The 243,779-nt window shown below is 41.4% G+C and overlaps 1 protein-coding gene across 2 annotated transcripts; it reads left to right on the plus strand.

The window, feature by feature from the left end:
- Nucleotides 1-40,565: 40,565 nt before the first annotated feature.
- EPB41L4B (erythrocyte membrane protein band 4.1 like 4B) lies at nucleotides 40,566-222,355 on the plus strand. 2 transcript variants are annotated; one of them, XM_074899418.1, is made up of 25 exons: nucleotides 40,566-40,880; nucleotides 91,904-92,008; nucleotides 111,623-111,665; nucleotides 113,820-113,898; nucleotides 117,331-117,375; nucleotides 118,163-118,215; nucleotides 122,468-122,588; nucleotides 123,222-123,309; nucleotides 123,855-123,943; nucleotides 124,292-124,361; nucleotides 124,531-124,700; nucleotides 124,804-124,913; nucleotides 126,946-126,976; nucleotides 127,549-127,582; nucleotides 128,693-128,760; nucleotides 146,521-146,702; nucleotides 152,361-152,476; nucleotides 161,963-162,088; nucleotides 173,007-173,074; nucleotides 186,613-186,717; nucleotides 191,024-191,162; nucleotides 191,613-191,690; nucleotides 212,114-212,182; nucleotides 215,874-216,037; nucleotides 217,630-222,355. In XM_074899418.1, the coding sequence occupies exons 1-25, from the start codon at nucleotides 40,581-40,583 to the stop codon at nucleotides 217,697-217,699; spliced, it is 2,523 nt and encodes an 840-aa protein (XP_074755519.1). In that variant the 5' UTR covers nucleotides 40,566-40,580; the 3' UTR covers nucleotides 217,700-222,355. The 2 variants fall into 2 exon arrangements, with proteins under 2 accessions (XP_074755519.1, XP_074755520.1); XM_074899419.1 differs by lacking the exons at nucleotides 146,521-146,702; nucleotides 152,361-152,476; nucleotides 161,963-162,088; ... (5 more) ...; nucleotides 215,874-216,037; nucleotides 217,630-222,355 and adding an exon at nucleotides 131,545-133,014.
- Nucleotides 222,356-243,779: the final 21,424 nt, after the last annotated feature.

Consider the following 243,779-nt stretch of genomic DNA (forward strand, 5'->3'; position numbering starts at 1 on the left):
AGCATTTTCTGGGTTCTTCTCCAGGTCCCCTGTTCATCTGCTGGCCAGGTCAAAACCTTTCTGGCCTCATTAGCTCCATGACTCTATAAGGGCTCTGACCCCTACTCAGCAGCATATTAAAACTAAAGCTGTTATTACCTCTCAGCCACACATCACATCTCCTTGCTTTATCAGGCCAGGCTGGAAACCCACAACCACTCAGTCTCTTCTTCATGAGCCATTCCCTGTCCGTGCTGGGGTGGCACTGTGGGAGGAGAGGGGCAGCCAGCTACAGGGGAGACAGTTCACTCATCCTATTTTATATGCTGCTGACAGGATTGACGATGCTTCTCTGCCTGGGTTGCTTAAAAACTCACTGGTGCAGGGTGAAAGAACATGGCACCAACTCCTCACACATGTGAAAAATGTCTGGTGAGTTCCCACAATAGTTTATGCCTTTTCCTTGGTGAGTTTATGCACCTTCTCAGCATTCCCTGATGCACAGCTGTCTCCCCGTGCCATATGAAGCCCAGAGTAACCCGTTCCAGTCAGACGGCTCTCCCACACCATCAATGAACAGAGCAGAACAGAACAGGGCCATCCATACAGGAACCAGGATTGCAGCCATAGCTGTTCCCATGTTATGCATGACAGAGTCTATGGATTTCATGTCATAATTTACTTTGTTTGCAGCTCTACAGTGTTATCGCTTGCCTAAACTGTCCCACACGTGTCCAGTCACAAGCTCTGAGCAGCATTTGGAGAATCCGGACACGTGGTCCAGCAGTACCTGGCAAACTGGTTGGAGTGGCAGCAGTGGCTCTGACCTGCCTGCAGAGGTCCAGAAACACTGGGCAGGCAGGCTCTGCCTGCACTGATCAGTTTACAGGGATGCTCGCAGCACATCTGATGCTGGCGGGCAGATCGGATGTACAGTATGTGCCCTGCACCGCCTGCATCTACAGCTGAGCACTTGAAATGCATTCAGGCCACAGCTCATGCGGTGCATCGTGTGTGCCCTTGTGCTTCTTTCCAGGACCTCCCGGCTGGTCTTATGGCAACCACATTTCTGTACCCTTCCTCTCTAGAGTTGCTTGTTGCAATATGCTGGCCTCAGTCTTTGTGGGTTTTGGCCATGTTACCTGTGCAAAGTTTTATGATATTTTTAAGGTATAAACAAATGTGTGTGCTAGGTCACTACTTTTATGGACTCAAACATTTGGTGCAATATCACGTTCACACTTCATTTACCATATCCCATAGCTCCAGAGAAATCAGGACCATTTGTTCCAAACCACGCGAATATAACTGAGAACAGTGATGGAGCGCAGCTGGGAGGGGTTATTTAGGTGTATTTTAAAGCTAGTTTACAGGTCAATAAATACAGGTATATCCATTACAGCTGTATCTGGAGGCTGCACAGAGAGAGGTGAGTGTATGTTTGCAGACCATAAAGCTTTCTAATGTTATTCAAGAAGCATAACACTGAAATTACTTCCTCTGCCCTTCACGAAGATGTGGTATAATGAATGACAGAGGAAAGCCCCTGCTTTTGCTCAGAAACAACTTACACTTTCTAAGTGACTCCTGAACAGCTGAAGTCAACCAACTCATGCCAATGACAGAAGAGTCAATAAAGATAATTGTATTTGATTAGCTCAGAAGACTGGAAGTATAGGTGAACAATGAAATAGCAGAGCTTGCTGGGAACCTGAATATCTTTTCAGAGGACAGACATTTGAGGCAGGGGAAAAATCCTTCTAAATTGAAACAGAGAGACAAAAATTTCACATTTTACACTACCTAAGATTTCTGGGTAATATTGACTTGGTATTTTAATAGTAGTTTTCTCACGTAAGTCACATTTGAGCATTTCACTTCAACAACATAAAAACTGTTGTTTTTCTTTATCTTTGTGGTTAGTTTCATTTGCAGACATGTCATGCAAAACATACTGTAAATTCCCATATACCGTTCAGTGGGAATCTCTTCTTCAGAGTTACACTTATGGTTTTCAGGGCAGTTTATAGTCAGACATGAATCCTGTATTTGTTATTTTGTAGTCTGGAGAACCAGATTATTTCCCTGCTGGAGCATTTGCTGGGAGGGGTAGGAAAGACTTACTGCAATACCCTCTGTCCTCTTAAGCTTTCACCGGTATTAGTTTGCAGCTTCCTTGGTACCTCTCAGTTCCATTTTTTTCTTTAATGAACACTGGTAGAACTGGTCTGTTAGAAAATATCAGCAAGATACATAAGGGCAATATCAAATGAGGGTGTAGCAATATGAATAGATTTTAGCAAGACACCAAGAAAGGCTCAGGTTCTACTTCCACTCTTTCCGTATCTTAAAACCCTAAGAAACTTCACAGCACTGTCACTGGGACTGAAAAGTAACACTATTCCTGAGAGATGAATGAGGCTGGGCTGCACATGGGGCTGTCATGTCCCAATACATAAGAAATAGCCAAAAAGACCATCAAAAGCATTCCTACCACACAATTTGCCAAAACTGGATATCTCCTGGAAGGCCGGCACTGGTTAGGTGCATCAGAAAACTTCTCAGCAAAGGTGTTTGCTATGCAGAATTTGCTGTATTTCATGTTCTCTCACAACATGTAATAATACATTATTTTACTTTATAAAAATACATTTTATTTTTTATTTGTATTTCTTTATAAAAACAGATTTGTATGTGTGTGTTCATACAAACTAAATTTAGGCCAGTGTTGAAAATAATTTGTTGGATTTTACCTTTCATTCCCTTCATTCTAGATTCATATATCTGTTGGGATTTCCTTGAGTTTACCTTGAATTAGTTGCCTAACACGGGGGTGTGATGCCTTTTGAGATGTTCTCTGCTCTCCCACCTGGTCTCCAGTGGCTGCTCCACTGAAGCAGAGCTCCCAGGGACCTGCCAGCACTGTGCAGACCTCTGCAACCTGAGGGTGCCTGAAATGCCACTAGAAACCTAAACCGCTGAATCCCAGTTTGCAAACCATTCACTGAGGGAAATAATGGAGGGAGGGAAGCATGAGGCACTGACATGGAAATTCAGGTTTCTAGCTGCTTCTGTCCACATTGCTGCTTTTGCAGCCTGGCTGTTGCTTCCTAAGTGCTGCTGCAGGGTTGCTCTGCTTCTTTTCCTCTGATTACACTGCTGTTAGAGCTGCCTGTCAGGAGCTGCAGCACTTCTGTTTTCTGACTGAGCATGCTTGTGTGGGGTTGGGTTTAGTGAGGCTCCCCATGGGAATAGCTTCCAGGTGTTCTTGGTTCCCTTCCCAGCCTGTTTTCTCTCCGTGCTGCAGACACTGAGATCCAGGTGCAGAATGTCCCTGCAATCCATGCAGAGTGGGATTTAGGATGCTTAACAGAGGCAAAGAACCTCATTTCTTCAGCTCTCTAGCTGCAGCATGTCACCTGGGCTGGAAATGGTGCTCTGGTTTCCCAGGGCCCGTCACTCAGGATGAGTCCCTCAATCTCCTGCACCTTGCTCTTTTACTTCTATCTCTCTTCTTAGTCGCTACCCAGGGTGAAGTTGTATTTTATTCACTTTATTTGAGAAAGCCCTAATGCTCTGAAAATACTTGTGTGCCAGAACTGCATGCCCATTTCAGTTTACTTACAGGAGGTAGTTAGCACAGGTTCTCACAGCAAGGACCTCCCAGACATTTTGGGGACAGAAATGGAGATGCATGGATCACAGGACTTGTCAGGCTGGTTTTAACCAATGCTTCCTCTTCTCCCATTTCCTGTGTCCAGTGATAAGGCATCCCAGTGATGTTGGTGCTCCTTTCCAAACAGGAAAATGCATCTTAGCCTCCACAGATGGGAATTGTTCTGTGCCCTAAAACACGAAATCTTATATTAGTCCTATAACCACATTTCACTTCCGTGAACAGTTGAGCCCTTTTCCACATTTTTTGAACCAGGAAAAAAAAGAGAATTATTAGAAGTAAAATATGTTATTAAATGGGAGCTGGCATGTGTCAGACTTATTGATGGGAACTTGCATAAAATGTGATATTACTTCATTCCTACCTTAATTGAAGATATTTTCAGCCTAAAGTGATGTGTAACTGCTCAGTGATTTAGCTCTCTTTTATGAATAATTATATTACATGTATTCTCTCTGGATATTTCCATTGATACATAGGACTAGTATCTCTCAGAATAGCCTGTAAAGGGGTCAGGACAATCTCACTTTATTGAATCCCTTTGAAAACAGCATATTTTGTCTGCTTAAAGTCAATGGTTAAATTAATAAACACAATGAGAAACCTTTCGAATGAGAGGAACATTCCCTCCACTTATGATCTAATTCCCTGGACACCCACTTACTAAAGATTTGACAGGAGTAACATGAAGCTAACAGCATTCACTATGTGGTTCATTTTTTATCAAACAAGACAGAAAGAATGAAGCCTTGTCTGTGTTTGAAAGCTGTATCGTGTTTCTGCCATTTCTTTAGGCATTCTTACAGAAACCTTTCAGTTCCCCCTTTCTCATCTTCTGTGGGCTAATGTATTAGCAATAGCTTTTCAGTGATTAACAAAATTATGGTGATTTTTTTCATGAAGCATAGGGACAGCCTCATTCTTACCTGTGTACTCATGAAATAACCAATTTCAGACTGTGATGAAGAGAGCAATAATTATAAACACTTCAGCAAATAAATTTTCAAGAGCTATATTTAATATTAAACACCACACAGAAAATTTCCCAGGCAACAGGCCAAGCTGAGATTAACTGGATCTTTTTAAAGAGCTGTTTGTAATGTAAATTTAAAACCAAACAGTAAAAAAACACTTTGACAAACCTTTACATTATTGCCACAATCTGCATCTAGACCCAATAAAATAATAGACAGGAAGGCTGCCAGCATCCAAGCCAGGGCTATGCAAATGCCTTCTTCTGCAGCTCACTGATAGCAGCTGGAGAGCTGAATTTAAAAACACCACTTCAAAGCTTCTCTCGGAAATAATTGAACACTTAATGATTTTAAAGTTCTATGATAGCTCTAATGCCAAATTGTTGTTTAAATTAATTTATTTAACTAATGATCAACACATGTGTCCGGAAGATGCTTCTCTGTGCATGTGTGTTTGTAGCTCTGCTATGGTGACAACTAAAACAAGAAATACGGTGGGGCAAGGGGCTTGTCCCAGGGTACCAGGGCAAGCTAGATGGGCAGTTGGCTCTGGATGAGGCAAAAAGTCTCCTTTTTCACACCAGAGAGTTACTTTGATGTCATTTATTTGGTGCCAACTGGGTATGCTTCCAGAGCAAACTAGGAGGTCATCTTTCTTCAAAATGCTACAGAAGACCCAGACTTGTTTCCAGCAAAGAAGAAATTGCTTTTGGTTAAAGCATTGCTGGGTGCCTCTGGTGTTTCAGTGCCAGCTAAGTTGGCTCCTGCTGGTTTGGGGGAGAGAAGACAGGGAGGTTAACCAGCAACACCAGGATGAGGCAAGTTCAGGAACCTCCATGACTGTGCCCAAGGTGTGGGGCAGAAGGATCATCCTGCAGAGCTGGCACTGGTGTTGGGGGCCCCCAGGGGAGGCATCACAGCAGGGAACCCTGCTTGGGCAGGGGGCATGAGTGTGTGCATGGAGATGGTTATCCAACAGATAAAGGTCCACAGTAACTTCCACAGCTTACTCTAGAAAAACGCCTCTCAGTTTTGAGGTTGTTTCCCCTCCCTGGGCAGTTATAATATTGTTTCCCTTTTCCCACCCTCTGTCTCATTATTTAGATTCAAAAGTCTGCAGCACATGGGCTGTGCCTCTGTGGGTGAACCCAACAGGCTTAACACAGCTTTGCTCTGAAGTCAGCTAGTTCTTGTTTAAAGTGAGAAATAGTAATTTGAGGAAGGAGATAAACTGGGTATGAGAAAGCAATCAGTTCCAAACTCTAGTCCCACAGTGCAGAAATCCCCCATTAAAACTGCTGTTACGTTTTCTCAGTGTACTGATGCTGTTGGTGAGGACATACAAAACTTAGGAGGATTCTTGACAGAGAAGTGAGGGAAATGTGACAGACACCTTAACTCTCAGAAAAGGTAGGAGAAATATGCATAGGAAATTATAATCCACAATTTCTCAGAGTGTTAAGGGGCACCCATTGAAATGATGGGACGGCCCATTTAAAACAAAAAGCAACACTGTTCCATACCACCTGAACTGTGGCCTTCACTGTCATGGTGTATGTACCTTCATTACATGTGTTGAAGGTCACCATGTGCTCCCCTTGTTTCTGCTCACTTCCCATGTCCTAAGGGAACTTCATTTGCACCACCTCTAGATGCAAATCTGCACCTTATTTGGCATGACTTGCCACCTTTGATCATTGTCTCTTCTGGTCCCAGAGCTCGCTCTACCTTTGCCTGCCCTTCTACGGGTCAAGCTTGAAGTATGCTGAAGGGTTACTGAAAAGATGTCCACAGTGCCAAGGGAAAAACACTATGTGCCTTGTGGATAAATAGGAATTTTCAGCCTCCGGATCTCTGAATTAAAACATGTGGCCTCAAAAGGCTGTAAGTCATGTTGGTGAAAAAGTTCTCCACAAAAGCACTGTGTGGAAAAAGGTTTGAGAGCCTTGCAGTATGAAAAGGGGAAAGAGAAATTCCAACCAGCCTGGTCTTGTAGAGGGATTAATCCTTCTTTATAAATTAGCCTCTTTGTACCTATGAAACATGTTTGATCACATTCCAAATCATGGCAGTGATTTGTGCCAAGTGGGAAGATGAAGAGTAGAGGAATGTCTGATATTTAAATATTTTACCAGCCCTTCATCTGTGTTAATATTTTCTTAGCATCAAATATGCCTCTCTGCTAAGGAAACTACAACTACTGCTTGCCAGGTGGCCTTGCACAAAGGTAGTATGAAAGACAAAAAACATAGTGAAACATTGATGCCACTCATTTCTTCTTCCCTAAAGGTATACTGAATGCATCTACACTGATGGATGTTTGCATTATCTGTGCCTTGATTTGCAAGTCTGAGACACATAATTCAGCTTTTTCCCCCTTCACACTGATTTCTGCAATACACACCAACCTCTGCAGAGCTGCATCATCCCAACCATACCAGACTGCCAGTTCTGTGCCTGATCAGGATGGTGGTGTTGAGGCAGCTGGCAGGTCAGTAGGATGGAGAAGTTTGCAACATTATGTATAAAAGTAGTTCAAGCCTAGCTCTGACAAAGTGGTTGCTGATGGGACAGGCATGCTCATGTTTCGTCCTCCTGTATTCACCAGCAAACACTTCATTGCAAAGGGTTATCAGCCTCTCCTTCTGTAGGGAACACAAACACAGTGAGCTCTGGCAAGAGGTATACCACCAGGTCTCTGACAAGGTCCAAGCATGGATATGGCAGGGCAACCAGCAAGTCCCTTGACCACAGCAGGTATGAATAAACAGCATTATTTGAGGAGATTCTGCATTTTCTGTGGCTTAACGCTGTGAAACTGGACCTAAAATTTCAGTTAGTTTCTTGGACAGTCTAAGCATCAGAGGGGTGAAACAGGTCAGTGGTGCTGCCTCTACAGTCACTCATACAACAAAGCAGATGTATATGTGACTGCAGGAGTCCGTGCCCTGCACAGTCTGGGACATCTCCACGTCTGGAAAAGCAGGATATACTTCATCCAGCAGGAGCTATTAACATGATTCATCTTGGGATGTGTCCTCTCTTCTCTTTGTGGTCCGTTCTTTCTTCCATTTAAAGGAAAACAATTCCTTGAGCTAAGCATAGGATCTTGGAAGATGGTTAGCTCAGTGCTCAGACTGCAATGGCCAGAGCAGGGTGCAGGAGTAGACTCTGTTCTGTGCTGCAACCTGATCCAGCCATGAACAACGATCTTCAGTATAGAAAATTTAGATAAATATGTAAAAAAAGCAGGACAGTTTCTCTGGCCATCTGCTTCTGAGGAGCATATCAGTCAAACAGTTGCATAGGGGTGAGTTGGCAGGCTGAGTATGGGGGGCTGCAACGATACTGTAAATCATCCACACAAAACCTCATATATTAAATGAAATGACTGATATATTAAAGTAAAACTTGTGGGGAATTTGCCTGATTGTATGATGCTACCAAGCCTGAGAATTTAATTTTATTGTAATTTTATGCATATCTAGTTAGTCAATTACAGCCAGTCTTGCCAGTTGGCCAGCTCATAGTGAAATATTTATTCTACCAGAAACACTAAAATTATTTTCTTCCAGTATTTCAGTTGAGGAATACATAGAAGAATACCTGGAATTTGCATGAAATTTGTAGAGACACTGGTAGTGACTAAGACCACCTTGCTTTAGCTCCTTCTTCCATTTTTTTCATACTGTATGTCCTACTAAATTAGTTAAAAAATTGGGGAGCCCTCCAGTGGCTAAAATTATAGAGTCTAAATTGCCAGTGTGTTAAAGAGGTATCCAAACATCTGATGGTATCTTCAGATTCTATTAAAAATCCATACAATCTTAATTCAGAATTTTACAAAATGTTACCTTTTATGGAAGAGACAATTTTTAAAAGATCAGTCTAGGTAAGTACACATGGAGGTACTTGAGGAAAAAATTTCCCTACAATTTCCTCCCAAATGCAACATGCAAAATATCAAATTCAGGTTCTTAGACATCTCCTTTTAAATGTAAACTCCAGGAATTTGAGAATGTTCTGCATTTGGTAATAAAATTGTTCTCCTGCTCCTCAGACTGGTACTTGGTACTTCTGTTTTTCACTCCCAAAAAACCCTAGCTTTGGGGGCAATCAGACTCCTGACTCTTTGACAATCTCTACATTGACTCTTTAAAAGACTGTATATTGCAGAAATTATGTCAACTAAAATATTATCCAGAAATTATGTCAACTAAAGTTTCCATTAAAAGAAGGGAGAAAAGTATGCAAACCTAAACCCAGGTTTGCAGCACAGAGCTGCAGCTTATTGAGGTAAAAAAAAAAAAAAGTGTTGAGGGACTTTGCTCTGGATCCTCCTTGATCTCAATTCTAAAATGCTCACTGACTTCCATGAGAGGAGATTTGGTCTAAAAATCTGTGGGGAGGTGTTGCGAAGAAAAATGCAAATTTTTGTCCTTAAGATAGTGACTGTGTCCTACAACATGCTTCATATTTCTGTTAGATCATGGAATTAAGCACAGAGGGAAAATAAGTAATATTTTTATAAACAAGGACATCTGGGACCATTTCATCTGCGCCTCATTCCAACAAACTTGAAACCCAGTGCAAAGCCTATTTAAGTCAATAGCTTTTGGCTTAGGCTCTTGGAAAAGGACAAGTGGATCAAACTAAGGAAAATGCTAAATCTCCCTGTGAGCCACGAGACCATCTTTGCACGGGAAGTGACTGCCGGGCTGCTGGCTGGCTTTGCTGTTGAGTGGGGTGGAGATGTCCAGCCCAAAGTCTGATCTCCCAGTCACCTATGGCTTGTTGTCAGCTGCAGAGCAGTCATGAAGCAGAGCCAGTCTGGTCACTAGCCCAGGAGGAGCCTCTTGCCCTCTAATTAGTTGTAAATTGACGTTAATGCCTTGAAAGACCTCTTGGTATTATTTTCTTATTCTCCTCTCAAATATTGCCACAGGTTTCTGCTGACTTGCGTACTGCTCCACAGCCTGCAGGTGATCACAGAGCCCACACAGGAGGGGAGACAGGATCATACCCCTTTCATAGAACAGAAAGGCTGTGCCATCTCACAGGCTTCTCTTAGGGTACACATCATTGACCCTGGCGGTGCAGGATGGATGCAATGATGGACACCATAACAAAGTTGAAGTACCAGCTTCAGTCTGATGGAAACATCCTGCTTACCAAGTATGAGGACGGCCAACTTCTCCAATGTTGCACTGCCGGCTGCTGGTGAAGAGCAGTCTCAAAGGCCCCCTCCTGACTGCCATTGCTGCACAAGTCCAGCAGCTCTTCCCCAAAGAAAAGAAGGTGCACAGCGCAGCCTTCCATCATCTGCAGAAACACAAAAATAGCATGGGGTGCCTACAAGTTGAAAGCAGTCTGTGTCAAGAGCTGTCAAAAGCTGTGGTTGCCACAGGGATAATTGGTTTGTGCCAGCTGTAGTTGATGGATACCAAGCTGATGAAAGGAGACAGGATAATATGCCTTCTGTTGTTTAATTAAAGATTTTCTAAATCTGCATAAACTGAAAGCTCTGGATGCTGAAAACCACCCGAATGCACCCCAATGTTTGTAGCAATGAGAGAATGCTGGGGAAACACGGTTCTTCACAAAATGTGCATGCACCTACATAAAGCATCCCCTGTGCAAGAAAAGGCCATTTGGCGATGCTCTTGCCCTTTATTTCCCACCAAACTGCTTCCTGCAGATTAATGCTTGTCAGAATCTTCCCTTATCACAGGGGCCGCAATCTTTACTTAATACCCTGAGGGAGGGACATCTTGGGTTATTCTGCACAGTTCAAGTGATTGAAATACGACAGCAAACTGTTAACATGATCCCAAAAGTACTGGCTCACAGCCCAATATCTTTTCTACAGTCATTCAAAGGAGTTGATTAATAGCATGTCAGAGAGCTGCTCTGTATACAGAACACTACTTGAAGGATTGTAAATAGATAAAAACAAATGATCAACAACCATATACTGAAATAAGGACAGGTACCCGCAGGGTGCCCGGAATCTCAGTTGTTGGCTTCTAGTTTTATTGTCATTAATGGTAGGTATCAAGATGGGATGAATACCTCTCAAATTAAATTTGCAGGTAATCTCATAGTAGGAGGCAAAGACTCTATCACACAGGCAGTAGCCTTATCTGGAGGATATAGTAATAAAATCCAACCTGGACAACACAAGCTAATACACCCAGAAGAAATGAAGAAACATGTAGCTGTTTGATGAGGCTGGAGGTGTTTGGAAAGCAGCAATGTTGGAAGAGTGCTGGGGAGAAGCTCACAGTGTGGCATGGCAATAAGGCTGGGCAGTTTGTAAGAGCAAAGCTCGTGGTTGTGAGTCTGGGCAACCTGAGAAGGGTGATGTTCATCTCGCAGGACTGACATGCTGGGGGAAAAAAAAGACCGATGCTATGTCACCAAGTATTAAACTTGTGAAGAAGGGATCAGTGATCTCAGGGTGAAGGGTTTCTCTCTCACACACTTCCCTCTCTGAGTTCTCCATCTGCCCCCTGCTTGTCCAGTTTTGCAGGGAAAGGAGCTGCTCCTGGGATCAACTCCCTCCCAGGAGGAGCAGTGGTGGCACAACGATTCACCCCAGCCAGGGTGAACGGGGCACCCACTCCTGCTGGGGGGCTGGTGAGTGCCCTGCAGCCTAGCTGTGCTCTGGTCCTCAGCTGCAGAGGTGATGGGCATCATCAGGTGACAGGAGGGGGAATAGAAGTGCAGCATCCTCTGCCCAGCCCCAGGTAAAGCAGAGCAGCTGGGGGAGAGGAAGAGGAGGAGTGGGGCAGAGGAAGCAGGGCAGGCCTGCACTGACTAGTGCTGGATGTAAGACTGTTCTCACAGCTACAGAGATAGTGCTGGCACCTCATAACTGCAGTATTGCTTAGCAGAGGGCACATTGGTCCTCACCACAAATATGAGAAGATAGAAAAAGATTCAGAGATGGGTAACCAGGATCTTCAGAGGTGTGGAACGGCTTTTACACCATAAGCAGCCCCAGAGGCCAGGACTCTCCCGCGCAGGAAAGGACGTGACCAAGGATGGATGTGCTAGAGGTCCACCAAGCAGCATGGGAAGTGGGTAGGGAATGACAGTTGGTTGTCCCATGTGAGCTTGGTGTCCCACTGGACCCCACCAGAGGATGGCCAGGTCAGAACTCGCAAAAGGAAATGGTTCTTCACAGAGACAAGGTAAAATATTCATATTGAATCAAAAACAACTGGATGAATTCACAAACATCCACTGCAGGCTTTTAAATTTCAGAATAACCCTTCTGAATCAGGAGCTGCAAATTTTCAAAGACTGGAAGAATATTCTGGGAAAACATGCCTAACCTGTTCTTGTACTCTTGCTTACGTGTCCACTATGACCGTGGTCAGAGGCTCGATACTGGGTCAAATTGACAAATAGTCTGACTCAGTATGGACACTCTGACGTCTCTGACAATGTGTATGTGCCACAGGTTTCCCTGTATATTTCCTCTTGCCAGAGCACAAGAGCTGCATCAGGCCGCCGCTGGTGCCTCACTTTGCCCTGCTTTGATTGAGACAGCTGGTCATGATCAAGTTACATGTTTCTGTGCCTCCAGTGACTGTCTCTTCTGGTGGTCACTATCTTCTCCAAGGCAGGGCAGGTAATAACAGAGGGGAATCTGAGTATCTAACTTGTAGAAAAAAGAAAGCGTTTTTCTAAAGATTTTGGCACTTACATCTTCCTTCTGGTAAGAAGTCTTCCTGAAGTGATTTTTAGTTTCCTCTGCTGAAGTCACTCACTTGGAAAACCACTTTCGGGTCTGTTTGGTGGTACCTTTGGTTATAATTGCCACAGTTCCAGCCTTGGCCGGGTCAAAGCAAGCCATAGTTGGACCATTTTTCAGGGGTCTCTCTACAACTTCTGGGTGATGAGTTGCTTCAGGTCCTAGATATTCCTCCAACTAAAAGTAATGGCTCTTGCAGAAGCCCATCTTGTATCAACCCAAAAAACCCTAGCCCCAAACCAAACATATGAAGTTTGACTGCACACTGCTACTGAATCAGGGTATCAGGTCATGACTGCCCTCCTCTCCCAGGTGCACTGGGCTTGGATCAACAGGTTGTTACTTCACAGGTGGAACTGGCACTGGCAGCTCCCTGGGGTATGCACTGCACGTTCAGCTTCTCCATTTCTGCCCTGAGATACACTCTGGCTGCTTTTGAAGATTGTAAAAATAATCAATAATAGATTAAACTGCACGTTTTCTTCAGGCACCGCATCTGCTTACACATAATGAGTATTTATGAACCGAGGAATGCATCCCAAAATTACAGAAATGCTTTGGTAAACCTGAACTTAGATTTTTTTTTTTTATATCTGCACGCTCTGTGATAGCAATTTGATTGTGCTTAGGGGATACATTTAAATCACTAGCACGGTTTTGGATGTGTTTGCTTTTAACACATTTGGAAACAGGGCGCTAGTCCCCCCTTACACTACTATTTCTTAATGATGTGCTTTTGTCAGTGAAGATGAGTTGGTAAAGACATGAGGATTACATTTAAATTCAGCTGTATTTGTAGTTTAAACATGTGGGAAATGAGATGAGGGGAGGAAGAGCTTATGCTAATCCAAACAAATGGGAGAGCTCGTAACATTTTCAGATGGTTTATTTGAAATAACATTAAATTCTGTTTGTGGCCTGATGCATCTGTAAAACTGGGTCTGTCAAAATACACTCACCTGTTGTAATACAACCATTCCTGGACTTTTAATGAGCATGCACAGCCACAGGGATGCTTGAATCATGTGTTGCATATGCAGAACAAAATAGAATTTATTAAATAACTAATCCACAAAGTCCATCTTTCAGCTCATTCAGGTGGGCAAATGAAGGCAGAAATGACCACAGCAAACCTGCCAGAGCTGGGACAACAGTGCAGGAATCTGGCATTACCCTCCCAAGCCCTAATTGTCCTCCCAGGGCTTCGGAGAGCCTGTACCTTGGCGTCCAGAACGAGCGATTAAGCGCCATCAGCAGTGTGTCTCCCAGCTCCAAAGGAGAGATTAGTTTGCAGAGGAAAACTTCTTGCCTGGGCAGCTAATTAATCACTTCTCTCCTCTTTGGAAGGCAGTGCCAGCCCTGCTTCACACCACTCAAAATCTGCTCATGTGCCCCTTTGGTTTCACTGTTTCTGGGAGGTGATGCTGGCTCCCTATGCCAAATGCTCCATCAGCCCTAGTCATACCCCATCCCAGCTGAGCGGGACAGTTGGTCTCAAAGCTGTCAAGGAGATAAAAGACACCTAGTCTCTCCATCCCTGAGCCAAAGATTTGACTTTTGTAGTTGTGGGGCTGTCCAGAGCAGTGTTTCTGCAAGGGGAATTGTCTGGTTTGTGCTAATTTCATCCTTTGTACACAGGGTAAAAGAAAACAGATAGAATAAGGGTACTAGAAAAAAATGTCCTGTCAGGGACTGGTGGGATGTCCCTCCTCGAATGGGGAGCTGCTCCCACTCAGACTCCACAGAGGCTGTCCAGATCTATAGAAAGAAGACACTACCCTATATGTATTAGCCTTTTCAGTTGGCCTAATGAGCATTTCTGGGATGAATCAGAGAGGGCAGCTCACCAGCTTGCTCATGGGTGGTTTTCATTGCTCCTTGATACGCCACCCCAACATGAGACACCAAAATGAGATACTGCACATATGTCCCTCATGTGGCCATTCAAAACTGTGCATGCAAGTCCTTTTTCTGAACAGAAAGTGTTGGGCTTTTTTTCTAGGAAAATCATCCACTTCATCAACATGTGTGTTAAATGATTTTTCTCCTAAGAAATAAATACACATTTGGGATTTTTTGGAAGCTTTGTATCCAGTTTTGTTTCTATTCCTCCCTCTTACTCCTTTAAAACAGGCCTGCTGGCCTACATTTGCAATGCTGAAAAAGGTGTAATGACATTTCCAATATTCAATATTTTTGTTGAAACCATCTTGAGAAAATAATTTTTAATGAAACACATTTACTATTTCTCATCTTTGTGCAATCTGTCTGATTTCCTAACTCCTCAAAATGACAAAAAACATTTGTCAGTTCAGAGATGCTGGCCCAAAGCCCATCACACCCACAGGCTGTAGTTTTGTGATATGAAATGTTTGCCTAATTCTCCATACCATGGAATTATAACCTTAGTTTAACGAAGAAAAAAAATCTATTACATAAGCAATCCCACCAGAACATGGAATTAAAGGACAAATCCAATCTAGGCAACTCAGAGGAGTGGACATGTATTTACTCTCTGAGATTACCTCTCAGCAAGTGCTAAAATACCACAGGGAGAGGTGCTGTTATAAAAAGAAAACACAGATTGCTGGAGTTAAAGCTGAACTGCTCTGGAGAATACCAGAAAATACTTCTGCCTCTGCTTTCTAGCACTTGCTCTCATGCAAGAGTAGCGGGTGCCCTGCATAGCATGGGTAAAAAACAAAAAAAGCCCATAGTACCTCACTATGCAAGATGCTAAACAGTTCAGGCAGATGTTAAATGACCTCGACTCTTGATTTCAGTGAAAGATAAAAGTGCTTTGCTATGCCACAAGGCGAGGCAGAAGGAGGAGGATGTGCTCAGTACTTTCAAGAAGCAGCTCTGCACATGCCAGCTTTCTTCTGCTACGGATGGGATGAGAAACAGACGATATTTATTGGTGAGTTGTGGGTATTTCTGTGAATTGCTTTCATGACGTTACAACAGTTCCAACAGATAACATGGCATTTTTCTCTCTTTTATAAATCACTCATTTGTGTCTTGTAGGTTTAGGAATATAATCATTGCCCAGACACATTGCTCAGTACAACATTATGTTTCTTTCTCACTTTCTCTGATGACCTAATCTAACATTGTGCAAATACTTCTTGGTTTCACTGTATCTATTTTATACTTCCTGATACCACAAACTATTCACAAACAATTGATGAACTGTTTCTGTAGCCTTCCTTTTCCCCAAAACTGATGTAGAAACTTCATTTTGAATACACCAGTATTTCCCAAACTCACATTTTTCAGGGTCATCACATTCTGCTTCTCAGCATGCCCCAACATGCTCCTGCCTTAAGGATGCTGAGCAGTGTGGGGGCTGGCCTCTTATCTAACACCTCCCTTCCCCGGGGAGTCACAGGCCAGGTGCTCCTCTGCCTGTCCCACCAGCAGAGCTCAATTTGAGGGTGATGTCAAATTCCCGCCCAGGAATGTGCCATGACGGCCAGGCATACGTGACTGCCTTTCTCCAGGAAGGCACAGTCCCCTATTTATGCTGCTCCCCTTTGCATGGGATAAATAAGTGTTTATGAGAGCGAGAAAGAGCAAAAGCATGAACTTGCCTCCGTACAGCCACGGTTACAGCTGGCGAACTTGTGCATGGGGAGGCAGGATCTGAGATGTGCTCCAGGGGAAGAGCTTGAAGCACAGCTTGGAGCACAACCCATCCCCTGTCCCCAGAGGAACACTGCGACTGCTTTGTTTCTCTCTTCCACTTGGTGTTTAGCAATGTCATGAAAAGAGGGACAGCTTCTCTAGGAGAAGCATGAGTGCCACAAGTCCCATCTCTCCATGTGTTACAACCTGGGGAGGAGGGAGATGCTAACCTAAGTTGTCTTGAGAAGGGAACAGCCTTTTGCCACCTGCCTGCATGAGCTGGCTACTGACATATTCAGAACACCAGAATACATCAAAAACACCAAAGGGAGGAAAATACAAGAATTTGTACTCATCCATCTCTGTAAGAGAGTAAAGACTTGCAAATTTTTAAGAGAGCAGTGGCTCCTAGCACTCTGCCCTGAGATAGGCATGGCTTAAGGCCTTATCCTAAATGTTTTTGTTGCGCTACATTGCAAGCCTCCCTGTTGGCACAGTGACTTCTCCAGCACCAAGTCAACCTGGGCACTGACCTGCCTTGGGCTTGGACCTTCTTAAATGTGAATGAGCATAGCTGCCACTCACAGAGAATCTTAAATTAGAGAAGAGCAGCTGACCACACGGTGATACATGAAACAAGCCCCCTAGAAGGCGAGCCCTGGTCATATGAGCAGTCCTGCATCAGTGGCAGCGGCAGCCAACACAGAAAAGATGCTGCCTGGTTTTGGTCTACCTGCGCTCACTGTTTTCAAGCCCGTGGTGAACACGGCTGTGAGTGGGTGGCCATGCCAGCAGCACCATCAAGGCATTAGACCATGCTCATGAGCTGTGCAATAGGATGTACATTGCTCGAGAGGGAGATATCACAGTCTTGGGACTTTTCACCCCTGTACAGCTGGCCACCAATAGCTGCTTGGCCAGCAAGATGCTGGTGGGGTGCTGCTTGCTGAGAGAAGAGGAAGCCCACGCAATGCAGCCAGCCTGGGGTGAAGACAGGCTCATGGCAAGGGTGTGCAGGCTAACGAGAGAAGCAGATCCAATTTAGCAGATCCTGTGTGAGCCACTGAGCATTGCAGAGCACTGCAAGGGTAGGCACCTGCATTCAATGAGAGCCTTAAGCAGCAGCTAGCCCAAGGGCTCCTCTCTCTGCCTATGCTTCTCTGCTTGTGAACAGCTTCCTCCATAAACACCTACTAAGAATACACACAGCATATGCAGCAGGTAGCCAACTAACTCCTGAGGACACATGAATCAGCTTTTAGAAATGGCAGCAACTTCTTTCACCTGTTTCTTTCATCTGTTAGAGTAGGTGAAACAAATGAGCTATCCTGCTGCCTTAAATCACTGATTAACTTCCACAGAGTTCGTATCTTTGTCATCTGAGGTTTGCAAGCAAAAGTATTATTGTTAGTTAGATCAACAGTTCTAGTTTGAAAAGTAGCCAAGGTTTGGGACATATGGTTTCTTTTTTAGATCTGGAGTGGAAGAAGCATAACTAATACATTTCTTTTGTGATACAAGTGAATCAAACTGATTTCTTCTCTTGTTTTGACAAAACTTTATAATCTTTTGCATTTGATTTTCATTCACATGAGGTAAATATCAGAAAAAACCTGCAATGTTATCAGCTTTCATTAGCAATGCAATAAATGTAGTCAAAAGAAGCTTTCACAACCAGAAGTCATTTTGTCATGAAGATTATGTATTTGTGACAAAAAATGCATGTTCCAGACTGGAATCAGTTAATGAAAACTCCTTGTTCAAAGAACATACACTCATAGCCATATTTAAAACCTAGTGAAATCAGCAGCTATATGTCAATAAGATCCAAAATGACCTTTGAATTGGATTTCTTTTAAAACCAAAAGAAAACCACAGGGCTGTTACTGGGAAGCCTCCCCTTCATTAGCTCAGTTAACAATGATTCCAAACACTTAACTCCTTTTCAGGATCTTCCTTGGCTCTTGCAAGGAGCAGAGTAAAAGTGACCATGAATACTTACTCTACTCTCTAAAAGTTCAAAAGAGACGTGTTACCAGATACTCCAGGTTGTACTGTAAGGGCTCCAGCAGCTCTGGAAGAGGGATCAGAAATGCAATTGATTCTCACCCACTGCTGTAAATTCATTGTTTCTCTCCTGTCAGTCACTGTCAGGGGTAGTGTAGGAGAATGGCTGAGAAGCAGATGGCTCCATCTAATAAATTTTGCAGGCTCATTTTTAAACAAGTGAGGCAGTCAGCACTGATGGTGCTACGTAAAATCCCTTCTGCCTGTCCTAATGTCAGCAGCAGCACTGAAAATGTGCTGTGTGTTGGTAGGCCAGTGAGATAGGCAATGCCAGCTCCTGCCAGGACTGGCAATAGCCTGGTTCTGAGTTCCCACAATGGTGGCACAACTTTCTCCCTCACCAGCAAATTTCTCCTGGGGGTGGGGAGCTGAGGAGAAACCTGGTGGATGGGAAGAAATAAGAATATATTCTTCAAGCCATCAGCTTACACCTACTTTGATGTTCACTGATACAACAGCATGTAGGATTGTCAAGTTCTCTTTAGTATGCATAAGCAGCGAGGACTAATTAATTGGTAGATGGTGCTGCTGGTGGTTTTGCTATTCTCAGTGGGACTCTCTTTTTCACTTCCTGAAATCTCCAGCAGCTATTCTCAGCACTAGGTTGGGTAGGCCCAAGCAAAATGCTGAATATGCCTCCAATGACTTTTCCAAGCAACGGTGCTTTACTGTAGGTATATATGCACGTAGGCATTATCTGTGTATGCATTATTATTAGACAGACCCACTCTGCAGCTGTACCAAACATGTCTTCTCTGAAGGGAGTGCAGCAAACCAATTCCTGTTGTCGGTGGAATCCAGGGAGGGGGAAAAAATCTGTTTTCATGGATTCCTGTAAGTGAAATATTTAACATATTCTGGAGACAAAAGTTAGTTTTCTCACATTTCTCCCATTTTGCGAAGAAAGTAGTAGTGCATGCATATTCATGACTATATGAAATTGATGGGGAATAATTATGCTATTCCGGGTAGTAGTAAAAATGGTTACATCTTAGTCACTTTTAGCATGAGAACCACTGTGGAAATAGTCACTCAAATGTTTAGAAAATAGATTCCTGAAGAACAGAGAATTCCTGAAGTTTCTGGATGTCAGAACAGTCTCCCCTTTTAGAAGGTCTGCAGAAAGTGGACTTCATTGTCTATATATGTTTTTATATTATATATAGAAGATACTATATATATTATAGATCATATATATAATTGTATAATACATTTTACCTACATATATATATATATATATATATTTGTTTAAATAAAACATACAATGAAGGAGGTAAATGACTGTAACACTTGTTTTGCCTCAGGATAGAAAATTCCAAGCAGTTCTGCATTGCAGGCTAGTGCAGACAGTGTGTTGCAGGACATTCACCAGTATAAGAAGGCGGCTGTCTTGCAGGACTTCACAGTTATCCACGGGGAGAAGGAAAAATTTCAAAGAACTGCTATCAGAGTTTCAGCGCAATACCACTTCAAGATTTCTTCTTCAGCTCACATTGCTATTAAACAAAAATTCTGAATTATTTTAAAGCAATAACTTCCTAACTAAATCCAAAATTTTGTTGGTGTGCTCTCTGCCTATATTCTTGTATAATAGCAAACCATTTGGCTGAACATCCTTGAAAAGTTATTTTTGGTATGTATAACCACAACTTGCAAATCTTACATATCAAAATGCAACTCAGCGTTTCAAATGTCGTTTAAATACCATCAAACATATAAACACTTCCAGGTTGCAGAATGATCTCTGTGCAATGCTAAAAATTTTAAACAGAGAATCTTTGCTGTGAAATCGGCCTCAAAAAAAATTTCTATTGAACACCTGATAAAAGGGCACTCTGCTCAAAGACAGAAAGCCCAATTCACTGACAGACAAAGCAAAACTCTTGCTACAACTATGGCATCTCCCATTTGCTTAGAGAAGCCCAGGCTAGTGCCTGATGTAATGGCTATAGACATAATTAATGCAAACTATGCACCACTGCAAGAAGATGAGGTTTCTAGAGCACATGTTCGCTGCTGGCCTCTGCTTCTCCAGGCTGCACCTATTTGGGGAAACTGCTTCAGAGTTTTCCTGTTAAAGATAAGAGGCAGCTGACACCTTCCACCTTCAAATAGGTACAAAATAGGTGGCAATTTTGGGACAGGAAAGGGGAAGAAACGAAATCACCTTTCTCAAACTTTGTGTTTGGAATTACTAATATAGTGTTAGAGATGTTGTTTTGTAATAGATACTTCTGCTGATAACTGTCTCCCCACACACACTTTCCTCAGGCTGAGGAAGAGAATCTATAACTTCAATGACCAAAAGTGCCCAATATATCCTATATGCCCCAGAACTATGGATTTACAAGTATACGCACTTCCTTGCATAAATTTTCTTTCCTAACTAAAAATATTTCACCACAGATATGAAAATAATGTAGACTCCAGATAATGCGTTTAATAAAATAGTGGTAGGACTCAAACTTTGCTGTGTTTGCTTACTGTAAAATACTACTTTATTTTTTGGAGAGACAAATAAGGCTGTATAATTTGCCTGCTTTCAATAAACATTTTATGGATTGAGAGTGCACTTAATTATTGGTTATGGAACAAGCCTTTGGAACAAACTGGAACATTTCTAGCAGTACCCAAAGCAGAAGGTATAGGGTTTTACTGTTTCTTTTGTGTATTTTTCCTACAGCAGGTATTTAGCCTGTGAAAATAGAGCAGGGCAAGAAAGCAGGCTTGTGAGCCTTCTTCCCAATTCAAGAGATTGGGTCTATTATTGTGATTTCAGCACAGGCAGACTATTCAATTATGCTCACAAAATGCAGATAAGCAATCCTTGCTCCAGGAGAAATATGCTTCAAGGCCCTGAACGGATTTATGGATGTGGGCAATTCTATCCTTGCAGGTGATGCTATTGAAATCGGGGAAACTTCTCTCCTGATGCAGTTTCTAGCAGCTGGAGATGCAGTTTTTGGATTTGGGCCCTTGAATATTATTTGAAACACGTTATGATGCATTTACTCATGGCGGGTAACACATTACACTGCGTGGATTCCCACTGTCTTCAAGGAGTCTGCTCACAGCACAAGGATGCATTCAGCAGTCAAAACCTGGCTTCAGGCACAATGTTTATTATCACAGGAAAAATTTGTTCTGAGTTGTGTTTGGGGAAAGCCCTGTACACCTCTGTGGGTGACAGCCATCAGTGTGTTAGGTACTGCTTCCTAGCTATTCTTGATGCAGGAGGGAGGAAAATCAGCATCAATTCTTCTTTTGAGGCTACATGAGTCATGGTGAGGACCGGCAGCACATTTCTCACAAGCCACTATGTGTACTGTTCCCATCTCTTCAGGCTGCAGACTTTTGGGTCCCGACTGGTGTGTCACCCTGCCCCATTTATGAGCTTCAGTGAAGTTGTTCCTGTGCTTTGAGTGCATTCTGGGCTCTGGAGTGAGATACCAGGGATGGAAGTCTGGAGCTTCTAGCATAAGTAAGATACTCTCAGCTAAATTTAGGGAAAACTCCATAATACTCTATTGATTTTTTTTTCTCAGTCTTAATCCAATTTCACTTCACTCTAGAAGGATAACAAAACAATAGGATTGCATGTCTTATTTACCAGGACTTCATTCCAAGACAGCAACTGCCTGCTTTTAAAAGAGCACAGGCTCCCCTTGACCATTTTATCCGAAGAGGGTATGTGCACAGAAGCAGAGAGAATTTCTATATTCATTTTCAGTGAAATACTAGTGGTTATATGGCTGGCTCACTGCAACACTTTGAACAGAAAACACTGACATTGTGTTTACAAATGTAGGGACTTCATCCTACTGAGATATTAGTCAACTTCTGTCAGAATATAGAGAGGTATTTTTCACATCAGACACTTTCACACTGAAACCACATGTTCAAAATAAACATAATAGAAACCAATAAAAATGTTAATTTTGAGGAAGGAAGGGAAGAAAGCGAGGATGAGAATAAGAGTCTATTATTCTGTCTTACTCATCTTGGGGAGGAATAAAAGACTGTGGTGCCATGCTTAAGACTGAGGTATAAATAATTGTCACTTTTTGGCCTCCAGCAAAACAGACCATATGTCTACACTGCAGCCACCACAGGTCGCATAAGCAAACCTGAGTTAGACTTCAATTCGCTGTCTGGATACTGCTCCCAGGCCTGCCTTGGCAGCAGGGAGCTCAGTGAAGATTTACCTCTCCAGTCAGCCAGCTCCTTGGGCAGCATCACTGCGGCACCTATGGTCTAAGCAGTGCCTCTAAGCCAGCTCATGGTTTGGTCTCTCTGACCCTAACCAAAGTGAAGAAACAGTGTGAACAGCAAAAAAAGGGGGAAAAGGATCAGTGAAAATTATAAAAAACAGTATTCTTCAGAACAAGGGCAGTCACGGCAGCTGCTCTGGGTTAACTGGTGAGCCACCATTTAGGACTCTGACTCCCTTTGCTACTCAGGGCCATCGCTCCATTGGTCCCATCAGTCTTCCCTGCTCCATTTCTCCTTTCCAGGCATGGCAGAGCTGGCTGCCCTGCGTGCTTTCCTCTGGCTGATGCAGTGCAGATCAGACGAAAGCGAAGAGAGAGGGGAAAGATAGCAATGGCACCGAGGAACTCACGAGGGAGAAGAAAGCAGAGCAAGGTCTTGGATGGCTCACACTGGGGTTTCAGCGCTCACCAGTAAGTGTGGCCACTGGCTACTACTCTTTTCTTTACGGTGTCTGAGGTGGAGGAGGCCATGGACCTCAAGATACATGAGCAAATGGCAGTGTCTGAAGGCTGAACCACGCCAGCTTTAGCACAGTATCCCTCTGTATTTCATTCCATGGTAAGGATCCTTTCATTAACCACCCCCCTAGAAGATGTCAGTGGTGGAATAGCCTGTTCTGACTTTTCCCCACTCCCTGTCAGTTACACTTAACTCCTCACGCTCTTACCCATTGATTTCTGGCAGAGTCCTTGCCACATTTCTCTTGTTTACCAGACAAAGGAAAATATCAGTGGACTAAACAAGTCATTTTGTCTCCCTTTGGCACTTCTCCAAAGATCAGCATTTAACATGCCCAGTAAGCGACACACCTTACAGTCCTCCCACAGGTGGCTGTGGCTGCGGCTGCAGGCCCTGTGCACGCTCAGCTGCAGGGACCGAGCACCAGCAAGGCCTCCTCAGGCGGGTACAGTAATTCCTGTGCCCAGGACAAAGTAAACGCAGCAGAATATTTCACAGCTATGCAATACGCAGTTACAGGCACAACCAGATTGATGTTAGGGTCATTACAACACAGAATTACGGTGCAGTTTGTTACAACAGCCAAAGCCAAAGGAGGCCCATGTTCCTCCCTCCCTCACACAGCCTACTGAGCTCCCAGTTTCGGTGCATGTATAATTACTAAGGGGTGATTCAGGTGACGTTGAGATCCTGCACTAACAGTTTTTTCTCTCCCCTGCCCAAGTCAAGAAAGTAAATATAGAAAGAACTCCACAAGAAAATTTGAGTATTATGTTTCTATAAAAGAATTTCCAGAAAGTAACAGGTGACTAATATTACTGATACAACGCAAATATAATAGGTGAATTTCAGCAGTAAATCACAACCATGATACCTATGCCTTAGGGTACTAAGATGTGAGGTAAACTTGAGAGCTTTAGAGACCTCTGATCTGTGTTCCATTATAGGGATCATTGTGTCTCATTAAAATCGTGTGTCATTAAAAGAAGGGGGGGGGGGGGGAGAGAATGAAATAACACTTGCTGCTGCATTCTGTCACAAAAAAAAAAAAAAAAAGATATGTTATTTTCAGATTTCTGATGTAATCATGAGCCTGCAGCACAAGATCTTGACAGTGTGCTACACTCTTTAAATCCATACTGAAAAGTTTCTGAGATTTTTTTTTCAGTATTTTAAGCAGTTTCAAACAAAGGTAAAAATTACTGGGGGTGGCCACAGACAGGTGAAATGACACACTTCTTTCTAGGCCAGGAGCCCAACTGTTTCCAGCTGGATATAAGGAAAAACAAATAATCATGAGGAAAATTAGGCTTTGGAGCATATTGCCCAGGGTTGTTGTGCAATCTCCATCCTCAGAGGTTTTCAAGACACAACTGGATAAAACCCTGAGCAACCCAGTATGATCCCAGAGCTGATCCCGCTTTAAGTAGGAGCTGGGACTAGAACATTCTGAGGTGATTTTGACTGGAATGCTTTATGTCCATCTGAGTAGTGGGTGATGATCCTGCTTTGTGGTCTTTTTTTTTTTTTTAACATGTAGAAAGGGGTTTTTCTTTCTTTTGGGGAAAAATGAAATTTTCTGAACATTTACATGAAAATGGAAGGTGTTAGAGTGTCAGCTGCACCCATCTGAGCCTTCTGGCTAGGGTGGTGGCTCAAAAGGTGAGAGACCCAGATTCAGATTTATTGCAGCAGTCTCTGTTGCATGACTCAGAGTAGAAGTTTGCACCCTGCATCACTCCAGATGGGTTGCAAATGGCACATCATTTGGATCACTGTTTGCATCAACTTGCTAGCCAGCCTTATATGCTTGTGGTCACCATCATGTTTTTGGCTCAGTGAGTCAGCACCATTTGGGAACTAAGTCCTGAGCTGTTACGGAATTCAGCAGTGGTCAATGGTGGTATAGTGTCTGCTGTGGCTTGGCCCAGCCTAAGAGGCTGATGCAACTTGTTTGCGGCCCCTTTTTGTTCACAGGGTAGCTCTCTGAGACGCCACAATAGCCCGAGCAAGGTCATGCTGCTGATTTCCTCTTTCTCCTTGGCACATACCTGGCATGGCCCCATTCTGGAAGGTAAGTATGGGATAACAGGAGATGTCAGCACCCAGATTAGTCTCCTTTGCCACCTTAGAGCCAGCACACAGAGACTGCAAAGGAGCCCTAAGGGGGAAACAGTGTTTTCAGCATCTCTCTGAGAGCCCATTCAGTGCCTTTGGAGGCTGGTTATGCTGCACAGAGCCAAGAGCTCCCGATGGCTAATCCTGCCCCTAAAACTGCCTCCCTCTGTGGCTTCAAGCACAGCATTTCACCTCTCTGTTGCAATTTTTTCATCTGTAAAATTGGGATAATGACATTTTACTAACTCACAGGACTGCTGTGAACTTTAATTAAGGCAGGGTTTGTAAAATGGTTTAATGAGGGAAAGTACTAAGAATGAGTAGATTATTTGGTTAAGCTGGCTGATGTGGTGCTGCCAGACTTGCCCAAATAACTCAAGATCTGTATGTATGCACTACAGATTGTTATTCTGTACACCTTCAAAGATAAGCATTGCAGGGCTTGGGTCTTGGACAGGCAGCCTTCAGTGTGGAAGTGCCTCTTCCTAAGCAGACTAGTGTACAACACTCACATTTACTGCCCACCTTGTTTTCCTTTATTCTGTAAACAGCAAACAACTTTGATCTACCAAGAGCCACCTTAAAATGAGGTACAAATCCAGATGGTGGGATATTCTGCAATACCAAGAACTGGATATAGAATGTCCTTTCTGATCCCCTGTTTCAGGGTATAGGGAAAGCCACAGGAACATACACTTTACAGGCTGGAAACCAAACAATCTCTGTACTGCGAGGACAGGTATTACAAGGCAACAGCATTGCGTCCAAACACCTTTTCCTTAGCCCATGAGCAGAAGCAACATTTTGTGATGGAGCTGCTCTGTTTTGCTGTCACCATCTCCCAGAGGAGATGGCTATCTTTCCCCTCTCTCTCATCATTCATGTGATCAGTACCTCCTCTGCCTTGGGCTGTAACTCATGTAAGGTGGCTATGCAGAATTACTCACAGGGAAGCGAGCAGTGTCTCCACAGTGAGATGGAAGGGATTGCCCTGCCTGCTGTCTCAAACTCTTCACACCCGCTTGGACTTCATGTCACTATTTTTCTTATGCTGGGAAACAAGCCAGCAAGGTTTTGGGCATCTGGTAGTACTCAGCAGAGGGGTGACTATCACATAAATCTATTCAAATACAGTGTCTCACAGGTATAAGTACATCCAGACTGCCTTTCATTTTGCACCTTACAGTAGGCAGAAGGTGATAACTGTCATCCTCACATCTTTCTTCCAGTTCCTTTTCTACTTTTTGGGCCAGGAAAGAATGAACTGCTGTGGGCTACACTAAGCAATTGAGTAAGTGACTGGAGAAAGGCATCCCCACAAGAGGCAGGACTGGGACCAGCACTTCAAATCCGACAGCCTAAGATAATTCAGGCCCAAGCTGTGCCTTGAGTCCCTCAGACCGCAAAAGGCAGGCAGTCACAGGGACACTGTGAGGACAATGTGCCTTTCTGTGGGGACTTTTCACCATCCTTCTTCTACACCTACAGAGGTATAGGTGCTACTCAGCCTTGCCCAGAGACCGTGGCCCTGCCCTACTCCCTACCTGCTCGCTCACTGTCTGCTTGCAACCCCCAGGAGCATGAGAAATGACCGGTCCCTCCATATGGAGCAGTGGTGAGGCCTGGGACTCCATATTCTTCTCTGAGGAAGATTTAATCAGTCTGGCTCTTAATACTACCCCATTGCTCTTTGATCAAGGATTATTTAAGCTATTATTGAAATATTGTGCTCAGACTTCTATTATGGCTGGTATTCACAGAAACAATACTCCTCTCTAGCTGAGCAAACAATGTCGAGCTGTTTGTTTTAGACAGAATTCCACATATTCACTTTATGTTACTTTCACACTGCTGGTCAGGAACAATGATACTTGTCCAGGGCTACAAATAATTACCGGGAATCATATTTTGGTGACATTTCCAGCAAGCTTCTACAGTGAAAATCCATTTGCAGCATTTCCAATTCCTAGGCATTTCTTTAGGAAGCAGACATCAACTGGCTTTGGGGTTTTGTATTCTGACGAGTGCCAGACTTCCTTGTTATGTTTCCATTCTTTAAATTTTAACCATGTTTGCAAAATGTCAGACATCTAAATCAGTTTTTCTTTTGTCAGATATGAAAGATCATTGTCTGGAAAGACCAGCAGCCACTAATCTAGCTAAATCCATGCTGTTTGTTTGCTGGTTCTACTATAGACACCTTGGCTCCCAGGTATTCTCAAGATTAAGCATTAGCACAATATCTTCTTTTAAGTTTTAGGTAAGATTGTTCAGAGCAGCGGATACAGAGTCAGAGCTGTGATCACAGTGACCACAGGTGAATGATTTTAAATGTTTGATATTGCTGCTCAGTTTAGATACCTGACATGCTATACATGGACACGTATTTTAAAAGCAGAGATGCTTAGTCCAGCCTGAAAATCAAGCTGCTGAAGTGAGCTAAAGTCAGGCATAAAAGATTAGTAGATGTTATCGCTAATCATGGAATTAGAGCAAAGTTCCTGTCAAGTTTGGGGTTTTTTTAAGTGTTCCTGAGAAACACCCTGCTCCTCTTTTTTATTTGTTTGTTTTTAATGGAGGTTTCAGAAAGAAGTTTCCAAGATATAGGAAGAATAAGAGAACTCCAACTGCTGACCCACTTAACAGAGAGTATTTGCTCTTGCTGAGATTCGTCATGCATTTGAAAACTATTGTGTGGCAAATCCAATAATCCAAATTATTGTTTGCTAATCCAATTAGGCGTTTTAATTAAACTGTGCAAAATTCAGGGCTGCTGTGAGTTTTTATATACAGGGTTTGTTCGTTTTATTTTATAGTTTTTGGGTGTCATCAGACAACGAAGCTCTAGCTCAGAAAAACAAAGGTGTCCAGATATGGGCATATGGAGCAGGCAGCTCTCAAACATTCCCTTCACTTTTCCCTCAACAGGCAAGGAAGATAGATAAAACTGCAGATCCTATCACTAGCAAAGGCATCCAGTCCACTCCTCTGCCACCAGCATGCTCATGGCTGTATATTTACTTCTGTTTCCTTGTGACCTTCACCTAACCTTCAAATCTGGCCAGAATACTCTTACGGGATCTGAGCCCAAACTGATGTGAAAGTTTTGTTACATAAACTAGCAAAGCCCAGAAATAGACTGAGGGAGGAGGTGCACATGACCTCTGTTAATTCCACATAAATAAGGCAAACGGAAGTATACCTAAGCTGTAGTTGCTTTGTACTTGACAAAAGAGCCCTACTATTCAAGCATATCCTTCACAACATGTCTTGCTACATCTATTCTTGTGCTTGTGGGAGAGAAGGAAGAGGAGGAGAACGATAACTCCTCTAGGGCCGCACATGGCAACCCTTCCCTTTCTTATGGTAATCCCTATGGCTACTACACATGGGAACCTTTTCCCTTCATATGGGAGAGAGAGAGACCTACACAATACCCTCTTCTTCCTAATCAGCGCTGGAGGGAGGCAGAGAACCAGCCTTCCCAAAGAGAGAGGTATGATGAGCTCACACATCCTGGTGTGGCTCTTTCAGGGGCAGCATGAACTTTGAGCTAGCAATCAACTAGGCTTCAAGAGTGCAACCTTTCCTTTTCCCTATGCACAAATAATGCTGTTTCTGAACCAACTAAAAGTGATTGGCCACCCTGTTAGGCAAGCAACATGACCATGACTCTTCCTCCTCTGCTTGTAGATGGAATATCAGACCTTGCCCATCTCTGGATGGATTGAAGCAATAGCAACACAGCTCCCTACAGGCACAGGGGTAGAACAGGCACCCATGTCTCCTAATGCTTCTGGGGAGGAAGACTAGCATAGCTTTAACTTTCTTCCATGCTGCTACAACAACACCAGGTGGACACGAGGGATAACAGAAAAGCAATTCTATATTCTTTAATTTTATTCTTTGGAGGTTTACTCTTTTCTTTGCCATGTTCATATTGTCAGATTAATTTATTTTGGTTTTAGTTATTTACAATATTATTTGATTGTTTTATTAATTTCTTTCATTTTGAATGATCTTATACCTTCAAATGTCTTCTCCAAATCCCTCTGTTTCAGGAAGACTAGAATGGACCCTTTTCCTGCTGTGATGTGCCATGTTAGACAACCCTGCTGCTTGACGGGTGAAGAGTCAGGTTTCATGCTGGCAGTGGGGTTCTCATCAACTGCTGATTGAGGTTGGTAAAATTATACATTAGCGGATATCCAAGATCTGTAATTGCACTATTAACAATGCCTGCCAAAGGAGGCAGTAGGAAGATTCAAGTCAGAAATCCAAATGCAGACCATTATTCTTGTTAGTATGATCATTAGCTCTGTCCTGCTTCAGCATTTAGAATGCACTTTACTTGTGACTGGACTTCGAGGCCACCCACAGACACCAGCAGCCCAGCTATCTATCTGTCACGATGTACTCCTGCTGTGGAAAACTCAGTGTTGGTGTCTCACAGGTTGCAGTGTCTGCTCAATTGGTGGGTTTACTGAATAGTAAGGTGATCTATGATCTGGACTGTGGCTACCTCCCTGCCCAGCCTTTTCCCCCTCCAGCCGCAGAACCAGACAGGGAGCTCTTCTCACCTCCCCTGACACTTGCTCTGTATCTCAGAGAGATTACACCTGGATGGCTCCCAGCTCTCCCAGTTGGCTGGGCAGAGCTCCAGTTTGGGATCCAGTTTGGGACTGCTGCCAGGCTTATCTTATCTGCAGAGGTTTTTTTGCCTGAAGCCAGGCCTGAAGAATTTTCGGTCCTCACAAGTGAGTGGGATTTTTTTGTCTGACTTTTTACCATAGGTGGCTATTTCACTTTAGGTTCTCTTTCTTGTTTTTACGTAAACAACTCTATAGTCTGTGTAGATGTGCCTCCAGGCAGGTATAGGTAGACTTTAGGAACTGAGTAAATGCCTCAGCTACTCATTTGATCTTGGCGAGTAGGGAGTTACTTCACCGTGCAAGACAGAGATGGCTCTTGTTATGTGGGTAGGTAAGAGGTTGTGTTCCAGAGCTACATCTCAATTCTAGTTTATACCTGGCAGTTTTCCTATGTGAGTTATCTGAAGTCCCTAAAGTAAGATCTTTCTGTTCAGTGGGCTTGAAAAATTCAGAGTTTTTATCCATACGAAAAGTTAACATTTTCATGACTGGGTAAGAGAAAGAATAAAATGCATGCTTAGTTTTAGTGTTCGAGGGGCCATGTGCAAGAGGTGATGGCATGACATTCAGAGAGAGCACACAGTGACAGAGTTATCTGGGCACTAGGTAAGGCACAGTCCCATTTCCTCTTGGAAAATAAAATGGTATTACCTTTTCTCCCCATGCCTAAGCGAGTCTTTTCACAGACACTGTCTGACAGACCAAGGGGGCTGGGCACTTTCAGCCAAAACACAATTTTCCGAGAAGCTGGTCTTTCAAAGAACCTGTGCATCAACAAGTAAATACTCATTTCCATCCTATTTATTTATTTTTTTTAATCTGAGTGGTGAGTCTTCCTCCCACAGTGAAGGAATCCTCAGTAAACTCCTGCTTGGGAGCCCAGCCACTCCTAATATTAGCTTGCACCATTATGCAAATGCATCTCTGGTGTTCCCACACTCTGGGGAGGGACCCGATCCCAGCTTCCCACCAAGTCCAACAGCTGCCTGCAGCCCATGCTCTGCCACCACTGAAGGCTGGATCACTGTGATCAGCATTTGTCTCCAGTTCTGACCTGGGTTTTTCTAGCTTCTGTCACTGGAAATACTTGTTGCAGCTCTGTGTTTGAGAGTCTCTCTGCTTCTGTTTTCAAATGCAATAAAACATTAATTGTGGAGAATACACAACATCAGCTGCTAACATTTAAGAAAGCAAGGTTTTAATCGTAATGTTTTACCTCAATGTCTACATGTAAGCCTAATCCGGAACCTTTCTGTTTACCTTTTCTGGATAACTGTATAAACCTGCTAGCAGTTTCAAAAGACACTGAAAAACCACAAAGCCCTGTTTTTTCCATTTTTAAATTTAATCTCCCAGCAAAGTCTGATAAGACATTAGAGCTCCTGACAAAAAGTAAAGCAGTCCATTTCTCCACATTCAAGAGACATACCAGTAGCACATTGAAAGCCTTTTTCACCCAGGTCAAATAAAATATATTGGCTCCAGTTCTCCGTTAAATAGGATCTCAGTCTGACTACACCGGAGCTTGGATGTTACGGGGTTAACAGGTTGATAGGCCCTAATATGTAGTTTGATGGTCCTTGCAGAAGTTTTCCACAGCTAGTGTCCTGGCTAAGACAGTAACATGGTGCTACACCCCTGTGGAGGACCAGGTCTAGCAGGATTGAGATCTCCCTTTTCTTCACACATCTCTTTGAGAGGCCCCCTCACGTCCCCAGAGCACAGGAGGGGAGCAGCCAGTAACCCTCACTACCTGCCACAGGCCCTGTTTCAGTGAAGCAGCTAAAAATTTTTCCCGCCTATCACTCATCCTCTGCTTTGCTCCATGCAGGGCAACCTCAACGGACAAATGTTTACAGCCCAGTCTATTTTCCCATTTCATTCTGCTCATCTATGATGGTGAGAATCTTAAATATCCAAACAGAGAATACTTATGGTTTCCTGCCTGTTAGCACAATTTTTTTACGCCTGCCTCCAAAACTGTAAACATGGGAATCAAACATCTGTTGTGCTTTCAGCAGGAGAAGGGATTACAGCGAGGTACAACTACTAACATTTTCTTTATTTCTGGCTTGGATTTTTTTTCTTTTAATTGCTAAGAGTTTGAACTCAATGATCTTACACACAATATAAAAGCACTTACACTTAAATAGGCTTACAGTTATTTTCACTATATATTAATAATTTGGATGACACATGCCTTACTCTTTCATGAGCTGCCAGGATAAAAAAGTCTCATCTAGCCCAGAAAACTTCTCTCTGCATGGCTTCACACCACTGAACAAGAAAGGAATGCTCCCTGAATCTCCAAGCTACACTAAAGCCGCTCAGTGACTTTGCCCAGTCTGTAAGTGGTGTCCCATCTATCAGGGTTTAAGACAGATGTTTTCTGCGCTGCAGCTGTTAGGAGAGTTCATCTGTTCAAACTTGTAAGGGAGTCAGGCCACTGTTTGAAATACATCTGCACCCAGTCAACTGAGTTCAGGTGTGGCTGAAACCATGCCAAGTATTTCAGGGAAAATACCTATGGGGATTATTGTTCTTATAAAAAATGAAGGTGTGTAAGTGGATTTGTTCATTTTAGGCAGAATTCTTTTTATCAGTCATGTTTGGTTTAGAGTGACTTAATTTTTAGAGAGATTTCTTGTGTGTTGTAACTTGGACTACACTTAAGGGAAATTTAGGTAAACAAATAGTTGTTTCTGTGTCTTCAGCAATGTGTTATAATATTGCCAAAGCTATCAAGCTTTTTTATGAAAATATCATTAAAACATTTTGTTATAATTAAGTATTGGGATACATATAAGGGATCCGTATGACCGTAACCATCCTTTTTTTTTTTTAGCTTGCCCTGATCAAGATGTGGTACCCAGCACTTTGGTGTATGTCATTATGCAGCCATGCCTTCTGAGCAGAAGCAGTCCTTCATCAAATGCCTTCTGATGTTTGTTTTTTTTAGAGAAAACATGTCTTTATGTATCACTGTCTGAGGTTTGAAAGATGAGAAAAATAAATTAATCTCTCTGTGTGCTTGATACTCACTGCCTTTCCTCCTGATGAAATTCACAGGATACAGATTTCCTTCCAGTGATACAAGGAGGATCTTCCTGCTCTTTCTGCATGCTCCAGCAACTCTACATCACTTTACTTTTGGTTTTGGGAAGGGGCTTCTGCAAATCTGCCAGAAATTTTGCCCAGTGACTCCAACCAGTAAATGGCCATAAACATGAGAAGATGTCAAGATGAGATGAACCCTTTTCTACCCTCAGCAGCATCATGGCTCTTTCTGTGGTCTAAGCATCTTTCCACCTTACACTGCCATCATCTGACAGAGGATCTAGAGAGAATAAAAATACTGTTAAATAAAAATGCGTTTCTGTGACAAGATGTTGTGGTTTAACCCCAGCTGGCAACTAAGCACCACACAGCTGCTCCTTCACTCCCCCCACGACAGGATAAGGGAGAGAATCAGAACAGTAAAAGTGAGAAAACTCGTGGGTTGAGATAAAGACAGTTTAATAGGGAAAGCAAAAGCCACTCATGCAAGCAAAGCAAAACAAGGGATTCATTCACCACTTCCCATGGGCAGGCAGGTGCTCAGCCATCACCAGGACAGCAGGGCTCCATCACATGTAACGGTGACTTGAGAACACAAATGCCACTGCTCTGAATGTCCCTCCCTTCCTCCTTCTTCCCCCAGCTCTATGTGCTGAGCATGACATCATGGTCTGGGATATCCCTTTGGTCAGTTGGGCTCAGCTCTCCCAGCTGTGTCCCCTCCCAACTTGCTGTGCACCCCCAGCCTACTCACTGGTGGGGTGGGGGGAGAAGCAGAAAAGGCCTTGATGCTGTGTAAGCTCTGCTCAGTGGTAACAAAAACATCCCTGTGTTATCAGCACTGCTTTCAGCACAAATGCAAAACATAGCCCCATACTAGGTATTGCGAAGAAAATAAAATCCCTTTTTTTCCCCAGGCAAAACCAACACATTCTCTACTCTTTATTCCATACCATTTACATCATGCTCAGGTACCACACTATCCAATACAACCTCATTAACCACCACTCCCCTTCTCATTCTTTGATATAATACAGAGTTATCATTCCCTTAGTCTATGGACCACCCCTGTAAAGTGTCTGTAAAACGTCCATTGAGTTGGTTTAGTCCATGACTTTGGGCTCCATTTGTTATGGTGGTCACTCAGGACAGGAGAGATGGTGTGTTGTGTGGAGTTACTTGGCACCAAAGACAGCTCAGGTCATGTCACTGCTGCACTTGCACTGCTTCTTGTAAGGCTTGTCCTCCATTGGTTCAGGTGGTTCCTGATGTAGTAATTCCTGTAACGTGCAACTCAAACCATGGGTTACAATAATTTAAAGGTATTTCCATCACGACCTCCACCCCTGGTCCCTTTGGACCAGAACATCAAGTTTAACATTGCAATAAACTTCTCGCCTTGCCCCTGCTTGGGCTTGGACTTACCCACAGACTGCAGTCCCTTAGGGGTGTACCTGCAATCTCATCCATGAGCCACAATGCTGCGGCAGAGACTTATCCACAGCCACAGTCACTTTAAGGTACATCTGTTCCAGCATGGCCTTCTCCATGGGCCACAATGCTTTCAGAGATATACCTGCTCCAGCATGGCCTTAACCACAGCCACAGTCCCTTCAGAAGTAAACCTGCTCCAGCATCTCCTTGCCCATGGCTGCAGTCCCTCCAGAGGTGTACTCTATCCCAGCCAAAACTAGCACACAAGAGAAAGAAAATAGTCTCAGAAGAACATTAGAGCGTTCTGAAGCTGTCATTGCAAGACAGTGTAGGACAGTATGCACAGCACAGTGCTGAGCAATAAGAAGAGGAAAATGTTGGGCTAGAAGGAACCTCCGTTGACAGTATATGCACATATTAATATTTGATGGAGGAGGGGAAGGAGAGGAGACAGATTCAGAAAAGATTTCCTTCAGCTGGTGCTGTATTTCTTATGAAACAAAACCCCCACAAACTCAGTAGGAAAGCAGCATGTCAGAAAACTTAAGTGATCAAGTAGTTGTTGAGCCATTTAACTGCTCTCCAACCCTATCATAGATTTTTTTTACTGTAAAATAAACTTGAATTTGTGTCTGACAGTCAATCTTGGAAACCCTAGTCCATATACACACGAGAGGACTGTACACTTCCCCATAGATATGCCATACAACAGAAATGAAAAGCCATGCTGTGGGGTGAATAAGTGATTCAGTCCTCCTTCAGTTCTCCTCTTTTCAACATCAATGCATGTTCCACTTGTGTGGCAGATTCTTGTTCAGTAGGAAGTAGATGGTGTTACTTCATTTTATACTTATGTTGCCAGACAGATACAGATTACATTTTAATTAATATATATTTTCCATTCTAAAATGAGCTGTTTGCTGTCTAGGAAAACGCAGTTTCTAAAAAACAACAGTTACAGAATACATCTAATTTATGAAGGAACTTCATAATAATTGCACAGTTTGGTTCCAGATCCCTCAGGTTTCAGCAAAACCTGTGCTAGATAATGTAAGTTAACAACTTGGAAATAAAGATTGTATGTTATTTTTAAAAATTATTTTTATTTCAACTGTTAGTACTGATGGTTCAGTCTTTCAGTCCTGACTTTTCCCTCCTGTTTTCTTGTTAGTGGTAGATGCAAGACAAATAAACTGAATTGGCAGCCATGTCAGTGGCTGCATCTTTTCCTTCTTTGTTGCTTTTCCATTTTTGTTCCCTTAGAAATATTTTCTTGACTCAACTAATTTGTTGACTAGTTTGTCTCCAACAAGTTCCTCCTCTTGCAAGCACAAGTCCCTGTCATTCTTCTGTCCCTTGTTCTCTGACTCTGAAACAGTCCATGAAATGAAGAACCCAAGTCTCCATGAGGAGAGGATCTTTCCACTGCTGGCTTAACGTCCTGGCAGTGGAGTAAAAACTCTGAAGTATCTGACTTAAGCATCTTTTAATTATCCAAATCTGATGTGATGTTTATTCATTATAACTTTTACCTTTGTCTTATTTCTAGGATGATTTTCAATACAGGTTGAAGCTTTACAGCAGTTTTTGCACTTGGTTCATCGCCCCATCATACCTAAACAAGGTACCATTCAGCACTGCTGTGTCAGTCAAAGGGATCTTTGTCACAAAATTCAGATCTTATTAATTCCTGCACAGCACAAGAAGCCATGGATATCTCTTTTCAGTGGAGATATAATTAAAAGACACATAATTACTGTGAGAAAATATTTCAGGGAAGCATTAGTGTTTCAGCATGTGATGTTTGTTTATAGGTAATATTCTGAGCAGCCTTCTAGGCTCCCTTAAGATTAAAATCAAAACAGTTCACCAGTGGAAAGATGCTCGATTTTTCAGCTGAGCATCTGATATCTTTGCAATTCAACACAGCGCTGAAAAATTTTTTGTTAATGCTTCAAACCTAATCATAGGTTTGAATATAAATAATTTCTATGCATTGAGGTCAGTACAAACCTGACAAAAATCCTCACTAAAGGAAAGAACATCCGATTAAGTCATATTGAACCTGCTTATTAGATGGACTTATTAGAAGTGTTCCCTCAGCAAGAAACATTTTCTTTCTGTAGATTTTCTAATGGAAAGGTTTTTGCTCTTATATCTTTATCAGCAAACCTCTCTGGATATACTAGAACAGCTCTTTGCATGGACACACTTATTCTGAAATTAATTACTTTTTTATTTATTCCGACAGAAAAAAAAAAAAAAATTTCCAGAATATACGGATTAATATGAACAGAAATAGCTGCCAAAATTCATGCCTACTGTAACACTGCTATTATTACAAATGGAGAAGTATTAAATTTCTTGCCTAATGCAGTTCTTTTGTAACACTTGGAGAAGATAGCTGATGTATTATAAAGGAAAGCCCTGACTACCTATAATTGTATGGTAGCTTTCACAGGAATATATCCACTAGCCCCAGCATCATGGCCATACGATTTGCATAATAACTTTCTGCCTATCCAAATTCGTATTTCCATTACAATTGCATAAGAGAGATTCTTAGCATTTTTCTTTCCTGTTAAACAGCTGCTGCATTTCAGTGTTGGTGAAATAGTGCTACATACAATTTTCCTTCTTTTAATGAAAGTGCTTTGGGATCTCTCTAGCTGGATGGTGGCATAGAAATGCAAATCATACTTAACCCCATAACTCACAATTACCTTTGCATTTTATTCTTGATCTGTATCTGTATATAGAGCAATCCTGAAAAACAGTGACACTAGGCCTGCTCATGTAACGTGACATGCTTTTGGGGAAAATAAACAGAGGGAACTGCCAACTGCTACCTGAACGCTGCAATCCAATGAACGTTCATGCTGAAAAGTATCTTCTTTAATGATTTTTTTTTGACAAAACAACTTAATTTAATTTATTAGTTTAGAAAACAAAACCCAACAAATTAATATCTGAAAGTCTGGGTGAATGTATGTCGTAAGTCCTTGAGTTTCTTTTTTCTCCCTAGTTTTATTAACACAAGACATTTCGGTTCACACCAATACTTGCTCTTTGAATTCTTTCATATAAGTTTCCTTTAGTAGTGACTGTAACAAAATATATCCCAGCAGAGGCTTGCAAAATATAGGTCTGTTTAAGTTACTCAATAAAGATAACATTTCTTCAAAACTGTAGAAAAAGAAACTCTAGCTGCAGGGAAATTAAATTTAGATCACTCCTTTGCAGATAGTGAAAGCCTGGCAGGCCAGGAAAAATCCATAAATGTGATTGCAGTGACATAAAGCAAAACAAGAGGTCTCTGGTGCCCAGGCAGTGCATGTGTGCCCCGTGAGGGAGAAGTCTCTTCGTGGGACTGTCAGTGGTTTGCTCCCCATCCCCATTAGGTGGCTGCCTCTGTTACGAAGCTTCCAAAAAGCGATCAGATGAGATTTGAACAAAACCGAAACTCTGAATGAAAGGGCAAGAGTAAAGTGCTTATAACACTTTTACTTAGTTATTTAGCCATGACCAGCAATAGTGTCTTCAATGGTTACAGATCCCCATCTTGCTGCTACTATACCAATGTCAGGAAGGATTTTGATAAATACTCTCCCATTTACACACTGCTTAGCATTATGGCAAAAACATTGGTAAGGCTGGTTACTTGCAGGGATTGCTACCAGAACTGTGATATGGGTTAGTACAAATGGTTCACCTAGATCATGACTTTTCCTGTGGCAGCGATCAAATCATGACTCCCAAGGGAGACTGCAGTACTCCATTGGAAGTAGATGTTTCAGTGGAGGGCTATTTTGATAAAGATTTAAAAATAATGCCCTTAACTACTGCACAGATGAGGACCACAGCAGTTTCTGCTTGTGCCTCTCATTGGAAAGCAAGTAGTAGGCACTCTGAGGAGGGACTGCAGGACAGAGGTGCCAGCAAACCTAATCACTTTAAGGTTTGCACCCCCGGAAATGCAGAGAGGACAGAACGTAAAAGTACAAACCCAAATGTAAATACTAATTTAAATGGCTCTCATCTTGCAATAAATGTATCATGGCATGTTCAGTACCCACAGTTGCTCAAGGCTCTTGTTTCAGGGCTAAAGATAGCTCTGCTGGTAACATGAGACAAAATAATGGTGGAATTGTTTTACTTCAAGAGAGGCTGGGTACTAAGGAACCAGCTTTATTTCCTCCCACCACCAGCTCCTTCCAGAAGATCCTTTACCATGAGCGTTATCTCATATTGCTTAATATGAGATTTAATGGGGCCTCAGCACCTCTATGGCTGTTCTGTAAATACAGCACTGCCTCTGGGGTATGGCCACCAGCCTGTATCCTTGTGTTGCTAATGCAAGTCAAGCAAGCCTAGGTTTACGCATTCTGAAATATCAGACTTCTGTTTTCATGACAAAAGTTGAAAGAGACAAAGGACTGAAGTATCACAGCTGAGTAAAGAAGCTTTTTAGCATTGCAAAAGACTTGTTCGGTTTTCTGCCAGGCCAGTCCTGAGGGATGTCAGACCTCCCTTCCACCCCTCTCCTTTGCACCAGAATTGCTGCAGCTCCCTCAAGAGACAACAGTATTTCTGCTGAATGTCCAACCCTTAAGATCATTTGTGTTACTTATAGTATGCAAACGAGCTTTATGGGACTGTGATATCTTCACAGTGTTCAAAGCAGTGAATGAACCCTAAGGTATGCTGCACCATTCCGGTTTTGAAAGAAAGTTCAAATTCTACTCCTAATGCAAAAAAAAAAAAACAAACAAAAACCCACATTAGGAAAAACCGCATAACTTGTAATAAGCGTCTACTCTTGATTGTGAACGTCGGCAGGCAAAGATGAGCACATTTCCACTCTGTTTCTAGAAGAGCTCTTTAGATCTTTTATGCAGCTTATCCAGTGTAGAAGGGCTGCAGATGCATCCCTGCCAAAGATCATGCAGTTTAGTGACAGTCTGGGCTGATGAGACACTTCAAGATCTGATCCAGCGCATTGAAGAACCACAGAAAAGGATGCAGAAGCAGCAGGCAGTTACCTAACACTATAAAGTCTCAATAAAAAATGACAAGCTGAGACATTTTGGCAGGATTTCCGAATATCTAATAGGACAATGCTTGTGTAAACCGGCATGGAAGCAAGGTTAAGGGATATAAACCCACAGCAGGAAAAAAAAACAACAACTTCAGAAGCAGCAAATTATTTCAGCCCAAAGCCCCTTAGATCGCATCTGACCATAGGGTGACAGAATTAGTCCCACAGATTGTTTCTGCAAGACGTGCTTCACATCCAGTGTTTTACTCATGGCAATTCAACTAAAGTGCTCCCACCCGAGCCAGAATATAACTTATTGACAGAGCGGCTGTGTGAGCGAGTGTTTGTACCTATGGATTTGCTCCGACACTTAAATAAAGCCGTACTCCTTCCTCACTTCCAGCTGCAGAACCGAAAGGGAGAAAAACCCCCGGAAGGTCTGGAGGGTTCTGCGTTTTCCACGGGACCACGTTCTCACATCTGTTTCCTGAAACCACCAGACCACGGTGATTGCAAAGGAAAAGGCGGGGGAGCGTTTTCACACACCGGGCAGCCGTGTTCGTGCCCAAGGGATGTAGGCAGCGGCGGGAGAGGCGGTGCGGTGCCTTCCTCCTCCTCCTCCTCCTCCTCCCCGCGGGACCCGCCGCTTCGGTCTCCCCAGCACAGCCCGGACGCGTCGTTCGGGCTGCCCCAGGGCTTGTTAGTTCTCCATCTCCCGCATTCTCGTCTTTTATCTGGCTATTAACTTCCCCGAGCCCCTCTCCCGCCCGTCCGAAGGGGCGGAAGCGACAGACGGGGCCGGGGGCAGAGCGGCGAGCTCGGCGCCAAGGACGGGCTGCCCCCAGCACCCGTCTGCGTGGGGGGTCCCGGCGGGCCGCCCCCCGCAGCGGAGCGGAGCAGGGCAGGGCAGGGCGCCGGGAGGCCGCCGGCCCGGCCGGGGGAGGCTCCTCTCCCCTCCCCGACCCGGGGGCGGTGGCGAGGGGCAGCCACCGCGCAGACGCCGCCCCAGCGGCCCGGCGCGATCGTCCCCACCGCCGCGGAGCCGGAGGAGCGGCGCGGAGCGGCTCGGCGCTTCCCTCCGCCGCACCGCGCTGCGGGGCCGCGGCCGGCGGCGAGCGCGGCTGAGGCGCAGGGAGCCGGCGGGCGCCAGCGGGCCGAGGGCGAGCGCCCCGGCCGCGCCGCAGGTGGCCGCCCCTCGCCCGCCTCAGCAGCTCCCCCTGCCCGCCGCCCGCCTTCCCCCGCCTCGGCGGCGGGAGGAGCCGCGGCCCGTCCCGCCCCGCCCCGCGGCGGCGGTGGCGGGCGGCGCTGCAGAAGGCGGAGCGGGCGGCAGGGGCGGGCCGGCCGGCGCCCGGCGCGGGCTGGCTCCCGGCGGGCGGCGCTGCTGCGTTGCTCTGGGAGGCGCCGCGGGGCCGGGCGCGGAGCTGCGGGCTCGGGGGTGTGAGCGGCCGGGCAGGGCGCCCCCAGGATGCTGCGGTTCCTGCGCAGGACCTTTGGCCGGCGGTCGATGCAGCGCTACGGGCGCGGAGCCGGGCGCGGAGCCGGGCGAGGTGGGCTCGGCGGCGAGGGGGACGAGCGGGACGGGGGGCTGCGAGGAGCCGCCGCCGCCGCCGTCGGCTCGGGGGGGTTCCCCTCCTCGCCGCACCCCGGAGGGGTCGTGCACGGCGCCGGAGCCCCCGTTCACATCCCGGCGGCCGGCGGCAGTAAGCCGGTGCTGCAGTGCCGCGTCCTCCTCCTGGACGGGAGCGAAGTCAGCGTGGAGCTGCCGGTGAGTACCGTGCGCGCCTGCCTCCCCTGCCTGCGGAACAGCGCTTGCACCGACCCTCTCCCCTCCTCCGCATCGTCGTGTCTCTGTGTGTGTGTCCGGTGACAGCCCCCCCCGGCTGCACAACACGCGCCGGTCTCCGGACAAGCCCCGCTAGTTTCTTCCTGCCCTCCGCGGGCGTTCTCGCCGCCGTCCCCGCCGCCGTGCACCTGCTGCCAGGTGCGCGGCTGCCTCCCCGCCATGACCGCCGCTCCGCTCGCCCCCCGCTGCCCGCCCCCCTTCCTGCCGCCTGAAGCCGCCCGCGTCCCTCATCCCTTTCTCCGGAGCGAGCGTGGAGGAAGGTGGCACCTGCTCTCCTCCCCCTCCGCCCGCAAAACCCAAAAACCAGCCCCCTGCAGCGGTGCCTTCAGCCTCGCCTCTCCCTGCCGGCGCCGGCCCTGTGGTGCGGGGCGCTACCTGTGCGTCTCCCCGGCGCGGGGGGAGCGAGAGGGCTGCCCGCAGACCCCGCCCGACGGCACCGCCGGCTTCGGGGGGTGGCACGGCCGGCCTCGGCGGGGGCACCGCGGCGGGCCCGGCGCCAGGACCGGAGCAGCCGGCGGGGGCGGCCGCCGGCCCCGCAGCACCTGTGGCGCCGGCGGGGAGAGCGGGGCGAGGCCGGCCGTGAGGCGAGGCGGCGCGGCGGGGGTCTGCGGGGGAGCCGCCGCCTCCCTTCGTGTTTCCCAGTGCCCGTGTTCCCCCCCACCGCGGCCCCGGGGCACTCCCGGGCGGGCGGCTGGGTCCGGCCGCCGGGCGGGAGGGGCGGCGTGGCCCTGGGGGGCGGTTGGGCCGCCAGCGCCTCAGGCGGCGGCGGGGGGCCGGGGGGTGCGCAGACGGTGCCGACGCTGAACTTTTCCGCCTCCTGCCGCTGTGGTGCAGGAATGAGGAAGGGACGGAGCCGGCCTGCCGAGCTCGGGGGGTGTGTGTGTGCGCGCGTCTGTCGGCTTGGTGAAGTTGGGCCGCGTTTGTGGGTTTTTCGGCATCCCCAGAGCCCGTTGCGTGTCCTTTTATCTCTCTCGAAGGAAGCTGCACGATGCATGTTACTAATTTACAGAGTTTGGTTTTTTTCCCACAGCTGCGACATACCCCACACGCCCATCTTTTTTTGCTAACCTTTTCCTTCCCTCTTGAAAAACAAGTTTCCCGTGAAATAGTACGGAAGTTTATCATATTCTTTCTACTTGGAAGTTTATCTCTATTCTTTTCTATTATCATCTTCATTTCAACCCAGATAATTACCAGCCATTAAGCTTGGTCTGCAAAAGCAGGTGGTGGGAGAACTTGCTAATAATGAGTGTAACAAAACGATAAATTGCACACTACCTTAATCTCCAGTAGTGTGAAACAGGGGGTTATTTTAGAGTACCTTCTGAATCTTGTTGGGTGCCTTTCATGCTAATAATTATCTGTATATATTGGCATCATTTCACTAAAACGGGGGATTTGGCAACCCTATGGCTTCTGCTTGAAAGAAACCGAAGAGATGGAGTAAGACTCTTACAAGTGAATATAGAAGTATGTGAATGGAGCCACCTAGAGATCCTTGGCTGCAGAATTATCAGGCCTCCCTTGCCTTACAGACTAGATCACACATTTCCAGATACTGGAAATGCTAATATATTTCCTTTCCTCACATCTCCTTCTAAACTTGCTGCAGTCCTTCTAACATCTCGGCACAAATCTTTTCTAAACAAGACTTGATGAATGTTATCAGCATGAGAAGGATTTACTTCTAGAGGTCTATGTAGATAAGATCAGTAAATATTTTGCTTAAGGTTATGTTCCCTCCAATTTATCAGAGTTCACCTTTTGCTGTGGATGATCTGTGGTTTTGATGCATCACTGAAAAGGAGGTAATGGCCCTTTTAGTCCTTGAGTATTGGAAGTATATGGTAGTATCTGCTTGGTCCAGTAAAGAAGCTGAACTCTTGCTTGAATTTGACCTCCAAACAAAGCTGAGGCTGCCAGTATTTTCAGAATGTGAGCTGCACCTGTGGTGTCTGTTGTTTGTTTGTCTAAAGACAGGGTAAGAAGTTGTTTTTTTTTTTTTTTTTTTTACTGAAATTCCTAGACTTCCACCTCCTGGTGGAGGACTCTGGAGCAGGTAATAGGTGTCAGTGTTTTCAGGATTGAAAACTGTTCTGTTGAATTGCATATCTGTTCCTCATGCTTTTTCCTTTTCTTTCGCGGAAAGTTAACACCCACGCTGGGAGTTGGAAAAACTGAAAGAGGCGTTGCACCATTTATAGAAGTTGATTGGTGAAGTTTCTCTGAGCTTTGCAGCTCTAGATTTTATGGAATTAGGGCCTGAAACAGAATGGGCTTTAATACTCAGAAACTGTGGTACAGAACTGGTTAAGCTGAATGAATTGAGTAACATCTTTTCAATTTAAAAAGAAAAAAGTTTGTGTATAGTGGTTTCTCTCCATTTCAGCTCAAATTTTAAGGAAAGGGAGGGAGTGTGGGCTTCATCACCAGCGAGCAGCTTACCCACGAAGTCAAGCATGTAGATAATTGCTGAGGACTTCAGTGTGCTGCTGGTTGTGTTCACAACTGTTTATTTCAGGAGATACTGGCATCTGTAAAATGTGCTCTTTTTACTGCCTGCTAACATTACACCCCAGTTGTCTTTCCAGTGGAAAAAGGAATTTGTTGATATTCGGACATGATACTCTGGTAACTACAACTTTTTAGGCTGCTATCTAAGGCTTTACTTAGAAGTAATTGAAAGGTTTATTAGATCTTAAAGGATATTTTAAAGTCTGTTTGTTTATGTGGAGGAATGACAGAAAAGACAGGACTGAGGGAAAACTTTAGCTATACCCATAGAAAAAAAGTTTCCGAATGTTTTGTTGGGTTATTAGTTTGGGTTTTTTAATAGTCAAGTAAAGTGAACACCCTGAAACTTTTGTCCCAGTTAAATGTATTGGGTTCTGCCACAGTGTTTTCTCATATGTGGGAGTCGATGGTGGTGTTGGAAAAATAAGTCCTTTATCAGTAGGTTGATAACTATCTTTGGGGTTAAGGTTAGCATTTATGTGATGGTATCTGTATTAGAAACTGCGCATCTGGTAAGCTCTTGTCTGCTTATGGTGGTAACAGAAGTAGAGATCTACGCTGATCTGAGTCCTCCTTCAGCTTGTTCTTCTCTAGGCTGTATAGCAATATTGTGACCAGAGTCACCTTTCTGCTTTATCTGCATTTCCACACCCACTTCTTTCTGGGGCATTTGCACTTTATTCTTGTTACTGCATGTCTTCTGCCCTCGGACTACTCCACCTGCTAGCCTGCTCTCCTGCGGTGCGGTGGACTCTTTCACTTCTTGGTGTTCTCCAGCTGTCCTGAAGTTCTTTCCTACCCAGCTGTCCCCATACAAACGTAAACATAAAATTATTTTGAGCACTGTAGATACTGCTGGATGATGGTTTCTATGCTCAGCTTCTCGCATGAAATTTCAAGGATTGCTTAATGATGCTGGGTTTTTTTGTTCAATCTTATGGCAAGAGTCATGTACTTCAAAAGTATCCTTTCTAAATAGAATAATGCACTGGATGGCTTTTTAAACCCACCAGCTCCGCAGGGCCCTGTATTGAACGCGAGGTGCTATTAAGGTTGGATATGTTGTATAGGAGTGAATGGCAGTTGACCAGTTCTGTTGCTGTGGGGTGATTTCCCACGGGAAGGGGAGCATAAATGGTGTCATTACTTCCTCTTGACTTGACATTGCACATCTGCACATCTGAAATCTAGTCGTAAGAATTGACGCAAGAAGAAAAACAGATTAGAAACCCTGCTTTCGTCCTTGTCACGTAGGTATTGGTGCATTTCTTTTCACCATTGAGAATCTGTTTAGCGTCTTTTGAGTTGCATCTTCACATGCATTTGGAGGCTGTTACCTGTTCAGATTTTGTGACTCAGCTGTAGGTAGATGGAAGGCTGCTTGCTCGCTGCTGTCAAAACAGTCTTGCCGCTGGTTTTCTGGAGGACTCCTGACTGTAATGAAAGAAAAACTGGTTATGGATGATTCTGTGTTCTTACATAAAGGATGTAGGGATAGAGCATTGACGTTCACGCAGCAGTGATGATGCCTGCTAGTTAATACATAAATGAAACAGTCTATAGATGGCTCTCAGATAAGGCCAAAAAAGCATTTTTTTAATTGACTTTAAGACACAGTTGCTGGCATTTCTAAAAAATGGGTCTCTGACTTTTAATTCAGTGCATTTTATGAAAGTTTAAAGGGAAGATATGAAAGATGGCTACTCAGTGGGACTGTCCAGAGTAGCAGGAATTAATGTCCCTTTTCTTAATGCCACTGAAAACAGTATTCTGTGATAAACTGGGGGAGGGCAGGAGGGGAATAAACATATGTAGGGTGTTCTTGGGTTTGTGTAATATAAGTGGGATAAAAAAGAGGGAACACATAATAAGCTTACCCTACTATGGAAATCCTTACCCTGTGAAGCAGATATAGGATACCTTGCATTTTCTGTGACGTGAAGCCACAGTAGTCAACACATTGTCTGTCATAAATACTCCTTTCTAAAAATCTCCTTGCTCTGATAAATTTCTGTGCTGCTATGAATGTCATTACAAGACCTGCGTGATGTCTTATAAAGTAGGTGATGTTAAATGATTAAATTAGTGAACAAGTCAAATATAACTCCTCGAATCTATGAATTGTTTTCAGATGGGTAGCTTTTCTGTTATTTCCTTGCTTTTCTTTTGGTGTATCTGTTTTAATAATTGTTTCGGCTGCTATGGAAACACTTCAGGATAGGGATAGTAAATGTTCTTCAGTACCCTTTTCTAGTCTCTAATTTTCTATGTGTTGTATCCTTTTCTTGTTGGAGTAACACAGACATGACAACATTTGCTATCTGGCCTCTATGCTTACATCAAATGTAAATGATAGATTAACTCTTTAGTAGTCATCTCTATCTTACAATTATTGGTTAGTGTATCGGGAGAGAAGTAAAACTCATTTTTTCTTTCTTCTACATCACGTGATTTCCTAATGACATTTCAGGAATATTAACTCTGGAGAAAGGCACTAATGGGTGTAGACACTTAGATGCAAGTTATTCTCTGGAATCTCCTAATTGAGGAGTCACCCCCCACCCAAATAGATACATAACATCAGATGGGGATCGGGATTTTTTTATTAATTCTTTAAAGCTTTTATCACTTATGAAATTGATAATATGCCTTCTTTATGCAGAAGCTACCTTTCAACAACATAAAATTAGAGTACTTGTTGGAAAATGTTAAAAGCATTATTTGCAGCATTGGAAAGGCCTCTCATATTCATGAACTCCTGGGGGCACCAGCACCTGTAATCCCCTTCATAAACTGATCAAGCTCCATTTTTAGAAAGGGTTATGTATTTTGCTTCTGCAGCTCATGTTGTAATGCTTGTTCATTACCTTACAGTTCTTATGGTGTAACTGTAGCTAGAATTCGATGTGTTGTCTTCTGGCAGTAGCCTTTAATTATGTTACCGTGTACCACATACTTTGATGTGTTGCCATGTATGCTGAAGGTGTGTGGAAAGCATTCATAGTAGAATCACATACAGAACTAGGGACATGTGCAGCCTCAGAGAAATAGGAATGAGATGGGGTATGCATATGTGACTGCAGGTGTGCTTCAGAAACACATAGTGTTAGGTTCTTGAGGGAGAAGAAGGAATTTTAGTCCTTGATGTGCTCACCAAACATCCCCAATAAATCTATAGCAGATAAGACACTTCAACAATACATAGTAAAAGAGGGAGACAGTGAACAGTGTTTTGTTTTGGGATATGTTAGATTAATGCTGCTTGTGAGTTTCGTTATTTATGGAAACCAGTAGCATTTTTCAATGCAATATAGATAGATGGGGTAACAGCTGCAAAGAGTTGACAAGCAGTGAGGGGAAGAAAACCAATGATGAGAGTACTGCAAAGACAAAAGTATGAGCACCTGGCACTAATTCTCTGATGAAGATCTTACCTGTTTGAAGAGATGGGAAGAAGATAAGGTCATTGTTTGCGTATTTCAGAAGTCTTTTTACAATTGATTAAAGACAACTGTGCTTAGGAAAGTAACCAGGTGAAATGTCAGTGTGGCTGGGTCTCTTGTTAGGACAAAAATTTATTTCAGTAGTAGCTGTTTGCACTGGGCTTAACTACATGATCATGAACACTGGAGGAACTTGGAAGACCACCATGGATTAGAATGGAGGTGGTCAATGAGAAGGAAGCTTTCAGAACAATTAGAAAATACCATTTTTTTGTAAACAGTGTACGTCGAATATGTTGGTTTTTTTCCCAGTGGTTGTGTTTTAATCTAGATTGTTGGGTAGCAAACCTGTAGCTTCAGGCTCTGAGTAGTGGTCCTGAAGAGGAGAAAGAATGTCTGGGCATGTAAAAATTCCTATGAGGTAGGAAATAGGAGCAAAGACACTTTGGAAGTGCACCCCATATAGAAGAGCAAGCAGAGGAATAGTTTTGTTTGGATTGCAGAAGGTAGTACAGGAAGAAACTGGCTGAAATGTTGAAGAAACTAGAAGTGGCGTATAAAGTGTGGGATGTATTGTCTATCCAGTTCTTTTCTGAAACAGAGAGGGGACAGATATCTCTGCTCCTGCTGCTCTGCGCATGCTTTTCTTTCTCATGTGCTTCCTTGTGCTTCTACTTGTAGTGCCTCTGTAAATATCTTGTCTCCTGTAACTTTCTGAGAGGCTGGCTTCATTTAGTGTCTCTCCTTCTCCAAGCATATGTCCATTTTCCAATTCAGGGCTTCCGTTTTTGAGTTCCCAACCATTTCCACCCACTTTTCTCCTTTGCAGTCTCCTCCCTGAACAATTCTCTATACTTTTTCTGTGTGGATATCATCTGTATTACTAGCATGACACTTCCTGACTTCTCTTTTTAATAAGACCAGATTTCTTACAGTTTTGTGGGTTTTTTTACCCCACTCTTTTCCCAGTCTGTAAAAGGAGTTTTCTTTTCATCTCAGGAGCAGCTACACAAGCTGTGAAACAGTCCACGATGGAGGATCTCTTCTGGGAGGCATTTTAAAGAGCACTAGAGGTCTGCTTCCTTCTGCTTTGGGCTTCGAGCGTAGTTCTCTGTCCTGTTCCTTCCTACCACTTTAGATAATTTCTGTGATTCTCTGTAGTTGTCAGAAATTTGAAATGCTCCTCAGTCCCCATGCAGTTTCCCTGTTGTGTCCCAGGGGTCTGTGGCTGGCTCAACAGCTCATTCAGCCAACTTGATTAGCAATGTGCCCTGTCTGTCAGGGAGCAAATGGTGCAGATGTCCTGAACAGTCCCCGTTGTAGAGCAGACATTAGGGGAACATTGGTAGCAATTGGTGAGATAGTTAATTCAAAGGTTAATCTTCCTCACTTTAAAAATGCATGCTTTCATACGAGACAACAAAAATAGACCTGAGATTTTTTGCTAGAAGACATGAAGTCAACAGCTGTTAACTGTACATAGAGTGTGGCTGGGTTAGTATTTTAAATTATTTGAGAAACACATGGGGTTTTTTAGTATTTGTTTTCCAATGCAGACTATGGTAAATGTTCTTTTATTCTTTCTACATTAGAAATAAAAGGGTTGGAGGGTAATGAACTGTTCAGAGTGACCATCTGCTCTTCATTTGACTTGCTATTTCCATTTATTTCTACGCATCAATTTAAATATGTCCTGGACCATTAGCTACATGAGATTATTTTTCAATATTTGTTGGAAATTCCAGATTCAGACTCCAGCTATGAAGCATGAAGAATATTAAGAGTTAAGTTATATTGACTGTTTATGTTTTTGATCTGTACAGATTCAGATTATTTCCCTTCCTTGTTGTTGTGGAACCACAGATAGTTTATCCAAACAAATACCAAATGTTGTCTTTTTTTTAGTACACTGACAAACACATTGAATTGAGATGTTACTGCATTTCATGACTTTATCACGTGGTGCAATTTATATGACAAAAAGACACTGGAAATCCTAACAGGATCCAGTTTAATTTTTGTGAAATGAAACAAATATCTCTACACAAATATGTGCAGAGTGTAGGTCCTTTCTTTTGAAAAACGTGAACTTGTATGAACATACCCGTATCAAATACACAGTTAGAAAATCATAGTGTTATAAGTTAGGGATTGTGACCTGTAAGTAAATTATTGTAGACTGAAACATTGTTTCAAAGGATAACTTATCCAAGGATGAATTCTTTTGTGTCTGAGTGAAAATAATGCTTTTCACAATAGTTCTTCTTAGTATTAGTAATTGATTTTATCTATTATTTTTGTTTATGTTTTTTTATGCATAAAATATATGTAGAATTTTATAGTTTAGCAGTCTTGGCTGGGAAAATACCTGTTTCTTTTTCTGACTACATTGAGACTAAACAAGGAATCCACTTTCCATTTTTAAGTTTAAAGTTTCTTACTGTGTACATTTCACTATATGAAGTCTTGTAGGTTATGTATTACAGGATAAACAATTTCAGTTGACTCTGTTAAGCTTTAACATTCTCCTAGTTGTGAAAAATTCTCATTTTAGTATTGATGGATAAAATAAACGTGCTAAGTGTATCTTTTTTGTTGATGTTATGTTCAAACAAAATTACTTAATGACCAAATGTTACCTGGTTTAACTGTGCAAGTGAATGTTTTCCACTGTTTCTGAGAAAAGGAGTAGTTCTGTTAAGTTTTTAATTCATCTGCCTTGTTTGCATCCAGAATTGGCCAAGGCTGTTTTCTGTCATTTAAATAAATCTCTTCCATACCTTCTTAGTGGTTTCTGGAGCTATGATATGGTACGATTTTAAATTGAGGTTTTGCGTTTATGTAAAAAGACCATACCCAAGAACTTCAGTTTTTATAAGCAGATCTGAAAACACCAGTATTCTGTACAATCGTTGTGTTGCAACAAAGATCACTATTCAGTACAAATGCAAATCCTCAGTATGTAGGTTTTATATTCAGGCTACTTACTGAGTAGAAATTCTTCCCGAATAATGAACCTTCCGTGAGTGCTTTGCTTTGAGAGATGATGAATGATGAGTCTGTTATCTCTTTGAATTAAGCAAATAAGTGAAGAGTGGTAGTATTCTTCAAAATAGGTCGTATCACTAGGACAGGCAGCACCCTGGAAGCATGAAGTTTAGTGGGCAGTATCCACTTACCTTCTCTCATGCTGCGATCTTTGGATGCCATTGTATAGCTGTGTGAATTCAGATGTCCTGCTGTAGCTCTGTGGAGGGAAGAGCTGGTTTAGTAGAGCAGCAATATAACTTATTTGCTGTGCAAAATACTTCATTTCTTTTCCTCCCTCTTCCTGCTATTTCATGTATTGGGCTTGATTTATTTTTTTTTCTTGCCCTGCTGCTAAGCAAGGAAGAGAGGGTGGCAGGATGTTTTCTTACTTGTTACTGACATCCCTTTTCTTTGAGGAGAAGCGTTGCCAGCCCTGCTCCGTGACTGCTCCTGAGCCCATGAATCTCCTCTGCCAAGGCCATGTTGGGAGCTGTGGCTTGGAACACCTAGCTGCTGCTGCAGGGTGGCTCTGCGTGTGTCCAGGATCTGTCTTCCACAACTAATTCTGCACGCAGCTCTCGGCAGCACGTTGGGAGTTCTGACCTTGACTTCCAGTTAATTAGAAGATGTTAATGTTGATGAGGTTTTATTTTAATGGGGAGACCTGCTTACTAAGACAGCAGAGATCGCTGATTCCTTTTACAGAGGCCAGTGAAGCCATTAAATGTTGACTGGAGCATTTTCCCCTTTCTCCTTTAAACCAATTGCGTAATCTGTCATCTGCCTGTATGTCTGCTCTGTCTCCCTTTGCTCCCCCTGCCCCAATGCAGTTGGCTCCCACCCACCCATAGATTTCACAGCTGGGTTTTGTCTGTTGGATGAAGTGTTGCAAAACTTGTAAAATAGGGAATCAAAATCTTGTTTTTAGGTGTGAAAATGGGGGAGCCTTTGGGCTATCAAAACATTTGTCATATTACTCAAGTCGTTTGTTTCAAACAATAGGAATTTAGAGGGGAGAATTTTTTTTAATTTATGGATTTTGGTAGTTCTATGAAGGGTGCTTAATGTATTTTAGGAGGTCGATTTATGAGGAAATAATCTCCACAACAAATATTTTTATAGTATTCTTATATTTAGGATTGGAAACAAGCTGAGGTTACTCACCACCTTCACTTCTTTTTCCTCTTGAATTCTCTGAGCCATCCCCTCTTTTGTTGGTATTGCTTACAATTGCTTTTTTCCTGTGTAGCATGTTGATGCAAGATTTGCATTATAAATTTATCATGTAGTAAAACCCTACTGATGCATCATTTCTAGCTTGTAAAGATGTTTACAAAGTATGGAGAAGATGAGGAAGGAGTTTGAACTGAAGTTGATAACTGTTTCTCGAAGGGAATGGGGAATAGAATAGAAATAGAAATAATTCAGCACTGTGAAACAAAAACAAGTGGTTTTTGTTTGCTGCTATTGAAATTTGCCAGTAGATACTCTTGTTTTACAGTTTGTGTGCTTGGATTTTGATGTATTTTCACACTAGACACCCAGCATATTTTGTTTTGTAATTTGATCATAAAGTATATTTTTTAGAAAAATTCGGCTGTTTTGGCAAAGATTTTGCTTTAAGAATATGATTATGGCCAAGAGAGGGAACCTTGATTTCTTTCCCCCCACATATTATGGTATTAGATACTGATAGAAGTATTTCTTCTGGAAGAATTTCATTTTACTTTGACAGAGAGAAACAGATCATCTGGTAATATTTCCAGCATGATCATAATCTGAAAAATTATTAAAGCAAAAAGATATGGTTTTTCAGAAATAGAAAATATTGTTAATCACAAGTTTAAGAAAGCAGATTTTTCTCTGTTAACAACTGCCAGTTTCTCAGCATTTGTGTATGCCAGGAGTGGAGAACTTTTCCAGCAGTTTCAGTAAGCCGAGTGCTGGAAGCCTTCTATTAAGGTAATAGAAGAATAGAATAGAAAATATTTTCTAAAATATATTTAGGGGTCATTTGGATGAGATGTTAGAGGATATGGTATAGAGGAGAACTTGTAGAGTAGGGCTGATGGTTGGACTCGATGATCCCAAGGGTCTTTCCCAACCTGAATGATGATTCTGTGATATCTAAAATAATTTCTAGGAAGAGAAAATAGTCTGAAGAACCTCTATGGCTTTATTGTGATTTTTCAGGAGCTGCCAAAAGTGGGCAAGCTGAAGTGCAAGTGCTATCTTGAAGGACAGCCTTCAAATTGAACTTTGTTTCTTCTTCAGGAGTTCCAATGCATCTTACTGTTTACTGAAATCAAAAGTTACTTCTTAAATTAAGGCAGATAGAGCTTTAAAGTAATACCAAAATTTTCAGCAAGGTGTTTGGAAAAGTTGTATTTTGCAAGCTCCAGGGCAAATGAATGGTTACCTTGCAAGGAAGGGCAATATTTAAAGAGTACAAATTTCTGTTTATTGCATATGCACTACCTTCATTAACAGGTTAAGCCTATCAGGACTAGGGCAGCACTGAATGACTTGTGGGAACTACCAAATACTTTAAAAAGTCTGAGGCCTTGGGAGCTCTCCCTACAGAGAGCAGCTCTCCCAACAGTGTCGCCTGCTTTCCTGCAGGAGTTTTGGGTCAGGCTCCCAAGTCCCGGTATGTATCTGGGAAGAAAGCTCTTCTCCCACTTTTCCTTTTGTGTGTCTTAGAAAACTGCAAACCTTTTGTACTAGTTTGTAAAATGGTGCAATAGTCTGTCTGCATTGCAGAGCTGATAGCGGTGAGATGGAGAACCAAGTGGTTCTTTTGTTTCTCTGGTCTTGTACAGAAAGTGAAAGCACTCACTGGAAACAAGCAGCCAGATAGTTGACAGGCCCTGTGGAATCCAACAGCAGTTTGTGGTGATGAAAAAAATGTCCTTCAAGGCAAAATATGAATTCAGTGCAGTTCGAGGGACAAGATGTGACCACTTTGTCTAATGCCAGACTGTTGCCTGCTTGAAAAATATGTTCTGTGAAATTACAAACTTGGGTAATCTCTGCCTCTGCACAGGTGGTAGTGAAAGCTCTTCGAGAGATGAACCAGGGAGTTGGAAGCTGGGTGCAGGAGTGATGAAGAAATGTGTGCTCTGGAGGATACTTCTGTTTCTGTCCTATACGTGGTCATAACCTGCAGTGCTAATAAACTTGGAGTGGTTTTATGTCTAAAGAATAGATTATAAATGCATAAACAATCACCATAGTGCTAGGAGGCAAATGTGCAGCTTTGGTTTCAGAGCTAAATGAATTTATGATGTTATTCAGATGCACTTTTGTATCTCAAAAGCCTGTGTGAGGCTGCTGGTTCCTGGTGGTAGTAAGGAATGGGATTGATGTTTGAGGTAGCTAGGATTTGACATACGTTTTGTACTTTTGTTCCTGAGTAGGGAGGGAGACAGACAGTTTTCATATGGCCTGACTAGATGAATACGAATTTATACTAACAGGACTTGTTTTTACAAGCAATTATTTTTTAAAGGGAATGGTTAGAATGAAGAATTTGCAGGAAATCACTAATAAGATTGTTACCTGTTTGTATTTCCCCCCCCCCCCCCCCCCCCATTGCCTCTCTTCTCTGAAGCCCTGGCAGTTTCATCACCACTTCTGATAGAGCTACTGCATTTGCTAAGAAAATTTGCTTTGGGTATGTGGCTAGCAGAGGTTCTGGCTGTCTCTGTTCCTGTTGGTTCTTCCTTTTAACATCTTTTGTTAAAGCTGTTTTGATGATGATAAATGGAAGTCAACTGACTGTTCTCCCTAGATACCACTTGGACTATCACTCTTTAAAATATATTGGAGAGTTAGTCATATAGATGGCTTGTAAATGAATAGGTTTTGACCTGTAGGTTTGTTTCAGGTGAGAAAGGATTATTGCAAACGCTTAATCTGTTCTTTTTCCCTGGTCAGTCTCTAGAACTTCTTCAAAGAACGTGTTTTAAGCCTGTCACTTTTAGCATTAGCTCTCTCCTTGGATCTCATTAGTTTTTCTGCCTTTAAGAGTCTTTAATGAGAAGCAGTTACTTAGTCAAGTTGTATGTGGACTCTTCATAATAATTACAGTTTTTGGTACCTGAACAGACATGCAACAAAAAGTCCTGGGACTGTAGGGAAAAATACTCTCCACATGAAGGTATGTGTTCATGTGCAAGCTGACTCTTAGTCTTATCTGTGACTATCTAAATACATAAACCCAAAATTTATTTCCAGATGCATTTCAGACTCAAAATTATTTTTTGTAGCACTTTTCTGACTTTGTGCACAATGTGCAGACATTTGAGCTGGGCACAGCAATGTTACAATGTTTTGCTGAATGTTACATGAAATGGTGTTGCTCCTTACTTAATGTTCCCTTGTTATGCATTCATGGCTCATGTTTATTTTCTTGGCTATAGCATTACACTGAGAGCTCAGGGTCAGTTATTCATCTGTTGTTACACCAGAGTTCTTACAGTGCTGCTGAAATCCAGGGCACTCACTTTCTTTGATGTAGCGAGCGTGAGTGAAACTTCTGTTCCTCTGTGTATAACCTGTGATTTCACTGACTTCAACTACGTTGGATTGATGCGGTTCTCCGTCTCTAAGAGATACAAATCAGTGTGTACAACCAACAAGCACCATCATCTCCTGCTACTGTGCCAGTTTTTGCAAAGTTCATCAGGAGCGATTTTTATTACTTCCCTTCCAGGGAAAACTGTCCGGTGAGTGACTGTGAGCAGAACAGTTCAGGATTGCACTGACAGTGCTGCTGGCTGTCTGCTTTCCTCCTTTCCCTTCCTGACTAATTAAAAAAAAAATAATCTCCCTGTTGTGGACTACACACATCTATTTTAGGAATGCTTATGCTTGCTTTTGTCAGAGTGTCTCATAGGCTATGTTTAGAGAGCCCAGGTGTTTCATGGTCAGTAGAAGTTCAAAGAGTTCTTGGCTTGTTGTTCCCATTCTGGTGCTGCAGGCAGATACCTGCCCTTTCAGCTGTCTGTGAGGCTCTGCTGAAAGCCAGGTGAGGGATCAGACCCAGGGATGTTTCACTCTAAAAAATGCTCTTGCAGCAATGAATGTCAGAAATCTGTTAAACATATGGTATAATTAAGGGGCCAAGCAGTAGGGAAAAACTTGACAGAGGGCACAGGAGCTCTTTAAGGAGAAAGTGCTGTAAAAGCACCTATGTTGTTGAGTTTGGCCTTGAGGGTATAAATAATCACTTTAGGTATGGTTTGATTTGTGTACTTAGTGCTCTCATAACTTGATCGGGTGAGTGCTCCTTGTCTGCCCAACTGAAGTCAGGCAGATTAGTATGAAGTGGAGAAGAAATGCTTAGTTGCTGCAGCAGTGTGGTTCAGTGACAGAAATCATGGCAAGTAGCTCAAGCTTAGATCTCTAAGAGCTCATCTGTGCCAAAGTCAGATATCTTGCAGAAATATATTCTAAGGTTCCTTATTGTTGCAGTCAAATTAAAGTGCAGTCTTATGGAGGAAGAAGTTAGACTTGTTGTATGAGGCTTAATTTTCTTGAGATCATGATGAGTGGTTTAAATTATGCTGCTGTTATTTAATTTATTGCTGACTGGAATCACAGTCATCTCTAGTTCTTATTTTCAGAATCTATCAGGGAGATAGAATTGATAAGAATAACAAAGCTGCTACTAAAATTAGAAAGTGTCTATGAATTTTAGAGAAGGCCACCACCTTCTAGGATCCACCTGTGGATCTTTAAATAGAACCAGGGCTGAAAAGGTCATCTTATGGTCTTTACTTGATGCAGATATCCTGTGATGGAGTACTTCTACACTCCTTATTCCTTTGAGGCTGACTGAAAGCGAGCTGAAAGGCAACTATGCTGTTGAGAGAAAAGATACTACATTGAGCAGAGCCTGGATTCCTAACCTGTCAGGGATCCATGAAATTCAAGTAGTCTGAGTTTTAAATTAAATCTTTGTAGATATTCCAGAAATGAATCTTGCTGCTAGTACAAATTCAGTAAATCTTGATTGTGAGTAAAATGAAAAGATAAAAATTTGAATTCACGTTTCTAATTCCTCAGTTGTTCTTGGTTTAATCTCTCATTTGGAAACTAATCTGTGGATGAGTTTAACTTCATGTTGCATCTTCCGAATTAATCTTACAAGATTTTAACGATTTAATTTCACATTTATGGAAAGAAGCATGATCTAAACTAACACTTTTTAAGAAACAGGTGGAAGATTATTTATATCTTGAAAGCACAAATGATGAAAGCACATTCTGAATGATGCTGAAAAAGTTCCAATTGAATATATGCTTTTAGCTTCAAATCCATAAGTTACATTAGAAAGACAGGTTTCAACTAGTGACAATATTTTAGACATTTGAATAAACATAGCTTTTTTCCTCTCTTTTTGAGGGGAAAGCCAGGGAAACAAAATTTTGCTTCAGGATTTTCTTTATGACCAACTACTTGTGTTCTTCTGATGGCTTGTGGAATACATCCAATTTTCAAAATGCTTGAGAAAACAGAGTTCCCAGGCCATCTGGTGCTTCTTTGTGTACATGCATGCCTGCATCCATGTACAGTCAGGGATGTTGTGCTGCAGCTGCAGAGTGAGGGAGATCTACTTAAGTTCCTGGTCTGGAAAGCTAAAGGGTGAATGCATGCTGACCAGAGAGCTGAGAGGTGCTGGTGTTAGTGTTCATAGGTGAAGAGTTCCAATTTAATATTTGATTAATTTTTAGATTACTATTTATTTATTTTAAGGTGCAGGCATTTGCTGCTCCTCTTGTGATGCTCCCAAAGCATCTTTGAAGGTGTTACACTGTCTGAGTAGTAAGATGACAATGTCTGTAATCACCATCTGGACAGAAACACTTGAGGTTTTGATAAACAGCTGCAAAAAGATTACTGGAGATTGCTTAAGACGTTATTGCCTTTAGCTGTGTTGCCCTGTGACTAAACTGGCAGAAGGATCTGTGTGCTGATGTTTTAGCCTGTCTGTTGAACAACCAGATATGAGTTTAAACAATGAGATAAAGTATACATTCAGTGTTATGGAGGAAATGTGATCTCTAACAGAGTCCTGGGAGCACGTGCTTTGTAGAGAGTACTGATCGATCTATTCAACAGCTGCAGCAAGATCACCAGTTTGGGCTTCCATCTTAATAAGGAAAAGTCTACTCTTCTAATATGCTTCACCGGCAAAGAGTTGCCAAATCCTTTGCTCTAGTGTTACTATGAGCTCCTTGTTTTCCTTAAGCAGCTCTATGCCAGTAATGTGACAGATGTCATGGGAGTCAAGTACTGTTGTGGTTCTCTGAGGAGCTGGAAGCAGCGGTTGCTTGCCCTGTCAGGCTTCTTGGTATGAGTCTGGACTGCTTTTTCTGCATCCACGGTATTCCTCTGTAGGGATATTTGTCTGGAAAGCCCCAGGAAACTACTACAAATGTACTTCAGGAACAATTTTTGAGTTTTATACTGACCAAAAGGGGATGATCTGAAACACCGTCTGCGAGAGAAATTGGATTGATAAAATACAGAAACATAAGACACAGCCTGTAGATGCAAAGTCTCTTGACTACATGAGATTGAGGAAACTAGTTTAGCTGTAGTGCCTTTTTATCTGGACTTTGTTCTAGAAGCAGAATTTCACCTTACACAAATACTGGAAGTTGACTAAAGGTATTGCAGTGTTATAGTACAAAGTTCCTTTTGCTTTGACATCGTTTATTGGATTGAGGTGACTGTCTTGTGATAACCTTGTAGGGTGGAAAAGATGAGCTTTCCTTGTGGAACACCCTGTACGCCTAAATTAAAAACTTACAGCTTTTTACATGAAGCTGTCCATGAAGAATTTGGTCAAGAATAGTGCTAATAGACAAAGCAGATAACTTGCTAAAATACAATTCTGTCTGTGCTACAACTAATCTATACAGATTATAAGAATCTAAGTATTAGTGACTTTTTACACACTTGTAATCACAGAAAACCAAACATTTGTTATAAACTTTCCAAATTGATGGATAAAATTTGGGTTGCTATTTCCCCCAGCCCAAGTACTTTAGGTTAACAGCGTGGAAAGGTGGGGTTGGGAACATAATTCCAAATTAATGAAGTTAAGACCTCTGATTGCTTGGAGACTTCTGTTAAATATTTCTGCTGATTCAGAGAGGGGAGGAAACAAAGTTCTCATCTGAATTTATGTAAATTTATGACTTGTCTAAACACAGAAATTACTAGTTCATTCTGTCAGTGTAAAATAAATCAAAATAGGCAAAGTTTAAATGCAGTACCTGTATCTTGTGCATCATCTAAAATGCTTTAATAGACTTTATTTACAACTTTACTAGTCTCAATGAAGTAGGTGTGTGCTTGTAAACTAGCAGATTTCTGTCAAAGTGGTTTTACTTTGCCAGGTTTGGAGTGTGAAGTCCAGATAACTAGTAGCATGTGGGCTGTCTACAGTTGTGATAGAGATGAGAAATCAGTCTACTGTGCTGTTTATAACTTTGTTTTTATTTATGTGTGTATGTATATAAGCTTGTATATGGTTTGTAATAATCGTGTTTAAGGGTAGGGAACTGACATATCTCAACTAAATCTTAATGCACTACTTTTTGGTCATGCTGCATTGGCCCTAAGTGTTGCTAAAACCCTGTAGCCAAGCTCCTTCCTTTCCTCTAGAAGGAGAAGGAAAGCTTTCTCTGCTTACTGCCAATGCTGCTTTTCAGCTTCTGCATTTAAATGTGAAACTGTTACCTTTAGTTGGGTGTGCTAGGCACCAAATGTAAAAGCTTTGTAGTACTTCCTGCATTGGGTAATTAGCTACAGAATAGAAAATGTTAAAGTTAGTGTTGCTTCCAGTATTTTAATTTACTATCTTCACGTGTTTTTTCAAGGATAGTCTTGATCTGAAAAGTGCCATTCCTGTAGTTCTGGGGAGTTGAATGTTGTTAGTTGAATCTTATGTAAAGGAATCTGAGAGGAAGAACAACCTCTTCCTTTCTTCTGTTCCTCCTCTTCTATCTCTGAGCGGATCATCTTCCAGATTCGACCTGATACTTTGTTCAAACTAGATCTTTTCTTTATTTTTTTTGATATGTTTAGTATGAAGTTGTCACAGTAAATTATGATCAAGATTTCAGCTATCATCTGAGTCTTAAATTTGATATCAGCATGACATGTGTAACCTGAATTGTTACTGGCTTTGTATGTGGGTAACAGATTGAACAGAACTCAAAGAATATGCTCCAAAGAAGGAATTCAGGTCATGTCCTTTCTCAAATATTGCATTTAAATAGAGCTGCTTTTCAGGCTGGTCCACCATTTTTAAAGGTTTTTTTCTTGTTGGTAAGGATGGGCGAGGGGTATCACCACTTTTTTTTTTTTTTTCTTAGTGTCGTCTTTAGCTTGTTCTTTTTCTGCATGTTCCTGAGCAGTATTTAAGACACGTTCCCCTCTTTTGGTATGTAATCCACTAAGAATCTGCCAATTGAACACTGCAGCTTTCTCCAAATTTCATGCTGCTGTTGCAGGAGATGGCTATTTTACTGTGATAATAGTTTCCCATCAGATTCAGCTGCATTGGCCAATATATTCAAGACTGTACATTAATGTAACTGGTGCTGTAGTTGTGTTTTTGTCTTAGATGCCTCTGACAGAGCTAACCTGTCTTCCTGAGTGATTGTCCTTCTCTCACCAGTTCTCTGTGCTTTGTGTTTCATCCTGTGAATTTGAAATACTTGGTGTTCTGGTGCACCAAGCTCATAGCATATTGTTTTCCAGCCTAATGGACAGAATGTATACTTGCATAAGTACTGTAAGGAATGAGTCAGTCAAATGGTAGCTACGTTCTCCCATTTCCAGAAGCATACTCTTTTCTCTTGATGTTTTGTGTTGAACTTCCCCTTTTGTTAGAAATATTTCAAGGCTAGAACTTGTGGTTTTTATGATATAAAGTGTAGTTTTGATACTTGACGACAGTGTGTGGAAGAAGTGATTATTGCCCATGTCTTAACTTTATCTGGAATCTTCGTTTTGAGGAATCTGGCTCCTTCTAAAACTAAACCTGTGGAGGAAATTTCATTTCTGTGGAAGGCTTACCTTATGACTATCATCTATAAAGTATCTTTAAGAACAGAGGCAGGAGAATGATGCTGCCAACCTCAGACTGCTAATGTAATTTTAGACAATACTTTAAGAGAAGTAGGACTATTGTATTTGTTTTGATTAGATGAGGAGAAATGTTGTAAACTGGCTTCTCTGGAGGCTTGGGAAATACAGTATTACTCAGACAGTTGAGTAGTAGACACCTTTTTGATGCTCTGGAGTTTGGTACTTTGGTGTGCAGAGTTTGTTTTAACCTGGAGGAAAAGATTTGACATGTCATCCTGTTTAGGCCTTCTAGTGAATAAGACAATGTCTTGAAGCTCAGTAAAAAATAACAGTCAAAAGGTGGGTTAAACTGTTTTTTATAACCTTAGTGATATTTGGATTTAGCTAAATGGAATGTTAAGCATTAACACATGAAAAGATTAATGGCAAAATACTGAAATTAGAAACCAAACAGCTTATAGCAATCCATTCAAAGTGCATTTTTCTAAACAAAGATGAACTCTTATATTTTCGTATTAAAGGCAGAGATTGCATTAACTGTACTGCAAGCCTGTGTAATTTATTGTAATTGGTTTATAATAGTAAGAATGTTACAAACCATGCAACTCAGCATAGTCATTCATCTCTTTGACGCATTGAATTTGCACATTCACACAGCAGTCTTTAAAAAAAAAAAAGTCTTCAATTTGTTGCACCCTTTTAGGGAAAGACTAACTGAAGGGAAAGACTTGACTGAGATTGTCAAGTGTGGTTTTTTTTCCCCACCCTTAAGAATTTGTGTTTGCTAACTTGCATAGAAATAGGTGCAAATATGAGATGATGTGAGCTGTGAAAGGTTTTTTTCTAAATACATAATCACTTGGTAAATTTGCGTAAAATCTACTGCATTCCTCAGTGATCTTACACTCACAGAATGCAGTTACTTGGTGTTTTTACTCTAATAATGCTAAAGTGCACCTGTTGTTCAATAAAACTTCATTATGTATGCGTTGTGACTATCTAATGATCTCTGTTTTGAGTTACCATGACTCATTTGGGGATGGGCTGTGATGACAAACCAAACTCATGTCACTTAACAATTTTTGTTTTTAACATTCTCATCCTGAAGCTGTTGTGCTTTTCACATGAATTTTTAATCACTGTTTCCTGACTTCTATCTTAATTGTATGTTGGTGCATTCTGCACTTGCTTTCGGCAAAAGAAAACTCCAAGTACAGCTCTGGGACCTAAAGATATACAGTGTGATAAAAACTTACTTCTAGATCAGTAGATAAATGAACTGGCACCAGTACTTACCACAGTGTTGGGAAAACTGTCTTTGATGTAAAAGCAAACCTGAACTTGGGAAGATAAATGATGAGTTTATTGAAAAAGAAAAAAAGCCCTGTTGCCTTTGTTCTTCTAGTGTAGAGGATGTACTTGTTTAGTTTGAGGGGAGAAGTGGAGGAAGAAAGAAAAGGTTTGTGGTCAAAGCCAGACTTGCATTCCTGAGAGAAAAAAGATTATTTGATAGGGGAGAACTTGACTGCTGTCGTTAGGAAAATCATCTCCTATGGTCAAGTAGTAATCAAATAATTTCTGGTTGCCTTTATTACAGAGATTCTGTTACAGACACCAGAGGATCTTTCCTTTATATAAGTTAGGTTGAACTGTCACGTTTGCATTTTCTAGTGTTTGATTTTTTTTTTTCTTAAAAATTTTATGTTAACATTAGTTTTTAAAATCAGGGTTGACATAAGGTTTCTGGAAACTAATGAGACTACAGCCTCTGCTGCGGAAGGTGTGGTGTAAAGGTTGGAAACCTTGTGTTAATTTAAAATGTCACATGAATAAAAGAGCAGTAAAAGTGAGAGGAAGGGCAAAGGCAATAAGAATGTGACTTTGGTGCCTGGCTGCAGCATGTACGCACCTTTAATGGCTCCAGATCACAAGCTCGCTTTGTTGATAGTCATCACCTCAGCGCACTTCTGCCAGTATCATAGAATGAAGCAGGACTCGTGCTTCCTGACTAATCACACTGAGTGTTACAGCTTGCTAATAACAAATGCAGGCAAGGTACACATCTGTAACATACTTCAATCCTGATTCTCTTCCTACCCCCTTCCTCCTGCAGTAATTTTGATGTCTAGTAATAAAGGTCTTCACAAGCACATTGTACAATTTAAAAGTCCAGCAAAGTACAGATTATGATTTTTCTTGTTACTGAGAAACTGGGATGACTGTGCCATCTTTCTCCTAAGATGAATAATACTGGCAGCCCAAAATGAGCAAGAAGGAAAGTATTTATTAGGGTGAAATATCTGAATAAGATCATTACTTTAACAAATCCAGTTCTCCTAGAGTGATTTGGGAAAGTAGAGGCAGCTTATCCAGCAAACACCAATCATTAAATGCTGTTATTTATATTGTCCATTTAGCATGAGTGCCAATTTTCAGATAAAGGAAGTTGATGGGAACAGATTCAGGTCAACAGAGTTGGTTTTATTCCTGATGTTTAAGGGATTATGTTCTTTTAGTTCATGTTGTTAGAAGCTTTTTGCCAGGAAAATGTATCAAAGATTAAATGAATCAACAATATGAACTCTATTCAATAGGGAAAACATCCTCCTTGGCTGCAATATTTATGTATTAAAGTTGAGTGCTTGTCTACTTTGCACAGGTCATCCACAGTAATTAACATGTATATATTGTTATATAGTAATTAAAACATTGGCAGTTTAAAAGGCTCTGTTTAACTTAAAAATACCAGGCTTGAGGGTGCCGTGTGTATGTGTGATTGCTGGAGCAATTTGTCATTTGAATTGAGAATGAAGCCCCAATTGAAAGCAAATGGACTAGGAAAGAACTGATCCAGCTGTATTGTTAATGAGCCTTAGCAATGAGTATAAGGCCAGTGTTCATTTGTACTGAAAATGGAAGATAGCTGCTTGTGACACTGGAAGGATGTTTAACTGTTGTGTTTTAATTTCTCAAAGGGTGTGAGGTAAGGAGATGGGAAGGGGGAGAAAGACACTAAGGAGAAGTTGTAGTGTGTCCCATTAATTGAGGGATCTAAGCGAGTTGATCTGGTGGCATACTCTCAGTTTTGATACAATTGTGAGTGTTTTTAGGACTGCTATTTAAATAGATGCTTGTGGTGAAAGTATGTCATTGCTAATGGTAGTGAATAGTAGTAGTTTGGGTATTTTTACCTGCATGGATCCATTTTTTGATGATGTACACTTTGGACATACTGAAAACGCGTTCTCTTTTGTCCATTAGTATCATATATATAGCCTATATGCTCTCACATTCCCCTCATTGAAACCATGTTTCAGGTCATATTTCATTCTAGCTCTTGGTCCCACAGAGCTGTTTGACTCCACAGTACTTTACTTGAAAGTCGGGAAGACACAACTAAAATTTCTGGACAAAAGCAGAGTAAGGTATGTTTTTCTGAATTTACTGTGGTGCCAGCAAGCTGGGACCTGCTTATTGCAGTGCTCCACCCTTGTCAGGAGGCAAGCAGGTAGTGCAAACAGTAATATCTCAATAGGCCTTTCACCTGCCCAGAACAAACACAGATCTGGTAGACTATCTTGGCAGATGATGTGCAGCCAGCCATGATGAGTTTCTCTTCCATAGTTCAGATTTGGTGTACATCTTTTTCTCTATACATAAAATACATGCTTTGTGCTCTGAAGAAGGTGTCAAGCTTCAGTCTGTCTTTGTTGTCTCAGTCTTCTCTCTGCATACTTCTTTTTAAATATGGTTTGGGGGATGGGGATTTGAGAAAGTAGAGTCAGTGCAAGTCTAGCAGTCAACAGCATTTAGATGCCCCTCAGATCCACTGTCTTCCATTTTGGAAACTGGTTTGTTAAGAGAATAGACCAAGACTGGTCCACTGTGCAATAGAAACGTTTTGCAAGATTGCATTGCTGATAAAAAGTAGGTGTTTTTCACTTGAGCTCATCCTTTACATTTCACCGTTTAGAAACTTCCAGGAGGGATGTTTTATACTAGCTCCAGTTCCTGTGTCTTCAGAAATTTTTGTCTTGCCAATACTACAGCCTATATAATAAGACACTTTTGAGCCCTGCTAATGTACTCCCTTCAGTTGCTCATTCCTGAAGCTTGCTCCCTGAAATCAGTTCAGTCCGAAGAGCTAGGTAAGTCACTGTCTGCTTTAGTTAACTTGGGTTAAGGTGCTGCTGTGATCCTTCTGCCTTCTTTTCCTACGCTTTGCAGTTGCGTAGCATGTTGGTTTTAGCATTGTTGTTTAGCATGTTGGTTAGCATGTTTCAGTTAAACCAGAATGTTAGTTGTACTCATTCTTGCCCAAGTCAGTTTTATGCCTTGGGAGATCTTTAGATCCATTTGTTTTGTTGGTAGGGAAAAGCATGAGCAAACGAGGACTTTGTTCCTGGTTTGTCCAAGGAGACTGCTAGCTAACAGAGGTGCTCTTTGCCACTTCAAAAAGAAGTCCTGGCAGCTTCTGTCCACATTAAAAAAAAGTGTTTGTGTATTGGATGTCTGCAGGGCTGCTGCTTCACCCTGGGTGTCTCTTTCCCCAAAATAATTCAGCAGGAGCCTAGTTCTTTCGTTCCTATTTAGGTGGCTAGAGGTAGCTAAGACTCAACTGATTCTTATCTTGCAGCCTTAGAGATTTACTGTTTGTTGCCACAGGTGGGATGGAGAGTAAGCAGAATATAAGGGAGCAGATCTTACACAACCTGTGGTTGTTCAGACTCTGTGTGAGTCTTTTTCTTACAACCATTTTTTCAGCATGGTTGATGCTGATATGAGGCTTCTATAAAGCTACCTTTTTATAGAAGCTACACACACCAGGGGTGATTGAGAAATTCTAGCGTCTATGCTCTGCACAGGTGAGCAGTCTCCATGGATGATGCCAGTTGGATATTGCTTGGAGGTGCTCGCCTGGGAGATGTGGAATCCACAGAGACACATTTTCTTTTTATTTTTATTTTTATTTTTTTTATTTTTATTTTTTTATTTTTATTTTTTTATTTTTATTTTTTATTTTTATTTTTTTATTTTTATTTTTTTATTTTTATTTTTTTATTTTTATTTTTTTATTTTTATTTTTATTTTTATTTTTATTTTTATTTTTATTTTTATTTTTATTTTTATTTTTATTTTATTTATTTTTATTTTTATTTTATTTATTTTTATTTTTATTTTATTTATTTTTATTTTTATTTTATTTATTTTTATTTTTATTTTATTTATTTTTATTTTTATTTTTATTTTTCTTTATTTTTTTTACACCCCATTACTGAAGAGAGCTATTGGTAGGGAGCTTTTTCCCTGCATACCATATTTTGTGGCACCATATTTTGCTCTTTCCAAGAGTGAGAGAGCACGGAGCTGCTGTGGTTAGCACAGGTTCAGAACAGATGAAAGTTGCTGGGCATCGAAATCAAAATGAAGTTTTGATTCCCTTGATTCCCTTATCTCCTCCTGCCTTCTGATAAACATGGAAACTACAGCTAATTTTTGCAATTCTAACCTTTGGTATATGTCTTTTCATGTCATTATGTAATCTATCATGACATAATTAGACATCTAGAACATAACAGAAGCACATAATGGTTTTTATGCTAATTGTGCTGTGGACAATTTTATTTCATGCCTTGTGTATGGAGGGGAAAAAGAAAATCATGGCATTATCCACACAAAATGGATGTATTGGTTGCAGATGGCTGTATAACCTTATCTGGTCATCACAAGTGGCCTTTGGCAAGAAATTTTACAACTTGCACAGGTACCATGCTTGCCTGTGATAATGAGCTGGGGTTTCAGAACCTCCGTATGTACTTACAGGATAGGTTTTGCTACATTTCAAGCTAAGGCGCAGATTTCTAGTGCTGTTTTACTTCTGTTGTACTCTGACAAATCTCCAGCATGTTCACTGTGCACTTGTGCTGTGATGTACTGTAAAGAAACTAGTAGCACAGACACTTCCATCTCTTTTTAATCATTACTGTGTAAATAAAAATTTAATGAAGCATACAAAAAAATTTTTGAGTGCATGTCTCAATCCTGTTATGTAATACAGGTATGTATGACTTGTTCAGTCACCAAATGAAAAGATAGAGGAATTAATGTTTCCTTAGAAAGCTTTCTTGGAATAGCTGTTTAAATGAATGAGAGGTTAAGTCTTAAACCCGCCTCCCCTCAAAAAAGGCTGAATTAATTGATGCTTTCATACCAGCCTTTAGGTATTCTGAATCTCAATTTAAACTGGAATGAGGCTGGAATGCTGTTTGTTTGTGTGTGTGCAATTTGAAAAAGGCATTTATGCTGCAGCTCTTACTAGTAACACCTGTTTTGATTTCTGATCTCCTTTTCTACTCTTAAATGACACACATGACAAGGCATTGGGGTTTTTTTAATGTAATTTTGAAGAAAACTAATTTTGGTGGATTTCTTGACGTACTTACAGTAAGGTTTTAAGGAGTTACACTCTTAAAATAAAGGAGCCTTAATCTTATTCCACATAGATACTTACATGTCAGTTTGATTTTCTGAATCCAGTAAATCTTTTCCTGAAAGTTGATAGCATTTTTTTAAAAAAACAGTTTAATTATTACTTTTATTTGGCTTGCATGTTACAACAAATTACTGAGACAATTAGAACCTTAGGAACAATGACATAGCTAGCACAGAGAAATACGTTTTTCCCCAAAATAAACTGTAAAGGTGTGGAATACTTTTCTGCCAGTAAAGGATCTGAAACCCCAGATAGGAGAGAAGTTATAAGTTTCAGTAAATTGGAGCTTTTTGAGTATGTAGAAACCGGCCTGATTGCTTGTAATAAAGCAACAGTGCTTCAGGTGAAAGCTGAACCCACATTCCAGGATTATCTGATGTGTATTATCGAGAAATGTTCCTCATATGTTGGAGGAAATATAAACTCAGTGCTATTAACCTGGAATAAAGCAGGCTTCTACCAGTCGTAGCTTGCTTGTAGGGAAGAGTGTAATACACAAGAGAAACTAATGTAGAAGAAGTATTACAAACCTGAATCTCTCCATCTGAGTTTTGGGTGTTGAAACAGCAGAGTGATAACTGAGAATTTGCTTCCGCACTTGGAAGCAGACAGACATGCCCAGTGACTGAGAATAAAGAACAGTATTACTAGTAATAATATTAGGAACAAATGCAGCTTTTTATAAACTGTTCCCAATGAAATTTGGACTTTGTGCAGGCTTAATTTAAAGCAGTATAGACCTTTGCCTGTGCTCTACATTGTTTACATCTCAAAACTTCAGAGGCAGCTGTTTAACAAATAGGAAGAATAAGGGAATGAAACAATAGCAAAATCTAGGGTTTAAAATCGGAAGTCTGCCCCCCAGTGCTATTTCTGTTGGTTGTTGCCTTGTTTTTTTTATTTATTTGTTCCTCATTTGAACCTGAAGTATAGCTGAAGGTTATATGCCTCAGAAGTTGGTGGTGTGTGCCCAAATTTGACTTAATTTCAGCTGAGCGCACCCTTCTTTGGGCTGCCTTGTAAATACCAGCCTCTGTGTATGTGTTTCTTTTAAATCCTGATAGTATTTGTTTTGTTCTTTTTGATCTTGGCATGCATGTATATGAGCTCCCTGGTAGAGATGAGTCAGATCTGAGACACTGTAAAAGTGCAGTGCTGTTTATCAAGTAGTAGTTTCAGACTTCATTTAAATGTATTTTGTTTAGCTTGAAGGTGTGTGTGCCTTGAAGAACAGGCTTAACAAGATCTTGAAGTGTAAGTTGTAGCAAGGCAAATGTGATCTGTAAGGAGTTTATATATGCTTCTGAAGGGCAGTATTAAGAGTTGTTGAAATGATGCAGAGAACAGAAGAAAGATTTGCTAGAAGATGAAAAATATAGAAGAAAATAGACAATGGATAAAGTATATAATGAGACGGGAAACAGATTGCTTAAGTCAGTCTTTAAGATAAGACTATAACTTATAGAGGGAAAGTTCTGTTATTTACCTTAACGCTAAGCTACTAAAAAGGGTGAAAAAGAATAAAAATTCTGAAATAAAAATGAAAAAGAGGAATAAACAAGAAAAGAGTATTTCAGGTTTTTTCTCCTTTTAAAATATGCCTAAATGCTGTGTGGCATTGTCCATTCTCATATATGTGCAGGTGAGACTGCCATGGTTTGAACTGAGCTGTCAGGACCTTCTTTGCATTTTGTGACTCCTAACTCTTGCAGTAAAGTACAAAAGAGTGCATGTCCCCTCTCCTTAGTTCTTAGAGCAGTGGTAGGGAGATAGAATGTAGAAACCATTTGATCTTTTCTCTTTTTGTTAAGAGTCATAGAATGGCTTGTTATATGGTAGGAAGTCTTACCTTCCTGTTCCTGCCCCTTAGCAAAGGCAAGTGCAAAGTCTTGCGCTTGGGGGGGAAGAACCCCAGGCACTAGTATGTGCAGGGGCTGACCAGCTGGAAAGCAGCTTTGCAGAAAAGGATCTGGGGGTCCTGGTGAACACCAGTTGGAACATGAGCCAGCAACATGCCCTTGCCACAAAAAAGGTTGATGGTTTCCGGGGCTGCATTAGGTGGAATTTTGCCAGCAGGATGAACTGATCCTTCGCCTCTGCTCAGCACTAGCAAGGCCACACCTGGAGTGCTGGGTCCAGTTCTGGAGTCCCCGGTACAAGAGAGATAAGGAGATACCTGAGAGAGTCGAGTGAAATGCTACTGAAGTGATTAAGGATCTGGAGTATCTGTCATAGTAGCGTTGAGAGCTAAGACTGTTTAGCTTGGACAAGAGAAGGCTTGGGCAGGAATCTTATCAATATGTATAAATACCTGAAGGGAGGGTGCAAAGAAGACAGAGCCAGGATTTTTTCAGTGGTGCCCAGTGACAGGACCAGAGGCAATGGGCACAAACAAACACAGGAGACTCCACCCGAACATCAGGAAAAGCTTTTTTACTGTGAGGGTGACCAAGCACTGAAGCAGGTTGTTCAGAGAGGTCCTTCAGTCTCCATTCATGGAGATACTCAGAAGTGATCTGGACACAGTCCTGGATACCCTGCTTTTGTTGGCCCTACTTGAGCAAGGGAGTTGGGCCAGATGATGTCCAGCGATCCCTTCCAGCCTCAACCTTCTGATTCTGTTCCTAACACGGGCAGTTGTTAAACTAAAGAACAAACTCACTCTGAAGATATAAGTGACTTAATATTGCAAAGTCATTTTGGACCACAGAAATGCAAGTGATGGTGCTCATTTGCCCTTTATACTGGGACAGAATGAAGTCTCTTTGGACTTTGTCAGTCTTGTTCTTGCAAATTGTCAATGGCAGGACATCTCACAGCATCCTTAGGTATTAGGTTCATTTGTTTTAGTGTTCTATTAAAACTTTTTTCCAATCCAGATAACCTCAGTTTAAACTTCCTTGTTCCACCCAGAACACTGCAGATCACTGTCCTCTTCGTAACAGACTTCTGTGTATTGAAAGAATATATACATTTAGACTGTTGTGGTTGGGCTGTGTGTTCTTATGTGGTAGGCAGGATAGTGTTTTGCATTTTTGAGACAAACATAAAAACAGCCTTATTACTTGTTCCTTATAAGTCACATTTGCTAAAACCAGTATCCTTGGGTTCTCTCTTGGGTGCTTTCTCTTTATCTGTCACCAGTTTAAAACATGGAGTCCCAAACTGAGTATGAGATTCCATTTGTGATTTGTTACTAGCACCAAGGAACTATAATTGCTCTCCAGACCTCACTGATTGTCTAGGATAACACTCCTCCTGGAAATAGGACTTGGTTCTCTTGGCACCAGTCTGTTATTGACCATGTGTAGTTTTTAATCCACTGTGAACATCCCATTCTCCTCTGCTGTACTGCTTCATTGATTTATCTCCTTTGTACAGTATCTTACATTTGATGGACTTTTTTGTGTTTAGACCTCTTTTGTTTTTTACTGTACCAGCACCACTTTGACTTTTCAGTGTAATATTTTTTTAAAATTCTTGGTACAGAATTGTTTATTTTAGACACTTTCGCCTAAGTTATTTGAGCTATGGCCTTGATGCCATCTATAAATCTTTAAAAGCGTACCCATTCTGTCATCCAAACCACTAATTAAAACTGTTGTAAGGAATCAAATCCAGGAAGTAACTTAAATGCCCATCTGCTGGTTATTTAGATGCTGTCTTCTGAGTATCGTTGATCAACGAGATGAGTCCCTGCATTGTTACATTTTAGATCATATTTCTCTTAACTTGTTTATGAGAGCATTTAGGGAAATTTATGTTGGGAACCTATTAAGATAGAACTATACTTCATCTGTAGCTTTCCTTTCAGCCTTTGGGTTAATTGCTCTATTGGAATAGAAAGAACGAGGTGCTACTATGACATAAAACATCCATCTTAATCCTCTGCTCAGATATATCTTCCACATTGTGGTCATTTGGACACTTCAGTGGGAGAACTGGATCCCTGTAGAAACCTTGAAAGTAATTGTCCTGTGGAAATACTTGATATGCCCTCGTTGGAGGGGGGTAGTAATGTAACGTCTAATATGTACTTCTGTGAAAAGAAGCCAAGTGTTCTACAGTGAAACCCAAAATACTGAGGATTTGCAGAAATAACCCGTTCTAACTATGGAAAGAGGGCAGTCCTTCCCTATTCTGATATAGACCACAAGCTGGAGAAGTTAAGTTTAAGTTAAGTTTTGACTTTTTATTTAAGTAGCAGGATGGAAGAAGTATATCAGTAGGCTCCTAGCTTGTAAATGCAGTTGTGTTTGTACTGTTTGCTGTAACATTTCCGAGACAAATCAACCCTGCTCTAATATACTGAGAATAAATAAATAAATAAATAAATAAAATACTTGTCCAGGACCTTTGTTCTAAAGGAACATGGTACCTGATTTGTATATTAGAGGGATTACTTTTTTGTTCTTTTTAGTGTGGATTTATTTGCTTAGTAATGAGTACAGATAGGATCCAGTACTGTGGAAGAGCTTACTTAAAGTGCCTTCTTGTGTGGACCATTTTATATTTTGGGAGCTTTTCCCTTTGCATTTATCGCACTGAAGTGCCACTGTGTTGTTATAAGGATTTATTTTGGATGTATATGGCTGTTTAGCACTTCAGTGGTAACTTTTCTCATAGAAGAATTGGTTATGGAAGCAGCTTTGCTTTTCTGGTATCCTAGGCTGATAAAGGAAAAGAAATTATGATTTTTACTTTTTAATAGTAGAAATTCTTGAAAAGTAGCATATGGAAGATTGGTTGGCATTAACAGTGCAAGGCTGCTTTCTAACTGCTGCTTCCTGCTTGACAGCGAAGCTGTTCAGGTGCAGGGTACTGCAGCACTCTGCATCTCTGGAAGAAGTAAGCCAGCAAGTGTTTTTGAGACTCGTGTTGCTGAGATATAATTGCACATGGATCCCTCTGTAACAGAGTAGAAAGATTCTCACTTTGGCCCCTCCTGGACAGAACTATAGGCACAGTAAAGCAGATGCTTCATGGAGTGTCTGCAAATCAAGGGATACCTCATGAGTTGCTCATTGTTATTTTGAGATTAGTTATTCGAGCCCTCTGCAGAAAATGCCATTTCTTCTTTCTACCAGAAAATGTCATCTACTGCAGAGATCTCTGAGCATACATTAAGCATTGTTCTGTCAACTGCTGGTCCGTGCAGTATCTTTATTAGCCTTTCTACTCTAGTCAGAAAGGATTGGGATTTGAAAGAATGCTCCCTCCTCTGTTGGGGGTGGGGAGATACTGTGGTGTGTGGTGCAACACATCAACTTGTTTCTGTACTTTTCAATATAGAAGTGCTTTTAAAATTTTGGAAATATTTTCAATCTATCAGTAATATATTTCAAATCTATCAGTAGATTCAGATACTCATTCTGATATTTTTTTTTTGATCACAGAATGAACTATCTTGATGTGGAGGAGTGTTTTCCTTCCCTCTTTGAATTCAGATTTTTCTGAATGTAATGTAAGTTTAGAGGCCATGGTGAAATGTTATAAGGTGATACTTTGTAAGCTACTGAATTGTAAAACAAATAGGATTTCTCCAGTTGAAGAAAAAAATTGATGTGGTATTGAAAGAGGTGAAGTTGCTGTTTAAAACTTGTCTCTTCAGAGGAACTTAAACAGGCAAATGCTTAGTATAACTACAGAATATTCTTGCTGTTGGAGACCTTTCCAGATGTTTTCGGTTCAAAGTCATGTGGGTTGGAATGAAGGTCCAAACTCTTACTCAAAGCAGAGTCAAAGCTGAATTTAGACCATTTTTTTTCTTTGAATTCAGACTAAGGGCTTTGTCCTGTCTTGAAAATTTAAAAGGATGGAGATTCTACAACTTCTCTGGGCAGTCTAGTGAGAAGTATTTTCGCATATTTAGTTGGAACCTTTCCTGTTTCAATTTGTCTTGTTCTCTTACCATGCATCTCAGCAAAGAGTCTGGCTGTCTTTGCAGTTCCTTTCACTTAGGTATCAGAAGATTGCTCTTCAGTTTCCCAAATCCTTCTTTTCTCTAGGCTAAACAAACCCCATTCGTTCAGCCTTTCTTCACAGGGAGAGTGCTGCAATGCCCTTATGATAGGTGGCCATCTGCAGAACCTACTCCAGTTGTCAACATCATTCTTGTCCCACAACAGGATGATCTCTCCCAGATGTGATCCAACAAGTGCCGAGTAAAGAGGAATAGCGAGTTCTCTCAATCTACCTGCTATGCCTCTGCTGATACAGTCCAGTATGATTGCTGGCCTTCATTGCTGCCAGGGCACACTTCTGGTTTGTGTTCAGCTTGCTGTCTGCTAGGAGCCTCAGGTTCTTTTCAGCAAAGCTGCTATCCACCTAATCAGACCCCAGCCTGTACCACTTGCAGGGATTAGTTAGCCTGTCACAAGTGTAGAACTTTGTTTATGTTTGAATTTCATGTGGTTCTTAGTGGCCTGTTCTTCTAGCCTGTCTAGGTTGCTTTGAATGGCAGCCCTTCATTTGAGCATGTCAGCTGCACTCCCCAGCTTGATGTATTTCAAGAACTCAGTGAGGATGTACTACAGTTGAGAAATCGGGGAACTCTGCTTGTAAGTTCTCTAGGTAGAGTATGAACTGGTAACTGCTGCCTTTTGAACCTGGTCATCCAACCAGTGTTTCACCCACTTGGTAGTTAACCCATCTAGATTCTAGTATAACAACTTGGATTCAAGGATGCTGTCAGAAACCATGCTGAAAGTTGCATAGTCAGGGTAGGCAATGTCGTCTGCCGCCTTCTCATCCACAGATCTAGTCATTTCATCATAGCAATTAATCAGGTTGATCAAGCATGATTTATCCTTGGTAAATCCATGCTAGTGTTTTTCCCCATCATCCTGTTTTGTGTGCCCTCTAATATTTTTCAAGAGGATGTGTTTTATGATTTTCTCACAGATTGAAGTGAGGCTGACCAACCTGTAGTTCTTCTAATTGTTTATTTACCCTTTTTGGAGATAAATGCAATGTTTGCTTTTTCCTAGTCATTGGAATATTCTCCACAGTCTTTTCTAAGTGCCTTAAGAATTGGGAGTTACTGGGTAAATCTGAAACATCTATTCAGTGAATGGAGGGGTCAAAAACTTCTTAATGGAAAGTTATTCGTCCCATGCCTGTTTATAAAACCAACCTATGATGACTGTTTACTACCTTGAAGTAATTGTAGGTATAAAGGAATAGTGGAGAAATTAATTTATTTTTTTTTTAAATTGAAGAACAAAATGAGCACTTTCAGTTAAATATCTGTCTTATGTCATTCCCTTTTAAAAAGCACAAATACTTTCTGCCATGGCTTTCCGTTTAAATCTTTTAATAGAATTGGACACAACTGAAAATTAAAGCTTTATCCAGTAGAGCTACAGCATTTGTAACATGGTTTGAATCTCAGAGACTTGGTGAGGTGGCATGTATAGGTGGAACAGAGTCATGGATAGGTATAGGCTGTTTAGGAAGGATTAGAAAGAAAAGAGAGGGAAAGCTGCACTCTGAGTTAGGTAGCTCCTTATCTGCATAGAGATCTAGTATGAAAGCAGTCATGATTGTTGAGTCTGTGGGGCAGAATCAGAGAGGAGGGAACAAAAGCAATGTTATTTGGGAATTTTTACAGATTGCCTGACGAGATGTAAGTTGTGGTTAATGCTTTCTGCAAGCAACTGTAGGTCTTCTGTTTATTGTTCTCACAGAGGCTTTCAGACATCTGCTAGGATGTCCTGAAAACTTTGGGCAGACAAGGCTTGGAGGTTCCTAGAATGTATAAATGATTAGTTCCTAGCAGCCAGGGATAACACTCTTTCACCTGTTTGACAAGGTGGAAGAAGCTGGTGAATCTGAGTTTAAGTGATCATGAGATGACTGAGTTCAGGATTTGAAGAAGGCTAGGAAGCTTAGCAGAAAAATCAGGCCTGTGGACTGTGGCTTATTTGAGGATTTTCTAAATTAGAATCCCTGGGGAGGTAATCAATAAGGGGCTTAAAAAGGAAATTTAAAAATCTTTTTAAAGAAAATGCATGGACAGCTCAAGGGCAGACCGTCTTAATTTTCCAGGAAGATCAGGGCTTTGAACAGAAAGCCCACTTGACTGAGCAAGATGCTCCTTGGTGAATAAAACCACAGAAGAGGGGCATGTGAGAAGTGGAAACGTGGACCAGCAACTGAAGAGAAGTAGAAAAGCATTACTTGGGTATTTAAGGATGAACACTGGAAGGCCAAAGCCCAGCAGAGTTAAGGCTAATGAAGATTAACAAGAGAGGTTTCTACAGGTATGCTAGTAGAAGGAGAGTGTAGATCCACTGATAAGGTGGGGGAGACAACCTAGTGGTAGATGGTGTGGGAAAGACTGGTGTATTCAGTGCCTTTCTTGCCTTTGTCTTTGCAGGTGAGAGCCAGTTCTCATACCTTCGTGTGTACTGGTAGAGACTGGGAAGGATATGAGCAGATCACATTAGGGAGCAACAGGTTAAAGACTACTCAAAGCAACTGGATACACTGAGATTCATGGTGCTGGGCTGAATTCACATTAGAGTGAAAGAGTTGGCAGTGTGACTGCAAGGTGAAAAATCATGGCAAAAGGCTAATGCTATACCCATCTGCAAGAAAGTCAGGCAAAGGTATAGTTATAGGTTTGTCAGCCTCAGTTATAGGTTTGACAGGCTCATTTCAGTCCTTAGAAGGATCATGGCTTGTCTCCACTTAAATTCCATTTCCTAACATATGGTCAAGAAATTAATACTTAATAGTGTGCAAGACTGTGCTTACCCAATTTCATTGCCTGCTGTGGTAAAATGGCTGGCTATATGAATGACAGAAAAAAAGTAAATATATTACCTTTTGAGTTTGCTATGGTTTTGGACATTGTCTGCAACTGCATTCTTATTTACAAGTGATTTAGAACTCCCCTCACTGAGGGAAGTATGGGCTGGGTGAACAATCTGCTTAATGGGTTGAAAATCAGCTTGACTTATCAATATTTCGACATCCAGCTGTCAAGTGACTGAGTGTAGTATGCCAAGGGTTGATTCTGGGGTCCATATTTTTCAATACCTAGTGATTTGGATGATGACATTTATTTGTAAATGACACTAAATTAGTGGGAGCTGCTGACATGTTTTATGGCAAAGCATAAATCCCAAGGGACCTTGAGAGACTTAAGGATTGGGCCATCAGAGGCTTCATGAAGTTGAACACAAAGTGCAAAGTTTGTGCACCTGACCATGAATCAGTACAGGCTGGGAACTGATGGGCTAAGTAGCAGCTTTGCTCAAAAGGACTGGGAATTGTGTTTGAGACCAAGTTGAATATGAACTAGTAGTGTGATGTCATTGTCAGTAGATCTGGTACTATGCTGCATTAGGAGTGTGGTCAGCAGATCAAGGGAAATTACTGTTGTTCCGTACTTGGCACTGATGATCCTATACCAGGACTATTCCTTTTGGGCCCACTAGTAAATGTCAAGAAACTGAAGATGTTTCAGTGTATTACCTGTGTGACCTGCATGACCTGCAAGGGTAGGCTGAAGGACTGAGTTTTGTCTGATGCAGCATGGGCTAAGGAGTGATCCAGTAGCAGCCTGCAACTGTTTAGAGGGCAGTTATGACAATGATGGAGCCAACAGCAAACTGTGGCAGATCATAGTGGTAGATGATGTAACAAGACCAAAGTTCTGGTTTTGGCTTGAGAGGTTCATGTTGGACGTTACGAAAAAGTTCTCCTCTGGGAAGACAGCGTAGCATTAGAGCAGGTTATTCAGAGAAGCCATGAGATCTCTGCTCTTAAAGGTTATCAGGAGTTGGCTCCTCTATGTATCTATTTATCCATCCATCCTTATTGCGTCTGGATCTGCAAGACAAAGGATATTTTGGAGCTTCCTGTCCTTTGATAATTTTACATTGTTCTGGTTTGTTTTTCTTTTATCTTGCTTGGGTGTGTGTATCTATAGATGTGAAACACCTCTGAATTCAGTGGAGATGCTTTAACATGCTCTAGCAGCATGCTTTGCAGTTAATTAATGTTAAATTCAGTGTGTAGGGAGAGAGGTGGGGAAAGAAAAAACAGCAGTAGTGTCCTTTTGAACAAGAATGCTTTGTTCAGCATTGGCACCAGTAGTCTTTTGGGCTTTGGCCTAGGGGAACATGGTAATCTTTCTGTCTTCAGGATTGCAGTCTGGCTTTTCTTCCTATCAAGGGACTGCAGTCTAGGCAGAGTTCTACTAGGCAAGGGTTTGTGGTTTGTTTTTTTTTTTTTAATCTTCCCATAACGATGAGAAATTCCCTCCTAGTAGTGGAATTCTAATAGTGCTGTTGGGTAATAGTATCCTTATAGGCTTCATTGCTTTGAATCAGCCTCTTGACTGAAATGAGCTGAGAAAGTAGGATCTTAAAAGTGTACCTGGGTACCTTCACATGTGTACCCATGCACATATTTTACTACTTTGGGGCACTGGGAATTATTCAGAAGCAGTTTTGTCTTAAACTCCTTGTATTTCACTAAATCAGCATCTCTGTCACAAGGGCTTCCTCTGTCACTGATGGATGGCAATTCAAGTTCAGCATAATAGGAAGAAACTTGAAAGCAGCAGAGAGCTTGTGAGTTCTTAGAGTATATTTAGTAATCCCTGCCTGTGGCTTCGGGAGTTAAAGACTATATATATTCACACCAGAAGACTGAGTTTACTTTGTGAGTGTAAACATTGGCTTACTGTGGCAACATAGTCCTGTGCTTAAAATGTTTAATATGAAATAATCCTCTATTCTGTCTGATACACCACTGATTATCCCCCTACCTTCGTCTTGGTTCCTACTTAATTATTATATTTTTGAAGGTAGTATGCCATACATCTACATCTGATATTTTTGTCTGAAACTGATAGTAATTTTACAATAATCAAGTCTAGATATTCTGTAATGAGCATGTGTTGTGAACCTGAAGCACAAAATCTGAGTGAGTTTGTGTTTGAAAGCCATAGCAGGTAGTGGGTTTGTGTGAGAGCTGTACTTCCTTTCTCTTAATTTGAGGCACTGGCACTTCAGAGTTTGTTGCACAATTTTCTGGAGCTGTTTATCTAGGCGTAATGTCTTGCTTGGGCAATCCTTTGAGTATGGGCTGTTGATACAGGGCCTTCTGCCAACTCATTGCCCAATTCATTTCCCTCCTGTACCTTGATTCTCGTCTTGCAATATGTTCTCTAGTACAGTTGTTTACACATGCAAGAATTTTGTTTGTTTTGGAAAATTTTGAACAATTTTGATAAATTTGTCCATAAGTATCTTGTCTGCTTTATTTTTCTAATGCTATCTCCTTTCCACCCCTTCTCAGGCCTCCAGATTTGGCTTTTACGTTTGTTTTTGTATTTAAAGAAGTTCTTAAGTAGCTTAAACTTACAGTAAACATGTTTAGGCAAAAGTTAGATAGAAGGTCTCCTTGCACAGTTGTGAGATTTGGGAGGCCTGTAGTATGATCATCTAGATCATAGTAGTGGTGCCCAACCAGGCACCATTAAGGCATGGTTGTACTGGGCATTGTAGGATCAGGCAGCAAGATAAATTCATGACCTTAAACAGATCTTGTAAGAGTGGAGCAAAGTGTGTACCATCTAGTAGAGAAAGGTGTTTGTTTTATTAATGCTATGAATCCCTGTGGGTTCCAGGCTAGAAAAGATGACCAGCTGGTTTCCTGTGTTTCTCCACATTGTCTCTTCCCCAAGTTAGATTCCTCAATTGTAGCTTGTATATGTCAAAATTTACTCCTGCTTCTGTGGTTCTTTTTCCCCTCTTAGTTTTACTACTGTCTTCTCTTGACTCTTAAATGCTCCACATAGTTGCAGCCTGTACTTTTTTCAGTTGAAGTCTTTCTCCTCTACTCCACATCAGTGACTTTGATTCTTCAGTTTCTGAATCAGTAGCATATGAGATGTTAGATGTATACTCGTGATATTGTGTGCTTTCTTTGCCAGGTAGCTGATCTGCCTGTTATCTTTAATGCAGACAAAAATGCTCCTTTTGTATTAATATTGTAACATTACATGAACAAAAGATTATTTGGCTCACCTAGCCCTTACCGTGTTTGAAAACATCAAGGGAAGATTTAATCAGTTTACCAAGATGCTGGAAAAAGAATATGGGATCAATGGCTGAGCCGCTACAAAGTACAAAAAATACAGATGCCATTTAGAGTTGTTGAAAAAAAATAATATGTGGTTTTAGTGCATGATAAAAATATGGTATGTAATGCCTGTTCCATTACAAGTGTTATATGTGTGCCAGCTTGTTCTGGCATGTAAATAAGGCAGTTCTAGTTTCCTTATGAAGCTTTGTAAATAGTGCGGCATACCTGCCGATACCTTCCAAAGTAAGACGTTTACAATTTGTGTAAATTCTCATCACTTAAGTATGATGTAAACATCACTGAGTACTCTACATACAGTACTTGGTTCTTATTGGTCTTGATAGGTTATATTCAAGACTGTTGGTAGACTTTTTTTTCCGGATTTCTTTATTTTGAGCAATGTCTCTGGTATATGCCCTTTGAACCCTTTTTAATCTTTGGTGAGTCAGTCTCATTATGCAGTGGAAAATGATATGCCTTTAACATAGCTTTTAGTGTTAAGATTTAACAGCATAAGGAACTTACCCATAGTAGTTCTAGCAGAGTTGGTCTGCTGTGGTTACCTTGCAGACCTCCTATGCAGAAATGCGTGCTCAACAACCTGAGAGCTACCTCTTTCCAAGGTGCAGAAGTGACTCCAGAATAAATCGCTTGTAGCACATCCTCTCCATGAGGGAAGTGGAATGTTGGTTATCTTCCTGAGGGATACTTTCACAGGCTTTTGTGGTCAGTATCCAAAAGGTAAGCAAGCCGTAACTCATTCCTTCATCCATATATCCATTCCAGGGTCTTGAAGACAACAGGCAGCTCTCTGGAAGAGGATGTTTTAAGCACTGACTATGTTGGGTTAAAACAAATTGATTAGACATGCAACTTACTGAAAACTGTTATTTGATTGTGTGTCTGTCTTGAGAACCAGTTGTATTACACCAATGGATTTTTTTTTTTTTAAATACTCTGTGTAGCGTTAGGCTTCCATTTTTCATGCGCTTGATTAAGTAGCTGTTCTGAAATAGAACAACGGAGACGATTGTTTAAGTTACTTTGTCTACTGATATTCTTGTCCTTCAGAAAATTCCTACAATCTAATACTTGCTCTAGTTCATGGTTTATCCTGAAAATTCAAAACAACCAGAAGCTTTAACAGTGATAAAAGCTAGAAGACAACTGGAACATAACATGAGAAAATGCTTTGCTTCTAAGTGCTGCATTGTAAACAAAACTGCATTAATTCAGTATGAGTTACACACAAAGTCAGGAAAGGCTTGTAACCAACAAACTGTCAATTTTATGTCTGTTCACTTACAGGAAGCTTAAATTAGGGGGTGGGGGAAAGTGGGAGAGTTTGACTCACATGGGTTGGGAGATAATATATCTAAACCTAGGTTTACATTTAAAGTAACATAAAGCTTTGAAAATGCTTTTAAAGTGTTAAATATCTGTCATATTGTAGTTTGTACATTTTGTGTTTTCATGATCCACCAGGGAAAATGGATTCACTGGTAGTGAGAGAATAACTCAGGCTGGAGAAGAACGATTTCAAACACACAAGATTTTGCAGCCCTGAATGTTGTGAAAATGAGGCTGGAAAGCATTTGGTGTTGCTTGCAGACAGGTGTGTGCTCCCCACTGATTGACTGTGGCCCATGGAGTCTTGGCAATTCACTTTGCATGGAATCTCTGAGCAGGAAGGAGAGAGTGCTCTTACATCACAATAACCTATACTTTGGTGGGTTGCTTGTGTTTGTCTCGGTAAATATATTTTTAAAAGTTGTCTTTTAATTAAATGCCCATAGTTGTTGAATGACAGAGTAATTTCCTCCCCTGAATGTTAGGGGTGGAGAGGGAGGATGAGACAGACAAAGGAGCCATCCTGTTTCTCAGCATAAAAAAGTTTTTATCGCTCATTGAGGACATGATTTTGTTGGTCTGTCTTGTGAGTAGAGAGGATTGCCTTTCAGTAGTGATGAGTATGGAAGATCTGATAACCTTGCCTTGAGCGAGAACAGTAAGAGTGGCTGAAGTGACTCCCTGCTCTCCACCCTCCCCCTGAACACTGGCTATTTTGTATCTCATACTGAAGGCCTAGTAATCTGTACCTGATGTATTAGAAGCCTAGAAACTGAGATCAAGACTGTGGAGTCTGTGTGGGAGGGTAGGCATTTATATTGGGTTTACATGGCAAGGTTTTGGTAGCAGGGGAGCTGCAGGAATGGCTTCTGTGAGAAGATGCCAGAAGCTTGTCCCCATGTCAAACAGAACCAGTTCCATCTGGCTCCAAGACAGAGCTGCCACTGGCTAAAGCTGAACCCAGTCAGCGATGTTGGTAGCACCTCCTCTGTGATAACATATTTAGGAAGGAGGATAAACCTCTGTACAGCAGCTGTGAGAGGGTGGAGTGAGAAAAATGTGGAAAAAAACCAGCCTTGCAGACAGCAAGGTCAGTGAAGAAGGAGGGGGAGGAGGTGCTCCAGACACCAGAGCAGAAATTTTCCTGCAGCCTGTGCTGAAGACTGTGGCAAGGCAGGCTGTATCCCTGCAGTCCATGGAAGACCACAGTAGAGCAGATATCTACCTGCAGCCCATTGAGGACCCCACACAGATGCAGGCGGTTGTGCCTGGAAGGACGCTGTGACCACGTAGAGAGCCTGTGCTGGAGCAGGCTCCTGGAAGGAACTGCTGCCCCAAGGGGACCCATGCTGGAGCAGTCCATTCCTGAAGACCGTGAGAAGGACCCACACTGGAGCAGTCCATGAAGGACTGTCTCCCATGGAATAGACCACATGCTGGAGCACAGGAATGGCATGAGGAGGAAGAAGCAGCAGAGACAAAGTGTCATGGACTGACCACTACCCCTGTTCCCCAGTGCCACTCAGGGGGGAGGAGATAGAAGAGTCAGGAGTGAAATTGAGCCTGGGAAGAAGGGCAGGGAAAAGGTGTCTTTAGTTCTGTTTTTATTTCTCACTATCCTACTGTTGGCAATGAATTAAATTAATCTTCCCCAGGCTGAGTATGTTTTGCCTGTCACAGTAGTGATCTTCCTGGACTTGTCTTGATGTGATGGGTCATATAGTCATATGAACCATATAAGGACATACGGTCCAGCCTCATAACACCATTGCAGCCCTTTCCTGATGTCTAGTTTGTCAGCATCCTCCACACAAGTCATCTGCATGCTCCAGCTTGCTGTCTTCCAAAAAGTCAATGAAGGTATGTTCCATCTCTTCCTCCGTATAGTAGATGAAGGTGTTAAACAAGATAATTTTGAGGATATATCCCTGAGGAAATCCTCTTACGGGTAGTCTCCAGGTAGTGTACAAACTATTAATCACTACCCTTCGAGCCCAGTGATCCTAGCCTTCCACAGTAATCCACCTATCTAGATGATAATATCCCAGTTTGGATGTAAGGGTGCTGTGGGAGAGACCATGTCGAAAACCCAGCAGTTGAAATAAACAACTTTTTCTGGTCTTTCATCCAAGATTTAAAAAGAGGGTTTAATTTAAGATCTTCAGTGTGCATGATTGGTGAGTGATTGAGCATTCAACTTATCACTCTCTTCATCTGAATTGCTTGTTTTCCCCCAACATATGGTATTTTCTATACAGTGAGATGAAAAACTGAGTCTCTCTAAATCTACAGACTCTCTGGCTGTATCAACAGTCATATGTGCTTTGTTGCTCAGCCTGAATAAAGTTTATCACATTCTGTCTCTTTCTGAATCGACACAGATGAGCAAGTGAGTTGACACTTGTTCTTCCTGCGTCATTGGTACAGTGTTGTATTTGGTTGCAGTTAAAGGCTCTTTTGGCTGCACGTGTATGACTTGGAAGCCAGCTGAGTTGTTGGTGTCATTTAAAAGCCATTAGGCAGCAAAATTGTCACTGTGGTCAGAGTTTGGCTTCTGTAACTTCTGTGCAAACAGAAGAACCCAAGTTTGCTCTTGACTCTGTTGTCTAAACCTGCAAGTCTGGAAATGAGAAACATTGTTTCTATTAATAATCTCCCCAGGGAAGTGGTGGATTCCCCAACATTGGACTGTCAGCTGGACAGGATGCTGAGCCATCTTCTCTAGACCGTGTTTTTGCCAGGGAAGATTGGACCAGATGATCCTTGAGGTCCTTTCAAACCTGCTATTCTGTGATTCTATGATTAGTGATAGAATAGGGAATTAGGACAGAAAAATCTGATCCTCGGTGACTTAGTCACTTCTCAGATAGTTAGGAGGCTTGGTATTAATGCTGGTGGTTTAGGTTAAATAGAATATTGATTGATGGTTTAATTGAAGTATTGTGAGTTTTTGGGAATGCTCTGCAACTGTGTTCACTTTCACTGTGAAATAAAATTCTTCTAGGAGAGCGCCCTTTACAGATTGTCGTCTTTCTAAAAAAAAGGCTTTTGTTAATATCTGCATGGAGGCTGTCTTGTAATGGTGGTGCAGCATTTCCTGGGGCCACCACAGAGTGATTTCATTTTTAACTAGTTCATTATCCCTCCAACTAAAAGCCGTGCTGTGAGGTGGTTCATGTTACAGTGGCTTTTGGATATGGACTTGACTATGCTATCATGGTCTGATATCTTCATACTGTAAGGAATTCTTGCCATTTGTTTTCCCTGAATTAAAAAAAAAAATAAATAACGTTTGTCTAAAAGACCAAGTTATTTTAAACAACAGAGATGGTAGCAGTTTGCCATGTATGACTGGTCAATTCAGAATGTTTGATCTGATCTGTCTTGAGGTCCAGATTCTGAGAAAAAGATTTTTGCAAAAGTTGTCAAGTGTAGCAAAACTTCTGTTGAGGTAAAATGCCCAGGTGGGAAGAACCAGCCACAGGGAATGCCCCATTAACCCAGCACAGTAAACTGGGAGCGTTGCCAGCTTAGCAAGCTCTACTGAATCTCTGTCATTCACTGTGGTGGTTTTCCTACGTCTGTGTAGTGATCTGAATCGAGAGTGTAAGATCCTGTTTAGGTGTTATTAAATACATGGGTGAAGTAAGCAAGCTAAAAAGTGGATACCTTCTGGGTTTACTCCTTTATGTTGCTTGGGTTTAATTTCCACTGTAGTCTTTTGGATTCTGTTTTATTTCCCTTGACATATGAATGGCCGGAATCTGTTTAATGGCATGGAGGCAGGCAGGGCAGCCAAGCCTCAAAGTGAAAGACAAAACCCAAACCTTCTTGCAAATTAGTAAAAACTGCAGCCTGCTCCAAATGGCTCTTCAAATCAAACCACATGTGGGGTAAATTTCTAACTATTGCTAATCTATCGATACTCTCAGGAATGTATGTACATGTAGCATGTACCTTTGATCATGTATTTTCCTTTTCATCTGTATTTTTGCCTAAAAAAATTCCGAAGGCAGTCTTTCAAAGTACATCCAAAGGAAGTGCTGGCATATGATATTCCCTCCAAGCAGGCAGCAAAAAATCGCAGCTTGCAGGGAACCTGATGGGAGGAGTCTGACACTTCTGCAGATTTGTAGTTCCTCTTTTCTGTCTTTTTTGAAAATGTTACTTTTCCATATTCTGATCAATACTGTGGTTTTTTGCATACTAACTATGGGTCAGGGGTTTTGTTAATAATCACCACATTTCGTAGCCTCTTTCTTGATTGAATCATCTTTTTGTTGAGATGAAATATAAAAAATTGATTTTAGCTATAACCCAGCCTTTCTGCTCCTCATCTTGACACTCAGGACTTCTAACTGAAATGTGCTTTTTCTTTAATTGAAAAAAAAACCCAGACACATCAGTCCATGCTCATTCTTCAGAATGAAGATAAACAGAACATTGTGCTGCTAAGCCTGTTTCAGTGCTGTAAAGTGTCCATTTCACCTTCACATCTGAATATTTATAACAGAGCAAAAAGTTAAAATCTACAGAATGATGAGAATTTACTTTGTCTCATATGATTCCTTTGCAACAGTGAGGAGGTGAGAGTGCTGGATGACTTTTCAATATAATAATCCTAGGTCTGGCATTAGTTTTTTTTCATTGAGCAGTGGTATCATCTGAGAGAGGTGAATTCTATAAGTTTAAACTATTGTTTATTCTAGCTTTTTAAAGTTACACTAGTGAAGCTTTTTTATAAAAAACACATGACTATTCCTATTGCATCTTCTGTCTTTCTAGAAAGAAATGTAATTTGTAGTGATCTTTCTTAATTGCATATACTTGGCTAATTATGTATGTGCTTAAAAAGAATTATGTCTTCCTGGCTGCCCACTAAATAAAATATTTTTAGTGGCAAACTTCCCTAGTATTTATCTTTTTTTTAAACTGCTGATTATAAGCCTGCAGTTTAAGAGGTTTTACTGACTTTTATGAATCTCTGGATTTCTGGTTCTCTTTAGATAGAAGCAAATAATTGGAGTTGATTCTTTGGAGGGGTCCTGTGACTTAGTATATGAAAGAACAAAGAGTGGAGAGTGCTGAAGTCTGTTGGCTGGCTGAATAAATAGGTAACTTCTCAAAGAGTTTGTCTTTGGATTTTAAAGCCATAAAGCTTCTGAGGAAGGATTGCCTTAGAGCTTTCGCCTCAAGTTCTAAACTCCCTTTGTGATCACTGCTTCTATGATTCACATCTTTGAACTTTGTTTACCAGCTGTAACTGTCAGGGTGATCAATAATTAATATAACTTATGTGGAAGGTTTAGCACTTTAGAAGACTTTGTGCCAGATAAGGGAAAAGGCAATTAATGTTAGCATGCACGTGAAATTAATTTTCTGCTATGAGAAGTGCCACAAATAATACACATTATTTAAGTAAAGGAAATAGACATAGAAACAATTGAATGTGGCTTATGTGAACATAAACTGCATGCAATATTATGCTGGAGGAGAGGAATAGTTCTAAGGAACTTATAGTTTTATCCAGACATAGATAAAAGTAAATTTCTGCAGCATACATGATGTGATATTTCTAAAGGAACCTGCACCTTTTTGCTTTTACAGGTCAGCAGGTGGTGGTGGTGGGGATCCTGTTTCTGTACACTCGAAGCCATGATCTGTGAGGCATTGTGTAAGATACTGGTTCTTAGAGCAGCCCTTCTAGGTTTTGCCCCCCAGCCACAACACAGCTTTGTGGCCTCCTCCTTGCCCTAATACCCAGTGTTTGAGACACAGCTTTTGGCACAGCTGGCCCCATATCAGGCTGTACACTGTAGCCTATAAGTGAATGTTTGTGTGGGAAGGGGGTTTAAAAGCACTGTTAAATTAGTGATGTTATACTGATGTAACTTCCCCCTGTAGGCAGTTCTTTACTAGGCATATAGCTGTACAGCTGCACTGACAAACCTCCTGGGTACCAGTTGGAAACAGAATCTCTAACTTGGCTGGCTGGAGTAGCAGGGACCCTGCAGACTTCCTTTATATAAAAACACCTCTGGCTTGTATTGCATTACATCTGACTGGGCATTACTGCTGGTCTTACTGAGTCTCTGTCAGCAGAGCCCTATTGGTAAACCATTTTCTTGTAGACAGTCGTAAGTGTCCTATTTAAAAACAAGTTAAAGATATTGGAAAGAGTTGAGTCAGGCCCACACACATGCAGAATGTGTATGAAAGACGTGTCCATATAGAAAATTCTGTTTGTACAATTCCAGCTACTTAAAACTGTTTCTACTCATGCAGCGTTCAAATACGGACATAGGAGAAAGCAAAGATGTCTTTTGAAACTTTGGTACTGCTATTAGCATAAGAAAGCAGAGCGTCTTTTCTAAACTCTCCTGGGATTCTCTTCTGATAGCATTTGCCTCTTTCTCCTTGTTCTCTTCTAGGTCAACTTAGCTTATGCCAGTGCTCTGTGTTATTTCTCAAATGCAATTTAAAGTCATTACCACGAATCTTTTCTAGCTCTCCAGCAAAATGGCACCTGTATCCCACCGTCATTTGGGCAGGAGGGCAGTCGGCAAGTCATGCAAGGGAAGCGTAATGTTACGATGTGTTTGATGGTATTAAGTGTAACATTATGTGTTTGATGGTATTGTCTTAGAGGTGGCTGTCACTTCAACACCCATAGCTTAGCTTTATCAAGTTCTGCCTCTTCTTCTGGGGATGCAGAACTGTAAAGTATATTTCAAATGAAATCATGTAAGTTAAGAAGTCTCAGCATAGGTTTTTGTTCTTGTCGTCCTAGCTACCTTTGTGTTTCCTCAGCTGTGTGCTTGAACCTGAGGGGCATGTAGTATTTCAAGCCGGTCAGGAGAGGGAGCTGGCAGTCTAGGGGTGAAAAAGAATCTTCTTTCCATATAAAAAAACAGTTTTTATTGTGCCTCTGAGTGTAGACGTGTGATGGGGTAACCTGTCTATATGTGAAATAGAAGGAGTCCAGACATGCTTCTAGAACATAAAGTTACAAGTAAGGATTTTTTTACTACTTTGTTCTGTGGCTGATGGTAGTTTTTATCTGTTGCCTGAGGATCCCATTTAGGAGTGTTGACAGTGCTTTTCTCTTGAAAGAGGTCTGTGTTGGCAGTAGTACATGTAGATGATAGGGACAGTAAACAGAAACTCTCACCTTCATCTGAGTCCAATAAAATAAAAATGTCAGTGCTGATATTAATGTTGTCAATAGTAATTGCACTTATAAGGCACCCATCGTAGTAGTATTTGGTTGCCCTTCATATGACTTTTGGAGAGATTAAAGGCTCTTCAAAGACAGCATGCCCTTCAGATGACACTGCTGACTTGATCAAAATGTAAAACTGCCCTGCATAAGGGTTTCCCCACTGCAGTGGGTTAACCTTATCCAACAGCCAGGCTCCCACCCAGCCTCTCATTCAGTCCCCCATCTGCAGGATGAGGGAAGAAAATAATGGAGAAAAAATAAGAACAAGAAAGCTCATGGGTAAAGGTAGAGACAGCTCTTTCCCAGGCTCAAATCCAATCCTTCACTCCTGACTTCTGTACCCACTTCCTTCTGACCACTGCCAGCAGCCAGTGGGTCCATTGTGGAGATGGCTGAAACCACGCATGTCCAACCTGGGGCAGCCCTGACATCCTCCCTGAAAAAAGGTAAGGAAGTGGTGAAATTCTCCTAAAAATATTTGACATCTTGCAGAATACATAATCCCGTATAATTTCTTTAGAAAAAGAAGCTAAATCTGTCCTACCTTCTAATTTCTGCTACTACTCATTACTCAGTTTGGGACACATTACAGTTAATTGACTTTTTTTCTTGGCAGTAGTTTATTTTCCTTTTTTTTTTTTTTTTTCCTAATTTTGCCAACTTGCAAACTATTTCATGTACCTCCTGGCCTATTTGATGGGTTGTTTTCCCAGAACTTCAGCAATTTCTGAAATCTGTTAATAGTTTGTTTGTCACACTGTAATCTGAGTTCTCTAGTATGACTCAACAATTTCAGCCCCTCCACTTGGGTTCATGTAATGCACTGTGCTTGGTTGCTACGTGCTGCACTTCAGTTGGGGGAAGGTGTGCACAGCAGCTCTCCAGCTTTGCTGTGCTCTGAGAGTGATCAGTGGCATTCTTGCACTGTATCTGCATGAAAATGGCACTTTTCTGACTTGTATGTTCACTTTTCATGCCCTCTGGCAAAAACCTTCCAAACAGTTCTGGAATAGCTAAAACCAACACTGATCAGCCTTTTTAGACAGAGCCAGTTTATGTAAAATGTCCCTGGCTGATGAACTTGCCCTTCATGCCCACCAAAAGCATGTTAAAACCTCTTGCCTATTCACATGTCAAGTCTGGAAGAGTTTCTAATTAGAGAAGTTAATCTTTGTTTTGTCAGGTTTCAGCTGACAAGAATTTCACTGGAAGTCTTTGGCAGCTAAAAATTTAGCCTACTTGAAATGTGGGCCATGCAGCTGTCACTAGGGCTCTACAAGGTGCTTTATACCCGTGATGATTTGAGTCCTTGTAGGGAGGACCCAGCAATAAGTCTTCATTAAGTGTAAGAATTTTCTTTGATGCCACTATTCATGGTCCCGAAGAAACTATGATGGAGGGTTATTTGAGAACAGCTTCCAGGATACAGAGTGGAGGGTACTGGCATGACTCTTGACAGGACAGGGCTGACTGACATCAGAAATACTTTGGGTTTTTTTCTTTTCCTTTCTCTCAGTACTTGGTCATGGAGCAAGTGTAATTTGTTTTTTCAATGTTTCTTCAAGGACAAAGAGGGAAAAGGGAACACAAATGACTGCCTCATGCTAGTTCAGTTTTACCTTGGGCTGTGGCTGTAGCTTTGTTTGTATGTTGGACATTTGCAATGCTGCCCCCCATCGTGTTTGCCTGTGAGTTTTCTTGGTGCTCACACAGGTTCTTGTGGGTTTCAAGGAACACTCCACCAGAAACTGGCAGTGGTTTAATTGCTGCCTTTTTTTTTTTTTTTTTTTTTAAAAAAAGGCAAAGACAAAAAAACCACACCCACAAAACCAAACAAGGTTTTGCAACCTTGCTTACAATTCCCAATACAGTAATTTTCATAACAAGTGGTAACTCTATATAATAGTAGACATATATGATAATAGTATATGTATATTGTTCATTGCCATATATTCCCTTTTTTGAGATATAAATTATGCAGGTCTTTTACATCTGACAGTTCTGTACCATCTGTCTAGCAAGGTAGGACTGTAAAGCATTCTTAGTTTACAGTTGGGTTTTTTTAGTCTTCAAAACATATGTACAAGTTGAAGATCTGCAAAGAAAGTGTGATTTGTTAAATTTCAGCTGATTAGATGTACCACGAAAATCTTGTTGTATGAAAACAGTTCCATACTCTTTATGTGGTACCCAGGTTTTGAAAGAGGAAGCATTTACTTAAGCTTTTGTGTTACCCAGAAGGAGGGGTGGAGGAAAAAATCATGCAAATCAGAAGTTTCTCGTACTACGGACATTTTTTCCATTAGAGACCTCTTTTATGTATATATAATTCCTGAGAAAAAATCCTTCTATTTTGCCTATACCACTCGTTTAATTCAGTGCACGGATAGCAATTTATCAATCTGCGATCTGACTCCCTAGATTGTCAGGCAGTGAAGAGGCAGAAGAAACGAGAACAGGTCATCCTTTACTGTTAGAGGGAAGGAGTTAGTCATTTTTATCTCCCTCTTTAGTGCAACATCTCAAAAGTTTTTTGTCAGCAATTTATGGACTGCAGCAGCTTTATCATCTAAGTGGTATGAGTTGCTGGGAACGCTCAGTTAGTGACAAGTTAAATGTGATAATCTCCTGTAAACTATGTATGTAATACTGCATTTTATGGTCTAGTCGTGCAGTGCAGAGCTATTCTCCGTGTAACACACATGTTGAACATTAACTACTATTTGGGTGCAGAAGGTGGAGTGTGCTCTCTCTGGTTTCTATTGGGTGTATGGCAGTTGGAAAATAAACATACTGGTAGTTAGTGCCATAAAGCAAGCAACCAGGAATAGAGTGATCATAGGGCATCAAATCAGTTTTTCTTAGTTTTGCAAATTCCTCATGTCTTGTCGGTTTGTTTTTTTTATTGCTTTGGAGGGTTTCTCCTCCCTCATTTGAGCAGAATCAGTTTAAATTCTGTTGTGCTTTTGGCTTCTTTAACAAGTCCTGAATTTACTACATATGAGAAAACATGTTCTGGATACTCTTTAGAAAACTTTTGGTTTATAGCAATTATTGTGTATCTAAAGATGATGGTTTCTCAGCAATGTACGGCTTTAAGAAGCTGTTGTATTCTCATCTGCTTTCAATAGCTTGTTGAACTTTGATTAAGAATGTCTATTATTCACTTCTTGCACCCCAAAAATAATAAAGCAGTATCTTATGATGATAATTTAATGCTAATTTTAAGTTTTTATGCAGTATGTTTTAATGGTGCTCCTAATGCTATTACTGAAATTTGATAAAGTTTGATTTCTGTGCTTCTGCTTTGTAAGTTTAAAAAAAAAAAAAACAAAAAACAAAAAACAAAAAACCCAAAAAACTAAAATTTGCTACTTACATCTAAGTTTGATTGACCTTCTTGGAAAAATAGAGATGAAACTCTTCATCTTGTCTTTTGCTGGAAAAGACAGATTTTTGGACAGCTTGGAATCCTGGACAGCAGTTCTGCGTGTTGCAATTGATGCTGCTTTTGTGCAGAAGGCAAGACTAAAGGAACTGAGTGTTATTTATCTCTCCCAGTTGAAAACAGTGAATTTTGCTACATTTTTGGCTGAAGTGGGAACACCTAGTATGTTAGAGCTTTAAAGAATAAAAATAAAATTAGAAACTCCTCAAAGGTGTATGAGGCACAGCAGGCACAGAAGTGGTTCCATATCTGTACTTTCCTGTATAAAATGCACCTGTAGCTTCAGTCTCACACTGAGACTTACGGTCATCTCATGTACTTTTAGCCAAGGGTGAGGGGTTTTTTTTTGCTCAGGGACTTAAAAGCTTCCTTCCCCAAGTAACACGAGAGGGTTTGCATGAAAAATTGGCTTGTTATTCCCTGTCCCTTCTACCCACCTTTAATCTCCAAACTTTGCTGCTTCTAGTGTTTGAAGTACTCTGGGTATGTATATTCCTGGCTTAACGTCAGGAAAAGTATACAGGCCAATGCAGCCTAACTCTCTACTAGTACCTGTAGCCCATGACTGGGGTTAGTTTTGTTTCCATGCCTTTGTGTTTCAAGTGTCATGCCAAGTAAGAACTGTAGCTTTTTTTCCCCTTTTTATATTTCTCCATTTAAAGGCTGTAAATGTGATTGATTGCAATTAGCAACATTGAAAATTCTTACCAGATTCCATTAATTTTCCTCACAGTGCTCTTCAAGTATTCAAACGGTCCAGAATTCATTTTGCAGTTTGAGTGGTGGTATGGCACTGCATGGCTGCAGTTGGTATGTGATACAGCCAGCAGGTTTCAGGTGGTGTGTCAAGCAAGCTTTTCCTGGAGAATTTGGCTTCCTGGGGTTTAAAATGTTGTCTTTGGGACTTAGGGCGCTTAACAGGACATAAGCCTTTACTTTCTCTCCTATGCTTTGAGTTGCAGTGAACTTTGAAAGTTTTCTTTGAGAGTGAAGTCTGATGCTGTTGTAATAGCTTCAGACAGGAGCAACATGTCACTATCTTTCTTGAAGAAAATAAAAAGAAGTATCAAAAGAAATATACAACTCTTTAGTATAAATATAATTGCTATTTAGATGTTATTTTCCATGGTGCATTGCCTCTCTCCTGTTTGAACTTAAAAAGAAACCCACCCAAACAAACAAATCCGTAGCTACCCACAAAAAACCCCACTTTCTTTTCTGTTACAGAAAAATGCAAAGGGCCAGGAGTTGTTTGACCAGATTGTATATCATTTGGACCTTGTGGAAACTGATTACTTTGGCCTGCAATTCATGGATGCTTCCCAGGTTACAGTGAGTATAACTTCAGTTAATTTTTATGTTCTGCAGAAGTTTGTGTTGCCTGCTGTAAATATATTAACGGTGCAGTTTCATGAAGAGATGCAGGCATTAGGGAATATACTGCTGAAACAACTGATAACATGTTTGGCTCTTGCACAGAAAGTCAAATCCTCTAAATTAGCTGTTGTTTTATACGATATGCACATGACTTGATTGCACACAAGTGAAAAAGTAGTAATTGTGGGTAAACAAATATGTGCTTTATGTTTAGTAGACTCACAGTATTAGAAATTGGTTAAATCTCTTGCAAGGGTTTCTTGTAACTCCTACCTTTGCTATTCTGTGTACAGACAATGTTGTTCTGTAGATTTAGTTGCATTTTCAGTAGAGAAAAATTTCTTTCTCTCCCCTGTCCAATGACGTCCAGCATCTATAGGTAAAAGGAAAAAAAAAAAAAAAAGGAAAAGTAACATATTTATAGATAGAGGCAGATAGATATATCAAAAAGGTAGGGTTAAAAGACTTCAACCTTGTTAAACTGTATTGCTGTATGTTTAATCTTTTCTTTTGTATGTTCATGCTGAGGTATTGGTATGACAGCAGCCTGGCTGGGTTGTGGATAGCAAATATGCAGATCTGGAAAATAACTGTTTGCTTTCAGACTATCTGGTCAGTATGTAAATGTGTTTTCTGTAAAACAACAGAAGACAGATGTATTTGTGCTATTAAAATAATGGGAAAATGTAGCTGCGATATTGAAGTGAAATGTATGTCCTAATTTTATAATCTCAGAATTCTCAGCTTTGTTCTCTAGCAAGCTTGGGTTGGTGTGATCAGGTCTGATCTTTTTTTACCAGTAAACAATCATCTGCAACTAGTGACTTTAAACAACAGACAGGAAAGCCTGTCGAGATGTTGTAACAACTTGACATTGACGAAGGGAATCTATGCTTTTGGGAAATTGGTATAACTGGTATTATCTATTTAAACATTATTCTGATATACCAGTTAATTTAAGGGTATGTGTTTATCCCTGGAAACTGATGTTTGATTAAAGTATGGCCTTAATAGGTTTGAGGGTTTTAGGAAGTTTAGTGTGTGTTCCTGCTAAAATTTATATGACATAAATTGTGTGTCCTTTTATGATGGACCTGATCATAAGGACACAGCTAATAGAGCAGAGCCTGGTCGTAATAGGAAAAACAGATTATATTGTGACTGATTGTCACATCACCAAATTGGTAACTTGATAGCTAGGAATAGTTGCCTAACAAGGAATTCTGTAATGTTTTGAAAGAAGGGAAGCAGAAAGGGAGAGCAAAACATCTTTTCCTAGCAAAAAAGAAGGGCAGATCAGATGCAGAATACCTGGCTGTGAGGAAGCAGAGAGTGCTCATTTTCTTTTATATTTGCAAAACTGAAGGGCTCTCTTTAATAGTAAGAAAGATGAAGCAGAAATGTGAGCCAAGTACGTTTTCCATAGATAGTTCTGTCCCCAGTGTTGAGGGCCAAATGTATCTATATGTGCAAGTGTTTCAGCTTTGTTTGTATGCCATTTCTCTCCTCTGTATTGGGGGGGGGGGGGGGGGGGGGGAAGTAAATCTTGGCTTCTACAGTTACAAGGGCTATGAACAGCTTCTGCGGGAGCTAAAAAAGCCAACACTTGTTGAAGCACTTTGGTAGTAGGGTTATGGTTCCTGGATTAAGAGGAGTTTTGAGGGCAGAGTTCTTCACCTTCACTGGAGTGCAAGGCTGAAAACTCTCATTTGGGTTTGGATGGGTTTTTTGTCTGGCTTAAGCTGGGCACAGTAGAGCTTAGAGAGCTTCAAGGCACAAGCACAAGCTTTTATCTTCCCCTGCACTCTGTGCAAAAGCGGTTCCATGCTTTAACAGTCTGCCTTGGTCTGTTTTGAACTTGTGACCCACTCATTCATTTGCATAGCAATTAATGCACAGCCTCCATGTGCTTCTGCTTAGTGCCAGCCCAGCCACACAGTGGCAATTGCGGGACTGGGAGATTAAAGTATTGTAAACTCCTTGAGGCTCTAAGCCTTTGTCTTTATTACGTATTGTTAAGTGCTAAACATCTTTGAGCCACCATTATAAATATGAGAGCATAGAATAGTCTTTGAACAGTGGAGATTGCCTCTGTATGCTCCAAGGCCAGCAGCTTTTGAGCGCACTGTGTTTTTTGCAGTCCTGTAACTTTGCCAGTCAGGACAAACAGCCTTGATAGCAATGATTTAGAAAAGAAAATCATAATTAGAGCTTATATGCTTTGAAAGAGAAAAAACCCTTTATTTGTTTGAAGAGTTTATACTTAATACCCCCCAGAAAATAATTTTTCAATACCATCCAAAACTTAAAGTTGTGGAAGGCAAGATGTCAGCAGTAAGGCAGAAAATACTGTAAAGCCTATTCACTGAAGTCTGCATAGTTTGTATCTCCTGCTCTTTGAAGATCTCCATGAATAGAACAATGTAGACGATCATCTAGTAGTTTATTCTGAAGCAAAGCTTTTGTGTACTGTTGTATTTTAAGTTATCTGGTTTAACTCCAGATGTAGAAATACTCGGGGGGAGAGGGGTTGCTAAGTAGTGTTAGTGAGTGGAAGAACTTGATCCTGTTGGAAAACATTTATTCATAAGTGAGGTTTAAAGCAGTGCAGATACATTGCTTGCTCATGTTTAGCAGCTTGACTGATTTATAGGTTACAGTGAAGAATAAAACTGCATCTCATTGTAGTTGCATTATAATAACTTTGGACCAACTCTTTTTCTACCAGATTCAGTAACAAAACTACTGAGACTGCTCTGCAACTATTCTAGTGGTGGTTGTTTCATCATTCTCACCCTTTTTAAATTTATGTTTTTGTGTATGTTTTACATACACAGTGGGATGTGTATAATTTATAAATAAATACACATATATTGGAGGTGTGTGCTCCAGAAATGTCTTTACTTTTTGTGCCATCAAAAAAGTTTGAAGATCACTGCTCTAGGACAGCTCTAGTGAGTCTGGGAACATTCTAAGGCCCTTCAAATGTTTCCATCATTTTGTAATAAAAACCCTGCTCTGCTTTTCTGATTCTTCTGTTTGTGGAAGGGAAGAAAGAGAGAAAAAGAGGGAAAAGAGAAGTGAAGGAAGGAGGTGAGAATCAAAGAAATAGTTTTGTGTTCAGCTGTTACAGGACTTCAGCAGGGAAGTAATGCTTGGGGTGGTTGAAGAGTTGTCACTCTTATGCAGGAGGTCCCTGCAGTGGTTTAGAGGAAATGTAACCTTACTGAGTTTTTAATTTTACTATGGTGGGTGTGTTCTAGCAAAGCAGGAAGCCTTGAAAGCTTTGGTTTAGGTTGGAAATAGCAATAATAAAGTCTTGTGAGATTGTACTATCAAAGATGAGTTGCCATGAGGGAAGTATTTTATTGATCTTTGCAGAAACTGGTCATGTGCAACATACTCTGTTGTTGGTCTGGGTACTTGACATTTATTTTAGGCTGCTGGCAGCTAATGTTTATTCATCGTCTATCCAGCTTGTCCTTTCTCTGTCTCTTACTCCAGATCATCGTTCTGTAGTTTACAGCTTCTTATGAGCTGCAAGATACTACAGAATTTTCTCAGGATATAGATCTGTCCATTTATACAGTTGCATTCTTTGTTCCAGATGTCTGTCCTGTGATAGCAAAACCCTCCCAGCCTCCTGTTTTAAGGGAATTCAGAACAGAAGGATAGGCCATGTTGATTTGCTTGGAATTTGCTTCTGTTTCCCTCATGATTTGGTTTCTGATCACAAGAACAATTATAGAGTAATTGAGGGGGAAGAAGATATAAGATACATCTTTAAATTTTACTGGGTTTTTTCTTTTTGCTAATGAGCTGCTATAATCCTTGGGGTATGAAACTTTAGTAGGGAATGTGTGGAAGAAGAATTAAAATGCCACTTTTGTTACATGCGTCTCAGCAATCTTTTTAAAGTCCTTTATGTCCGATTTCTAAGGTCACAAATGCCTCTCGGCTTAAAGAAGGTCCGTATGGAACAGCCTTTCCCAATCGGGTAAATACATTGCGCTCTGCAGCCAGTTGAGTAATTTTGAGTATGTATGCATGCATCCAGCATATCTGACACATTGGGAAGCAGTGGAATTACAGCACATGTACAGCAGGACTTTTGTGGGAGGACAGCCCATGCCTCCTGCAGGTGCGATGTGTTCCCTGGGGAGGTGAGAGCCAGGACCAACCTGCAGTCAGTCGTCCTGGCAAACTGTGTTTCCATCTGAACTTCTTAATATTAACCAACTTCTAAATTGGGTTTTGGTTCACTTGCTGTGAGAGGTGAGAAGACAGTGGAGGGAAAAGACAGAGAAGGCTATGTAGAAACTAAAATAGCTTTTGTGAAAGCAGTGTTCCAAGTACAAAATCAGAAGGAAAAAAAGGAGCAAGAACTGTTTCCCAGACTGTGCCGAACCAGGAGCAACATGTCAGGATCTGCTGATCTGGACAATGAGATTCTCACCTGTATGGAAGGTAGCCTTGTGGCCAGGTTTTTCTGGGAAGGTCAGGATTGTGTATGCTTCACAACTTAAGTTTTCAACAATGCAGTGTGGGGGTAGGCAAGCTGGACAACAGAATAATACCTGAATGCCTTTGTTTTCTCTACATATCATGAACTAGCCTCATGGATGTTTCAGCAGGTATTGGGTTCAGGGCCTTGGAGTGGCTTGGAGCTTCATGACTGTCTCTGCTGCATCTGAATTTTCTTTTAAGGGCTCATTGTTGTTGAAATTGATAGGTTTTTTTCAACTGCTTGCTTTGGATACTACTACTGTGACTACTTAAGTGTGTGAGGTATGTGGAAAAATGAGCAAATAACTCCAAAACACTAAGAATTTCCAGAGAATCTCCAGTTCTTAGTCTTCCAGTAGCATTTGTTGTCTCCCAGGAGGGCTGGAGATCACTTCTCTGGCACAGTCTTGAGAAGCAGCCAGCCGTACAGGGCAGGTGGTTGTGATACTGTCAATGATACCTCACCTCTCTTGTAAGTGCGGAGAAGTCTTCTGTCTATCCAGGACAGCAAACAGTTTTTGGTGTTTTGTCTTTGTGCATGATTGGACAGTAAGATGAAGTGTTTTCCTTCAGTTTTCTTCTGCAGATTTAGACAGGTTTGTTGCCTGTTTGTTACAAACCCTTTCAGTTTATTTTTTGAGTGCTTGGGCGTAGGCTTCAGAATTAAAGGTAACTTGCTTTTTATTGATCTAGAGTGGCATCGGTTTTTATTATCTGTATAATAAATCTAACGAGAATTATGCTACACAAGGCAAGTTTTTTATATAATTTTTGTGGTTTACTCTTTTTTTTAATTCCCCTCTTCTCTGAGATATGAAGTTTCACTGCTGAAAAGAGAAACAAAGTAATCTTGTATGAACTGGTTTTTTGTGTGGCAGTGATTATCTGTGTTCACATTCAGTTAATAAGTTCTGCTTCTCTCACCTCAGGTCTGTGAAGCAAGATACTCCTTCGGCTGAAGTAGGTTATCAAATGTTTATGAATTAAGACAGGATAACAGTCCTAAAGGATGTTTGTATAGCGCTCTATTATTCATGCGTAGTTTATTTGGACTACAGATAAACCATGTCACATATCAGGATGCTTCTGAGATGGGTCTGTGAAGACTCAGGCTGGGATAGGCAAGGCTTTCGTGAATGCCACAGCTCGCTTCTGCTGCATTCTGACATGCTGCTTTGTGTCCAGAAATAATACTGTAATTGGGATTCTTCTTTTTCAGTTCTATCTTTCGGTCTTCCTATTCATGGTGATAATTAAAACATTACCATGACAAGATTTGGAATACATTATATTAATTTTATGTTTAGTTTAGCCATGAAAAAAATGCCTTAAAGTAGTCCGTATGCAGTATGACCCTAAATGTATTTTCAGAATTACGAAATGGACAGGTGTAAGAGCTGTGTAGCAGCCTTTCCTGTTAAGAGATTACAGTTTTCTTTCATTAAAAGCTAGCTGTTTAAGCAATTTGACAATTAATTGAGACTAAAAATTAGCAGGTATATTCTGAAAACAAGATAAATGTTCTGCAAAATCAAGATCAAAGGGCAGATTTTGGGAACTTGGCAGAATGGGAAGGAATTTTTGCAAATAAATTTTCATGTTGTTTTGAACTGTAGGATGCAAAATTTTATTCTGGCTAAACCCAGTTTCTTTTAAAAAAAACTTTCTAGACCTTCTGTCCTGTTAAACCCAGCCGAAATCATATGTTACAGATACATTTGAAAGAAATATTTTTTTAAATAAACAGAACCTCTTTGTTGCAGTTGCAAGTAATTGTGGCTTTTATGACCATAGTAGGAACCAAGGGAGTGTAATCCTGCTGCCTTTGGTGTCACTGAGAGCTTTTTACTTTTGAGTTCAGTGTACATTGTCCTAACAGTTTGTGACCTAACTTAGTGTCCCTACGATCAATTTTGGCTTAAGCAACACAGGCATATTTCCATTAGTGATGAACTCAAGTCTTAAGCGAGTACACTGTAGTCTTAAGTGAGTCCTTCCTGGAAAAAAAACCAACAGCTTCCAGTTGCTTGTATTCATGTTAGCCTTAATTAAGTTAAAATAAACAACAAAATTAAGACAATTAGGATTTGGGGGGGTGGGGGGGTGGTTTACAACATCCTGGTAGCCAAAACTGTGTTTTAATTCATGGTCATTGCTGAGGGTGCTGTAGGGGTCAAACCTTCTCTGAAGGTCAGTAAGTACATAGGAATGTGTTGTTCTCAGATCCTTACCAAAACCAGGTGGTATGAAGTGTGGTTTAAAGCATGGCAGTTTCACTTGTAGAGCTTGTGCTCAGGAAAATCTCAGTGTGCATGGAGACACAAATGTCTGGGATTTAAGCATACTTCATGTAAAAGCCTTAGTCTAACTTTTGCTCTGCTCTGTACAGTAGTTACAATTGGCCAGAAAATTATTTTAATGGTTGAGGCTTGGTTCTTTCACAGAACGAATGCCGTTGAACTTCCATATTGCTTCAAGTATTAAAGGTTAGAAATAGAAATAAGCGGGGGAGGGGGGGGGAAGGCAGGGGAGGATAAGATTGTAAAACTGGAGTCCACAAAAAACAGTGACTGAATATACTTACGCAATGGCAGAGATGACCTGATGCTACACTTGATCATTGGAAAAAGATGCATGTACTTGAGTGGTTTCACAAAAGTGTGCAAGGGTCAGCAGAGTGTGTCTAAGAAAGATGAAGTGGATTCTTCAGAACAGCGGCAGTCTTTGCAACAGAAGAGTAATGGACGGCAAGCCTCAGCACATATGGGACACTTAATTGATACATTTAGAAGATGCCTCCTCATTCATTTAAAATGAATTGAGCTGGTCTTATTAACTCTGGAAGGGCAGAAGATAAGAGCTGAAGCATTTGAGGGCCTTTTCATGAACAGGGGAACCTTTTGCTGGAGTGCAAGGTAGAGTTCAGTCCGTCCAACTGTGGAGGTAAACAAAGAAGCACATTACTGTCTCCTGATACCAGTGGTCATCGTGTCTCTAGGGAGACAGGGTAAACTGTGGAGGTGACACAGGACTGCTTAGTGCCTAGTGTTGTTAGCTCATAGAAGCACATTTGCAACAGTCATTGACATTTTATAACTTACAGTAGTATTTGTAGGGGTCCTTGATTGCAAAAGGAAGATGTATGGAACTTCATATAGTGAGATTTTTTCAAGAGCCAGCTGAAACTAGTAACTGCATTTAAGAGATTGCTTTACATCATGTGGTGGTAGAATCTGGATGCTGGATGTCTGAGACTTCCTAATTGAATGTGTCAGTATAATTTAAAAAAAATCCCACAAAACCCAGTGCTTTAACAAGGCCAAAGCTTTCAAGAGTGGTTCTGTATTAAAGAGGTAGCCCCAGCCACGTATATGGGTTTTTTTTCAGAGGCTGTCTGCATACTAGAAATGGTAAGAACTGGTTTCATGAAGGCTCAGGCAAGACATTGCATTGCAAAATTTTCACTTGCTTTCAAATTATTTCTGACATCGTGGTAATTGCATGTGTGACTTGCCTGTGGTTTTTCTGTTTCCCTCAAATGGCTATTTTGTAGGCCTTGACCATTTTAACTTGATGTTATCCTGTGCTTTTGCTGTGGCCAGGTAGGGTTCTCTTCCTGACCCCTTATTACCTCTAGAAAGCACTTTGCATCTGGGCCTTAACACACTGTGATTAGAAAACAGGACTGCTGGAACAGGGACTGGTCTGTTCCTCAGTTTCTTTGTATTTCGTGCCCATTTAAAGCACAGACATCTGTGTTGCCTTTGAGATATATGTGTTACAATTTTTGAACTCCATTCTGACAATTACATGCTAAAGTACTTTTTCAGCCTGGAATTGCAGACCACAAGGTACCATGGATTGTTTATAAGGACTTTATAAAAGTGAACTAAGGGAAAAACAAAGCTACTGTTAACAGCTTTGAATTTACTGTACAAGAGTCTCCATCTTCAATGGAACATTTTTAGGAGCTTGCTTAGTGAAAGCTTGAAAATTGCTGGTATACTACCAGAACTCTTCTTGCATCATAGGAATAAAAAACTTTTTTTTTTTCCAAATACTGCTCGTGTTTATTTTTTGTAGCTTACACCTATAACATTATCAGTACCAGCAGTTATTGCAGCATTTTTGGTTTTTAATTTGGAAGAAGGTTGCCTCTATTCATGGTACCAGCCAGATGCTAGTACTGAATTTGGGAATTCCTGTGCTCTAGGAATGTGACAGAAATTGTTTTCAGCTGCACTTGTTAGAGCATTATTAATGCCTCTACCTCATGTGCTACTTGTCATGGTTTAAACCCAGAGGGCAACTGAGCACCATGCAACCGCTTGCTCACCCTTCTCCCTCATGAATGGGGAAGAGAAAATAAAAAAAAATGGCTCAGGGATTGAGACAAGGACAGGGAGAGATGACTCACCCATTACAGTCATGGGCAAAAGACAGACTCTTTAGGGGAAGAAAATAACATCAATTTAATTTGAACACCACCAACACTAATTTACTAATCAGAGTAGGACAGTGAGAAATACATCCACATCTTAAAAACACCTTCCCCCCTACCCCTCACTTCTTTCTGGATTCAGCTTTGCTCCTAATTTCTCTACCTCCTCCCCCACAGCATCACAGAGGAACAGGGAAGGGGGGTTGCAGTCAGTTCATCACACGTTGTCTCTGCTACTCCCTCCTCCTCAGGGGAAAGACTCCTCACACTCCCCCTGCTCCAGTGTGGGGTCCTTCCCATGGGACACAGTCCTTCATGAACTTTTCCAGTGTCAGTCATTCCCACAGGCTGCTGTTCTTCATGAACTGCTCCTAGCATGGGTCTCACCCACAGACTGCAGTCCTCCCAGCGACTGCTCCAGTGCAGGCTTCCCACAGGGTCATAGCTTCTTCAGGTGCAGCCATCTGCTCCAGTGTGGGGTCCTCCACAGCTGCAGGTGAGCATCTCTTCCACCATGGACCTCCAGGGGCTGCAGGGGCACAGCCTGTCCTCTTGCCATGGGCTGCAGAAGGGTCTCTTCTCCGGTGCACCTCCTCCTCCTTTCTTCAACTGACCTCAGTGTCTTCATAGCTATTTACTTCACATCTACTCCTCCTTTCAGATTTCCCCTTAAATATGTTATCACAGAGGCACAGCCACCATCGCTAATTGGCTCGGCCTTGGCCAGAGGTGGGTCTGACTTAGAGCTGGTGGAGCATTGAGAAGCTTCTACCAGGAGCCACCTCTGTAGTTCCCTCCCCTGCTACCAAAACTACAACACGCTAGTGGATCCCAAAAACTTTCTTTAAGTGCAAGTAGAGATTTCTTTGTAAAGAACATACTCCTATGGAAAAGTCCTGTGTGCCTTAGCCATTTATGGAAACTTAGTAGTGGTTGTCAGAATTTTTAAGAAAATGCTGTGGAGAAATAAATTCATTAGGTTACCAACCATACTGAGAGTTGGGGGATGGGATGTAAAGGGAAAGCAGCAGCTTGATAGAAGCCAGGCCTTCCCTTCCCCTCTCCCTTGGGGCTTGGTGCAGAAGAGATGGCACCTCTCCATGAGGGGTAGGGGGAGAGGATGGGAGAGAAGGGCCCATGCAACCCTTAACATGAATGCTACATGCTCTGTGGTTGGAGATCCCAGATAGGTCTAGTAAGGGTCATTAAGGGCTATCAGTGCCCTCAGGGCTCTGGAGTTAGCATCTCTATGGCCTTGAATTTCCCAAGATGCCAACACAGACCTTTCTTACCACAGCTCCATCTGCCCTTCTGCCACTGGACAGCGTTGCTTGCACTGTCCCACTACTCTGAACTTGTGGGAGGTAGCTGCCTTTCCTCACAGGATGGGAGAGAACTTGGCGTAAGAATTGCTGTTTTCATTCCTCTACAACTGGTAACACACAGAATAATGTTGGTTGAAAGGGACTGCTGGAGGCCGACTGGTCCAGTGCCTTGTTCAAAGCAGAGACAGCTTAGAAAACTGATTTAACTTCACACTTTGATCAGGTTGCTCCTGACACCTCCAACAGCACTGATATGACACTATACCACTGTGCCTGGGCTCTGTTCAGCAAGATGGTGGCAGCAGTATCTTGAAGAGGGTCTAAAACAAGATTGAGCCACCTAGCTTAAAACTCCTGTAGTTGTAAGATCCTGACAGTGTTTTATGAAAAGTTGGTCTCATCTGAGCCCAAATGCAAACTGTTCACCTCATTAATCCCAGCTTGGTCTTGTATTGTGAATGCTAGCAGAAGAGGAAGTGCATTCCTTTTTTAAAAAAAAAATGTTTTTCTTCAAGTCAGGTAGAGCAGCATCCTGAAAGATGCCACCAAAACTTAGCTGTTGAAGAGGGTATATGTACCCAAGCTCCTGCTTAGAGCAGCCCTAGTTGGATCCAGTTTCTCAGGGCTTTGTTCAGTCATGTTTGGGTATCCTCAAGGGCAGCGGCTCCACAGTCCCTCTGGGTGCCTGTGCTTTGTCTGAACAGCCTCATGGTGACAGTCTTTTCCTTTTGTCTAGCTGGGATTTCTCCTGGGTCTGGTGCCACTCATCCTTCTGCCACAGAGCATGGCTGAGACAAGTCAGTCTTCATCTTCTCTACAGCCTCTCAGCAGGCAGCTGAAGTCATCAGTCAGGTCCACCCTGACCCTTCATTCTCGATGCAGACCAGAGGCAGCCTGCCTTTGTGTGCCCCAGCTCTTCACCACCCCAAAGCCCCTATGTTGGGCTTACATCACACTCATCAGTGTCTTTCCTGGACTGGTGAGACAAGGAAGGGGACACAGGAGTCCAGATGCAGTCACCAAAGGGCTAAAGTGGAGAGAAGGAAAGCATTTTTACCGGGCTTTTTGTTGGTTTATTGGTTGGGTTTTTGTTGGTTTTTTATTGCCCACTCTTGAAAAGGATTCCCAGTGAAGCAACTAGAAGGGACCTTAAGGGTGAAATCCAGCACTTCTTCATGGCAGAACTGCTTCTCCAAATCTATTGGGCTTGCTTGGCAAGGTTTTGGTAGTGGGGAGGGCTGTAGGGGTTCTTCTGACCAAAGGTGCCAGAAGGTGTCCCACCTTGGACAGAGCCAGTTCTGGCCAGCTCCAAGACAGACCCACTGCTGCCTAAAACTGAGCCTATCAACGAAGTTAGTAATGCCTCTGTCATAACGTATTTAAGAAGGGATAAAAACTGCTGTGCAACAGCAACTGAGAGGAAGGAGTGAGAATATGTTAAATAACTCTGCAGACACCATGATCAGTGAAGGAGGGGGAGGAGATGCTCCAGGCACTGGAGCAGAGATTCCCCTGCAGCCCGTGGTGCAGACCATGGTGAGGCAGGCTGTGCCCCTGCAGCCCAGGGAGGTTAACGGTGGAGCAGAGATCCACCTGAAGCCTGTGGAGGACCCCACCCCAGAGCAGGTAGATGACTGAAGGAGGCTGTGACCCTGTGGGAAGCCTGTGCTGGAGCAGGCTCCTGGCAGGACTTGTGACCCCCTGGGGGACCCACGATGGAGCAGTTTGTGAAGAACATCAGCCTGTGGGAAGGACCCATGATGAAGTATTTTGTGGAGGACTGTCTCCCGTGGGAGGGACCCCCTGCTGGAGCAGGGGAGAGTGTGAGGAGGAGAAAGTGGCAGACACAACGTGTGGTGAACTGACCGCAACCCCCATTCCCTCTCCCCTTGTGCTGCTCGGGAGTGGAGGTAGAGAAATTGGGAATGAAGTTAAGCCCAGGAAGAAGGGAAGGGTGGGGGAAAGGTGTTTTAAGATTTGTGCTTATTTCTCATTATCCTAATCCACTTTGGTAATAAATTAATTTCCCTGAGTTGAGTCTGTTTTGCCTGTAGCAGTACTTGCTCAGTGATATCCCTGTCCTTATCTGGGCATACGAGCCTGTCGCCATATTTACTCTCCCTGTCCAGTTGAGGAAGGGGAGTGATAGAGCAGCTTGGTGGGCACCTGGTGGCCAGTCAAGGTCAAACCAAAGCAAAGTCTGTCTCTTACTGTTTTTGCTTGATCTGTTGCTGTTTGTTGTGCACTGCTGCCAGGAGTCTGGCTTCATCTTCCGTCACCCCTTGAGTAGGCTTCTCTTGTCCTCAGACTGAAACCCCCCACCTCCAGGCCTCAAGGCCCTCCGTGGCCCTGTGAGTCTCTTCCTGTCACCCTGGCACAGCGGCCCAGTGGAAGCCAGGCACTCTCCTCCCCTCTCCGTTGGGGCTTACCCTGTAATTTAGGAGTGCTGTCATTGGCTGTGTTGGTCTTACAGAATCCTCATTTAAATAATTTCTCCAACCGATTTACAAAAGCCGTTCTGTGTTCCAGCTTACTCTCTGCAGTTTGGAATCATTAGTAACTCTGTGGAGGTGCATCACCCTACCTCCTATTTGAAAGTGCTAACCAGCATCACCCCTGGTGTTCATTAAATCTTGAGTTGTATCTAAGCAATTTATCTAAAAGCAGCTTTTCTCTGCATTTTCAAGAGCAACGTAACTTTCTAGGATGGATCAAAGAAACTTACATGAGTGTAAAGAGCAATCTTCTCATCGTTTTAAGCTGTGAACTCCTGGGAGCTTATATTGTTTCTAAGTATATGCTTGTGTAGTCCCAGAGTTTCTACATGACCCCAATTCTCGTTTGGTTTTCTGTTACTACCATAATAATATTTAAAAGGTGACCTTCAAAAGAAAAGAGGGAAGCACTTTTTCTTCTTTGTTCCTTTTTAACTTTATAGTGTAGAGAAGTCCCCAAACTGTGGTTTGGTGCGTAGGGCTTTTATTGACTTGGTTTTGGTGATTTCTTCCTCCTGTGTTATGTATGTCTTTATCCTCTCTGATTTAGAAAGCTATGTGGCTGTTGGCAGACAGCTTAGTAGGATTCAAGCATCTAGGAAACCAGACACAAGATGATAGTTGAAGTGATAATTGACTTTTGGTTTTAAAGGCGCCAGCTTTTGTTTAGCACACCTTCTTTTCTGAACCTGAGTAGCACGGTTCTCCCTCCTGTACCTTCAGGTAAGGCTTGAGAAAGCATTTAAGCAATATTTTTCAGAGAGCAAATAAAACTTCCAGTAAGAATTAACTTTCTCTTACTGATAGTTAAATATATAAATAAGCATAAGGGGAAAGAGTCTATTCAGGATATTCTTCATGCATTTTAAACTAGCAAAGCAAGCCAACCAAAAAGGGTCAAAATGCCATTTTTTTTTCCTTTTCAGGTCACCTTTGAGGGCTGTATAGACCAAGACAAGGATTTTTCATTCTTTCAGGAAGCAAGTAGAGAGGCATTGGAATTTGTAAAGCTCAGGTGTGTGATGAGTTTGTGTCAGCCTGTGGTACTTCTCTTCTCAGTCTTCATTTGACAGTCACTGTAGTCCTTACATAGACTGTTCCAGTAGTAATAGTTTTTCTGCTGTACCTTGACACAGATACATCTTTACCTTGCTGCATGACTATTTTGAGAAAATAATGGTTGCTACCACTTACAAAGTGTTGTGGTACTTATTTTTTCCTCTTCCGTTAGATAAAGTGAGAGATAACAGGAGAGCATGCTGAGATAAATATGTGCTTTCAATATTTTAATAAATCTTTTTAAAAAATGGTGTTTCCTTCATGTGGAATTGATTGTGTGTGTTTTCAGCACATGAATCCTAACCAGTGACTACTGTTTTTATGTCAGTTAATACCATAGGAAATATTATTTATTTGGCAAAGCAAAGAAATTATGCTGGGATTAAACAGGAATAAATGGAAGTTAATCCATCATTTGAAGTTCCAGTTTACCTGACAGAATTAAAGGAGCAACCTCCTTGCTCTCTACAGCTTCCTGAGGAGGGGAAGAGGAGCAGAAAGTGATGATTCTTCTCCCTGGTATCCAGTGACAGGATGCATGGGAGTGGTTCAGAGCTGTGCCTGGAGAGGGTTAGACTATTAGCCGTTAGGAAATATTTCTTTACCAAGAGAGCGGTGAAACACTGAAACAGGCTTCTTAGAGAGGTGATTGATGCTCCAAACCTGTGTTTAAGGGGCATTTGGACAATGCCCTTGATAATGTGAAGTGGTCAGGCAGTTAGACTAGATGATCATTGTAGATCCCTTCCAGCTGAACTGTTTATTCTGTTCTGCTCTATTTTATTCTAAAGTAATCATAAAATCTTGATTGCCTGCAGTTTGACCAGGTTTGGGGTTCTTTTTCCCTTACTGGGGGTAAAGTAGCTTAGACACTGTCTTCCTACCATAACACAGTCCTAAACCAATTAATCCCTTTTCTCATCCTTGTTCTGCACTGATGCTTCTGAGTCCAGACTGGATATGGGGGAATGTGACACTTTGTAGTTGAATTGACTGTCATGAGCCTCAGTCCTACACTGTGAGATCCATACTTAAATTTCTTTGATGAGTTCGGATCCTGAAATAATGTACAGTTGTTTAGCCAGAGCACAAGATAGGCAGAGCTACAGTCATAGGTGCTGAGAGAGCAAAAGTCCCCTCGGATTTTATTCAGCTTCCTAGTAAGACTTCGGAACTTGTTGCTTTCCCTTACCTGTTCTTGAGTCAGCAAGCAGTATGTAGCCAAGCCCAAACCTCTTTTTGGCTTTATCTAGAGTGCAGTGCAATTTTTTGAGCTCAGAGAGACATTTGGATAGCTGGTGTGATTTCCAGTGTGGAGAAACCTTCTGACATTATCCGAGGCAAAGAAGTGTTGAAATTTAGCCTGATTTTCACAGAAGTTGCAAAAAATATCTGACTTGTAAATTGGTGTTGGTTCACAAATCCGCATGAAAGCTGATGGGTCTGGGAACTCTGGGTATTAATACTGCTAATCCTTCTCCTACCTCCGTATTTTTATTTTGTGATCTGTGTGTTGGCCACATCACACACAACCATGATGTGCAATGGGAGATAGGGGTAAAAAGGCAGTTTATTTTTGATTCTGAAGAGAGATGAGTTTAATGCTTGCTGTGTTTCATCTTCTGGAGCAGTCTGCCTCTGGCTGCTTGAGTACAGAGAGTGAATGATAGTTTCCTGTCTAGGCTATACTCTCATTTAATTGTTCATGCAAGTAGTTCCTAGAGTCGTTTTAATGATTTTTAAACGTTCTTTGAACTATTTACACTTCTGAATAATCAGTTTGAAACTTGCTGTTATTTGAGTTTTCATACAGCTAGAACACCACACTCCAAGATTGGGACTATCAGCTGTTACATCATTAGGAATTATTGTAGTTTAGGTTGTGTGGTGCTTATTTCTGAACATGATACTAACATGAGCCACAGATGAAAAGTTATTGGAGGTTTTTTGCCTGTAGTATAGGTATTATTCATGTTTGGTTTTATTTAACATGAAGCTAAACGTTTCTTTTAATGGAATCAGTATATTTTTCTTTGTGAGTGGTTTGTCTTTAGCCAGAATAAATATTGAGGAGAAAGACATTTTTGTAGCTAGGTATTAGAAGCATAAAAAATTAATGTGCCCTGGAGGTGTGAAAGTAACAGACTTGTATAATTTCAGTAAAAAAGCGAAGTTTCAACATTGACACTTTTTCCTTATCAAAACTTTGAAATTTCACAAAGCTTCTGCGAACTGCTGTGGCTTTGGATACAATTCCTCATAAAACAGCAAAGTAGAGACAGAATGAATTACTTGCAACTCTAAGGAATGTATTTGTATGAGCTGCTATAATGTTTTATTTCCACTCTGGTAGATTTTTCAGATTGTAGCGATAGATTTCTTGGCAGCGTCACCTAAGGGAGTCTAGCAAGTCTCATGCAAATAAAAGCACCTTCAGAATAATTGTTCCATTTCTCTTTCTCCCTCTCTCTCCTTTTTTTGTGAGATTTATTTACCTCAAGGGTTGCAAGTTGTCAGACTTTTGATCTATACCCTTCTATACCTGTGATAAATAAATTTTTGCCTTGGCTTAGGACATCCTTAGTAAATAAATAGCAGCATTACTATCCAACAAACAAATTTTTCACATTTATTTAGCCTTGGTGGTGTGGTGTTAGTAGAATGCTAAGTAGTCATTCAGAGATTCTCCTTTTTCTGAAAGCATGAATGCTTTAATGGAGAGGAAGGAAGAGTTTTTTTCTCCTAAGATTTTGTTCCATAGTACCTAGTTTATTATTTTTAAATAAATATATACATAAAGATAGAAAAACATTTATTTCAAGGAAGTCCAAATACTGTTTTATTACAAGAGGGATGTTTACATGGGGTTGCTTCAAATCATACTGCAGACTTGTGTAGGAAATTGCGCAGACATTCTCTATTCTTAGAGAGGTCAGGAGAGGGGGAAGCAGAACTGCCATCCTGGACTTCCAAAGGGCTGACTTTGTCTTGTTTGGGCACCTTCTTGACAGGATCCCTTGGGAGATGGTCCTGAAGGGTATAGAGGCCCAGGAAGGCTGGGCACTCTTTAAGAAGGAAGTGTTAATGGCTCAGGAGCAGGCTGTCCCCAGGTGTTGTAACAGAAGCCAGTGCCAGAGAAAACCACCCTGGCTGAACAGGGAGCTTTGGCTGCAACTCAGGGAGAAAAGGAGAGTTTACAGCCTTCGGAAGAAGGGGCTAGCCACTCACAGTGATTACAGAGAGGCTGGGAGGCTATGCAGGTCTAAAGCCCAACGGGAAATTAATCTGGCTTCGGCAATCAAGGACAAAAATAAATGTTTCTATAAGTGTGTGAGCAGCAAAGAAAGACCAGAGAGCGCCTCCATCCCCTGCTAGACACAGGAGGAAACATGGTAACAAGTGATGAGGAGAAGGCTGAGGTGCTTAATGCCTTCTTTGCCTCAGTCTTTAATAGCAAGACTAGTTGTACTGAGTGAATCCAGCCTCCTCAGCCAGAAGACTGAGAATGACCCCCCTGCACTCCAGGAGGAGACAGTCAGTGACCTGCTGCATCATATAGACATACGCAAGTCTATGGAACCAGAGAGGATACACCCAAGGGTGCTGAAGGAGCTGGCTGGGGTGCTCGCCAAGCTGCTTTCCATCATTTTCCAGCAGTCCTGGCTGACCGGGGAGGTCCCAACAGATTGGAAATTGGCCAATGTGACACCCATCTATAAGAAGGGCTGGAAGGATGATCTGGGAAATTAGAGGCCTGTCAGATTGACTTCAGTGCTCGGGAAGCTGATGGAGCAGCTCTTCCTGAGTACCATCATACAACAGGTGCAGGACAACCAGATGCTCAGGCCCAGTCAGCATGGGTTTATGAAAGGCAAGTTCTGCCTGACAAACCTGATCTCCTTCTACAACAGAGCAACCTGCTTATTGGATGGGGGAAAGGCTTGTGGATGTAATTTACCTTGACTTTAGTAAGGCTTTTGACACCGTTTCCCCCAGCATTCTCCTGGCGAAACTGGCTGCTCAGAGCTTGGATGGGCACACGCTTTGCTGGGTAAAAAACTGGCAGAATGGCCAGGCCCAGAGAGTTGTGGTGAACAGAATTAAATCCAGTTGGTGGCCGGTCACAAGTGGTGTCCCCCAGGGCTCGGTTTTGGGGCCACTCCTATTCAGCATCTTTATTGATGATCTAGACGAGGGGATCGAGTGCACCCTCAGTCAGTTTGCAGATGACACCAGGTTGGGTGGGAGTGTTGATCTGCTCGAGGGCAGGGAGGCTCTGCAGAGAGACCTGGACAGGCTGGAGCCATGGGCTGAGGCCAACTGGAGGAGTTTCCATAAGGCCAAATGCCGGGGGCTGCCCTTGGGCCACAACAACCCCCAGCAGCGCTACAGGCTTGGGGAGGAGTGGCTGGAGAGCTGCCAGTCAGAGAGGGACCTGGGGGTGTTGACTGACAGCCGGCTGAACAGGAGCCAGCAGTGTGCCCAGGTGGCCAAGAAGGCCAATGGCATCCTGGCCTGTGTCAGCAATAGCGTGGCCAGCAGGGACAGGGAAGGGATCTGACCCCTGTACTCGGCACTGGTGAGGCCGCCCCTCGATTCCTGTGTTCAGTTTTGGGCCCCTCACTCCAAAAAGGACATTGAATGACTCGAGCGTGTCCAGAGAAGGGCAACGAAGCTGGTGCAGGGTCTGGAGCACAGGTCGTACGGGGAGCGGCTGAGGGAACTGGGGGTGTTTAGTCTGGCGAAGAGGAGGCTGAGGGGAGACCTCATCGCCCTCTACAGCTACCTGAAAGGAGGGTGCAGAGAGCTGGGGATGAGCCTCTTTAACCAAGTAACAAGTGATAGGACAAGAGGTCTAATGGCCTCAAGTTGCACCAGGGAAGGGGAAGCATTTCTTTACAGAACGGGTTGTTAGGTGTTGGAATGGGCTGCCCAGGGAGGTGGTGGAGTCCCCATCCCTGGAGGTGTTTGAGAGTCAGGTCGACATAGCGCTGAGGGATATGGTGTAGTTAGGAACTGTTAATGTTGGGTTAATGGTTGGAGTGGATGATCTTCAGGTCTTTTCCAACCTAGATGATTCTGAGACAGTCAAAGGTTTAAGCTAAATTTACACGGAGAGTATTTATTGCTACTTTTCTGTAGTTGCAACTTGCACTGATGAGAGAGTACAAAAACTTTGCTGGGAAGCATACTCTTTTGGCATTATAGCTGACTCTATTCAAGTTCTTTTGCCATTCGTTTAAAAAGGGGAAAGGGGTATGCATCAGTGTTTCCCATACAGTTTTAGTGGGTGTTAAGTCTTCGTCCTTGGTTATGGAGCAATGGAAAGCAGGACAGTACAGGATCTGGAGGGTCTCCATCAAACAGGGGAGTTGAAAGAATGAAACCCAGGGGTTTGGCCCGCTGTCCTCAGGGGCACTTGGGCAACAGTTAAACTTGGAGATGAAAGGGTATTCACACACCACTGCTTTGGGGCTTTGGATTTTGACGTTTCCTCTCTGGAAGAGTGTGAAACTTCCCTGGCAGTACTGATGCATTTATAAGTCAAGATTTCCCCTATGAAAGAAGATAAGTTGTTGAATGTGCAAATAAACTTTTGCAGATGTGTAGAACTTTAGCAAATAAATATGGCAATATTTTCTTTTTAGAAATTTTTAGCTGTTAGATTTTACTGTAATTAGTTTATTCTGTCAACAAAATCTTGAAATGGAACTGCTTTTAAATGTGGATTTTCTTTTTTTAGCACTGGTTGGACCATTCAAAATTCATTAAGAAGCAAATAAAAAGTAAGTACCATGTCTCTGCCTGTTTATTTTGTTACTTCCTTACGAATTTGAACTTAGAGTGTTTGAACGTGATTGTGAATCTTTAAATATGGCCTTTAATGGAATAAATGTTTCTTAGGAAATAGATTTAATTTAATGGCTAATTGGCTGACTATATCCTGTCTAAATGCAAGAGCACTTACAAGCAATAGACCAGCCCTTCAGTAACTCTCATTAAACATGTGCTGTTTGTCTGAGGCAGTGTAGGTTACCAGGTAATTTCTGTCTGATCTGTGAAATCAGGTTGCCTGGACACAGATCACTGTTTCTGTCACTCCTTCTGATCCAGAAAAGATTTCCTGGATTTTTTTTCAAAGACTGAATGGGAAATATTTCATTGTGTAATGGTTAACCTCTTTTTTGTATATTTTAAATAAAACTAGCAGAAATGCATGCTATTTCATTCAAGGGAGTTTTGGGTGGAGGGGGTGGGTTTGGCCACTGAGTTTTTTGTGGAAATTGGCTAAGGCAAGCAAGTTGTTCCTTGATCTCTAGTAATTTGGTTGCAGGCTTGGGTACAGCACAGCAGAAGCAGTAATGTGTTTTGTTAATATAATGCAGTTGACAACAGCCATAGACCAACTGATAATATTGCTTCTGTGAGACTAAAATACAGCCTTTTGCAAGGAGATTGTTGACCCCCTTGCAGGATCGCACAGAGATATGTCTTGATTACTCCAGTGGTGCTTTGCCTGCATTTCTGATAAGTATCCAAATATCTACATGATTTTTATAAATGATGGAGTTCTTCAAAGGTCTTTAGGATGGTTTGCTTTCATTCCACAGTGTGTGGGTGTCAGTCTGCTAGAACAGGTGGTAAAGATAGCTGCTGTGGTTGGCTTTCTCTCACCTTTTCATCATATCACAGACTTCTTTACCGTGACTAAGTGATTTGCAGGTGCACTTTCTGTGATAGCTTTGTCCTTTTCTTCATCTGTCTTAAAATGTGGAAAACCAGCGATTCTGTAACACCTTCGATCAGTTTAGTTGCACTGTTTTGTCTGTTTAATCTGTGAAGAGTCTGTTTTAAGAAGAAATTGGCCAAGCCCTGCTTTGAGGAATGCCAAAGAGGGAAGCAATTTGATGAGTGTTGTAAAGGTCTGTCTCGCAACAGGATACTTTTCTTTACCTTACATTCAGCAGGTGCTTTGAGAAGAGTTCCTCTTTCATGATGGATGTTGCTCACTGCTCCTTTTTTCCCAGCAGTGGTCCCGTAAAGAGTCATTATCTCACTGATGCAGACCTTACCAGTGGTGCCTGTCAGCCTAGGGTACTCTAACCTGTCTTCTAGGAAAGCTCTAATTATTAGAGTTTTGGCTGCATGTTGTTTAGTAGAATGGATCAGTAACAGGCGCATATATACTGTGTGAATGTGGTGTTACAGAGGAACTTAAGGTGTGACAGAGTCATTTTTCCAGCACTTAATATACCAGCAGGCTGCTGGTCTGCAGGATGAGGCTCAGGCAGATAAGGATGTATTGGTCACAGTCTCATGGTAGCTGGGTTACATTTTATTATCTGTATTGCATAGGAAGCCAGACCTAACATTCACTTCTGGCATTAGAAAACAACAATTCTTACAGCTCTATTTCATGGAATTTGTTAGCTTTTTGCATTCATGGGTGCCTTCCAGAGTCCCTTCTCCTACTTTCACCTTATTTATCTTACCTTTTCTCATTCACGTGTATCAGTCAAAAGCTGATCTGTTGGTTGAGGGGTTTTTTGGAGTTGTGTTTGTGCTGGGTAACAAGATGCATCATCCTCTTCTTCCCTCTCACTTCCATCTCCCCTTGCCCCCAGCAACAGGCAGTGTACCTGGAACTTGCTGTCATTCACAGTGTGCTGTGGGGCACATCTGAAAAACATATGTTTGCCAAATGGATTGTTGCTCAATTAATCTAATGATTAGAGTATCATTAAGTATGGTAATCTAATTTTTTTTATTGCATGCATTTTTAAATTTAAAAACATGAAATATTTCTTCTTTGACAAATTTGAAAAACATACTTCATTTTGGCTTTCTTGGGTTGTGGGGTGGTGGCTGTTGTTCTGCCTTAGCAGAACCGCAACTAGTATAAACTTTTTTTTCCCCATTTAAAATCTCTGCATATACAGTTGGACCTCCGTACACGTTGCATTTTCGAATTAAGTACTATTCATCAGAACCGAACAACCTTCATGAGGAGTTTACAAGGTAGGAACTATGCATGGTTAACTGTGTGACTGGCAGAAGGGTTAATAAGACATCTAAGCTACGTGGGGATACTGCAGGGAGGTGATTTGACCTTTCTTACTAAGAATGGTCATTTTTTCAGACTTTTTAGGCGTATGTCTACTGTCAGAGAAACATCATCTTTTTATTTGCTGCAAAAAAACATTCATGGGCCTCTCCAAGTGTTTTAGTCTGTAGGAGATACTGTGTTCTTGTGCTTTGAAGTTAGCAAAGAAAGGCAGCATTGGGTGGGGAGAGCAGCAGCTGGGTGTGAGTTAGTAATGGTAGAAGGGCCATAAAATTGTGGGAGTAGACAGCTTGAGTTCTTGGGCAACAGTTGGTTGATTCAGTCTCTTCCACTTCCCAACAAGTTCTCTGTGGTGCAGAAGAAAGGTGTAAAAACTGCATTGTGTAAAGTCACCTTGGAATACCTGGAGGTCTTTTGTTTCAGTCTGATGGGCTGTTTTCTGGGCTGTGACGACTATACCTTGCTGGGTTCATAGCACTCTGGTGTGGTCTAGAGGATGTTCTGAAAACTGGGAAAGGAGCAGCTGGAGGAAAAGGGTTTACTTATCTTTTGTATCTGCCAACTTTGTGCCATCTTTGCATAGTAATCTATCTTAATGTTGGTTTATCTTTTTTTTTGTTTGTTTTGTTCTCTTTCTCACCATAGGGCATTTTCTGTATCTTCTAATTTGCTTGGCGATAATCAGTGTATTCCCAGTCAGCCTGAGGTGTTTAAAGATTGTTGTAGTTCACATCCATGTGATTTTTACATTAAACTTATGCCTGCAGACACATGTTTACTGTCTCCTTTCCTGTCTGCTGTGTTGACAGTCTATTTTCTTTCACTGCCTGAGACAAGATCAAATTGCTAATTGTCATCACCTTATGATACTGACATGGAGGCTTCAATATCCATTATCAGTTTAGTGCAGCAGTGTTAATTCAATAAAAGGGCATATTCCTATACGATGTATAATTAACCTGTAGAACTCCCAGCCATTTCTGTAATTGAGTATATGTGTTGCGTCCTGCTCAGATGAAGGACGTGACAATAAGATCTTAGAGAATCCAAAAACCTGGATGATTTTTGGGCATAGCTAATGAGAAAATGCAGCTAAATTAGTAGGAATAGTACATGTTTTCTGAAAATTGATATAAGTCTTCATAGATCAAGGTGCCTGTCTAACAAGTATTGCATTTCCCTTGTGGTCAAATTATTCCATTACTGTCTACCACAAGATTTCTTGTTTAATCTTCTGAGGCATATGATCCTAGGCACTGCAAGATGTGGGGTTTTGAGCTATGTGGTCATTGCTGTGATTGAGTAAGACATTTTCGCCAAAAGTATTAACCACTAATGCATTGTGATCTAATTACTGTTGAAAGGTGACATTTCAGAAGACTATTTTAATTAGAAAAACACTTTAGTCAGCTAAATTTTCAGCTTTATGAATATTTTTTTATAATTATAAGCATGACAGAAGACCACTGTGAAGCTATGGAAGGAAAATGAAAATGAACTGGAAATTGATTTTACAGTGAACAAATAGCTACATTTTTCTTTTTTTGCTAGGGAAAACAATTTTGGATGTTGCTGATTTTTAAGAATCTTTATGCTGGCTGGATCATATTGTCCATGTAGCATGTTGAGTAAAAAGTGAAGGTTGACAACTATATACTCAGAATTATTCCAAGTGGAAATGGAATGGGAGCAAGAGGAGGAAGAAAAATTATTATTAACAGTAACCATGATCTGGCCTGGTTGGGGGGGGTGTTCAGAATTCCATGTGGAGACCTGTTCTCTAGTGAAATTCAGCTTTTACTGAAGCTGTAAACATCATATTCTTATAATTAGCACAGTAATGGGGAAGTATTGAAATGCTTCATTCAAACTGTCTTTTTCCAATTTAAAAAGACAGTTGAAATCCAGTGCATTTTGGAAGACATCTTATGTCACTTTTATGGGTCCTGATTAGTTAGTTTAGTTAGAAAAACAACGGAGGAATGTGTCAGTACATGTGTGTTGTGGAGAGTTTTCTAAGGTATTTTTCTAATTTGGAATATCAACAATTGAGATGCCAATGCTTGTTGGTCTGCGTGCAGAAAAGGAGCCAGAGTAGGCCATACCAACCTGAGCAGAGCTGCAGTGCTGCACAGGCTGGCTGACACTGACCCTGAGGCTGAAGAACCACTGCCCAGATTTTTCTTGCAAATTTAGAAGAGTTCATGGGATTGTGAATCATCAGGGGAAAGCAGTAAGAACAGGAAATATACTTGTCTACCCTTAATCTATGAATGTAAATACCTAGGTTTGATTGGCAAGTCAGGTATTAGCCAAGTATGTGAATCACAGATGTGACACAGAGCTAACATGGATAAATCTGATTCTGCTTTAGTGTATCATGAGAAGTCTTTTTAATCTTCCTTTTCATTTCTGTTTTCCTATCTGATTCCAACTGTTTATCCTTCACCGCGTTCATAGCACGTCCTCTGTGGTGAAAAACACTTTATCTTTCTAGCATCCTTTGTAAACATAGGAGAGGTTTACGTTTGCATTTACTGGCTTGACTCTCAGCAGTGCTTTGTACTTTCTTCTCTTGAGTCACTCATCGTTGCAAGCCTCACCCCGCAGTGTCTAGAGCAGTGCAGAGCTTGTCTGCGCCATCCTATACATCCTATCCTGTACAAAGCTCTTGTATGACTTGGGGCACTTCTGCATGCCTCAAACACCAACTCTGAGTGTCTGTGAAACATGAAGCATGCCTAGAACCGAGGATTAGCAACAGCTTAAAATGCTACTACAGTTTGAACAGGTTAAAATACTGCTACAGTTTGAAGGCTATAAATTCCTACTTGGCCTCCTAAATAAATTTGTGTGCTCTCTGGAATTCAGGTTTCTTTTATTCAGAACTTTTCTGCTATTTGAAGTGAAAATTCAGTCAGCTTTGCATTTTGCCCGGTTTGAAATTTTTCCATGTTCTGTATTTGTGTTTGCGAAGGTAATCCTTCATGCCTTTATCTGCATTATGTCTAGATCCTATAGTTCAATTCTAGCTTGACTTGGGCAAGACCCAGTTCAGAACACTGGAGTGTCAGTAACATTTACGTTGCTGTGGTGTATGCTTAGATAGAGCACATCCCTAAACAGCAAGGCTTTGGACAATGTGCCTAACACAGCCCATAGTGAAAAATCTCTTCCTTTTTGATTTTCCTTTTTGATTTTAGTGAAAGCTATGGGAACTTTGAAGGTTGCAGGGTATATCTAAGTGATCCTAAAGGCCCTTTTCTTTTAAGAGCAAGTTGATGAAAATGTTGTGACTATTCAATGAATTGGGATATTTTACTAGCCACCGGGCTAGAAAAATGGCATTATATATACTTTTGACCTTCTGAATTTTTATTTGTCAGGTACCTGTTTGTATTGCAGCTCCGGCAAGACATTCTTTCAGGGAAGTAAGTACCTCTTTGCTCTTGCAGCTGTAATTGAAAGTGTTTATAATAGTTCATCTCTTAGTGATTTAAAACTTTAACTGCATGATCTTTTTAATTCTTTATGGTTTTCATGCACAGATTATAAACATGATTTACAGATCCACATGCATTTTTGTTTCCTTCAGAATAAGTGACATATGACTTTGTGTCCATTGTGATTATATTATTGACAAATAGAATGGATAGAGACCTTTGGATTGACCACATAGTGGAAATGTATAAAGAGAGCAAAGACTGTCCTGAATTTTATGACTTGAAAATGTAACATGGGCTTGCCATATTTTTCCAATATGGTAGGAAAATAGAGGAGGAAAAGATGATAAAGTGCAACACTTTCTGCACAGGTCAACCCTGCAAAAGCATTTTGTGTGTTTATAGTCTCACCCTGGCCAATAAATTCACACTTGCTCTATTTTTTTATTACAATCCCCAAAAAACTCAAAACCATATGTTCTAAAATACAGTATTGAAGACGGAGTGGTTTCTTAGTTGATTTAATGTTGTCTCTATTAGTTCAAGCTTGTTTTATGGTGGAGCATATAATGTGTTTAGTGCTAATTAGAACGTACCAAATTAGAAAATAATCATATGCAAGTAAAAATTAATTGTAGATGTTTTATATCATAAATATCTTGTGGAAGTTAATGTTTCCATTTCTTCTATCAGATTACTTTTAAGCTTTATTGCACGAGGAATTCACTGAGAAAAGAAGATGTGTTTTTTATAGCTTGTTTTTTTTCTTTTTAAGATTGAAATGCCCATATGAAACTGCTGTTGAACTAGCAGCTCTATGTCTTCAAGGTATGCAATCTTTTGAAAACAGTTTGTCTCAATGTATTAGAAAACTCACACACTAGTTTCTTTTCACTCTGTGTTACTAATGCTTTATCACAGATCATATATAAATGCTATTTCTTTACCTGAGGAGAAGATTTTATGGAGATCACTTTCCTGCCTTCCTTCCATTCATAACTTCTGAACTACATTAGGCAACGTTGGCAAACTTACCAAGGGGAAAGAGCCTTAAAGGCATGGATAGACACAGGTTTCATGGAAACCAGGGGCTGACCAGGGGAGGATGATCCCAAACAGTTCCCCATCGAGGGAGCAGCTGTGGTGTGTGCAGTGTTACCACTTCAGCCTGAAGAGCCAGCTGGCCCTTCAGCACATGCTTTGCAGCAGGTGGATCCCTGCAAGTGTAGCTCTGAACGTGGGCTGCCTGCTGCCTGGCCAGTGCTCAGGAGAGCCAGCCTCCTCGATCTGTGGCACAGGAGGTGCTTACAGGGCAGGAGGGACTGGGTGCCAGGTACTGGAGAGCAGAATTCTTAATAGAAGGGGAAGATTGCTTCTGTGTCAGGAACAAGGGTTACAAGATTTAAAAAATCCTAGAGCACTATGTTTCATTAGTTTATTGTAGAAAAAAGGTTTTTATTGCTGTGGATGCATTAATACAAGTATTCATTCCATTTCAGGTTGTTTGTTTTGCAGATGTGAAAGAACCTTGTGTAATGAAGCTCAAATCAAGTTCATTTTTTTCTAAAATAAAGTGCAGTGAACTGAACCATTTTAGGCATATCAGCAGCAAAATGAATCGAAATGAAAAACACTCTTCCTGGCTCTGATGATGTTTGGCAATGGCACATGAAGTGCTTAGGCAGAGTCTCTTACTTTAATACAGCAATGGAGATAACTCAGTGATTGTAGGTGAACTTGACAGTCAAAACTGAGAATTGAGTCCCAAACAGCAACAGGTGTAAATCTTACAGCAGTGGGTTATTTTTCTACACCAGTCTGGCACAGCTCTGGTTGTTAGGTGTGCAGAAAACTGCTGCAGGCAAACTCCATTTGTCTTTTTGAGGTGGCTAAAATCTAGAGCCCGTATTTGATTTGTGGCTTCCGTAGATAAAAACACTGGTAACCTCACCCCTGGTCTAAGCAAGGAGAACCAAGCAAAGAATAATAGCTTGATGCCTCAACATTTTGGGTAGTAACTGATACCTGTGATTACTGTGTAAATGTAATAAAATAGCAATCCATCATGTTTATAATGTCTCCAGCTAGGTACCAAACTAACACTTCTTGACTCTGTCTGTGGGAACATACTTTTATACTTTTCTGATGGGTTTTTTTTTTTCAGTTTTCTACTATTTTGACATCATCACAATACGTTTCTCCAAAATTATTTCATTATTGAAACTAATTTATTGTCTCTGCTGACATATGCTATAATTAGCATTTTTTGGTATAACATTTGTTACATTTTATTGACATTGGAAACTTAATTAAGCAGAAGACTTTAAAGAAATGTCAAATGATTATTCCCTTCTCAGCAGCTTTCATTTACTCTGTAAAATCCAATCTTGCTCCTTAGTGTGGCTTTCCTAGAAGCAAAGAAAAAGTTATAAATGTCTGTTTAGGAATTGGTACTCCAAGCCCTCTGAAAGAAAAGCTTTTTCTCTTCACAAGACAGCTTTTAAACTTCATACCTTTTCTTTACCAAAGAAGTTGTTCTTTTTCAGTAATTCTTTCTTTGTTTCAAACAACGGTTTCCAAGGCTGGTGTTTTGTGTGAATCATCTTTCAAACATAAATTGTTGGCTTGTTGCCAGTCCCATGAAGGAACTTCTGCAGCAGATAACATCTATTTGCAGTATAGGGTAGCTTGTGAATCAGATACATAATCGTATGCTTCGCTTAGGGATTATCTGCAGAAAGGTTGTAATGAAACTTGAATTGTCACTGTTAGAATAAGTTTTTAACCTATTTTATTAGTCTTGCGAGGCTTTTGTGTTTAACCAGGTATGCTTTTGAAACTACTAATTAAATTCAACAGGAAACTGTTTCTCAGATCTCCAGTTTTCAGTTCTAATCATAAGACATCTTCACGGGATAGTGCAAATGTTTTTTTCCCTTCTGTGTAAAATAATCAACAGTATGTTTACAGATAAACATGTTTTTGCAGTTTTCAAAAACTTTCTAGGAAACTTCCTTTTAAAAATTTCCCTGTTTATGCAGCTATTTACTAAAGAACAGGAATAATGTATATAAACATATTATTTAACACCTCCCATTCCCCACCCCCACCCACCCAAAAAAAAAAAAAAAAAAAAAGAGACCAGAAGAGGGCATGCCAAAGCATGATACTTTGTCATAAAACTGCAGATGAAGAGATGGGTCCTCTGCTGTGCCCTTATGTTGAAAAATACTAGTGCAGATGAGCATTCAGGGAATTCCAGTGATTCCACCAGGAAAGACACTAGTGACAGCATCCTCATGTGAAGTCCGTGCTTCCCCCTTCTTCTGCTGCCCTTCTGCCCTGGGTGGAGAGCTGGTGAGACTCTTACTGGTTCTTCTCTCAAGATCTGTTTCTTAAAGATCAAAATTATGACATTGTTTGTTTGCCTGAAAGTGAATAAACAGTGAGTGCAGCTATTGAGAAGTAAGGCTGATATTGTACATAGAACTTCTGCCCTAGATTCTCTGTGTATCTTTTGTCCTACTTGCTTATGATTCTTACCATTACACATCCTCTCTGTGGCACAGACAGCCTTCATTCCTTGCCTTCTCTCTCAATTAACTAGTAGAGAAATCTCCCATGTGTTGCCTAGATGATTGTCAACACATCAAACTTGATTTCTTACTTTTTTTCCTGAAGTCCTCCTTGTTAATGTGTTTGTTGTGGCTCCCTCTTATATGCTGGAAACTGGACTGCCAGTAATTCTTAGCAACAGCTGTGTTAAATAGGCTTCCAATTTAGATGAAACAGCAGCAGAGCTGAGATATCTCTGATAAAGAAAAAGACATAGATAAGGATACTGTAACTCACCATGGAAGATTACTGTTGAAGATAAAAAATGTGTTTGAGGCAGTAGTGAGAAATGAAGATCAGTGAGCTCAGTCTGTTTAATGTCCTCAGGAATGCTAAATGTTTGAGTGAAGCTCAAGTGCTCAAAATCACCTAGTATCAACAGATTGCATTTTGAATGTAACTTACTATGTTCTAATGTACCCTCCTAGGTATTTTTGAAGACTGGAAGTCAATTAAATTCAGGGTAAAAACTGCCCTGAAGCAAAAACACTGTTTCCCTCAAGGGATTAATTTCCCTTTGTGCCTTTTTTTTTTTTTTTTTTTTTTTGGTAGTAGTAGTATTAGTTGTCAAGAAACACCTACTGGCAAAGGCCTAGTTTGGAATCATAGGTCAGGTGACATGGTATTGCTGAACGGTGTATTTGCCACTGGTGTTTGTCTCACAGTGCCGAGGCAGTGACATTGCAGCTATTGCAGTTTCTTTGTATAGGTGAAATGTTCCAGGAGCAAAGCATGATGCAGGCACGACACAGTTAAGGGCATCAGTCACTCAGCACTTTCATCTACTACTGAGCTCAGTAGTTTGCAAGTGTTCTGCTCCTAGAAAACAAGGTACCAGACCCTAAGCAAAGAAGTAGAAAGTGACACCTCAATTATGTTAATACTTCAGCATTTCTTTCATTAAAAATTACTTAATCTGAATATGACACCACAGCTGTGGTCTTTAAAAAAAGCCACAACTTTGTCCCTGGTTTCTTGAGACTAGATATTATTTTCATGTTTTGACATGAACAGTAGTGTAACAAAGCATGCAATAGAATGAGAAGTGTTCTGGAATGAAAATTGTGACTTCATTGCAATGAGAGGAAGTTTCAGAGTAACCTCTTCTGAAACAGAAACTTTATTTCCTTTAAATACTTTAAAATCCAGGGATTTTAGTTAAGCTGGTTTAGTTCTAACATTCTTGAATGTCAGAATTCTGTACTGTAACCCTACACTGCTCCTGCAAATGCGTTTGTCTGACTTCTGATGTAAAATCTGGTTTGAATTTGGGGGGGGGGAGGGCAGGAAGTTAAACAACATTGGCACAAATGCATTCTTTCTTAGTTTCTTAGTTCTTCTAAGCATACTTAGAAACTTACAAGCTATCATTTAGACAAGCTGTCTTAGTGAAGATTATGGAATTAAATGTTTCTGGTCATCCCATGATCTTTATGTTTTTAACTTTTCAACTGATTGGTTGCAGCGGAGCTGGGAGAGTGTGAGCACCCAGAGCACACACCAGAACTTGTGTCTGAATTCAGGTTTGCACCAAACCAGAGTGAAGCAATGGAATTTGACATTTTTCAGAAATGGAAAGAGTGCAGGTAGGATACCTGTGTGGGAGTGGTGTCTCTAGCAACAGGAGGTTTTCTTCTCTTCCAAAGTCAAATATGTCTGCAAGAACCCCTTCAACAGACATGAAATGGTGATTATATTTGTCAGTTGAGAAGTATTGTGAAAAAACTTTAAGCCCTCCCCTTCCCTAGAAATGGCAAGCGATAATTAAGGGAAGGTTGATGGAGTGAGTTTGTTGTTTTTTTCTTAATTTGTTTTTCTTTATATTTCATAACAGTTTAAGCAGTCAGATCTTTTTCCTGTTTATGTTGGAAATAATTCTCTCTCTTCCTCCTTTCACACATGCACACATAAAGTTTTGCGTTCGGGGTAGTATCAAACTCTTTTTCCTGTCTTTTCTTAATAAATATTATACATGTCAGTGATACTGTCTTACCTGAACTTTCATCCTTATTGGCAATTTTAGACCTTTTTCAATTTTTACCCTCTTGATTTTTTTTTTTTGAGGGAAAAGGGTAAAAGCATAAGCCAGGCTTGAAATACCGTTTAGTGTAGTTAAGATTGAGGGCCCAAAGAAACCGGTTAGAGGAACGAATTTTAAAACATTTTAAATGGATAAAAATTTCATACCATAAAGTATAAATAAAATTTTATGTTCTTAGGGGAAAGAGCCCAGCTCAGGCTGAATTGTGCTACTTGAACAAAGCCAAATGGCTGGAAATGTATGGTGTAGATATGCATGTAGTTAAGGTAAGATCCATGTGATACTTTATTTTACCCCTGCCCTCATGTGGATCAGCCCCTCAGGGGTGTCCTTGTTGTGGTGTGGGTTGCCCCATGGGCCATGGTCCCTCAGAAGTACCTCCCTCCCACAGGGCTTCTCCCAGGAGTGCATCTCCAGCTATGTCCCCCACAAGGTTCCTTTCCACATGCCTTTTCCCATGTCCCTCAATTTTTTCCTTTTGCTCCTTCCCCCAGCAGCTACTGCTTGCTCTTAAACACAGGTGAGCCGACGTGTGGGCTCCCCTGGCTGCAGTGGTGGTGCAGGGCTGTTTCCACAGGCATCAGAGCCATTGGGGATAGCACGTGGTCTCCTTCCACCCAGGGCACCCTGCAGCCTCCTGTTGCCAATACCTGCCAGTTTGCACCCCATACAGATGCATGTGTTCCTCTGTAATGTTAAAAAATATGCAAACCCTATCATTTAGTTTAAAAGCTATGGATTTTGACATACTACTGTAGTAAGATTTACCTACTAATGGCATATTGATCATTGACTCTGTGCTTGCTTTCAGGGAAGAGATGGTTGTGAATATGCTCTTGGACTGACACCAACGGGCATATTGATCTTTGAAGGAGCCAACAAAATAGGCTTATTCTTTTGGTAATCTGTTTTTGTGTTATATTCCTTTCTGATAAAATGTGGAAATCTTTCTCCTTTACATAATGGGATCCTGACAATATTTTTAATGTAGATCGAATCTACAAGATTAAAATATCAAGGTTGAATCTGAAGGTAAATTGGTCTGGTTAGAAGTACCCACTCTCAAATGTGAAATACTTGTTGAAAAACAGTCACATTTCCAGGAAATCATATTTTTCAGGAAATCATATTTTTATTACAATTCCTGAAGTGTTCCAGGATTGCAAATCCCTCATATGTTTTGGGGAATGGTCCTAGATTACAAAATGCCATTTTTCCATTAATTTTCTTTTTGCTTCTTGTGTTTAGGCCTAAAATCACAAAAATGGACTTTAAAAAGAGCAAACTAACACTTGTGGTTGTAGAAGATGATGAACAGGTAACTTTCTTCCCTTATTTGGGCCTGATCCAACAAAGTGTGGTGTGTGCTCAGGCTAAGAACACAAGGGAGGCTCATCACACTGTTGGCCCAGGCTGTATTTCTCCTACCAAGGACAGTAACTAATATCATGCATGCCAACTTCCAAAGCTTTTGTTTCTGCATTTAGGGCAGAGAGCAAGAGCACACATTTGTTTTCCGGTTAGACAGTGCCAAAACGTGCAAACATTTGTGGAAGTGTGCAGTGGAGCACCATGCTTTCTTCAGATTGCGAGCCCCAGCAAATAGTAAATCTAGTAGATCCGACTTCATAAGGCTGGGATCACGCTTCAGATTCAGGTATTTAGCAAAGTAACAGCAGTATGTTTGTGTTTATACAAAGGAGCAGGTACAGCATCCAGCAAAAGACAGTAGCTAACTTTGTTTGTTTCTGTATTTTAAGTGGGCGGACAGAGTATCAAGCAACACATGGGACAAGGTTACGCAGAACTAGTACATTTGAAAGAAGGCCCAGCAAGCGATATCCTTCTCGAAGGCATTCAACTTTTAAAGGTAAGTGTTTGTACTTGTGTTCACTTGACCAGTCATGCAGGTGTCCTGTTAACCTTTATAAATGTCATATTACAACCATAAAATCTGTACCACAGTATAAAAAACAAAAGATGTCAGACTACCTAAAAAAATCAGAATGTACATGTTTTTTTTCCTCCGAAGTCAGAGTCCATTGTTTGTATCTACTGTTTTAAATCTCCGTCTATACTTAATTCTTCCATCCACCATCTATGGAGGAGGAGGTACCTATGGTTTCTTTTGTTGCTCCATTGAGGAGGGAAGAAAAGTTGCATCAAACAATGAGGGAAAGCATGCAACGTTTTCTTTGAAGTGCATTTGTCACGTAGAGTGGAGCAGTGTCCAGAAGCCTCACTGACTTGCTTATCTAGCCAGACTTAGGGTTATTGAGCAGTCTTGCTGTGCAGTTGTTGCTCTTTTCCTGACTGTAATGGCATGTTATTCACCTATCCAGAGTCTGACCTTAACTAGCTTTCTCTGGAATTGAAATGTGCTGGATTTGAATGGAATGACAAGGAATTGATTTCCCTGGTGGTTTTGTGATTGTCCTTGAGAACTTAAGCTGAGATTTTTATTTCTTGTAGAAAAACCTAGGAAGGAGCACTGCAAGACAACCCCCTCTAAATACTGTATTACTTGAGGCTGGAGGTGTAGTTACTGTATGAAGCAGGGTGAGATGACATTCCCTTAGGATGTCTTTGCACTCCTTTGTATTCCTAGAATATGAATCTCAGTTCCATGAAAAGTCCTTGTGGTATTATGGGGGCACTTTTGTTTTTGATGTACAATGGGGGGGAAGGGGTAACAGGCATGCATGCCTTTGAGAGGGTGTAAAAACCCCCCTCCCCCTTCCTTACTACATGTCATTTTTTTACGGAAATGCAAATTTACTAAATTTGTGAAATACTGTTACGTGATACATGAGAGTCAATTATGTAGTAAGTGTGGATGACTTAATAAATTGAAGACTGGATTGTTTTATTTTTACAATAACAGGATCTGTCAGACCTGCAGGTGATAACTTGTCTCAGTGCTTTCATACTTATGTCTGTGAGATGGGAGAAGAGAGAAAGTGTAGTTTATGCTCAGTTTAGTTCTCTGTGCATAGCAGCAAGGCAGAATTGCTGTCATACCCAGATGTTCTCCCTCCAGAGAGCTCATGTTTGTTAAGTTAATGGAAAAACTCCCCTTAGATTATTGTCTTTCATGCATCTCTTAGCCATTAAGACCTGTATCTAGTTGCAGCCCACAAGCGTTGGATTCTGTCCTAGCTCAGTCTCTTTGAGACTGCTACAGTGTCTCATTAAGTTTGTTATCCGTTTTCTGGGTTCAGTGGAGACTTGGATTTTCAGCTGTATCACTCAGCAGTTTTTCAGTGCTCTTGAAAAATACACTGTCTGTCAGGAAAAAGAAATTATACATCCCAATTACTCCACTGCCTTCTTCACTGTTCTTTCCAGCCTGTCCAAAGCACAAGCCAAGACCCTGTTGCTCACGATTGCTCAGTGCCTTCCCACATTCCCAACTGATGAGCTTTTTTTAGCGACTGTCATTCACTGTAATAAGACACAGGCCATTACCAGCTTCAGGAATACTCTGGTTTCTGTAAGATGCAAAATTTCTGTGAGGGGTAGCTTGTGATTTTCAAGGGACTCAGTGGTATTGACATGGTAGCTACAGCAAGGTGAGAAAAGTAGTGTTCTGGTTGTGCAGAACTTACTCTGCCAGAAGTCCTCCTTTTGTGGCATTTGGGAAGAATACTGTCTGCTGTCATCTTTGGGCTTTGACTCTTGCAGAAACAGAGAGAGATTTGTATCTGCCTTATACTTTATGTACTCACACAAGAATGCTACGTAGCAGAGGGTTGCACTTGAGATTCTGACACATTTGTGCACATATATCTGTATGAGGATTCACTTAAGCTGTAGTGTAACATCCCAGTCACAATAGCTGATATTTCACGTCTTAAGGTTTTTTCCCTCTCTTAGGGTTTTTTGTTTTTTTTCTTTTTAAGCAAACAATCCTGTGAAAGCAGCACAGCTGTGGTAAGTGACTGCTCAAGTTCTCTCTACCTCTCGATTGCTGTTGTCGGGGAAAAAAAAATTATGAAGACCCTTTCTGCATTAGGATTTGTCAAAACAAATTCCCTGGTGTGGAATGAATTGCTTTGGGATCTCTCCTTTATGCATTAGGATTTGTCAAAACAAATTCCCTGGTGTGGAATGAATTGCTTTGGGATCTCTCATTATGCAGCACCAGATTCTTCTTGGGGACTGGCTATGAGACTTTAAGTGCTTCCATTTTAATTTTTTTTTCTTTTTGTGTTTTGAGATAAGACTAAAGTAAAACATATTTCCTTTCTGCTTATTGCTATTATGCTATCTTATCTAGCATTACTTGTTCCTGTTTCATAAATGTAAAATGAAGAAAATAATTTTGCACCCCTCTTTTTTGCACTGTAGTTGCTGTGTTGTCTATCTTGAATAAAATATTGATGTCCTTAAGAATATGAATTTTACTTCACTGTAATACTTCCCTGAAGGGTAGAACCCTGAATTATAGGCTGCTGTGACATAGATGTATTGATTACATGAAAGCTAATTTTTTTCTCCCTTAGTGCTAAAAATACTCCTGAAGTCCATAACTACCAGGTAAGAGCATAACAATTGTTGAGGAGAATATTGTCATTTTCTTATTTTGTGGTAAATATTTTTGCTCTCTGTAATTAGTACAGCTGTTTTGTTCCCCTTCCCTTACTCTGGGGTGAGAGTCTCTGACGTGGTTCAGAAATAAAGTGTCACATTGGGAGTTAAGGAGAAAGTGCAGGAACTCCTCTCTTTCTTTGCCTGTGTTCTTGAATGCACAGCAAGCTGAATACACTCCATTTGCTCCCCTTCCCCTTCCCCTTCCCCTTCCCCTTCCCCTTCCCCTTCCCCTTCCCCTTCCCCTTCCCCTTCCCCTTCCCCTTCCCCTTCCCCTTCCCCTTCCCCTTCCCCTTCCCCTTCCCCTTCCCCTTCCCCTTCCCCTTCCCCTTCCCCTTCCCCTTCCCCCCCCCTTCGAATATGATGGACCCCAGAAGACTACTCTGTGAGTAATCTTTTGTCTAGAGCAGTCTCTCACATTGGATGATCCATGACAAGTTCAAAGTTGCAATTATCTCCCCCATCACAACACTTAAGGAGTTCATTCCTGGTCAAATGTTTGTTTTTCTAAACAAGCTCCTTTATACACTTCAGAGAAAAACCTTAACCGTTTTTCATCTGTGATACTAGCAGTCAGTGCTACTGAGAAAGCAACTGAGTGTGTGCATGAGAACTTAGTCTTAACACTTGTTTTTATTAAAAGCCTCACTAGTGATGTTTCAGTGTTTCTCCTCAAGATCTCATGGATATGAGAGAGAAATGCTGTCACCAAGGACCGGTGACCTTCTGAAGACTGCTATTATAATAGTAACCTTTCTCACTCTTCACCTTTGATTAAAGTTGACATTCTTTTGATGTGGTTTCTATGAGAAGCACTAGATGTGCTAGCTTGTCTCTCAAACCAAACTGCAATTTTCTTTGCATTTTCCATGAGTGTGTCCTAATGAGCAAGCTCATAACCAAGAGGTCTCATGTAAATGCTCAGTAGCATGGGAGGTCTGAAACAGTGGGGTTTCTAAGGCTCACAGGGAGCACGTTCCTCATGGCCCCAGGAAAATAAAAAGTTAATAGGGAGTTCTTATACGATTTCATTAACCGCGTTCAATGTTTTCATTGCAGCCACAGTATCATCCTAATATACATCCTACTCAGCCACACTGGCATCCACATACACCTGTGAATGTAAGGTAAGCGATCTTCACTTTGTGAGAAAGATGGTTAGTTCTTTCTTTATCTTAACCTGTTGCCCTGAAGCTTTGGTGGATATATTGGCAAGTTTCTGCCCAAGAAAGGCAAACAGAAGTTAGAAGTATGTGATGTAGAGGCAGTATTAAATAACTTATGTTTAGATTTTGCTTTGGAATGTCCTAATCTTCTTGATGAAAATTTTTTTGGGATTGATTTTTAATTCAGAATCTGAAATACAACTTTAGTGTATTTCTATGGGGAGTACGTTAGATGGGAAGATGCTCAGTAGCATCAATAAAACTAATTGCAATTTGATCAGTATTTAATTTCCTAAAACAAAGAAAAAACTCATTTTAGGGTAAAGTTATGAGTGAGCAGATTCTTGCATTGCAGCTCTTTTTTCATATTTTGCAGAAATGTATATGGAAAAATAACATGTACGTGGAACGATGTATCGGGCAATTTAGAGATAATAAGTGAAATTGTAGTGTTGAGTTTTTAAGAACTGTTTCACAAAAGTATTCCTGTGTGTACTATTGTGCTATCTTCTCGCATACTTTTTTATTTTGGAACTATTAATGAGAGGAATTGAGCGAAAAGAAATTTTGGAAGAAATTCACTCCAAATTAGAACCACCTTGGTGGAACGCACAGTGGAGACACACACCTGCTCGTTGACATGTGTCTGTGCGTGTACCCGAGATAAAACTCAGATGCTATTTTGTCTTAATAAATGTAACCTTTTTAGGTTACTCAGATTTTTAGACAATTACTGTCTTGACTAAAAAATACCAATACCATAATCTTCCTATTCATCTTACATTTTTATCTCTATAGTCTTACATCAGGATAGGTAGACTTCATTCTTAGTGTAAGCAGGCTCTGGAGATGAGGCTGAGCTTAAAATGGATGAAAAGACAATTTGGTCCAAATTTGAGTCTGAGAACACAGGAAAAAAGGCAAATATTTTATTAGAAATCCTTGTTAGGCAGAGAAGCAGACATACTCATGGTCATCTTAAAATTCCTAGCATACAGCAGTAAAAAGCACTATGCTAGAAACAGAAGATACTAAGTTGGGTAGTTAACTTTGTACTTCATGTTCAAGAGTCTTCCTGTGTTTAGGATTTACTTGTCCATTTAATTGTGTGTGATTTAAAATGTATAGTTTCACATTAGTGATTGCTGAGAGAGTGTAATGATTTTATAAATCGTTTGAGGTTTTGCTGAAATTTTTCTAAAGATTTTTTCACTTATGATACTAGTCTGTAACATTTTAAAGCCAAATAGTTCACCCTGGAGCAGAGTGATATTGAAATAAGCACAATAATGTATTGTGATTGTGCAGACAACCTCCCCTTTCAGCCCCTCTGCTGCCTGGGCAAAGATTAAGGTCAGTGAAATATGAACAATGGCTTTTTTTATAGCTAGGCTTGTAAAGCTAAAAAACATACTTAAAAGCTCAGTCGTGCAAGCTCAGTAGAAAAGGTGCTCAGAATTTTTGTCCCAGTCAGGCAGAAGCATTAAATGTGTGATTAATGTGCAAGCTTCAAGTTATTCTAACTTGAAGTCAAAGTGGAAGAGTTGGACATTTAACATCTTAGATAGATAGCTTGATTGGAGAAAGCTTAATCCATCCAGCTATGAACCTGAGATAAACCACAGATGCATGAAATTCTTTCTGCTGGACATGCAAGTCTAGCATGGGTCAAGGGCTGAAATGAAACTACCTGTGCAACACATGCGATATATGGGGTTTTTGTTGAATAATTTGTGAAGTAATATGTGGAATTGTGTCTCAGTCTTCTCAGTAAAATCCTTTCAATGAAATTACTTGTTTACAATTAACTTAGTGTTCAGTCTTCTGAGAAAATTCATTCCATTTAACAGTTGTCATTATATAACTCTAGAATCTCTCCAAAAAAGGGTAAAATCTAAACCTGCCTGTATTTCTTCTAACATTAAAAAAAATTACCCCAAAAATGGTGCAACTTCAGTTTGGTAATAAGGGAATCTTAAACATTGTGGTTTCCTACATACTGTTCAAAATATTTATTTATTTATTCTACACCCAGCACCCCCATCAATGATTCAGGATACGCTGTAGGAGTGGTTGAGGTTACTATCTCTAAGCAACAATAAATAATGACCAAATAATGAAAAAATATTTTTCCTCTTAGTGCTTCTGCAAGTTTGACTACGTAGCCACGGAGAAATACCCCTACTAATTATAGACTCTAGGTGTGCATCCTAACAAAAGCGACTGTGTAACTTACAGGCTGCCTCAGTGTAATTAACTGCATCAGTGCTGATGAAATGGCAATATTTATAGATGAGAAATTTTCATTCATAGGATTGCCTTTCTTAATTTTTTTAGACCTTAAAGTTATATTTACATGAGGCCAACTTTTTGCATGACATGGTTTATTTTACTTGTTTGTTGTATGCGTTCAGTTCTCCTGTAGCCTCCTCCTCCCTCCCCACCATCCCTCTGGGATTCAGGAGCATTCATGCATGACACTTGTCTGTAACACTTGAAATCAGAGAGGGCTTTTAATGACTGAGCTCTGATTCAAACCCCTTTGAAATCAGCTAAAAGATTCCCAGTTGCTTCAGTGGCTCCTGCATCAGACCTGTAGGTCTGTCACCATTTCCTTCCCTTCCTGATAGCTGCCCATCACACTGTGTGCATGCTTAGCACTTGCTGGGTGAATTCGCGTTACTGTGTAGCACTCGTAAGTTTACTTCCATCTCTCACTAACCAATAACTGTGCAAATGGTACAGGCCACCCTATCATGATGACAGGCCATATTGGAAACCCCCCACAAGTGGAGAGGACAGCAATTTACGATATATCCAGGAACAGAACCAGAAGAATTTAGGAGGAGTCCAAAGCATGGTGTACCAAGATAAACTCATGACGACTCTCTGAAAAACAGCCATCTTCATTTCATCTGCCATCTTAGACGATCATTGCATTCCATGGTCCTTGTCTGTCTGCAGTATGTTCAAAGTGTATTGTGCATAAAGTGTGTGTCTTTGTATGTACATCCATCCTTGTTTAGTGTTCATGGACATTCTTGGGAAAACTATTCTCCGTTTCTTTGTAAAAAATCTTGAAAAACCTTTTGTGAAAGCTGGCAAGAATTTTCAGTGTCCCGAGACCAGAAATATTTTCGGGGATTTACATTCTACCATGCTTTCAAATCTGTGACCCTCTGCCTGCTGTTGAAGATCAGCCATTTGTGCCTTAGTTATTTTTATTATCTTGTTTCTTTTGAGTCAAATTAATACATGAAGTTTGAGAAATTTTGAGTTTTAGTTGACATGCAAATAGGAGATCGGAGGGAGGAAAAACCAATTCACACTGGCAATCAAAACGGCTTATGAACCACCAACAAAGGGAGCCTACTGAGGTAGTCATAGGTTTGGGTGTCATTTGTTTTTAATTTTTGTATTCTGCAGCAAAAAATGAGGTGCTTGCCTAACTTTGAGTGTGAGGAAAGAACACTGTAATAAACTTAATGGAGTATGCGTATTCCTTTTTTTGACTTACTGATTATATTGATAGCATTCCCCAGAACCATACCTGCTGCTATAAAGGCGAGAATGTTAAAAATTAATCCTTGCTAAAAGGGTGCTGCTGTTGTCTTATTTTTAATGTGATTATGGAAGTGAACTATACAATCGCATAAAACTACCTACTGATAACTTTTCTCTGAGTGGATTTGAAAACACAGCTCATAATTGGTACACTACAAGATGAGGACGATCCTGTGAAATAGCTCTATTTTTTTAAAGTTAGATGTTTGCAAAGTTGAATGTATATTTTACAAACCTAGGTCTTTAAATAGGCTTGGCTGGTATTTTGATCACTTGCCGATCTTTTTTTTTTTTTTTTTTTTAAACTGGAAATCATAGTGCCATCTTAACTCATGCATTTGTCTTAATTAGGCCTTACTTCTGTGGTCTCTCTGAAGCTGTTGGAATGATGAATCTCCATTTGGGATATTTTAAAAATGAAGTAGTTTTTAACGTGATTTTGATAAATACACATTTATAAACGGCTATAACCATGAATTTTTTTCAGAGCAAATTTGATAGTGTATAACTTTTTTGTGAAACATATTTGTTTACAAATGCTATCTTTTAATATTTGTTTTGATCTTTCCTGTATGTGCTAAGTACAAATAAAAATTTTCAATCTTGTTCTGGTTATGATGCTTTTTTTTTTTTTTTTTGAAAGATGTTGGGGGAGGGTGGATAGACATGATACACCTTATGCTTGTACCTGTTTTGCCCTGGAATCACTAATGCTGTGCTGGATCGACATTTTCAGTGCAGTCTGTAGAGGGGGTGGAAACAATAAAGCAATTGTGCACTGAGATGTGAAAATGCCAGAGTAAGCCTAAGGTGGGTAATCCCAGAGGCTGACTTCAGTTTCCCCAGTCTAGTCTTCCTCTGTTTCAGCAGCATTTTATTTGGGAAAGAAAGAAAGAGAAACTTTATTGGAGCCATTGGAATAAGGGCCTAGTTTATCTCCTGCTCTGAATGCGCTCTGGAGGAGGGGTTTTGTTGAATACTCAGGTTAAAGTGGAGCATTGTTGCTTCATGATTTGCACACCTACATTCATAATACGTTATCTTTCTTGTCATAGAACTTCATTGGCTTCTGTGTGGTTTGTTCTCAGTGTTCCTCCTCATCATGTGTTGTTATGTGTGGTTTGGTTTATTGCTGAAGGTGCACTGAATGAGGGATCTCCTTGACAGATCACAAGAAATACAGCCCAAGGCCTAACCAGTCCTTGTGTTAAAATGCCTCATGCAGGAGGTCTGCACACAGGTGAAGAGCAATCTGTGGGACTTGTGCATTCTGCAGTTTGTGTGTGTCACCCCGAGGGAAACACTTGTCATTCTGCTTCTCTGGAGAAGGAGGTCATGCACTCTACACTCCCCTTTCACTTTTTCATCCCACATCCTCCTTGCTGTCTGCAGAAATTTGTACCAGCAAAGTCACCAAGCCATCAGATAGGTAAGAAGAGATCGATTTCTCTGTCCTTCCTTGCTCTAGTCTTAGTTGGCTTCTTGTAGCAAATGGGCTGGAATGCAGTTGGGAAGAGGGAGCATTTCTACCTGTTTCCTCTCTTGACCCTGGCATTGCTCTGACTGACCTATCAAGCCAGTGTCCTAAGTAACCTAAACAAAGATGAATATGGGTAGTAGAGATAAGTTGCTTTAAATTTAAAAGCACATTATTTTTTTCCCTAAAATCAGCACACTCATTACTTACGCAGTATTGTTTTTACCAAGTGACTAATACAGTCCTTGTGATGTTGGGAATACAGTTTTGTGTTTGAAGCCACAAAGAACACTGCAGGTGAAAACCAAATTATGTAGGGAGAAAGGAGAGAGGAGAAAGACAGAAGATGTTTGGCTAACTCAGCTGTTAAATGTAGTAGCGCCTTTTGTTTAAAAATAAAATATTGGGAAAGCTCTGCCAGTATAAATCAATACTACATCCTAGATTTGTGCTGGTACAGGAAGCCACTGGTAGTTAATAGATGCAGAGACCCAGTACAGGGACTTGATAGCCCTGATATGTAAGTGCTTATACATTTTGTTGAATTATTTTAACTAGGAGTTCCTCATGAGGAAACGCCACACAATTTTTACCAAAGTGCATGTTATACAGTCATTCTAGGTACAGAGAAATCAACACCGTTTGAATGTGTTCTAAATACACAGGGAAGTTGTTTAAAACAAATTGCAGACTGCCTGAAGGAGGTGCCGCCTTATGAATCTAAATAAAGCATGCTCTCAGCGGTACCTGTTTCACTGTGTGTGCAGGCTTTCTCCACCCCATTCTGAAGTCTATTCGTTGTGCAAGTCTGAAATCTTGTTTTTACCAGTCCAGCATACACTTAGAAACTCTTCTGTAATCTGATTACAGGTGATAAAGACTACCCTTGCATCATTTTTGGGGGTGGGCGGTGGTGTCTGTGAGTACAGTGCTAGACACCTGAGAAACTGCACTGATCTGAAGTCCAGCATGTAATCGGCTGCATTCTTCCAAGCACAGGAGAATTGCTTGATACATCTTGGCTGAGGATATCTTCTGATGATCTCTCTGCATACCTTCCTCCTGCATTTAATAAAGCTGAAAACCAGTTCTTCAGAGCTCAGGCCTGGCTCGCCACTCTCTGTGTTTGGATTTGCAGGGGGGCTACTTTTGCTCTGTGATAACTCTGTAATCCTGTATCCTCTCTCCTAGGAACTGGTGGGGGAATTGAAAAGCTGGTGATACTGCATCTGTAACTTGGGCTGAAATGCATCGCTCTTCAGCCCCAGCCAGGCTCTGGCATACAAACTAATGACTAATATTGAACACTGAAATATGATACTGAAATACAATACTGAAAGTGTTGGCGCTTTCGGTAAATTATTTTAGTGTGGGCTTTTTTTTAAAACTTTCATTTTCAGTTATTTTTCTCTAGCTGATGTGAGTCACAGACAAAGTGAACAAAGGGATCAGGTTTTGTAATGCATTTCCAAAGCTGACAGTCAGGGATTTGCACTTTTAAGGAGAGGAATCGACAAGGCCCTCCAGACCCTTTTATCAGTGAACCCCTGTGGAAATTGACCAAAAGGAGGAATGCTTTCTCACATTGTGGATGGGAACAAAGCATATATTACGGCCTTGTGATGTAAAACACAATTTTTCCTTCCTTCTGGATGAGTGTTGCAGAAGATGTCTCTTCAGCCTGCAAGAGAGAGTGTTAGAGCTTGCAAGTAATTTTGAAAATGAAGCTTCAGCTGCTGGCAAGGAATGAGCTGGGGAATGTCTAAGATGGGGAAAAAATGAAATTGAGTCTATCTCTCACTTCTCAGGCATCAAAGTTGGCTAGATGGAGTCCTCTGAGGGGGAGGATGAAGACAGTTCAGTGCCACAACCGTGTTTTCAGAGGAGGTTTTCCACAAGTCATTCCAGTTTGTGTATCAGGCAGGCAGGCTACTACTGCCTTGCTTGAAGATGAGAAGTTTCGACACACATCCATCTAACCTGGCACACCAGATGTCTGGAAAGACTGCTGATGATGAGTGGTTTTCCTCTGACTCTGAAAAGGAGGACCAAGGAAAGCAGCCTTGTAGGGGAGTGCTGTCACTGCAGCATTGCTGATGGTAGCCAAAGAGTTTGAGCCAGAGCTGCTACAGACCAGCTGGCATTAATGGACATAAAATATGAACTGTGTTTTTTTAAATTAATCTCAGACTGTGTGTTTTGTGCTTTGAAAAGGGACTGATCCACCAGGTCTCTGTTGTTAAGACTGCTAGCCATGAATCTTCTTCAAGAGCCAGCTTGCACTAGCACTCATCTGGTCAAGCCTCTGCACCCTAACCAAACTTGTGCTACAATATGGAGATTCTGAACCATTTCAGAGGAAATACTATTTCCTACTTTACAGGCAAACTGCAAATGCTTGGAAAAACACAGTTCAGAGTGGAAAAACACAGACTCCCAATATTTTAGTGTCGAAAGGCCTGCAGGAAAATTAGTCCCCCTTTCTCATCAGGAGCCAGACACGTAGAAGGATGCGTCTTTTGGACAAAACCAATACTAGTCAAAGTAGATAAGAGAAAAACATGTAAAGGAATGGATGATGTTTTTCTATCTGCCTCTTGCAGTACATTGTAAAGCAGTCTGTGGTAATGATGAAGACCTTGTTTGGCTTCCCTTGTTTTCCACATACTGTTGTCCCTTGGAGTGACTGGCCAAATAGACTTCCCTTCTGAGTGCACGTGCTGTTGCTCTTGTTGCCACTGCATCACAGAAAGCAGATAAAAACTTGATTCAGCTGGAGTGCCTCCTTTGAGATGAGTCACTTCCACTAATAAAGCTTCTGCAGACTAAATGCTGCTCTCCACTGCTTACTAATGACTGTTTCATGACTGTCCTTTAAAGCAAAACAACTTATTTTCAAACAGTTGATTTCACAAGCGTTAATCTGAATTTAGTTGTAAAGTTCACAAGTCAAGCCTTTGTGCACTGCCTGCTGCACGTACTAATAGGTTGCTACAGAAAATGCAAGCATGCCTGTAATAATTTGCATATTGCTTTTAATTTCTGCATGTAATATACCTTCAATTTTGAACAGGAGGAAGGGGTGGTGTTTTTTGAAAATACTGTTATCTCCCATCCAACTTTCTTGAAGGTGATGATTTTATTTTTTTTTCCAGATAGAGTCTTGGCAGACTTGGCACACAGACTGGTGTAGGTGGGAAGTTCCACCAGCCTGATACCTTAAACCGAATGTTACTTCTTTGTATTGTGTTTCTGGAATAATGGCTTTCTCTTGACTCTGTGGGGTGACTACTTTTGGTTTGGTGGCATCTTACCTTCCATGATCTGTTGCATGTATCTTTTCAGAAACAATTTAGTTTATTATCTCTAGCAGTAGTAGTGTTCGTGACTGCCTTAGTCATCACACCTTCTGAGAACTGAGGAATCTGCCAATTTGAAATGAAGATCAATGTTGATCTAGGGCTGTTGGGTAGCCAGTGGAAATGCTTCTTGGGTTCTGTTCTCAAACTGCCACCACAATTACATTTCCACATTTGATTGGTTTTTGGATCTTACATCTTCTAAGTTTGTAATGTTCTTGTTTCTTCCTCTTCATGGCACTAGTAGTATGACCGTCAGGTTTAAACTATCCAACAGCAAAACCTGCAGCTCATCATATCAAAGATGAAGATGTATTGGATTAAGCAAAACCAGATATTTCATACAGAAACAGTTTGGAAAACCTGTAGTTCCTGGCTTAACAATGTCAGATGTTGATGGATTATAAAAAAAAAAATATTTTTTCAAAATGAGGCAATGAAGAATATTCTTTACTTTCTGCGCCCTGAAGAAAACAAAAGAAGTAGCCGCACCTTAGTATTAGTAGCACCGGTCTAATACAATTAAACCCAGATAAGAAGCTAACTATTTATAAACTTTTTTTTCCTCACTAAACCCATAACAATCTGTGCTGGAATTAATGATCACAATGATTTACCTGCCATTACCAATCTCTGCAATTTTGAGAATCTTAGAGAAGTAGAAATACAAAACATTAATACATCTCCAGTGCTCTGTAAATTGTGTATTGACATAGCAATGAACTCAGTAGGTAAACAGATGACAAAGTAACTGTGTTTCTTTTCATCTCCAGGGGCCAAGGCCCTGAATTTTGAGGCTTTCCTGGCAGACAGTAGGGCTGGCATCTTGGTGTCCCCGAGCTGAGTCTTTCTCATGATGAGGTGTGTAGGAGTCAGGAAGGAAGGAAGAGCTCTGAAAAAAATATGGGCCAGAGAAACAAAAAGCTCAAGTAGAGAGTTTAGGAGAGCAGAGTTTTGCAGTGGGATGTGCAATAGCAGGAACTGGAAAAGCAATGAAGCCTGCTAGAGACTGTGGGAACGAAGAGGAATGAAAGAGGCAAGGGAGCTTTGAGACTTCAGTATCTGTGTCTTCACTTGGAGCTCACTGAATCAAGAAGCAAGGCTGATTTGAAGCAAGGCTTCAAGGAACTTGGATATCAAACTGGATCCTGCTTCTGTATCAAAATTTTGAAGCCAGGAGGGCTCTGTTATAATTCATTTTCAGATTCTACTGTTGCATTTAATGTCTCTCTCATTCTCAATTTCTGACTCGTAAGAAAAAGTCTGAAAATTGCTTTTAAGATAAAATGTACAATTTCTTGCTATAACTCATCTGAGTTGTCCAAGTGTTGCAGTGAGAACGGAGATAGGGCAGGTTGCAAGTTCGTAAATGAGAAAGCCTTTGCTGTGTTAAGTGATTGATTTTCTGTTACTTTTACCTGTTAATACTATCTTCTGAGCAAATAAGTGGAAAATTCTGTCCTGCCTTGATAAGAGTTTTTACTTGCTGCACACTCTACCTTTTCAGTAGCTTTACTGGTAATGTGTTAAAAAGGCAGATATCTATAACCTAAAATGAGGTAATTTGTGTGGCAATGGTGTCAGGTATGTTCACGCTGGACTTTAAAGTTATGGTAGATTACTGAAAACTCAGAAGACCACATATTTCTCTGTAGCGCATATTCAAAATATGAATAATTTAGAAGCATGAAATTTCCACAGTTTTATTAATTTCTCTAAAACCATGGTTTTTTTCAAGGAATTTCAGCTGTGCAGGGACAGAGGCAAAAAGGAGATTTTGTAAGATGGAAGAGTATTGTTAAGGAAAGTCAAATCCAGTGAATTGGCTTTAAGGCTAAAGTGATTTCACTTTTCTAATCTGCTAGATGTGAGGCTGCTGTAGTTCCTGGTTTCTGAGCCTAGGCTATACTGATGCTGAGCATGTATTCCAGAGCTGTAAATACACATAGAGCGCACATGCAGCCAGCCACGCAGAGCCAAAGAGGTGGAGAGCAGTGCCTTCACCATCACCTGCAGACACAAACGGTAGCACACAAACATGGGGCAGTACAGCAAGCTCAATCCTGTATGCATACACCCCCCACCCCCCGCAGAAAATAGGACTATAGTTAAGAAGCCTAGACTGCAGAGATAGAGGCTTGACCAGCCAAGCATTATGACCAGCATCTTGCTTACATGTGGTTGGTCCCTTTTGTCTCCCTCCTCTTCATTTTCCCATGGATTCTCCCCATCCCTTACCTTGTCTCCTCTCAGTTACCCCCTGCTGTTTCCCTGAATTGCTCCCAGTTTTGTGAAATCCATATGCAAATTTCCCAAGGCTATCTAGGTAGTTTGGACCTCATGCAGTATTACCAATATGGTTTCCTAGGCAGTGCTGGCCCTGCAAAGTTGTTCTCACCAAAAAAGTCCCTCATACTCCCGTCCTCTGGTGCTCTGTGAAGTCTGGCCATTTCTCATGTGGCTCTCCCATAACTACCTGTGAAATCCAGCAATCCTTCAGGGCACGCTCTGTAACATTTGTTAGCTGCTTACGTTTTTATCTGTCATGTCCAGCTATTTCTTCTGTCACTTCACGTGGTTTCTCATGTTCTCCTCTGTTAGCCAGGCCTGTGCCTCTTTCTGTGTCTGCATGCTTTGGCAGGTACGTGATAACGAGGAAAGGAGAGACATAGATGTGTTTAGTTCATGGGCCTGAATTATTTAATGGGTTAAGTGGTGGAAAAGGCTCTAGCGTGGTTAGCAACCCAAGATCAGCTGCAGTCTGTCTGGGAGGACTACGTTCCTCACTTGGTTTAGCACCTATTTTAACCTGAGTTAGCTTGCTTGGATTAGCCACCCTGAGTTGTTTTATTTCCCAAGGACAGGCATACATTGTCGGCCTGTGACTGAAAGGGGAAGGCAGCACTGACTTGGGGGAGGATTTCGTCTGTCTTAGAAAATCTTGTGTCTTCTTTTCAGAGTTCTCATCTGCAAGGACATCTGGGACAATGAATTTTTTTGACAGGTGATTAAATACCATTAGCTGTCGTTATCATTAATTAAAATAATTTGTAAATGAAGACGAGCAAGTTTAGTTCCCCAGTGGGCATATTTTGCATGACAGTTGTGCAAGGCAGTATTTTTTTAATGATCTTTATGTAGATAAGGTGAAATCTATGAGGACAATGGCTTTGTTGAGTCAAGATTTGTTTCTTGGTATTTTATTAGAACATGCTTTGCTGCAGGCTCTGTTCTTTTTGTGGAGAATACCAGATTACTCCTGCTCCAAAACTTAGTTCAGCAGGAAGCTGCTGCATATACTTTTATCTCCTACAGGAGATAATTCCCTATTCCCATCACCATTTCTGAATATGTATTTCCCCATCGCCTTTTTCTCTTTCCTTCCAAGGTTGATTTGTCTGTCTGGGAGAAGGCTGCTGGCTGCCCGCTCTGCTTTCTGAGGTGTCCCTAGGAATGGATGGAGACTGCTGATCATCCCTGGCAGCAGGGAGAGAAATTGGCAACACATCTTCCCAGGCCTTCCCTAAAGGAAGCAAATGGGCCAGCTCTCCTGTTGTCTGCTGGTGTCCAGGGCAGAGCCTGGAAGTGTGACAGCACTGCCAGCTTTAGTTATACTTCTCATGGTTTAGGAAGCCAGTTCTGGCCACTAAAGAGATCCTGGCTACATGGTGTAGGAAAAAAACAACATAAGTTTGCTTTTAGTCAGTCCTCCCTTTACTTAGGAACACTCATTGCTTCTATATGTCCTCATCCTTGGCTGCAAAAATGAAACTGCATCCTCTCTCTTTTATAAGAAGTCTTCCTGCTGTGGTCTGTGCTCCTTTCTTGTACAACACTGGGTTCTCTCAAAGTCTTTTGCTTCAGTCCAATGGTTCTGGCCATTAATTGATACTCATGCAGAACACTACTTTCTTCCTATCCCCACCCCCAACTTTTCCTCTTCATTCCTCTCCATGGGATAATTTCCAGAGTATGCAAAATTCCTAAGCTCTTTGTGCTACGTTACATGCTCCAGAAACACAAGGGATATGTGAGATTCTAAATGTGTTTAAAGCAAGTTTGACTAAAATTTCAGTTGGGTTGGTATGGAGTTTTTTTAACTGCTTTTGAAGCTCAGACAGGGAATAAACCCAAAGTCTTGTCTGTCTGTTTTTTTTGTTTTTTTTTTTTTTTTTCCAAAAAGGAGAGATTAAGCCCCAAAAATGAAAGTTTGGCTTAACATAGCTGTTAAGTCTATCCCCCCAGCTGCCACATTGAAGCTTCATGCACAATGGCTGCTTTCATTAGACTTCTGAGAGTCTCTCCTCCATGGATACACTTTAATGCACATACATGTTAACATACACTTTAACACTGACTGCCATTTGGGAGCACATCTAAAGCCCATTCTGATGTTGGAGAAGGTATTTTTACAATATGGTGATAGGTGAACTGTCTCCTATTAGGGAGCGAAGTGGTTGGGGGAGCCTCCCAACACATTTAGTACAAAGCCTGCAGTGTGGATTTGAGCTGCAAAAGCTGCACAAATCACCATCAGGCCTGCTCTGAGCTGCAAATGGGGAGGATTGAGAGGGGTTGTGATGTTTGTGTAAAGTTTGAGGATTTTAAAATGTTAGACACTTGCAGTGGTTTGGTGCAGAAGCAGTGTTCCAAGCAAAGAGTAGAGGTGAGTGTGGTAACTGTTGAAGGTTAGTTGTCACAAACAGACCTAGAAGCCTGGAATTTATTTATACCACTGTTCAGTTATAGCAGGGAGGGTCTAAACTCAGTGCAGAGTCACCCAAGAGGCACAATAGTTTGAGCCTGCTTTCTGCTGTTGCCCCTCCAGCCTCCCCAAGGTGGGGAGATGATAGAGCTCCACCATTTGCTCTCCAAGTGTAGCTTCGGCTGAATGGGAGATCCTACAAGAAGAGTGTGGAAGAAGGGGACATGGACAGGATGCAGGAGTAAGCCTGCTCTGAAACGGGTGAACGGTGTTTTATGCAGGGCTACATGGTTATGTTCTACAGGAGAATGAGGATGGTATGGGGAGGTGATTACTTTTTTAAGAAATCTCTTATCACTCAGGTTACACCAAAATGGGAAGTCCTCTCACAGCAGGCCTGTCATGGATGAGAGAAAAGTCCTGAATGTGTTTCTGATCTTAGTACATGAGAAAGTTTAGGACACAGGTCAGGAGGAATGATAATATGTTTGTGCTGTTAGGTAGGAACCTGTTTCACAGCTGAGGGTTTGGGGGGTGGGGGGTGGGGTGGAAACTTGGCCGGTTTAAGAAAGGATCTGGTGTTCTTTCAGATCAAAAGTTGAACATGAGTCAACAACCCCAGACTATTTAAGAAAAAGCAAAAGTCATGTTCCAGTGTATAAACAGTAGATCCCACAGGACACGGAATCAACCCTTCCTCTTTGCAATACGTTTGCAAGGCCTCAACTGGAATGGGGTGCCCTGTTCTGAGCACCACATGTCAGAGGCAGAGGAGGGGGCAGCTGGGCAGAGGAGGATGGTAAAACATAACAGAACTGTAGGAATTCTGTGACCTATGAGGGGCAACAGAAGAATTCAAAGTTCTTCAGTAGGCTTAAATTGAAGTAAATGTGACAGGTCAAAGAAAGAAAGAAAGTGTAGGCGTGGTGAGACACTGAAATCGGTTGCACAGGGAAGTAATGAAGTCTCTGCTAGTGAAGGTGTTGAAGATTCAGTTCAGCTGATCAGTTGGGGTAACATAGGCCTGCTTAGTTTGGTTTTGAGGGGAGAGGTGGATAAGTCAGTCTTTGAAATAGCTTTCTGTTCCCCATTTTTCTGTCATCTCTTAATACTGTTGTATGTGTGAGTTGTATGCTAGAGGCATGGTTTGGTAAGGCAGTAGATGGCTGGAGCACATGAAATGTAAGAATATCAACTGGAAATAGCTTTCAAAGCAAAAGGTGAGGAGTATAAAATTGGGATAGAGGACTAGTAATGTAAGTAAAGTTTTTTAAATGAAAAAGGTATTCAGAAGATAGATGTTATTTGCTCTGTTTCTCAATATGCTGCCCTTTTGGTCAGAAGAAAGTATTTATGTAAGTTTGAGACTAAAGGCAATCCCAAGTGTCTTGTGAACTTTGAGTGGCTGTTTTGAAGGTTCAGCCTCTGGTAACTGAATTCTCAGGAGGGCTTTGCCTGAGAGAAGCACAGAAAAGGAAGAAATTTTTTCTTCCTCTATATAATAGCCTGTAGGGCCCTGCCTCATTTTCCTTGAAGGGCAGCAGTTGATTGTATAGGAAGCAGCTGGAGCTTGTTGAGAAAACTGCGGAGGTAAATAACAGAGGAAAAAGAGGAAACCTGCAGGACAGCCAAATGACTATTGAAAGGTAAAACAAAGGTGTAACACTGTCATATTAGGAGGGCCAAAAGAAAGGAGGAAAGAGAAAGGGTGAAAACTGATACCCGCCCATGTATGCACATAGTCTGAGAGCATTACTTGGTGTCTGGGGAGCAAGTACGAAAACTTGGAGGGCTTAGGATATGGTCAGAAAGTTGGTTCATTGACACTAGTGATTTATTTGCATTGATGGGTTGGGAAGGATGCATGAGCACATTATCTGTTCAGGTAACCCAGATAGAAGCAAGCAATAGAAGGAAAAGTTAATAGCACGAAACTGCATTGAGTGGAAAAGTCTCAAGTCTCTAGATTTAAGACAGTGGAAGAACAGAAAAATAAGTGAAAAATAGATGTGATATATGATAGTCTTGATGCCACCTTGTAGAAATTGGACTAGGATGCCGAGTGTGCCCATAAATTATATAGTAGAGAGTACATGGAAAAGGGATTTGGACTACTCTTTTTTTTTTTTTTTTTTTGGTACTGTCAACTCTTCTAGTAGACTGGCTCTGGGGCTGCAAGCCCTGTTCTTTATGATTGTTCAGTAACTCATCAGTCTAGTAGTGAGGGTATGGTTGCGAAAGTCTTCCTCAGCCCAACCCCGTGTGCATCAGAAGTGCAAGAGTTGACTGACCACTGAGATGAGTTTGCCTCAGTATCTGTTAGTTGCTGTCAGCCCTGGAAGAGTGAAGATGACTGCATCCTTTTAAGTGGGCCAGCAGCTTCAACATGGGATTTCACATGAGTGCACTGCTTGGGTATAGACATCCTCACTAGAGCTTTGTGACCTACTGTCCTTGAGGATTTCAGTGCATAACTGAACATCAGCATTGCTAGGCTAGGTCTTTACTTCTTTGAAGTAATGGTCTCCCTGCATTTTACATGGTGTGAGCTCTCCTCTCTGGACAGTCAAGAAACACGTCTAGAGAATTTGGTGCATGTTTAACTTCATGACAGAAGGATTTTGGTTCATTTGGTTGCTCAGTTCATTCCCATTTTAAGCATGGAAGCTACCTCGTGCCCATAGCAATGTGAGAAGTCAATGTAAGGATTTGGTGTGATCTCATTCATTTTGAAGAGACCAGTCAAAAATCTGCTAGACCAGACTGCCAGCGGGTGAAATGAAAGCAACTCCCAAGCATGTGAGGTTTTTGTGTCCTGAAAAGAAATTGAATCATAGACTGAAAAAGGGGATGTGCTGAGGCTCCAGCCCAAAACTGATCTTATTACTAATAAGGGTTTTAACTGCATGAACAAACCCAGCTATAATCTCAGTCAAAAAAATGCAAAAATGTAACTTCAATCCAAGGCGCTTGAAGGGAGAGTGCAGGAGAGCTGTTACAATTAGTGTGCAATCTCATTAGCCTGTACCATTTTCTCCCGGTAGGCACTTGCTTGATTTGATTATAACAGTGAAGATATAGTGCAGTTTCAAAAGACAGGCCAGTTCTGGACTATCTGAGCTCACCAAAGCTGTCCCCTGTTGATCAGACACCTATTTGTATTGTTTCCTTAAGGCAAATAAGGCATCAGAAGTACCTTTATTGACAGTCATTGCTACATGCCAGGAACCTGCCAAGATTAATATACACAACATTCCCCTCCCTGCCTCCTGCTTTCATAAAGGTATCCAGCATAAAAGTGTTATTCAATTACTACCTAGTCAAAAGCCTCATGTTGTCAGAAGTTATTGCTGAGAAGACAGTGGTTATTAATGATGTAACCGAGTTCATGCTTCAGCATATCTTTGGAAATGATACAGATGTGTTAGCAGATGACTGGTTAATTTTGCTTTGAATCAGTAAGTAATCTGCAGAGAACATATGTAGCAAGTAGCTAGGTATAATTTATTCATCGTTCCTTTAATTATTCTGTTTGTCTTTATTCCATATTGTCAGGTTTTCAGCTGCCATTAGTAATAAAAGCAAACTGAAAACCCATTCAGCTGAAGATATAATTTCTTCAGCATTTTTCAAACGGGCAGGGGATTCATCTTTCCTTGGAATGAATTGATTTACTGCAACTACTGTCTAATGCAATGCTATAGAGTAAGTTAAAACCTTATAAAAATTTTAAGGACTCCTCTGAGGAAAGCACAGTCAAGTCATTTGCAGTATCTGTGTAGAGTTATCTCAGTCTTTTTTGGTTGCTGGCATGGAGAGAAAATAAAATTTCTAGAAATTTATCATCATTTCAAGCAGTAATGGCATCAGTTAAAACTACTGAAGAAAATCAATAGTGTCATTTGACACCTCTGAGTTAGAGATGCTGAATTAAAACTTCAACATGCCTCTATTTCTCCATATATTGTAGACTGACAACAGTTAATCTCCTAACTAAATATATGCAAAAAAGCCCAACAATTAGTTTACCAGCACAGATATGATTCCTTTTTGACCAAGTGCTGGTTTGTATGTTGTTACCTGCAAAAACCTTTCATTATCAATGGGATCTTTCTCCATTTTTCTCAAGTCACAAATTTTTCATACAGCTATTTTGCACCGTAAATTTGAGGGGCCAAACTTTCTCAGGAATGTAATGTTATTCTGGAACTGTTCCTTGGTCTGCTCTTCTGACAACTTTAAAGGAGTTACTGTTTGTTGCCTGACCACTTTCCTATCCCAGGTGAAGTTGCAAATTCCTACAGGACTTGATGGTTTTGAGAATCATATTCTGTAAATCAGTCAGAATTTGAGTCTAGCAGAGACCGTGTCATATGTAAAATAAAAATTAATTCTGATACTAAAGTCATGCCAAACAAGCAGAGGCATCCTTTTTCCTCACCTCACAAGTCTCCTGTTAACAGAAAACTGCAAAGAATTAGGATATTCATTGTTAAAAATTTTATTTAAAAAAAAGCTGTGCATTTTTTTCCCAGGAAGGTTTGCACTCTAGCTCTTCAAAAGTACAATTTGTCCTACTGTTTACTGCTCTAATTTGAACTGAATTTATTTTGTAGCTATCCCTTGAACAACAGTGATCTGCATCAGTTCAACATTGAGGAGAATGGTGGAGCACCATATACCACAAAAATGCCTGCAAGGCATCACCACCACCACCGTCATCATCACCACCACACGAATTATGGCGCCCTTGCTCCCGACAGCAAAGACATTGTTTCTGGAGTTCCAAACCCAAACAGTAAGTCCACTGCAATGGAAGTCATTTCAGTAACTGTGATGCTCTCAGAGTTCTCTCTGGCAAGGAGGCAAAGAAAAGGAAAACAGCATGTTTCGTTTTTTCTCCTTGAAGAATATGCTTCCTGTTATTACTTGCTAACTTTATAGTGTGTGCAAATGAGACAAGATTTGCAATTTCCTGGCTTTGCTACGGGGTGGCGGGATTTGTTGTTAGATTGGTGTTCCCTAGCTGAACAAATACCCAATTAGTCACAGATACTGAGTCTCTACTTGGCACAGGCTATTTTTTCATTGTTACTATTTATTTGCATAGTTTCACAAACCTATCCTCATCTGCCATTGTCTTTTGCTGATCTGCCCAGCTGGCCTTCAGCCCTCATTGTTTGGATCTGACTCCTGCTTTCATGTCTGGGCGCAAACAGCAGAAAGTTTGGAGCACTGGACAAACAGCAACTTGCTCTTAGTTTGGGTAATGGGAACAATTCCTGCTCAGCCTTACCTACCACAACTGGAGTACGCTTGCTTGCTCATTAGAGAAATTCTTAGCTTGTAGAAAGCAAAGAGGAAAGAAGCCTATCTGTTCCTGATGCAACCTTGGGGAGTTTGGGTGTAAGTCTCTGCTGCTGAACATGTACAGGCTTTTTAAGGGTACATAGCTTGGCCAAATGTTTGTAGGTTTACACAGGAACTAGAAGAGAAACATCCCTGCCATTGAGCAGTCCTAATTCTTGCTCTCCAAATTTATAATCTCTGCACTCTGCAGTGTGTGAGATGCTGAAGCTGTGTAAGAATTTCAGAAGATGGGCAAAACAAGGTATGTTCTATTTTTTCCTTGCCTCAAATGAATGATAAATTCCTCCTTTGCCCAATTTTTGCCTTTATAATTGTAAATCACCCTGAGATAGTCAATTCATTATGGAAACTTTCAGCCTGGCCAGTTAATCTGACAACTTTCAAATTCCTGAAACCAGGATATTGTAATGGACAGTGCCGGGTGACCTTGACTGTAGGCTGTCCCACCTCAGCAGTAATGCACAGGCATCTACACACACATGCACTTTAATCAGACTTTTTCCAGAAATTCAGAAATGTGTTCTTCAATTTTCTTTCCCAAGGAGAGGGAGATAACAGTTTTTAGGAGGGAAGCTCAAGAAATAAAATGCAAGGCATTGTAGATGTTTAGGGAAGGGAATACTAAGCAGCAATACCAATTGCTTGCTGGGGCTTTCAGTGAAAGCTGCTCCCTTAGAAGCAACCTCCAGGAGACATGATGTCTTTCACTGATTGTACGCTCCACGCGGGCGTACCTTCCTTCTGCGAAGCGCCTGGGGCTCGCATGGCGCACCGCCAGCATGGCCTCTCCCTGCCTTGTGCTGCCACAGAGGCCTGGGGCAGCCCCCTGGGCACTCCCACGCCGCATCTCGGCCACGGTCTGCAGCGACCTGCGCCATGGGAGAGGGTGGTGCAGACCACCCCGTTGGGTAGCTGCTGGGTGGCTCTCCCTGGCCGTGGAGCTGTTGGGCCTCGGCCGGCCGGTCACATAGCTGCCATGAGCAGCGGCTGAGCGCTGGCGGCGGAGGGATGCCGGCCAAGCGGAGCTGGAAAGCCTCACCCAGGCTGTCAGCCTCGTGCGGCAGGAGGCAGGGACCTTTCTGGGGGGTGTGCCAGCCTGTATTATTTTGTTTCCCAAATTAGAGTTGAAGCATGCCAGGAAATTCAGTCAGAGCCAGCTATGCTGCTGCTGAGTGTCCCAGCCCTGAGGGCACAGCAGGTCCTGCTGCCCCTGTCCGGCTCCTGGGGACTGCCCCCATCTGGCCCAAGGCCCCCCATCAGTCCCCCAGGGCTTCAGCTTCTGCTCCAGTGATGCTGCAGTGGGGCCCATCTCCAGCTCCCCCCAGCCCTGCCGTGGGCCCCGCTAAGCCAGGCCCACCTGTAGAGCAGAAGGTGATTAAAGAAACAGCAAAAAACGCAGTGGAGGGTGTTTATTCCAGCTCTGTCTCCTCTTAGGCTGCACTGCTTTCCTACTCCTCCTTATTGCTGAAATAACCTTAGAAAAAGCTTAGGAAATCCTAAGGGTAAACGTTGGGAGCTCATCTCTTTGTGCCCAGTGAGTGTTACCTGTGAGATGAAACGTAGGGCCCTGGAGGCTGCGTCTACCCAGGCATGGGGAGGATGAGCTTCCTCCCCCAAACCCCGCACAGCTGACAGGGTGCAGCCTCCCTGAGCTGCGATGCTCTGAAGGGGACTTCAACAATAGGATGTGCCTGTAGCACCTGTTCCTGGTGATAGATTTGCCTTTCTCTTCGTTTTGTCTGCTTCAGGCTGGTTCATGCTAACTATTCGGTTAGAGAAAAGGGAATCGGTGCTGGTTTCTGACATGACTCAATGCCAATAGCGCCATATGCCAATTCTCAGTTTCTCTAAGAGTGCAGAAAGGGATGGGACACCTCTGAGGGGAGGCTGTGGGGTGAGCATGCCGGCTGCATCTGGCTGAGCTGTTCAGGCAGCTGTGCATGCCGAGTGCTGGCTTGTCTTAATGCAGGCACACTGTCCCACGGCCCCTCATCACTGAGCCCCTGAGGAGACCCATACCTATGCACCCAGCCAGAGGCACAAAGCTGATTTCCCTTGAAAGGCCAGTCTGCAGTTAGACCTGGCATGTTTATGCCATTAGAGCGGTGCAGGTATGGATAGGACCACTTCCCTCATAACACAACCAAGGTTACTCACTTGTAGTTTGGAGTGACAGGCCTGGGTGCCTTTTCAAGGTTGGTGCTCAGTGGTCTTGTTTTGGTTTAGTTTATTTTTAATGGACTCATGAAAATGCTGCTCAGGCTATTTCAGCTGAGAAAACCGTCTTGTGGAGAGCCTGTGGAAAAGGCTTGTAGTGTATGTGCTGAAATGGTTAGGAGCATGCTGGCTGTCAGTTGATTATCTAGGATGGCATACATGGCAGACTGTCTGGGACAAGAAAAACTCAGGCAGAGAGGAGACGCTATTGGGGGTCTGCATCAGACATGTGGGGACACAGGGGACTGATATCTGTCTCCAGGCTGTGTGGAAAGGCCACTGATGGGAAAGTGTTTCTAGGAAGTAAGTGGTCACTAACCTGGGGACACTCTCATGGAGTGCTTGCAAACAAAATATCTTGAGTGGAAATGCCTGGAGAGCCAAAAGGTCTCATGGGGGGAATATGCTATTCTAAGTGGAAACCTTCCCATGAGGCTGTGCACACCAGCACTTCAGTTTGTCTACCCTGTGGTTTTCCAAGGGACCATGGGTGTTTGTGACTTATTCCAGTTCCTGTGGACTGGACTCATCTCTGAACTCTGAGGTGGTTTTAAGTTCATCTGAAGTGGAACGTGGAGTGACCCACCGATATGTACCCGGCATTGGGTTGAAGAGACAGAGAAAGCATCTGCCTTTGCTCCACTTACACCTATTCTGATAAATGTCAAAATTCTAGCACAGTTTGGAGGACATGGTCAAGGAGAGAGAGAATCGACATTACGCCCAGCCAGGGTTCCCTTTAAATACTGGTGCATGTTTCTCAGCAAACACATGGCCTGGGATTTTGTTACAGAAAACAAACCTGGCCCAGATCTACCTGATTTTTCACATTCCAAGTAATTTGTCTACTTCAATTACTGGAAGAAGTGAAATCCGGTGAAACAAATCTGACATGTGTTTATGAAGGCAGTTCAGCAGAAGAGGTTGTTTTCCTGCATTCAGCCTGATTATTGTATTTGCGATGCTGCCCTTCACCTCAAAGCTAACGTACACTGCAGCAGAGTTTCCCCCATGTATTCGCAGGGACTGCTGTATTCAACAGCAGTTAGCCTTACAGTGCCAGGCTCACCACACAGAGAGGGTGAGCCACTCGCTAAGCCTAATTGGCATGGCAACATCGTGCATGGATTATCAGGTACACATGAGCAGATCTACCAGCAACAGCTGGGACTATCACTGAAAGCAGATGCCAACAAGTACGCAAGGTAGCTTGCAGAATTTTTATGGTGTAAAATGATGAATGAGAAGAGGGGGCCCAGCTTGCCTCTTGAACTCTGGGCTGAGCTTGCAGGTTATCACTTAAAAAAAGACAGCCTTTATTCCTGAACTGCTCACTACAAAAGTCCTTGTATAACCCAGAGCAGAGAATGGTGTAATACAGACTGAGTTGCAAGCTGAAAACAGTGCTTTGAAAAGCCACAGTGCTGCCAAATGCTTTCTTGAAATGAAAGCCTAGTTTTGCCAAGACTTAATGCTGACTCAGGAAATGTATGGCTTTTGTAGGACTTCAGGTTTTTGCCTTTTTAATAATCTGTTTTCAAGGTTGAGTTAAAAGGCTAAACTGTGTATCTTGTTTTCCAGAGCTCTGCCTTTAAACAAAAAACCCCCCAGTTTAAAAGTCAGTTTTAAATCAGCAAACTTAAATAATTTAAATAAGGCAGTTTTGCCCCTCTACGTTCTTTCTTGACAGGAAAGTAGAATGACGGTTTCTTCAAAAAAGCAACCAACAACCAAACAATCATCGTGTCTTATCTTACAGCTGTGGTAATTTCTTCCCGGGTATCATCAGGCAGTTTCCCAGTTTCAAGTCCATGGCAGCAGCTGTGATGTGAGAAATGCAGAACTCTGGCATCACTAACTGTGATGAGAGACCACCAAGGGGAGGTCAATGCTGATATTGTAACCCTTTCTAGGACATTATTACCTCAGGGTCCGATAATGTTTCACAAATGCCAAAACCAGCTTTTTCCTTATATCCCTATAAGCTGGTTTTAGCAGTTTTTCTTCAGTCAGCAAAGCCTTTAATGTATATTTGAACAGCTGTAGAATTAGATCTTGAGTGAGTAATATTTAATATTCTTAGGACAGCTAAAGAACCTGATCCAAACCAAACTGCAGTCAGTGCAAGGCTTTTATTGTTTTCACTGGGCTTTGAATCAGACTCCAGGGATTACCGGATTGTTCCCAGCTTTTATTACCAAAAATCCATGGCAAAAAGAAATATAGGAGGATGCAAAGATTAGGTAAATCATCACATGATGAAGGTCTTTTTTCTCAGAGTATTTGCAAATATACATATATATGCTACACCATCCCCAAGATGTTGTCAGAGACCTTTCAGGACTGTCTCAAAAAATATTTTTTCTTGTCTTTCTGTGTCAGTGGCTTGCTCAAAATCTCTGTTGACAAAACACAGCAAATTCCTAACAACAGTCTTAAAGAGGCTGGCATATAAATAAAGATGTCTGAGAGAAGCCAAAAGCTATACTCTGATCTCTTTACACATCACATGTTCTGAGAGTGGCACCTTGGCTGCATAAATAATCCCTCTGGTGTCAACTGAGTTTTAGAATATAAAGGGGGTGGAGGGGGGGTGGTAAGGAGAGAAGTATCTAGCCCAAAGCTGGCAAAAGCCCTGCTGAAACGAAGGGATGGGAAAGAAGGAGGAGGGGGAGGAATTGTTTGCTAAATAGAAGAAGGCATAATGACCCAACAGGCATAATTATGAAACATTTTAGAGGGGCTTAGAGGGAAGATGGTTTGCTGACCACTGTCTCTGCAAATGCAGTTGAGTGTCTTGCTCTGCAGTTCTTCTGTAGCATCCCTTCAGACTGTGTTTTTTTCTTTCTTTCTCTTGGGAATCTTTTAGAACTGAGCTCAGGACTTCCCCTTCTTTATGATGAAACTTCTCATCTGAAGAAAATAGAAACGGAGAGTGTGAAGGTAGTTGGACCATGGCCAGCCCTGCACGTCAGCATGAACAAGGTATAGCATATACATATATACTTTTACATATATATGCCAGAGAGCCCCTTTGTCACTTCATATTTAAAAGCTGCTGCTTTTTCACCGCCAATTCAAATCAACATTCATCTGCAACTGGCTTACTTTTTAATCACCTCTCACCATCTCCCTATGGGACTGGGGCTTCATTTTTAGATTTAGCATTTCCTTCAACTTTGCCTTTTAAAATATCAGAAGCTGCTGCAACAATGTTATGATGTAGTTTCAGTTCAGTTGTGAAGAGTTAGTCATCTAGGCAGCTCAGAGCTGTAAAAAAATAATAACACTTTAAGTGATAAAAAAAGTCTTGTTTTTCTACATGAGGATCTGTGTTATGCCTTAACCACCACCACCACCACCCCCCCCAGCATCTGATGTTAGTGGGTGTTTTATGAGTGACTTTTTTCAGAGGTGGCAAAACAGCTGTGGCCCACTGTTTCTGCCAGAGATCAGAGGCCAGCGGGTCAGTGGCTCCTTGAAACCATGTGAGGCAAAATCCACTGTGCCCGCGCTGTGGGATACCTTGAACTGAGTTTGGATAGAGCCACAGAGACCTGGACCTCTGGTTTGCAATCACATCAGTCCTGAGCTGGACCCAGTGAAGTCAATGAGAGCATTGCCACTGGCTTCAAATCAGGTGGGTCTGGTTCCCCAGGGACTCTACAAACCTGTTAAAAGAAACGTGGTGTTTCAAGAGTTTTCTATCTGTTCAGGGGAGAACTCAATTAAATTACTTTACTTTGGTTTTACAAACAGCCTTTTGTTATTGATATTATTTCAACAAGCATTAGAGAAATTAAAATCAGAGAGGAGGTGGCAAAGTGTATGAAAAGGACAAGCACAAAGGGGCTATATAGCATAATCTTTCTTTTCTCTGGATGAGAGGATCCAGGAGATGGAACTCAAGGCTGAAAATCAGTGAGTCAGGTGTTTCTAATAAAAAATGAAATCTTGGAATACTTTTTTTCAACATTCTGGTTAAGTGAAGTTAATCCATAATGCATTGGATTTTCTGTCATGAAGATTTGCTTGAAGACAGTGTTCAGGGTGTGTCATGGGGTGGTGGTGTATTTCAGCTAAGGACTGCAGTCCTTACTCCTTATGAATGTGGTCATGAGGCAATGACCTATGTCATGACTTTTGGAGACAGGTGAAGGGGAATATTTTAGACATTTTCCCAAATCTATTTGTTATCATCTGTGAGGAGCTGTTATTTTGTCTGACTGGTTGGTTTCAGTGGGGATAAAAAGTTAAATCATAAAGTAGACAAACTGGGGTGAAACAGAAAAGAAGTAATCTTTTTCCCATGGACATTTCTCTAGTTCTTCTAGAAATTCTCTTAACTGGTAATAAGTACAGTTTTTTACAGACAAAGCTAATTAAGCAAGGACATAGTTTGCCAAAGGAAAATTCTCCATCTCACAGGTTCATCCAGTAAATCTCCAGGTCTTGCGAAAGGAGCACTGTAGTTCAAATGTAATTACTGACACTCTATCTGAACCCCAGCTGAGAACATTCATTTAGGTGCAATATCCAAAACATGCTTTTAAGCACTGTCCTACACTATTGAGCTTATTGACAGCTCAGTTTGACGTATATAGAGGGCTAAAGTGAAGAAGTGAGAGGACTCTCTCCATGTTGACCACAGTGCACAAGAGGATAACCCAGCCTGGCCTGTGTTGCACAAAAGATCCAAATATATGATCTCAGTAGTACCGTTGGGATCTCAGAATTAGTAGATTTATGGTCTTTCTTCTTTCTTTAAAAGAAAGCTTAAAACACTTTGGTCCTGTTCTCCACCATACTGTGCAAGTAGTCCCAATAGAGTTGCTGCGATTTCTGCCTGGCAAAGCCTGACCTCTGATCCTCTCGCTCTTATTCTCTGAAAATCCATGGAGGGAGAACTCAGCTCTTCTATAATTAATGGTTTTCTCTGGCTTGTCCTGACAGCTCTAGAATCTTGTCCACAGTCAGGTGGATTATTTATTTGAGGAGCAATTAGCAGAACTGAGTATCATAGCGAGTCAGTGCTTCACAATAAATGCAGCTGCATAGTAAATGCAGCCTGTGTCTGCTGTGGTGAGACTGCCATCAGTCAAAGTCTAGCTGATGAAAAAGTCTTGCAAAGAGCACCAGGAGCTGCTAAATGCTTCTGTTTCTGGCAGAAGCTCAGCAGAAGGCAAGGCTAGAGACATGTGCTGTCTAATGAAAACCCTCTCCTGGCAGTCATAGAGGGTTTGAGTTGAAGAGCTGGGCAGCAATCCCATGAACAGCAGTTACCGTGTGAATGTGAAGGAGGCCAGTCCCTCAAATTTTATTAAAATTGCCATTTAAGCCATCTGAAAATTGTACATGCTCTTGAAACAGGCCCAGAGTCACCACTGAAAAGCACCTCAGCAATCAAGCCCTCATGTTACAGGCTGTGGGGTTGTGATCAGCAAATCATTCTCAAGTTCTTTTGGCCCCTTGTTTGTGTTTTCTTCTTCAAGCATCATTTTCTGACCTAGATCCTAGTGAAATGTGTACACAGAGCTCATAAAGCTAAAACAAACCAGCCACAGGTCTTTGAGCTGTGAGGAGAGCCTGGAGTCACCTCAGCAGATGGCTTCTCTGGTGAACGAGATAAATATTGGGCTAACCTGGGGCTGAAATGTTGTGGAGCATCACCCAGCACAAAGGCAGCGGGGCAGGTTAGACAGGATTGAAGAGCCCTGAACTGTGACAAACATTTTTCGCTAAGAGTGTGGCCTTTAAAGCTCCTTTGGCTATGATATTTAACTAGCTACTCAGTCCAGCAGCAAACAGATTTTAATGAGTGGTCAGTGTGTCTAGTTTCTGGCAAAAAAATTGAACATTAACAGCTCTCCTGCACTACTCCATTGATTTCTATTCTACTAAGTGCTTTTTATTCCTTAGTTTTGCATCTTCTGAAATATTACACTTAAACAAAACCAGTGAAGCGGTTACAAAGCTGCTTCATTTGATCTGTTACTGAAAATAAAGCCATGATTTCCACACCTATTGTGGAGTCCCAAGTTTCACTTCCTCTTCCTTTTGCTAATTATTATTTTTTCAAGCAAAGCGCTTTGGGGCTGGAATTTGTCAGGCTTAATAATCAACCCATAGGAAAATTAACAAGAAATTGGATAAATTAGATTCAGCAGTTAATTAATTTGATTGTCTGCTACAGCAAACTTCGTCTCATGGGAATGATGAATGGATGTGTCCAATCTCTTTTCCAGAGCTGTTTGGTACAGTGGACATGTCTGTCCACCCTCTGAATGATAAAAGTCAGTTTCAACATGTGTTTCATGCCCTTTGGTGCTAGCAGACTCCTTAATCTCCAGGAGAGACAAGCCTAGGTGTTGTAGCTGTGAATGTATTTCTGATTTTCTTTCTTGCAAACCTTTCATTAGAAAAATGTGTTCTCCCATCTCCCCTTGCTCATGTGTGTATGTGTGTGTATATATATATATATATATAAAATATAAAGGCAAGAATGCATTGTTAGCATTTCTGAAATCTTGGGAGTCTAGCAATTATTAGTCCAGATGTAATTATTACATAAAAAGAAAGAATAATAATACAGTTCAAATTGTTTCTACCCTTTTTCTTGATGTTATGCTCACCCTTCCCCTATACCCCTGGGTCCTAAGGTTGGTGATTTCGTTCTCGTGGGGTCAGAGGGGGTGCTATGATGGTCACAGAATCATAGAATTGTTTAGGTTGGAAAAGACCTTTAAGATCATTGGGTCCAACTGTTAACCTAGCACTGCCAAGTCCCCCACTAAACCATGTCCCTCAGTGCCACATCTACATGTCTTTTAAGTACCTTCAGGGATGGTTGCAACTACTTCCCTGGGCAGGCTGTTCCAGTGTTCCATCCAGTCATGTTCATGACTTCTTCCTCACTCTAGGATCCACTTTGGATCCTTTTGTATGTTTGTAAACGTGCTTCTACACATTGCTCTTTCTTCACTGATCTGCATTTTCACGTTACACCCGAACTTACTATACGTGGTGGCTTTTACATAGATATGCTAGATACTATGTCTTCACTCTCTTCATTGTCCCTAAAACCAGTTTTGTCCAGGTATATAGTTCTTTAACTGGCTATTGGTCAGTTGTTTATAGCCATGGGGTCTCTAGGACTAGCCTGTGCCCCTCATGCTATCACCCCATGTCTGTGCTCCTCTACACCACCTCCTGTGTCTCCACCTCTCAAGGCCTCTGTTATACCAGCTGTGTGTGGTTTTATACTATATCATTGTGCCAGAGTCATAAATATCTCATTCTACAAAGAATAACTGCTTGTGCACTGTTTTCTGTATAAAATTATTGCAGTTACAGCTAAACCTGGTAAAACAAAGCTGCAAGCAGTTCAAGAAGGTTTCAGCCTCTATGGCTTTACAGACTCTGTTCAAAGCTTATGGCCTTTTGCTAGCTGGCAACACCATCTTACAGGGCTACGCAGTTACAATACTGACTGCTTGCAAATGATACCACTTCCAAAAAAGCTGTGAAACTACCTGCTCTGTGAGCAGCTGTGAAGTCTAAAGCTACTGCAGTTGCAAAAGTCATTTGTGGTTTAAAAAAACCCCACAAAACCAACTCACTTTATTGATATATCTGAGACTCTTCTATGCGATACACTGATCAGAGGGTATACCCTGGAAAACATGGCTGCCATGACCCAATAAGCCTAGCATGAAGCTTGGCACTGACAGAGGCAGGATCTAATAATATCGAGCAATAGCATTTTATAAAATAAATTTGATACCAGCAATTGAAGAGGTTTGCTCCAAGGTTATATGCATAACAAGATTTATTGGGAGTTATCTCTTTCATTAGACCAACTGTTAGTTGACCTGAGGAAGGTCTTGCGTATCTGGCAGCTTAATGAGGGGTTGGGTTTTTTGTTTCTTTGTTTTTCAAAATGTATTTTTCTAATAAAAGATGCAGCTTCTGCTTGCAAACTTTGTCTCAAATAACACATAAGCATATAGGTTTTACCATTATGGTGTCTGTTCATAATTGGTGTTAGCTATCACATGGAAAGAATTCAGTTAATCTCCTGGTAGAAAGGGGTGAAAGACTCTGTAGATTTTCATGTACATTTGCAGATGTAGTTGAGTCCCAGGAAACCAAAGGGTTTGACCTTACATAGCTAGTGTGCATTCAGAACCTATATATCTGTGTTGTCTTCATTAAAATTTTACCACCCACTAGTAGTGATGACTAGCTATGAAGAATAGACCTGAATTCCTAAACAAAATATTAATTCAATTCTTCAGACATTTCCAGCTAATACCTGTTTTAAACATACTGTTTGGCTAAGAAGAGACTATTGATAAATTCACAGAGGCAAAAGATCATGAATCTTGCTTTCGGTACACAGTTTGATGTGGAACAAAGCATGAACATTTTAAAGCAGAGGCAATGGAAATGTTAAGTACGGGAGTGATATTGCTGTGTTTCATGCAACTATTTTTATATTCTGTACGTGTACTTAATATTCAGTTAGCTTTGCAAACCAAAGCCAGTGTCATCATTGTCTAACTGTACAAATCTGCCTTCAGTTCTAGTATCAGCAAATGTAATTGAATTTAAAGTAAATGTTTGGGAGGAGAAAAGCAAACCCAAGACTTCAATTATGAAAAGAAAAAAAGGCATCTAGTTTTATGTGTGTATCTATCTTAGCTTGTTCAACTCACTTCTATCAAAGCCATTTAAACGCAATTCTCCATTGTTTTCCTTCTCTGGAAAAATAAAGTTCTGCATCAATGGCGAAAGTGATCTGAACATATTACTAGTTTTTAGCACTAGCAGAACTGGAGATAGAAAATTGGAGTGTTATCAGATATCTTAATGGTTTTTTCCTCATTTCTAAACCTTTTAGGATGAGTTTAGGTTGCAATTTTAAGCAAGAAGATTATTTCTTTCAAATGGAAGTTTGACTCTCATTCACCTGAAAGGGGCATCTCAGATTCTTTGGAATTACATAAGAAATTATAACATTGGAATTTTCATTAACATCGTGCCATGTTTATTTTTTTATCAACTTCCACATATAACGGTCTTAGTTTATAAATTAAAATAAAATTTTAATAACTGCCAACCTGGTACAACATTTGAATACCCAGCTGTTATTTTTATGTTTCACTCGTCACTGCAAATGATAAGGATTCTGGAAATATAATATTTCTTTATTATACAGCAAAATAAAGTAGATTACAGCTTTCATTCTTGCAGCAATAGTATATAGAAATTCCTAATGCAGGCAGGTTTTAGATCTTTGATTTTCTTATAAACTAGTGAAATGAACCCTAGGAGGTAGTGTATGTCTTTGTATAGTCCTGAAATACTTATTTTCTTTCACCTTCTTGAGGACAGTTGCACTTTAGGAGTTAAATTGGTGAACGGGCTTATATGTAAAAATCAATGCCATTAAGGAACAATAGGAATTTACATAGATGCTAATAGTCTGCAGTAAGAAGGTGCTACTTTGTTCTGTAATTTGAGTTCGCTTTCAGTCTTGATCTTCAGTGCCACTGACTAGTGTAATAGTTTCAGCTAACGAGCTATGTGAGAGCAGAATTCAGTAACGATTCAGGATGTGCTACACTGTGGCAGAAAAATCCGTCGTTGGCAAGACAGGCTGGCAAAGAAGGCTTTCACATATGTTCAGAAGCTCGAGGAGGTCTGGCTCAGGTCGAGCACTCCCAAGCCCCATATGGCGTTTGTGTGCAGTCAGCATTTCCACTGGGGCAGGGGGAGGTGGTGGCCTTCGGCTGCTGGCTCAGCATCTGGGGAGCAGGACGAGGCCAAGCAGCAATTGCAGCAATATCTGCTCTTTGTGTGTGATCGGTCACTAAAGGCGCTACAGCTCCTGGTGGAGTGCAAGCAAAGCAAATTTTGCTTGCTTGAAGGTGAAACCCTTGAAGCGTGACCCAAACAAGGGCTAAAGCAGAACTGAATGCCCAGGAATGGCCTCGAAGAAGTCTGCAACATCCAGCAGCAGCAGCAGCTTTCCCTTTTCAGCCAGGTCAGCAAGCATTGGCGTTTGGACCTCTCAAGTTAGGAGAATCTCAATGTGAGACTTGCACATCAGATCCCACGCTGGGGACAGTCTCCATTACATGGAGTCATCTGGTATAATCCTGAACACAGCAAGGAGATTTAGACCTTTTGAGGGTTCCCAACTACAGGGCAGTCCCAAGGGCTTTTATCTTGCTCTTGGTCAATGTGGGGAAATTGGGCAGGGGAGGAAGAACATAATGACTGGAAAATATCCATATCCATCTGAATCACAGAAGAATGGGACTCTGCAATTTTACAAAATAAGCTTGTGTCCTAAGCAAGCATCCGTTGTCTTGATTTAGCTAGTATGCTACAGTTGCTTAATCTTGCTTGACTGACACGATATTTAATTTGTATCCAGTTAAAACAATAGGTGGGATTTTGCATGGCCTTTAGAAATGCCGCTGCTTAGTGTGTTGTTTTTTCTGCTGTTAGAAATCAACTCACTTAAAAGCTGACGATAACAGCAGCCCTTTTAAAGTGTATAGTAGTGCACTGTGGCTACCAAGATTATTGGTGAAAGAAAAGTTGTGCTTTCTTCAGTTAATTTTGTCCTTTTGAATATCTCCAGTTCCCAACCTCATGAGTACCCCAGAAAAGATACCTATGGCCAACAAATATGTCGTGGGTTTTTTCATATGCTTGCCAGAAATACTATTATATTCAAGACTGAATAGATGACTGCAGTTCCATTAGTTTCTTCCAGCTAGAGGCTGTCACTTCTTATTTTAAGTATTTTCTTTTTCCCTTAGGAGGAAAGTGTGGAGAATGAAAAGTCAAAAAATATCTTCCACTACTGTTTACATGTGGCTTGGCAAATAAACATGTAAGAATTATTAGAAATTTGCCAGAGAAAAAAAATCTCATGATAAGCAATCCTTTAACAGTTAGTCAGTTGTTCAAAATCATACCTGGCAGCTATGGCATTTTGGATGCAGAATGCTGCTAGACCAACTTTGCTTGCACGTGAGAAATATCTTGCAGTCTCAATGGAGTTCTGCAGAGGTCTGGCTTTCCCCCCCCCCTCCAGTGTCTGCAGAACAGTTTCCTCAGGCAACATAATTGGCGTTTGTGATTTGCTCCACTTGCAGAAAGTGTCCCGCAAATCTTGATGTTCCTTTTTGTCTGTGATTGTTTGCCAGCCTGAGAGAAGAGTCAGTAAGGTTGTAGTTGCCGTCAGCCAGTGGGATGCCATAGGGGAGGGCAGAAGGAAGGATGAAGGAGTCAGGTTTTGAAGTTAAAGAGCTAAACATATGGTAATTTCAGTGGCTAAAAAATGACTGGTTCTGTCTTGAAATACTTTGCCAGAGATGAACCTCAAGGATGCACGGGACCTGGCTTACTGATCCCTTGTACCTGTTTTGTCTGAAATCTGCATGACAGCATTACATATCTGTTCTGTCCAGGTGTACACAACCACTCACTCTTTGGAGCAATGACAGTGGAAAATGAATGCATAATCTAAGCTGTTAGTGGGCTGTAATTCAGGTCTCATTTCCAGGAAGAATAGAAAAGTTTGCAATGGCTGTTATGCCATTGCCCAATTCTTCTTTAAAGACATGTAAAATACTACAGTTTGATTGTTTCAGAGTTCACATTGACAATCCTGGTCTCAATCATACCCTGTTCGTTTATGCATTGGTATTACATTGTCCTTGTCTTTTTTCTGGTTTTTTTTTTTTTTATTTCCTGCACGGGAGATTTATTCATACTGGCATTTCTGCTGGATGTAGTTTGTTCAAGGCACAAAACCTTTGGGTCATGTTTGAACAGGTCACTAAACTAGCTGTCCTGAGGCTTTAGATTTCTGATCCAGATCACTGCGTAGGTAAAGGATTGACATCAAGTGGAAACAGCAGCAGCAGTGTTTAAACTTCCTGGATTTTTCTTTTCTTTCTGATGAAGGAGTTTTTGCTTGGCTTGCAATTACGTGGAGATCCCTTCAGATCCCTCTGGTTAAATTTGCAAAGCCCCTTCACATACTTAGGGTGGTATAAGAAACCAATAGTTGAGTGTTGTGAACCTTTCCCTCTTCTACCTGCTGTGGGGTATTTTGAGACAATGTTTCGCTTCCTCAATGTGATCGCAGATTTGAGCAACCACTCCAGGGCCTGACTGGTCTTTTTCCATGTATCTTCCCTCCACCTCAGTTTGTTGCTTCTATTATTCAGGCTTCTCTGAGGCTTTTCTTCTCTTGAAAATAATATCAAGTCATTAAATACTCTGAAAAGTTTTTATTCTAATGTGTATCTATCAGGGTATGAGCATGGAAGTTTTATCCAGTATTGCTGAATCAAGTTGTTACAAGTAAAAATTTGACCTTTGACCATTTTGTTAACTTACCTTTCTAATAGATGTCACTGTGCTTGTCTTGTACATTAAATACAGGGTGAAGACAAGAAAGTATCTGAAAAGACTCTTCATGCCCCTGTGTCACCTTCATCTGTACCTGACCATATGAAGTGCAACATCCTTAAAGCTCAAGTGGAAGCTGCTTTTAGAGTAGGCGCTCAGGTAATTTGTGTTTAATATTTCGCCTTTCTAGTTTTGGCATAGCTTACACCGATTTTCAAAAATCATGTAGTTCCTGAGGAAGCACTTTATTTTATCTCAAGTATCCACATTGACCTAGCTTTCTCTAGCTGCTCTGCAGTTTCTTCAGGTTACTCAAAATGATTGATGTGATGGAAGTAGGAAATTTGTCCTAACTGACATGATTAATACAGCTGAGAGCCTGACAAAATAGGAGAGAAGGGCCCAGGAAATCTCCATGTTTTGATTTTGTCACTGGAGCTTTTACTTACTTTGTAGCTGAGAAACAATAACCTCTGGAGTTTTCGGAGGCTACCCACCCCTCATGGAAACTGTAGTTAAAGGTGTTCTAAAGGTAATCTCTGTGTGCAGATGCAATCTTTATTTTAGGGGATCAACTTTAGATGTCTGAATGTGAAATGTTAGCTAGTCTATTGATTTTTTACTTGTTCATGCGCTTTAAACTAAATTGTAAGCTGCTATTTTTACTGCTTAGTCAGTGTTTACATCAGATACATCCTGTTTCAAGAACACCACAAGTCTTGTAAAGGTGTTGTGCAACTGAAAACTGCTGCTAGATGACATGACTGTAAAAAGTTAATTTCCCAATTGGAGATAAATTCAAGTGAACCTAAAATACGTGATTCTTTTCAACTGTAATTTGTGGACAAAAGATAATGCCATTGATGCCAAAAATAAAGCCAAATAGAATGCTTTAGGAACAAAAGTAGAGGCAGAAAGATGATTATGGCTGTAATCCCAAATTCCTGTGGTATCCTTGTGCATACTATTCTCTTTGTATATAAATTATGTCAGTGTTTCCATTGCTTTGTTTCTTTTCATAATAATGTATCAGGTCAACTTACCCTGAAAAGGATTTTGTAAACAATCATCTTTGTGTATTTGTTGTTCCCTGGCAGATCTTTCATCTGAGAACTAGATTACATCTGGTCTAGCTAGACCTAAGGAAGTATCAAAATTTGGTTATTCTGACTGCCCTAGATTTCAGGAACAGAAACCATAAATCTGACCGCATGTGAGGGAAGGAGGTTGGGTTTTTTTCTTTTAGTTTTTGCTTAAAGCAGTCTTCCAACCTCTCTGTGTTGTATCAACTGTGTTTTATGCAGCATGCTTCTTGTTTGATTGCCCTTGGGTTTGCCCTCTGTTTTTCTTGTGTGTCTTTTCTACAGAATGTCATGGTATATTTCTCACGTTTGTATTTTCTCCTGAATATGCGTAATGGTCATGTTTGAATGGACAGTTAAAGACTGGAAGCAGTGTGTGCTGCTGCATTCAGAATACAGCATTATTAGGGCAAGATGGGAAATGTGCTTAATGTATGCATCTTTCAATTCAACTGCCCTGCCTTAATTTTTCACTCTGAGGCTTTCCAAGGGAGAACATCCTGGGTTGCTTTTTCATGCATGCCGTTACCATATTCTTTAGTTGCTGAGATGTTGTAAATAAGTTTCAGAGAAAGCTGAGCATTCCTATTTTCCTTCTTACCTGTGTTGTTCTGCACAAAGCTTTAGCAGTCAGGTTGGATTAAGTAGGTGTCTGTAGGCTTGGCCTCAATGAGAAAAGTCTTATGATTTCAGGGGGAGGAGGGGAAAGAAGACTATTTCAGGATAGCATGTATTGTGGAAAAATAATGGCATACAGTTGGGTTTGAAATCCCTGAAGATGTCAGTGCTAACCAAGTATGGCTTAAGACTTATAGCCAGTAAATTAGGATGTCACCTTAATCTTGGAAATCCTCGTTCAAATCCCCGCTCACAAAATTGCCTGTGCAACTAGAGATGCATTCTTCTGTACTTGATCATCCCTTCTGTCAAGTATGAAAGATTACCCTTCTCAAATACATTCCAAAAAATAAGTAGGCAGAAACTAGGCAATGGTCAGCCATTCCAGTAAGAAGCTGTGGCTACACAAGCACTGCAAAAGGTAGGCAAAATGTTCATGGTGAAGGAATGAGTAGAAACACACCATCTATCACCTAGAAAATGGCAGAGAGAAGGGGGCTACAGGAGGCCCTGATAAACCACCATACCAGCATATCATAAACCCACCCAGTTATCTTCTCTATCCCACCCATCCAAACAACAGCTGAATACCAGTGGCTAAGCCATTTCCCGGTGGCAGTTCAGTTATCTTCTGGGAAAAGCGAGCTGGGATGGCGTTACACTCAGAGACACTTACAGCATCCTTTTGTGGGAGCAGGTAAGAAATAGTTCCTTCATGGAAGACAACTATTTAATTCCATGTATTCCTACAGGGCTGTGATCGGGCCCTTCTTTGACCCCATCTGACATATCCTGCTGCCCAGTATATCTGGAGGACTAACTTGCCCAATTCTATCTTTTGATGCCAGTTTCATATTAAATCCCTGAGAAGTCCTGCCTTCTGGCCTTATTCTTAAGACTCCAAATTTCTCATCTCTTGTTTTCTGTGCTGTCATAGTTCAACTTACAAGGCAGGGCAAGAAGTATATCTAGTTTCTGTAAGGCGCAGCCTATATTCCTCAAGCTGTAAAGCAAAGACAGGCTGATTTTCCTCATATACAGCATGATCTTCCTTTATTTCATGGTATCATAAATAAGATGATGATTTGCTCTTCTCTGCTTTGTAAAAGGAAGAAGAAAGAACCAGACTATGTCTTATGCGCATGCCATTTGAATTTAAATGTTCTTTTAAAGACCTCACAAATCTATGGTCTAACTTGTCCTTTATGAAACTTCATGGGGCATCTTCTTTATACAGTTAGGTGTAAAAGCATGAGAAAGATATTGGTGCACTGTAGGATCAGATCCAAAATTAACAAACTGTTGCTTGAAATACTTGTAACAGCTCTCTCTCTAAGCAGTAGGAATATTTTCAATACCATATGCTACTAACATCAGGATGTGACAAGTTTATGAAGGCACCTCCTGCATGTAGTAGAAGAAGAAGCTGTTCCTTGTTAATTCTGAGAATGGAGTGAATGTTTGCAAGTGGAAAATATAAACTGGGACAGAATTTTTCTGTAGTTTTCTTTCTTTATCGCAGCTAGACACCAACACAAGAGAGAGCCTTAGAAAGGAATGATTCCAATGGTTGTGATTTCAAAAATAAAAATAGGGGAAATTATGCAAAGCATTTGAAAATATATTCTGGAAGATGGTCTCTGAACTGCTTCATTTCAGAATTATGCTGAAGAGCTCTTTATCGCATTCCTAGGGGGCAATACACCCTCTCCCATGGCTATAGTCCTGGCTTAGAGACTGAAAATTTGTAAGTTTATGGTACCGATCACTGAGCCCTGCATGTGGTTTAGAGTTGTAGAGCAGCAGGAAATTAACATGGGTGAGTTTGTTTATTTTGTGAAGATGGAAATATTTATGTGCCATTCTGCTACGTGGAGAATCAAGCTACAGTGTGCATGGGGATGCTGGAAGCTGAATCCAGGAGCACACTGCCACAGACACCCCAGGTGAGAAACATGGGGAACCTACACACATCTGTGGGAACCTGTGGTTTTCACAGGGCGTGCCATACAGTATTTGTGGGTCTAGAGCAAACAAGTAGTGTTTCACAATACACCTTTCAAACTGTGCCACAGAGATCTGCCACCTTCTAGCTGACAGACTGAATATCACAGTTCCCACATAATGAAGCTCCAGGGGAGCTCTAAACACTGTAAAGCAGCTGACATATTTTCTTCTTCTTCTTTTTTTTTTTTTTTTCCTTTTTTTTTGCATTTATTCCAGACTCTTCATTTGAGAGGGAGTGGTATAAAGCAGCAGTGAGGAGCTGCCAGAATACAAAAGACCAGTTCTCCCTAGCATTCAAAACCCCTTTGCAGCTTGCATGAGTCAGTGCTGATATGCTGTGATTGAGCAGACGACTTGTTAGTATCACAAATAGTCCCTTTTGCCAAACAGTTCATGGCCCAGCTGATAGAGGAAAGATACTAGCAGGTTTTGGTTGCTATTTATATCCACTTTGGCTGCAGGCAAATCCTAATTATCCTTAGAATTAAGCACAGGCTCCTGAACAAATGTAGCTATCTCAGCAGGGCTTTTTCTTCTGGCAGGCAGTGTGTGTGGTGTTCTAGTAGTTTGTCTCCTGCAAGTGGTGTTTGTATTTTCCACCTCTTACCCAAGTTTTCCTAAATCCTTGGGTTGGTATAAGTCTAGCAGGTTAGCACAGGAAGGAACTGAGATCCTGTTTCTCATAGTTTTCTACTGCAGCTGATTTTTGCATTACTCACACCTTAGTCTGAAGACAAGGGAAGGCCAAGCTCATTTTTAAGATGCATTTTTGCAGTGCAGTTTATGGAAGACAGAGGTGACAGTACCACCAACTCGTTTCTCACTGAACATTATGGGTTGTTTGTTGAGAAAAAAGTGTTGGGAAAAGGTAGATTCGGAGTTACTTACAAAAAAACGTACAAAATCCCAGTCGCTTCTGCTTTATCAACCCCCAAGGGAAACTCTTGGCTGGGGAGAGGTATCTTCTGTCAACCAGGTTTGGGTTCTTGAGCAATTGATTCCCTCCCTTTGATTCTCAGTAAACAAAGGAACATTTACGCTGAACAAAGGGACGTTCAATCCTGTAGCTCCTTTCACACACTAACTTTCTTCACAAGCTTATACACATGTAAATTTTTAGGCCAGGTCGATAGCCATCTCTCTCTTTTGCGTGCCTGCCCTAGAAACAAGTACAGACCGATGATCATGTCATTTTGCTTCAAGTATTGCAAATACGTGAGTAAATGCAGGTTGCTTGTGCTGTCTAGAGTTGCCTTGAGAAAAAGACTGGACAAAAAATGTCTCAGGACATGCACGGCTACAGGTGTCATCCTGCAGCCTGTGCTCTCTACATAGATGCAAACCATGGCTGCAAATGTAAATGAGACTGGGTTCTATGCATTATTTATGGTAGAAAGTGTGCATAAGTGAGGTGACTCACAGTGCTAGTCTGGCTTAGCTACATTTTTGATGAATCTTTGCCTTTTTCATTGTGCTGTCTCCTTTAAGGAAAGATTCAAGTGTAAGGACTTGTCAACTTCCAAGTCCAGACGTTTTTGCCATGTATTTCTAGAAAAAAAATCGCTGTCTTTATGTGAGCTGGGTCTTTGGAGCTTTATTCACTTAAGGGGATCTGGATTCAAACCCTAATCAGGTCATGAATGAAAATAGAGTAGGTGAGGGGAAGACACTTGAGGATTTATAATCTTATGCGATCTTTCTTATAATAGGACTTAACCAAATCCTTCTGGATCCCCAGAGGAGTTCTTAGCTTTCACTAGAAGTATGTTGACTTAAGTACCTTGAAAGGATCAGCTTTTCCAACATTTTAACATCTTTCCATCATGAATTAGATGCTGTTTGCCTCCCTCTCCTCCTTTCCTCCCTCCCTCCAGCCGTCCTTATTCACAGCACAGAGCTACTGCACAATTTGACAGTCTTCGCACAGAGATCAGAACTGTTATTACGTGAGTATAACAGGTCACAGCTGAGGTGTTCAGGCTGTGGGGGAAGTTTGCACAGCTCCTTATGTACACGATGCTTTTCCTTGCTAAAGCTGTTTCTGTTAGTCACCCACTTGGATGAGCAATAAACTCACTGGCAAATTTCAGGCTAAGTAAAAAGAAGCAACTGCGCTGGGACTCTCAACTGGAACAGCAGCGAGCACAACATCGCGTCAGTTATAATTGCTCATAACAATGAAATTTAAAAACGGCTCAGCTCCAAATCCTGTGTTCAGTCGCTATGGGCAAACAGGTTTGCTCAACTTTAAAAGTGAGGCTACGGAAATGAAGGGTGTCAGATGTATAAAAATACAAGATTTTGAATGTGTGTGGGACAGGATGATCAATATATGATACATGGCAGCTCGTTAGAAGTGTGTCAGCAATGATACCTCAAAGTCAGGGGAGGAGCTGAGGAAATGATGCAGCAGCCTTGCTGAGGTACAGAAGGGGAAGGAGGATTTAGATAAACAGAATGTGGGAAAAGGGAAATCTTTAATTTATTCCCTGGGATACTGGAAGCAAATGCAGCAGTGGTGTCACAAGACTGTGACAACGCACTGTGGATATGTCAGCTATGTCTCCTCGCTGGCATGTCTGTAAGTGCTAGTGCATGATGAGACAAGTACTGTTAATTGCAGTGATGTGTAGGAGCCCGCCATAGCCCGGGAGACACATGGTGCCAGGCCCTGTTCAGAGGGAGGAAAACAGAGTAGTCTGTTCCCCAGAGACCTAACCAGGATGCTTTTCTGCCTGAAAGGATACATTTGACATATTAAATCACCAAGGTAGATTTACCTTGGCAGGCCATTCTTCCTGATGATGTGTTGCTTAGCCTGTATTGTCTAATAAGATCAGCCAACAATTAATATGGCTGACAAATGACAAAAATATTGTTTAAGAGCTGAAAAATCTGATATGCTTCAGGCCTCCTTAGCATCATTAAAGAGCCAGAAAGAGCCAAGATAGAGAAATATTTCCAGGCCACTGCAGTGAGAGCCATTGCTTCTTTACCTTTGAAGATCTCCAAACATGTGAAAGCTGTGTTGCTCCCTTTTCCTTTCTGCAACTTGGAACTTTGTGAAACTGCTAAATAAGAGACATCATATGATTCATATGAGCCTTCCAGACCCTTGTCTTTCTCAGATGACTACCTGACACCCTGCCTTGGCTACAGTGATCAGATTCTTCATGCAGTCTTTTTTGCTTATTCAAGATATTTCTATCCTGTGTCTTTCCTGTGTTCTCCCTCTTCATAGATACCCAGTGCAACCAGTTCCCATTTTGAGGTCCTGTTCCTCATCATCCTAGGGCTAACTCTTCAGAAGAAAATAGAAGGAGATGCTGTTCCCTAAGCAAATCCAGCCACCAGGGCTTATGAATTAATATGTGGACTTGTTCCCACAGGCCAGAAAGTGTTCTAACCCCCACAGGAAAACTCAGCAGGGTCTGATGTAGTGTCCCTGGAGCATCATCCACCTCTTTAAGACTCAAGAGGACCTGGCTGCTGGCAGATTTGCTGGGGTTATGGGTGCTCAGGAGTTGACTGAAAAGCAATCTTGAAACTGTCAGGATCAGTCTCACAGCTCATACGTAGATCGTTTAGACAGTTGTGGGCAAAATTTGGTATTACTTAGATGCTTTTGTCCTCTTTTCATCTTTTGGTGAAACTGGTATTTCTTAGCAATCATTTATGAAGAGAGCCTGTACAATGGCATCTCTGTCCAGGCATGTTTCTTGTCTCCAGTATGATAAAGTAATGCTTTACCTTTGTTTCTAACACCATCCAGAAAGTTAATGACATACAAAATTGGAACATTAATAATTTTTCTTCTGCTCGGGGCCCAGTGCAGATAAGAAAAGAGAATGGCATTGTGTGGATGGATTATATGGATCGACCTTTAATTTTGTTTGGTTTGCAGTCTGGTAGCCAGAGGAGCCAGCTTGTTTCTCTTTGGGTAATTATTAAATGAACCTGCTCCTGTATAAATTAAGTTTCCAGGTCTGCTATGCCCTGAAACCTCTCATTCTCAGAGCAGCAGCCTCTGGGTGAGGGGAGAATCTGCCCCAGTGAAAGAGATCTGAGAAGCTCCATGCTGCTACCTGTTCTTCTTACACAGCTCAGTGCTGGGCTTTCTGTGGGTGACAGAGCCTCTTCTCAGCTCTCCATATACATTCCCCACCGGGTACGTCCTGCTAGTGTTGGCATAACTCCCTTGTTCCACTGATGGTGGGCATCCTGCAGTAGAAACTTGAATCCTGGCCCTAGCACATGCACTTGCTTTCAAATGAAGGCAAACCATCTAGGAATTACATTGTGAGAGTTGGGTACAAGTACAAGCCTCGTTTTACATTCATATCTTATCAGTAAGGCTGAGGAAGTCCTTGTGTGGCTAGTGACTGTGATTTGCAGAGTTAGGAGGAAAAATAAAAATGTTGTCACCTGATGATTTACTGACCTCCTGAAAACAAACAAATAAGCAAATCAAAAGCCATCAAGCCAACAAATAAAGCTGAAGCCCTTTGCAGAAGTGTTTGCAGGTATAACATTTTCCTATGTCTGTTTATCCATGGGCATGGAGGAGAGGCATAGGGTGAGGAGAATTAGCCCATCCTTATTAATTTATGCCTGCCAATGCACATTCATGGCACCCAGTGTGCACACCTCATCACCTAAGGCTGTTCAGGCCTCTCCATTTCTCTACATGCTCCCTCTCTCCCTCCAGATTAGTATGGGATTACTTGCTCACTGGTCTGCAGTACTTACTTGTGGGTACGGGAGTCTTTTCTGTTCTCTAAAGCATGAGTAATAATGGAGAAAATTAATACCAAGAGAAGTTCCTCAAGATGCTGATCATGCCATTTAGGAATACACAGCTTCTTGAGATACAGGCTTAGCCTTCCAATGCAGAGAAGGCAAAAAAGAGGTAATGGTAATATAGTCACAGAGCTGAGAAGAAACTAAGGGTCAACTATTAGGGACTAATACAGTGAAGCCCTCTCAACGGGCTAATGAGATCCATGGCTTTATAGTCTTTTATGTAGGTAGAATTTTAATAATTTAATTCCTGGTCACAGCCCCTGCATTGCATCCTTGATCTCTGTATTCTCTTTTGAATTGTTGTGTTCAAGTGCATTGTTAAATGCAGCTCAATTAATTTGGTGAAAATTGGAATAAAGTAAAATATATGGTTTAAAAAAGTATCCAGTTTGACACATAAGGAGCAGCTAGCTTGTCAAGCTTACCAATAAAATGTTGTTAAGACATCAGCATGGAAGAAGAGACTATGTATGAAGTTTCTGACAGCTGGATTCATGTTTACAGCTTTCAGAAACCAAACAGCTTTATAAAAAGCATTATAATTTCTGTAGAACAAAGAAATATTGCTCCAGTGCTCATCTGTGCCAACAAAGAATGATTTTCAATGCTTTCTCTCAATTCCTTAAAGACCATTTTCTTTCCTTTCAGGAAAGCACTAGATTTTGAATAAACATTATGCTAGACTGAGCTACTAGAAGACCTATAAAAAAAGAGAAAGTTTTCTAGAGCTGAGCTAAATTTCTTAAAGTTATTAATTTATTAAAATTTTAAAATTGCATTCCTGGCACTGAAATTATTCATGGTGTGATGCTAATTCATGAAAACCTTAGCTGCAAAATGTTTGGTGGCTGTTACAATGGTGGTGATGGTGTGACTATGTGCCACTTTTATCTGACTCCTTAATGTTTAGAGCATTTGTCTAGGACTGAGGAAACCTCTGGCTGAGGGAGATTAAACCCCAATACATAAAAGCACTATGCTGGGGTGGAGCTTCTCCAGTACTTACTGCTGATCCTGTGCTCCTCTGAGTAAACTAGCCCCCTAGGAGAGGAGCAAACCTGCTGATGAGGTTCAGAGGGTTGGCTCTCTGCCGATAGTGGTTTTGGTATCAATACATAAGGTGCAACAACTCTAACAGGAAGGGTTATGGGGGGAGTTATCTCAAAATGGTCCCTAACCCATCACCTCAGTCACTTACCTGGGCTGGAGTAGGGCCAGGATAGAATTCACTTTCTGCCGGGCTCCCAGTGGTTCCTGTTTAATTGCCCATACAGTTAATTGTGTGTACAAGCTGGAACAGTCTGTTCCTGCCATGGCTGATGCTCCAGTAAATAATGACCTGGAAAGTGGCAATGAGGGTTTTGTTCTATCTGGCACAAGGGGGAAACAAACCTAAAACTATCACAACTCGGGCAATTTCCCCAGGCACTGAGCATCCCTACAGATATTTCGTAGTTCACTGAAAAGGTATAGAAGAAACTCAGCTTTGATTTTGTTTCTTTTTCTTATGAGTACCCTCAAACGGAATATATCAGTTTCTGTTGAATGGAAGGTCCCACGTCAAATTTAGAATATTTTTATATGTCTGTAAAATCCTTTGATTTGGATTTGATGGATTTGAAGGAACCTGCCTCATCCTTTTTGAAGAGGATGAGACTGACACATTTAATTCAATTTCATCTGGACTGATGGCCTCAAATTATTGTGGTTCAGATAATGAACACTGAAAAATCCCTTTGTCATAGGACCATAGCACTTCCCTTCTATCCATTTAGCAGAATGGAAATGTCACAGCCTGCCACATCCATTACTGATTTGGAGATACTCTTGTGTCTTCAGCCAGTATTTTCTGTAGAGGGATGCAGTATTGCACTGACACTGGCATTTAAACATGGATTGTGGAACCCTGCATCTCGGTTGAAGAGCATAATCTACCAACACTTGCCCAAATTGGGTGTTACCTGGGTAATTGAGCAATTTTCATGTAAGTCATTTTGCAATGCTAGTATTTTCAACTCTATAGACAAATGGTATGTGAGAGACAGGACTCTCTAATTTAGCAGAGACTGGTAGTGGGTGAGGTTTTCTGTGAATTGCATGTACAGTGTGATTATATGCAAGGGATCCCATTTTTCAATTAATTTTCAAAGACTGAATGAAAAGTTGGCATCATTATTTTTATTAGACTACAGTAATATTTATTATACTCCAATTAAAAGAACAACTCAACTACAGTATGTTTGCCTGGATTGATTTTTATTATTTCTGCTCAAATGCTTTCTGGAGGAACCATAAATGTCAGTGTTCCTTTCTTTCTCCTCCTTTATCCCTATCTAGTCTTTTCCTAACACTATTGCTCTGCACATTGTACATCGTAGCTCATCACAGTGAATCTCAACTGTAGGATATGAAAGAAAATAATTACTGTGCTTTGTAAATCTGGGCAGAGTAGGAATTTGGGGTATTGCAGTTTTCTGGGGTGCTTACAGGAATATTTTTTTAATAAACAGTTATGTAATCCCAAGTGTATAGATTTTGTACTAAACTTTGGCTCCTTCTTTTAACAGGCTGTGAAAGACGAGACCTCTTTTGTAAATCCCAGTAAGACCTCCAGCCTGCAGGACCCTAATGTAAGGTCTGTTGCTTCTTGTCCGTAGGGAAAACATCAAATAAATACATGATATAGTGAGACATTTTCCAAACATTATCTCAAACAGGTGTTAGAGGTCAATTTGCTCATCCTCAAGTTGCTGCGTAAACTTCACCAAGCAATGACCTGAGGAGAAAGTGTCTGTCAGAAGGGTGCTTATTTTATACACATATATCAGATATAGTTGAATTATTAAAAGCTTAACTTTAAAAATCAGACTGAGTCTATATACTTAAACAATTGATAAAAGCTCAAGGTAAAAAATCAGGTCCACTGACCAATTTAGAAAAGCTTATATAAAAATTTTCATTAAAAAAATTTATAAAAGTTTTCATAACTTTTGTATCAGAAACATGCTAGGTGTCTAAACTGAAATATTCTTGTGTTTGAATTTTTCTGATTTGTGCAAGTTGTTGATTTTTGGGTTGGTTTTTTGTTTTTTTGTTTTTCCAAAGAAAAAGCATTTGGTATATAGTCTTCAGAAAAATGGCACATTTGCAGGCAATAGTGACTACTTTGGAATGTGCTTTTATTCTATTGATTGTGGATAGTAGTCTTCCTTTTTTTGAGGTGGCCATTTTGAAGAGTCATATTAATTGTAGACATTATTTGAATAGCACAGTATAGTACGCTGTCTTTCAGCCCGTGATTAGAGAGGAGGTTACAGCATGGGTATTTTGAAATTGCCTGCCTCTATATGTATGGTAGTGCCATAACTTTGAACATCTTTAATGTTTGAATCTGGGAGGAGTGTTTGATGAAGAAAATTTGTGGATTTGAAGGATGGCAATCACACTGGCTGTTAATCAGCTAATTGTGCTAGTGTATATGCTATATATACGTTTATGTTTATGTAATATACATATGTACTAGAGCACTAGTTATGATTTTATTTTATACTTTCTGGAGCTGACTTGCAACTGAAAGCAGAGAATTAAGCATCTTGTAGAAAAGTCTGGGTGAGATGAGCAATGAGTTATGTCTGACAAATCATTCTGAACTCAAGAAGAAGCAGTTATAGTTGTGAAAATTCATCAACCCCTTTTTCAAATGTGTATTTTTCCTATAAGGAAAAAATCAGGAATAGTCTTCAAAAAAGATTTCATTCAAAAATGATCCTTTCTGATCAGCTTGGACTAGCAAAACTGCTACGTTGGCTTAGTGAGACCAGCTACCAAGAGAAGAACCGTGAGGATGGTTGGTGGTGCTGAGGCAGTAGGAGACATGACAGGTGATGCTATTGCTTTCAGTGGCAGTCCCTGGCTTGCCTGCAGTACTGCTGTGATTCCCAGTTGCCCACGTCTCCTCTCATCTTGGGTTGTCCTGCAGAGCTGTAACTTCTAGCCTGGCAGGCTGTGATTTTCCCATTTTTTTGTCCAAGGAGCTGCAATGTCCACTTGATATTTAGAATCACCCACTTTTCTCCTGTGCAATTGCCCTTTTTAGATCTCTACAAAACTTTCTTAGGACCACTGAGAAAATTCGTCACATATGTTACACAGTGACCTATTTCTTTGCTTAATAGAAATGGTTTTCATGTTTTGTCTTTGCCACAACACCCTTTGTTGGGTTGCTGTCACTTCCAGAAGTTTTCTTTCACACACATCCCAGCTTATAAACTCATAAAAGCCACTTTGGAGTTCTCGGTATGCAGCAGTCTGGTGTTTATTTGTCTAATATTTATTTTTATCTGGTTTATGTCAAGCATTGTTTCCCCTACAGTCAGTTGTGCCATATGAAATGGTATTGTTTTATTACTTTGTGTCTATGTCATAGAGGTGCAAATATACAAGTAATCAATGCTCAGGGATAGACCAATTTTAACAGACTGCTTTCAAAACTCGGAGAATAATGCAAAATAAATTCAGTGTCTAACCAATTCTCTTTCTCCTTCAAATGGCTTCCCTTTCTGCAGGGACATGTGCACCCTTGCAGACAGCCAGCATGTGACCTATTTGCCAATGTCATCCTCTATAACCTCTATTTTGTGAACTTGGGTGGACATAAATGAGTCTTTGTTCTTCTAGGAACTGCATCTGAGTAGAGGCAAGGGTTAGTTCACACCCGTCAGATAAGTCACCTGGGAGTTCTTCTCTTCTTTAGTTGAGAAATACACAAGTATACTTTGTAAAAAAGTCCTCCCTGTGAAATACGATTTTTATTCCTGCAAGTACCCATTCAGACATTCCTGTAGACAACACCTGTGTGAATGTTAGAGGAATGTTTGTTTGCTGAAATATCTTGCCAGTTAAAACCAGTATCTGTCAAGCTATTTAACAGTACTTCCCTCTTTTCATGCAAGGGATTTATAGCAGGGACAGTGGCCTCATGTATGTATTTACTGATGACTGTACAATGCACTAGGAAAATGCTTGGTTTTTTCCAAACCCAAGACATTGGGAAATTTGTTTGGCTAGCTAGTAAGCAAACATATGCAGTTTTGATCATTAACTGAAGCATGAATTGTTCGTACAAATAGGGAAATAGAAGGTGAGGAAGGAGAGCAGTTAGTGCTTGTCTGATTAAAGAAATGCGCTTTCTTTGCTACCATTTTGTCTGCTCATCCGTTGCCACTCTGAAGATTACACTTCTAATGAATTAACTGTTTGGTTATGGCCTGTAATCCCCCTAAGCAATTATTTTAGCATCTGCCATGGCAGACTCATTTGGCTAACAATTGCTATAGCTCTTTGTAGAATTAGTTCTGGTTCAACTAGTAATTACTCATATGTATGTGTGGTATAGCCACTTTTGCTACAAGCAGGTTTCCAGTCATTTTGTTGGGCATGACCTCAGAATAATGTGCTTATGTGAAGTCGTCATGTATCAGTCAGCTTATTCACCTGTTTTCTGTCTCTGTGGCAAACTGTGGACGCTTCTATATCTAAATCATTTTAAATATGGGGTAAAAAACCACAGCTGAAGCTGAAATTGCACTATTTTGTCAGCTTTCAGGAAGGGAAAGCTTGTGAATTTTGCTCTGTCATTTGGTGCACAGGCTGGAAGTGCAAGGTTGTCTCCTGGTCTTCGTGTTAATAGCTAACCTATACATGTCAGATTAAGCTGTAGGAAGATGTGGGACCACAGAAGAGTACAGTGCGCTTCTCCCTGCTTTTGGAGAGCACAGCTGTATAGCTTTCCCTCCTCCGGACAGGATTTTTTTTTTTTTTCATCCAGGCTATTTCAAATGCTGGTTCCCACATTCAGTGAGGAAAAAGCTGGTGACTCAGTAACCCAGTACGTGCTGCAGTGTCGTAGTTTACACTCTCCTTAATCCTCAATTAAGACTAATATAGTGCACTATGAATTGGAACACAGTTGTGCGTTCCCCTTGTTGACCCTGCTGCTCTGCTGATAAGCCCTAGAAGAGCAGGTCTGGACAGTGGCAGGAGGGGAAGTTGTATGATTACCTCAGCTGGTTCCACTCGGGCAGCACACAACAGAGCTCTCAGCTGAACAAAGTCAGATGACAGCAACTAATGGGAGGGGAATTTCAAAAGCGGGATAAATAGGAGAGCCATGAGTTATCTTGATAAGACACAGGAGTCCTACCAAGAAGAGTTAGACTTGTCTGTATTACAGCTCTGTTGACACAGACTTGAAAGCACACGTTTTCATCAACACCCAAGTAATATGTACAGAGTACAGCCCAGCTGTATCGCTGGGGTATAAGCATTTTGGACAAAGCAGAACATAATGTTGGCTTACAGAAGGAAAAATACCTGAAGAAATGTGTCATTTATGTATTTCCATTATTTTGCTTTTTATACTGCCTGTATCAAATCAAGAGGAGATACAGTTAGTTTGCAGTTACCACCCTGCGTAGTGAGGCATGCTTTGTTAAGGCACGTAGTCAAAATGTGTTTATGTGAACATTGGTCTAGTCTGGAATTTGCAATGTCAGTCATTTTGCAATGATTTTTAATGGTACTTCTTCTGAGATGAAGGGCCCAAGTCTGCAAGGGAGGCAGTGATCATGTCAGTCCTTTTTATGACCAACAAGAGGAGTTCATCTTCCACTAGAGCTAGAAAAGCCTTCTGACAGAACATTTTCTTCTTTAGTATTGTAAGAGAATGACCCGTCATGGTGCTGAATGGACCAGAAGGGATTATGAGGAAATAACAGAGGTATTTCCCTGTCTGTTAGAACCTGTTACACCCAGGAATCTGACTCGGCATCCAGATGGAAGTGTTGAGAGAGGAGTGTTCAGGGAGAGTTTTTGATTAGCTAGATAATTTAATTCAGGTTTGAGATTACTGCATGTTCTGATGTATAGTTTTGGTAAGGCTCTCATCACCTGCCTCCAACTGGGATTTTTTTATTTGATTCTTTTACCCTTGAGAGATCAGGGTTCAGGCTGTCTGCCAGAACATTTGTATAATGAAGGAAGTATAAAAAATTGTAGGAAATATAAAAATGAAAATTATAGTCACCTGGTTTCTTGTCACCTCTGGTCACATTCTTCTATTGATCTGGCCCATCTAGTGATTAGGGGTGCAGAAGTTTCTCTCCTGCAGCCTATCAAGGGATGTGAATCACATAGTCACTTCTTCACCTTTTTATAAACCACCCATTTCTTAGTAAAGGGATGGGCTGCTATAAAGATAAGCTCTTGAACTTTTTTCCCAGAAATTTACCACGTAATTACCAGCCTGCTTCATCTGTTAAATGTAATAAATATATGACTAACCACAGAACCCCATCAAGAGAATTCTTTTCCATTATTCCTCTCCTTTTTCAAAGCTTTGGCAGACAGAAGCATCAACTGTACAACTTCCCCAGTGCCTATACACAAACTTGCCCTGAAAAGTCTTTGAAGTATCTGTTTTCTCTCTGGCTGTGACCACTTGGGTAAGCCTATAGTGTGTATATGCATGTGCATGTGCACACAGATTCACACGCACAGAGTTTGACTATATTATCATAAAGGTCTACACTTTCCTTATTTTGTCCTCTTCTTCAAATATGTCTGAATGTAATCCCCAGTATAACTCTGCTGTACCCTCTTCAGGAGTTCCAGTAGAGTGAGGATTTAGACCAAAATAGTCCACATGTCAGGGATTGCTAATACTTTGGAACCAGGCAAAATACTGGCTGTCCTTGGGCATAGCCTGTTTGCCAGTGCAAACTTTCATCCTGGGACAGGTCAGACAGTGGAAATGTTAGCAAAAATACCTAACGTTAAAGTTTGGTAAACAGCTGAAGTCAAACGTGTAGGACAGGAATTACCTGGCACCAGGATTTGCTGTTAATGTCCTTTTTTCTTCACTTGGTCACTTGGAGCTCAGGAAACTTTAGCCATGATACATGCCTGATTCAGGTGATCTGGCTGAAAGTCTTCAAGAGCTGGTACATGTAAACACTTAACACCTTCTTCATCTGCTAAATGTTAGTCTTCATTTTGTGAGTAGCTGTTTACTGCTACACACACAAGACTTTTCAGATGTTAAAATAGATACACTCTTTTGAGGTTATGTTTTGGAAAATTGAAATAGTAATCAACATTGTTTCTGAGAAATTTTAGTTATTTATCATAGAATTATAGAACTGCTGATTGGAAGGGACGTCTGGAGACCATCTAGTCCAGCCTCCTGCTCAAAGCAGGGCTGTCACCAACACTAGATCAGGTCAGCCATTGTTTTGTCCAGCTGAATTTTGGAAACCTCCAAGGTTAGAGGTTATACAGCCTCTTATGCAAAATTCTGATCAGATATGTACATGCAAGTTCCTGCATTTCTGAGGCAGGTGCCCAAGTGTTGTCAGTCAGGAGGCCTCTTCAACCAAAGCCCTCAAGTTGGCTGGCCAGTTATTACAGTTCTTGTAGCTGTTGCCACTTGCTGTTTTACACCATGTGGTACATTTATGGACTGCAATATTTATTTTTCCTTATAACATGCTTTTGGATTGCTACCAGCTTTGGCATGCTTCACATCCCACATGGTTCAGGATTTGTCTCTGGATTTCTTTCTGTTTAGACCAACTGCTGCATCACCCTTTGTTGATCCTTGTTATCCAAATTATCTCATCTTTCATAGGATTGCAAATAGCAATATTCTTCTTATGTGGGAGTAGGTATAAGCACCAGCTGGTGCTTTGTGCATTCATTTATTCTAATTTTCTTTGTAAATCTTCCCATCCAAAACCAAATTAGGCTATTACATTAAGACTAATTACATTAGATGCTGCTCAACACGTAATGTAAAATTAAATGTTATCTCACAGAGCTTGATGAAGCTGCACACCAGAAAAGAAGGGTGGAAAATATTAAATTATATCAAGTTATACAGGATACAGATGAATCAGGAGAAATAATTGCAGGCACTCTTCTGAATGCCCAATGCAGAGTAAGCTTTGCTCATACAGATTGTCAGAATGTCGTTCCCCTGCTGTGGCTCGTGCATCTGATGTACACAAGTCTTTGAGTTTGGCTGCCTTTCAATTTTTGTGAATATGTCCTACACCTTTTCTGACCGAACTGATGATACTTCTTACATACAACTTTTGTGTATCATCAAGGGATGAGTGTCACTCAAAGTAATGTCTTCATTCCTTCGCTTTTCCCTTTCCTTTCTCACCTGCACAGACTATATTAACATTTGAATTATCATCTCTTGGTATCTGAGCTAACATCCCGCTTATGTACCTGGTACAGTGTGAATCTGAACCATTTTTTTCAGAGAACTTTGGCTCTCTGCGGGTGCTCTCAGAATATGACCATATAAGCAAGGTGTAAAGCGAACTGATGTTTGCCTAATCTGTACGCATTTTGGATTTGAAACTAACATCTCAGTATCTGTCTTTATACATACACTTCCAGTGAATGTCAGGGTAGCTTTCCAACAGCATATGGGTATGCGCACAGGGAGTTTGTTCTAGCTTATCCAACAATATGTACTCTGTGCACTGACTTTTTCTATCAGCAACACTGACTTGGGACTCTTTGGAATCATAACCCAAGACAACATTTTTTTAAGAAAAAAAAAAAAAATTTTTTTTGAAGGAAAGCTAGAGCTTCGGGGTGGTATTGAACAGCTGTTTATCGACTGCTTAAGACTTCAAGGCACAAAAACTGATTTTTGTTTAGAAATTTCAATTGACAGAGATGGCTGTGGCTCACAAAACTCTCTTGGATACTATATCTAACAGCAATTTTTATATAGACTGCAAACTAGCACCAGGTCTTCAAGTCTGGGGCTTTAACCATGGACAGTTTCTAGGTAGGTATTTTCTAAGCATCACAGAGCTGAAGTTTTGAACTGGTCATCCAGAGAGAGCTGTGGTAGGAGATGTCCATGTTGATGTTTGGAGGCTAAGAATAGGCATGCCACCTGGATGATTATGGAGATCATGTTTACTCAAGCCAAATCCTTCAGTTCCCTATAAAAATAGATATAATATACAAAAGAACTTTTAAGCAGGTCAGAACTGAAGCTGATAAAAAATTACGTGCTTGGTTTTACCTTGACATGAACTTCAGTGAATTCAAGCAGGTTGTGTTTCCTTAGAATCAGAATGGGATTAACTATATAAATCAGAGTCTGGAACATAACATTTAAGTATCTCCTTCTAAATATGTTGTGCAATATTCTAGGAAAACTAAAGGTATTATCTATGTTGACTCCTTCCTAACAAATATTAATTGCTTTTAAAAAGCTGCTTTTTCATTCAATTTTCATTCTAAAAAATAAAAAAAAATTCTTTCTCCAACTGAAAAATTTCAACTAGCATTTGCAAAAACAAAGTGATTAGCTAAATACACATCAGCCCGGCTTTATTCCAGTAGACAGGTTAATGGATCTGCTACTCTGACTTTTTACCGGAACCTCACCCAGTAATTTCTTCATCAAAGTCATAACTTCAAGCTGAACTCTTGCATCCCCTTTGCATGCCAGTCTGCATTAAAGATTGAAGATAGGACACCTGGGTACGTTCTTTGACTTTGTTTCAAGTATTAAAGACCTCTTTGACCTGTTGCCTGAAGTCAGATGCTGATGCATTGTTTGTAATTGTATTCGTAATCTCTGAACTGCAGAGAAAGGAGCAATACCCAGACCTATCAGATGAGGTTAAATTGGTGAAATACCTTACTCGAGGTGCATTTCTTTGGCCATGTCTTAAAATGCTCCGTGTCTTAAACTGCTCCTAGGCTCTTTGGAAACTGCAGCATTTATAACGGCTGTCCTGGTTGCTGTATGGAGAGATAGAATTTGTAGCTCAGCTTCACCTTAAATACTGGGTGTTGACCTGCAACATTACTCTGAGCTGAGGAAAAGAACAGTTTCTGTATCATCATTATCTATCTGTTGGACCACGGAAGCATCACATTTCTGTCTAGACTGCGGGTACATTTTTATTATAAGGACAAGGGAGAGCGTGGAATTTTTTCCTTTAAAAGAAACAGAACTCAAGTGAGGAGAGTAAGGAAAGCCCACAAGCTGTTTTTGCATTAGGCTGCTGCTCTACAGAGCTTTGTTGTACATCTGCAATCTAAATGGGGGGAAAAAAAAAATGCTGAAAAGAAATAAAAACCTTTATTCAGAAAGTTTGATGCTGGCAATAGCTTTCAAAAGTCTAAATAACATTTTGGAAAGCTAAGCTGTCTTCTGAGAAAAGCCACCTTATCAGACTGGAAAAGCACATATTATTGTCTCTTAAATTCAGATGACCATAATTTTAGAAAATAAGTAAGTGTGAAACCCTTAGAGCACAGACTTAGAAAAGATTTGCATGTTTGCCTGTATTTGCTTAGTTTCTTAGGCTTTGATATACACGAGAATGCATTATCAACTATTTTTCCTCTTCTTTCCTTTCTTCCTTGCTTTTCCTTCCCAAGACTTCTCTACCATATTTCCACTTAAAGGGAGTTCTGACACCAAAAATCAGACAGTGTTTTTTTTGTTGTTGTTTTTTTAAGAGTCAGCACCTGAAGTCAGGTCAGCCTTCACACAGATGGATGTATCCTTGTAAATCATGGGGCTTTTAGCCTCTACCTCAGCCTTAGTCTGGCAGGACAGAGGGAGAGAGGTTGTTCCAGATGTCACTATAGGCACAAACAGAAGCAAAGAGAAGAAAATCTGTTAAAGACAAATGCAGAAAGCAGGTTCCCCCAGCAGGCTTCGGTACTTTTAAAATTCTGAACTAGATCCTCCAGGGAAAGAGAAGTTATTTTATCTCTTTCAGCTTATTAGTTTCACAATCTGCTCCCACACAGCCCACTTGCTACATTTCAAACAAGTACAGAGGTCTTCCTGGAGCCATTTTAGTAGGGGACGAGGAAGGCCTGTCAGTCTGTGGAAGCCATGGTACACAAAGGCGTGATGCAGATTGCAGAGTAATCCCAACCCTGCAATCTGGTCTCCCCATTACAGCTGAGCCAGGGTGGGGTAAGACACCCCAAGTCCCTCAGCACAAGCATGTACATCATGTCCTGGAGAAGGTTCAGGCTAAATCAGTGGACATCTGTGGTCACTTGAAATGTTCCACAGTGTATGTTTTTGGTGAGCAGTTTCAGTTTCAGTAGCCCTGTTGGCTGCTATGCTGAGATTAAACAGATTTCTTGGTTTTAGGGGGATCTCTCTCTAGGACTTGTTTACGTTTCCACGCAGGTTTGTGAAAAGTGCTTAAGCTGGTTCAGTGAAGCATCTTGGCTGCTGCTCAGAAGTGTGCTGTGGCTCTCAGTGCACAGGCAGTTTCTGCTGACCTGCCACTGCATGCTGACATTCATGGTTGTTATTGTCATTCTCACCAGGAAGTGACAGATTTTTATGTGAGGTGCCAGGTCATTAAGTAACTCTGTCTTGGTTCAGTACCTTCATTTTTATGCTGTAGTTGTTGGATACTGTTGGATACTGTTACAGGAAAATTAATGACATTGAAACAGAGTCTTATAAAGGGACTGTAATACACTGCATGTTTTCCTTTAGGGTTTGGTGGTTTGGGTTAAGTCTGAGTTCTGCTGATCCTTCAACCCTTCAGGTTTTGTTGAAGCTATATATTTTATATAGGACTATAGCTATGTAGCTTATATAGGAGTATAAACTTGAAATGGTAATATCTGCACATAATGACTCCATTTACATAGCCAAAGTAATTGCAAGGCTTCCCTTCAAAAATCGTATCCTTCCATGTAAGATAATATATTCTTGCTGTACAATTGAAAAGATAACAATAGAAGTTATTCTACTTTTTCAGGAGTATCAATGAGATCTTTTTTAAGAGTTTGTGTGATATTAAAAGCCTGCCATTTTTAAACACAGATCAGGCTCTGAGTTAATCAAGCTGAGCACTTCTTGTATCTGGTTGCTGATGTGAGAGTAGCAACAGTATTGAGCATGTTCAGACTGAGGAAGAGTGTTTGGAAACAGGAGCTGTCATGGATTTTTTAGGCTGGTGTTTTTAGAGCTAACCTAGCAAGGTTTTAATGAGGGCAAAAATCCATCTCTGCAGTTGGTAGGACTAGTCTAACATTTCATCTGGTGCTGATGGTAGACTGGATTCAGTCAGCCTTTTCAGGTGGAGGCATTGCCACTGCTCCTTTTCATTCACAGGAAACTTCGATTTACACCCTAGCTAAGCCGCATCTTCTGGAAATGTACAATTAAATGGTGCTTGTGTCTCTCCCAAAGGCCTGATAAATATCAGGAGAAAGTCACTACATTCAGCCTCTGACAAAAATTATGGCAAAAGTTTATTATAAAGGAGAAGAAGCTTTTGCTCTTAAAATTGTACTGCTTTTGCCAAATAAGTGAGTGGGATGCTTTACTGGCATGATAGAAAATACAAGTAAAGTTTGTGTGAGCAGTTACAGTCACTGAAATAGGAGTAGGTGTGTTTAGTGTTACTGTATCTTGGCTTTTTTTTTTTTTTATTGTTCATCTGAAAATTTGCAGCATTCAAAGGAACGTAATAAGTTTTTCATCTATTTGTTGAATTAGGGAGTAAGTCCTGTTTGGTTCTCAAACACTTTCAGTAACACTTGAGTGAAATTTTTCATGTGAAACTTTTTTCAGGATTAATTCAAATTTAGAACTTTAAAACATTTCATATAAACAAATCAGTTTCATGACTTGCTTTGAAATCATTATAAACTAGTTACAAAATTGCACAGTATCTTTTCAAACAAAAATTTAATCTTGGCAATTGAAATAACTGCTTCAGAAGTCCCATCTCCTCCCCTTTTTTAAAAAAATTGCAAACCATGAGAATCAAAAGGAGATATATAAGCTTTGTAAAATGAAACTTTTTCAGGGAACTGAAATTACCATTTCAAATTTTCCTTTGTGTGAAAATACCCAATTTACTTTTGTTACAGATTATAATGCTGTATTGAGAAATTTGAAGTAGCCGTGAACTGGAAATAGATTTGCTACCAACCTTGCTGTTCCATACTCTGATGTTTCCTAAGCCCGTTGATAGTATTAGTGCATCTTTTGTAATTGTTTTGAGGAAACATTTTTCAGCTCATGTGTAGTTTATATGAGTATTTTTATTCCTGCTTTCACTGGGTTGATCAAAAGATTTAAAACTTGTAAGTTCCCTCTGATAAAGGTATTGGAGAATTGTGAGGACTACTGATTCAGAGCATGAATTTCAGCTAATGTATTTCAGAAGACTTGAGCTGAAAATAGTATTACACACATTCACGCCCCTTGAGGATTTGACCATCAGAGATCCAGTTGTTAAACGGGTCTTAACATATTTATACTGCTTATGTCAGAACTGGAATTGACAATCACTTTGGGTAAATTGAATGAGTAATATTCTTCAGTTGTTGAAAGCTACCTTTGGCTGAGCAAAAGTTATGTAAGAAAAGAATAGCTAGAGCCATCCAGAGTCATCCACTCTGAAGTCTGATGATGAAAATTACATTGGGGCTTCCATTGTGATGTTCATTCACAGATTTCCAGAACAGACATACTGACTTCAAGATTAAAACAAGATGGTTTAGGCTTTTTTCTTCTCTTATCCTCCCCTTATTTGTCAGCCTAACAAACTCAGCAAAAGGTTTGAAAATCTGGCTGGATTGTTTTGCATTAATCTCACAGCGAATCTGAGATATAAATGACTGACCCTGAAATTGTTATTTGGGAAGGGGCAAGATATGAATCTTGCTGCTGTCTGTACTGACTTCTTGAAATTAATGGGATCAAAAAGCAGTAAAAAGGTTGACAAAAGTTCTTCCAATCAGAAGTGGAACTAGTAGAGTCAGGTTTATGATTTATGTATGTCCATTGCACTCTTATACTTCCCATTGCTCTGTGACCTCCCTAAAGACTGAAAAACACATAGGACATCTGAAGATATAATTTGAAGGCTGTGCCATCCCAGTAGGTTCTGTTGTAGCTGGACTGCAGGTTCAGAAATTATCAGAGAGTGTTAATGAGGCTTAAAATCCATAGGGTCATCAAAGGGAAGTGCAATTGTGAAGATTAAATATGCTTATCTTATTATGGCTTTAGAAGGCTAATAGAATGCAAGTAGACTCAAAAAATTCAACTTAAATTTGTTATATTAGAGATAATATCATGCCAGTTCTGCCAGTTGCAGAGTGTTCCTCAGTACATGAGCAGTCACACCAGCAATCAGTAGGACTGCTTAAGTATTAACTTAGTATCTGACTTCAGATTAGATGGCAGAATACTATTTGACAAATTATTAATCAAGACTTTCAAATTACTCTTCTAATGTTTGGCATATTTATTATGTTTATAGCATTTGTAGTACACGTATGGTGTGCTTAATCATAATGTGTTGATTCAAATAAAAGTAGTATTTAAGATGATTCATGCGTCTTCATGCCACTCAAGCTCATGGTTGAAATGGTTTCCTCCTAAGGTCATGAAGACCTTGTTTTTAGTATTTATGCTATTTGTATTCAAGCATTATTTAACTCTACTGATAAATGGTTAAAGAGAAGATCCTTTTATGTGGGTCTCTTCATTCCCATTTCTATCCTTTACTGGAGCTCTGCAGATGTATTTCACATTCATGAGTATCTGAAACTTGTCGGAGTTTTGCTTTTTTTTCTAGCAAGTATCCTTTTCTTGGATCAAATTCATTAGTTCATTTCCCTTGAGCTGCTCTTTCAAATGCAGAAGGATAATGTTTAATTTCAGGTAAAAACTGTTTTAAGCAGAACAGGTTTCACAATTCATAAAATATTTTTTGTTAAAGGTATTTTTTGTAAAAAATATTTCTGACATGATTGAATTGCTGAGCTGTTATTAAAATGTTGTACTTTGGAAAGAGTGACATTTCCACATGGTCTCTTACATAGGTTCTGTATTTGTAATCAGTTGCTGCTTTTATAAATGGTATGCAATGCACAGAGGGGTGAGTTCGCACATCCTTTTCTGTTCATGCACACTGGCCTGTGAACTATAAATGGAACAAAAGGATGAACTTGAATGGGCACTTGCCACTTTGCAAGATAAATATGTGTTGATGAGTTAGAACTTTGTTGATATGCCTGAAGTAGTTTAAATAAAGACTGTGCCACATATATTTTTCTTGTTATTTTTAGAAGTCCAGCTCCAGTGAGACCTGAAACTACGCCATCAACTGGCCCTACAGAAAAGCAGGAGATTAAAGTTTCTCGTGTGAGGAAGTTAACGAGGCAGTACAGTTTGTGAGTAACATATAGCACTATCTTTATGGTTTTGCCTACCACAGCTGAAAATGAAGGGGTATGCTAATTATTGCTCTGTCTATGTCTTCTGAAATGCAAGAGTGCAATTACATGATAATGATCTTCTACTGATACTGTTCCTTTCATCACTGAGTATCTTCAGGCTTTTAATATGAAATGAATTTGCCATCCTTATGCAGTTTCTAACCCTCAGAATTGCAGGCCCTCTGCCTTTTTATGAGCTTATAGGTTAGGAATTAAAAAACCTCTTTTCCACATGAAATGTCAAAGACCTGGTGTGAGCTGGAGCAAGCTGCTCTGTTTGCTTCATTACAACTCCATTTGCAAAATAAGGAAAGCAGTCCTTAGTTGTTGAGTGGTCAAGCTGTCCTGTCAGCCATTCTGTCTCAGAAAGTGCACCTTCTCTCTCTCCCTCTCTCTCTGTGATTTTGTCACATGCAGAAATTGCTGAACCTGCTACAACCAGCAAAGTTAAGTCTCTTAGTCCTGGCAAGAGTGATCTGTACCTATAGGGCTTTGGTATCCCATTTATACATAATTCATCCAAGTTAAGAGTCTCTGGAGATGTGAGGTACTGAAGAGATGTGGAAATCAGTTTTTTATTTTGTCCTTCATATGAAAGGACATCATAAACTTAGTACAAGAACACCAATGTCATAAGGAAGAAAAAAATATGTATGCTTCCTATGTGGAATGGCAACTGTTAGTCCCTCCAGCAACTGAACATCCTAGTGTCACTAAATATACAGCAACATTAACAAGAGCTTTCCTTCTCTCCAAAAAGATTCTAACAAATATCAATATGTAGTTATTTTCTGTCTCACTATTAAGAACACTGACTTTTGTTATGGAAAAAAAGTAGCAATCTACATCACCAAAACTGAAAGATTTAGGAGAAGAAACAGAAAAATGAATCAAATTGAAATTAGGAAGAAAATGAGCAATTAGCCAAATTGGTATTTGTCCAAGAGACCAAGGCTGACATATGGGAATACACAGCCACAGCTTGGTCAGCAGGCCATATAACATGCTCTCTTTTACTACGATACATCAACCCGCATGGTTTGAAAATGAGATAGGAGATGGGAACTGACAACTCAAGCTGGGGAGAGAACCCAGCTTCTCTTACTGCTCGCTATTCCTGAAGGTAATGTGTGACAGGGAACTCGGCAGCATTTCGTGGAGCAGTTTCTCAAGGCCTGAATGAAGCCTGCTCACTCACTCTGCCTAGCATAGCTCAGATGGCAGTGTGCTTTTCTCAAACAAAAAACCACCTCCACTACCTCTTTTTCTACAGGCGAGGGGAAGGAAATCTCCTGCATATTTCAAGATGGATCTGATTTTTCAGATATTTATGTAATGCAGGGTCTCGTAGATAGCAGTCAGCAAAGCAAAAGGCTGTGACACTGAGAGGACCAACTATGTGATGCTCTTCATATGGCAGGTAATGATCAGGATGTGGTGGCTGATCCTATTCTTTGAGCACACTGTGTAAGGTCAGGCAAAAAATTCATGTCCTAGCGCAGGTATAGTCACAGGTTTTGTTCACATACTTGGAAAATTTAAGTTTTACCCTAAACAGGTTATTAAACTTAGTCCTCAAATGCTGCTACAAGGCAAATAAAGAGAGCGATTCTGATGTAAAGGATACCTTAGTGATGTTATGTGTGCAGAAGCAGAAGATTTCCCATGTGACCATCAAAGTAAGGTAGTAGGATAAGTTGGTGATAAAAGATAGTAAGGCTGGTGAGAAATCAGTTTTTAAGAATCTGGGTGAAAAAATTTGCTCTAGGGTAGGTTAGGGTTGGAGAGGATGTGTTTACCAATAAACAGAAGGTGACAACCAAAGGAGAGGTGTAGGTAATAGGACATAGAATAATGAAAATAGGTACCTCAAGGGGTCTTCCCTGAAGCAGTAGTAGGATCAGCTGTTACAAGATCATTCTCATCTGAGAAAGTATTTAGCTAACCTGTTCTTAAAGAGAAAAAAAATATATCTTTGGGCTAGAGACCATGCACCTCCCTTTTCTATACATGAACAGTCAGCCAGTCTCCCAGACCTTCTGAGCATGTGCAGACTGCATAGCCCTGCACCTGAGAATGTCACTGAGAAAAGGAGAAGAGGGTAAATGAAAGTGAGTGAGAGCTTGTCCTAGAGAGAAGGGAAAGGATGCCAGGGGCCATTGGGAGTAACACTAGCATGGAGAATTCAGGAGTGTCTGGGAAGAGCAGAACTTGGAAAGGCAAGAGCTGAAGTGACAAACAGTGTAGTGAGAGGCAAGTGGAATAGAAAGGAGACCAGAGACAGGATCATGTGGTGGAAAAGGGAAGCATAGAGGGAAGCAACATTTAAACAGCATATATTTTAAAAGTGTATTTAGGAGTGAATTCTTAGTTTTTGATTGGTGAGTTTTTGAGGAACCAGTTTTGAGCATGTATTGTCCCCATGTGGATTTTCAGTTGTCCAGTGTTAGGCATGAAGAACAAACAGCACATAATCACTTCTAACCACATGTGTCACCTGTGCTAGGGCCATGTCTAGGGCCAAAGACTCCCTAGTTAAAAATACAGGCTGGGATTTTTTGTTTTGTTTTGGTTTGGTTTGGTTTTTTTTTGTAGACCCAAATTCTATTAAATTTAAATTATCTTGTGTCTGGAATGCAAATATGGGAAATTCAAAGAGATAATGAAGGAGTATTGTGAAAAGAATACAGCGAAGAAGGCCAATTCTCAGTCTTATAGCTAGCGTGCTAATAGCTTGATGACTAATAAGACTGGACCCTAAACCCTTAGCTTTGGTTCGCAGACACTAAGAAGCCTTTCTGAACTGGCAAGTTCACAACAATCTTCTGCTTTCTTGTATACAACAGAGCAGCTTTACCCAGCAAGGATGGAGAGGGTGCCAGTGTGTCCTGCTGAGACTGGGGAACAAGGACTGAGAAAATGTCAGCTACATGTTTCTGAAAGAGAGATTAACTAGGTCAACAGCCCAACTCTGGCCTGTTGCATTAATAAAACATCTATCAAACAGGTCCAAAAGATTTTGCATTTTATTCCCAGCATAGAAACAGTGTATTGTACATGCTCTGGTGCTGAATTCTATCCTTACCCAGAAGAAATAAAAAATGAAGCATGAAAAAGATAACATTAAACACCATAGCTTTATATCATAATAAAACCCCATTGCTATCACCCAAACAACCCACCATAAGGCTGTGTACCCCGTATGTCATATAGTTTTGAAGTAGTGGGTTGTCCAGGCATGCTGCCTTCAAGTAGCACCAAATCAAGTACAGTTCTGTTCTGGAAGTGTTTGTCAAACTGGCATGGCAGGCTTCTGTGCACTGTGACTACCTAACTGATAGTTAAAAATCGGTGTTATTTTATGAGCAGAAATAATTTTTGTCATCATTTTTCCGTGTGCTTTAAACTGTCAAGCTGGAGTCTTTCCTTTCCACATATCATCCCCAGTAAGAAAGTTTCCATAGGCCAAATTGTGACTCTGTTTACTTCCATGCAATTGCAATTAGAAATTGGAAATACCCTGACTCAGGGCTGACTGATCCCAATGATTTGTAGTCAGTGGTGCTCTACAAAAGTAAATGAAAGTATAATATTCATTATTGGTTTCATTTAGTGGTGACAGTAGGTGAGGTGGAATGAGCTCAGCTTGATGGCCTGGAGTCCAAGGGAAGCATGCAACCTGGTTTTACATAAAATGTTTTCTCTGTAAATGGAATAAATGGGACAGGAAAAAGGTACCCTCACAAGAACGTTTCTAAAGACCTTCTTTCTGGAGTCAAAGTCCTTTAAAAACAGTTTGAAAACAATAGCACAGACTAGCTGCATAATATATATCAAATCTTCTTTTGGTCTAAAGCCAATGAAATAGTCAGTCCCATGAATGGCTATAACCAGATCTGTTCTTATATCAATACTGCTAGCCTCCATAGAAAAGAATAACAATTAAAGTACAGTAATGTCAAATAATTTAATTTATTCATATATACATCCTCCATAGAAACACTACTTGCACATCATACCCATAAGATTTCCATCTACAGATGAGAGCTACCTGGCCAATCCACTTTTGAGGAATATTTGAAGTGTAAAAATCTAATTTACTTGAAATGTTAGCTCCATTACAGATGGAAGAGTAAATTGAACTTCACTCCAAAGCAATACAGCTGACACACAGGTTACCAGTGCCTCCTCCAGCAAAAGTACGGTCGAAGTCTGGTGACATTTTCTAATGAGAAGATCTGTCTGCTTTTATCAACTGCAGTGATGAAGATGACCTTCCTCCAGCACTGGCAGCAGCAGCAGCAGCATCAACACCTGTGTCTTCAGCATCTCCCGGGTCACAGAAAACATGTACACCACAGACATCAGAAGGACAAACACAGGTTTCACCTGGTGGCAAGGTAATATGCAAAGTGATGAGTTTATGTCAGTCTGGAGAGTATTCAGGAAGGGTGAGAGGGAGCTGCAGATAACTTGTTTTCCTTAGATGGAGTAATTCTACATTTAGGAGTAGTTTTTAATGCAGAGTTGCAGTGATATGTTTAGCCTGTTGTGTAAGGAAATATATAGAGACTGGTCCAAGACTCAACTAAAATTAGTAATAGTTTTTCATCAGCATTAGGGGGCAGTGGATCAGGATTAAATTAATATTTACCTTGATTTCAAAGGTGCATAACTTTGTTGTCTGTCTTTCCCGAGTAGCCATACTTAAAAAAGTTGGTGTGAAATTTGAAATCCATTTGGCAATCTGTCCTTTAAGGAATTAAAAAAAAAAAACAGCAAACAAACAACAGAATTATAGAAATGAAATGTGTTTTTTTTTCAATGTTGCATTTCTTCTTTGCCTTTAGAGTTCCACAGATGCTGGAAGTACATTTGCTTTGGAACCAGGTGACCTCCTGATGGATTTCACAGAGGCCACACCTATGGTAAATTGTTTCAGTTTGCAACCAGGAAAATGTAAAAGTTTTCAATAATCTGTCTGCAGCTAAAATGAATGGGATACTATGCAGCATGTTGGATAGTGCACAGGAATAAAGTAAGTTTCCTTGATATTCAGTGATCCTGAGCATCTGCCAAACTGAGCTCAGCATCTCTGAAAATCAGCCCATATCAACAAATATTATGGCTGATCTTCTGAATGCAATTTTTTATTTGTGAATGACTTCTCTTTTCTCTCTTCTACCTGGGTATTTTTACACCTTGCTGCACGATTTCACGGTTTTCTTTGTCCCTATAACATAGATTCCTAATGTGATCATAGATTTGCTTTGGGGCATTTTCTGAAAAGTCCATTCTTCTCCCTACAAGTTTTGTTCAGACCTTACCCAATAGCCAATCCAAGGATGTGTACCTGCACTTTCATGTTTCATTAGCAGAGTGCTTGCTTCACTTTAAGGCAAAATAGTCTATAACATGTTGATTATTAACATCTGGTTTTGGAGGTATGTGCTTTGTATTTTTGCTTAAAAGTCAAAGAGAGATGCTGGTCCCATGGAAGTCAAAATGCCTCTTGACTTCAGTGATCTTGGGCTTTCATCTCAGATTCCCAGCAGATAACCTGAAGGATCACAGTATGATCCTTAACTTTCTCCAAGTCATCCTGCTTTGTGAATAGCTCTAATGCCAGATAGCTCCTCTGCTGTCTAAAGACATTTTTGCTGTATTCTAGAAACCATGTTTAAAGCTTATAAAAAGCATATCAGGGGCAGCACTGTATTTCTGGCACAAACATTTTTGTATTTGTACTTCTGTCCTGGGCATTGCTTTCACCTCATGGTTAGGTCCTAGTTTACAGTATTGGAAAGGTGATGTGGGGATGTACCTTTTGCTTCACTGCTTGTGTCCTGTTACCACTGGTTGAAAGATGTGGCTGCCCCTGCAAGTCTGATGAAGTGAAGGCTTATCCCTTCTAGGCTTCTCTCTGCTTGCAAAAGGCATGTGACTGTTCAGCCATGGCTTTTTGGCTTCAGAGACACATTGAGATGGATGTGGGATGTACTATGCCTAGAGACTTGCTGCTGTGGACAGGAAGACAGTTTTGGTGCAGGGGACTGGGCAGGAGCTAGGGAGCAGCTGTGACTGGTATACTGCAGTTTGGTTATGGACCCCAGCCCTAGAAGGATAGAGAGATCTTCAAAGCTGTTCTCTTACGCAGTTTCAAGTCTGTGGAATCGTTTCTTTGCAAAGACCTAGAGGGTACCTGTTCGTCCCTCTATAACTTCAGGGGGTTCAATAAGCACGTTCTTCACCTTCCATCAAAGTGCTATGGGCACCCACCCTGTTCCTGCTGACCACCTTCTTATCTTTGCCCTTGAGCTGACAGTCAGCTGACCAGTCTTTGTGCCACAGGTCTTATAGTGCAGATGTTGAATCTCTGAACTGCAGCAAATTGAAATTTAAGGGGCCTTCTAGCTTCTTGAGCCCCGGGGTCTCCTTGGTAGCAGAACTGTTCCAGCACTAGCAGCTACTCAGTGCTTACTGCTCCTACATCCACCATATAGGAGGGACCTGCTTTTGCACCTGAAAATACCATTGCAGACTGAGGAGTGTCTTTGGAAATGAGAAGGTTTACCTGGAATGTCCTTCAAGTGCTGGGTGATGAAACTATCCCATTCCAGAAAGTACCAGGGAGAGATGTATTTAATCTGAACACACGCCCCACCCTACATTTCTGGGGGAAGGGAAAATGAAAAGGGTGCAAAGTAAAGAGGAAGAGATACAGCATTCTGCAGCCTTAGTCTGTAGTTTGTGTTGACAAGGCACAGGCAGACAGAAACTGAAACTACCTGAAAAGAGGTCGTAGCGAGTTAGATGTTGGTCTCTTCCCAAGTTACAAGTGACAGGACAAGAGGAAATGGCCTCAAGGTTCACCAGTGAAGGTTTAGATTGAATATTAGGAAGAATTTCTTCACTGAAAAGATTATCTAGCACTGGAACAGGCTGCCCAGGGAAGTGGTTGAGTCACCATCCCTGGAGGTATTTAAAATATTGTAGATGTGTTGCTTAGGAACATTGTTTAGTGGTGGACTTGGCAGTGTTAGGTTAACAGTTGGACTCGATGATCTTAAGAGTCTTTTCTAACCTAAATGATTCTACCATTCTGTATAGGTTAGATTGTCTTCTGTATTAATAACATGTTTGTGGCTAAACTGTAAGTAATTATCCTTTGGAGTTACTAATAGTTTTCTTATTCTAAAAAACACTACACCATATCTTACTGTATTAATCAGAATTTTTAAAAAATGAGTCATGGAGACTTCAGCAACTGACCTGCTCTACAGAACATAGGTTTGTTTTTTGTTTCCATTTAATAGAAATCAGCATTATACACTTCTCCTTTTTTCAGAGGAGAATACAGGTTTTCCCCAAATATTTTACCCAATCGTGCTTTCCCCTTTCCTACCCCACCATCTGCTGACATAATTTATCACGCTGTATGTTCATAAACTGACCTTCCATGACTTTCTTGGTTTTAATATTTCAGAGAACGTGTACTGCACAGCATCAGTCAACCCTCTTTGTTTTGTTTAACATCCATAAAGGTCAGCTTGTTCTCTACAAAGCAGTTATTGTTTACAGACCTTTCTCTGCAGTTTCACTGGCTACAGGCTGCTCTCAATTGAGGTTTGAATGAAAAGTTTACTCTTCAGGGGAAGAGGCTCCAAACAAAAGCAAGCTAAGTGGAAATGCATAACTTTGAGCCAGTCTGATTATTTAATAATTCTGTTGTGATAACATGTGCTGTCATTTGAGGGTCAAGATCATGTACAGCTTAGCATCGTGTTACTGTCAAGTCAGTGGTATTGTGCTGGTTTGGCACACTATGACCTGGCTCTTGGGAAGTTGCTTGTTAATTGCACCCATTTGTTTCACATTCAGTGACAGGTACAGTATCAAAAGGGGTCATTCATGCTGCCTGATTTGGGGTATTTGTCTGAGGTGATAGGGTTGGAAATTCAGGTTCTTACATAGTCAGGGGGTTTCATGAAGAGGGGCATTAAAGCAGCTGTCTTCTCTTTGTTGTCTGGACTAGAAGACCTAAACTGGACACCTAAAATTAACTTTTTTTTTTATTTTGGCCACGATATATGCTGCCAAACTTGCCCAGTTCACTAGAGAGCTGTTAATTTGAAGCAGTTTCATACATCATTCCTTCTCTTCTATAACATTAGTGGTAGAGAGTGATTAATAGTCACTGAGTCACCTGCATGATCTTCGTTGTTCAGTGTCTAATCATTGATGCTACTTGATGGCCTTGGGTTTTATCCATGTTTTGCTGCTGTTGCTCATACAGTGGAAGCTTTAATACATGCTGAGAGCTACAGTTAGAAGCAGAGCTCACAAAACCAAATTAACTTATAAAAATGGAAGTATTAGTGAATAGATTGGTTTAATAGAATTCATCCAGCCTGCCATGCAGAGATCAGAGCAGTCAAATTTGTCTACTTGGTCAGCTTGGAGGAGCTACTGGGATATATACAAGAACCAGCTGAGCTCTAATGGTCACTTAGTCATCAATACTTAGACTGCCAGTAACAGCAAGGCAAGTACAAGGCAGACTAATTTCAGGAAACCATTTTGTGGGAGAAATAATGTACATTTTCTAATGTAGATTGCCTAGAATGGGAAGTATCCTTTTGTGCTCTGCACTCCTCCAACTATGCATTTTATACACACTTCTATTAATTTTTCAAGTAAATCCTACAATTAATTGACCACAATGCATTACTTGCTGTCCTTAAAATCATTGCAACATGTGCAGAAGATCCCTGTCTTTTTATCTCACTCCATTGTGACTTTGAGCATGGTACCTGGCTTGTATGTAAACAAGATTCAATCCCTCCTGCTTCTGTGTTCTGCCCCCCCCCCCGCTTCATGTTTCTAGCTTGTACAGAACTGGAAATCAAAACTTGAGCTTCAAACTGTTCTGGTCCATCTTACAATCATAATGATTTGTGACATGGGTATGAATGCAGAGCTTTCTTGTTTAATTACAGAAAGCTCAGTCCTAAGACCCTGAATGAATGTAACAGCTGCTACAGCATGCTGACAAATACCTTCTCAACCAAGAGAGAAAGACAGTGTGCGCAAACTTTGGTTTGACCTAGTGGAGTAGGACAAAAGAAGTAAGAATGAGAAGTTTTATATCCAAAATGTTGCTATTCCTAAACTTGGGCTAAAGTTTATAATGCAAGGTGGATGGACTAGGACTAAATCATGATCACATCTGAAGAGATAACTAAGAGCACTGTTTTACAGCTGGCTATATACTTGCAAACTATAGGTGTTCTTATTTCATGCTGTACCAAGTGAATAAATTTCTAGAGCGTCACCTGCCATCTATTGGTGGAAAACAGGAAGCAGAAAATTATCTGCCGTTTCAAAACTTGAGATACAACATTTAAGAGGTATAAATTATTGGTATGATAGTATAAAAAAAAAAAAAAAAGGGTTTCAGTGTAAAAGCAGATATTTTGATGTAGGATGAGTTGGAAATAAACATTTCTATTTCAATAACAGCATTACTAGTGTATAGCAATCCTATTAATTGAAAGTGATCTCAATGAGTCTGAAAGAATACAGAATTTGGTGCTTTAGCATCTACCATTCTGGAAACAAAGTGAAGGTAACTAGATCAAAAGCCAGTCGTCTCAGGGTGAAGTTGTGAGAAGTATTAGTATCTTAATGGAGGTGATAAAAGATCCTTGCAAATTCTTAGTAGATAGTCATAGTGAGCAAGGGGAATACAGGAGAATGAGTAAAGAATCTTTTCATTCTGCTCCCTTTTAACATTTAACATCCCTTTGTTATATTGATAAAGAAGAGTTGATTGGATTTTTAGTTGCTAAATTTTTATAACAATTTTGCAATAAGTTAAATAGCAAAGTGGGAAATGAGTTCAGTATTTCTTGCCTTTATTTTGAAGAATGTTTCACTTAATGTGCAAAGCAATTTTTCACTGAAGGACAGGCAAACATATCAAACTCTAATACCTCCATAACCAGTCCTTTTGGCATTGAATTCTATACAAAAGCAGCTATAATGTGATTCTAGACTAATATTTGATAAGAACATTAGATAGTGTGTATCTATCATCTAAGTGGCTGAAAGTATAGATCAAGTATCTTTGCATGCCCCAGAGATCCTTAAAACATCACAGAGACAAATATATAAATGCTTTATTTATGGTGAACTACATACTGATGATAAAATAGGTCTTCTCAAAAAAACTTATGAAGGCTGTGTGATATATTTCAGAATTAGAAGCTTTCTACTTTATATCTTAATAATAAAAAAAAAAGATTTCTTAGTACAAGATGAATTGGAAGCAATAACTATGACCTGGATTCAAAGGAGAGTGTCCAAAAATGCTATTTTCCAAGCCAGTTTCTCAATTAACAGTATTTGCACATTCAAACTTACATGTAGTGGCCAATTATGAGCAAAAGTACTTGCACAAAGAAGCAGTTTGTGTGTTATACATATGGATAAGAACCAGTTAGTAAGGAACATGTCAAATGTACATTTATTCCCAATTTCCAGTTCATGCCCATTAACTCCATATTAAACTAAGAAAAAACAAAGAGCAGCAATTGCTAAAGCAAACAACTTTAATACAAAAAACTTGTAGCAACAGGCAATAAATCTAGTTCTATATGAACTCAAGGAATAGTCTAAATGTACTGATATTGCAAAGGACCGTTTTTTCTGCTGCAAGAAAAGGGCATCAGCTAAATAAGAGCACAATTCAAAGGGGTGCACTGTAATATCCAGTCAAATTGAGTATGAGGCATTTGACTGGGGGTTTGCAGAAAGTGCTCAGAGCTGTGTGCAGTGCAGGAGTCCTGGGAGCACACAGTTTGAATCAAGCAAATGCAAATCGCCTGAGCATCATTTAGGTTATAGAAAGCATGCTAATAACTAGAGGAGGCACTTAGCACATTTAAAAACAATCATGGCACTTGGACAGGCAGAATAATGGGTGAATACATTTTGTATACTAAAAGATGAACTGTAAACATCTAGATTTACTTTTTATTTTGCCTCTACTTTAAGTGATCTGAATTCATTGGCTCAATGAATGTTTTTCCCCATTATCTGTATGCCGAGCAGAAGAACAACTAGGTGCACTCTGTAAATCCATGACAGATGATTCAACACTTCCCTATTTCTTTAACTAATTGAAAGCAAATTCTGCAAGAAATAAAAAGATCCACAAGGTGAAGTCCATCATTGACTTTGCACCAGCGGACACCGTGATAAATTGGATATGACGTGTACATGAGCAAGAAAAGGTACCAGAAAGGTGAAGGTGTTAAATGGAAAAAAGTGCAGGCATGTGATGCTGCACTGTGCCTACTTTGTATCTTCTAACTCACTGCTTTTAAATAATGAATGGCCCGCTGTCTAACTTTTTATAAAACTTGAGATGAAGCTAAGGGTAGAATGTCAGAAGGTAGTTTGGATCAAGCTTTTCCCTGGAGAGGTGATAAATTCTGCCACATAGAATTATTTTTAGCCACATCTGTACATTTTAAGATGCTGTCTTGACCATCCTCTGGCATTCCATCTGCCTGCCCCATGCCTGTAGAAATTATAAAATAAGAAAATGTCTAGCCATAAATCTGGTTTCTACTAGATCATGCAAGCAGAGCTGGTCCTGGAACTTAAAACTTTGGCTAGACTCCATCATAGCAGGCCTGCCACATGGTGGGAGCTCATTTGAGAAGACATTTACAGCAGATGATTCTACCACCTGTGTGCCTGCAGGGAGATACAGTCAGGATGTTAGCTTAGAGAACTGCTAGTGCTCTGTAACTAAAATCTACGAGATTGTTGTATGGTGGCAGGATGTTTGCTATGCCTGTACAGCGGGTGGTTGGATGGCCATTTACAGACTTGCTTATGAAGCTGGAGGATTGTGGTTGTGGTCTCACAGCTGTACAGATAGGTCTTTCTGTCGATGGGTGCTGGATGGTTTCATCTGACCCAGCTTCCTTAGTGTTCAGATCTAGCTGAACACTAACCCCATAAACAAAATTATTTAGCTTTAGGTCAAATCATCTGTGAAACCCTGTGGTACTCCAAATGGGACTACTGTGGCAGTTGAAGTAACTTTGGGTTGGATCAATTTATGAGCGGGAGTCTAGGATGTGCTTGACTGCGGTAACATTGACTTGAGGCCAACTGAGAGGCAAGGTCCTAGGGAGACTGCTCCCTAATGATGCAGAGCATCTGAAACTGCCAAACACCATAGACAAGGAAGGCAGTGCAAGACTTTGTGTGCTTCTTTGTGTAATTAGTACAACAACCATTTTTAGTCCAAAGCTTTTCTAAGTGTCTCTGGAGTGATACAGATTGCCATCATCTCAGCAGTTGTTAGGAAAGTCAGAAAACTTGAGGATCATAAACGTTATTGTAGCTTCAAAAGGAAAAAAAAAAAAAAAAGAAAAAAATTAAACGCTACCTGCAAGCACTTTCTCCTGCCTCCTCCTCAAAAATATGATCATTCCATGACAGTAGCAGCTTTCTCTTTGGCTTGAAATCAACATCAGAGTAAGTGAAGGGGGTCAAGTAAATGCAAACAAACAGATTTTAAACTGGCTGACATCTACCTCCTGCTGCAAGCTGAGAAGGCAAATCTTTAGCAAATCTTTTAGAACCTGCATATTGTTGTAAATCAGGTCTGATATGTTCAATCATAATTTTGCTCAATATCCTTTTTTTTATTTCAGATTACTGCTTTATTTCTCAAGTGAATGTGTTTCATGTCCCTAGCAGCATTAAGCAGGTATAACATCTGCCCAAGAAGAATAAAAGTGAACAATAGACTGGGCTTTTCAGGCGTAGAGGATCAACTTTTAGATGTACTGGCTGAGTCTGCTTTTCCACTCTACAGTAATCCATGTAATAGAAAAGTGTTCAGCTTCTGTGCAAAAGCATACTTGAAATTAGGTATATCATTTTGTGTTTGCTCTCAGTGAGACAAGTATAGTGATGAAGTTATTATGTCTCAAAGTCTTTTGATAAAGGCATATTAATCACCTTTCCTTTGGCCTGAGAAGTACATAATTCCTTTTTTCTCAGCAGCTGTGAAGTTCATAATCTCTCTTCCTCACTGTGATTAGTGACAATTGCATTTAGACTCCAGTGAGTATCTATTGTGTGTTTGTTTTCTTTCCAACCCACTAATGAATTGATATATGTGTAATTCTAATTCACATTTTTCCAGTGTGATAACAAGTGTGATGCTAGCTGTTTGGCTGTTCTGTGGAATTTCAATTGAATGCCTCCAAGCTCCAACAGAAATTGGAAACATCTGCTTTCTGAGCTGTTTTTTTGACTGGCTGGGTGACTCAACTTGTAAAACCAGCAAAAAGAGCAAGCAAACTTTCTTTTTATTTGCCATTCAATTGAATAATCAGAACTGATAGGGAATCTTTTTTCTTCTTTCTTCTTCTTTGATTAAAGTAAAATCTGATTGTCTACATTTTCTTTCAAAAGCTTGTATTTTGGAAAACTCCCTGAACCAAATGTCAGAAAGTGGTAAGGAGGGTAGAGAGAAGGATTGGGCCAGTTTGAGATGTTTGCATTTTGGCAGTTGTGAAGTGTTTCAATTTCAAGTAATGTTTGTTAGTTAATTTCAATGAACTCATGTTTCCAACCAAAACATAATTTCTAAATTAGGCACTAAAAATCTCTCTGACAAAATGCTGAGTGAAACCATTTCAAAATATATTTTTTAAGTGTAGAGAAAATTGAATCAGCACCAATTCTTTTGTAACACATTCAGTTTGAATAAATAGGCATTTTCTGATGAGAATTCCTAAGCAGTTCCAGTAGCAGTCTCATCTGATGAACCACAAGTGGTACCTAAGTGACGAGGGATTTTATCTCGTGGCCTATCTACTGATTTGTCCTCTGCTTTTTACTGTTATTCACAACAGTGGGAAAATCCCCTACCAAGGCATAATATCTGTTTAAGTTTTTGTAGTCTGTCTACGAGCAAACAGAACCAAAACAGAGATCCAGTCATTGGCATATGAGATTTACATCAGGACAGATCTTTTGCTTTGACTTTGTACAGAGCCTAGTACAAGTCTTATAACTCAGAGGAATTGCAATAGTAGAAATAACCAGTAAGTAGAATTGATAAATTGAAGTTTGCATAAATCTCAGTCTCTGGTAATTCCACAGTTTCTGTGCATTGTCTGAACTATTGTAGATCATAGAGGGGAAAATTGTGATTAAATTGTAGGAAGGAAGAAAACATGAGTTGCTTAGTTCCAGCTAATCAACTATAATGGTAACTGGATTGAAAACCACTGAACTCAGTAGAAAGGGTCCTTTTCTGTTCATTACCCTTGTATCACCTTCTGTAAAATGAAATGCTAAACTCTTTTGGGCTGACAAAGAAAATTTTTACAGAGATAGATGTCCTGTACATCCAATTTAAACCTGATGACTAGAAAACAGTTCTTGCATACTTCTTGGAGTTATTCTTTGGAACTTGGCCACAAAATTGGTTGATTGATAACCGGCTGAACAGGAGCCAGCAGTGTGCCCAGGTGGCCAAGAAGGCCAATGGCATCTTGGCTTGTGTCAGCAATAGCGTGGCCAGCAGGGACAGGGAAGGGATCTCACCCCTGTACTCGGCACTGGTGAGGCCGCACCTCGATTCCTGTGTTCAGTTTTGGGCCCCTCACTCCAAAAAGGACATTGAATGACTCGAGCGTGTCCAGAGAAGGGCAGCGAAGCTGGTGAAGGCTCTGGAGCACAGGTCGTACGAGGAGCGGCTGAGGGAACTGGGGGTGTTTAGTCTGGAGAAGAGGAGGCTGAGGGGAGACCTCATCACCCTCTACAGCTACCTGAAAGGAGGGTGCAGAGAGCTGGGGATGAGTCTCTTTAACCAAGTAAGAAGCAATAAGACAAGAGGGAATGGCCTCAAGTTGCACCAGAGAAGGTTTAGACTGGATATTAGGAAGTATTTCTTTACAGAACATGTTGTTGGGCGTTGGAATGGGCTGCCCAGGGAGGTGGTGGAGTCCCCATCCCCAGAGGTATTTAATAGTCGGGTTGACATAGCGCTGAAGGATATGGTGTAGTTGGGAACTGTCAGTGTTAGGTCAGTGGTTGGACTGCATGATCTTCAAGGTCTTTTCCAACCTAGATGATTCTGTGAAAATCATAGCTATGGAAGAACTATGGATTTACGGCTTTCTTATGGCATGATATTCATCTCATGTTTGGCAACCCATGACCAACCCCCTCCAACCCTCTAGGAGAAACAGCCAGTGAAGCTCTACAAAAGTAATTTAGCAAGTTATTGTCATTTATTGTTGCTCTGCCAAAAAGTTGGCTAGAGTCTTGCCAGTGCTCTGATGCTGTGGAATGTCACCTGGCTACTGCTGGCAAAGTGCCAGATACTACCAGGATGGATTTTGATGAAGGAGCTGTCCATGCCATCTGGCACACACACCAAGCCATGTGCACATGCTCTGCTGAAAACCCTGTTGGCAGTGCTGGAAATGGGAAATCATGTGCCAAGTACAGTGGGCTTCTGACCACCTGAATTTGTGCACAATTTGGCACTTGTCTCATGCTGCATCTGAGTTGAGCAAACTGTCAAAATCAATAACCATGAAGCTTAAGTGCTCACATCCAGATAGAGTCCATGTGTTTGCATCAGTGGCTGAGCTGCCCAGACTTTGTTCCATTCAAAATGTCTGTTGTCAGCAGAGCCCATGTTTGTGTGTGCATCTAAAGTGATCTTGTCCTTCAGATCTCTTCTGTCTTGCTGCTAGTGGTTTGGAAAAAGGATTGAAGAAATTGTGCTTTCTTCTTTCTCCCTCACCAGGAACAGGGACACTGAGGCAGTGTGGGTAAAGTAATTTCTTCACATCTACAGTGTGGCTGAAGTGGGCATATTCCTGCACCAAGAAGAGTTAGTTCCCAAGCTCGTAGAAAGCACACTCAAAAAGGAGCAGGCACAGGATTAAAAAAAAAAAACAACAAACGCCCCCCCCCCCCCAAAACCCAACAATAAATCAGAATGACATTCCCCCCCGCCAAGAAAACAGGGTATCCTGGATCTTAACCTTCATCTATCCTAGGGCTCTTGGGGAGAACGTTAAAAGCAATCGCTGTAAACCCCCTCATTGTTCTCCAGTTATGACAGTGACAGGACCAGTTTCTGCTCCACTTACGTTTTAGAAAGACTTTACGGGTTTTTTTTAATTGAATGAGTTAACTATAGCCTTCCCAGGGACCATAACATCAGCAGAGGTTGCCAGTGTTTTGGCCTTGTCCATCACCACATGATGCTGGGAAGGGGTCTTGGAGGCAGTGGTGCTGGAAACATGCCTCACAGGAAATCCCCAGCTCCCAGTTTGGCTTCCCACTAAGCTCCTGCTGGGATAGGCAGGAAGTCACTGACTGGGGACCAGGATCTGCCTGTGACATTTTATTCACAGTATATTTCTTCCTCTGAAGAATTGCCACAAGCAGATCTCCAGGAGAGGACTGTCATTGTTTGGCCTCTCTCCCATTTCCCTTTTCTTTTCCTGTTCACTGTACCATTATAATCTTCTTCAGACACTTTCACAGAGATGTCTTTAATAATGGATCCCCTGGATCCTTTGCCCAGTAAACAAATTATGGGGAAATAGTTCTGCTCAAACGATAGAACAGCCTTCTGGCATTGAAACTGCTGTCATTCCCTGGCCAAGTAGAAGAGTTTTGTACTTTTCCTCTCAGTCCAAAGGAGAAATTTCTGCTGTAATTAAGGGTGGGCAAGTTATGTGCTAACAGCCCTAATTGTTTTGGATTATCCCTTGGTTGGGACTAATCTCTTTAGCTATGGAACATGCCTGAGTACATTGTCTCAGACTGGGAGACTGGCTCTTAAGGTAGCATCCCAATTTGTTCTTGAAAAGATGGAAATAAGATGAGAAAAGGAACAATACATTTACTTTGATACTGGATTGCTTTAATGAGGGACTTGACAGACACAGAGGCATCTGGTGTGTTTCATGGCACTGAACTGTCAAAGTATTACAATGCAGGTGTTTGAATCTGTAAATGTATATGCCTAATAAGTTGTTGTCTTTCAACACAACAAGATTTTACTTGCAGTTCAAGACAGAAACTATGTGCTTTTTCAATGCTTGGTGGCTGGTACTATGAATGATTCCATAGCCAAGGGCGTGAGGTTATGAATAAATAGGTTTTTATACGTAACATTTAACAGAAAAGATTTACTAGATATGGGATGGAATTTGTTCATGCATGAATCTTAAACCAAGCAAAACATTGTTCCTTACAGACTTTCAGCTTCTACTCGAGTTGGTCTTATTGATAGGATCTAATAGTTTTGTATCAACTACATTTAAAGAACCAGTGCTCTGTTTCCATAATGCTAGCCTTTTCAACATGCATACTATGATGGGAAAGGATTGTTGTCATATAGAAGCTTAATTCAGAGCAGACTTTTAGGGTAGTGAGACTGGCAAACTGCAGCACAATGCAGCAGTCGGCACTTGTATGTGTATTTGAGAAGATCCTAATCCCTGAGAGGTCATCAAAATTTGTAGGCACATGAGTAGATTAATGCTGCAGTTTGTCACTGGGACTAGTCACATGCTAAAGTTGAAAATACACTTAAGTGTCCTTCTGGATAGATATGTAAGGAGTGCACCAGCTTGTAATTTTAACACTTTTTCTGCAGCTTCACTGACTTTAATCTACCTGTGCTATTCTTTTCCTTTAGAATAATGAACTGCATAAACTCCTGGGGATTTTGGCAGAGCTCAATAGCCCAGAAAAATAGGGCAGAAAATTAATGCAAAGTATTTCTTATTATCCTGCCATTCAAGGAGACTGTGATTGGTTGCACTTCTAGACATTTAAGGACTTTCAGCCAGCTTTTGCTCTTACACAAGTTAGAGATTGATTACAGTAGAAAGCCAAACTATTTGGTTGTGTTGGACAAGGGTCAGGCAGTGCACTGTTTGCATTAATCATAACTTTTCAATAGAGGAATGTGATCCTGATGCTTTTGAAAAAGTGCAGGTATGTTATGTGGTTGTTAGTCAGCCTTTGTTGGAATGTGCCTGCCTTTGATGTCTCCATGTCAATAAGGCATGGTGAACCAACAGTTATTGGATGATGAGCTGTCAGTGTCTATGCTTAGAAATAACCGGGTGTGGCTAGTGGTGAGTTTTCATCTGGTACAAAATGCATGTACAGTCTGCTTGCTGGCAGTGAAATCAGGAAATATATGGCTTACCTGGGGCACACTCAACTACCAGGAACCACAATACTCATTTCCTCCTCTTCATGTTATCCATCTTTAGTGACTTTCTTCTGTGACAACAGCCTCCATCTGCAGAAGACGCCACTTGATTTTGTTGGCTGTGCAAGTGACATAGGCACCTGGCACTGGATCATCATTGATTTCATTGATAAAGACCAAGGGGCAAAAAAGGTGACTTCGCATATAGCTGTCCTAGTAATACAACTGACTTTTTCTGCAGCGATGTTGGAGAGCAACCATATTCAGCAAGCATACCTACTGCTTTTTGTTTGCTTCATTTCTGTGTTTTAAACAAAGACCAAGAAAATGCTGCAATCTTTAGTCTGAATTTTAGCCAAGCATCAGGACTGTGACATCATTTTGCCTTGCCACATTTTCCTCAGGGGATGGTGACTGGGCTGACAGCCCATGCTGAGGTTATGTTCTGCTTAAGCTTGCTCGCCTTCACAGTATCAGCAAGATAGTACTGAAAATCCCTAAGACTGTGAGAGCATGGACATTGTCTTGTTTTTATCACATCTGAATTGTTCTTATTCTGTATTCTTTTGAAGAATGTCTTCTTAAAAATAGTCTCAAGGCAATGCTACATTGTAAAAATGATCCAGGATATGCATTCCCTTCCAATGTACTTGCAGAGATGCTGGGTTGACTTAGTAACGTTACTATCCTCATCCCCTGTCCCCTCCCAATACCTCTGAAATCACTTTGCTCGCAACCCGTAATTGCAATCCTCAGATTGAAGATCAACAGAGTGCTCTGTCTTTAAAGGCAGCATAAGAGGGGTGCTAGCACCAACACAATTTGCAGGACTGACCTTGCGAATTAGTACAAAAGTTGGCATGAAGATTCAGGATATTATTGGGACATCTTAACTACTGTGTTTTAGGTACACCTGCTTGTAAATAGTGTATAGCTTATACTGTAGCCACAAACTACTATGCATTAAGTATCTGTGAAATGCTATAGCTGCAGCAAAGCCAGGCTTCAGCAGAGGCTGAACCTTGTGCATCATTCGCATGAACTCCCTTGGGCATCCATTTGGGAGGCAGAAGCCCCTGGAGCACAGCCAAGGAGCCACACAGCCACTTTCTGACAACACCTCTGTGTTATGAAGGCTTGTGCAAAGCCACTGTAAGAGGGAGGAAAATACCTGACGGAGAGAAAAGTATTAGCCCTATAAGCACCCAGTGAGACATTAAGGACGTGGTGCATGCTGCCAGGGCACGTTCCAGGACAGGTGGACTCAGCCTGCAGCAAGGTCCAGAGAAGGGCTGGCGTACATCGGTGAGCAGAGGAATGTCAAGTTCACCATTTGAGGGGACCTCATGACAACTTGGCTCAGCAAGGATACCATGGAATGAACGTGACTTTCAAGATGGAGCTTTCTCAGTTTATCAAAAGAAGTAAGTGGTACCTGCAGGGAAGGGAACTCTGTACTGCAGTCCTGCAGTCCTGTGGAAACTCACACCAAGTAGTTAAGTCAGACAAGTGAAACAGTTGGAATCACTTGCTTTGGTTCTTAGATGACAGAGAATGTTACCTGAAGCATTTCCTTGAACTCCAGTCTCCACCAGTTATTTGCAAGATGAGCAAGGGAGACCCAAAGACCAGATGGAGCTAGGAGGGAGATTTCACAGTGTTATCTCCCCAGAGGGAGCGACAGTAGGCAGGGAGGTTTTGAACACATAGTGTCTCCCTGGCTTAGCAGCTTGCAAAGAAACCCATCCTCTTCAGAAACTTCACATTTGTTGCCTTAGGGTGTTTTCAATAGTACATTTCTGCAAAAGGGCCCCTCTTCAATGTGGGGGAATGAAATCTGTCTGCTGGCACTGACACCTGGACACTATTTTCAACAAGCAGGAAAAATCCTGCATCCCATGAAAAGAAGGTGGCCTGTGATGCAGCGTGCATGGTATTCGGACCGTGTGGTTCATCAAGGTATTTAGTTCACACAGCCTTTTCCAAGACTGATTAGCCAATGGTATTGCTGATTTACATCTCCATCCTGTTGCAAGTTTATTGGACTGCACTGGTTTGGTCTGATTTTTGCCCTGTGCATCCAGGCAGTGATTACACCTGTCTACCTATCATGCTGGTTTTGTTGCCACACGCAAAGGGAGTGAACTGGGGTTGACATTACCTGAGTGATCTATCATTGGAGACAGGAGCTACTCCCACTCAAAAGAATTTGTTAGGCCACGGGGGTATTGCATGGTGAAAAATACCAGAAACTCTTTGGTTTTACATTTTCCGCCTCATTATTCATTTCAGCCACTGAAGTGGTATGACAGCAGACAAGGAGCTTTACTGAGCAACTGCAGAGTCCAGAATGGTATCACTGGTTTTGGAAACCAGGTCTAATGGTTAACTGGTGTTCTTAAAGTCACAGTACACGTCAGGAGTGGGAAATGCTGATGCAATGTATTCCAGAAGTTTCGGCTGCTGATCTTTTCTAATTTGATAAGTAGAAACAAGTCTCTGTGTTACATGGATGTGATGGTATTTAAATTATAGCATGTATTTCGAAATAAAGCACCACAGACTATTCCTCTGGCTATATGTGTATACTGAGGGACATGTTTATGACACCATTTCAGGTGTTAGCAGCTCTGCTTGTGCTGCAATGCACAGGAATCTAGTGAAGTGTTTGCCCTAAAGTTTGTCTTCCATCTGGCCAGTATACAAAGTGACAGTGTGAACCAACTGAGATCATGCATGTTCTCCATCATGTTATAAAGACCTCCAGTCAAGGTGCACGGGATGGGAGTGAAGTGTTAACAGTAGAAAATGTTACAAGACCTTTGTAGAAGGCAAGTAAGTTGTGGCAGGGCTGTGAATATACTGACTACCCCAAATGTAAGAAAACATATCCAAATTAAGCCCACTTTTCCCAAAAGTGGTATTTTTTTGTCACAGCAAGAACATTTGTAATATTCCCTTATGATCGAAATACCAAAAATAGCTATTTTGATATCAATTAACCTGATAAAAGTACTCTGTCTCCCTTCACTTCCATTTGCTTCTATGAGAAAGTTACAGGGTTTTTTTATCCTAACCCATCTAAAAGGTGTTTCAGGAAAGTACAGTTGTTTTTACTGAGATTTTAAATTCTATCCAGAAGAACTCTTTGCACAAATGCAAAGAAAAGGGGAGGGTTCTTGTCCCATTGTCCCTTTTCTTCCTTCACCCTCTTTCGTTCTTCCTTGCAGTATATATATCAAAGAAAATTAGTGCTGTTAATTCTTTCTGTTTGTGGCAAAGATACCTCCAAAATATGTCACCCCAATAGACAGCTAATAATGCAACAATAATCTTTGAGTACTAGCAGAAAATTACACACAGAGGAATAAGATTTGACTCATTTTCCCACAAAATCAATGTGACTTATATATTGACTGGTTTTCAGATTTTTCTCCTTAAAGATTACTTGACCACTGGACTTTTCCTGAGACTGTACTGATCCTTTTGGTATTATTTTGTTTTTTTCTTTCTTTTTGTTAAGAGTCAACTGTTCTTTTAAGCTTAGTAAATTTTCGGCTTGCCAAGCTAAATATTCCAGACAAGGAGATATGTGTCCCAAGTAGTTCTGCTATGGTAATACACCCTGACCTTTCAAGCAAGGGGCATTTGAGGTTTGTGAAACAAACCCTCAGCATGTGACATGCAGCTGGCATGCAGAACGCCTTCCCTCCCCTTTCATGTCATGCCCCTGTGAAGTGACGGTTACTTATGGGACCTGACTTAAAGGTTGTTTTATGGTTGTGACTTTGGCTGCAAGGCTGTTTCCACCCCTCCAGAGAGAGCGGGTGTGCTTGAAATCAAGTTTTATACTTAAAAGTCTGTCTACACTGTTATCGAGAGCATAGCTCTGACCTCTTGTTGCTCATCATACTCCTGCAGCCCCTGTGACACTGGTTAGTCCTTTTTGCTCCTGTGGAAGAGCCTGACTGTGCGAGAATGTGCTCATCTGAGCAGCTCTGCAGTGTGGATGTGATTGCTGCTCCACCTGCCACCACAGGAATTTTTGTGCTCAGCTGTAAAATTCCAAACTGTTACTTCTCTTGTTTTGTCTTCTACCAAAGTAGTCACAATACCTCAGCAGCTTGACTCTAGGCAATCCACGTGCTAGCAGACACTGTGTTTTGCTACATGTGAGCAGCTACAATTCAGCTTCGCAAGACTGCCCTGCACACAGAGCTGCCCACCTCCTCTTCCCTCTTCTTTTTCCCCTTGTGTTTGCAATTCCAGGTACAGTCTGGAAGCTGCTGAAGGTAGCCAAAGGCTGGAGAAACTGCAGGTTTGTGGTCGGTGATGGAGATAGCTCTGCTCTTCTTCCTTTATCTGTCCTCAGATGGCATCTTTCAACAGATGCTGCTGCAGCAGGGAGAAGAAAGCACCCAGGAAAAGTTTAGGGTCTGCTTTAAAGGTGTGGTATATCTTCCTCCTAGGGCAGGGAGAGAGGATATGTACTGAGTGAGGAATGCATAACATTTAGGTCTTTGCCTTCTGTTCTGGTCATGGAGTTGTTTTGCTTTCTGAGCTACTCTGAGAGTTTTGACTCCATGCAATAAATGCAACTCCAAGTCAAGGGTCAAGAAGAGATTCACACATGACACTGCTTTCCCTGTGTAGTAGGGTGGGAGTCACAGGGTTTTCTTCCTTTTCCCAGGTGCTGGCAACTGCTGCTGTTGTCAGCACACTGCTGGCTGTGGCGAACATGCAGGACAGTCAGGCCAAAGTATATTCCAGAGTGAAAAAACCTTTCAAATTTCCAAATACAGTTTCACATAAACCAGTTGCTTAACTGATGCTTTCCACACTACTGTCTCCTCAGCCTGCATATCTTCAGTCTGAAAATTGTTGTCAAATATATGGAATTTTTCTGCTGTTGCATGGATGAGGATGTTGTACCTACTTCCTACTCAAAGAGCCAAGCCATCAATAGATAAGAACCTCCTGCCAGTGGTGAGGAGACAATAGTGATGTCTCTCTGCTTTGCCTGTGGGAGCTGACAGCTGATATCTAAGACAGATTAACCATTATTTTTCTGTGTTTTGTTACGTAGGCTGGCCTCAGGCACATCCACAAATTGCAGTACTGATTTTGCAAGAGAGTATTCTGCATGGCTGTGTGCCGCAGTGCTGTAATCAGGGTTGACTCCTCTTATGAGCCTCTGCTCCCAAATCCCAGTGGGCTCTCAAATATTGTTCTGTGTAATTTTTCTTTTCTGTATTCAGTAACTGCACTTCATTTCCTTAATGAGACCAATCTGCAAAATTAGAGAGATTTTGGCTGTAGAATATCAAACTCATACTGCATATGAGCAACCAACTTCCCATCCCTTTGGCTCCAAGATTGTGTTTGTAATGGAGTGCACTCGTACTTTGTACTTTAACGTCACATTGTAAACCCTCTGCAACCTGAGAATGACAACCTGGGCTCATGAGTATTTGCTGTCTCTCAAAAGAGAGAGACATGCTACAGCTGTCCATGTTTTGTGTTGACAGACTTGGCTCTGGGTATGATATAACAAAATTACAAGGAGCTACTGCTTCAATCCAATGAGTAGGTTCAATCAGCAATTTGGTATTCATACACTTTGCTAACAGACGTGAATATAGGACTATAAAAGGAGTGTGAAATTTTCTTTAATATGTTCACATGGAAAATTGTGATTTGAAAGAGTTTCTCCCTTGCGCAGTCGTTTGTTCATTTGCACCTGTATAATTGACTTATAAACACCTTTATTCTGTTAAAAAGGTATTTACATGCTTAACTATATCTTTGCTATCCATATTCCTCATGTGTACGAAGCCTGACAATTAAAGCCAAGATTAATTTCACATGTTTGCAGAAGTGGGCCCACAGATGGCTGTTAATTTCCCTTGGCATCCTTATAAACCAATGTTTCTGTTATTTTATTTACAAAATAAACACTATACATTTACGTAATTATATTTGACGTCATAATTTCAGGTTTGCTTTGGCCTAGAAGGGCTCAGGGCCCTCAGGGTAGCTTTGCTCATTATTAAACAACAGTTATATAGCTGTAGTTAGAGTTATGCTTGAAGACATGCATAACAAACAAATGCACGGCAGTTTCTATAATAAAGTGAAAAACACACCTTTACAGTGAAAAATGCGGTTTTCCAAATGGAAAGCATGAAGTGCAGTTCAAAAATTGATACCTTTATTTGCTATTTTGTCATCTCTTTGAATGAATGAATAACGTATGCATTCTAAGGAGGGAAATCATGAGAAACAGCATTCACAATGAAGTTGGACAGAGATTGTTGCTGCTTTTAATATTTATTTAATTTCAGTTAATGTTTGAAATTATTTTAAGGGCAGAAGGACTTCCAGCAGGGCCTAGTCACACCAGTGACCACACGCTCATGGACCAAGCCCTGGGAGCTCCTCAGGCTTCTTGACACGTGGTTGTGTTGGTCTCTCACCTCTCTGTCAAAAGGAACTGCTAAGGTCATCCTTTATCCACAGCCCTCCTCCCAACACAGGTCCTTGTGGCTGCTTGAAACAAACAGTTGTCCCCAGTGCCTTTTTAAAATATGGTTTTCCTTCAATCCCACCTTACGTGATTGTTTGTCTTTGGCAGCAACTGTGTAACTGAAAATTTGGAAGTCTAAAATATGTAAAGCACAAGTTCTTTAGCCAAAGTTTCTGCACTTCATATTACATATTTTAAAATATAGTGCTGGCTGAAGGAAGCAGATAATAACCCAATGGCTGTTGACAGAATTGGAAGATAGGTTGTATGCAATCAGCTCCATATTTGCACAACAGATTTAATTACATGGTAAAATTAATTTATCAAGTTTTCATATTTATGCTTTGACTATTCATCATTGGGTTTCTGTATACATTTTTGGAGGGGTCTTTTTTGGTCTGGTCCAAGCGCTGCTGAACTGCTCTAATTTATTGGATATGTCACTGTAGTTGCAATGCTTTGCTGCTTTTTTTTTTCTTTTGCATTTTTATGCTCTGAAAGTAACATCTTTTTCTTTATCTTTTTTAAAGATAAAGACATTCCCTGCTGATACATCTAATCCTTTTTTCGATCCTTTTACAACAGTACCACAGTTTTCTGTAAGTAGAACGTGCAACTAAAAGACTGTGTATTTAACACAATTCCAACTGATTTTTTTTAAGTGTCAGAAACTTATGTGCTAAGCAGTCCGCAAAAAAAATTCCAAGTAGAAATTAGAGTGCTAATCGGTTAAATGTCCCCATTATACAAATAATTAACTTGCCTGCATTCAGACATTGCTGCTTACTAGACAGAGGACTAAGAGTTAAAGGTCAAGGCTTACTGCTAATGTGGTTGATTGCAAAATGTTGTTCAGTTCAGGACTGTAGAGGACACTTGTGAAGCTCCATAGCATCTTTCCAAGGAACAGTAAGGGAATGGGAAGACTTAGTCCTCCGTCTAGCAATTGCATGGCCTCCTGCCTGAAACAGCCTGCTGTGCCATCACAAAGACAGGCCTGATTTCATTGAATTTACGTCCGACTTTTAAGGAAGAATTGTAGTTAGCCTGTTGACGACTACAATGGTATCCTTGTATAAACTCCCATGTTTACTTAAGAACTTGAATCAAGTATTGAACTTAATTCTTGTTAAACTTTCACAGAAGTTGGGATTTAGGGGTTTTGGTAAGGTGAACTACATACAAACAGGAAACAATTATTTGACAATTTAAAAAATAAGTCCAATCTAAGTCCTGCTTTAAGGGAGGCATGTAATAAATAGGACAAAATTATTTACTCTGTAAGAAACACTCTCTGATTATAATTATAAGCTACAGTAACTGACTTACAGTTTTAAAATTACATTCACAAAATGAAGCATTTCAGACTTTAACCTTAACTTTTACTGATAGCAGCAATCCATATCTGGCATATAATCAGAGATAAGTAACTTCAATCACTGTTGGGCCACGTGCATTTAACAATTTAAAGAAGGAGGCTTTTCTTTCACAATAAACCTGATTATGGGATTTGATCTAAATGCTGTTTTTCTCCAAATATGTGTTTTAAAGTCAGAATTAGGCTTCCCAAGCTGTATCAGTGTCACTGTTGAGCTCTAACGGAAGGTACCTGAAAATACATGGGAATATGTCACAGCAACTTTTCACTAGGTCAGTCAAGTCCAGATAGTACAATTGTGGTAAAAGCTAAACCGAAGTTACAGTGTTTGTGTCTTTCATAGTACTACTTTATATAAGCAAAAAGATATGCCCAGAATAGCTTTCCCACTAATTAATAACTATTGTCAGGAAAATATTTTTCTGCCTATGACAATTACAATGAAAGCAAAATTTAGGAGGGCTACATAAAATATGTTTTCATCATGAGGGGGGGATAGACCTTTAAAATATGAACAGAAGCTACCCTGATATACTTACCAACAGAAATTTCCATCTTGAAGAAAATGGCTGTTTCATGGCAAATTCAAATGTTGAGATTGTTGTTATTCTCTGTTGGGAGAGAAGCAGCAAAGTAAAGTTCAAACTAATCTTCCTGAAATTCCCTCTTCTCCTATAGAGTCTGATTTCCTTGGGTAGTGTGGAGAACAGAATCCAGACCACAAATATTTAAAACACCATTACAATAAAAATCTGATGGTGTGTGTTCAATCATATGATTCCATACAATCCTTTTAGTGAGTTATATACAAATATCTGTGGTAAACAAGCAGCTACCTAGAGGACCGCATAAAGATGGGAAAACAATTAGGAAGGTCAATTAGATTTTGGTCCTGTGTTTCATGATCCTCTGTTCCAGCCCAAAGAGACGTGCTTCTCCCCAGCAGTGTTTCACTTCATCCCAATGTATAGGCCCCACTGAAGGCGTGTAGATGGCTACGCCGCAGGCAGGATCTGTAAGGGAAAGGTCTAGGTCAGTGCTAGGACTTGCACGCAGATCTGACTCTGAATATTCTTGTCACACACAGTCCCAGATGGTTACATTTGTTAATCTTTTTCCTTGTTTATTTGGGGTTTTTTCTTTTTCTTTTCCTTGCTTCCCCTTCACTTTTTTTTTCTTTCTTTTTTTTTTTTTTTTTGCTTGACACAAAACATTGAAAAGTTACTGAGGAGAAAAAAGTTATGAACGGCGACATTTGGAAGGCTTTACCTTTTGTATAGGGCTTCTAATCTGGTGGTGTATATGGAGTTGTGTTGATTTTATCAGAGGAAGAATTAGAGAACTTGGTTGCCTGGAATGTTTAAAAATAAGCTTCATGCCAGGAAACCCTCGGAATTTCAGAGATTTCTGTAGAGAAATGGCAGGCTTGATGACCATATTTTCAGGTTGGTATGAATCTCATACATAGATCTAAAGTAATGAAATTATATCTGTTTAGACCAGTTAAATATTTGGCTTAAACACACTGTGCAAGTAGATATATATATAAAAAGATGCTTTGGATATATACCATAAAACCATTTTCCAAAGCAAATACACTTTAGGACTCAGAGCAGTTCTTCAGCAACTGTAATTTGTCATCACTCTGCTGATTTCAGTAAGGCTGGGAGTATTTACATCAGCCTCACAGAGTGGTGCCTCCTCATGCCGTAAAGTGAGATCTGGCAGTCCTCAGAGGATGGGGATCCTCTATGAGGAATGCCAGATTTGATACCCCTGAAGCTTGTAAGGCTGAGTTTTAAAAGTTGAATGAAAGAGAAGTTTGAACAGGTTGTATTAGCCAGTAATTACACATGTAATTGGCCAGGGCTGGAGGGAGAGTTTCTTTAGTTGGTTTTATAATTTCCTTTTTACTAATTTTGTGGAATTAATGGAATTCCTTTTGCTTCGGAGGTTGTTTTGGAGCATATCCGATGTGTTTAGTTGAAACATGATGGTGACTTTTCTTCCTCCCTGCCTTAAAGTGTGAACCAAGTTCAGAAGAAAAAGTTGTCAAGAAAGAAATGCAGCTGATACCAGTAGGAGCATACCCTAATGGTCCTGAGGCACTGACCAACTGCAGTTACTCTGTGCTCTTCCCAGGTCAGGGTCATACCTGCACCACAGGCACTACCCACTGTGGTTTGGCATGAGAAATAGTCCATGCCAAAGAGCAAGACAGGGCTGGTTTATTTTTAGGGATTCCCCCTCCAGTGTTACAGGCTGGCCAATCTTTGCTGCCGTACTACAGTGCTGATATGCCTCACCTGAAAGACAGATGGTTGCTTACTGTTTGTCTTAAACCAGCACTTCAGTGCTGCCTTAACACTGCCTGTCACTGTGTACTGCAAGAATATTTCTGGAGAAGTGTTGCAGTTGGCAAATGTGGGAAAGGGATGGACACTTTCAAACACCAACTGCTACAAACCCAGACTCCTGGCTGTTACAAAACAAATAGTAGTCAGAGGACCCAGCAGCAAATTGTATAGGATTTCTGAAGAATAGCCCAGCAATCTCATGTGGTCAGTGTTCTGCATTATTTTTAGGGAAAACACAATAACGAGCAGCATTCTCCAAACTGATTATGTCTTTTATCTGAATGCTGCCAGTCCCATACATGGAGTTACATCTCACATAGCTCATGTTGCCATCAGGCTTGTCCCTCAGGCACAGCTCTGCAAGAGCCATCAAAAGAGGTGGCTGTGCAGCATCTACAGAGGTTGCACTGAGCAGCAATAGCTACAGCCTCCTGCTTGTTATTAGTTGTTGTTCCTGAGTGTTTGGCAATGAATTGGATGGTGAAAGGTAGCAAGAGCAGTAGAAGCTAATCTACACTTTTTTTCTTTCTGTGTCTGTATACATTTTTTTTGCAGGCAGAATTTACAGACAGCAAATTACAATGCTGTGCGGTGCAGTCATCTCCTAAGATAACACTGGTAACTCCATCGCCCGTACTGAGATCTTTGGCAGAGACTGTACCAACTACAACAGTCCAGACAGTCTATACGTCACATAAACCGATTTCACTGGCAGACAGGTACTGTGCAATTCTTTCATGAAATACTATGATGCTCTCTGCATTAATCAGCTTGATTTATCTTTTTCTATCATAATTACTATAAGCTGCTATTTCTCCTGATACCAAAAGGTTTCCATTTGCTGCTTCACACCTACTTCAGAATAGGTGAGTTATGGAAAGAAACATCTATAACTCATATCTGCTCTGAGAAAAAAAGCCTACCTTAATTAACTGCGGCAGCCATTTCTATGGCCAATGGCCTGGAGAGAAAGGGTTCTGCAGATTTTCCTCAGGCAAGTAATTTTGTCTGAACCACAAAGGTTTTCTTTTAACAATTGCTGTTGCAATTTGGTTTTTGAAATTAAATGTCCATGGGGTAAATCTGAGGTTGAGAAATGTCTGCTCTTGTAAATGAAAAACAGACACTGGTTTTCCTTCTTTTTCTTTTTTTTTTTTTAGTAATGTCAAGCTACAGTGGTCTTTCTTGTAGTTTCTCAGAGAAACCACAAACCATCCCATCTTTCCACAGGCAGCCTGCTTTTAGTTTTCAGTTTTTCCATCCTACCGGTTTTGCATGCTGGCTTCTTATTCTAGAATTTAATCAAAGCTGAATTCCCAAGCTGATAATTTACTGAATACAGATGTAGGAGTGGATATACTCAATAATTCTGGAGCACAAAACGTCCTAGGCTTATGTCAAAAAATATTTATTTGGCATCATAATAAATGAGCCTTTTTTACTTTTGGATTCACAGTCAATTCCCATTTTAATTTGTTAATTTTTTTTTGCAGATGTTGGTTTAATTACACCTGCACACTTGTTTAACATTGCTAACTCATCTAAAAATTTATCGTTCCAGTGAAAATGTAATTCTGAAGCTGCAGTGCTGAACTCAGCTTCTGTAGGATGTCTTGAGCCCTGTGGGTTATTCCACGCCTGCTTGTCCATGAAAGGGCTGCAGGGTTTCTGCGGTGCAGTTTAACTCTGCAAACTGATTTACAATTGTTAGATACTTAACTCTCAGCACAACACAGTAAACAGGTTTTTAGTTTTTTTTTTTTTTCCCTGCACTATTTATTAAGAAATGGAATCAGTAACCCAGGGCATTCCCCAGTGTTGCAGAGCCCACAGGCTCTGGAGTGAATAGGTGTGTGAGAGCAAGGACTTCATGCTCTGCTTCCCAACTCTGATGTGTGCAGGACTGTAGTAAATTCGGCATTTATAGATATCCCCCAATATCAGACCATGCCAAGGAGCAGAAGGCTGTAACACCAGTCTTTTGTGATGTCATTTACTGTAGCTGTTTCATTTTTAGAGTCCCAGTCCAGCTTCCTTTGAAATCAGTAGCCTTTAATGGGGATGAGATTAAGTCCTAAACTCTTTTGCCATGTGGGTCTTTTTATGTCCTTTTTCTTGCCTCTGTTTGCTCTTCAGAAATATCAAGCAGTACTTGTTTTTGAATCAGCCGTCAGTTATCAGCCTTTTCACTGAATTGAGTCTGACCTTTTTTCCCCCTCCTTTGGTATTTTGAAAATGTTAATTATTTTAAATTGAAATCTGAGACTTATTGTTGTTCCCATAATTGGCTGTTTGTGCATTAATTACACAGCGCTGAGACTCTGAGGCGTGAACTTGAGAGAGAGAAAATGATGAAAAGACTCTTGATGACAGAATTATGAAATTCGCACTTCCATCAGATGGAGAATGGATTGGGGCCTTTCATGTGCCTTCTGTCTGTTTACATTCCTCTGCTTCTGTGTACTCAACATAATGCATCGGGAAATGTGTGATATTCCTGGCTCGCCTGGATTCACCACGGTTGGTTAAAATTAAGTCTCAGCTAGACTTTAACTTGAAGGAGTTCCTTTATTCATTTGCTGCTGGGAAATAAACCTTCAATCCTTTATCACTCCTGAGATTTTATACTATTAACACAATTAATTTCAGGTTTGGTTTTGGTAAATCTAGGGCAAAAAGGATCAGCAAGGAACATACTGATTTCTATTGGGAAACACTGTTCTGTACATATGTTAATAAGTGCACAGAAATTAATGTTATGCAGAATATTTTGATAGTAACATAGAAAATATGTCATTTTGTACAACTGAAAATTGCAATGAGCTACTGCTGTTTGTTAAAGAACCATTTTTAAAGCAGAAGAATGATTATTACATCCTAACCCCAGGACTGTTAGTCTCCACAGAAAAATAAACGGCTGTCTTATTAAATTCCTAACCTTAACCTTCACTCAGAGATATAAATAGCTGCAAGGGGGAAAGACACCCCATCATACAGGTATACCCACCCGACGCTCCCTATTGCTTGTCATCTTGCTCTAAACCTTCAACTAAATATTACCATATTTCCATTAATGAAAAAAATCCGTTGTTTAAAGTAATTTGCTACTGACTTTCTAGCTTGATACTGACTTTTTTTAACTAAGTGAGAAGTTTTACCTTCTCCAGGTTGCCTAAGCATTGGGGCTTGCCCACACTCAGCTTCTGCCCTTGCAGAGCCTCAGTGGTGTGGATGTAGCTTGCGCAGGGAAGACTTTTTCCTTGGTGGGTAGATAAACCGCCCCCCTGGCTGACATGAATCGATCACTTCAAAGAATAACAATGATAGTTTATGGCATAGCTATGTCTACACCCATTTTTTCACTCTACTAATCAGCACGTGTGTACCAGCAAACCTAGTGGAGGGTACACCTGGCTATACGTCCCGTTCACCTCCAGCACGCAAGCAGCCTCTATGTTCAGTGGAGCTATCTCAGGCATCAGATGGGGTGGGTGATCAACTGTTAGCAGAACCGCAGCCCCAGGGAGGGTGTTTATGGTATACAGGTAATGCTACCAACTAGTTCCTAGGAAAAAAAAAAAAGGTGTTCTCCATTCCCCCCTGTTCAGTAGTGCAGGGTCATCTAGAAAGTTACCAACAACTGACTGTCAGCTACAAGGTACTCTTCCAACAGGAAAGCTTTTGTGCGTTTTGTATGGCTGAAGATGTATATTTTTCTGTTACTCTGTACACTATGTTCTCTTGTTTGTATTAAGATAAAAGATTGCCCTTAATTTGATACTGATTATGATGGCTTTATCTCAGCTTAAGCAGTTTGGTTGCGTGGAGGCTGGGAAGTGATTGCTGTGAGACTGGGTTTCCTTCAGAATTAGTTTATGCTCTTTTTCTGAAATTAGAATTCTTAAGAGCATCGTAGGACTGTGGATTGCAATGAGAAGATATAAAATGACTTGTCTATTTTATATTTACTGGGACAAGAATTTAGCATTAGACTCCCCAGTTAAATCCAACAAAACCAAACCTGTCTGGTTGCCGTAAACTGGGGCAAAATAAACAGCACAAGTGTTAGGTAGAAGCTCACATTACAAAATGTAATGAAGTAGCTCAACATAAGCAATGGGCACAAGGAGCCGTAGAAACACACCTGGACTGCAGATTTCAGAGTGCTCAGGTGACTTTGCTGGGTAATCAGATGTGACTTGTACACTGTCCACCTTCTAGTTACAGTGCCAGGACACTGTTCCTTATGGTTTAATGTGCTGCTCCATCAATCCGAAGTTATTACAAATGGATTAGGAACATTAATCCCTGTAAAGAAATCAGAAAGGAAAGGAAAATGCAACAGACACAAAAGGCTGCATCTTCCATGTCTTGTTACTCTTTTCTTACCACTTCCCAGAAGGTACTGGAGGAGGGAGAAACAGCAGGACATTTTGTCTATGCCCAAGTAAAAGTGAACATTGTGAAGAACAAATAAAATAAAATTGTAATTAGAGGTACTGTTTTGGGAGAGGAAGGCAAAGTAAGGTTGAGAATGGCACAGCACTGACTCTAGCTGAATCTGGTCTTCTGCTGGCTGTTACACAACCCCCAGTTTTATGTGAACTGGTGGCAGTTTCACAAAGTCATTGTCAAAGAAAAACAGAAGAAACAGACCTGAACACACACTTCAGTTGTACTGATTACCATGGAGTGGACTTTGGGAACCCTGCAATATGCCTTCAGGTTTGGGGGCAAATAAATCCAATTGCCCCCATTAGGGCAGTCTGGTCTCATAAGCAAAAGCCTTTAGTAAAACTGTATACCTGATTCAGATGTTCTAGCTCATGAACAAGCCATTAGTTTATTATTTTAAACACAAAATTTTGCTCCCGTTGTATAAAAATTCTTCAGCTGAAGTAGTCAGAACTGGAAAACAAGAAATGTGAACCAAAGTTACTTAAGAGTGGCCAAGTCTTTATAGTTGAGGTGTGCCCTGGCATAGCTGAGAAAGAGCAGAGACTCCTCCCTCCTCAGTTCCCACCAGGAGAAGAGGGGAAGGCTCACGTGGCCGCTTAGTTCGTGTGGGATATTTTCCACAGAACGACCCAAGTACGTTGCCTTGTCTTGTTTTAGTGTCTTATCCACTGGCTGCCACCGTTTCCTACTCTGCAGTCTAATGGAGCTTTATTAAAACTGTTTTACTGATATCAGACTAAACTTTTAACTGTGGAATGTCATCATCTTGTTCTTTCTTACTACGTACCTTCTTCAGCCACGCTTAAGCTCTCAGTTTTCACATCCTCTGAATAAACACTCCTGCCTCACCTCTGGTTGGGAATTACAGTGTTAGGACACCTGTTACCCAAAACTACTGTACACAAGACAATGTCAAGATGAATATATGCTGAGGGGCAGATAGTCTAGATTTGTCCCTAGACTTTAACTTTACAGGTGTTAAAGGATACTCTGCCCGAGGGTATGTCTGTATAATAGCGCAGAAGTATCTGAGCTAGCTTTAATGAGCTTGCATATGTAGTTGTGGCAGCATGAAGCCCAGCACAGGCTATCATTATCATGTACATTGACACGTGTAAAGATAACGCATTTGAACAGCAGCCTTCTGAAGCATGGTCTCCAGAGCTGGTGACAGGAAAGGGTGGCTGAAAGGTATTTGTCTCTTCAGCTCTCCTGGGAAAGGGCTCATCTCACCTAATGTTAATATGTCCAACTCTCACCTGATGAGAGATCAAAGGAACTGCCTTCCAGAGGTGCCTCTGACTTAAATGTCTACCTTTATACTGCTTGAAGTTAAGTGAGATGAATCCTGCTCTCCATCCCTCTGGTTAAGTGTACATTGCAAACCCTTGCCGACACGGCTACATCATCCCGGGGTGCTTTGAAGTATGATTTGTGATCAGTGTAGCTCTGCCAGCAAAAGCCTTGCGCGTTAGGTGTAAATATACATCAGAAACACCCTGTTGCCCGAACAGCTTTTAACCCTTACGGGGAGAACAGAATGATGAAACCTCCTGCTATAGCCATGCTGACAAAGCCTACCAGGGGTGGCTCTGGCTTTTAACAGTGCCCCGAGTGATGCTCTGACCCGGTCAGCAGACCCCAGCTTTCCAGCGTGAAGTCTCTAAGCGGCAGAATGCAATGTTGTCATGTTTGGGTGATTCCAGCAAAATTTATTGGCCATTTAAATAGCTATGCAAGGAGTTAAATATTTTCTCATATTGCAGTCTCTTATAGAAGCCAACCAATTGTGCTTTGTTTTTGTGTGGTTCAGCTGTTTTCACTATTTTGTTTTAAAAGGAATAACCAGGTTTCCTTTAGAAATGTTGTTTGAGATCCCACATCTCTATCATATCCCACAGCGTGTGCAGATTTTTCACATTTCAAACATAATTAGACCCTGAAAGTGCAATGTTTGAAAATTAACTCCTCCAAAGTTTCAGTTTGTGGCTTCACAAGTCTCTTGCAACAGGATGCCTACGTGCCCATTTGAAACAGAGCTGGCAATGCAGTGAAATGTTTCATTAGAGGCAGCATCATGTTTTGTTTGAACTGTTTACAAATATCCTTTGGTTTTCTTTCTTTCTTTTCCCCCCCCCGAATACATTTCTGGTTCATTGGCTACAAAAACCTACTCGTAATTATGCAATGGAATATTGTTTCTTCCTTTTTCTTTTTTCTTTTTTCAATGTCCTGATGTTCAAGGAGTTTGCAATAAATATACTGAGGCTGATCTGTAATTGCATGTAAGATCAGACTCACAACTGTGTTTTGTAGAGTTAAGTGCCGTAAAAGAACCTGTAGATGACGTGGAAAAGGAGGGAAAGGAGAGAGTAAGTGGAGGAGAAGGCTTCTTTGTCAGCTGCTGCTTGGACTGGTGGGTAGCAGCTTTGGAGTAAGATTGCTCACCCCATTTTGTTTCATCTGAGTAGCAGCGTGTATCATCAGACAGTGTATGATGGCATTTTGTTGAAAACATGCCTAGAGAGAAACTTTTACGGCTCAGCTGTTTACCTGTTCCTGTATTCATGCCTGCAATAAACGAGATGAAAAATATCACAGAGTCTGAGCCATTTGTAGTCATATCAGTCATTTAGGAGGCACGGGGCAGTATGCCAATTAAAGGAAACATTTGGTTGCGGATAAAGTGGTTTCACCTTCATAAAAAAAAAATACATCCTAGGGAAAAACAGGTAATTTCTTCAAAAGTCCAGAGAGTTTTCTCCAGCTTAAAGTTACAGACCAGTGTTGTAGGGTGCCCATCATCTATTGAGTCATTAGTTGGGGCACACCTTGGTGAATATCAGAGATGGAAAAACACTGGCAGGATCAAGGTAGAGAAACACAAAACATGGCATGTTGCTGGTCTTTCAGCTGGGGCTCAAAAGGTGGTGAAAAGCACTACTGGAGTGGAGGGGTGGGAAGAAATCTTCATTTCACACAGGGCTGAGAGACCCAAGTTACTAAACTGCTCCATGAAGGAAAATTAAAAAAAAAACCAAACACCAAACAAAGTCTGGTCATTGTAAATATTTGTTGTTTTAACACAATTAAAACATTTCACTCAGATTTTTGCCCTTGATTTTGCCATTCTTTAAATCTCTAACTGAAAATTTTTTTCAGAATAAAACTTTTCCATTTTCTTTTGTTGAAGGATCTCTAAATCAGGACATTTTTGACATTAACTTTCCCTGTACTTTTATGAAATAAAATCCCAGTAACGTTCACCCCATTTTCTGAGGTTGCCAAAACTATATTTGGAAGGAATATGATCCCATCCTAATTTCTCCAACTGGGTTTTCATCTATTTTTAATCTCTATGCAGGGAAAGCAACAGATCAATGTTCTTCCATCAGTACTCAATTTGTACCAAGAAAATTGATTAGCTAGCCAGCAAACCTAGTTAATTAATTCCCCTTAATGCATGTCTTTGTTAAAGAGATAGTGTTCTGAGGTGCAGGGGAATGAGAAGCTGTATGCTGAAAAATTGTCAAAGACTTGTGTAACTTGGTTGCAACTGAGAAGCGTGAAGGCTTCAAAGATGTAAATCTAAACAATTTTTTGGTTTATTATGAGATGACTGATCTGTGGAACTGGGTGCGAGGTCATTGAGATAAATTCTGTTTCTCAGAGGACATGCTTTCTAGAGCAGAAAACAGACTTTGTGTGCAGGCACTATTAACTCGAGGCAGGGGGGAAAGATGAGGCAATAGTTACCAGACTGACTGTGTTGCACAAATCCTGCTGCAGCAGTGGGGTGGGAAGGTGCCCGTACAGGTGCAGACACAGGTGGTGGAACAAACCCCAGCCCTCCTGAAAGGCGATGGCCATGCTCTCACCAACCGCACCGAAGGCTCTGAGGCTGGCTAGCACTGGGATCCCCATGCCCAATTGCAACTTGCCCTGAAGGGCAACCCTACAGCAAGCCCAGTACCACAGCTGCCTGTCACCAGGCCTGCCAGAGGAGATGCCAGGGAATAAGGGAAGTGAAAGATCAACATCTGCCATCCCCCAGCCACCCCACAGCAAGTTCACAGGCCCATTCCCAGCTCCTGGTGTCAGATGAGGAGAGCGGGCTTGCCCTTTTTGTAAGAAGCTGGGCATGGGATCAGCTTAGCCATGGCATCAGATGTGCTTGACAACCCTGACCATTGCAGCTATATCTTATATGCTGCCAGTAGCACATATGGTATGTGAGGTGCCTTCTTGCCAGGCTTTAGGGTCTGCAGTGGTCAGAGGAGAAGGGAGGAAAACAACCCACACCATCACCTGCAGGGTGGCCTGATAGCAAAACACTGCCTAAAACAATGTTTGTCTTTCCAGTTTATTTTTAAACCACATATATAAAATTGCATAATCACACAGGTAAATATACAATTGACAGTATTTTTTTTCAATGCATATCTCTACAGTGTGTTTGGTATATAATGCCAGTGACCAAACAGCTCTGCGATCAGAGTATCTGGCACAGCAGTGAGGCATAAAAGCCACATGGAACTCTACTGTTTCATGCACTGATTATCCAGCTCTTCAAGCAAAGAGACACTTACCCCTCTGCATCATTCTTCCTCTGCCTTTCATTCGCAAAGTCTTTTGAAAATCCAAGGAAAACACAGAGCACAAATTCTTTTCTTTAAAGATATTTAGTCAGCGATGCTTAGCATCACAGGGCCCCAGTGATGTGAAGAACTCACGTATCTTTTTTTCTTTAAATTATTTGCCTTGCTGCTTTTGACAACAACAGCAACAACAACAAAAAATATTTCTGTGCTACCTGCTTTCCACTCTGCTCTGGCTGCTGGCTCCCTCCAGCAGTGCCAGGCTTGGCAAGAGCATGAGGTGGCTTGGTGGTAGGGGACAAGGGTTGGGTTTATTGAGCAGAAGGTGGACTGCCAGCAACCCCCAGCACTTCCTTCCCTCCTGTGGTACACTTCTTTCTGTGACCAACACAACTGCTGCATCCTCCAAGGTGAGACCTATGCTGCCTGGCGGGGAGGTGAGGGACATGTTTGCAGCTCCAGGGTCACCCATGGAGGGTTTGAGGCTGGTGGGGCTGAGAGCTGTGGTGCTTGTGTATGTAAGAGGCACATGTAAAAGTTGGGGCTCTGGAGATTTTGAAGGCTGCGTTGCTCCCAGTTTGTGCAGGCGTGAGATGTGTGAGGCTCTGGTAAGAGAGGCCAGTGTGAGCTGCCCTCTACCTGGGTATATGAAATTAGGGATTTGATGGCAGGGGAAGCACTGTGAAATTGGTCACTCCTCCCTCCTGCAAAGGAGTTTCATTCCTGTGCCCTCCACAGCTGACTAAACCCAACAGGGCTGGGCTTTGCCCAAGGAACAGAGCGAGGACTGTGACAGGGCTGTGGTCAGTGCCTTCGGCAGTACTGAACAAGACCGGCAGCACCCTCATCACATGGGCTTACAGCTCTTTTGAGGCAACACAGGGACAACAGCCCCCAAGAAGCACCTCTGCCAAGGCTGCTGGCATATGAAGACAGGGAGGGGGAGTGCTGAAGTTGACTTAGCTTTGCAGTTCAAGAGTGCTCCCATTTTCCATTTCCATCTTGACAAGCCAAGGCTCAGTGTGGGCTTTGGCAAGCTCGATAACTTGCTCTGGTTATCACAAGCCACTGGGAACAGAGGTATCTCCTCAAACCAGCTGCTCCTTAGCCCCTTTGTGTCTCATCATGCCATCCTGCTAATCCTCCTCCCTCCTCTGCTCAGCGCTCACCCACTGATGGTTCATAGATGCCTCCTTCCTTCACCTCCATGAGCGTGCCTCCTCTCCCACACTAACATCTCTGACTTTGTTCACATTCCAGATGAAGGTCTTTTCCATTTCTGAATCCAGTGCTTGCTTTCCCTGACCCATCAGTAGGTGCTCCTCCATCCATACTTGTCTTCTACCCTTCCCCTGTGTCTCACTCATCTCTTTATCTTCCCTCTCTGTCCCACCTTTGGACAGCTCTGCCCACATCACAGTTGCCTCCCTCTCCCCGGACGGCTCGGCTCGTCACCTGCTCATCGCTATCAGGCCTCCAGCCTTCCCTCAGAGCAGCGTCTGACAGGCATTACAGCACAACAGGTTTTCTTGTCAGCCAGAAAACCCCTATGAGATGACCTCTCATTAGGGACCGGCTGCCTGGAGAGGGTTTGTCATCAGCCAGAGCTGCCAGGGCTCTCCTCAGGTCCAGCCTAAATACCTGTGGGTGCAGCGCCCAGCCTCAGGGATGCTCCTGCCTTTTCCAGGACACCAGGGGGAGGAAGGGCATGGAGGGGCATTTTTAGAGAGGGGGATTAGCATTTGCTCTACCATTAAAATGAGTGATTTTGCTCTCACATTTTGAAGGGTTAGGCTCCATTTTAACAAGGCATTAGTGAAGGCACCCTGAAGAAACATGGCCAAAGATACCCTTGCCTTCCTCCTTTCCTTCTTTCTTCTTGCTTCAAGTAGCATGTTTCAGCAATGTCCCCCTCCTCCCCATACTCCTACAGGATGGTTATGGACATCCCTTTAGCCCCCGACACATAAGTGAGGTCTTCAGCTATGCTGCTCCGTATTGCTGTGCCAGACTTTGAACCACTGGAAAGAGATGGGGGATGAGGTGGAAGAGGGAGAGGTCTCATCTCTTCATAAACCCAAACTGCAAACTCATGAATCCCCTTCAGGTGCACTAATATAAGTGCTTTCTTCCCAAAGCAACACAGCTGGAAGTAAGCTTCCTGCATATTATGTGGTAATAAAACATGAGGGCAGCCCAAGCTGGATGCTTTTCTTCTTTCTTTTTCCCTTTTTTTTTTTTTTCCCCTCCTTTTTTAGGTGCACAACCTCTACCTGCCAAACCCAAACTACTGCTTTGGCAATGATATCAGTAACAAACTTCTGTGTTTGCCCACCTGGTCTCACAGGAGAAACATACCATTAAGTCTTAGTGAAAGTATTTTTATTGGGTTTTTTTTTTCCTTGTATGTGTGTGCACTAAGAAAAACAAAATAAAATAAAAACCAGGCCTGATAGAGCAGCATCTAACAAACTAGAATTGCTAAATACCTTCCCGGAGGGGGGGAAAAACTAACTTCTGACAGTCAGAAGGATGTTTCCAAGAAATTTGCACTTTTTCTCCACTTGTAGGATTTCCATCTCTCATCCTACCCCCAGCAACATGGTCTTGATTCCCTCTCTGTAAAAGCTGCATTAGCGCAGTGACTTGAACCCCTGCACTGGCCAGGCCTGTGTCCCATCCACGGTGGCTTGAAACATCTCCCCACACAAGAGCTGTTCCCCTGGCTGCTGCTTCATCCCCTGCCCAGCTCAGCAGACTCAAACACTGGGAGATGCAGATAAGCTGCTGCCTTCGCTGCATCTGATGGGTCCCATTGTAAGACCCTGGGGAGCTCAGCATGACTTTGGCAGGGAAGAGTATGCCTTGGTAGGTCTCAGCAGCCCCCTATCTGTGTGCATTACCTATGCATTGAGTGGCAAAATATCAGGCTCCACTTTGCAGGGACACCCTGCTCCTGAAAGAAATCCTTCTGGAACACTAAGATTGCTCAGTTGACCTCCGAGGGCCACTTCTGCCAACCCTGAGCCACTGTCCCCACCGGCCTGTTCACCCCTGTTTGCAGAGCCCTGGCTGCACAGTGTCTCTGCTTGAACAGAGCTCTTGCAGGACAGCTTTGCTTGTTTGAAAACCCTTCTAAGGACATTGTGACCAAGCCCCAGAGAGTTGCTTTAGGACCTGTGGGCCAGCTCGGGGCAGCTCTTGTCTGCCTGAGCAGCTCTTGGGCATCCCCTTCTGATGCTGCTCTCTTGGGTAGGGAGAGCCTGCCACAGCTCTGCGGCTCCTTTGACAGGTCTAGTCCTAAAGTCCAATTAACACTGTTTATATATTGTCACTGAAAAAAAAAAAAAAAAAAAAAGTGATGCTTCAGTAGGTCAAAGAGTGTGAAGAGATAATCACAATAAATGCAATATGTTGAAAGATACTACTGTTTAGTTAAAAGTATATGAATTATGCATGTATCTCTTCCACAGCCTGTAACTGTGTGGGCTCGAGCAGTAACTGAGTACATTCAGCTCTAGCTACCCCATGAAACACATGGCTGCTTAATTTCTCACTCACACACCTAACACTGCCGGATGAATTTTCACTAGGAGTAAACAAGAACATATGAGGGGTTTGCTTGACATTACCTTTGCTTTTCTGTGCTCTTGGGCCCCTGACAAGGGAAACAAATTTCATCCCACCAGCATCCCCCTCACAGGCGGATGGAGACTGCCTTCCAGGCAACTTGTACATCAGATTTAAAAATCACGCTATTTAGGAGCGCAGAGTTGCTGGGAAGGAAAGCAGTGGCATGGGCTACCAAGCGGGGTGGCCAGCCCATGGGGCTATGCAAGCGATAGCATCCTGCAGTTTTGGGGCATAAAGCCTTATGTGGTGCCCATGGGCTGGCCGAGAACTGCAGCAGCCTGGCAAGGACAGGACAGGAGGACAGAGCTTGGTGGTGGAAAAAGCCCAGCACCAGCACCCCAGGGCCAGCACTGCTGCCCCCACCCTGAGGTGACTAATGTCACTGTCAGACACCTGGGGCTCAGCTCAGCTTTCAGCAAACTTACTGCAAGCTATTTCATTAATATGGAAGAGTGTCTTTTTATAAACGCTTTGCTGTCCTTCGGGGTAAACAGAAAATCTTCCCTGTCAAGGCAGGCGGTTGCTCTCTGCGGTGTTGCCAAGCCCATCCCAGCAGATTGTGCCCAGGGCTGCGCCATCAATCTTCTGCTAAAGGCTGCTTCCTTCTCATAACTTCCTTTACCAAATGTGGTGGAGCAAACTCCCGTGAAAGAAAACAGATCCCATTACTGTTTGTAGAAAATTCAAACTGTCCCTTATGAAATTAAAACAGGAAGCGAAGCAACTGGGGGGTGAGGGACTCCTTTCCCTAATCGCTTAATAGAGGCCCATACATCTCGTTAGAGATTGCAATAACTCACGCTTTGTTATCGGCCAGATGTGCAAGCTTATAAAATCTGAATCCAAGAGTTCCTCTCTAGCTAATTTAATGTTGACTGGTTTTCCTCATTTCCATACCTTACAGAAAAGAGAATGGACAAGAATCTTTTTTTTTCATGCTTATACAAACTCTGCCTTTTTCTTTTAGGGAAACTTTGGCCTAGGTTCAGCAAGGCACTTAGACATGCCCAGCTTCAGGGTGGGACTGGTCTCCCCGGCCCCCCTACGAAATAGCTGGGATAATTCAAATAGTCACAGTGACAGCACTCTCCTGTGCTGTGTGCTGTGCCAAGGCTTTAAATCATGAGATACTCTTACCAGGCACATTTGATAAGTTATGCTCATCTGTTTTCCTGCATGCTTTTTTGCTGTTGATGAGAATAATATATAATGAAGGCAAGAAGCTCCAGCCAGCTCTGAGAAAAACAGGGGACTTATTTTCCTCTCTGTACCTGGCATGGTCAAGTTTGGATAAATCCTTGGGCTGAGCCTTGCCTGTTTGGCTTGCACTGACTCAGGACATGCACGGATCTCATCTGCTGCATGAGGGTGGAGGCTACAGGGGTGTGGGGCAGAAACCCTAGGGAGGAGGGTTAGTTGGGCACCAGGTGGTGCCCAAAGAAATTAAGGGAAAGGAGTCCGGTTCTGTGACAGGCCTAGGGATGGAGGGTTGTCTGGGGTAATTGGGTGTCTCCAGCAACCAGGAGAAAGAAGCTAAAGCCTAGAAGGGATTTTTTTTTATTTAACCTTTTATTAGGGTGTGCTAGAGGGTGTGTGCCCCATTCTCTGCACTCTGAAGGTAGAGGAGGCTGCAAAAAGGCAGAGAAGGACTGGAAGCTGCCATGTGAGCTACTTGTGAACTGGGGGAGAGGAAGAGAGTTGCACCAGTCTGCATGGGCAGTGGAAAAATTTGGTTGCTTTGTAGGTGATTTTTATATGCTGGTACAAATAGATGAGCCCAGCATGTTGGGTTCACTTATGGGATCCTTCCTGTTTATTATTTATTAACACAGTGCTTTTAAAGTGTGTGTTGGCAAGTGGCAATGGACTTGAGAGACAGGAGAAATACTTCTCTGGGCCTTTTTCTGCTTTGAAAGCAACAAAAGATAGCTTTTGGCTTGCAGAGTTATTGTGCCATACTTGACTCATTTTTGTGTTCCTGGGTTTCTCTTACTTGTGTGTACATGGTTGCAACAGAAGTAAACTTTAAACAATGGGATTTCATCTAAAACATCTACATGGAAATAGGATCCTTCAAAAAGATGAGCAACGGACATATAAATGTCAACTGGATGTTGGACCCAAAGAAGTGTGAGCTCTCAAAAAATGAAGGGATGTGGGGAAATCTAAAGAAAATCCTGGTACTGGCATTCCTTCAGAGGAAAAACACTGGGAAAATGCAGCCACTGCCTCACACAGCACAGCTGTGGCCCAGTCTGGAGCAATTGGGCTGTCACCAGAGGAGATGATGTCTAAGCAGCTAACCTTGAACAATTCTAGTTTGCCAACACCATGAATTTGTCCTGAAGCTGTGAAAATGTAAAAACTGCAATTACTAACGGCATTTCTATTGGGTAAAATACCAGCAAGGTGTAAAGAACAGCATTCTGGTTCAGTTCTTGTTGTCTGGAGATACCTCAGCTGCAGAGAGCCCAGACGTAGCCCCACCAAGAGGTGCAAGCAGGGTGCATTGGCATTGAGGTGTTGGGCATCCTTCCAAAGTCAAAGGCGGGTGATTTAACAAGGAACAACTCACAAAACAGGCTGAAACCCACAGTCAGGGCAGCCCTACTGAATGGGCTTTCCTTGCCTTTGGGCTCTTGAGAGGCAGGGAGAGGTGTCACCACTGAAAACCACTCTAAAACAGACAGAAACTGTTGATAGCGTGGGCAAATGCAGAAGTACCCACAGTCTGCGGGGGGGGGGGGGGGGGGGGGGGGGGGGGGGGCGGGGAAGGACATTTTAAATCCCTTTCCTGTGGGCACAAGATAAACTCTGCAGTTGTCAGGCTTGTTCAGGAGCTGAGAGGAATATAGCATTGTCTCCACTCTGAAGAAACCCTGCCATTCAAAACTGAAAGAGCTCTCGCTTCTCCTGAGAAAGACATGAGGGCTGGCACTAGCAGCCAGGAGAGGTCATATTGCAGCATGACCAGTGTGTTTCAGAATCGCTTGAAGAGGGAAACCAGAAGAACTGAAACTCTTGGAAACAAAAGGGCAGAATTAGGGTAACTCATAAACATTCATGCCCACATCTGGGAATAAACCTATACAATACCTATGAGAAATAAATAACTGGGTTTATTTGCTTTGGTGGCTTTCCAAACTCACTGGAAAAGGCTTCATCCATAGCCATACCTGTATTGTCTGATCTATGGACTTCCTTTCTGCCTGAAGGGTTTACCCTCAGCCTGCTCTGCTTTGTACTTCACAGAGGTAGCAGGTGATGGTTCACCAGCATTTTTTAGCTTCACTGAAGTTTTCTGCACAATGGCTGTATCTCAGTCAGGGTAAATACACAAGAGAATAAAGCCCTTTTGTGCGCAAAGCTATCTGCTCCATGTGAAAGCCTCAGGGTGCGGCTGCTCACCAATCCTGCTGAGGAGGGTTTACAGTTTGCTTTTCTCGAGAGCTACCATGGGCTGTAAACGTAAAGGCAAAGGCAGAAACGCAACAGGAGAAAAGGCAGCCAGGATACCTCAGGCACAAACAGTGATAACTTCTCCCTTGAGGTCAGGCTCAGGGAAGGAGTTTCAAGGGCCTTTGGCAATGGAAAAGGATTTAGAAGAAACTGCCTTCCCATCTGACTTGTACCGTGACCATGGAGACAAGACTTGGCATACTGGGGGGAGAGAGAAACCCTGAGATTGTCTGCTACTACTTAGTTTAGAAAAGAACACATAACCATAATCTGTAAATGTACCATGTTCCTGTGGGGGCTGGACTTCAAAACTTTCAAAAGATAGGTAAGACTTAAAAAATATTCAGGTGAGTAGAAGTGCATTTCCTGGCCTTCACTGCACTGCTCTGAATCGTTGTACAAAATACAGTGGAAACACCAAGGCCAGGAACAGAGTTCATGAGAAGGCAGTAAGGTCTTGCTGTAGCTTTAGTAGCATCTCCTTATTCTGTGAAGGCTGCAGTGCTGGTGGTGGTGGTATTTTTGATTCATTAAAATCCATTCAAATTCAAAAGTGGGGATTTGAGGAAAGGTGTTTCCTAATGTTTCTTAATTTGAGGAAAGGTATTTCAGGCCTCTGCTTTTGCATTGGTTTGTGTACGCAGCCAGATCACAGGCTAGGGGAGAAGGAATGACTGCCAGATGAATCTCACTGCTGCACTGCTAGAGCACATCTCTTACCAAAGAAATGGAGAAAAGTAAATATGCTTTTTTCAAACTGTCAAAAAAAGCTATTCGACCTGTTTTCTTACATGAAAAAGAAAGTAATGTCCAGAAGTATTCAATGTCTCTAAAACACATCCTCAGAGAAAGGAAAGAAATGTACTGGTGAAATGGTTGTCCCACTGTGACCTGTGACAGTTTCAGGCAGCCTGGAGTTCTGGTGAATTAAGCCAAGGGCATCCCGCAGACGATCCTGGCCAGCAGACAGAGAAACCTTGGCTGCTTCTACATGCTGGATGACCACTGTCTTCCTTTGCACAGTCTAATTCGAGCAAGACCAAAAATACAGGCAACGGTAAACTTAAAGGCACCAGCACAAGTGGAGAAGGAGAGCTACAGCTGGACAGTAGCCAGAGTTCACAGTAGGTGACCAAGAAGAATGGGCATCTTGGACACACAGACAGGTGAGTTCTTCTCACCAAGCAAGAATTTTTTCATCTTTCCTTCTCAATGCTCTTGAAAGGGACTGTAACAAAATGAAAATGGGACCAGGAAAGGTGGGAGGGAGGGAGGGAGGGAGGGAGGGAGGGAGGGAGGAAGGAAGGAAGGAAGGAAGGAAGGAAGGAAGGAAGGAAGGAAGGAAGGAAGGAAGGAAGGAAGGAAGGAAGGAAGGAAGGAAGGAAGGAGAGTATTTTTGAAGAAATAATTTTTTCTTAGGGCATTTAGACATTGCCGAGCTATCCAAACTGCCTGCACATGAAGGATTTAATACTGTTTTTCTCAGCACCTGCCGATCAGGTCACGTGCAGCATTTCATCCTGCACTGGTAAAAGAAATCCAGATTCTAGCAAGCTCTTATTTCATTATCAAAACCAACATCACAAACGGCTCTGGGTTTCTAGCATTGGCCCTTTCGAGTCCATTATAACCACAACAAGCGGGGCAAAGCCATTTATGTGCAGCTTGACAGGGGAAGGAGTGAGTCACAGCAACTGTATGCTACAATACCATATCACAGCAACAAAATTAGATGAGTAATCTTGGAGCTTGCCTTCGGGCAGCTGTCTGGCTGATCTCACAGATCTCACTGCAACAAAATGTCAATGTTTTAATACCTTTGACATTTCTTTAGCTTCAAGGGGCAATGAAACTTTCTTGGCTACTTACTAAGAGGTGATTATATCAGGAAAAGCAGCTAATTCTTCTTATCTGAAGAGACAATACTGGAAATAATCTTTTTTTCATTGAATGTAAAACTAACCAGCATCAAATAAAATCCTGGTTAATTAACTAAAGTCATAAAACAACCCTCAATAGATTTAGTTTCAAGTAGCAACTAAATAGATTTAATGCCTAGGAACCATCCAAACACCTCAGGTGGATCCTGCCTTTTCTGTTCCTCCAGAAATGTATGTTCAAGGAAAGGTTGTAATGCACAAGGCAGAACAAGACAATGCTCAAGGCTTAGTAATCTTACTACAGCTCACAAGAGGGTATGGGCCAGATGCCTGCTTCCATAAGCTGTCAGAGCTCTATTCAGCTGGTGGCCTGCAAAAATACCTTCTAAGAAATGGGAGCAAGTAGACCCTGATGGAAATTAGCAGGTTTCATCAAGTTTCTGAAGGGCTAAGGTACAGGACTATGCTGCCAAGTAAAGGAAGATGATGCCTGTGATTTAGACCTACTTGGAAAAGATTACATTAAGTTTGTAGATAGCTATGGTGATGCAGATGCTCCTTTCCTGTAAAAGGTAGATGCTGCTTTGTACCCATACAGATCTGTATACAGACAGACCAGATAGATATACAACACAGACAGTATTTTTAGTGAGCTTCAGGGTGCAACCTTGCTCTTTGAAGAGCCCTGGCAGGCAGCAACCTCAGAATACAGTTGTCCAACATACATTCTCCTGCCCAAACAGGGCAGCTACACCAGGACAAAGTTATTGTGACTCCTGCAAGACAGTGAAGTTGAAAACATTTGAAGCTAGCCTTGCAAAGCACGGTAGGGCTGAGGAGGTTGCAGAAGAACCAGACTGTACAGATGGGTGGCTGAGTGGGGATGGTCCACCTCATCAAGCAGATGGTTGGTTGTGCTGCTGCTCCAGCACTGCTCAGTTCAGGTAAGGGAATGTTTGATTGCTTTGGGCACCATGAGAGAGTAAGATGTACTGCTCAAAACATCACGGAGAACATGGGGCATTTTCAAAGCTATTTTTACATTTTCTGCACTGTGACAAAAGACTTTTTGTAGAAGCTGATCAACCAAGTCCCAGGGTCAAAGCAACGTAGCTGAGTTAGTACACAGCTGTGCTATAAACCAGATGCAGCACTGCACTGATATATCTGATATACTGGCATATATGTTCCTTATTCTGGATATGCCAGTTCAATAAGTCAGGGAAGAAAGATGGATTTACAGCTGTCATGATTTAACCCCAGCCAGCAACTAAGCACCACACAGCCACTTGCTCACTCCCCTCTGGTGGCATGAGGGAGTGAATCGGAAGGGTAAAAGTGAGAAGACTCGTGGGTTGAGATAAAGACAGTTTAATAGGGAAAGAAAAATACCCATCCCCAAGCAAAACAAAACAAGGGATTCATTCACCATGTCCCATGGGTGGGCAGGTGCCCAGCCATCTCCAGGAGAGCAGGGCTTCATCACGTGTAACAGTGACTTGGGAAGACAAATGCCATCACTCCAAACGTCCGCCCCTTCCTCCTTCTTCCCTCAGCTCTATATGCTGAGCACGATGTTGTATGGTCTGGGATATCCCTTTAGTCAGTTGGGGTCAGCTGCTCCAGCTGTGTCCCCTCCCAACTTCTTGTGCACCCCCAGCCTACTCACTGGTGGGGTGGTGTGAGAAGCAGAAAAAGCCTTGATGCTGTGTAAGCTCTGCTTAGCAGTAGCTAAAACATCCCTGTGTTGTCAACACTGTTATCAGCACAAATCCAAAACATAGCCCCGCACTAGCTACTGTGAAGAAAATTAGCTCTATCCCACCCAAAACCAGCACAACAGCAGAGGCGTTACCTAAAACTCTGTGGAGGCAAAGCAATAGGAGCTTGATGAGCAAATGACCCTGCAACCTCTTCAAGTCTAGTAATACCAACAGGGTACGTCCTCAGCTTCACCACAGCTGTCCCACTAAACTGCTTCTCAGCTTGTGAGAAATGCTGTTTCACACTGGCAAAACTCTGTCAGATGGTGATATATTCCCTGCCCGGGGTTAGTTTTCTTAGCTAGAAGGCTTAGCACTGTGTGGGAGGTTCAGTGAGGTTTCACGCATGTCCCATATGCTGCTCTTCCTCTGTAACCACACAGGTCTGCAAATTGGGCTGAAAATAAAGTGAACAGCAACCCTTGTCCTGCTAAGGACTGCCTATTTCCATTCAGATGCCATGTTTCCATGTGAAGCAGCCCTGCTACAGCTGTTATGTAAGGGCTTCTCTGGTCCTATTAATTTTTCTCTTGTTCTTAACCATTGTGAACTAAATAGTCAACAACTATTTTGGAGGGAAGAGGGGACCCTGGTGGCAGGCAGGACATTGCGGCCCTAACTGAGGAAAGGAGGGAGGTGTGTTGGTAGTCCTCTCTGGCTCCTGAAGCATCATCTTCCCTTTTTGGTACTCACTTAAAGGCTTTGCTGAATACAGGTGCACGGCAATATTCTGGCTGCTTTGCTTTCTGCAGACTATATAGGCTCCCTTTAAGATGGTTTGCTTCCAAAACCACACACACACACACACAAAAAAGTGTGCTTTATACATGAGTTAGCATTGTTTTCTACAGCATCTTTTGAGATCCCAGGAAATTTGTGAGAAGAAAAATTTTGCTTTTAGGTTGTCTCACTATTGCTTGTGGTCATAAAATTAAACATCTGGGAAGCCAAAAAGCAGGATTTCTACCCTTTTCATTGAAATGTGAATGCAACAGGTCACTCCAAGTTAAAACGTGAGCAATGGAATAGATTAAATGAATCTTCTCTCAAAGATAACTTTCAATGAAGATGTGATTCTCTGCAAAAAAACCCCAATCAAAATGTTTTTACTTGTTTTTATAAAAAATTTCAAAAAGAAAAATAAATTACATTTTGTATCACTTTCTCTTTAATGTGACTGAATAGGGGGATGTTTTTAATTAAGACAAAAATCTCCATGTTAATAGTCTTGATTAAAGGGGCTTTTAAATAGTTTATCTGCCTGGCTACGTTCCATCCTAAAGCTCTGCAGAGGAAGATGTCTTTCATGTTGAATTTAAATGCTTATTATCCCTTTGAACTCTGCCAGCCCACTTATTTGAAATATTATTCCTCCCTTCTAGCCTGTGGAGTCAGCTCACCGAGAGATTTTGGTAATGTCACTCTCTGGGGAACTCTGCTGGCAGATATGATCCTTGAGCTGAAAGCTGGGGGTAGTATTTCAAAGCTTGCTGTGATCTGCTGCCTCATTTCAGTGCCAGCCCTACAGCAGGGACCCATGACATCCATGTGGACGCATCACCTGGGACAATGAAGCCTTGATGTCATCCGTGGGCCTCCTATGACAATAACCACTGATAACTTATAAATAGTGATCTCGGCTAAAGACTGCTTTACCCCCATGGTACCTATTGAGGAGAAATACGGGAGAGGGAAAAGTGAGGCAGGATGGAGAGGTTCCTGAAAAAATGCTGTTAGATATGAATGTGAGTAGTAACTGGAAATGAGGAGGGTTTTTTATAAATTCTCCTTTTTTGTTTTTTTACTGATGGCTACTGTAAATATCTTCATTTTCTACTTTCTTCTATCACATGCTGAAAGCAAAGCACTGTGCAACTGGGGTCACTATACAATTGCATCCAGAAGCGCTCTCCTTTTATGCACCTGCAATACAGTTCAGGCATCTGACAATGTCAGGTTAGGTGAGCAGCTCACCTGAAGGACACACAGCTGTACGAATATGGACTGCAGGTGCTTGCGTGTGCTAGGAAACCAGCTGGCCTGCTCACCCACCACACCAGAGAAAGCAATGAACTTGGTCAGGGCTAATGAATGATACGATCCTCTGTGATTGAACTGTTCCTCTCCTGCCCGGTCACGGGGTTTGTGGGACTAATCCATAAACAGGGGTTGACATGAGCAAATGGGAATTGTTATTCCAGAGCACACAAAGCCAAAGGTTCGGTCCCCTGTGCAGCCCCTGAATGCTCATCATATTTGCTCCTCCTGAAAAGTGGAGAAGTGAAAGCACTCAACAAATGGATCGAAATGCTCGCGCTCTTGTCTATGCAAGTGTTAGGTAGCAAAGGTTTCGCTGTATGTTTCTTATGCTAGAAGGGTACACCCTTTGCTATTTCTGCTGTCTGAGCTGCACACCTGATGAGCCGGAGCAGGCACAGCCAAGTGAGCTGCTGCCTCTCATGGTTGTGTGAAGCCAGAGGAAGAAGGTCTCCTGCCTGCCGATGCCTGGCCAGGGGTGGGGGGCATTTTCAGGGGAAGAACAGCCAGGACTGAAGAGGAAATTTTTTGGGATAAGAGAAGGTGCTGAAGGTTTACAGAGAGCACCCAGCATCCATTCAGGCCCTCAGCCAGCCCTGTCTTGGGGTCAGGTACCTGTCAAACCCTCCCAGTACAGGAACAGTTAGAAGGAAAGCAGCACACGGAGATGAGACTTCTGACGACAAAAGAAAACCAGTGAAAAAAAGGGGAAGCGATATGGGCATCAATTGTTCAAAAAAGGATCAAGGGAGCACCAGAAATGTTTATTTTTGTGTTCCTGCCTACACACTTGTTAAGCTAGCACCTGTTGGCACACAGCCTGTGTTGTCCATGTGAGCATCCCTCAGGCCTGTGGCCAGCTGTCCTGCTCAGTGTTTTACATGCAACACCTGTAACAGTGTTCCTCTGTGAAATGGGGCAGGATGACTCCTCTCTGTTAAAACTATGGTGTTGTGGAAGAGCTGAAAGAGCTCCCTTCTCCCCCCGAAGCTGAAATACCAATACTGCCTTTCAAGCCTACACAGTTGAGAAATGCAAAATGCTACTGGGTCCCTTCTTTAACGTAACCAGAAAAGTAAAGCAAAATAGTCTTCTGCTAAGAAATTGTGAAATTAAGAAATTTGCTTAGCTGTAGTTCTGAAAGTCAATTTCATAACCGTGAGGCCACAACTGGAAGGATGCAAGCAAGTTTTTAGAAGTGGTTATATATGCTTTTGACAGTTGCCCCCAAAGTAGAGCTCAAATAGAAAAGAGAAGATAAAAATAAACATTGCTCAACCCTTTCATTGATTGCAGGCTGTCAAACAGGACAGGTGCTGTGGAAGAACTCATGTGTGATTGTGTCATTAGAAGTTGAGTCATCATGCGAGGGCAGAGAGCTGGGTGGAGGGGCTGGGGCAACTGTGGGCAACCCTAACTTCAGTACTGACAGCTCTTCAGAGAAGAGCTGGTCAGAAGCAGGGATTTCTTGTGTTTTGAGAATTTCATTCGAACTGGGAATGAAAAGCACATATTTCCTGTGGACAAAACTAAGCAAAGTATCCAAACTTGTTTTGCTGCTGCTGCTGCTAAACTCTTTTGATAATGGCAAACAAAATAAATATGAACATAATAAGAACAGTATGATGTTTGAGCAAAATAGTAGAATCAAATAAGCGCTAATTCCCTAAAGAAAATAGGTAAACTGAAGCCTTATTCTTGACTTTCACTTTGAAAATATTACCAATATTGATGCTTCACTACAAATGAGAGTTCTGATGAGTTTGGGTTTTTTGCTTTGTGTTGTTTTAGCAACTAAATGCTGAGACATTTCATGAGAAGAAGCATTGTCTACTATGGATGAAAAAAGCCAGTCACACAGCACTCTCCACCCAGGATGTCTCTCTCCAGCATGTGTCCAGGGTACAAAAGGGCTAAGGGAGTGGGAAAACTGATCTCTCTTAGGCATGTCCAGAAGAAAACTCAGAAGGCAGATTTAAAGTGTCTACCGCATGCAGCAAATACCAGCTTAACTGCTTTTTCTACGTTTGGGTTCAGAGTTTGTGCACGTCTACTTATGTGTAGAAAAAGGGCCTTGGCCCAGCATGGCCTGAGCTTGGTAAAGCTGTTGGGTGCCAGCACAGTAACCCTGTGACTGCCTGTGAGGAGTGGTGCGCAAGCCTCAGCTGAGCGTTTTGTCGGTCTCCGCTGCTACATATTGGGGGTGTTGACATATGCAAATATTTTACAGTGGCAGGGAGAGGGCTCTGTGCACGTGTGGGAAAACTGGTGGTCAGAACAGGGGAGTTTGGATTTCTCTCCAAGCACCAGACTGATGGCTGGATTTTTTCCCCGTTTTCTTTTTCCCCCATTGATGAGCAGTGTTTTCAGTAAATGCTTAAAGACTGTTTTCCTGTCTCAAATTGGCATAGCAACAGCATCAGAACAAAACTCAAAAACATCGACTTAATGACATACTGAAATGGCTTCAGAATTCATAATACGCTCTCATTTATCTGAAGTGTAAGGGAAGGGTTTATTGCATGGCATACACCTTAGGCTGTTGGAAACCTTTCCTCTGTGCACATGCTGACTGCCAAATGAAGATAAGCAGTTAAATACTTGTCCTTTAATTAGGTTTATCCTTATAAACATCTGTACGAAAAACACTGAAGTAACCTTAGGATATATTATGTAATTGCACAGTAGAAACAAGAAAACATAAGTTTAGTGTTATTTGTTGCTGGTGAAGATCTTGACAAGAAAGTTTCAACCATTTATCAACACTACAATCTTTTTGCTTAGTAGAAGCAAGTGATGTAACTGTGATTAGAAATCCTCTCTCAAGGATGCAACTTCTCCCCTAACAGCCCTCAAATACGATGCTTTTATCCCCACACTAACCAGTAGAGGAGTTTTTAAATCTTGGCCATTACACAATGGTTTTTTCTGTTCGACGACACTGTGTTTTATAAAACACTCCTGTATTCCAGCATCTCTGGATAAATAAACCATGTTGAACTGTGACTTCATTGGCATCGTGAGAAGTAAACCTGACTTTGCTAATTTAAATATTAGTAACAACTTAAGTAAATTTAGCTATTAAAAATGTCTTTTTTTAAAAAAAACAACCCAAACTTAGTTTACAAGCATTTCAAAACATGACATCCAAGCTCTCTGAAGCTGCCTGCTGTTACACCATTAGCAGATGCATGGGATCTTTTCTACACGGGGGTAAAACGGTTTATGCTTAGTTCACCCCCGCATCCCAGGTTCAAAGCCTCTTGTTGCCCCTCGTGGGTGTTAACAAAGCCTGCAGTGAGGCTGTTGAGAGGCTTAACTCTTCTCCACTAGCCTACCTCCCTTTGGTACCCAAAGCCTCGAGACAAGAGCCGGAGCTGCGGCTGTCGGTGCCCCCCGGGCTGGGTAACTCACCCCGCCGCCCCAGAAGCCTTCACCCCGCTACTGCCGAAACACGGGGAAGCCTCGGCCCCTGCACTCCCACGCGTGTTTTCCAGCCGCTCGGGTGCTCGCCTTGCTCGGCCGCTTCCCCCCATGGCTGGCGGCTCTCGGGAACGATTTGACCCGTAACTGGCGGCAGGGGGGGGGCCGGCTGCCCCGGAACCCCTGTAAGGGCTCACGCACCCACCCACCCGCCGGGGCCCGGCCGGCGACCCTCGGTCCCCGATCCCGCTGGCAGAGCGCCCTTTCTCGGCAGGCCGGGCACCAGGATTCCAGGGCCCCGCTGTCCTCCGGTGGCTTGGTGCCCCTCGGCGGCGGGCGGGTGCTATTGCCGAAAGCGCCGCTCCCGGGGCGCGGCCGGCGGGCTTCTGCTCGCCCACCCGGCGGGCGGGGGGGAAGGGGGGACGGGGGGGTGCAGCCCTGGGCAGCGACTGGCAGCATTTCCCCGGCTGCACCTTCCTCAGCGCAGGCACGGGCACGGGACGTGTCCTGGGGAAACTCGCCTCTTTTTCCTCGATTTCATCTCTCCCCTCCCCTGCTCTCCTTCCCCCTTGCTCGAAAAAACACCCCCCAAAAAGCCGCACTTGTAGCTTTTTGGGAGTAATGCATTTGGGGGTGAAAGCGAGCACCTGGCCTGCGACCCAGGCCAAAGAAAGTGTAGTGGGGCAAGGGGTGTATTTGGGCTGGGCCCCGGCTGTGCCAGGAAGGCAGCAGGGGAAAATTGGGGTGCTCCAGCCCAAAACCAGACCCGGAACCTTTCCTCGGAGCCTGGGCTCTGAGGGCTGCCCTTCCCCTGGGCTCCAACATCCCCTGAAAGAAAGAGGAATCTCCCTAATCCGGGAATTTTTCCCCGGCTGTTTGAAGCAAAGCATCCCCTCCTGGAGCTTTTACCCGGGAGGGGACAAGGCCTAGATCCCCCGCTTGCTAGGCAGGAGCTGCCTCTGTTAGGACATATAGAAAGCAACATCACTGCCTAGGAGCAAGCCAGAAGGAGCTTCTCTGCTGATTATTCCCACCCGCTTATGTTCACCTGGAAGATAAGGTGGTTGTTATTATTATTATTATTATTATTATTATTAATTATTATTATTATTGTTGTTGTTGTTTCTTTAGACTCAGAGGTGTCTACATTTAGGTTGGGGAAAGGCTGTTTTAAATGAGTCTTTTCCAAAAGACAAACAGAACTTCTATCATAACTCTTCAGATGGAGTCTCATGAGGGAACAAGGCTTTATCTTTTTTTAAATTTCTTATTTCTGAGTTCTTAACTAATTAGGATGAAATGACATCGTCATGCACGGAATTAATTGAATTCTGCCAGTACTGCTTAAACTCTTTAAAACATTCCTACCTAAATGAGCTCTTTGCTAGCACGAGCTGAATTTTTCAGTTCTCCAGGCCAATTTTTGCACAATAAGTAAATGGTATTTATGCACAGGGAGGCCTCAATGTAATGCCCTCTGTTGCGAGTTCTAATAAAAGGCTGCTCTGTTTTGGCTCCTTATTAGAATAACACTATAAATAACCTCTTTGTAACAAGGACTTTTTAAAAAATGTGAAAAGTTTTGCTCTGAAACCTCCTGGTGCACATTGTGCCACCATCTGGCAAATCTGGCTTTCAGGGTAGATAACACCTCCCAGCACTGCATTCACGCTGGGATAGCAAAGAGTGCCAGAGAGGTAAAAAAATGCAATCTTGGGAGAAAAGACATAAGCTGCCTGAGGTAAACCAGCACACACATACAAAAAAAGCTGCACAGTTTCAACATACCTTGGGAAGGGTCCATAGTGCTTATTGGAGCAAAACTCATGCTGATTTAGCATCTAAGACTGCTGGACTTAGTCTTTAGATTATTGTATGTTATGCTTGCGTAAAAGGACTTGGAGACATTGCTTTTTTCCTACATTAGATTAATCTTATAGAAAGAGTGCTGTTGTGAGCAGTATTGGCTGCAGAGGCACGGTTACCCTTGGAGCAAGACCAGATACGTAATTCAGTGGCAGCAGAAAAGATTTACCAGTGCTGAGCAAAAGATGATCTAACGATCTAATGCAGTTTTCATTTGGATGATAACATATTTAGAGCTTGCATTTTCTTGCCTTTCTCCAGAAGACCCAAAGCAGTACCATGACTCCAAAAAGCTTCACTTATCTCTTTATTTAGTAGCTTTCAGAAATAGCACACATCTTTTTCCTCCATAGCGTTTTGGCTTTTTTAAGGCGATCACTTAGTTTTTACTTTTCTCATAGGAGATACTCTTAATGAATTGGCATTTGATTTTTTTCCTTTGTCAGTGTTTCATACATCATGAAAAAGCTCTGCTTGCAAGAAATTACTAGCAGATTTTCTCCCATGTCTTAGTTTAAGTAACTAACAAAGCAAGCATGTTTCTGTAGTCACAGGTAGTTAACTAGAGCACAAGATGAATGACTGTTAATGAAATCAGGGCAATTTCTCAATTTTTAACATTGCTATTGTTCTTTAATAAAGGAAAGACCAAGATAAATTACTAGTAGAGTAGATATGTTCACCATATTGAACAAGACTGTGATAAGGGTTTGAGAAAACTGTGTACAAACTACAAATTCTGGATCAGGTTATTGCAGAGTTCTTTTAAGAAAACTGCTGTCTCAGGAGTCATTCTGATAGTCAGCACTGGTGGATACATACTGTTTTTCAATACACGTTGATTTGATGGAAATAACCAGGAGCACTAAACTTTAAGGACCTGTTCTTAAGGCTTGGATATGCTGAAGAAGTAGCTGGCTTCGAAGAGGCAGGGCAGCATGAACTGAACCAGCTTCGGCTTTTCAGGTTGAACTGGGAATAACAACAATTTATCAAGAGCTGAGTGAGGAAGTTGAGCCTCTTATAAGAGGACTATCAAATGGAGAAAAGCTGCAAAATCATGCACAGAAGCAGAAAAGCAACTGGATCGGGCAGTATCCAGACTAACTGGCCACAGCAGCGGTGGGGAACTTGTTTGACATGGGTGGTCCCAAAGGCAGAGCAGGCACAAAGGATGCTGTATTAGGGGTTTCTGTAGCCTGACGGCCTGCCAGCATCACTGGCCTTTCCCCATTCCTCTCTTCATTAGCCAAGCCATGCTCTTATATGTCTTGTGGGGTTTTACCCTCTTCCCCCTCTCCAGTACAGGAGCTGTAGCCACTCCTGAATAATGCAATTAGACTC

The sequence above is a fragment of the Athene noctua genome, chromosome 2 (assembly GCF_965140245.1).
Source record: "Athene noctua chromosome 2, bAthNoc1.hap1.1, whole genome shotgun sequence".
NCBI classification, from domain to species: Eukaryota; Metazoa; Chordata; class Aves; order Strigiformes; family Strigidae; genus Athene; species Athene noctua.

What these genes read in the sequence shown, in the direction of transcription:
- EPB41L4B (XM_074899418.1), top strand. Translation starts at nt 40,581, where the DNA reads ATGCTGCGGTTCCTGCGCAGGACCTTTGGCCGGCGGTCGATGCAGCGC. An exon ending in TTGTAGAAGATGATGAACAG is followed by an intron (nt 124,362 to 124,530) that starts GTAACTTTCTTC and finishes TTCTGCATTTAG; the next exon opens with GGCAGAGAGCAAGAGCACAC. An exon ending in CATACACCTGTGAATGTAAG is followed by an intron (nt 128,761 to 146,520) that starts GTAAGCGATCTT and finishes TTTATTTTGTAG; the next exon opens with CTATCCCTTGAACAACAGTG.